Source organism: Thalassophryne amazonica, chromosome 1 (assembly GCF_902500255.1).
Source record: "Thalassophryne amazonica chromosome 1, fThaAma1.1, whole genome shotgun sequence".
In the NCBI taxonomy this organism is placed as follows: Eukaryota; Metazoa; Chordata; class Actinopteri; order Batrachoidiformes; family Batrachoididae; genus Thalassophryne; species Thalassophryne amazonica.
In genome coordinates, this window is record NC_047103.1 from 110,410,884 (window position 1) to 110,699,241 (window position 288,358).

The 288,358-nt window shown below is 41.2% G+C and overlaps 2 protein-coding genes across 4 annotated transcripts; both read left to right on the top strand.

Annotated features, from left to right (window-relative positions):
- Window positions 1–29,114: 29,114 nt before the first annotated feature.
- Window positions 29,115–106,618, top strand: atg3 (autophagy related 3). Its single transcript, XM_034173409.1, has 12 exons — window positions 29,115–29,304; window positions 29,393–29,434; window positions 29,605–29,654; window positions 36,725–36,795; window positions 40,909–41,016; window positions 66,187–66,236; window positions 86,862–86,961; window positions 87,084–87,118; window positions 87,262–87,414; window positions 89,751–89,878; window positions 93,362–93,430; window positions 106,209–106,618. Exons 1-12 carry the CDS (start codon window positions 29,233–29,235, stop codon window positions 106,288–106,290), a joined length of 960 nt encoding a protein of 319 aa, XP_034029300.1. The 5' UTR covers window positions 29,115–29,232; the 3' UTR covers window positions 106,291–106,618.
- A 3,397-nt stretch (window positions 106,619–110,015) lies between these two features.
- slc19a2 (solute carrier family 19 member 2) lies at window positions 110,016–216,725 on the top strand. Of its 3 annotated transcripts, XR_004561448.1 has the most exons (7): window positions 110,016–110,193; window positions 152,553–153,110; window positions 160,381–160,627; window positions 161,792–161,984; window positions 191,883–192,024; window positions 209,934–210,253; window positions 216,716–216,725. XR_004561448.1 is itself a non-coding variant. In XM_034173387.1 (6 exons), the coding sequence occupies exons 1-6, from the start codon at window positions 110,071–110,073 to the stop codon at window positions 210,090–210,092; spliced, it is 1,422 nt and encodes a 473-aa protein (XP_034029278.1). In that variant the 5' UTR covers window positions 110,016–110,070; the 3' UTR covers window positions 210,093–210,377. The 3 variants fall into 3 exon arrangements, 2 of the variants coding, with proteins under 2 accessions (XP_034029278.1, XP_034029291.1); XM_034173387.1 differs by lacking the exon at window positions 216,716–216,725 and having other exon boundaries at window positions 209,934–210,377; XM_034173400.1 differs by lacking the exons at window positions 191,883–192,024; window positions 216,716–216,725 and having other exon boundaries at window positions 209,934–210,377.
- Window positions 216,726–288,358: the final 71,633 nt, after the last annotated feature.

Sequence of the window (288,358 nt, forward strand, 5' to 3'; positions counted from 1 at the left end):
AGGGGGGTCATGTTTCGGTGAGGAACTTCTGTCTGACGGTATTTCTTTAATTAATCCAGAAAAAAAGCTTTTTATTTTAACATTGATTAGGTATTAACGCTACTGGGGCTCATGGGATGTGATGCTGAAGAATCCTGTGACACAAAGCCTGGGGCTCTCGGTGCAAAGAATTAACCCTCCTTAGTGTATAAAAAAACCCCTCCCACAATTACATTAAAGAGGCCGTTATTTTTTAATCGTTCTTTAATTTAAGAATTAAAAAATATTAAAGGGGTATTCAAATATTCCTGTTTAATTATAGCATAATTCGATATTTCTGTAGTTAGTAAATTAAAGAAATCCTAAAGAATTAAAAAATATTAAAGGGGTATTGAAATATTCACGTTTAATTAGTAAATTAAAGAAATCCTCCCATAATTGCGTAAAAGATATGGGTATTTTTTAATCGTTCTTTAATTCAGGAATTAAAAAATATAAAAGGATATGCTTTAATTTAAGAATTAACAATATTAAAGGGGTATTAAAATATCAGACAGTGTTTTAGATATTCAGGTTTAATTATTTCATAATTAGTTAATCCTTTAATTAATACATTAACAAGATATGGGTATTTTTTAATCATTCTTTAATTCAAGAATTAAAAATAGTAAAGTAAGTAAGTTCCTTCGGCTGCTCCCTTGTTTGCACTCAGGGTCACCACAGCAAATCCAAGGTGGATCTGCATGTTGAATTGGCACAGGTTTTTACGCCGGATGCCCTTCCTGATGCAACTCCACATTACATGGAGAAATGTTGCAGGGGTGGGATTTGAACCCGGAACCTTCTGAACTGACACCAAGTGCATTAACCACGTGGCCGCAAAGGATATTAACATATTAGATGCAGGTGGGAGGGGGCGGGGAGGTGGGGCTAGGGGCGGGGCTTGGAGGTGGGGCTTGGGAGTGGGGTGGGGGTGACCTTTGACCTTTAGGTCGTAAATCAGGGGGCCCAACCCATTGATGTGACATAAAGTGGTTTGCTTTTCCCTCTTCTGTGGGAATCTGACTCACTAAGACTGGCTACGACGGTACGGCACAGGGGTACTGTGGCGGGGTCAATTGATGTTTGCCTGTATGCCTACATGTCTTGCAGTGTATTGGTTTGATTAGAGTACTGGATCATTGTCGGGAATTGAATTATCATATTAAATCGACCTGAATTGGAAACCATGCATTAAAGTGTTGACCTCAGATAGATGAGGTCGAAAGGGGGAATTGAAGTAATATATATCCTAAATGTGCTTAATTATGCATTAACCATTTGTGCTCTTTATCTCATTCTATCATGTGAACGATATATTACTTATATGCGCATAGTAATTGACATTTATCAATGCTTATAAATCATGTAATCAATAGCAAGGGTTAATTACGCGATATCTTTTTTCCCCTATCTGCATATATAGTAATGGTAAATGCCACACTGGCAGAACCATTTATGAACATTAATACACATTTATGCAATTCTTGCAGGACAGAAGGTATGTAGTGAATGTGGTGTGCGTGTGTGACCCCCATCCGTCCTTCCCGATCACCCTACAAGATCCTACTCAAAGCCGACTGACAACTTCTATCAGGAGGGACCGACCACCAAAACAACACGAATACAGACAAAAATAAAAGACAAGTGGTGAAAGCAATAACTGTGAAGTGAGACACCGAGGAGACGGGGCCACAACATAAAACATGCCGGAACAAACCAGCACACATGAACAAGCAGTGACAGTGACTGTCTGTTGTCTAGTTAGTGAGCATTCATTCCCTAATCTAGGACACCAGAGTCTTGACCCCTTGAGAGCACCCAAAACCGAATTGTGGTGTCGGCCACGAACACATAACCAGCCAAACACAGAGACCCAGATCACTTTTATCTTGGGCCAAGATAAAAGTACAGAACCCTACCATAATACATGGACTACTCCAGCATGTCGGAAGCCAGGCGGCCGACTGCAAGCGACAACGGAAAAGGGCCCAGGACGCAGGGCCCCAGGAGGAAATAGGCGAAAAAGAGAAGCGGAAGGGCACAGGGGCAGCACGACGGACCAACAAGGGAGCGGCCGACGGTGGCGGAATGCACCTCCAACACCGCCCCCCCGAATGGAGGCACAGGAAGTAACCCCACACCCGAGGGAAGCATGCAGGGCGCCAGCAGGGCCCACCAAGAGCGGGGAGCCCAGAACAGCACCACCCCACCCACAGCCCCAGAGGGAGGAATGAGCGGCGGCGGGGAGGGGGGGGCAAAGGACCCACTGCAACTGAACCCAGAGCGCAGGCAGGGACCACTGTCACACAAGGGCGTGGCCCGGCCCCCAGGAAAGAGGCAAGACCTCCCCCCGGGCCCTGAAGCACACAAGGTCCCCCCGACACCCGAGACCCCCCAAGCAGCCCGCAGGACCCCCCAGATACCTCCAGCCCCCAAACCACCCCCACCCCAGATCCCACCCCGGAACCAAGCCCAAGGTCGGGAACCGCCTAAGCGAGAATGGGGAAACACCCCACCCCATGGAAACTGCGGCCCCCAAACCCATGCAGCCATCCGCCCCCTGTGCCAGACTCCCGCGCCCCACCGCCACCCCCCCCAATGAACCGTAGCACCCCGGGCCCCACGAGTCCCAGAGCAGGGCCCCAAGACCAAGGCACAGCCGGCGAGGCAGACCCCCCCCACCCCAGGCCCCAGACCCCCACAGCCATCCAGGGCCAACCCCACATGCCACACTCACCCTACCTACCAACCCCACCATAATTGTTATGGTTAACTCCCTTGTTGTGTGCGACCCCCTAAGTGAGCAAAGATAGTGTTGCATTAAAAGCAGGGCAGGAGACAGCAGGTGGCAGACTGCCGTGGCTGCTGTGCAGGCTGTGGTGTTGCAGTACACTGCTACACCACAGCCTGTGACCCCGACTCTGAAAAGTGAGTGTGTTTACTAATTGTGTTGAAATATAGTGTGTGCATTAAAATGACAGGGCAGGAGTGGCGGATGGAGATCAATCCATACCCAACAGCTGGCCACAGAACTATATGATCCCTATAATGTGCTACTTAAACCCCAGTATGATGTGTGTGCGTGTACTGTGCTGGTGAAGTGCATTAAAAGGGTGTGACATGTGAGGCCACACAAACCGGCCCCACCTGGCACCACGGCCCAACTCCAGACCCGCGGAGGCACCAGGGAGACTATGAGGTGGAGGGGAGGCAGGCAGCCCCGGAGGAGCACCGGAAACACCGGGAAAAAACAAACAAACAGGGGGGAAAGGGGGTCAGGCAGCTGGAGATGGGTGAGCCACCCCGCCCGGTGGCCCCAAGCCAGGGAGGCACAAGATGAGACCCAGGAGAGACAGGGGCAGCCGTGGAGCCAGAGGGAGACAGGTGGGCCCCACAAACCCGGGGGGAGAAGCAGGGGCACGGGGGGCCACGTGTGATTCAGCCACGGGGAGAGCCCCCCCCCCGGCACAAGACCCCAGCCCACCAATGGACTGGCCCAACGTGGATAGGGACGATGTCCATCCAGCTATCCCCCGCCCGCCGCCACCCCACCCCCCAAAAAACCAGAAGCCCCCCAGGCTAGGGGCACACTCACGTTCCGAAAGGGAGGAGCAGGAAGGGAGCGCGAGCCAGCACCCCACCTACCCCCCCCAAAACCCACAGAGCCACCGCGCAGCACCGGAATGCAACCCCCCAGGCCCCCGATGTCCCACCCCCAACCCCAATCCCCGGGCAGCCCAGGACTCTGCACCCGGACACCAAACCATCCCCACAGCCCCGCCACACCTGAGCGACTCTCCACGCAAGAAGACACAAGCTCTCTCCTGCAGCAATTCAAACATTCTCAAGAGAGAAAAAGAAAAGTGCAAAAATACACAGTATCAATCTCTGACAGCTAGAGCACCCGTAAGAGCTGCAACCTGGATCTGTAGCACAAGAGAGAAAAGTCAGTAGGTCCGCAATAATAGGAACAAGTCATAATGTAATAGTAATAAAGTACAGGTGCAAGAGTGGCATTCCCTAACAGGCAAATGATAATTTAATAAATAAATTTAGACCTCCAAATTCCAATTAAAATTTAATGAGTTGATGAATAAAGACCATGTTTCATAAAATTGTGGTAATTGGTTTCTTAATAAAGTGGATATTCTTGATATATATTCGAAGAGGAGGTTTGACCAGTGGTTAATACTGATTGATTGTTTATTTTTCCAATTCAGCAAAACTGTTTGTTTTTTTTTTTGTTTTTTTTACAACAGTCAGTGCTACAAGTATAGTTTTAGACTATTTAGTTGGTAGTTCAATAATTGTAATGCCTCCAAGTAAACATAAATTAGGAGATAAGGGAATTCTATATCCCAAGATGGAGGACAGTTTTTCAGTGACTTTGGACCAAAAACACTGGACAGGTGAGCAAAGCCAAAGGGCATGAAAATAGGTATCAATGGTGTTTAGTTCACACTGTGAACAAACATCAGAGTCTGAGAAACCCATTTTATACATCTTATATTGTGTAATGTGTGTTCTATGAAGAATTTTGTATTGGATGAGTTGTAAGTTGGTATTTTTTGTCATTGAAAATGTGTTTTTACAAATCTGTGGTCAGGGTCAGAGGTGAGGAGGAAGTCCCCCCCGCCATTTTAAACTGGGTAAATGTAAGACAGTGTCCACGCATGATATTAACTTATATACCTTAGACAAGGTTTTCTTTATTGGGAGGAGGTTCTTGATGTCTGTCACTAATGTGGGTGGTTCTGGTGGGCACTGAAGCATCTGGAGTTTTGACATCACTGCATACTTTTCTTGATGGTTATGAATAAAATTTCCTCCTATAATTCCAAACCTCTGCATCAAGTTATTAAATGGCACAAACCTGTTATTATGAAAGAGATGTTGAAGGTGTGTGATTCCTTTCTGTTCCCATGTGCTGATATAAAGGGCTGCTTTATTAATCTTGAAGTATGGGTTGTGCCAAATAAGAGCATCTGTACAGATTTCCATTAGTGAGTTTGTAATTTCTAAAGTTTTCCACCAGGCAGTCAAAGTGGAAGAAATCAATGGATTTTTAAAACATTTATTGTGTTTAATGGAAGTAGTAATAAAGGGTAAATCTGAGAGTTTGATGTTGTTACATTCTAACTGTTCTAATTCAATCCAGGAGCTGTGGACTGGATCAAGATGAATCCATTTGATCAAGTATTGTATCTGATTAGCCAAATAGTACTGTAGAAAATTTGGTGCTTCCAGACCCCCTTGAGATTTATTTTTCTGAAGAGTAGCTAGACTAACTTTAACTTTTTTTTTTTCAGTAAAACTGTGAAATGGCCGAATCTAAAGACTGAAACCAATTGACTGTGGGTTTGAATGCAATCATTGAAAACAGATAATTAATTTGTGGTAATATTTTCATTTTGATAGTTGCTTTTCGTCCTATTGGGAGATGGGGAGGTTGTGCCATCATTTCAAATCGTTACAGATTTTGTCCATGAGTGGGGTGAAGTTTAAATGGGCCAGCTCTCCTAATTTAAAAGAGATGTTTATGCCTAGGTACTAAATACTGCCAGAAGGAAAGGTATAGTGTGGATCTTGGGGTGAAGGATTCCATGAATCCTCAGTTAAAGGAAGTATCATTGATTTTGACCAATTAATAGAGTAATCTGATAGTTGTGAGAACGTAGTGATCAATTTAAATACTTCTTGTAGCGATTTTGAGGGTTCTTTGTTGTGTGTTGGGGGGGTGTGGCTGGACGTTTTGGTGTTCTTTTCTTTTCTTTGCTCTCCAGGTGGTATGCAAACTGATTTATTGTCTGTGGAGAAGGTGCTGGCAGAAGAGTCCTTCACCCTCATCAACATGATGAGCAGCACCTGTGGATGGTGCTCACGTGCAACCTTAAAGACTTTCAGCTGAAGCAGATAATGAGATGGCGTTCTGCATTTAAGTCATGTGTGATTCAAGCAGAATTGCCGGGAACTCGACCTTGTGATGTTCGTTTGTGAGACGCTGAGGACCGCGCCTGGGTTTGACACATCGTGCCTGTGAAGGAGGAAGGGTGAGGAACACATGCTGTCAGCACACATCAGAGGTGATTAATTGTTTGACTAATTGTTAATAGTAACTTGGTATTTTGTTACGCAGTATATTTGAACTTTGATGAGAATTGTGCAGCTCGCTTCTCACTGCCGTGGCATGCGGACTGATGATCCTCCACCTGTTGTGAGAAGCTGCTCATTTACATAAAGCTTAAATACAGACCTGAATGTGTTGCTGATTGTGTGTGCCTTTTGAAGGATATTAGTTGTAGCTGCTGACTTACCTCACCTTTTCTATCCTTCGCAGAGAGTCGGTTTGTCGTGTCCACCTGGGGGGTGTTTGGCGGTAAACGTGGGTCCAGAAGCGCCGGGCTTCGATCCTTTTGGGCGCTGGAGAGCGTGCCATCCTTCACTCCGCCAGACTGATGCAGCTTTTGTTTGTACACGTAGTTATGCACCAAAGGGTGGAAAAATAAATTGTTTTGTTATTGGAACCGCTTTCTGGTTATTTTAGCGCTGGGTTCCGTCAGACGCAGGTCCGCTCCTCAACCCGCGTCGACACATAACATTCTTGGAGATATAGTTTGATATCATCAGCATATAGATTGATTTTGTGGTCAGACATTGCAGAGTTGATACCCTTGATGTTAGCATTCTGACGTATTGCAGCCGTAAGTGGTTCGATAAATATTGCGAAAAGCAGTGGTGAGAGTGGGCAGCCTTGTCTAGTCCCTCTTTGCAATGTGAAACTTTGAGAGGTAATCTCATTAGTTGTGACTGTGGCCTTTGGTGAGTTATATAGGGTTGTGATCCAGTGAATAAATGATTCTCCAAAACCAAATTTATGGAGGACTCTAATCAGGAAACTCCAGCTGACTTTATCAAAGGCTTTTTCTGCGTCCAATGACACCACTATTGCCTTTGTATTGCTACGCTGTGATTTGTCAATAAGATTGAGAAGTCTTCTGACGTTATTGGTAGAATGTCGACCCTTAATGAACCCAGTTTGGTCGTTATGTATTATTGGTAATATTGGTAATATTAATATTAATATTGGTAATAATATGGTAATATTTTTTCTAAGCAAAATGCCAATGCCTTAGCAATGATTTTTATGTCAGTATTTATTAATGATAGCGGGCGGTAATTTGAAGTCAGAGTAGGGTCTTTTTCTGTTTTTTATATAAGTTTTATTGCTGCAGTATTCATATGAGTGGGAATCTGACCTTTAGACCAGATTTCTGAAACAGTCCTAAAGAATAGTGGAGCCAGTATCTGCCAAAAATGTTTCAGGAATTCGGGAGGAAAGCCATCTGGGCCCGGAGCCCTGCCATTCGGCATTTTGTTCAAAGCTGCATGTAGTTCTATGATAGAGGTGTGTCTAATATATCTGTGTGTTCTTTAGATAGCTGAGGTTGGTTTAGATTGTCGAGGAATGACTGGATATCTACTGGATTAGGTGCATTCTCCGATGAATATAGATTACAGTAGTAGTCCTTAAATATCTGATTAATTTCCTGTGGCGACTGCGTATGGTTTCCTGCTTGATCCCTAATAGATGTTATCCTTGATTTTTCCTTATTGCATTGTAGTTGATTTGCCAGAAATTTACCTGATTTATTGTTATGTTCAAAATTATTATATCTAAGTCGTTGAATGAGGAACTCTGTTTTTTTTTTTTTTGATATAATATGGTCAAGTTGGAATTTACACGATATCTATATGTTCAAATTCTTTTGAATTGTATGTCTGTATACTTTTGAACTCTGCATTGTGTATGCCAAATTGAAGACATGTGTCACGGTTTCGGCCGGATCTGGGGATTTATTCAGGGTTTTCCCCTTTCTGTTGTTCTTTTCTGCGTTGATTTATTAATATTTATTTTCATCGGGATTTATTCTGTTATGTTTTTCTTGTCACTTTGTTCTTTTTGTTATGATATATGTCTGGATTTGTTTTCTGTTCGTCACTATTTTTCTTATGGTTTGTTTTAGTCAATTTCTGTTTCATTTAACTTGTTGTATTCATGTAGTTTTCATTAGGTTATCACTTCTTTATTTTGCCTTTGTCACCAGCTTAGTTTTGCTTTAGTATTTGTCCTTCATGTTCCCTGGTCAGTCCTCCGGTAGATGTCTAGTTCTTAGTTGTTATTCTGTCCTCAGTTTTTATTTTACTCTTGTTCATAGCAATATATTATTCAGTGCTTGTTCTGTTCATAGTTCTCTGTTTCACCCCACGTCCTGCACCTGCCTTCATGTCTTTGTCCCTCACTTATACCTGATTATGTTCTTTCTGCACCTGCCATGTGTTCCTGTCTCTCACTTTAACCTGCCTGCTTTATGTTTCCTTTCACTCATGCTCTGTGCACCTGTTCACACATCTTTGTCTTTTCTTCTCTCCACCTTGTGTTCTCCTCCCTCACTGTCTTGCACAACATAGTATCTTTGTTTATTAGCCACGCCCCCCTTCTAGATCCTTCTCCTCACGTGCACCTCGTGAAGAACCATGACGATGAGTACGGTCATCGGTTCCGCATCAGCGCACATGACGGTGGAGGCGTCGGCTGAGCAGGCTCCACGGAGTTCCACAAAGATAATAACATCATCAGAACCGCTTGCTCAGCTCTCCTTAAAGCTCTCACCTCTCGCCACGCCCACGACACCTGCGCCACTCTCAATGAAGCTCGAGTCAGCAGAATCATCGGCATCAGTCAGCTCCACCTCCTCACGCTCTGCGGTGGACACACCAGCGGCGGCTCCAGAGGGGGTCCCCACCCGCACAGTGCTGCTGTCCAAGAATTTCGGCTGCCTGCTCCAGTGTCCGTCCTGCATGCATCTCCAGAAGACTGTGACTGTGGGACGGTTAGTAACGTTACCATAATCTTCTGTGTTATGCAACTCTGTCTTCTTGCCTGTGTTGCCGTAGAAAATATATTGAAGGCACTATGTCGGAATTTGAGACATTTTTCAGGTATGCTCCTTGCAAGGCTAAACTGCCATTTGTTTTATAAGGAGCTACAAACGTATTTCTGTCCATGGCTCCCCCCCGGAAAGTAATTGTCGGCTTGTGGGAATTGACTCTATTTATGCAGTGACTAAGTCTCTGCTTGGGTTCCCTTCTTGGTGTTTCTATCCAGATGTAGTTGTGATTTGTCCTGGGCTAATCCGTTATCTTTCACATATTTTGGGAGACGTGGCTCTTAGGTTTACCTCCTAGGCTAATAGGATTTCTTTTCTGAGCTCAGGTAACAAATCATGTACTTGGGGACTTTACGTGCTAAGTTTCTGGATTAAGCATCTCAGTGCTACATGTAAAATCCTCCTACAACTCTTGATTACTTTGTGCTTATTGTGGACATACATTTGTCCATTCTTTGGGTCCTCTCCGGACACATTGTCAGGTGGTGGGATTGAGCCCCACCAATTTAGCTGCAGAGTCTTTTCTTTGGTTCCCAACTAATTTTTTTCTGTACAGATCATGTTTTGAATTCATTTCGATAAATCTGTTGTTTTCTGAAGGACAAGATTTTCATGAGTAGCTCAATCTCTGGTGGGGTCCCTTTTCTTTGGCTGGTTGCATGGAGGAACTTGGGATTTTGGATGAGACGCCTATATGCCACATGGGAGCCCTTTTCTTCTGCGTACCTTAGTTCTCTGCCTAACTCTGTTAAGTCCCTACTTTATACGATGCATCTCTGATTCGCTAACTCATTGGATTGGCCTGATCTCTGGTATTTGTTTTCCACATCAGATTGGGGTTTTTCTACTCATTCGTTGTCCGCGATTTTCTGGGCTCTGTGGCCTTGTCTGGTTTTTTGGACTCTCCATTTGTTAATCTCCACTTTAAGTGGCTAGGCCTTCCCTTATGTGGTTCCAGGCGCACCAGGCCTTACCTCGGTCCCACAGGGCTCCACCGATGCCACCCTGGAGTCCAGTCAACCCGTGCCCAGCAGACGATGTGAGAAGCCTCTAGGTCACCCTCCTGAATTAGTCATCAGCTGGTCCGCTGACATGTCCCCACGCCCAGTTCCAGTCTGGGTCCCTCCTCCTTCTTTCCATCCTGTTCCAGCCCATGGCCCACTGTTCCTCAGTTTGGTCTCGGGGTCGGTCACCACTGGGGTCTCCGGTTGCATGAGCCTTTGATTTGGTCCTCAGGTCTCTGTAGTCCCCCGTCCTGTTTTTGCCCCCTCTGACCGCCCTGTGTCGTGTGTCCTTTGTGCAGCTGCCGGTGGATGGTCGCGTGAGGAGGGGGTACTGTCACAGTTTCGGCCAGATCTGGGGGTTAATTCAGGTTTTTCCCCTTTCTGTTGTTCTTTTCTGCATTGATTTATTAATATTTATTTTCATCAGGATTTATTCTGTTATGTTTTTCTTGTCACTTTGTTCTTTTTGTTATGATTTACTTTTGTTATAGTTTTCTGCAGCCAGTTGTATTTTGTTTTATTGTTCATTATTCATCACTCGTTTGTCTAGTTCCTTTTGTTTGTTGTACGATATGTCTGGATTTGTTTTCTGTTTGTCACTGTTTTTCTTATGGTTTACTTTAGTCCGTTTTTGTTTCATTTAGTTGTTGTATTCATGTAGTTTTCATTAGGTTATCACTTCTTTATTTTGCCTTTGTCACCATCTTAGTTTTGCTTTAGTATTTGTCCTTCACGTTCCTTGATCAGTCCTCAGGTAGATGTCTAGTTCTTAGTTATTATCTCAGTTTTTATTTTACTCTTGTTCATAGTAATATATTATTCAGTGGTTGTTCTGTTCATAGTTCTCTGTTTCACCCCACGTCCTGCACCTTCCTTCATGTCTTCATCCCTCACTTATACCTGATTGTGTTCTCTCTGCACCTGCCATGTGTTCCTGTCTCTCACTTTAACTCTGTCTGCTTTGTGTTTCCTTTCACTCATGCTCTGTGCACCTGTTCACACATCTCTTTTCTTCTCTCCATCTTGTGTTCTCCTCCCTTACTGTCTTGTACAACATACACTCAACAAAAATATAAATGCAACACTTTTGGTTTTGCTCCCATTTTGTATGAGATGAACTCAAAGATCTAAAACTTTTTCCACATACACAATATCACCATTTCCCTCAAATATTGTTCACAAACCAGTCTAAATCTGTGATAGTGAGCACTTCTCCTTTGCTGAGATAATCCATCCCACCTCACAGGTGTACCATATCAAGATGCTGATTAGACACCATGATTAGTGCACAGGACAAAATATGTAATGTTCAAACTGATAAACTTTATTGTTTTTGTGCAAACATTTGCTCATTTTGAAATGGATGCCTGCAACACGTTTCAAAAAAGCTGGGACAATGGTATGTTTACCACTGTTTTACATCACCTTTCCTTCTAACAACACTCAATAAGCATTTGGGAATTGAGGAAACTAGTTGTTGAAGCTTTGTAGGTGGAATTCTTTCCCAGTCTTGTACGACTTCAGTGGTTCAACAGTCCAGGGTCTCCGCTGTCATATTTTGTGCTTCATAATGTGCCACACATTTTCAATGGGCAACAGGTCTGGACTGCAGGCAGGCCAGTCTAGTACCCACACTCTTTTACTACAAAGCCACGCTGTTGTTGTGAAAGTGTAGGAACACGGACCCACACCAGGGGGCGACAATGAACGGACAATGGAGGAATCAAATAACACTGTTTTTACTGTTGTGAAAAAAGGGCACAACAAATACAACTGATAACAATAGAGAGATTAAGTCTAATTCAAAGGTGTCGTGTGGGCAGGCTCGACGATAGGAGACGTCTGTCCAAGTCGAACCGGAACCAACCCGATCTCCTCCGCCACCGGACCCCGGGGATACTGGAGCCGCCAAGTCCCGAATTCCCAGGTGGCCACTGCCTCCGCTCGCCGGATCCGGTACTGCTGGCAGGAAACAGAAACAGTCAGGTGTGGATGCGGCTGCACCCAGCAACACGGAGGGTGGAGAGTCCACCTCCACCTCTCGTCAACAACAATCAAGAATGTGCAGAGTAAGCAGTTATCTCTCAGGGGGAAAAGGAGTGCAGTCCTAGCTCCCAGTCACCAGCTCCTGCGGTCCAGAGATTAAACAGGTACTCCTGCAAAAACACGTACAGAACAATACTCACGAACGGCTGAGAGTCGTTACCTCTTAGGTATGGCGATATCTCGGCAAATGAGGTGGAGATGCCGTCCTGCTGATATACCTCCGTATTGATTGGGATCAGCTGTCTCTAGTGATGGATGACAGCTGTCGTCCTGGCTGCTCCTGTGAGGCGGCAGCGCCCTCTGGTGCCTGGAGCCCGCACTCCAGGCAGGGCGCCCTCTAGTGGTGGTGGGCCAGCAGTACCTCCTCTTCAGCGGCCCACACAACAGGACCCCCCCCTCAACAGGCGCCTCCTGGCGCACGACCGGGTTTGTCAGGGTGGTGACGGTAGAAGTCGGCCAGGAGGGCCGGGTCCAGGATGAAGCCCTTCTTCACCCAGGAGCGTTCCTCGGGGCCGTACCCCTCCCAGTCCACCAAGTACTGAAAACCCCGGCCCATTCGTCGAACGTCGAGGAGCCGGCGCATGGTCCAGGCCGGCTCTCCGTCGATGATCCGGGCAGGAGGTGGCGCCGGACCCGGAGTGCAGAGGGGTGAGGTGTGATGGGGTTTAATCCTGGAGACATGGAATACCGGATGAATCCGCAGTGAGGCCGGAAGCTGGAGCCTCACTGCGGCGGGATTGATGACCTTGAGAATCTTGTAAGGACCAATGTATCGTTCCTGCAGTTTCGGGGAGTCCACTTGAAGGGGAATGTCCTTGGTGGACAACCATACCTCCTGCCCAGGACGATACGTGGGAGCCGGGGCCCGTCGCCGGTCTGCATGGTTCTTCGCCCTCGTCCGGGCCCTCAACAAAGCAGAACGGGCGGCATGCCACACCCGACGGCACTTCCGTAGGTGGGCCTGGACCGAGGGCACACCGACCTCCCCCTCAACCACCGGAAACAACGGGGGTTGATACCCCAAGCACACCTCGAAGGGGGAGAGGCCGGTGGCGGACGACACTTGACTGTTGTGGGCATACTCGATCCAGGCCAGGTGGGTACTCCAGGCCGTCGGGTGCGCGGCTGTCACACAGCGTAGGGTCTGCTCCATCTCCTGGTTGGCCCGTTCTGCTTGTCCGTTGGTCTGGGGGTGATACCCGGACGAGAGACTGACCGTGGCCCCCAGTTCCCGGCAAAAGCTCCTCCAAACATGCGAGGAGAACTGGGGACCGCGATCGGAGACGATGTCTGATGGTATCCCATGAAGACGGACGACGTGGAGGACTAGGAGGTCCGCTGTCTCCTGGGCCGTTGGTAGCTTCGGGAGGGCCACGAAGTGGGCCGCCTTGGAGAATCGGTCCACTATCGTGAGGACGACGGTGTTTCCCTGGGACGGCGGGAGACCCGTGACGAAATCCAGGCCGATGTGAGACCAGGGGCGATGAGGCACGGGCAGTGGCTGTAGCAATCCCGGTGTCTTGCGGTGGTCCGCCTTGCCCCTGGCGCAGGTGGTACAGGCCTGGATGTAACCCCGGACGTCGGCCTCCAGGGACGCCCACCAGAAGCGCTGCCGGACGACTGCCACGGTTCTTCGCACCCCAGGATGACAGGAGAGCTTAGAACCATGACATAAGTCCAAAACTGCAGCCCTGGCTTCTGGTGGGACGTAAAGTTTGTTCTTCGGTCCGGTTCCGGGGTCCGGGTAACATGTCAGGGCCTCCCGGATGGTCTTCTCCACGTCCCAGGTGAGAGCGGCCACGATAGCGGACTCCGGGATGATGGGTTCCGGGGGATCCGACGGCTCCGTTTTCACCTCATCTTCATGTACCCGGGACAAAGCATCCGATCTTTGGTTTTTGGTCCCGGGACGGTAGGTGATCCGGAAGTCAAAACGGCCGAAGAACAGTGACCAGCGGGCTTGCCTGGGGTTCAGCCGCTTGGCGGTCCTGATATACTCCAGGTTCCGGTGGTCAGTGAAGACCGTGAATGGCACGAACGTTCCCTCCAACAGATGTCTCCACTCCTCAAGAGCCTCTTTCACCGCAAGGAGCTCTCGATTGCCGACGTCATAGTTCCGTTCGGCTGGGGTCAACCTGCGGGAAAAATAGGCACACGGGTGAAGGACCTTATCGGTCTTCCCGCTCTGGGACAGCACGGCTCCTATCCCTGAGTCCGAGGCGTCCACTTCAACCACTAACTGGCGATTAGGATCGGGCTGCACCAGAACAGGTGCAGACGAGAAGCGCAGTTTCAACTCCTTGAATGCGACATCGCACCGATCCGACCAGGTGAAGGGGACTTTTGGTGAGGTCAGGGCTGTCAGGGGGCTAACTACCTGACTGTAGCCCTTAATGAACCTCCTGTAGAAATTAGCAAAGCCTAGGAACTGTTGCAATTTCCTACGGCTTGTGGGTTGGGGCCAGTCTCTCACCGCCGCAACCTTGGCCGGATCAGGAGCGACGGAGTTGGAGGAGATGATGAACCCCAGGAAGGACAAAGAAGTGCAGTGGAACTCACACTTCTCGCCCTTCACAAACAGCCGGTTCTCCAACAACCGCTGCAGGACCTGACGTACATGCCTGACATGAGTCTCAGGATCCGGAGAAAAGATGAGTATATCGTCTAGATATACGAAGACGAACCGGTGCAGGAAGTCCCGCAAGACGTCGTTAACCAAGGCTTGGAACGTCGCGGGGGCGTTTGTGAGGCCGAACGGCATGACCAGGTACTCAAAGTGACCTAAGGGGGTGTTAAATGCCGTTTTCCACTCGTCTCCCTTCCGGATCCGAACCAGATGATACGCATTTCTAAGATCAAGCTTGGTAAAAATTTTGGCTCCATGCAGGGGTGTGAACACTGAATCCAACAGGGGCAACGGGTATCGGTTGCGAACCGTGATTTCGTTCAGCCCCCTATAATCAATGCATGGACGAAGTCCGCCGTCTTTTTTACCCACAAAAAAGAAACCTGCGCCCATCGGGGAGGTGGAATTCCGGATCAACCCGGCAGCTAACGAGTCCCGGATGTAGGTCTCCATTGATTCACGCTCAGGCCGTGAGAGGTTGTACAGCCTACTGGACGGGAACTCACTGCCCGGAACCAAATCAATGGCACAATCGTACGGACGGTGGGGGGGAAGAGTGAGAGCCAGATCCTTGCTGAACTCGTCGACAAGGTCGTGGTACTCCACCGGCACCGTCCCCAGATTGGGCGGGACTCTGACCTCCTCCTTAGCTTGGGAGCCGGGAGGAACCAAGGAACCTAGACACACCCGATGGCAGGTCTCGCTCCACTGAACCACTACCCCGGACGGCCAATCAATCCGGGGATTGTGCTTCAACATCCAGGGAAAACCTAAAACCACACGGGAAGTGGCCTGAGTCACAAAAAACTCGATCACCTCCCGGTGGTTTCCTGACACCACCAGCGTTACAGGTGGTGTCTTATGCGTGATCAGAGGGAGTAGGGAGCCATCTAGTGCCCGAACCTGTACAGGCGAGGTAAGCGCCACCAGAGGGAGCCCTATCTCCCTGGCCCATCTGCTGTCCAACAGATTCCCCTCAGAGCCCGTGTCCACCAGTGCTGGGGCCTTCAGGGTTGAATCCTCATAAAGGATTGTAACTGGGAGTCGTGTGGCAATGTGGGTGTGTCCCACGTGAATGTCTCGGCCCACCCCTAGCCCAGTTTCTAGGGGTGGGCGTTGGAGTTTAACCGCTCGGGGCAGTCTCTCATATAGTGCTCTATTGCACCACAAACAAAACAAGCTCCATGGGCCCGTCTCCTCTGTGCATCTGGTGCCCTAAATGTTGCCCTACTCGTGTCCATAGCTTCGTCAGTAGGGGGAGCTGTGGCCCCACGGAGCGCAGGGGCCGTGGAGCGTGGGGAAGGCGGAGCGCGGTCGGAACCGGAAGGGAGAGGGACGGCGCGTGCCCGGCAACGCCCTTCGTCTCGTTCCCGCCGACGTTCTTCTAACCGGTTGTCTAACCGTATGACGAGATCGATGAGCCCATCTAAATCCCGCGGTTCGTCCTTAGCCACCAGGTGCTCCTTAAGAACCAAAGACAGTCCGTTTACAAAGGCGGCGCGGAGGGCAGCGCTATTCCAGCCGGATCTCGCAGCCGCAATGCGGAAGTCGACTGCATAGGCAACTGCGCTCCGGCGCCCCTGTCTCATTGACAGTAGCACGGTTGAAGCGGTTTCGCCTCTATTAGGGTGATCGAACACGGTTCTGAGCTCCCTTACAAACCCATCGTATGGCAGAAGGAGCCGTGAAGTCTGCTCCCAGAGCGCTGTAGCCCAAGCGCGTGCCTCACCGCGAAGCAGGTTTATAACATAAGCTACTTTACTAGCATCGGTCGCGTACATAACGGGACGCTGTGCGAAGACGAGTGAACACTGCATCAGAAAATCCGCGCACGTCTCCACACAGCCTCCGTACGGCTCTGGGGGGCTTATGTATGCTTCCGGGGAAGGTGGAAGAGGTCGTTGAACAACCAGTGGAACGTCAACGCTACGCACAGGGTCTACGGGAGGGAGAGCCGCAGCGGCGCCCGGAGGGCGCGCTTCCACCTGCGCGGCGAGAGCCTCCACCCTGCGGTTCAGGAGGACGTGCTGCTCGGTCATCAAATCTAACCGAGTCGTGAAAGCGGTGAGGATCCGCTGCAACTCACCGATTACCCCTCCTGCGGACGCCTGCGCGTCCTGTTCTTCCATTGGCCGTTCAACAGCCGGTTGACGCCCCTCGGGATCCATGACGCTGGCCGAGATATCCTGTTGTGAAAGTGTAGGAACACGGACCCACAACAGGGGGCGACAATGAACGGACAATGGAGGAATCAAATAACACTGTTTTTACTGTTGTGAAAAAAGGGCACAACAAATACAACTGATAACAATAGAGAGATTAAGTCTAATTCAAAGGTGTCGTGTGGGCAGGCTCGACGATAGGAGACGTCTGTCCAAGTCGAACCGGAACTAACCCGATCTCCTCCGCCACCGGACCCCGGGGATACTGGAGCCGCCAAGTCCCGAATTCCCAGGTGGCCACTGCCTCCGCTTGCCGGATCCGGTACTGCTGGCAGGAAACAGAAACAGTCAGGTGTGGATGCGGCTGCACCCAGCAACACGGAGGGTGGAGAGTCCACCTCCACCTCTCGTCAACAACAATCAAGAATGTGCAGAGTAAGCAGTTATCTCTCAGGGGGAAAAGGAGTGCAGTCCTAGCTCCCAGTCACCAGCTCCTGCGGTCCAGAGATTAAACAGGTACTCCTGCAAAAACACGTACAGAACAATACTCACGAACGGCTGAGAGTCGTTACCTCTTAGGTATGGCGATATCTCGGCAAATGAGGTGGAGATGCCGTCCTGCTGATATACCTCCGTATTGATTGGGATCAGCTGTCTCTAGTGATGGATGACAGCTGTCATCCTGGCTGCTCCTGTGAGGCGGCAGCGCCCTCTGGTGCCTGGAGCCCGCACTCCAGGCAGGGCGCCCTCTAGTGGTGGTGGGCCGGCAGTACCTCCTCTTCAGCGGCCCACACAACAGCTGTTGTAACACATGCAGAATGTAGCTTGGCATTGTCTTGCTGAAATAAGCAGGGATGCCCCTAAAAAAGACATTGCTTGGATGGCAGCATGTGTTGCTCCAAAACCTGGATGTACCATTCAGCATTGATGGTGACATCACAGATGTGTAAGTTGCCCATGCCATGGCCACTAACACACCATCATACTATCACAGATGCTGGCTTTTGAACTTTGTGCTGGTAACAATCTGGATGGTCTTTTTCCTCTTTTGTCCGGAGGACACGACGTCCATGATTTCAAAAAACAATTTGAAATGCGGAGTCATCAGACCACAGCACACTTTTCCATTTTGCATTTGTCCATTTCAAATGAGCTCGGGCCCCGAGAAGGCAGCGGCATTTCTGGATGTTGCTGATGTATGGCTTTCGCTTTGCATAGTAGAGTTTTAACTTGCACTTGTAGATGTAGCAACGAACTGTGTTAACTGACAATGGTTTTCTGAAGTGTTCCTGAGCCCACGCAGTAAGATCCTTTACTCAATGATGTCAGTTTTTAATGCAGTGCCGCCTGAGGGATCAAAGGTCACGGGCATTCAGTGTTGGTTTTCAGCCTTGCCACTTACGTGCAGAAAGTTCTCCAGATTCTCTGAATGTTCTGATTATATTATAGACTGTAGATGATGGAATCCCTAAATTCCTTGCAATTTAATCTTGAGAAACATTTTCTTAAACTGTTAGACTATTTTTTCATGCAGTTGTTCACAAAGTGGTGATCCTCACCCCATGTTTGCTTGTGAACAGCTGAGCCTTTTGGGGATTCTCCTTTTATACCCAATCATGACACTCACCTGTTTCCAGTTAACCTGTTTACCTGTGGAATGTTCCAAACAGGTGTTCTTTGAGCATTCATCAACTTTCCCAGTCTTTTTTTTTTTGCCTCGTCCCAACTTTTTTGAAATGTGTTGCAGGCATCCATTTCAAAATGAGCAAATATTTGCACAAAACAAAAAAGTCTATCAGTTTGAATCTTGTCTTTGTGGTGTACTCAGTTGAATATAGGTTGAAGGAATTTGCAAATCATTGTATTCTATTTTTATTTACATTTCACATGATGTCCCAACTTCATTGGAATTGGGGTTGTACAAGGAAGTCTGGAGTAGAAGAGAAGTATGTGAGGGTAGTGCAGGACATGTACAAGGATAGTGTGACAGCGATGAGATGCACAGTATGAATGACAGACTCGTTCAAGATGGAGGTCGGATTACACCAAGGATCAGCTCTGAGTTCTTTCTTGTTCGCAGTGGTGATGGACAGCTTGACGGATGAGATCAGACAGGAGTCTACATGGACTATGATGTTTGCAGATGACATTGTGATCTGTAGTAAGAGTAGAAAGCAGGTTGAGTTTTGCCTGGAGAGGTAGAGATACGCTCTAGAGAGCAGGGGATCAGAAGGAGCAAGACTGAGTATATGTGTGGGAATGAGGGGAAGCCCAGTGGAATAGTGCACTTACAAGGAGTAGTAGTGGTCACATTAGATGAGTTTAAATACTTGGGGTCAACTGTCCAAAGTAATGAAGAGCAGTGTTGACTTTGAAAAGTTACTTTATTGATTACTTTATACCATTACATTTTACAATTACTTCATTAGCGGCTGCAGACAAGTTGTTGGCAGCTGCTGAATGTAACTAATAAAGTAACTAGTAATCTAACCTTATTAGTTACTTATTAGTTGCAAGTTGCTGGCAGCTCCTAATAAAGTAATTACATAAAGCTGCTAATGAAGTAACTGTATAAAGTAACTTTTCAAAGTAACTGTGGCAGCACTGATCAAGGGTGTGGTAGAAAGGTGAAGAAGAGAGTGCAGGCAGGGTGAAGGGGAAAGTTTACAAGACAGTAGTGAGACCAGCTATGTTGTACGGCTTACAGGCGGTGGCACTAACAAAAAGACAGGAGGCAGAACTGAAGATGTTGAGATTCACTTTGGGAGTGACGAGGGTGGACAAGTTTAGGAACAAACATATCAGAGGGACAGCTCAGGTGGGGTGATATGAAGAGGTGAGATTGAGATGGTTTGGACATGTGCAGAGGAGGGACGCAGGGTATATAGGGAGAAGGATTAATTAAATATTTGTTCCACTGAACGAATGTAAAAACATTCATTATTTGTTTTATATAATGGCTAAAATAGATCCTTGTCATTTGATATTTTATTCATTCATAAACAACAGACAAGGGACTTACATTTTGTTGTGCATCACTGGTGCATTGACATCAACAGTTAAGTTGGAGTCCAAAATTGTTCTCAGTCAACTTGGAAAAACAGCTAGATAGTTCCAAAAATATCTGACGATGTAGTCTGTGATGCCGTGCGTGCACTGACTTTGTGTACTTCCAAAAAAAAAAAAAAAAAAAAAGTGTACTTCCTCAGTCCAGTGAAAAATCACATCAGAAATTAGTCCAGCTGTTCATCCTAACAGCTCTTCATGCCTCCAAATGGCTTATACAATAGTGGATTTGTTTGTGTGTCTGTGTTAGAAGAATTGGCACTGTCACTTAGCTCCTTCAAATCATCATGTCGTGGTGGAGCTGCATGGCGCAAAGCAACGCCGTGATGAAGCCCTCCAGGACATGTTGGGGCAGGTCCAGCTCATGCACAATCACAATCGGATAATCACACGACTGAAAAGCAACCGACAGCCGTCTGAAATCCACCTTTAAGCTGTCCTGTGAGACCAACACTGAGGTGGTTTTGTCCCGCGTAATGAACGGTTCCGTGGCGCGTCCCTCTGCTCCTCTTTCCATGACAAAAACTCCTGTAACAGTGGAATGTGCCGTTCATTTCTAAACTGGACGCTGTCTTGATCCGGTATGTCGTCTGACTAGCACAGGAATTGTGAAAAGAGTGGACATCAGCATTTTTTCGGCACATTGAGACAGACGTGCGGAGGAATTCCGCGCGTCGCGGTGGAGCTGCATGGCGCAAAGGAACGCCATGATGAAGCCTTCCAGGACATGTTGGGGCAGGTCCAGCTCATGCACAATCACAATCGGATAATCACACTGTTGTGTGGGCCGCTGAAGAGGAGGTACTGCTGGCCCACTACCACCAGAGGGCGCCCTGCTTGGAGTGCGGGCTCCAAGCACGAGAGGGCGCCAGACCCAGAGGAAGTGACAGCTGTCACTCATCACTCCAGCTGTCACTCATCTACACTACTATATAAGCCGGACTGCAACTCCACCTCCCCGCCGAGAAATCGACTACCAGAACCAAGGTAATTTCTCTGCTGAATTTAAACTGTGACTTACGTCTGTTTGCAGCCGTAATCCTGTGAAGACCCAGAAGAGGGACAAACAGGAGCTGCACGAGTGTGTGTGATTTGGAGGTGGAGGTGCTCCCACCTAACGGTATCTGGACTATATATTACTGAGTGTGCGGACTCACACTCACACATCATATTTCTGCTTTCTGCCAGCAGTACCAGGGTCGACAGTCGAAGACAGAGGCCACCTGGGGACTCGGGACTTGGCGGCTCCGGTGTTCTTCAGGCCGTTGGTGGTGGAAGCCGTGTGGGACGCGGCTTCTCTCTCGTCGGGCGTCTTCTATCTTCGAGCCTGCCCACACTTCACCTGGTGTTTATTGACTGTGAGATTAAGACACGTTTCGTTGTGTAATATCACAACATTAAATTGTTACCTTTTGGCTTACTCTTTGTCCGTTCATTTGCGCCCCCTGTTGTGGGTCCGTGCTACGACACCTTCCCAACAGGATTTCTCGGCCAACGTCATGGACTCCGAGGGGCGTCAACTCCAGCTTGAACGGCCAATGGAAGAGCCAGGAGCGCAGGCGTCAGCGGGAGGCGGGTTGAGTGAGCTGCAGCAGATCTTAACCGCCTTCAAGGCCCGGTTAGAATTAGTGACCGAGCAGAGTGTCCTCCTTAATCGGAGGGTGGAGGCTCTCACCACCAGGGTGGAAGCGCGCGATCAGGGCGCTGCTGCAGCCACTCCTCTGGCTGGTCCTGGGCCCGTATTAGACGTTCCACTGGTCGTTCAACGAACCCCCCCTCCGTCCCCTGAAGCATACATAAGCCCTCCGGAACCGTACGGGGGCTGTGTCGAGACGTGCGCGGACTTCCTCATGCAGTGTTCGCTCGTCTTTTCACAGCGCCCCGTCATGTACGCATCAGACGCTAGCCGGGTGGCTTATGTTATTAATTTGCTTCGAGGAGAGGCACGCGCATGGGCTACGGCGCTTTGGGAGCAGAATTCACGGCTCCTAACGTCTTATACTGGGTTTGTACGGGAGTTCAAACAAGTGTTTGATCATCCCAACAGAGGCGAGACCGCTTCGAACGTGCTGCTGTCGATGAGACAGGGGCGTCGTAGCGCAGCCGAGTATGCAGTCGGCTTCCGCATCACGGCAGCGAGGTCTGGCTGGAATAACGTTGCGCTCCGCGCCGCCTTTGTAAATGGACTGTTCCCGGTCCTCAAGGAGCACCTACTGGCCAAGGAGGAACCGCGGGAATTTGACGGGCTGATCGATTTGGTTATACGTTTAGACAACCGTTTAAGCGAGCATCGTCGGGAGCAGGCCGGGAGGCATGACCGGGCACTAGTCGTCCCTCCCCCTTCCGGTTCCGACAAGGTGACGTCGTCCCCACGCTTCACTGCCAGAGAGCTCCGTGTGGCTACAGCTCCCCCTGCTGAGGAGGCTAGGGACACGAGTAGGGCTAAATTAAAATCAAACATCAGACAAAGGAGGCTGGCCCACGGGGAGTGTTTCGTCTGCGGCTCTTGCGAGCACATGCAGAAGGACTGCCCTAAAACGGTCAAACAACAACGCCCGTCCTTAGAAACTGGGCTAAGGGTGGGTCATAACACGCACGCGGGAAAACCCCGCAAATCTGCACGACTCCCAGTAACAATCCTTTGTGGGGATTTAACCCTTCATGCCCCAGCACTGATAGACACAGGGTCTGAAGGGAATCTGCTGGACAGCAGATGGGTAAAGGAAGTAGGGCTCCCTCTGGTGGCTCTGCCGGCACCATTGCAGGTGCGAGCACTAGATGGCACCCTGCTTCCATTAATCACACATCAGACACAACCAGTGACTTTGGTTGTGTCTGGGAATCACAGGGAGGAGATAGTGTTCCATGTAACACCTTCTACCTCCCGAGTGATTTTGGGCTTTCCATGGATGGTGAAGCACAATCCCCGGATTGATTGGCCGTCTGGGGTTGTGACGCAGTGGAGCGAAACCTGCCACCGGGAGTGCTTAGGATCCTTGGTTCCTCCCGGCACTACGGCTAATGAGGAGGTCAAAGTTCCCCCCAATCTATCGGCGGTGCCAAAGGAGTACCACGATCTTGCTGACGTTTTCAGCAAAGATCTGGCACTCACTCTTCCCCCGCACCGACCGTATGATTGTGCCATCGATTTGGTCCCGGGCGCTGAGTACCCGTCCAGTAGGTTGTACAACCTCTCACGTCCGGAACGCGAATCAATGGAGACCTACATCCGGGACTCCTTAGCTGCCGGGCTGATCCGGAACTCCACCTCCCCGATGGGTGCTGGTTTCTTTTTTGTGGGCAAGAAAGACGGCGGACTCCGTCCATGCATTGATTACAGAGGGCTGAACGAGATCACGGTTCGCAACCGATACCCGTTACCTCTGTTGGATTCAGTGTTCACGCCCCTGCATGGGGCCACAATTTTCACAAAATTGGATCTTAGAAACGCGTACCACCTGGTTCGGGTCCGGAAGGGAGACGAATGGAAGACGGCATTCAACACCCCGTTAGGTCATTTTGAGTACCTGGTCATGCCGTTCGGCCTCACTAACGCCCCCGCGACGTTCCAAGCTTTGGTAAATGACGTCTTGCGGGACTTCCTGCATCGGTTCGTCTTCGTATATCTGGACGATATACTCATCTTTTCCCCGGACCCTGAGACCCATGTGCAGCATGTACGTCAGGTCCTACAGCGGTTGTTGGAGAACCGGCTGTTTGTGAAGGGCGAGAAGTGCGAGTTCCACCGCACTTCTTTGTCCTTCCTGGGGTTCATCATCTCCTCCAACTCCGTCGCCCCTGATCCGGCTAAGGTTGCGGCGGTGAGAGATTGGCCCCAACCAACAAGCCGCAGGAAACTACAGCAGTTCCTAGGCTTTGCAAATTTCTACAGGAGGTTCATTAAAGGTTACAGTCAGGTAGTTAGCCCCCTGACTGCCCTGACCTCCACCAAGGTCCCCTTCGCCTGGTCGGATCGGTGCGAAGCCGCGTTCCAGGAGTTGAAACGCCGGTTCTCGACTGCACCAGTTCTGGTGCAGCCTGATCCTGATCGCCAGTACATAGTAGAAGTGGACGCCTCTGACTCAGGGATAGGAGCCGTGCTGTCCCAGAGCGTGGAGGCTGATAAAGTCCTCCATCCTTGTGCCTTTTATTCCCGCAGGTTGACCCCAGCTGAACGGAACTATGACGTCGGCAATCGGGAACTTCTTGTGGTGAAGGAGGCTCTTGAAGAGTGGAGACACCTGCTGGAGGGGGCATCGTTGCCCTTCACGGTTTTCACAGACCATCGGAACCTGGAGTACATCCGGACCGCCAAGCGGCTGAACCCCAGGCAAGCCCGCTGGTCTCTGTTCTTCGGGCGCTTTGACTTCCGGATCACGTATCGCCCCGGGACCAAGAACCAAAAACCAGATGCATTGTCCCGGGTGCACGAAGAAGAAGCCAAAGCGGGGCTGTCGAACCCCACCGAGACCATCATCCCCGAGTCCACTGTCGTGGCCACCCTCACCTGGGACGTGGAGAAGACCGTCTGGGAGGCCCTGACAAGGAGCCCGGACCCGGGGACTGGCCCCAAGAATAGACTGTACGTCCCACCAGAGGCAAGAGCTGCCGTATTGGACTTCTGTCACGGGTCCAAGCTCTCCTGTCATCCCGGAGTGCGTAGGACCGTGGCAGTAGTCCAGCAGCGCTTCTGGTGGGCGTCCCTGGAAACCGACGTCCGGGACTACGTCCAGGCCTGTACCATCTGCGCCAGGGGCAAGGCAGACCATCGGAGGACGACGGGACTCCTCCAGCCCCTGCCAGTGCCTCATCGCCCCTGGTCTCACATCGGCCTGGACTTCATCACGGGCCTCCCGCCGTCCCAGGGCAACACCGTTATTCTCACGATAGTGGACCGGTTCTCCAAGGCGGCCCACTTCGTGGCCCTCCCGAAGCTCCCGACAGCCCAGGAGACGGCAGACCTTCTGGTCCACCACGTCATGTGGCTGCATGGGATACCATCGGACATTGTTTCAGATCGTGGTCCCCAGTTCTCTTCGCAGGTGTGGAGGAGTTTCTGTAAGGAGCTGGGGGCCACCGTGAGTCTCTCGTCCGGGTACCACCCCCAGACCAACGGCCAGGCAGAGCGTGCTAACCAGGAGTTGGAACAGGCCCTTCGCTGCGTCACCTCCGCGCACCCGGCGGCCTGGAGTCACCATCTGGCCTGGATCGAATATGCCCATAACAGCCAAGTCTCGTCTGCTACCGGCCTCTCCCCTTTTGAGGCATGTTTGGGGTTCCAGCCCCCATTGTTCCCGCTGGTGGAGGGAGAGGTCGGTGTGCCCTCGGTCCAGGCCCACCTCAGGAGGTGCCGCCGGGTGTGGCGGACCGCCCGCTCTGCCCTGTTAAAAGCCCGGACGAGGGCCAAGACCCATGCGGACCGCCGACGTTCCCCGGCCCCCACATACCAGCCCGGGCAGGAGGTGTGGCTGTCAACAAAGGACATCCCCCTCTGTGTGGACTCACCCAAATTAAAGGACAGGTACATCGGACCATTCCCCATCCTCAAGATCATCAACCCGGCCGCAGTGAAGCTCCGACTCCCGGCTTCACTGCGGATCCACCCTGTCTTCCACGTGTCCCGTATTAAGCCACACCACACCTCGCCCCTCTGTGCACCTGGACCTACGCCGCCTCCTGCCCGGCTCATCGACGGGGAGCCTGCTTGGACGGTCCGCAGGCTCCTGGACGTCCGTCGTAAGGGCCGGGGGTTCCAATATCTGGTGGACTGGGAGGGGTATGGTCCTGAGGAACGCTCCTGGGTGAAGAGGAGCTTCATCCTGGACCCGGCCCTCCTGGCCGATTTCTACGGACGACACCCGGACAAGCCCGGTCGGTCCTGTTGTGTGGGCCGCTGAAGAGGAGGTACTGCTGGCCCACTACCACCAGAGGGCGCCCTGCTTGGAGTGCGGGCTCCAAGCACGAGAGGGCGCCAGACCCAGAGGAAGTGACAGCTGTCACTCATCACTCCAGCTGTCACTCATCTACACTACTATATAAGCCGGACTGCAACTCCACCTCCCCGCCGAGAAATCGACTACCAGAACCAAGGTAATTTCTCTGCTGAATTTAAACTGTGACTTACGTCTGTTTGCAGCCGTAATCCTGTGAAGACCCAGAAGAGGGACAAACAGGAGCTGCACGAGTGTGTGTGATTTGGAGGTGGAGGTGCTCCCACCTAACGGTATCTGGACTATATATTACTGAGTGTGCGGACTCACACTCACACATCATATTTCTGCTTTCTGCCAGCAGTACCAGGGTCGACAGTCGAAGACAGAGGCCACCTGGGGACTCGGGACTTGGCGGCTCCGGTGTTCTTCAGGCCGTTGGTGGTGGAAGCCGTGTGGGACGCGGCTTCTCTCTCGTCGGGCGTCTTCTATCTTCGAGCCTGCCCACACTTCACCTGGTGTTTATTGACTGTGAGATTAAGACACGTTTCGTTGTGTAATATCACAACATTAAATTGTTACCTTTTGGCTTACTCTTTGTCTGTTCATTTGCGCCCCCTGTTGTGGGTCCGTGCTATGACACCTTCCCAACACACACGACTGAAAAGCAACCGGAATCCATCTGAAATCCACCTTTAAGCCGTCCTGTGAGACCAACACCGAGGTGGTTTTGTCCCGCATAATGAACGGCTCTGTGGTGCGTCCCTCCGCTTTTCTTTCCATGAAAAAACTCCTGTAATGGTGGAATGTACCGAAAAAGTGCTGATGTCCACATCTTCAGCCTTTTTGTGAAAGTCAGACGAGGTCCCAGATCAACAAAGCCTTCACGTTGGAAATGATCTGGTTGTTCCAGCGGGGTGTCAGCCTGTCGATGGGGGCTGGGAGCGCGCCGCGCTCTCAGCAGTTGTGGGCGGTCTTTAAACCGTCTGGATCTCTCCTTAATCTGTGTAATCCCCATAAAATCGTCCCTGAAAGCCATATTAATTTTCCGAACGGTGTCCACCTGGAGGTCTCTCACAGTTTCTGGAAAAAAATTGATGCAGCAAAGCTACAAATCGTTCAGACATTTATTCGCAATTAAAAAATAGACGAGAGGGGTGGACCACACCTCACTCAAAGCCTGCTCACAGGCGAATGATGCAACCGACAGGCGTGAAAAAACTCACGCATGCGCACAAAGGTTCAAGCTTGGCTGATGCAATCACACGTGATTCAAATCCATATGGTTTTTGAAAACAATAAAAAGGTCGGATACTTTTCTAACAGACCTCGTATAATACAATATAGTAATATATATGATATATAGCCATATATCCAGGAGAGTTTTAGGCACAATATACAAAGAGTTTTATGTTGCGATATTACAACCCCTGGCAATAATTATGGAATCACCGGCCTCGGAGGATGTTCATTCAGTTGTTTAATTTTGTAGAAAAAAAGCAGATCACAGACATGACACAAAACTAAAGTAATTTTAAATGGCAACTTTCTGGCTTTAAGAAACACTATAAGAAATCAGGAAAAATAATTGTGGCAGTCAGTAACGGTTACTTTTTTAGACCAAGCAGAGGGAAAAAAATATGGAATCACTCAATTCTGAGGAATAAATTATGGAATCACCCTGTAAATTTTCATCCCCAAAACTAACACCTGCATCAAATCAGATCTGCTCATTAGTCTGCATCTAAAAAGGAGTGATCACACCTTGGAGAGCTGTTGCACCAAGTGGACTGACATGAATCATGGCTCCAACATGAGAGATGTCAATTGAAACAAAGGAGTGGATTATCTAGCTCTTAAAAGAGGGTAAATCATCACGCAATGTTGCAAAAGATGTTGGTTGTTCACAGTCAGTTGTGTCTAAACTCTGGACCAAATACAAACAACATGGGAAGGTTGTTAAAGGCAAACATACTGGTAGACCAAGGAAGACATCAAAGCGTCAAGACAGAAAACTTAATGCAATATGTCTCAAAAATCGAAAATGCGCAACAAAACAAATGAGGAACAAATGGGAGGAAACTGGAGTCAACGTCTGTGACTGAACTGTAAGAAACCGCCTAAAGGAAATGGGATTTACTTACAGAAAAGCTAAACGAAAGCCATCATTAACACCTAAACAGAAAAAAACAAGGTTACAATGGGCTAAGGAAAAGCAATCGTGGACTGTGGATGACTGGATGAAAGTCATATTCAGTGATGAATCTCGAATCTGCATTGGGCAAGGTGATGATGCTGGAACTTTTGTTTGGTGCCGTTCCAATGAGATTTATAAAGGTGACTGCCTGAAGAGAACATGTAAATTTCCACAGTCATTGATGATATGGGGCTGCATGTCAGGTAAAGGCACTGGGGAGATGGCTGTCATTACATCATCAATAAAAGCACAAGTTTACGTTGATATTTTGGACACTTTTCTTATCCCATCAATTGAAAGGATGTTAGGGGATGATGAAATCATTTTTCAAGATGATAATGCATCTTGCCATAGAGCAAAAACTGTGAAAATATTCCTTGCAAAAAGACACATAGGGTCAATGTCATAGCCTGCAAATAGTCCGGATCTTAATCCAATTGAAAATCTTTGGTGGAAGTTGAAGCTGTTATAAAAAGCCAGAGGTGGTGCAACAAAATACTAGTGATGTGTTGGAGCGTTCTTTTGTTTTTCATGATTCCCTAACTTTTTCCTCAGAATTGAGTGATTCCATATTTATTTTTTTCGCTCTGCTTGGTCTAAAAAAGTAACCGTTACTGACTGCCACAATTTTTTTCCCCTGATTTCTTATAGTGTTTCTTAAAGCCAGAAAGTTGCCATTTGAAATGACTTTAGTTTTGTGTCATGTGTGTGACCTGCTTTTTTTCTACAAAATTAAACAACTGAATAAACATCCTCTGAGGCTGGTGATTCCATAATTTTTGCCAGGGGTTGTAATGCTGTTGTTCGTGTGCAACGGTGTAAGTGCAGCCTGATCATATCATCTCAGTGTAGTTCTCAATGTTAATGACAACGCGCCTTTTTTGTTTGGAGCCGGAAGTTGAAAATCACATGATGCGTTACGTCACACTTAACAACCGGATTATAAACCTCCCCAAACCACGAAAAAAAAAAAAAAAAAAAAAATCCCCATACCACGATGGTTGCTCCATCTTGTTTTGTGTCACTTTTGTGTCAGAGCATGTCCGCTCTAGTACTCATTAATCTCTATGATTTTTGTGACGCGTACTTTGATACCGGAAGTGTTTGTGGGTAGACGTGTCATGTGATCGACTCTTGGAGATACACTGAACAAACCTGAAAATAATTTTCTTTTCGTTGTTTGGTAGATCGGTGTTGTGAGGTCGTCGTTTTTGCTTTTTACGGAGTCGGCGATGCAGAACGTGATAAACTCCGTTAAAGGCACTGCTTTGGGAGTGGCTGAGTTCCTCACTCCTGTTCTGAAGGTAAAGTTGCCTGCTAACATGTTAGCGTCCACAGTGCGCACCTTAAGCTCCAGACATCAGATAATGTTCTGTTTTTAACCACTCACAGGAATCCAAATTTAAAGAGACCGGCGTTATTACCCCAGAAGAGGTGAGGACCTGATGTCATCGAAAAAGTTGGCCTTTATGACTTGTTTTCCGACCATAACGGAAATATCTGCTTCCTCTTTATTGTGTATATCTGTATTTTGTACATTATTTTACAAAATCCGTTCAGTCAGTGCAAAATCCTGACGCACTAATTGACGGGATTTGACTTAGTTTGTTGCAGCTGGTGATCACTTGGTCCATCACTGCCCGACGTGGAAATGGTGAGTTTGTACTTTAAGTATAATATGCACTAAAGTGTCTGCAGGTATTGAGGAAGATGTATCCCAAAGCATGAATCCTACAGGGACTGCACAGAGAAAGAAACATTTGTATACATAATAATAGTAACCTTTATTTAACCAGATAAAACCCATCCATCTATCCATCCATTTTCTTCCGCTTTATCCGGAGTTGGGTTGCGGGGGCAGCAGCTCAAGCAAAGCCGCCCAGACCTCCCGATCCACACACACCTCCCCCAGCTCCTCCGGGGGAACCCCAAGGCGTTCCCAAGCCAGCCGAGAGATGTAGTCCCTCCAGCGTGTCCTGGGTCTTCCCCGGGGTCTTCTCCCAATGAGACGTGCCCGGAACACCTCTCCAGCGAGGCGTCCAGGGGGCATCTGGAAAAGATGCCCAAGCCACCTCAACTGACTCCTTTCGACGTGGAGGAGCAGCGGCTCGTCTCCGAGCTCCTCCAGAGTGACCGAGCTCCTCACCCTATCTCTAAGGGAGCGCCCAGCCACCCTGTGGAGGACACTCATCTCGGCTGCTTGTACTCGTGATCTCGTTCTTTCGGTCATAAGCCAAATCTCATGACCATAGGTGAGGATCGGAACGTAGATCGATCGGTAAATCGAGAGCTTTGCCCCCCTACTCAGCTCTCTCTTCACCATGACAGTCCGATACAGCGACCGCATCACTGCAGATGCTGCACCGATCCGTCTATCTCACACTCCTCCGTCCCTCACTCGCGAACAAGACCCCGAGATACTTAAACTCCTCCACTTGAGGCAAGGACACTCCACCGACCTGAAGAGGGCAAAGCACCATTTTTTGGTTGAGAACCATGGCCTCGGATTTGGAGGTGCTGATTTTCATCTCGGACGCCTCACACTCGGCTGCAAACCGCCCCAGTGCACGCTGAAGGGCCTGATTTGACGAAGCCAACAGAACCACATCGTCCGCAAACAGCAGAGACGAGATTCTGTGGTTCCCAAACCAGACCCCCTCTACACCCTGGCTGTGCCTAGAAATTCTGTCCATAAAAATAATGACCAGAACCGGTGACAAAGGGCAGCCCTGGCGGAGGCCAACATGCACTGGAAACAGGTTTGACTTACTACCAGCAATGCGAACCAAGCTCCTGCTGCGGTCGTACAGGAACCAGATAGCCCTTAGCAAAGGACCCCAGACCCCGTACTCCCGGAGCACCCCCCACAGGGTGCCCTGAGGGACACAGTCGAATGCCTTCTCCAGATCCACAAAACACATGTGGACTGGTTGGGCGATCTCCCATGAACCCTCGAGCACCCGATGGAGCGTGTAGAGCTGGTCCAGTGTGCCGCGACCAGGACGAAAACCACACTGGTCCTCCTCAATCCAAGGTTCGACCATCGGTCGAATTCTCCTCTCCAGTACTCTGTAATAGACCTTACCGGGGAGGCTGAGGAGTGTGATCCCCCTATAGTTGGAACACACCTTCCGGTCCCCCTTCTTAAACAGAGGGACCACCACCCTGGTCTGCCAATCCAGAGGCACTGTCCCCGATCGCCACGTGATGCCACAGAGGCGTGTCAGCCAAGACAGTCCCACAACATCCAGAGACTTAAGGTACTCAGGACGGATTTCATCCACCCCAGGAGCCTTGCCACAGAGGCGCTTTCTAACCATCTCTGTGACTTCGGCCTGGGTAATGGATGAGTCCGCCTCTGAGTCCCCAGTCTCATCTTCCTCTTCGGAAGATGTGACGATGGGATTGAGGAGATCCTCGAAGTATTCCTTCCACCGCCCGACAACATCCCCAGTCAGGGTCAACAGCTCTCCACCTGCCCCGTAAACAGTGCTGGTGGGAGCTGCTTCTGCCTCCTGAGGCGTCGGATGGTTTGCCAGAATCTCTTCGAGGCCGACCGATAGTCCTCCTCCATGGCCTCCCCAAACTCCTCCCAGACCCGAGTTTTTGCCTCTGCGACCACACGGGCTGCGGCACGTTTGGCCTGCCGGTACCTGTCAGCTGCCTCCGGGGTCCCACCTACCAACAAAGATAAGTAGGACTCCTTCTTCAGTTTGACGGCATCCCTTACTTCCGGCGTCCACCACCGGGTTTGGGGATTGCTGCCGTGACAGGCACCAGAGACCTTGTGACCACAGCTACGAGCGGCCGCATCGACAATGGAGGTGGGGAACATGGTCCACTCGGACTCCATGTCTCCAACCTCCCTCGGGATCTGGGAGAAGCTCTCCTGGAGGTGGGAGTTGAAGACCTCGCTGACAGAGGGTTCCACCAGTCATTCCCAGCAGATCCTCACGATACATTTGGGCCTGCCAGGTCTGACCGGCTTCCTCCCCTCCCAACGGATCCAACTCACCACCAGGTGGTGATCGGTCGACTGAGATCAAAACATGGGGTATTTTAAGTCCCGTGAATTAGGGTTTGGGTGATAGTGCAGCAGATAAGGGAAACAATCCTGCAAATGTTGAAACAAGCATCGAATTATGCACAATTACCCACTGGACGTTACTTTTTTCAAAAAAGTGACTGCCCACTTGAATTTTCAAGAGGCAGCCAGGTAGGGATCAGCTGAAGAATTATACAGGTGTCAAAATTAAAAGATGCTCCAATCATATTGAAAACTATTCCACGTTGTTTGTCTGATCATAAATATTCCAAAAAGGTATAGTTTGGACTATCTGTGACTGAATGTTTTGGGGTAAAAACGGTAAGAATAGTTACAAAGGTCAGTCTCAGTTTGTACAGGAGCCAAAATTTGAAGTTGCTTCAGTTTTGGTTAAAAAAAAAATTGTGCAAATTATTGGTTGAACTGATGAGATTAATAAATGGAATAGTTTTGACTGTGTTAAATGCTTGGTCTGCAAAGTAAAGGTCAAACATTGCTGATGTCTATTATATTCTATGATGTGACATACGAGGTCTGTGAGAAAAGTATCCGACCTTTTTGTTTTATGCAAAAAATATATGGATTTGATTCATATGGTTTTACGTCAGCCAAGCTTGAACCTTCGTGCGCATGCGTGAGTTTTTTTCACGCCTGTCGGTTGCGTCATTCGCCTGTGGGCAGGCTTTGAGTGAGCACTGGTCCACCCCTCTCATCGTTGTTTCATTGCGAGGAAATAGCGGAATGATTTGGGCTTTTTTTTTTCCATCAGAATTTTTTCAGAAACTGTTAAGAGACAGGCAGCTGGAAACCATTCGAAAAATTTATCTGGCTTTCGGTGAAAATTTTACGGGCTTCACAGAGAATAAGGAGTGTTACTACAGCTTTAAGGATGGCCCACAATGGCGCTTGGCACGCCGCGCTCCGAGCCGCCATCGAGAGGCAGAAACCACCACATCATTTCTAAAGGGATCGCTGTGTGGAGCCGGGACTGTAGTGTGCAATTTCTGTGGTTATCACAAGAGCTGGACATCAGCCATTTTCCGGCAGATTTCACTTTTAACAAGAGATTTTGTCATGAAAAGACCCGCGGAGGCTCACGCGTCACGACGGATTCGCTGATGGAGCGAGACAAAGGAACACCTCCGTTTCGGAGTGTTAGAGGACAAGTTGGGACATGCCTATCTCGTCTTTCGGTGCTTACCAGTCGAGTCAGTATAAGCGAAATTGTGGAGAGCTGGGCATGTCCCAACTTGTCTTTTAATGGAGACTTGCATTGAAAAAAATGCAGTCAGATTTTTTGAACAAAAAATGACTTACATTTACACATGAGATCCTTCTGAATGTAGTAAAGTAAATCTGCAAGCCCAGATCTGTCATTCAACGGAGAAATCTTCATTTGAAAATGACAAATTTACAGCTAACATTTAGCCCTCCGCAAATTGTCCCTCTCATCATGGACGCTGCCGAGACGTCACGGACAAGACCCTCTCCCAGCATGCATTGCGCCAATTGTAACTTGTGGATTTACATCAGTTTGCATCTGCACCTTTTTCTTATACGGAAGGATCTACTTTTTTTAAAACTTCATATTGTCTTGCGGCACGTTTGGTGAGTACACATTTCTTTTATTTGTGCTTGAAAATTATTTTGGGGGACTTTTTCATACACCCGTTTGATTGAGTGGTGTCGCAATGAAAATCTACTGTCTTTCGCCTCCGGTACCATCGCAGGATATGGAGGCAAGACCCGCAAAGAATCCCAGTCATTAAAAATATATAAACCTCTCTCAGCATCCATGGAGCTCTGGGGCTCCGATTGCCGAGACGTGCAGTGCTGTGGATTTTGCCGCAAGAAGTCTGTCCTTGCAGCAACAGGTGTACCGGCCGCTTCACATTAAAACAGCAAGCGTAATCTCAGGACTTGTGCCAAGTGTGCTGCAGCTCCATTCAGTAGACAGAGAGGTGATGCCGAAGTTGTGCGCTGAATCTGACACAACACCGGCTGCAAAGCAGACACGGGCGGTGTGAGTGGCCTGCGTTGGCGGTTAACGAGCTCGTTAACGAGCCCGCAGACTTAATAAGCGCAGCGGAGGCAGAGAGCGGGAGAGGAAGAACGGCGCTGTCGATGTCGTTGCTGATCTGAGCACACAGATCTGTATCTCACATTCATTGCAGCTTACTTTTGGATGTTGAAACCAGGACGTGTATAAGTAACATTACTAACAGATAAAATCAATTTCAATGCGGGATCGGACTGAAGGCGGGAGCGCGTCATATTGTCCCTGACGTCATGGAAATTATATGACTGTACAAACTGTTTTCACAGAGGGCTAAATTTTAGCTGCAAATTTGTCATTTTTAAACAAAGATTTCTCCGCTGAATTACAAATTGGGGCTTACAGATTTACTTTACTGCATTCACAAGGGTCTTATAAATACATATCAGCTATTTCTTTCTGAAATCTGACCACATTTATTTCAATGCAGGTCTACTTTAACACTCCTAAACGGAGGTGTTCCTTTGTCTCGCTTCATTAGCAGCTCCGTTGTGACGCGCGAAGCCTCCGCGCGGCTTTCCATGACAAAATCTCTTGTTAAAAGTGAAATCTGCCGGAAAATGGCTGATGTCCAGCTGTTGTGATAACCAGAGAAATTGCACACAACGGTCCCGGCTCCACACAGCGATCTGTTTAGAAATGATGTGGTGGTTTCTGCCTCTCGATGGCGGCTCGGAGTGCGGCGCGCCGCTGGCCATTGTGGGCCGTCCTTAAAGCTGTAGTAACACTCCTTATTCTCTGTGAAGCCCGTAAAATTTTCACCGAAAGCCAGATAAAGTTTTCGAATGGTTTCCAGCTGCCTGTCTCAAAGAGTTTCTGAAAAAATTCTGATGGGGAAAAAAAAGCCCAAATCATTCCGCCATTTCCTCGCAATGAAACGACGACGAGAGGGGTGGACCAGTGCTCACTCAAAGCCTGCCCACAGGCGAATGACGCAACCGACAGGCGTGGAAAAACTCACGCATGCGCACGAAGGTTCAAGCTTGGCTGACGAAAAAACATATGAATCAAATCCATATATTTTTTGCATAAAGTAAAAAGGTCGGATACTTTTCTCACAGACCTCGTATGTTACTCCGTAACGTGACAACTAAGCATGACACATGGTGCAACCTATTCCTTTTTAAAACCCTGTTAACTCTACCAATAGATTATTGGTTGAGTTAATAGGGTGGAAGCTTAATGAAATTTACAAAGTTGTATGTATGTCTGTGTGACACTTGAACATGAACCAGTGATCTAAGGCCTGGTTCACACGGCAAGATAATTAGGCCGTTATCGGACCCGATCTTCCCCTTCCGACAATCTTAAGGACACCCGACAATCGTAATGACTCTAAAGATAATATTATCACATATTCCTGTCGTGTGTGGTGTATTCAGAGCGCTCTGATCTGCTCGGAAGGATGTCAGGAGCGCTCCGATCGCAAATTGGGGATATTCAACATGTTGGATTTTTTTGGCCCGATATCGCCGCGTATGTTGTGTCCTCCGACCACAAACGAGCACGCAGCCTGCTGAATGGGACGTGCAGCCAATCAGAAAGCAAGGTGAAGGACGTACGGAGCGGAAAATAAAATCAAAACAGCTGTTCTGACTTACCATAAAGTCTGGTGGTCGCGCTGTCTCCACTCCTTTAAAGAAGACCTTTTCTTTTTCTTTTTGTATTGTTTTCTTCTCTCTGTTTTAAATAGTCCACAAAGTATCTCCATTTGTTTACTCTGAAGTCACGTTCAATCTCAAGAGATTTTGCGAGATTTCCTGTCTGGCCTGAAAATGTTGGTGTGTGAAATCTGTTTGTGTGTGGTGTTGTTGTCCTTACCGTGTGGCTGAACACCACACACTGTACGACCAAACCTGTTAGAGCTATGATTTTTTTTTTTTTTTTTTTTACCTTCACGTGTGTGGGCTCTCAGGTTTTGGAAACCTAAAGATGATTTTAAAATCCTGTCGTATGAAACAAGCTTAAGGCAACAACCGGATGCCTTCAGTACGAGGTCTCTTCAGGGGACCCTTGGGTATGACTGGTATGACTTTCTGTCAGTTGGACACATACTTGAGACTTGTAGAGGAACGGCACTTGCATTGTGGTGGATCATCAGTAATTACATTTTGGCCATGTGGAATGTTTCTCAGGGTGTGATCCACCACATAGGTGCCCCAATGTTGAGGATTCCAACAACTGGAGGAAGCCAAGGACACACCTACCCACGTCACCCAACTGTAGCATATAGATAGTTACTTTTGAGAGGTGGGGATGGACTGGTGTTCTGCTGGATTTGTGCCATCCAGGACCCAAGAGAGTTCCAGAGTTGGTGGATGGTGCAATGTGCAGCATCATTGCATGTTCCTAGACCTGACCTGACCCTGAAAGGTTCATTTTAATTTGCAACAATACAGAGTTCATGAACACTGCACTCAAGTTAATAGATCTTGGTTCCCATCATGGCACCTGCTCTGGCCCAGAACGTGCTGCATGTAAATCTGGCTGAGTAAGGTATCCTGTGCCATTTTGGCCATTTTTGCTCTGATCTTTGGTCTCGGCTGAGCTGTGACCTGAGACGGCTGTTTTCTTTCTTGTGTTTTGTCAGTGCATTTTTATTGCTGCCATTGTCATTTCTCAGGGCCTCTGGGGAGGAAGTCAAGGTGAAACCATATCTGCCCCAGGATAAACAGTTTCTTCTAACGCGCAATGGTAAGAAATAGATTTCAAGTTCAATTGTATGTGTTTCTGTTGTTTTTTTTTTGTAGATTAATAGCTGAGTTGTTTGATTGTTTAACGGAGACACTTTGGTGCAGATATTAAATAAATTTAAACTCTAAACAGGGCAGTGTATTCGTTCAGTGTCCAGTGATTCTGTAGTTCAGTCAGTTTTTCCATTCATAGTTGTTCTGGAGTGGGGCAATCTCCAAAGCAACATCTGTGGAAGGCGTGAAGCACTGCAGCAGTAACAGGAATTTCCCCCTCTGATCTGGGACGTTTTAGAAATTTTTGAAGGAAAAAGTCAGATTTTCCTTATTTATTTATTTATTTATTTATTTTTAGTTGAAATGATGCAAGTAACATATATGTTGATGAATGTCAACATAACTTGAGTTGGATATCTCAAGTTAAAGCACTTTTAATGACTTTTTAAACCTCAGAAAGATAATGTTACGATCCTTTAGCACTCAAAAAGACAGATAAACTTACTCATGCCTTTATCTGAAACTAACTGCTATAATTCCCTTTTCAGTCAGATGTCAAAAAGAAATAAATAAAAACTGTAGTGATTTACAACTTTGCCACCAGGCTTTCAGTAAAAAACAGAATATGCACATAACTACAATTTTAGGGACATGCAAATTGTAACTATTAAAAATAGAAATCAAAGTAAACCTAATCAGCTGTAAGGCATTAAATGGTTTTACAGCCGTATGGCCCAGCGTGTGCTCTCAGCTCTTTAAATGTCCTACGAATGATCACCTAAAATCTGTCTTGAAAATATTGGTGACAAAATCTTGGACTGCTACACTGATCAGACATTAAAATCAGTGACCTGATTGGCCTCCTTTAAAAGTTGACCTGTCTTTTATCTAACGTGTTGTCTTAAACCTTCTGAATAGTTAATTCTTAATGTTGCACGATTATGTTGTACTTTTTTAGTCTCAGCACGTAAACACTGAGTTACAGCCATACAACTCAACTTGGATGACTGATTTTTGTATTAATTGTGTTTTTGGACCGTGTGTGAAGAAGTACAGCGTTTCCCTGATCATTTTATTCAGTCCCAGTGGTACTTGCTGTTGGGTGGGTGGGGCACATTCTCCATGCAAATATTAAATAAAATGAAATGGCCACACCAACCAGGATGAAAGTAAGATTATTCAATCATTTCTGGACCAAGTTGAAAGAATTCTGAAAGGACAACATTGGAATATAGAGTATATTATAGAGAAATTAATCTCATTCATGTATATTCTTATAGTAGTAGAATATAAAATGTCATTGCAACCATCATGTGACCCAGCAAATTGAGAGAAAAAGCATATCTATAAATTTGCTCTGACAGAATATCTGAGGATAGAAAACCTGACGTGAAGAAACAAGCCGAGGTTAATTAAAAAGGGATCAGTTGAGAGTTATGAAAGTGAGACTTCTGAGTCGCTAAACGAATGGTGAGATATTTATCATGACAGAGCATTCAGGCAGTAAAACTGAAGTCACGACTTTACAGAATACAGATCGACACAATAAGTAATTTTCTAACCTTTGTTCACCAATTTTAGTCATCTCCCCCACATCATGTATATTACATATAATACACACTTACGAAAGCTCAATCCACTTTTTTTTTTTTTTACATATTTTTATTTATTTAACCTTTATTTAACCAGCTGACAATCCTTTGTCAGCTTGTTGCTGCATCTGAAGGCTGTGCAAAACAGCATTTTCAGATCACTTTACCCCAAGTTTAAGTCAGCAAATCATTGATTTCTATTTAATCTAAAGCCTGACAATGCCGAATAACTCTAAGCAAGATGGCGGCTGCATCCACCATCTAGTGCAGGGGTGGCCAAGTTCGGTCCTCGTGAGCCACATTCCTGACACTCTTAGTTGTCTCCCTGCTCCAACACACCTGAATCCAATGAAAGGCTCATTAAAAGTCTGCTAACGAGTTTTTCATTGGATTCAGGTGTGTTGGAGCAGGGAGACAACTAAGAGTGTCAGGAATGTGGCTCACGAGGACCGAACTTGGCCCCTGATCTAGTGGATTAAATAGAAATTGATGATCAGGCCAAAGCAAAAGGCGCCAGGGCCCAACATGGTACTGCACAGCAGATTACTTGTCAAGCTGCTGTCACACAGATCACATTGAAGAATCACAAAATTTTTTGTTTTTGTTTGTTACGGTTTGCCTTCAATGCTGATGTCTCTTATGAAATGGGTATTAATGAGGATTTTCAAAGATGCCTTATATCACACAATCAGTAATGGAGCCTTTCATGAAAAAAAGATTGTGCAGGTTGAGGTATATTCCAGCATGGAGGAGGTGGGGCCAGTGTCTGACTTGTCAGATTAGGACATCTGACTCCTTCTTGAAAGCTTTGAACTTTTTCCCTTTATATGGAAAGATGAATAGTCAGAGCTCATAAGCAATGACTTAATAAAATTAAGTTTAAATAAAAAAATACTTCATAGAATTACTTAACTTTTCATGGATTTTTATACCACAAAGCTTCCTATTTACTGCTGATAACTTTTCTCTGAATTCCATTTTGTTATTTATTTATTTTTTTTCACCTAGGATCAGCTGTTACTTACTGTGCTACTTCACTTTAAGGCCTGAAACGCACTGCAAGCATCTTGGCTGTGTTGTGTATGTTTAGGAGTCATGTTAACAGATTAAACCTTGCAGACTGCCAGCATGAGAGATGTGTTTTAGAAATGTTTCATATTTCTGTGTTGCGTAGTATGTACCGCGCTCTTCCAGAGAATAGGCCCACCACCTATTTTCCCACACATGCTCAGAGCGGCACCCCACTAAATAGAAAGAAAAATGATCTGCAGTCATTGCGACATCATACTGGCAACATCAAATAATTAACATCAGTTACCGGAGTCTCTATGAAAATTCAGTAAGGTATGTCTTCTGTAATACATTCCAATTCTAAGGTAGAACTCTACTAGTGTATACTAAGGTACGTATATCTAAAAAAAAAAGAAGAGTAGAGTCGAGCCACTTAGGTGCCTGGTCTTGAGAACCAGGGATGGTAGGCTGAAAAGCTTTTTTTATCCCATGGGAACTCTCCATACCCACCTAAGTGGCTCAAGAATATGAACAGCATGTATATAAGTGCCGTTTACACAATCAGGGTAATAAACAACATATACAGGAAATAGGGGGGTGGTGGCCAAGTGGTTAGTGCACTTGGTTTCAGTGCAGAAGGTTCCTGGTTCAAGTGCGTTAGTGCGCTTGGTTTCAGTGCAGAAGGTTCCCGGTTCAAATCCCACCCCTGCCACATTTCTCCATGTGAAGTGGAGTTGCGTCAGGAAGGGCATCCAGCATAAAACCTGTGCCAATTCAACATGCAGATCCACCTTGGATTTGCTGTGGCGACGCAGAGTACAAACAAGGGAGCAGCCAAAGGGACTTACTGTACAAGAAATGTAGTTACTACATAATATTATAGGAGTTAGCTTCTAAAACCTAAATATTCAAACAGGAGAAGAAGACTGTTAAAGAAGTCACAAATATCTAAAATGCAAAATTTTAAAGCCCTTTCAGTGACAGAAATGTGCAGTTATAAGAAGTCGCGCTCTGCTCTTCGGTATTTCCAAGCGTTCTTCAATTAAACTGACACTGAGCTCTCTGACTCACAGGAACTGGATTATAAAAATACTCTAACAAAAGAAATATTGATTGTGTAGTCTATATTTATTCATATTTTTTTTAGTTTGTATATTAAAAATGATAGACACAAGGTGCACTTTCAGAGAGGTCTTCTTAGTTGACCAGCCAAATCTGCTAGATGAACCAATTAAAAGAAAAGTCACACATGGACACAAACAACCCAAACTGAATGCACTCTGTTAAACAGTCACAGGGTGTGGAATAAAATTCAATGTCAAACACAAATTATGAGGAAAGATTGAGCAGCAATGCACCACACATATAACTGAAACACAACCTAGTGTAAAGGCACATTCATGTTGTTGCGTGTGACTTGTGTGCAACACGACACGACTGTGCCTCTTGCAGTGTGTTTCAGGGGAAGCAGTGCATATTACAGAAGGCTGAGTTGACTCTGTGGCTTTTGCTTGCAGTTCCCTGTTACAAACGCTGCAAACAGATGGAGTATTCAGATGAACTGGAAGCCATCATAGAGGAAGATGATGGAGATGGGGGCTGGGTGGACACATACCACAACTCAGGTGAAAACCTGTCCACCAATATGCATTGATTCTGTGAATGGTGGATGAAACCTTTTGTCAGTTACATAGAAATTGTGATGATTCTGCAGCAAGTTTGTGCTTTTCGTCTTTGCTGTTGCCTCTGTGGTTTTCAGTGGAAAGCCAGCCACACTACACAGTGATACGATGGAGGACTAAACATGTCAGTGTAACACAGCAGCATATTATTGGGGATCTACAAAGTGACAGCGCACGTTACAGTGTCTACCTGTCGTAGACCGCTTTGTGTGCCAAGGACAGAGGGTGGGTGCTGCGCAACAGGTTGTTGTTTTCACATCTGTCATTAATGCTCAACCCTGGAGTGATGGAGAGGGAAAAAATGCCAACAAAGCCAAATTTTGCTGCAGGGGTCATCAGCCCTGTTCCTTGAGATATCATGCCCTTCATGTTTTCCACTTGCCCCTGCTCATCCCACTGCGAGTTATCTCAGTCAGGTATGCTCAGCCAATCAGTAGCTAAGAAATATGAGCATTGCGTAATCAGCTGCTGTTGAAGCAGATACACATGGAAAACATTCAGGGGGGGATCTGCAGCTGTAGATCAGTGACGCCTATTTTGCGCCACTATCTGCTCAAAATGCTTTTACATGTGCATGATAGTTTTTTTTTTCTTATGTTTTCATTAATTCTCACGTTTTGAATAGTTCATGCACACCTAAGTGTGCATGAGCTCTGTGTACTCTAACAAGAGAGAATATAACATGCTGAGCACGAAATCTTACTGTGTTTACATAGAATATAGAAAAGTATTCATACTGTGTGAGTGTAGTACCATTTTGATCTCCCTGTAACAAGCCTGTTGTGCTCTTCTCAACTCATCAGCAACTGCAGGGAGAAAATTAACAAAAGGCAGACAATTAAAACTCGCAATAAACAAATGGGTGGACAGTGTAGCTGGAGACGATGCTAGAACTTTTTTAATCAGTTCTGCAAATGTGAGATTCGTGCATTGTGTGAGAGCGATCAGCACTGATGACAGTGATATTCAAAATTTGGAAGGTTGGGAGGGGCACAATTAAAGCAAGGGGAGTATTGCATGCTGTGCATTTCTAATTAGACTGTTGTAGGGTACAAATAAGGAAAGCTGAACATCTTATTACCTGATAAAAGTGTCTCATTTGGCATTCAAACAGTAAGTCTGCATTGTTGCAGCATCCTCACATTTATTAAAAGGTAAATATAAAAAAATGAAACCTTTTGATTCTTAATAACATGGTCAAATTCCACCATTTAAAACAAAAATGTTTATTTGGGGTTTCAACACATGCTGTTGGTTACTTCACTGTGGGAATAATCAATTTGTTTGCTTTTGTTCCACTACACCAGAGGTGTCAAATCTTTGGTCCACAGGCCAAAACTGGCCCGCTAGGGCGTTCAAGCCGGCCAGCTGGATGAATTTTGAAAGTAAAACAATTCATAAAATACTTAAACTTGAAATTCGTAATGAAATATGATTCCTAAATCATCCATTAGGGGTGCACTGTTTTAATCAGAGTAAAAGAAGAGGCACAACTCTGCCACTCAGATTGAACAGCAGTCTATGCTAATAGGGCAGCGCTGTCCTGTTTGAACCCTGCGTGATATCTTGGGATTTGACCACTTGTGATCAAATCCCACGCAACGGGAGTGGAGATCTCCATAAATAGGGATCTCCGCTCCTGTTGCGTAATATATACACAGCATAACTTCACACAGTGTACGTTTTGTTTTTGGCTGCAGTCGCCACCTCGACATGTTTGAGCTCCGGGTCATAAACAAACTGTGACACGTCCACTTCTCCACCGCATCGTCACTTTTTTTTTTGCATTTGCACTTTGAGTTTTTCACTAAATTGCACTCAGAGAAAGTCCTGTGTTTCTCTCCCCGGAAGTAGAAAAATTATGTCATATGTGTCATATTTTACCCCTTTAGTGCCCGCCCTCAAACGAGACTGCCCTGCCCAATCATGTGTAGGTGTAGGTTACCTTATTTTCTACTCTCCTTGACACCCTCATTAGCCAAAATGTCTTTAAGAAAAAGGAGAAAAGTGGACACTGAGTATAGAGTTTTTCAAGGAAAATTGGCTGCTTCCTATTTATTCACAAAGTTAAACCTGTGTGCTTGGTGTGTAATCAGCAAATGTTGGTGCTCAAGGAATATACGTAATATCATTTTTCACCCGGAGCCGAGATGTCAGTGAAGCAGCAGTAAAAGCCACCTACCTAGAAGGCTGCAGAACTTGTGCGTCCTAAGAAGCGACATGCATTTGCTTACATCCGTCTGATGAGAGGAGGTGGTTGACAGACGTTGCTCAACTGGCCATATTTGTTTGTGGAGTTGATAAGACATTGACCATCACTGAGGAGTTCCTTGAGTTGGTGCCTATGAGTAACACCACAACCAATGAGGACATTTTCAACTCTGTGGTTGGTGTGCTTGACAGTGCCAGAGTGGACTGGTCCCGCACCGTCAGCCTGGCTACAGATGGTGAGCCATCAGTGATCGATCAGAAGAAAAGCATGTGTTGTGACAAAATTCAGAGAAAAACTACAAGCCATGAATGGCGATGATTTTTGGACATTTCACTGTTTTTTTTACACCAAGAGGCATTGTGTTGCAATTCGTTAAAAATGGATCACGTCGTGGAGGTCGTTGTGGGAACTCTTAATTTCATCCGAGCCACAGGCCTGAATTATCGTGGGTTTGACTGCCTTCTCATTGATAATCACGTTGCTGGCCATACCACACTGCAGTAAGCAGAGGTCCTGTGCTGAGGCGTTTCTTTGACTTAGGTGAGGAAATCTGACAATTCATGGAGAAAAAAATAAAAACCAGTGATGGAATTACAGTGTCAGGAATGGCTGCAGGACCTTGTATTTGTAGTGGATATTACAGAGGCTGCACTTGAGTATTCTGAACAAAATTGTCGTCACACAGTTTTATGACCCTCTTATGTGTATTGAAGTTGAACCTGACTTTGTGGGAGAGACAGCTGGCAAGTGGTGACCCTGCACGGTCCCCCTGACCGCAAGAGGTATGTGCAACAGATGTTAATGCTGGCATGAAACGGTATAAAGACAAGATTGCAGGATTGCTGTGTGAGTTTGAGAAACGGTTTCAGATCTTTGGTGAACTTGAGACAGAATTGGCAGTTTTTTGCTCACCCGACAGTCAAAGCTTCTGATGTGCCTGTCGACATCCAACTAAAGATAACTGATTTGCAGTGTGATGCAGGTTTGAAGGACAAGTTTGCCTTAGTACTTTTTTTATCAGTATCTCTTGTCAGGATACTGCAAATTAAGAACCTTGGCTGCAGAAATTATGTGCATGTTTGGGACAGCCTACCTTTGTAAACAAGTTTTCTTAGTAATGAACATCATTAAATCAAAACTTGCGCATTGCTCTTGGGGGTCCACGGGTTCCAGATTCTAGTCTTTAAAAAATAGGTAGCTGACATTTTTCAAGTGTAATAAATTATGAGAAGTTTCTATAATGAGCTGGAACGGCATGTGAGTCCAGAATGTTTTTAGAACCTTAGACCTCTATTTGCTGTTAATTGCGTAATTTTTTTTTTTTAATTTTTTTTTGTTATTTTACTGTCTCAATGTATTTAAGTTGTTTTGGATTCTTGTTATCATATTCACAATATTATTATATGGCTGTGATGCTACACTGATTGGCTGATTTCCAGTCTATTTTCCCATATCAGACCGGTTACCGTGACATTCGGTCCGGAATGCGTATCCCATTTGTTACAAACCAGAAAGCTAAAAACACAATAAGAGAAACCAAGTCAGACATGAATGTACCCCATAAATATCTAAACAGCATAAAAAACAGATTGAAAACTTACCAGCTAATGACCGGACCATCTGTTAGCAAGGTTTTCATGAAAGTGAAGCAAACAGGTCTCTGACTTCGAGCCCAAAACTGTCAGCAGCTTTCATATTTTGGCGATACCATGAGGTCGCATACATGTTTACATATATAATAGCCATATAAGAAATTAATTGCTCGGTCTGTATGGGAATATCAGACATCTGTTTTCCATACTGTCAACATGTCATTGTGATATTTTTCCATACAGACCTCTTTCAGTTAATAATCCTTTATTATTATTATTACATGCACCAAGGACATAATAAAGTAATCTGCATTTATTTATTTGTCTGTCAGCAGGATTATGTCAGAACTACTGCACGGATTTTGATGAAGTTTTCACCACAGATAGATATTATGTCATGGAAGGCTCCAGTAAATTTTGGAGGTGATGTGGATTCTCAATCAAGTTTCACTTTATAGACTTTAAGGATTACTGTTAGCAGGATTACATCAAAACTACTGCACCGATTTTGACTACATTTTCACCACACAGTATTAGGCCAAGGAAGACTCCACTGACTTTTGAAGGTGATCTGTATTCTGGCTCAGGATTTCACTTTATATGGGCTTTGAAGGATTATGTCAAAACTGATTCTCAGCAAAGTTTCACCACAGATACATATTATACTGTGGAAAACTCTGTTAAATTTTGGAGGCGATCGACATTCTGGATCAAGTTTCACTTTATAGGGTTGAAAGTATTACCTCAAAACTACTTCATGGATTCGCACCAGATTTGCACCACAGATAGATATTAGGGCATGGAAGACTCCACTGAATTTTGGAGGTGATCCGTATCCACATTCTTGCTCAGGATTTCACTTTATATAGGCTTTGAAGGATTGTGTCAAAACTGCCTCACGGATTCTCACCAATTTTGCACCACAGATAGATATTAATTAGGCCATGGAAGACTCCGCTGAATTTTGGAGGTGATCTGATCCAGATTTTTGATCAAGTTTCACTTTATATAGTCATTGAGGGATTACTGTTAGCAGGATTATGTCAGAACTACTACACCGATGGACGAAATTCTCATCACACCATATTAAGCCATGGAAGATTATTAAATTTTGGAAGACTCCACTGAATTTTGGAAGTGATCTGGATCTGTATCCAGATTCTGGATCAACATTTCACTTTATATAGGCTTTGAAGGATTACATCAAAACTACTTCATAGATTCTCACCAAATTTTCACCACAGATGCAGTTGTATGCAAAAGTTTGGGCACCCCTGATAATTTTTATGATTTTCCTTAATAAATCATTGGGTGTCTGGATCAGAAATTTCAGTTAAATATATCATATAGCAAACAAACACACTAATTGAGAAGTGAAATTAAGTTTCTGGTATTTACAGAAAGTGTGCAATAATTATTTAAACAAAATTAGGCAGGTGCATAAATTTGGGCACCCTTGCCATTTTATTGATTTGAATACATTTATCACTAGTTATTGGGACACAAAATTGGTTTGGTAAGCTCACTGACCCTTGACCTCCTTACACAGGTGAATCCAATCATGAGAAAGGGTATTTAAGGTGGCCATTTGCAAATGTTTCCCCTCTTTGCATCTCTTCTAATGAGTGGCAACATGGGAACCTCTAAACAACTCTCAAATGACCTGTAAACAGATTGTTTAGCATCATGGTTTAGGGCATGGGTGGCGACAGGGGGCGCTAGGTGGTGCTAGAGCTCCCCCTGGATTTGTCGTAGCACCCCGCGAAAATAATTCCTCATTATTTTAATTTAATTTCATCCCATGTTTTTAAGGCCTTGTCTACACTGAAACTGAACTTCTGCTATACAATCTTTCTTTTTGTCATTTTCAAAAAGTGTTCCATTCAATAAATAGCTTCATTTTCTCAGATCCAGTGAAACTGCATGAAAATGCTGTAGTACACATGCCTGGCCTGTATGTAGCGCTGTAACTCTTCTACAAAAAATGAGGAAGAAGACGTGGGGCAAACAACAAAAGCTAAAACTTTAGAAGATGGCTCACGGATTAAATAAAGTCTTTTAATCTGACCTGTTGCCAGGATTCATCATCACAGATAAAAACTGTTCTCCACATGACACACATCTGGAAATGCATCAACTTAATTTGTTATGATGGAAGCTACTTGTTAAGGGGTTTTTAAGGGTTTCTTTTTTCAGCAGTTTTTAAAGAAGCTCCTCAGCGTCTGTTTGCTCTGGGTGAGTTTCTCAGCTGCACATTCATCAACAGAACTGATTGCTTTACACAAAATCAGTGTAACATGGCGTTCAATGACATCACGTTCAACAGTGCCATGATAATAATAATAAATTTCATTTATAATGCACCTTTCATTAATAAAAATCTCAAAGTGCTACAGGAAAAAAATAAAACCGATAAGAGAATAAAAACAGAAACTCTTAAGATAAAAACAGTCACAAGAATACAATAAAACCAAAATAGAATAATAAAATAGAATAAAAAGACTAAGATGCAACAGATTCAAATTATTGAGACCTGTGAGAGGCCTGTCTAAACAGGTATGTCTTGAGGGTTTTTTTTTTAAAGCTTCCACAGTTTGTGGAGCCCTCAGATGGTCAAAGAAGGCTTTCCAAATATGAGGGGCAGCTGAACAGAAGGCCGTGTCGCCAACGATTTGAAGCTTGGTGGGAGGGTGACGGAGAAGATTAGTGTTGTATAAACAGAGGGAACAGGAGGATGTTTGAGAGTGAGGTTTTTGAGGTACAGTAGTGTTCAGAATAATAGTAGTGCTATGTGACTAAAAATATTAATCCAGGTTTTGAGTATATTTCTTATTGTTACATGGGAAACAAGGTACCAGTAGATTCTCACAAATCCAACAAGACCAAGCATTCATGATATGCACACTCCTAAGGCTATGAAATTGGGCTATTAGTAAAAAAAAAAAGTAGAAAAGGGGGTGTTCACAATAATAGTAGCATCTGCTGTTGATGCTACAAACTCAAAATTATGTTCAAACTGCTTTTTTAGCAGTCCTGTGAATCACTAAACTAGTATTTAGTTGTATAACCACAGTTTTTCATGATTTCTTCACATCTGCGAGGCATTAATTTTGTAACCAAGATTTTGCTGGTTTACTAGTGTGCTTGGGGTCATTGTCTTGTTGAAACACCCATTTCAAGGGCATGTCCTCTTCAGCATAAGGCAACATGACCTCTTCAAGTATTTTGACATATCCAAACTGATCCATGATACCTGGTATGCGATATATAGGCCCAACACCATAGTAGGAGAAACATGCCCATATCATGATGCTTCACTGTCTTCACTGTGAACTGTGGCTTGAATTCAGAGTTTGGGGGTCGTCTCACAAACTGTCTGTGGCCCTTGAACCCAAAAATCAGAATCAGAATGTCTTTTATTGTCATTATACATTGGTACAATGAGATTAGGGCCATTCAGCTGCAGTGCAATAAAATAGCATAAAAATAGTGCAAAAAAGAGATAAAAAATAGTGCAAGAGTATGTATAAAAAAGATATAAAGAAAAATTCAACAATGTAGGAAAATATATATATATATATATATATATACAATTGACACTAGTGCTAGGTGCAGCTAGGATATAAATATATTGCACAGAAGTGTATAATGTCCATGGGTGATTGGGTTATTGCACATGGTTAAGATTGCACGAGGAGGATCAGTGCATGATAGAGTTCAGTGTGGTTATGGCGTTGGGGAAGAAACTGTTTTTCAGTCTGTTTGTTTTTGTACTTGTGAGCCTGTAGCGCCTCCCTGAGGGCATCAGGTCAAACAGGGCAGAGCCAGAGTGAAAGCAGTCTTTGGAGATCGCTTTGGCTCTGCTGAGGCAGCGGGAGGTGTAAATGTCCAACAGGGAGGGTAGAGGCCGGCGGATGACCTTCTGTGCTGCCTTAACAACCCTCTGCATTCTCTCCCTGTCAGCAGCGGTGGAGCTGCCAAACCATACTGTGATGTAGTATGTCAGCAGGCTCTCAATGGATGAGCGGTAGAAGGCCAGCAGCAGGTCGGTGTTGAGGTTGTACTTCCTGAGGACTCTCAGGAAGTGTAGCCACTCCTGAGCCTTCTTGAGGATAGAGGAGATGTTGTTGGACCAGGAGATGCAGTCTGAGATGAGAATGCCGAGATAACTGAAGGTGTGGACCCTTTCCACACGCTCGCCATTGATGAGAAGGGGGGCAGGGTCAGTGCGGTTTTTCCTGAAGTCAGTGATGATTTCTCTGGTCTTCCTAGTGTTCAGAGCGAGGTTGTTCTCTGAGCACCAGGCTGCCGGCTGCCGGATCTCCTCTCTGTAGGCAGCCTCATCACCTCCGGAGATGAGACCGACCACTGTGGTATCGTCTGCAAACTTGATGATAAGGTTGTTCTTGTGGGCCGGTCTGCAGTCGTAGGTGTAGACGCAGTAGAGGAGGGGGCTCAGCATGCAGCCCTGTGGAGAGCCGATGCTCAGCGTGCGGGTGGAGGAGAGGTGAGGGCCGAGTCTCACAGTCTGGGGACGGTTGGAAAGAAAGTCTTTAATCCAGGTGCATGTGAGAGGGTGGAAGCCAAGAGTGACCAGTTTTGTGGTAAGTCTATCTGGGATTATTGTGTTGAAGGCAGAACTATAATCCACAAAGAGCATTCGGACGTAGCTCTGTGGCTGCTCCAGGTGGTTTAGAGCAGAGTGGAGAGCTATGGCGATGGCATCCTCTGTGGATCTGTTTGCCCTACATGCAAACTGGTGAGGGTCGAGGTCTTGGGGGAGGTGGTCCTTGATGTGCTGAAGAACCAGTCTCTCAAAGCACTTCATGATTACCGGAGTGAGGGCCACCGGGCGGTAATCATTCAGGCTGGTGATGGGAGACTTCTTCGGCACCGGGATTATGGTGGAGGTTTTCAGGCAGGATGGATGACTGCTTGGTCCAAGGAGAGGTTGAATATCCTGGTGAAGGTGGGGGCAAGCTGGTTGGCACACGCTCTGAGCTCCTTGCCAGGTACTCTGTCTGGGCCAGCAGCTTTCCTGGGGTTCACTGCAAGGAGCACTCACCTGACATCATGCTCTTTTACAGTGAGTGGAGTGGTGTGGAAACAGGTGGGGGCGGGGGGAGGGCAGGAGCAGGTGAGTGCAGCTGGGACGATACGAACCGAGCAAAGAAGCCGTTTAGCTCCTCTGCCAGTGGTCCGCTGTTGCAGCATCACAACCCCGGAAGTTTGTGATGTCATGTATTCCCTGCCACACCCTCCGTGCATTGTTGCTAGGCAGATGGGACTCTATCTGCATCCTGTGGTCCGCCTTTGCTCTTTTTACTCCTCTCTTCAGGTCAGCTCTGGCAGCACTATACAGAGCTCTGTCACCTGACCTGAAGGCAGCGTTGTGGGCCCTGAGGAGTGAGCGGACCTGGCTGGTCATCCAGGGTTTCTTATTTGGGAAAGAGAAAAAGAACAATTTTACTCTCATCAGTCCACAAAATATTCCTCCATTTCTCTTTAGGCCAGTTGACGTGTTCTTTGGCAAATTGTAACCTCTTCTGCACGTCTTTTATTTAACAGAGGGACTTTGCGGGGGATTCTTGCAAATAAATTAGCTTCACCCAGGGGTCTTCTAACTGTCACAGCACTTACAGGTAACTCCAGACTGTCTTTGATCATCCTGGAGCTGATCAGTGGGTGAGCCTTTGCCATTCTGGTTATTCTTCTATCCATTTTGATGGTTGTTTTCCATTTTCTTCCACGTGTCTCTGGTTATTTTGTCCATTTTAAAGCATTGGACATCATTGTAGATGAACAGGCTATACTTTTTGCACCTGCATATAAGTTTCCCCTCTCCAATCAACTTTTTAATCAAACTACGCTGTTCTTCTGAACAATGTCTTGAACGTCCCATTTTCTTCAGGCTTTCAAAGAGAAAAGCATGTTCAACAGGTGCTGGCTTCATCCTTAAATAGGGGACACCTGATTCACACCTGTTTGTTCCACAAAATTGACAAACTGACTGACTGAATGCCACACTACTATTGTGAACACCCCCTTTTCTACTTTTTTTTTTTTTTTTTTTTTTTTACTAATAGCCCAATTTCATAGCCTTAAGAGTGTGCATATCATGAATGCTTGGTCTTGTTGGATTTGTGAGAATCTACTGAATCTACTGGTACCTTGTTTCCCATGTAACAATAAGAAATATACTCAAAACCTGGATTAATCTTTTTAGTCACATAGCACTACTATTATTCTGAACACTACTGTATGTGGGTGGCACTGCCATGGATGCATTGGTGGTTGATGAAAGCAGTCTTAAAATAGATTATGTAGGTGATGGGGAGCCAGTAAAGGTTATGGAGAATCAGTGTAATGTGCTCCTGTTTACATACAGTTATCAGAATGCTATCTGCACTGTTTTGGATGTATTGGAGCCTTTGAAGGTTTTTTTCCAGAGATTCCAAAGAGCAAGGAGTTGTGGATGTATTGGAGCCTTTGAAGGTTTTTTCCAGAGATTCCAAAGAGCAAGGAGTTGCTGTTGTCAAGCCTAGAGGAGACAAAGGCATGGACGAGTTTTTCCAGCATCAATGATGACATCTTACTGCAGTGAGTTTCATTTCAAGTTGCCGAAATGGTTTGGTTTTTGCTGCCCAAACATCCATGAGGGGAAATGGAAAGAAGTGAAGTCCCATAGCACCTGCAGAAAAAAAACTCTGGAGCCGCCAGTGGTTTAGGGGAAGGATACAAAAAGCTATCTCAGAGATTTCAGCTGTCAGTTTCCACTGTGAGGAACACAGTGAGGAAATGGAAGACCACAGGCACAGTACTAGCTAAGGCCCGAAGTGGCAGGCCAAGAAAAATCTCAGATACGTTGAAGCGAAGAATAGTGAGAACAGTCATAGTCAACCCACAGACCTGCTCCAAAGACCTACAACATGATCTGCTGCAGATTGTGTCTCTGTGCATCGTTCAACTATACAGCGCACTTTGCACAAGAAGCTGCTGTATGATGCTGTAATGCAGAGGAAGCCTTTTCTGCGTACACTCCACAAACCGCTGCTTGAGGTATAAGCACATTTGGGACAAGCCAGCTTCATTTTGGAATAAGGTGCTGTGGACTGATGAAACTAAAATTGAGTTATTTGGACATAACAAGGGGTGGTATGCATGGTACTGGGAATCTTGTTACAGTTGAGGGTCACATGGATTCTAGTCAATATCAGCAGATTCTTGAGAACAATGTTCAAGAATCGGTGACAAAGTTGAAGTTGTGCCGGGGCTGGATCTTTCAACAAGACAACACTGCTCAAAATCTACTAAGGCATTCATGCAGAGGAGCAAGTACAACATTCTGGAATGGCCATCTCAGTCCCCAGACCTGAATATTATTGAAAATCTGTGGTGTGATTTTAAGCGGGCTGTCCATGCTCGGAAACCAACAAACCTGAGATGTTTTGTAAAGAAGAATGGTCCAAAATATCTTCAACCAGAATCCAGACTCTCATTGGAAGCTATAGGAAGCATTTAGAGGCTGTTATTTCTGCAAAAGGAGGATCTACTAAATATTGATGTATTTTTTTCTGTTGGGGTGCCCAAATTTATGCACCTGCCTAATTTTGTTTAAAGAATTATTGCACACTTTCTTTCTGTAAATCCTATAACCTTCATTTCACTTCTCAAATATCACTGTTTGTCTGCAATGTGATATATTCAACTGAAATTGCTATCCAAACAACCAATGATTTATAAAGGAAAATCAAGGAAATCACCAGGGGTGCCCAAACTTTTACATACAACTATAGATATTAGGGCATGGAAGAATCCATTAAATTTTGGAGGCGTCTGTATTCTGGATCAAGATTTCACTTGAATTAATGAATGATGATTTATTGTCATTACGAGTGCAGCGAAATTATCTTCACATCCAATTGCCTCAGACAAAATACAGCAGTTAATCCACAGTTATTACTAGTTGAACGTAATAATGGCACATATCAGAATTAAAACAACTGCACATATACATTTGATTGTTTATGTACGCCAGACTTTGAAACAGTCCATCATCCGACTTGAGGCACTGTGAGAGTGGAAGCAGCTGCAGCTTTGCCGTGTGGCCTTCCGGGAAACTTGATCCAGATTCTGAATCATGTTTCACTTTATATAGGCTTTGAGACTTTTAGTAGGATTACGTCAAAACTGCTGCACATATTTTTATGACGTTTTCAGCACAGATACATATTAGGCCATTAAATTTTGGAGGTGATCCAGATTCTGAATCGAGTTCACTTTATATAGGCTTCGAAGCATTATGTCAGCACTGCTGACGGATTCTCACTAAATTTGTACCACAGATAGATATTAGGGCATGGGTCTTAAACTCCAGTCCTCGAGGGCTGGTGTCCTGCAACTTTTAGATGTGTCACTGCTTCAACACACCCGAGTCAGTTAATGAGGTCATTAGCAGCACTCTGGAGATCTTGACTGCATACTGATTTGATTCCCATGTGTTGGACCAGGGACACATCTGAAAGGTGCAGGACACCGGCCATCCAGGTCTTGAGTTATTGTCCTCTGTATTAGGGCATGGAAGACTCCACTGAATTTTGGAGGCATTTCGTGTCCAGATTCTGACTGAGGATTTCACTTTATTTTATTTTACTTTTAATTTAGTCTTTATGTAGTCAAGTTAGTCCCATTAAGATCAAGACCTCTTTTGCAAGGAAACCTGGACAGTTATTCAGTTTCCAATTCACCTAACCTGCATGTCTTTAAATGTGGGAGGAAACGCCTCCAAATGTAAGACCTTACTCATGTGAAGCGCCTTGAGGCAGCTTTGTTGTGATTTGGCGCTCGTACATGAAATAAATTAAACTGAGATGATTACTGTGAGCTCCTGTACTTGTCACTGCTGTTCTGGGAGCTGACTGCGATGGTGATCTACACATTCAGGCTCCTAGGGCATTCCATCGAGCTAGATGATGGCAAGCTCACATCTTTCATTCCCAGTTCCGACTGACTGCACGTAAACTCTCGTTTCTTGGCTATTTGAACACATTTATGATTAAGGTCTACTTGGTTCACATGCATGTGTGTGTGTCATCTGCTCCACAAAATGATCTGCAGCTACTGCATGAGCTGGACAGCTACAAGAGGACAATTGAACAATGTTGTATAGTAACAAAGTAAAAATACTTCACTACTGTGCTTAAGTATGTTTTGGGACACTTTGTACTTTACTTTACTTGAGTTTTTTTTAATTCAGCTTACTTTCACTTTTACTTCACTACATTTCCGACCTTAATTGCATACTTCTACTCCGATACATTTTCTGTGCGCCATGCTGTTACTCGTTACAAAAAAAAAAAAAACACACACACACGAAAAAAGTCGTGTTTTCCCCCACAGACACCACTGATTACTAGTGACTGCAACGAAGTCAGGCCTGTTTGTCATGAGGCATGTCCGGTAGGCTTTTTTGCAGTTGCGCACTTGGGGGGTGTTTGTCAGGAAAATGATCATTTCTCTGCATTGATTACAGACCTGCAGCGGGTCTGTAATCAACTTTTCTGCAGCGCGGCTTTGCTTTGAACCTTGAATCAATCGAAGCAGTGATTCGCAGGTCGAAGCAGTTCTTCAGTCTACGATTCGTGGATTTTATTTTGCTTTATCCTAATTTTTTCCAGCTAAAACCCTGAAGAGCATATGTCTGAGTAATATTTAATATTTTTATGTTAAACCGACCTGTTATGGTCTTCTGAAACAGTTGATAGTCTATTATAACTTAAAAACGGGACCGATGCTAACACGTTAGCATGTCTATGGCGTTTTCAGTGTTAAAGTTAGCAGTAAGCTGTTCGCATCAGCACGTTTGTGTTGATTTGTTTTCTGTATAATTGATGTAAAAGAGTCAAATTGTAATTTTAATTTATTTTTATTCATATATTATAGCAACAACAATAATAGTCTACATAATAGACAATAATAGTCAATAATAATAGACTAATAATGTTACAATACAATTTTAGAGAAAGACAAAAAGAACCTAATGAAACAAAACACAACAGAAAAGATAAAACCATGTAACAATGAAAATAAATAAATACATATATAAAAAAATAACTGTTTCCTGTGAACACCTAGTGAGTAGCCTACTCTCGTTTTGGTTTTGAAACCTTGTTTCTGAAGTGTTTTTGTGTGATGGGCACAATTTTCAGAATTTTGACTAATACTACCAGTCATTTACAAGCCTAGATAAAATTTTATAAAAAAAAAAAGTCAGTTTTTGATTATTAACATTTATTTGTACATTACTTGTCATACTTAAGTACAATAAATACTAGGTACTTTAAGACTTTTACTTGAGTAGCATTTCAGTCAGTGACTTGAACTTCTACCAAAGTCATTTTTTTAATGGGTATCTGTACTTTTACTTAAGTGTGATTTTTCCGGTACTTTATACAACACTGCAAATGAAGCTATTGCTAAAGCTGCAGTAAAGTCATTCTCTGGACATTGCATTGCACTTTTAAAAGTTTTTTTTGCTGCACTGCACATTGACATTTTCAGTCATTTTTTGTGTTCATCTGTTTTTGTTCAAAAATCACTTACGTTCTTAACTGCTAGGCTTCATTTTAAGTATTTCTACAATATTCTTAAGTTTGTTAAAACAACTGTTATCCGAAGTTTTCAAAAAATTACAAAACTTTGAAGCTGTTGCGCTACCAGTAAATATTATTATAATACATCCACAATTTGTCAGCTTTTTTCTTTTCATTGAGACAATAAAAATTAGGAACTTTATGTTTGAATGGCACCCTAATACACACACACACACACACAGTGGCCACTTGGCTATTAGATTGCGCTCAAGGCTCACACACAAGCACTTAAATGACATTCTGTAATTGGCTGCTAGTTAGAACATGACACCGGATATTGATGCACTTTTGCAGGCCAAAAGATGCCAATTTTCAGGAGCAGAAACAAAGTCTAGACATGACTATCTACTTTAAAATTCTGCTTCAGACACTTCGTTCTGTGAAAAGGAATTTTGCTGTAGAAATACAGTAGAGAGATTAGTGGTAACACCCTGGATTTTGTTGTCACGAATATCGACATATTGCCTCTTGCATCGGTGGTCTCTGATCACTCACTTATTAGGTTTACATTGACGTTACTGCGTTTAGTGGAGCAAATAACCTTGTCTGTTACTGTGGGGAGGTATTAAACCCTCAACTATGACGGTTTGGAGAATGCTCAATCAGTAGATAGTTTAAAATCAGCGCATAAACCGAACTTGATAAGATTGCACCTCCTCTATTAAGGCCACACCTTTCCAAGGCAGAGTCGCCTTTGTTCAGTGGTTACTTGCATGACCTCAGGCAGAAGGCCAGAGGTTTGGAACGGAAATGGCATGGTTCCAAATTAGATATGTTCCCTCTTGCGTGGCATGATGCTATCTTGGATTATAAACATGCACTATTGGCTACAAAGTGGGCCTATTCTGATTTGATCAACAAAAACAAGCATAACTGAGTTTTTATTTGACACGGTTGCAGTTCTCATGGACAGCCATTTGGTCTCCAGTTGATCTCCTTTTTCAGCACGGGACGTCCTAGATTATTTCGAGAAGAAAATAGAAGACATTAGGTTAAACATATCTCAGCATGTCTTGGCTCAGCCATTGCACCCTGCTATGGAGGTGAGTGCTACCACTGAGGTGTTACCAAGATTTACAGAATTTGATACTATCTCACTGGGTGAGTTGATGAAACTCATGACATCTACAAAAAGCACTACCTGTTTATTTGATCCCATACCAACAAAACTGTTTAAGGACCTGTGGCCCACTGTTGGGTCGACTGTGCTGAAAATTGTTAATCTCTCACTAACTTCTGGATCTGTTCCTAAATGTTTCAAATCTGCAGTGATTAAGCCATTACTTAAGAAATCTAATCTTGACCTAGTGTATTGAAAAAAAGTTTTTTTTTATGGCAGCTTGTGGACTACCTTACTGGGAACCATCTTTTTGAGCCATAGCAGTCCACTTTTACAAAATATCACTCCACAGAGACAGCGCTCACTAAAGTAGTGAATGACTTTCTGCGAGCAATGGACTCAGACCCCACTATGGTTTTGGTGCTGTTCGATCTTTGTGTTTTACTTTATAGGCTGGAGAGCCATTTTGGGATTACTGGAAGTGCCTTTGCGTGGTTGACATCATATCTGTCCAGTCCTACTCATTGTGTTTCGTATAATAACACTACCTCTAATCTTAGTGACATGAAGTTTGGGTTTCCACAGGAATCAGTCTTAGGCCCCCTGCTTTTCTCCCTTTATTTCGCACCCCTTGGGAACATATTGCGGTGTTTTGGGATTGCCTTTCATTGCTATGCTGATGATACTCAATTGTACATGCCGATAACTGCTGGTAATCTCATTCACTTACAATATTTGGAAGATTGCCTTGCATCAGTGAGAAGTTGGATGTCTAGTAACTTCCTTCTTCTAAACTCTAAGAGTGAAATAATGGTTCTTGGTCCAGCAAGGCATCAGCATCAATTTGACCAGCTAGTGTGTTTTACATCATACGGACAAAGTGAGGAACCTTGGGGTAATTTTTGATCCTACGTTGTACTTTGATCGCCCCATTAGAGACATTATGAGGACTCCTTTCTTCCATCTGGGAATTATAGTGAAGATTAACCCCATCCGGCCTGTGGCTGATGCTCAGACCCTGATTCATGCTTTTGTTTCTTCTAGATTGGATTATTGTAATGTCCTATTTTCAGGGTTACCGCAGTCTAGCATTAGGGGTCAAAACCTGGTTCAGAATGCTGTTGCCAGACTTATGAAACAAAACAGAAGGTTCAGCTATGTTACCCCCATTCTGGCATCTCTTCATTGGCTTCCTGTCTCTGTGAGAGCAGATTTTAAGGTTTTGCTGCTGACCTACAAAATTGTTCACGGATTGGTGCCTGCTACCTGGCCGATTTGGTGAAACCCTACATACCAGCCTTGGCTCTGCGTTCACAGGATGTGGGACTACTTTGTGTTCCTAGGGTGAAAAAAAAGTCAGCGGGTCAAAGAGCCTTCTCTTACCAGGCTCCTGCTCTGTGGAACAGTCTCCCTGTGGCACTGAGGCAGTCTGATTCTGTGGACATTTTTAAGTCTAGGCTCAAAATGTACTTGTTTTCCCATGCCTATGATTAGCATTTTATTCCATTAAAATTTTTGTGCCATTTGCTTTTTATTTCTTTTATTTAATCATGTATTTTAAATTGTGCTTTTTAGTCTTTTAATTCTTTTTTTTTATCTGTTTTTAAATTGTTTTTATGTGAGGCACCTTGAGACAATGTTGTTGCGAGTTGGCATGGCATAAATTGAATAAACTGAATTGAAATTAACAGTCAGAAACAGACAAAGAGAGAGTGTGCTGTCTTTTCTCTTTGAGTCTATAAAACTAAGGCTATAAAAGTCTTTAAAAAATTAAAAGTACTTAATTCTTTCACCAAAACATCAAATCTAGGCTTTTATCTTAGATACATCTTCTGGCAAATTGTAGCTGAACTTTCAGGTCTCCTTTTTAAAAACAAATGCTCATAAAATCAACAATAATCATAATATTAAAGCAAACAGAGCTTTGGTATCGGATCAGAAAAGTATTGGATCGGAAGTGGAAAAATTATCGATTTGTGCATCCCTAATCGAGATATGTGTCACATGGCTAAAATATTGAAGCTGATGCTCCCTCACAATGCAAGTGATACTCCTCATTTTAGTCTCCCTGCATAAAACCTCATTTGATACAGAGTCATTCCAGCGGTACTCAAGAATGCTCCTAAGAGACCTAGTACAAAAGACATGTTATCCAGTCGTTGCCTTAGGTCACTGGATAACGTCAAAGTCTTAAAACCATGAAATAAGACAGAAAGCACCAGGACCCTCAAGATGTTGACCTTCATTTTCCTGCAAAGATATCTGCATAGTCAAACACCTCTGTCCAGCGACTTCATGACTTCATTAACACCCTGTTTACACGTCCACGACTGAGTTGCGATCGAAAAACAGCCTCTGCTCGCCATCACTCTTATTGACTCCCACCGGGGTTGCAGGCTGGTTACAATGGGGTCTCCATGGTTGGAAAAAAGATCCCTCTTGTTTGCCATCACTCTCCACCACTCCCCATCTGTCTCCAACAGGTATGCGACTGTATTGAACTGTTTAAAACACTCGCACAAGTTGCGTGACCAGTTAGGAGATATATGGGTCTCAAACGGTCTTGATAAACTCTCTCATCTCAACTCACTCTGAACTTGATCCTATGGGTCATAATAGACTCTCAGTTGACTCTGCATGGGGTTGCATCAATGAGCATGGATATTAACATATTTGTCACTCACACAATTCAGTGGCAATGCATGCTTGGTGTAAACACAAATAACAGATCACAATGAAGACCAGCCAAGACATGTGAGCGTTGACAAAATGTCATGATCTTGTAGTTCTTATATAGGTCTCAGTCCGGTGTAAACAGGGCATAACTGTTCCTAGGTGTTTTGCAATCTCAACAGTTGAGGAGCCAGAGACATGAGTGTCACTGAGATAAGTGAATAGCCTTATTAATTGAACATTTTCACAACTTGAGTCCAGGAAGTCATTAAAAGCCTGAACCTAGTGTTGTTGCAGGACAGTCACAATCCATGAGTCATGTTTTTTGTGACACCATGAGTCAAACTTTGGATTTTCACACCAGTGTTCATCACATATGGTACATGTGTGTAGGTGTCTTCTGGAATTGCGCTGGTGAGATCTAACTTACCAAATTTGGGGGCAGCATGATGGCTTAATGGTTAGCACTGTTTCCTCACAGTGAGATGGTCCAAAGTTTGCTTCTGACCTGGTCCTTTCACTATGAGCTTCCATGTTCTTCTCATGTTTGTGGGTGGTCCGGCTTCTTACCATTTCCCAAGACATGCAGGTTTGGTGAATTGGACACTTTACATTAACCATAGGTGGTGGTGAAAATCTGAATATGTTTGTGTCAGCCCTGCAACAAACTGGCAGCCTGTCCAGGTTCTACCCCTCCTTTTACCTAATGACTGCTGGGATAGCACTTGTAACAGTCTGGATAGTTCTTTTTGACTTTGGTCTGCAGCAGTTAGTGTCCATTTCTTCCAAAACGATACACATTTCCACTGGGTGATGGTCAAACACAGATGCCTCAAAGCCCAGAGAAGATGATGCTGCTTCTGAAAAAGGTTTGCAAGGCTTTTTCGTCACACAGTAAAGTTTTAAGTGGCATTTGTGAAGGTTGACTGAGCAGCTCCTGAGGTTGGGCTTCAGAAGATCTTTGGCATTTCTTCTGGCCCATTTTCTCTTGCTCAGTTGAAGATAGATCAGTTTGGGAAGTCGGCTGTCATCCATCCTAACCATATGACCCACCCACCGAAATTAATTCTTGCCGGCGCCCTGTGTGCTTCCCTCGGGTTTGGGGTGGCTCCCTGTGACCCTGTGTTGGGGGGGTGTTGTCGGGGGTGCATTCCGGCACCGTCGGGCCGCTCCCCTGTTGGTTTGCTGCGCAGCCCGGTGGCTGCGGGGGCTGCCTTTCCTGGCCCCTGTACCTTCTCTCTGCCCGTTTTCTCCTGGCTCCCCCAGGGCCCTGTGTCCTGGACCCACTTCCGTCATCGCTCGCGGCCGGCCGCGTTGGGAAAGAAGAGAAAAAAAAAAAAGATCTTTGGCATTTCTTCTGGCCCATTTTCTCTTGCTCAGTTGAAGATAGATCAGCTTGGGAAGTCGGCTGTCATCCATCCTAACCACATGACCCACCCACCGAAGATAATTCTTGATGATTGCACACTCTATGCTCTGGAACTTTGCTTCAGCTAAGAGGCTGATGTTGGTACGGTAGTCTACCAGTCTGATGAGGAGGATACTCCTCACGCAGCCTTGGTGGAATTGCTTGAGGGTCTTCAAATGGCAGCGGGAGGTAGTCTAGGTCTCAGATCAATATAGCAGCATTGGCGTCTTCCTTTGGAGACACACAGCTACCCAAGTATAGAAAGTGACAACACTTTCTCCAGGACCTCTGGTTTAAAAAAAATATACTTTTGAAGCTGCTTTTGTATATGATTAGTAGGATCAAACTCGTGGGTGAATGAACAAATTTCCATCAATACAGAAGAACATGCAGATTACAAAAAATGTGACGTGAGAGTAAATCTGAGCTGTTATACTTCTATGCAGGCCAACTGGCTCCCTGGAAAACCTTAGGTTTGGTCTTTCCACGAGCTGTTTTGCCTGCCTGCAGTCACTCAAGTATTGCCATCCTTTGTGGGTGCTGCTTACTGATCCAGTTCTGGAGGGCGGCACCCCTACTGTGGGCTCTGGACCAACAAATTTATTTAGCGGGCCAACTTTTTGGGGGGGCCATTTGATTGGGGACACCGGTCTGCTCTCTCATCACCTGGAATGCCTGTGTGACTAGGTACCCATGCTACAATTACATCTTTAGTGTCTCCCAGTGTTAAGTGCCTGGACACACTCCCACACCAAAGCTGATGAGTAGAGTGCCCCCTTAATGGCTCTTATACACGCCTGACTGAGTAATTACAAACTCTTTTACCCTTAAAATTGAGGTTAATCAGGAGCGCCACACACTGAATGACAGCAAACGCCTCTGCCTGAAAGACATGGGTGTATCTGCCCAGGGCAAAGCTCTTTCACTGCGTCAGGCCGTGGTGTTGTATTAACACTCCAGCTCTGGCTTTCCCCCTGACCAGTGCTCTGTCTGTAAAACAAGTACATGTAAGGTTGTGTTCACAGCCATGTCTGACCACGACTCTCTTCCTGTTATCACTGTACTAAATTTATTCACAAAAGAATATCTTTTTGCTACCCTATCACATGGGAAGTAATAAGGGGAAGATCAGCTGATATTCCTTCCCTGATTAAGGTATGACTGGCATCTGCTGGTCTTCACCACTTGCCCAACTGGTGCAGCCTTCCTGATGTAGAGACTGCCTCTCCAACAATGTAGAGGACCAGAGGGGCTAAGTTCAGAAGTACTTCTAAAGCTGCTGTTGGTGTTGTCTTGACTGCACTTGTGATACAAAGGCATGCCACGCTTTGAACATGAGTCAGCATAACCCTCGCAGCTCTGTGCTCCACTCTGGTCCACCAAACTATCGCAGCATAACTTAACATGGGTCTTATCACCAAATTGTAGATCCATCTCATCACATTGGGACTAACTCCCCATCTTTTGTAAACTGAGAATTGCCTTAATGCATTTCTCAGTTATGTGTCTCTTCCAGTTAAGATTATCTAAATAAACACCTAAGAATTTGACCAACTCAAATAGTGTTAGCTCAGTACTCCCCAGTTTTGGTAGAACTAGACCGAATTTGGTTCTCTTATTTGTGAAGAGGTCCATAACTATTTTATGTGGATTCACAGACAAACTGTTGGACACACAACGCTTCTCTGCTATCCTGAGAGCATTCTGTATGAATTCTGAAACAGTCCTCAAACAGAATCCCTCAATAAAGACCGTTACATTGTCTGCATACCCTTGGGTGTACAGTCTGAGATTATTTAACTCGGTGAGAAGGCTGTCCACAACAAGTAACCAGCAAAGAGGAGATATAACCCCTCCTCGAGGACACCCGTGCTTCACTGCGGTATCGTTCCTTCTTGCACTGAAGGTGCCTCAGTCTGTCACTGAACGAGCTGGTCAGCTCCACTACAGTCCGGTGCAGAGGGTGAGAGGAGTTGTTCATGATGGATTTGAGCTTGGTTAACACCCTCCTCTCAGCCACCTCCTCCAGAGACTCCAGAGGACAGCCCAGGACAGAGCTGGACTTCCTGACCAGCTTGTTCAGTCTTTCTCTCCCACTCTGTGCTGCCCGGGGCCCAACAGACGACAGCATAGAGGAGAGCTGAGGCTACAACAGAGTTGTAAAAGGTCTTAAGCAGAGGCCTGCTCACTCCAAAGGATCTCAGTCTCCTCAGGAGGTAGTTATCATATACCCTACTGACGGCTTTGCTGCTGACTTTGAAAGTCAGATGGCTCAACTCAAAGTAGGGTCTTTTCTCCAGTCCCTCAAGACACATCAGAGAGTCCTCGTCCACCCTGAGCAAAATAAATTGCCACCCTCTTGAGGTTGGGTGTGGAGCACTCACTAGACCTCTGTGCGAAGGCCTGGATTTTGCCTCTGGAGTCTCCGCAAAACAATCCCAGACTCCTGCAGGGGACCAGGAATGAATACAGAAACTCTCCTGAGTGTTGGAAGGTCTCGAACCCTCTTCGCTAGGAAGGCATGGCCCTCCCACTCAGGAAATGCTGAAATAGTTCTCCTGAGCCAGTCCAGTGAGGAGTCGTTAGCACAGGTTACCCGACAGGTGCCCTGCACAAGTCCAGACTTGCTAAACCGAGGTGCCTCTCATCCCCATCTAGCAGGTTTACCAGACCAGCCCTAATGTACTCTGCCTCAGCAGTAGTGAGAGGACTATGCTGGCCATCACCAGGATAGATAACAACCTGCAAGTCTCACCCCACCAACAGGGAAATGAGTGCTCTTGTTCATTTCTTTGTGGGCTGCTGAGCACTCCCTGGTGTGGCCGCTTTTGCTTACACTCAGCGGGCATGGCAATTTTACCAGGAGCACCCTGCGAGGTACCAGGAGGTGGCGCATGGTTGGCTCCCGCCTCCAAAGAGGCAGGTGCTGAAGTTCCATCCCCAGCCCAGTTTGAACATTGAAGGATTTTGTGCCATTTACCACAACGATGGTGGACATGTCATCATGGAGAAGTCTTGACGTCTTGAAGAATTTCTCCAGACATTTGGGATCTTTCACAGAGGTGGGCATGGCATGCTATTGAATGCCTTTGTCAAATCAATGAAGGTGATATACAGTGGTTGATGTGGCCTTTTATTGTTGCCAGCCTAAGGCACACCTGTGCAATAATCAGGTTGTCTAATCAGCATCTTGATATGCCATACCTGGGAGGTGGGATGGATCATCTTGGCAATGGAGAAGGGCTCACTAACACAGATTTAGACAGATTTGTGAACAGTATTTGAGAGAAATAAGTCTTTAGTGTATATAGAACATGTTTTAGTTCAGTTCATGAAAAATGGGAGCAAAAACAAAAGTGTTGCATTTGTATTTTTGTTTGGTGTATTTGTTCTTGTATAACCCCAATTCCAATGAAGTTGGGACATTGTGTAAAATGTAAATAAAAACAGAATGCAATGATTTTCAAATCCTCTTCAAGCTCAATTGAATACAGCACAAAGACAAGATATTTAATGTTCAAACTGATAAACTTTATTATTTTTGTGCAAATATTTGCTCATTTTGAAATGGATGCCTGCAGCACGTTTCAAAAAAGTTGAGACACTTGTATGTTTGCCACTGTGTTACATAATCATTCCTTCTAACAACACTCAATAAGTGTTTGAGAACTGAGGACACTGATTGGGTATAACAGGAGCATCGCCAAAAGGCTCAGACGTTAACAAGCAAAGATGGGGCAAGGATCACCACTTTGTGAACAACTGCATGAAAAAAATAGACCAACAGTTTAAGAAAATGTTTCTCAATGTTCAGTTGCAAGGAATTTAGGGATTCCATCATCTACAGTCCATAATATAATCAGAAGATTCAGAGGATCTGGAGAACTTTCTACACGTAAGCGGAAAGGCCGAAAACCAACATTGAATGCCTGTGACCTTCGATCCCTCAGGCGGCACTGCATTAAAAACCAACATCATTGTGTAAAGGATCTTACTGCGTGAATTCAGGAACACTTCAACCATTGTCAGTTAACAGTTTGTCGCTACATCTACAAGTGCAAGTTAAAACTCTACCATGCAAAGTGAAAGCCATACATCAACAACATCCAGAAACGCCGCCGCCTTCACTAGGCCTGAGGTAATTTGAAATGGACAGACGCAAAGTGGAAAAGTGTGCTGTGGTCTAATGAGTCCACATTTCAAGTTGTTTTTGGAATCATGGATGTTGTGTCCTCTGCACAAAAGAGGAAAAAGACCATCCAGATTGTTACCAGCACAAAGTTCAAAAGCCAGCATCTGTGATGGTATGGGGGGGTGTTAGTACCCATGGCATGGGCAACTTACACATCTGCGATGGCACCATCACTGCTGAAGGGTACATCCAGGTTTTGGAGCAACAGATGCTGCCATCCAAGCAACGTCTTTTTCAGGGACGTCCCTGCTTATTTCAGCAAGACAATGCCAAGCCACATTCTGCACATGTTACAACAGCGTGGCTTCGTAGTAAGAGTGCAGGTACTAGACTGGCCTGCCTGCAGTCCAGACCTGTCGCTCATTGAAAATGTGCCACACGTTATGAAGCGCAAAATACGACAATGGAGACCCCGAACTGTTGAACTGAAGTCGTACATCAAGCAAGAATGGGAAAGAATTCCACCTACAAAACTTCAACAATTAGTGTCCTCAGTTCCCAAACACTTATTGAGTGTTGTTAGAAGGAAAGGTGATATAACACTGCTAAACATACCACTGCCCCAGCTTTTTCGAAATGTGTTGCAGGCATCCATTTCAAAATGAGCAAATATTTGCACAAAAACAATTAAGTTTATCAGTTTGAACATTAAATATCTTGTCTTTGTGGTGTATTCAATTGAATATAGGTTTAAGATGATTTGCAAATCATTGTATTCTGTTTTTATTTACATTTTACACAACGTCCCAACTTCATTGGAATTGGGGTTGTAGATTTGAGTCAAATTGGAATGTAAGAATCACAAATTGTGTGTTTATGTGGGTTTTTGCATTTTCACTACCATCCCAACTTTTTTTGATTTGGAGTTGTAATCTGTGTGACTTTCATATTGAATTCTGCAGTCCTAGCTAGTACAAAGTTCCATATTTCCCCTTCAGAGAGGGCTTTGTGTTTATGGTTGGGGAGGCAAAAGAGTGATCAGTCTCAAGGTCAAGGTTTTTTTGTAGTGTGGTTGGACTGGGTTCAGCTGGACATTTTTTTTTTTTTTTTTTTTTTTTTTGCAATACAGCTACTCAATTTGGTTTCATCTCCTTGTGCTGCAAATGTTTTGTGGAAATCCACCCATGTTCGGGAAAGTCACTTTGAGGGTAATTGTCTGAATTAAAACCAGCGTTCCACAATTAAGAGTCCATAATTATATGAATGAATATATATAAATGAATATATGATACATTAAGTGCATAATCCTGTGGATTACACAACGCCACATATACATTATTTATTGTGACATCTACATAGTTTCTGACAAATTATTTCTCAACAGGTGTGCTCGGAGTCACGGATGCTGTACGAGAAATTTCATTGGACAGCAAGGTACGCTTTATGATTTTATCAACCTAAAATTTTATTTAACTCATCTTGTTTCAGTGAAAGTATCACAAGTTTATATTTAGGTCACCATTAATTTGAGCATGCAGTTTTATCATTGTACTCAGTGGCTATCATAATATTCATTTTGCAAATTCATTTGACATGGTGACTTTAAAAATTCCTAAAGTCATAAACAAGAAAAATGGCATAACCCTATTGTTTTTCTACATTGCACAACAGGATTTCTCTCTTTCATGAACCCCGTTTATTGCATACTTCATTCAACAATCCCTCGTTATCTTTTTATTTCATTGCTAAATTCTTTAAAAATTCCTTCAATGGGGTTTTGTGCGGAGGTGCAGTTATTTGGTAAATTGGAAATCATCACAATTATTGTTTGAATTTTGTTAAACTGGAGGTCAGGTCAGGGAGCATGTGCTGGTGTTGCAGCATCCACCGCACTGCAGACACGCCGTGCATTGTGGATGGCAACTAACAAGGCAGACAACTGGTCCATCTCTACTTTTCAAAAGCAACCATTTCTCTGGCACAGCCAGTTGAAATGTGAATTTCCCCTTGGCCTTCTCCAGCCACGGGTCCTCAACACTGAGTCACCTACACGTTTGATCATGCCAAGTGAAACATGCCATATGAGTATAATGTTGAAGTTCCCTCACAATTCAAGTGATGCTCCTGACCTCTTACATTTAGTTACCACCTTAGGCCACTGGGTAGTCTCCAAGTTGCACAACCATACAGCAAGACAGGAAGCACCAGGACCCACAAGATTTGGACCTTCATTCTTCTGCAAAGATACTGGTCTCTCCATAATGCCGTAAGCTGTTCTTAGTCATCTGCCAGTGTCAAAGACTGTTTTAATTTAACATTTATTTAACCAGGTCAGTCCCATTGAGATCAAGATCTCTTCTGGGTAGACCTGGCCAATTAGAAAGTTTCCAATTTACCTAACCTACATGTCTTTAAATTTTGGAGGAAACTGGAGCACCCAGAGAAAACCCATGCAAACATGGGGAGAACATGCAAACTCCACACAGAAAAGCCACAAGTGGGAATCAGTCCTATGACCTTCTTGCTGTGAGGCGACAGTGATAACCACTAAGCCACTGGGCTGCCACTAAGCCGCTGTGAACCCAGAGACATGAATGTCATTGCAAGTTTGACAGTTTCACCACAAACAGACATGCTTCTAAAGGCCAAGTCCAGGAAGTCATTAAAAGTCTTGATTTGAGTCATCTTCTCAGGTGCTACAGTTAGGGTAACCATTGATTCCAGAAAGGTCATGGAATCATTCTCATAGGCAAGGTCAGTAAACATTTCCATGCCAACAAATGCTGGAGTCTCATAAGTGTTTGTATGCACAGATTTGTGCTTAAACCATGCATATGAACATGTTGAATCAAAGTATGAAATTATCAGCTTGTACACAGATTTTGAAATGTGTGTTAGTAGTAGTAGAACTCTGACCTTTTGTACATACAGTATCTACTGGTAGAACGTGGAAACTGCAACTACAGAATAATACTGACTTTCAGTTTTTATTTCTTGGAATTAAGTATGCCATTAGTAACTAGAGCACCGCACTTGTAGAGCACAAACCTCTGCCAACACTAGTTTCCACTTCTACAAAATTTTAACTTGGAAAAAATTTTCAAGGTCCTCCATCCAATTTTTGGTGGTGTAGGTAAATCATGACAGAAAAATGAGTGACTGGGGCACTTTTGATTGAGATATAATGCAAAATGTACACCAAATGGTACTGAGATACACCTTGTGGTGCGACCTGGACACATCTTCAGTGATGTAACCGGTGTCACGAGGGTGTTTAGGGTCAGACCCATCCTCCCTGTTCAACCAGAACCAACCTGAAACCTTTTCAGCAGCTTCTGTGATGTTTTCAAGGCTCTTTGTCTATGCAGTCTGCAGATCCCTAAGAGTCCCAGGACCTCATATAGAGACTGGCCTGCAAAGCCCCTGCATCCCACTTCAGTGGGGCAATGTTCATTATGAAGCTGCTCATTGTGTGAGCCTCTGATCCACATTTCCCTTGGCTGTAACTTCAAGGGCTGTATCAACACCTACATCAAACTAGTGCACTCTGACTCTTTATTGGCAGCGGGCCACAGAATCCTACAGTGTTCTGAGGGTCTGCTTTGGGGTATAGTTTTTGGTGCTTGGAGGTTCCAGGCAATGTGGGGTTTATCCGGGCCTGGCTCCTCTTCCGTCTCAACAGGTGCTGTATCAAGTACTGGCACTGTGCATTGCACCACTAACATCCTCTTGCAGCCCATCTTGGGTGCATGAGGACGTTATTAAGACCTGTCAGGTTTTTGCAGACCTTGCCACATCTACAGACTGCACTCATAGTCGATTTAACATTGGGATTTTCAATATTAAATTCAAATGTTCACAAAATCCACAATCCAGGTCTGATCCAGATCAAACTTTGTCAGGTGTTAGTGAGTTCCAGTCTGCACCTCACTTCCAAATTTGAGAGTGACTGGGGCAAGTTTGATTAAGATATAATGTAAAATATACATTAAATGGGGTTTTCAATGTTAAATTTAAATGGCCACAAAATCTGTAATCTGAATCAGATCCAGATCAAAATTTGTCAGTTGATAAAGGATGTCGTCCTACATAACGCTGTCAAATATGAAAGAAACTTGATCTTTTTTGACAGTTATGAATTTTTGAAAATTTGTTTAATGTTAAAGAAAGGGATTTTTCCTACCTTTGACCTATGACCTTGAAAATTGAATTGGTTCTTGCCTATCAGGATATGAATCTTAAGAAAAATTGTATCTTGATTAAAAAAAAATGGGAGCTGATGATGTCACATGAATGCAAAGAATTGTGGGACCATAAGTAACTGTCAAAGTATTCTATTAATTGTAAGGTTTTATGGTAGATGTTGTGGTGAGCTTGTTAAAACATCTTAAAGCTTGTTAAAATTGCATGCAGTAGTGATTTTGTTATCTAAATTAAGAAAGACCCACAAAATCATGAGTCAGTGTGCTTCACCCATGGTGGGATTTAAAATTACTAATGGATGGATCTTCATCACCTAGTGGTGCCTTTTTCATTTGATTTATTTTTCATAGTTTTCATCTTCCTGCTATTCCCTCACACAAACACCTCAATCTCCGTTTCACAAAAGTTGACTTTCTTCACTCTTGGCAGTTACTTTAGTAAGGAACACAAGCAACAACTGCATGTTTTGTTAGCTTATATGGTTATTTGAGGGCATTTCTGAATGCATATAACCATGAATGTGCATGAGCTTGTGCTTACAGCATGGGGGATTTATCAACAGCTCATACTTACCAATGTGCATACAGTGTCCATGTGTTTAAAAAAAAATATATTTTTTTTTTTTTGTGGGGGAGGGTGGTTGTACTTGCATTCTAAATTTTGTTTGTATGACAGCATTTAGAACCAGTGAGTTCCATTTGATCACATCAAAAAAAAAAAATCTTGGACTCGAGAGGATTTAGTGCTGCTATAACAGACTGATGCAGCAGGTGGCAACAATGCACTAATAAGGACAAGAGCTCTTTCTAATTAAATGTTTTAATTACAGTCGGATTCCCCTGGTCCGCACCAGTTCTAAGTCTCTAAGTCAACAATAGTGAGTTATTCAAATTTAAATTTACATATTTTGAGATACTTTGTTTTTGTTGTAGTGTTTTTTTTTTTTTTTTTTTTTTTTTTTTGAACGATCAATTTTTTTAAAAGCTTGAAATATTTTAGTTTATAGGTAACAGGTCTAGAATATATAACACTTTAACTTTATCAAATATGCTCACCAGCCACTTTATTAAGTACTGTAAAACTCACCTAACCAGTATTCATATAAACTGGATATTCACACTCACTGGACAAAAGCAAAAGTCCCAATGTTTTTGTATGGTTTTCCATGTAATAAACACCATATATAACAGATTTCTGCTCACATTGGACAGAAGTTCCTGTCCCATCACATTGTATTTCCATAAAAAAAAAAACCCCTTGCATATACTGGACAGTGCAGTCTGGACGTGCTCTGTCGCAACAGAGGTACGAAATGAAGTTCACTGAACATTCACCGATTGAACAAAAGTGGGTACTGTATTTCCTTGATTAAAAGCCTGGGCATTTATTTTTTAAAAACCATGCTCAGACCTGGTACCTAAATGAGGCAGGCCCTTATTCAAGGCTGACTATTATTATTATTAACAAAATGCTGCTTGATGCCTGCACTGTAATATGGTGTTAAGTTTCACACGCATCCCTTGGTGATCTGCGTGGCTGCAAACCCTGACAGCCCGTAGCCTGATGTGCACCTGCTAAATGATGGCGACCACAAAGGCTGTAATTGGTCACTTCCGTTTTCACTCCTTCCTCTCCTGTCATATTTTAAAGGTTTTTGCAGTCTGCAAGCTTTCAATACCTTTCAGTCATGGATCAGATAGGGCAACATTTGGCAGAAGAGTCTGCAGATATTACCATCTTTACAACATGGAGTCTTGTAACTACATAATCTGTTACATACACATAATGGATTTTGTCCGTTTTATGCATATAGCGAATTTCGATAACAGACAAAATTCGCTGGTCCACCTGAATCCATTACATGCAAGTTTTACTCTGCACCTGTTCAATTGCTTATGAACAAAAATAGCTAATCAGCCAATCATATGGCAGCAGTTGAATGTATTTAGACATATAGGTGTGGTGAAGACAACTTGCTGAAGTTCAGGGCATCAGAATGGGGACAAAAGGGGATTCAAGTAACTTTGAATGTGGCATGGTAGTTTGTGCCAGACGGACTGGTCTGAGTATTTCAGAAACTGCTGATCTACTGCGATTTTCACACACAACAATCTCTAGGGTTTATAGAGAATGATCGACGAAAGAGCAGATATCCAGTGAGCGGCAGTTGTGTAGACAAAAATGCCTTGTTGAGGTCAGAGGACAATGGACAGACTAGTATAATGGGCGACCGCATGATGCTATCATGTCTGTGTGGATGAATATCTGAGGAATGTTTCCAACACCATGTTGAATTGATGCCACGAAGAATTAAGGCAGTTCTGAAGGCAAATGGGGGTTGAACCCAGTACTAGCAAGGTATACCTAATAAAGTGGCCAGTGAGTGTATACAGCGTCAAGATTATTTTTGTCATTGTGCAGTCGAGTGAACAATACAATTATTGGAAACAACTTCTGTAAGTTGCGTGCAATAACATGTTTGATTGTTCAGGGAACGTATACATACAGTAGTATGCAAAAGTTTGGGCACCCCTGATGATTTCCATGATTTTCCTTTATGAATCGCTGGTTGTTTTGATCAGCAATTTCAGTTAACTATATCATATAGCAGACAAACACAGTGGTATTTGAGAAGTGAAAAGAAGTTTATAGGATTTACAGAAAGTGTGCAATAATTCTTTAAACAAAACTGGGCAGGTGCATAATTTTGGGCACCCCAACTGAAAAAATACATCAATATTTAGTATATCCTCCTTTTGCAGGAAATAAACAGCCTCTAAATGCTTCCTATAGCTTCCAATGAGAGTGTGGATTCTGGTTGAAGGTATTTTGGACTATTCTTCTTTACAAAACATCTCAGGTTTGTTGGTTTCCGAGCATGGACAGCCCACTTAAAATCACACCACAGATTTTCAATAATATTCAGGTCTGGGGACTGAGAGCGCCATTCAGAACATTGTACTTGTTCCTCTGCATGAATGCCTTAGTAGATTTTGAACAGTGTTTAGGGCCGTTGTCTTGTTGAAAGATCCAGCCCCGGCGCAACTTCAACTTTGTCACTGATTCATGAACGTTGTTCTCAAGAATCTGCTGATATTTACTGGAATCCATGTAACCCTCAACTTTAACAAGATTCCCAGTACCTGCACTGGCCACACAGTCCCACAGCATGATGGAACCACCTCCAAATTTTACTTTAGGTAGCAAGTGTTTTTCTTGGAATGCTGTTCTTTTTTTCAGCCATGCATACCGCCCCTTATGCCCAAATAACTCAGTTTTAGTTTCATCAGTCCATAGCACCTTATTCCAAAATGAAGCTGGCTTGTCTAAATGTGCTTTAGTATACCTCAAGCGGCTGTTTGTGGAGTGTACGCAGAAAAGGCTTCCTCTGCATTACAGCATCATACAGCATCTCTTTGTGCAAAGTGTGCTGTATAGTTGAACAATGCACTGAGACACTATCTGCAGCAACATCATGTTGTAGGTCTTTGGAACAGGTCTGTAGGTTGACTATGACTGTTCTCACCAGCCTTTGCTTCAGCTTATCTGAAATTTTTTTCTTTTTCTTTAACTATATGGATTTGAATCACGTGCGATTACATCAGACAAGCTTGAACCCTCGTGGGCATGCGAGAGTTTTTTCACACCTGTCGGTTACGTCATTCGCCTGTGGGCTGGCTTTGAGTGAGGAGTGGTCCACTCCTCCCGTCGGAATCTCTTTGTCTGAGAACTTCCTGAGAGACTGACGCTTTGCTTGATCAAAATTTTTTAAAAAACTGTGAGGCGCATCGAAGTGGACACCATTCGAGAAATTCAGCTGGTTTTCTGTGAAAATTTTAACGGCTGATGAGAGATTATGGACTGTTGCTGTCGCGTTAAGGACTGCCCACGGAGCGGGACATCGCGACGCACCCTGAGCCACCGCTGTCTGCCTGTTTCGAGCTGAAAGCTTCCAAATTTAAGCCTCTGTTGACCCAGGACGTCGTGACAGAACAGAGAACTTTCAGAAGAGGTCGGGATCAGCAGTTTATCCGGACATTCCACTGTTAAAGGAGATTTTATAATGAAAGAAAGTGCGGATGGGTCCGCGCATCGGGACGCAGCCGGCGCCGCACGCCGCCACAGGAAAAACACCTCCGTTGGAAGCCTTAAGGACAAGTTGGAACATGTCCAGCTGTTAATTTCTCAGATACTCACTCAACTGAAAGCCATCAAAAGCCGCCTGGTTTTTACAAATGGTTATCAACACAGAGGTGTTTTTCCTGTGCCACCTCACCGCGCCGGCTGCGTCCCGAAGCATGGACCCATCCGCATGTCATGGTTTGTTGTTAGGGTTACAGTGGACAGTCTTGGTGGGGCAGACCACGTCTGCACAAAAGTTATGATAATCCGTCAGTGTGTCAGCTCCTACATGTCCTCACCATGTGGTTTGATCAGTTCATCTCAGACCGTGGTGTTGTAGCAGTTTCTCAGGACACTTTCCACTCCTTACAGAGTGAGTGGTTACCAGCTGGCTTTGTAGCAGGGGGGAATATTGTGGCTGTAGGTGGATCAGATTGTGGTCGGACATCCCTAGAAGGGTGTGACTCTGATTGCATCCCTCACATTAACATACAGTAATTCAGTTGTCTTGTTGTTCCTTTTCGGGCACTCCACCAACCTGATGAAAAGCAACCAATGTAAGGTCCACAGTTGCATGGTTAAAAGCCCCAGAAATGATGATCAGTGCCTCTGGGTGCTCTGTCTGCAGCATTGCTGTGACTGTGTGAATTTTCTCACATGCAGTGAGAACAACAAATGTCAGCTCTCCCCAGTTTGTGTGTGATCAAAATTGCATGCATGAATGCACGCAGAGCTTTTTGTCTTTTCTGGATTTTCCTGTCAGCAGGTGCTTTTAGTTTGACAGAGACTGTGGCAGAAGACATTAAAGCATTACACTGTTCACTTGTGATACCGGCAACATGTCACTTAAGTCACTCATGGTAACAGAACATAACACTTAAGTAAACTGACCAAACCAATTGTACTACAAAAACACAATAAATCAATAACACTAACAAAACATAACACCAAGTAAGTCCCTTCGGCTTCTCCCTTGTTTGCACTCGGGGTCGCCACTGCAAATCCAACATGGATCTGCATGTTGAATTGGCACAAGTTTTACGCCGGAGGCCCTTCCTGACGCAACTCCACATTACATGGAGAAATGTGGCAGGGGTGGGATTTGAACCCGGAACCTTCTGAACTGAAACCAAGCGCATTAACCACTTGGCCACCACCCCTGCTATACTAACAAAACATAACACTAAACTGACTAAACCAATAATGGGGTAGTGGGGATCATTAATAGTGTGATCACCCTGTCCTTGGCTGAGTGGTTTCTCCTGGAACCCGATCTGTTGTGAGTCCTCTGCAATTGCATGATGCTTTTGGGTTAGGGTCATGTATGCACTGATCCCTGCTGCACTGCTCAGGTGCACCTTCATGGGCTAGCTCCCCCTGTGCCTATAAATCCCCGCTAGAAAATCTATAAGTAAGCCTCAAAATGATCAGCCCACCCAATGCCGACCTTTGCACTGACCACGACTGCGAGTTTGCGAAACCGAGCTGACAATCCACAAAGTGAACATCTAGGGACTACAATCCAATATTGGGGAACTTGCCAACTGCTGCTCAGTGAAGAAGCCTCCCATTGACATCGCAGTGGAGACCTTCCTCGACTCCACCACTCCAGATGGGGCAGACTCCATTCAGATCCCTGGCTACTCCATCATCTGTCGCAGAGCCCGCACTGGAATGACCGATGGTGGCATAGCAGTCTACTGTCTAGAAGATATCTCCATCTATCACCATCCATTCAAAGACCCTGATGATTTCAAGCTCTTGTGGTTCGCTGTTGCTCTGAAAACCAGGACACTTCTGATAGAAGCTGTTTACCCCCCCCCCACCCCCCCCACCCCATGTGCCTCCAGTGATGTCTTGGACAACCTTGACACAAACACGTTCTCAGTGATGGATGAGTTTGGAGCCCAGTCTCTAATGCTCGTAGGTGACTTTAACGTACACCATCATGAGTGGCTGGGTAGCAACGTCACAGACACTGCTGGACGAAGAGCCCTGCAACTTGCCACCTGCCAAGGACTAGATCAGGTTGTCAGTGAACCAGCTAGGGGGGGACAATATTCTAGATCTAGTTCTATCAGACATGCCTACAACCACAATAACCCTGGCAAACATAGTTTCCTCTGACCATAACCCTGTTCATATACAGTTACAAATCCCAGTCTTCAGAGACAAGCCATACAAGCAGAGAGTATGGAGATATGATAAGGCTCAGTTCTGGGAAATGAGAGGGTACCTAACCTCCATAAACTGGTCCAGCGTCTTCAAGGAAGAAGATCCTGAAACCATCTGCAGTAACTTCACCACCATACTGCAAGATGCCATGGCAGCATTTATTCCCAACAAGACCATTATCAGAAAGCCTGGTTCCTCCAATGACCCGGCTGTGAAACAAAGGTTCCTTGCAGGCTTTCGGTCAAGCTGAAAAGCGAGCAAAGTGAGAGTACAACAACAAACTGAGGAAACATCTTTCGGACAACTCACTTAGCTCAAAAAAATGATGGGGTATAGTGAATTCACTTTAACAGGGAGAAGTGGATCCACAGACATCCCTATCATTGTACACCAGGATATTCCCCATATCATGGCAAGTGAAAAGGCTAACATCTGCCACACTTTTGCGGAGAAGTGTACTTTGCCTGAGGCATCTGTGCATCTGCTGCCACAGTGCTCATTACCAACATTTTTGCTTGCATATGTGCACTTCAAACCCAAAGATGTTACAACCCCAATTCCAAAGAAGTTGGGACATTGTGTAAAGTGTAAATAAACACAGAATACAATGATTTGCAAATCCTCGTCAACCTATATTCAATTGAATACACCACAAAGACCAGATATTTAATGTTCAAACTGATAAACTTTATTGTTTTTGTGCAAATATTTGCTCATTTTGAAATGGATGCCTGCAACACGTTTCAAAATACGACAGCCAGACATGAGTCTAAGTTTTTTTTTTTGTTTTTTTTTTTTTTCCCCCACTGCTCAATCACAAAATCATTTCCTTAAAGGTGTCCACAAAAATCAGAGGATCAAAGTTCCAAAGCAACAGTTTTTATTTTGTCCATGTCACAGGAAATACCACGACCACTTTGAAAAACCAACACTGAACAATGTATTTTTATAGCACTTCTTGCACCAATGAAAACAGCTGTTAATGACATCATTATACGAATGCAAATTAGTTAATTTCTTGGAAATCCCCCTCCCTGTGGGTTCACTCTCTGTCAGGGGTTGGTGTTAGTCAGGGAAAATCACCAGGCCAGTTGTTTCATCTCTGGGTCAACAGGCCCTGAGCCATGAAAATTTACTACTCTAGAAAATTCCACGTTTTTAATCCAGTATTCATTTTCTTGACAGATTAAGTGTTTCACTCAAATTATACCTTTAACTCCAAATTCTGGTCTTATAGTTTCCTTTGAAAGAAAACATACATTTTGCACAAAACATATTTTCTGTTAAACATCTGTTCAATGTCAGAAATACACAATAAACCCTTTTTTCTGGCATTTCATATGTCCTTCATTAACACATCTTTATTTAACAAAAAATTACACTACATTCCCCCCTTTGTGACTAACAGTCACACTCATTCACTTACCAATTGTGCAGCATCCCATCATTCATGAGTGGCACCAAACCCACATCTGCACCTTATGATCCTAAGGGTAAAGGTATGAGGAGCATTGACCCATCCATACTCCAACAAATTGAAGTATATTGTTACAATAACCTATAGACTGCAAGGTTCAGATTTTAATTTTGTTGCAGTTTATGCTTGAAAAGAAAACAGACAAGGTGACCACACAACTAACAGTGCTTCTTGCATAATATTTTGATAATACAGGAAGACATACCTACTCACCTCCCCTCTGATGCTGCCTAAGCAGAAACCTGAACAAAGTACAACCCCAATTCCAACGAAGCTGGGATGTTGTGTGAAATGTAAATAAAAACAGAATACAATGATTTGCAAATCCTCTTCAACCTATATTCAATTGAATACACCACAAAGACAAGATATTTAATGTTCAAACTGATAAACTTTGTTTTTGTGCAAATATTTGCTCATTTTGAAATGGATGCCTGCAACACGTCAAAAAAGTTGGGACAGTGGCAACAAAAGACTGAGAAAGTTGATGAATGCTCAAAGAACACCTGTTTGGAACATTCGACAGGTGAACAGGTTAATTGGAAACAGGTGAGTGTCATGATTGGACATAAAAGGAGCATCCCCAAAAGGCTCAGCCGTTCACAAGCAAAGATGGGGCGAGGATCACCACTTTGTGAACAACTGCGTGAAAAAAATAGTCAGTCAGTCTAAGAAAAATGTTTCTCAATGTTCAATTGCAAGGAATTGAGGCATTCCATCATCTACAGTCCATAATATAATAAGATGATTCAGAGAATCTGGAGAACTTTCTACACTAAGCGACAAGGCCGAAAACCAACATTGAATGCCCCTGACCTTTGATCCCTCAGGCGGCACTGCATTAAAAACAGAATCAAGGATCTTACCGACATCAAGGATAAAGGATCTTACCGCGTGGGCTCAGGAACACTTCAGAAAACCATTGTCAGTTAACACAGTTCGTCGCTACATCTACAACCCCTGGCAAAAATTATGGAATCACCGGCCTCGGAGGATGTTCATTCAGATGTTTAAGTTTGTAGGAAAAAAGTGGATCACAGACATGACACAAAACTAAAGTCATTTCAAATGGCAACTTTCTGGCTTTAAGAAACACTATAAGAAGTCAGGAAAAAAAATTGTGGCAGTCAGTAACAGTTACGTTTTTAGACCAAGCAGAGGGAAAAAATAGGGAATCACTCAATTCTGAGGAATAAATTATAGAATCATGAAAAACAAAAGAATGCTCCAACACATCACTAGTATTTTGTTGCATCATCTCTGGCTTTTATAACAGCTTACAGTCTCTGAGGCATGGACTTAATGAGTGACAAACAGTACTCTTCGTCAATCTGGCTCCAACTTTCTCTGATTGCTGTTGCCAGATCAGCTTTGCAGGTTGGAGCCTTGTCATGGACCATTTTCTTCAACTTCCACCAAAGATTTTCAGTTGGATTAAGACCCGGACTATTTGCAGGCCATGACATTGACCCTATGTGTCTTTTTGCAAGGAATGTTTTCACAGTTTTTGCTCTATGGCAAGATGCATTCATCATCCCCAAACATCCTTTCAATTTATGGGATAAGAAAAGTGTCCAAAATATCAACGTAAACTTGTGCATTTATTGATGATGTAATGACAGCCATCTCCCCAGTGCCTTTACCTGACATGCAGCCCCATATCATCAATGAGAGTCAAAATAGTCCTCAACGGCAGCCATCACCTCATCATTGCTCCGATAGTGCTTCCCAGCCAAGGTTTTTTTTTTTTTTTTTTTTTTTTTTCAGGTTTGGGAACAGATGAAAGTCCGAGGGTGCCAAGTCAGGGGAGTATGGTGGGTGATCTACCAGTTCGAATCCACACTCTTGGATAGTGGCCATGGCCACTGTTGACTTGTGAGCTGGGGCATTGTCTTGATGGAACAGCACCCCTTACGTCAGCTTTCCTGGTCGCTTCTTTTTGATAGCCTCGCGTAACTGTCTCAGTAGGTTAGAATAATACTCTCCATTTATGGTTTGTCTCTTTTCAAGATAGTCCACAAACACAATGCCCTTGGCATCCCAGAAAACTGAAACCATGACCTTCCCTGCAGACGAAACGACCTTGGCCTTCTTTGGAGGTGGTGACCTTGGGTGTTTCCACTGCATTGATTGTTTTTTTTGTCTCTGGTTCAAAGTGGTGAACCCAGCACTCATCCTGGGTAAGAAAACGTTCCATGTAATTGGCTGGATCCTCTTCAAATTGCGCCAAGTTTGCCTTCAACATGACTAGCCTGGTGCGTTTCTGATCAGGCATCAGAAGACGTGGCACCCACTGAGCTGACATCTTTCACATTCCAAGTTCTTCATGCAGAATGTGTTCAATTCTCTCACGGGATATTCCCACAGCATCTGCTAGCTGATTAATCGTCGATCATCTGTCCTCCATCACCATTTCATGAACAAGGTCAATGTTTTTCTGGGTTGTGGCTGTTGCAGGCCGCCCAGACCTTGGGTCGTCTTCAAGGCTCTCTCTGCCCCTCTTAAATTCAGCTGCCCACTTGTGCACTGTAGATATGGAGGGAGCTTCATCCCCTAATGTAGCAACCATATCCGCATGAATGTCCTTGGGCTTTAACCCCTTCTTATGCAGGTACTTAATCACACCATGATGCCAGATTTTGTCCATTTTTGCCGTTTCCCTCTACCACGAACATTCAAACATGGCTATGAACCACAAACTACTTCACAACCTGGAAGAAAATAACACATTTAGTCATTAGAAGAGTTGAACTTAATGCATGCCAGGTTTTATTGAAATGGCATTTCTCCTTCTTGGTGAGCCTTAGAACTTTTCAGCCTACCCTCGTAGTAGTGCTATTTGACTAATAAGATTAATCCAGGTTTTGAGTATATTTCTTATTGTTACATGGCAAACAAGGTACCAGCAGATTCAGTCGATTCTCACAAATCCAACAAGACCAAGCATTCGTGATATGCACACTCTTAAGGCTATGAAATTGGGCTATTAGTAAAAAAAAAAAAAGTAGAAAAGGGGGTGTTCACAATAATAGTAGCATCTGCTGTTGACGGTACAAACTCAAAACTTTTATGTTCAAACTGCTTTTTTAGCAATCCTGTGAATCACTAAACTAGTATTTAGTTGTATAACCACAGTTTTCCATGATTTCTTCACATCTGTGAGGCATAGAGTCAACCAACTTATGGCACCTTTCAGCTGTTATTCCACTCCAAGATTCTTTAACAACATTCCACAATTCATTCACATTTCTTGGTTTTGCTTCAGAAACAGCTTTTTGATATCACCCCACAAGTTCTCAATTGGATTTAGGTCCGGGGATTGGGCAGGCAACTCCAAAACATTAATTTTGTTGGTTTGGAACCAAGATTTTGCTCATTTACTAGTGTGCTTGGGGTAATTGTTTTGTTGAAACACCCATTTCAAGGGCATGTCCTCTTCAGCATAAGGCAACATGACCTCTTCAAGTGTTCTGACATATCCAAATTGATCAGTGATACCTGGTTTGCGATATATAGGCCCAACACCATAGTCGGAGAAACATGCCCATAACATGATGCTTGCACCACCATGCTTCACTGTCTTCACTGTGAACTCTGGCTTGAATTCAGAGTTTGGGGGTTGTCTCACAAACTGTCTGTGGCCCTTGGACCCAGAAAGAACAGTTTTACTCTCATCAGTCCATAAAATATTCTTCCATTTCTCTTTAGGCCAGTTGATGTGTTCTTTGGCAAATTGTAACCTCTTCTGCACGTCTTTTATTTAACAGAGGGACTTTGCGGGGGATTCTTGCAAATAAATTAGCTTCACACAGGCGTCTTCTAACTGTCACAGCACTTACAGGTAACTCTAGACTGTCTTTGATCATCCTGGAGCTGATCAATGGGTGAGCCTTTGCCATTCTGGTTTTTCTTCTGTCCATTTTGATGGTTGTTTTCCGTTTTCTTCCATCCGTCTCTTTTTTTTTTTTTTTTTGTCCATTTTAAAGCATTGGAGATCATTGTAAATGAACAGCCTATAATTTTTTGCACCTGCGTATACGTTTTCCCCTCTCCAATCAACTTTTTAATCAAACTACGCTGTTCTTCTGAAAAATGTCTTGAACGTCCCATTTTCCTCAGTCTTTCAAAGAGAAAAGCATGTTCAACAGGTGCTGGCTTCATCCTTAAATAGGGGACACCTGATTCACACCTGTTTGTTCCACAAAATTGACGAACTCACTGACTGAATGCCACACTACTATTATTGTGAACACCCCCTTTTCTACTTATTTTACTAATAGCCCAATTTCATAGCCTTAAGAGTGTGCATATCATGAATGCTTGGTCTTGTTGGATTTGTGAGAATCTATTGAATCTACTGGTACCTTGTTTCCCATGTAAGAATAAGCAATATACTCAAAACCTGGATTAATCTTTTTAGTCACATAGCACTACTATTATTCTGAACACTACTGTACACCATGCCATGGACAAGCACCATCATAAAACATCTTTCAGCAGACAAAGGAGAGTACTGAGGAAATATAGGCATATAAAAAGCCCCAAAGACATCAGGATGAAGAGACAGCAAAATGCCCAACAAGCCAAGTGTAGGAAGTGTACCATGAATACCTCATGTGCATCATAGGCCCACACAATAATAACAGAGCCAAATGGCTGTTCTTGTATGCTAAATAAATCAAAAAAGATTGCTGTTCCATGAGCCAACTTTCCCACACGTAGACTTTGAAGAGCCATGTGAGTATGAGACATACAACCCCTGGCAAAAATTATGGAATCACCGGCCTCGGAGGATGTTCATTCAGTTGTTTAATTTTGTAGAAAAAAAGCAGATCACAGACATGACACAAAACTAAAGTCATTTCTAATGGCAACTTTCTGGCTTTAAGAAACACTATAAGAAATCAAGAAAAAAAGATTGTGGCAGTCAGTAACGGTTACTTTTTTAGACCAAGCAGAGGAAAAAACTATGGAATCACACTATTCTGAGGAATAAATTATGGAATCACCCTGTAAATTTCCATCCCCAAAACTAACACCTGCATCAAATCACATCTGCTCATTGACATTAACCCTATGTCATGAAATTGACCCTATGTGTCTTTTTGCAAGGAATGTTTTCACAGTTTTTGCTCTATGGCAAGATGCATTATCTTCTTGAAAAATGATTTCATCATCCTTAAACATCAGAAAAGTGTCCAAAATATCAACGTAAACTTGTGCATTTATTGATGATGTAATGACAGCCATCTCCCCAGTGCCTTTACATGACATGCAGCCCCATATCATCAATGACTGTGGAAATTCACATGTTGTCTTCAGGCAGTCATCTTTATAAATCTCATTGGAACGGCACCAAACAAAAGTTCCAGCATCATCACCTTGCCCAATGCAGATTCGAGATTCATCACTGAATATGACTTTCATCCAGTCATCCACAGTCCACGATTGCTTTTCTTTAGCCCATTGTAACCTTGTTGTTTTCTGTTTAGGTGTTAATGATGGCTTTCGTTTAGCTTTTCTGTATGTAAATCCCATTTCCTTTAGGCGGTTTCTTACAGTTCGGTCACAGACGTTGACTCCAGTTTCCTCCCATTCGTTCCTCATTTGTTTTGTTGTGCATTTTCAATTTTTGAGACATTGCTTTAAGTTTTCTGTCTTGACGCTTTGATGTCTTCCTTGGTCTACCAGTATGTTTGCCTTTAACAACCTTCCCATGTTGTTTGTATTTGGTCCAGAGTTTAGACACAGCTGACTGTGAGCAACCAACATCTTTTGCAACATTGCGTGATGATTTACCCTCTTTTAAGAGTTTGATAATCCTCTCCTTTGTTTCAACTAACATCTCTCGTGTTGGAGCCATGATTCATGTCAGTCCACTTGGTGCAACAGCTCTCCAAGGTGTGATCACTCCTTTTTAGATGCAGACTAACAAGCAGATGTGATTTGATGCAGGTGTTAGTTTTGGGGATGAAAATTTACAGGGTGATTCCATAATTTATTCCTCAGAATTGAGTGAGTCCATATTTTTTTCCTCTGCTTGGTCTAAAAAAGTAACCGTTACTGACTGCCACAATCTTTTTTTCTTGATTTCTTATAGTGTTTCTTAAAGCCAGAAAGTTGCCATTTGAAATTACTTTAGTTTTGTGTCATGTCTGTGATCTGCTTTTTTTCTACAAAATTAAACAACTGAATGAACATCCTCCGAGGCCGGTGATTCCATAATTTTTGCCAGGGGTTGTAGCATCATGTCTGGTCATGGTGAAAGTGATCTATACTGTCCATAAGGAAGTCTCCAGACAGCCCTGCATCACACCATCCTCATTACCCACCCACCTCCCCAATGTCCACAGGACAACAGCAGGATCACAGCACAACCATCATCATGCTGTTGGTTCTGCGAGGACCGTGGCCAGAGACCACTTCTACATATATTTGAGGGTCTGCATCTGACCCTGGGGCACCCTACCCCCCATCTTCCACCTGTCTCACAGCCATGGGTAGGAGTAGAGCTCCCACCACAACAGTTACTGATCAGCCCTCCCTCAGCACCCCACCAGGAGAGCCTTCATCCTGTTCTATATGGGTAATGGGTATGTTGAATATTTTTATCATTGTATTGGTGTACAAATTGTCATGCAGGGCATGAGTCAGAGATAGTGTGCCATGGCCAGCAGACCACTCCTGCAACCAAAAGATTATCCCATGAGAAATATTTATATGAATTCAACTGTTATAAATGTGAAGTACATACCCGAAGTGATGCAGTTAAGACTGATGCAGGTTGGGACATAGCATCCCAATTGCAGGAAGACATGCATCCTTTAATCCTCTGGCCTCTAGCATTCCCAAGCCCCATCCAAAGCCCAAGCCCAGCATATCTAACAGGCAGTTCAAATGCAAGGTATCTGGGAAAGGAATTGGGGGGGCAGGGGGAGTTGACTGTACCAGAGAAACCCTGCCCCACACCCATAGACCAACTGCCCTATACATATGTAGTTATGACCTGGCTGTATGGAGGAGACAAGGGTTCTGTGGGGGGAGACATCCAACAGAATGCCCATCAAAGATGAGTGCAGGATAAGCCCCAACCTCCACCCAAAAACCGTAGTCAGTACAGCAAGGTGCAACAGCCCTCTGGGGGATGCAGCTAGTGGTAGTCTCCCAACTACCAGAGGCCCACAGACAGCAACTCAGCATGGCAGATGAGGACCAGAGAGGCCCCAGAGAGTGGATTGACAGCATAGGGCAGCTAGATAAAAGATCCATTATGATCATTATGACCAATGTCCCATCCCACCTATCCCGTTCTTGCATTATGATCATTATGATCAGTTATCTGTCCCATCCCACCCTTGCATCAGTCTATCAATTCACTCGGTGCATTTTACAGGGCACGTGCTTTTCCCTAATCAGAGAAATATTACTTTCTGAACAGTGCCTTCAGCTCATTTTTGTCTTTTCAAACAATTATATTAATTGCTTTGTCAGCTCATAAAGTGTTAACCATTGGTCTAATTAAGCTCACACCTTCAGAGTCTCTTTTATGAGTGCTGTCAACTTCTACTTCAAATTGAATTTCTTCTCAGGTGGGCTGTGGCACCATCTGTTAATTTGGGATGGAACATAACTGCAGCTCACCACACACAGTCTCTCTTCAGGGATCATCTCTCCAGCTTTTTCCAAAAAGCATATGAGCAAGTGTGTCAGTATAAGCAGAAGGTATGGACTTCTGCGAAATATTACAGAAATGAATACATATACAGACATACATGTGGGACATTAAGAGTGTTTACTATTTGAGCTGCAACTAACAATTATTTTCATAGTTGATCAGTTGTAAAAATAATCAGTTGTAACAATAATCAACCAACTAATCGATTTGTTCATGGGTCCATAAAGTGTGTGTGTGTGTGTGTGTGTGTGAGAGAGAGAGATCTGTATCTGTCTTCCAGAATCATCATTTTAAATATGTTGCTTTGTCCAAAGCTCAGAGATATTCAGTTTACTACTCAGAGAGAAATAAAGTGGTCAGATAAATCATAAAAAAAAACTGAAATTAAAATTTGAATAAAAAAAGAACACTCAAAACCATTAGTAATCATTGCCGCTCTATTTACCATTCAAATCAAAACCATATTTAAGCTGAAAAAGTACATGAACCCATTTTTGCTATATCGTCCCTGTGGCCGTTGTGGCAATCCCTCTGTGCTGAGGCAGATTATCTCTTGATCGATTCCCAGATCAGCTGGTGCAGGCAGAAATGACTTGGATTCTTCTGCCCTCCTCTAGACCATTTGTCTTCGTACAGCTAGGAGTACATGAACTTCTTGGGAAGTTAACTGTCATCCATTCTGACATGACCCACCCACCGAAGCTGGTTCTGGAGCTTGGCTTCAGCCAGGATACTAATATTGGTATGGTAGTCTTCCCCGGTGATGCGGAGGATACTAGTCAGGCACCCTTGGTGGAATCACTCCAGGTTCTTCAGGTGGTGGTCAAAGTATCACATCCATACAAGCAGGATTGGGATGACAGCAGCTTTGTCGATGAGAATTTTCATCTTGTTGTCCCTGTTGTTTGGTGCGAAGCCAGCTGAAGGCATTTATTGCACACTTGAGTCTGTGTTGGATCTCATCATCGATGTCAACATTTGATGTCACATGGCTGCCCAGGTATGGAAAGTGGGTCACATTCTCCAGGACCTGCCCATGCAGTTTCACAGCAAGAAACTTTGGATTGACCATGTTGGATAGAGGCTGATACAAGGCCTGTGTCTTCTTCAGGTTGATGTGAAGTCAAAGCCTGGTGTAGACTTCTTTTAAGATTTCAAGGATTTTCCTGAAGACCTGCTTCCAGAAAGTATGACACACTACTATTGTCAGTATACTGGAAGTCCAGGAGCAAAAATGGTGATTTTCTTCTTGGCTTTCATTTAGCTCAGGTTGAAAAACTTACCATCTGTTCTATACACAGTGTCAATTAATGGTGGTATTGTGTTCCTTGATCAGGTGCACAATTGTTGCCACTAAATGATGAAGAGCGTAGGGCAATGACGCAGCTCTGTTTTACTCCTGTTTGAACATTGAAGGCTTCAGTTTTTGTGCCATTTACCAGAACTGTGGTGGGCAGGTCATCGTGGAGAAGCCTCGGGATCTTGATAAATTTATCCAGACATCCTGTTTTGCTCGGGATCTTTCACAGAAGTGGGTGTGGCACACTGTTGAATGCCTTTGTGAAGTTAATGAAGGTGATGTACAGTGGTTGATGTTACTCTCAATACTTTTCTTGCAATTGGCAGGTAGTGAAGATCATGTCTGTTGTCCCTCTTGATGGTCAGAAGCCACTTTGGATTGATCGAGAGACACCTGGGCGTGGGGTTGTTTAACATGGGAATGTCGTTGCACACCGACAAACACGTGGTCCTTGACAAATCATGACGTGGATGAGGATTTGGATTTTGACACACTTTGATATATATGACCATTGCATGACTGTTTTAATGGAAGCCACATTGTTTCTCACTGCTTGTCTTCTTAACATGGCAGCATGGTGGCTTGGTGATTAGCACTGCTGCCCACAGTAAGAAGGTCATGGGATCAATTCCCACCTGTGACCTTTCTGTGTGGAGTTTGCATGTTCTCCCCACGTTTGCATGAGTTTCCTCTGGGTGTTCCTCCCACATCTAAATACATGCAGGTTAGATGGATTGGGAACTTAAAAATTGTCCAGGTTTCCCTTGTAAAAGAGATCTTGATCTCAATGGAACTAACCTGGTTAAATAAATAAATAAATAAAAAACTTCTCTGGTGAGTACCAAAATAATATGCCCTATGTGTTCACGGGTTAGCCACGTTTTTTCCCCAGGTAACAGTCATAACATCACGTGCTGAGGTTCATCTGAACATGTGCTGAGCCCTTTCATGGACTTTAATTTCAAGCCCAATGTTCAGAAAAGCACTGGAACTAAACAAGTGATGTAACTGCAGCATGTTGGTCTTCAACATATTTAACATGGCGTGTGACCCACCGTGTTGCAGCAACAGTTATTTTTTTTTTTTGGTCTTTTTTTTATCTTGTAGGACAAGAATATGAATACCACTCCTGCAGCATGTTGTAATGATAATGATGACAATGATGATGATGATGATGATGAAGATGGAGAAGCAGCAGATATGGAAGGTAATCATGTGACAAGAGCGTCATAATGCAGTTTAGCAAAACCTGAAAACTTTCATGTCATCTCTTCTCAGTCAGTCATCATATGGATCAAAATATACTATAGTTGTATTTTTTCATTTCAGAATATGAGGAAAGTGGTCTGTTGGAAACTGATGAGGTAACATTGTCAGCAGGCTTAAACATTTGATTTCTGTTGTCTGACGACAGTCATTCATCATTTGACTCACTGTTGATTAAACACTATTTTTTTTTTATTTTTACTTCTTCTTATTTTTATTGTCTGTCCGTCTGTCTGTCTAGGCAACCTTGGATACCAGCAAAATAGCAGACTCAAAAGCCAAAACGGAACCTGGGAGTGAAGATGCCATTCTTCAAACAAGAACATATGACCTGTACATTACATATGATAAATACTACCAGACTCCTCGACTCTGGCTCTTTGGATACGATGAAGTACGTCCTTAATTACAATGCAACTGCCACAGTAATGTTCTACAGAATATTTTCAGCTCTCCCCCAACACCACCACCCCACCCAAAGGGCTGAAATGATGTTTTTCCACACCTTGAGTTGATTGCAGAAAAACAGACATCTTCTGTAATTTTGCACAAAGCTTCTTCGGTAGGCTGCCGACAGAAAACAAAACGATCACTCTGGGATCCCTCAGGGGGCATCAGAATGGTGTGTCATGTGGTGAGAATGTGTAGCCCCCTTGCTCCTCTTGTATGTGGTCTTCTGCTTTTTTTTGTGTCACTCAAGGCAACAATGTCAAGGTTGGTTTGTGGAGTTCACGTGAGATGAGAGGTGTTTGCCTTTGTGGTTGGCCTGAATTTTTGTTGTCCATTGAAGTTCGTATGTTCCTTGTACCAAATTTCATCATTTGTGTTTTTGTTTTTCTACCACAGAGCAGGTGACCCTCTGGATGAGGTAATCCAGGTGTTTTAAGGTGAAGCAGACTATGTTTAGAGCACGTTTTCTAGCTCCGTCCCTGTCCAGGGTGAGCAGAGCGGATCGTAAATGGGGCTGCTCAGTCACAGATGCAGCTACTGCAGAACCTTCTTGCTTCTTCCAAGGGTCTGACATTTAATTACACGCCTGCTGCTTCCTTGCTGGGTCAGAGTGAAAGCCCCTTTCAGACCAGGGCTGCTTCTAGCTGCATTGTGCGTCGTCATGACGCCGCCGCATGGAAGCAACCCAGTGCAGAGACGATGCAGCTCGACGCCACAACAGCGCAAGGAATCCAAAGGACGAAGCAAATCGGACTCCAAAAATTAAACATGTTTTAATTTTTTTTTTTTTTTTGCATTCTGTGCTCGACGCAGAAATTAAGTGGTTTCAGCGCAAGTCAGAGCAACAGGACAGTACTCAAAGTGACTGGAAGCCACACGCTCACAATACGTTACCTGACGCCAATTTATGATTCCTGCTGTGTTCCTTTGTTCCTGAAGTATAAATCAGGCAGGATTGTTTTTATACTGTGTACTCAATGCAGTAAAAACTACACACTCAAAAAAGAGCACAGAAAAAAAATACTGATTGCAGCTGCAGCTCCTCGCTCTTCTCTCACAAAAGTGTTTAAATAAAATCCATAAAAGTCCTGCTCACAGCCTGATTGCCAGAGACAGGACATGTCCATATCAAGTATAACTCCAGACATCTCCACATTTACTCATGGACGGTTTGTTCGCGCACATGCGCATCTCGCGGTCAAAGGAGGAAAGATAAACTTGTAACAGAACTCAGACCTCAGACCTGCAGCTCAGCATAAGAACAAATATAAACTAGAAGAGAAATCAGAGTGCACAGTCTGGCTGCAGCTAAACTGTGCACTCTGATTTCTCTGTGCAGAGAACCTGCAGGCTGCGTTCTCACCTCCTCTCAGCCCCTGCTGCGCGCACCTGACACAGAAATTCCTGCATCGTCATGATGCCACAGGAAGCAACTGGAAGTGGGCCCATTGTGAAAGGGGCTTTAGACCTTCCAAATTCACAATCTGTCACTCTTTGCCGATCGCCGAAAGACTTGAGTGTGCAGAGTAGAAAATCTACATCCAGGGTCAATCTAGAGACACCTGTAACGTGGGAATGTTGCTGCATGCCAACAAACACACGGCCCTAGAAAGATCCTTAGCCTGGTCCGATGGCTGGGAAATCCCAGATTATCTGCATCTGAGGACCTGTTGCAGCCTTTATCTGCCTTCATAGCTGCTGGGTGACAAGCCATAACCTCTGCCTGATCCACCGTTGAGGACTTTGTGTTTCACTGGAGCCCTGTTAGCCATCTTGTATTCAGGGTTCCTGTTAGGGCTTCATGGTTACTGTAGTGGCCATGGGGCACACAAGGTCCCTACAGTATTTCATCCTAACAAGCTATCCTCTACTAGATCCATTACCTATGTGCCATGTCGTGAATGTGGGCTTGGACTTTGACACCCCCAAAAATTGGAAAAAAAAATACAATCCTTTCAAAGCATGAAAATATTGCCTCAAGTTAATTTAAAATCCCCCCAGTCCATAACACAATATTTAACAGGTCCAACATTGAAATAAATAAGACTGGGCAAATATATGATGAAAATACATATTTCCAGGTGCTATCTTGGAAATTTAATTGGTTTACGGCTTGTTTTGCAACAAGGCCAAGAAATACCATTGTGCCAAATTCGGTGCTTGTGTCACAAAATCTAAAGACTCTTGTATGCATTTATCTGCTGCACTCATAAAACCTGCTGCTGAGTGACCCATCACATATCATTGACTCTGTGCGCCATTTGTCTGCTCCCTTCACAGGACAGGCAGCCCTTGACTGTGGAGCAGATGTACGAGGACATCAGTCAGGACCATGTGAAAAAGACTGTTACCATTGAGAACCACCCCCACCTTCCTCCTCCTGCCATGTGCTCTGTCCACCCTTGCAGGTGAAGAGGCTTACTTCTGTTTCAGCCACCATAAATGTGGGGTTAAATTGCCATCAACATGAATTTATTATCACTACTATTTATTTATTATCAGGTAACAATTTTGGGGATTATTTTTGTTTTGCATTATACATATTTTTTCATTATGATTAGCATTATATTTGTAGTCTGTTTATGCCTTTTTGCCACCTGATTTGAAAATAAATGCTTACACTTTGTGCTATCAGAGTAATTTAATGTGCATTTTGTTTGTATTGTGTATATTCTCTTACTTTGGCCTTCTCCAGCTGCTGGGGTCCTCAGCACTCAGGCACCTCTGTGCTGGGTCATGCACATGGCCAAAATGTCACTGATACGCCATCACAATGCTGAAAACAAAACAAAATCCTTCCTTTTCTTTTCCTCAATAGGAGAGGCACCTCCATGACACTCCCCCCCCCCCCCCCCCAAACCCCCCCCCAAAAAAAAAACAAAACAGGTGCATGTAATACAGAAGAATTAATCCTACAAAGGAAAGAACATGTCTGCATTCATATAAATAAGCCTTCTGATCGCCTCTGCAAATCATTTATGGAAATTGTGGATGCATTAGGATTTCAGCAATGCATTCAGGCCTTGACGCACATTAGTGGAAATACCCTGGATTTGGTTCTCACACATTGTATTGCTGTCACAAATATTGACATCATGTCTCTTGCATCGGTGGTCTCTGATCACTCACTTAAGTTTACAGTTTCACTGCCATGTTTAGTGGAGCAAGAACCTCATTTATTACTGCAAAGATGCACCAACTCCTCAACTGCAACTGAACTCGAAGCTAGACTGCTTGATAACTTAACTTCATGTTTGGAATATGCCCAGTCAGTAGACAGTCTTGTGGATAGTTTAAACTCAGTGCTTAAAACTACACTCAACATGATTGCGCCACCTTTGTGAAAAGTACGGGCCCCCCAAAACACAGTCACCTTGTGTTAGTATTCCATCTTGTGTGCCATGATGCTATCAGGGCTGTGAAAACTCCGTGGATCTGGGAAATTCAGCGGATTTCATCATTGGGGTGGGGGGGGGTGGTGTTGGCTAACTCTGTTACTGTTAACTCTGTAATTGTGATCGTCACTTAGTTTTTAAAATGTCTATCGCAAAGTGTTTTTTTAACGACATCGTTCAAGTTTTATCAGTCCGCGGACACTGGCCTCTGTGTTATAGATACAAATCAGTGTCCTTGGATCCGCAGAGTTTTGAGGAGAAAAAAGCCTGGCTATTGCGACAGTTGTCGTAAAGTGAGACTGGTTGGTTGCTGCGGCGACGCTGTGTTGCTCCTGCGCGAAGCTAAAGCTGAACGTAGCATGTGGACATCGCAAACCTTTAGAGCTCTAAAGTTTTTAAAAGAAGACTTCTGCAGCCTGTCTGTTTCACAGACCGTCATCGGACAGAGAAAAGACGGTGAGAAAGACGGTTTGACAAAGTCTAATAAGGACAAGAATCTGTGGATTCGTCGCTGGCTTCATCAACACATCTGAAAGATAAAAGAAACTGGAAAAGTGAACTGTGCTCTCAGGAAACACGGTAAGAATTTTTCTCTCTGGAAAATAAACATTGTGCTGCTCAAACAGGATTTTAGACAAGATTATGTGACTTTTTTCATTAATATTGACTTTCTTTCATTGGGGAAAAAAGACTGTGGCTTTGAATGGATTTACATGTATTTTACACAAGAATGTAAATGAGTTTTTATTAATGTAGACTTTTCATGGGAAAAAGACTGTGGATTTACAGGAATTTACACAAGAATATGTGGCTTTTTACTATAATGTATATTATTGATATTTTTTGATTTTCAATTTTGTCTATCTCGGCTTTCAATGCTTACCAGTCCAGTAAGTATCAGTGAAATTGTGGAGAGCTGGACATGTCCAAACTTGTCCTCTGACACGCCGAAACGGAGGTGTTCCTTTGTCTCGCTTCCAAAGTGACTCGGTCGTGACGCGCGAAGCCTCCGCACGGCTTTCCATGACAAAATCTCTTGTTAAAAGTGAAATCTGCCGGAAAATGGCTGATGTCCAGCTCTTGTGATAACCAGAGAAAGAGCACACGACGGTCTCGTATCCACAGAGCCATCCGTTTAGAAATGGTCCGGTGGCTTGTGCCGCGTCGTCGCAGCTCGGAGCGTGGCGCGCCGAGCGTCCTTAAATGGGTCCTTAAAGCTGTACTAACAGACCTTATTCTCTGTGAAGCCTGTAAAATTTTCACCGAAAGCCAGATAAATTTTTCGAATTGTTTCCAGGTGCCAGTCTCTAACAGCTTCTGAAAAAATTCTGATGGAAAAAAAGTCCTTTTCATTCCGCCGTTTCCAGACAATGAAAATCCGACGAGGGGGCGGGACCACTCCTTCCCAAGGCGTGCTCACAGGCGAATGACGTCACTGACAGGCGTGGAAAAAGTCACGCATGCGCACGAGTGTTCAAGCATGTCTGACGTAAAAACATATGAATGAAAGCCATATAGTTTTTGAAAAAAAATAAAAAGGACCGTTACTTTATTGACAGACCTCGTATTTTCCCTTTCGTATCGCTAGCATATTGGCATAATATGTTACTATGCTTTTTACTCTTTTAAATTTATTTTATTAGGAAACCGAGTGGGCTGCAGCCTCAACTTTATCTAAAGTCTGTTGTCTTTCTGATGTCTAATTCTGTATTGTTTTTTCTTTTCCCCCCTCAGTTTGAGATGCAGCGCCATGCAGAGATGGGTATTGTTTGCTTCTGCTACCCTCCTGTCCTGTGCACTGGCAAAATTTCCTGTATATTCGTTTTTGTAAATTGTTTTGTAAAATGTGTCGGTAGCATGGCCCAAGCAGAGGGTCACCAGTCTGGTCTGCTTGAGGTTTCTTCCTCAAATCATCAGAGGGAGTTTTTCCTTATAACTGCTGGTACCAACTGTTGGTTGTAGTTGGTAAGGTTAGACTGTGCTCTATATATATAAAAATAAATTGAAATTGAAAATTTTCTCAGGGTTTCTCAGGTATTTTAATAATAGGCAATTTAAAAAAACTTACTCTGTGAACCAGGTATCAGGGTTCAGCTTCATATACAGCTTGCTATACACCCTTTCCAGAGCTTTTGTCAAATGTCTTATGTTACAATGTACTTGTACTTCTACTTTCATCATCTGTCTGGCTATCTGGCAACTTTCCTGATTTTCCTTCCACTATCCAGATGTTACACCTAGCATCTTCCTGGCTGACTCCCTCACCACATCTGCAGTCCTTTTCAAATTGTCCAAAATCATTTCAGCTCCATCCAGTGACTGTCACATTCTACATGATTTTACACAACAGTCTTCCTCCTCAGGGGAGGGTTATTACCCAAGTGGAGGAGTTTAAGTATCATGGGGTCTTGTACTTTTCATTATGTATAAAAATGTGGATGAAAGTTGAAATAATTGCTGTCATACAGACGTTTTTGATATCTTTTTTATTTTCAGACATGCTGAAGTAATGAAAAAGATTATTGAGACTGTTGCAGAGGGAGGAGGAGAACTGGGAGTGCATATGTATCCTTTTATCCAAACGGTAAGCTTCGATGGACTCAAATGAGGCCGACTCAGAAGAAGAAAAAGTCACAGTTCCGTGACTGGCTGCTTAAGGCTGGCTCCAAAAGTGAGCAGATTCCCATTCATGTCTGTCTTAAAAGTGTCCAACTTTAGAGCTGAAATAAACGTGTTTGCAGCCTGCTTCAAAAAACATAGTTTTGGTGTTTTTAGGTAGTTTCCCCACCATGACAACTGCATGGGGGGTGATTTATTTTATTTTATTTTTTTTTTACACTTTTTAAGTCATAAAGTTACATAGAATTAGGGCCGTGGTCACTTAGAGTGACAGCTGCTGAGACTCTCCAGCTCTCATAACACCAGTGGCTCAGAGGCCACACCGAGCTAGCTGTTGTGGAACTCTGTGTGTGGCATTTTGAGCATTATATGACAAATACCTAGAATAATATGGCTTGTTGTGTGGTGAAATGTCCTAACTGATCGATGCCCCTGGTATAATATTCATGATCAGTAAAATTCTCATCTTGTTTAATGTTGCATGCTAATGGCATTAATGCTTTTAGCAGCTATTGGCGGCTTGACCTGTTTTGAAAAAGAAGGCCTTTTATTATATGGCTGCGGCGCTATGCGTGTTCAGATTGGGTGGTTACCGGTCAGATATTTTCCCATATCGGACCGGTTTCCATGACAATCGGTCTGAAATGTGCATTTTCTTTACAAACCAGAAGCTAAAAACACGATTACAAAAAGCAAATCGGACATGAACATACTCCATAAATATCTAAACAGCATCTGAAAAAACACACAGATTAAAACCTTACCAGCTAACGACCGAACCATCTGTTAGCAAGTTCCTGCTATGCGCCACGGTTCTGTCGGGACACCGGCCATCAGCTCGGAGGTCAGCTGAGATGAGCCGCTGCTCAGCTCAGCTCCAGAGCTCTGAAGTGAGCAGAGGAGGTGAAGTCTTTCCTTTATTTTGTTGTTTTTTTATTAATATTATTTTTGGAGGTGAAGTTCACCTCCGCTGCTGAAGCGAACGGCTTCACTTCCGCTCCGACTATGAGGTCTGTCTAGAAGCCGTCAGCAGCTTTCATATTCAGGCGTTCGTGTGTTTATATATATATACAAGGGTAGGCTGAAAAGTTCTAAGGCTCCCCATGAAGGATTAATGCATTAACTGCATTATAGTGAGCCTTAGAACTTTTCAGCCTACCCTCGTGTGTGTATGTATGTGTGTGTGTGTGTGTGTGTGTGTGTGTGTGTGTGTATGTATATATATATATGTATATATATATATGTATATATATAAAATCAACAAATTATTAACCTCACTTGCTTGGTCTGAACTTACACCTCAGTTTGATGTTTCCCTGTAGAGACCTCGCAGTCTGTTAATAATCCTTTATTATTGTCACTGTAGATGCACTGAACAAAATTTTTCCTCTGCATTTCACCCATCCTAAGTGCAGTTGGACGCAGAATCCAACCACTGGGAGCACCACTCCAGATGGAGAGACTCTGCCTTGGTCAGTGGCAGAGAAAGGAACAGACCCTAAATAACCATGTTTTTGAGTGTCTGGAGGAAACCAACAGACATGGGGAGAACATGCAAACTCCATACAGAAAGGGCAAGAAGTGACCCCACGACCTTCTTGTTGTGAGGCATCTATGCTAACCAGTAAGCCACTGTGCTGCCCCCTGCTGTTAATGGATGATTGCTGAGAAAATAAGCAGCTCGTAACTTTTAATGCCCACACCAATGTAAACTGTTATGAGAACCACCACACTGTCCCCCAAAATATGATTACATAAACACCCAAACCACATGAGGTTGTTACCTTAGCTGGTTTGGACCTGAAGATGGGGGTGTGTTCAGGCTTCTTTTGTCACACACTGAGTGACCCACACTCCACCTCTTTATCCATTTATGCTTTTGTCGCGATGTAGGCAGAGTCGGCATTGCCACCACTGCCAGCATTGGTCTCCACAGAAAACCTATGGGTGGCGTCGTGTGGATAGTCCAGTGTATAGATACAGTCTGTGCTTTTGTCTTTACTGTGTTTTTTCATATATTCAGGCCTGGTATTTTTCCGGCCTGAGCCAGATTTCCGGCTTTTGGATCCGGTTATATGCAGCAGAGGCGACAGGTTGCCATGTAATCCCTATGGAAGGACGCGTTGTGGATATGTAGTGACGTGGAGATGTCTGTCTGGAGTTTATACTTGACATGGACATGTCCTGTCTCTGGCAATCAGCCTGTGAGCAGGACTTATGTCCCTTTTGTCTTTTATTTAACACAATTATGACAGTTTGAGGGGGAGAAAGTGCAGCAGCAGCCTGTGTTCTTTTTTTTTTTTTTTTTTTTCCACGTGCGTGCATGTGCGAACGAATCGTCCATGAAGATAATTTTATTAATTACAAATGTATAATAAAACAAATGGTGACTGATTTATAACAATTATGACAGAGTTGAGGGGGAGGAAATGCAGCAGCAGCCGGTATCTTTTTTTTTTCACTTGCATGCGTGCGTGAACGAATTGTCCGTGAATATCATTTTATTAATTACACAGATGTATAATAAAACAAATTGTGACTGGTTTATAACAATTATGACAGTTTGAGGGGATGGTCCACGAATGACGTTTAGTGCCGGGAAATACGATATACCGGTTCTTTGTTTAATAAGAACTGCGAAATATACCCTGTTCTTTGTTTAATAACATGATTTTTCATTGGTCTAGCTCGATGTGATAACTAATCATTGAACGTGTTTTACTGTGGCTCGATCTGTATCAGAACAAAAATCTTTTCTTAGCATTTTGCAGGCGCCTGTTAGACAAAGCGATCAAATTGAAGAAAGAAATTATTTAGTGGATATGATTTTTACCAGTGCAGCCGATTGCCGTAAGGAGTATTTTATGTTTAACTATGTAGTTTGAAGAGGTATTAGTAAATGGATTAAGCATCCATGACGAGTGATAGATAAATTTCAAAATTCAAATTCCTTACGAATTTTGGCATTTCAAAAACAAAATGCTTAGCTCATGTTGTAAGTTAATAACCATTCATTTATTGAAATAATAATTATTTTTCACACATTTAAAAATTGGAGTGGATGCGAACCCAACCCTTTTCATTTTCTGCCTTGCTTTTCTTTCCACACTGATGTTCGCTTGGACTGGTCTGTTGAATAAACTATAAAATAATTGCCCTGAAAATATGATTCCAGCAGCAACAGTGTTCAGTGATGGTAGTATGTAGACAAAACCTGCAGATGTTAGGGGAACCTGTGCCCAATTTTTGTTTGTGGTTATTTTATTTTTGCTTTAGAAAACTGCATTGTAAAACACAAACCACTTGACCTCAAAGATGGTAATGACTGTTTAAAATCTAACTTTGGGTGTTCCTGATAGCTTTCCAAACAGGTTTAAAAAGGCCTAAAATCGCAGCCCCCAGCCCGGGGCTTTGCCCCTGGACCCCATTGGGGACCGAGGCGGCCCCCAAACCCCTCCACAAATTAGTTTCAGGCTTAGCCATATTGCCTCAATGTCAGCCCTGTATATTGTATGCAAAAAAATTTTTATGATTTTTTTAAAATAACACTTGGTGATAACAGCAAACTTGAGGTGGTATTGTGCTGTTACTTAAAGCATATTAGAAGGTTTTGGCCAATACTATAATTTGACCTGGCAGGGGTGGTGGCCAAATGGTTAGTGCACTTGGTTTCAGTGCGGAAGGTTCTCTGTTCAAACCCCACCCCTTCCACATTTCTCCATGTAATATGGAGTTGTGTCAGGAAGGGCACCAGGTGTAAAACTTGTGCCAATTCAACATGCAGATCCACCTTGGATTTGCTGTGGCGACCCCGAGTGCAAAACAAAGGAGCAGCCAAAGAGACTTAATTTTAGTCAAAATTCAGTAATCTGCAGTTTTGATGAACAGTTTTTTTTTTCTGAAATACTGTAATTTACCAAGTATTTTTTTTATTGTAGTCTCTCACAATATGGCAAAATTAACTTGAACCTTTTATATTTGTAGTTTGGACATGAGTTGATATCCCACAAACTACTCAGATTTGTTCAGTTTTGTCCTTGTAATTCTTGAAGAATGACCCACGTGAACATTCAGTGTCAGGGTGGTCAAAATCTTTCCTTGTATAACTTGTACAGTTGTGTTCAAAATAAGTGAGTAAAGCTCAAATTCCTTATAATAGCTTTGATTTCCATACACTCAAACGCATTTAGAACACTACACATTCTACTCCAAATCAAAACATGAAGAAAAAAACTATCAAATTTATTACTTTACAGACAGTGAATAAAAAGGAATATTGGGCTGTTCAAAAAAATAGCAGTGTCTGCATTTATCTTACTGTGGGGGAAAAAACAGGTGTGAAACAGGTGGCCCCTTTCACTCCAGGCCAATGTAAAGTTGCGTAATGCCGCCTACCCACTACGACGAGCTTGTGCAGCCCTATGTGGCAATGTGCTGAGGGACGCAAAGGGGTCCACGAAATGGGTGCAAAAAATTTAACATTTAAAATTTTTTTCATGGACATTTGGCGTGGAGTACAGATGCAGTGCTCCACACAAGTCTACACAACACTGCGCTACTGTATGTACAGTGAGGAAAATAAGTTTTTGAACACCCTGCGATTTTGCAAGTTCTCCCACTTACAAATAATGGACGGGTCTGAAATTTTCTTCTTAGGTGCATGTCCACTGTAAGAGACATAATCTAAAAAAAAAAAAAAATCCGTAAATCACAATGTATGATTATTATTTTTTTTAATAATTTATTTGTATGTTACTGCTGCAAATAAGTATTTCAACACCTGTGAAAATCAGTGTTAATATTTGGTACAGTAGCCTTTGTTTGCAATTACAGAGGTCAAATGTTTCCTGTAGTTTTTCACCAGGTTTGCACACACTGCAACAGGGATTTTGGTCCACTCCTCCATACAGATCTTCTCTAGATCTTTCAGGTTTGGAGTTTCAGCTCCCTCCAAAGACTTTCTATTGAGTTCAGGTCTGGAGACTGGCCAGGCCACTCCAGGACCTTGAAATGCTTCTCATGGAGCCCCTCCTTAGTTGCCTTGGCTGTGTGTTTGGGGTCATTGTCATGCTGGAAGACCCACCCATGACCCATCTTCAGTGCTTTACTGAGGGAAGGGGGTTGTTTGCCAAAATCTCACAATACATGAAACCGTCCATCCTCCCTTCAATACGGTGCAGTCGTCCTGTCCCCTTTGCAGAAGAGCACCCCCAGAGTATGATGTTTCCACCCTCATGCTTCACGGTTGGGACGGTTTTCTTGGGGTTGTTCTCATCCTCTAAACATAGTAAGTGGAGTTGATTCCAAAAAGCTCTTTTCTGGTCTCATCTGACCACATGACCTTCTCCCATGCCTTCTCTGGATCATCCAGATGGTCACTGGTGAACTTCAAATGGGCCTGGACATGTGCTGGCTTGAGCAGGGGGACCTTGCTACCCTTTAGGATTTTAAACCATGACAGCATCATGTGTTGCTAATGTAATCTTTGACTGTGGTCCCAGCTCTCTTCAGGTCATTGACCAGGTCCTCCTCTGTAGTTCTGAGCTTTCTCAGAATCATCCTTACCCCACAAAGTGAGATCTTGGGCAGTATTATTAGACAGTATTGCTTAAATTTTCATTGTTACGCAGATGATACCCAGCTTTATCTATCCATGAAGCCAGAGGATACACACCAATTAGCTAAACTGCAGGATTGTCTTACAGACATAAAGACATGGATGACCTCTAATTTCCTGCTTTTAAACTCAGATAAAACTGAAGTTATTGTACTTGGCCCCACAAATCTTAGAAGCATGGTGTCTAACCAGATCGTTACTCTGGATGGCATTTCCCTGATCTCTAGTAATACTGTGAGAAATCTTGGAGTTATTTTTGATCAGGATATGTCATTCAAAGCGCATATTAAACAAATATGTAGGACTGCCTTTTTGCATTTACGCAATATCTCTAAAATCAGAAAGGTCTTGTCTCAGAGTGATGCTGAAAAACTAATTCATGCATTTATTTCCTCTAGGCTGGACTATTGTAATTCATTATTATCAGGTTGTCCTAAAAGTTCCCTAAAAAGCCTTCAGTTGGTTCAGAATGCTGCAGCTAGAGTACTGACGGGGACTAGCAGGAGAGAGCATATCTCACCCGTGTTGGCCTCTCTTCATTGGCTTCCTGTTAATTCTAGAATAGAATTTAAAATTCTTCTTCTTACTTATAAGGTTTTGAATAATCAGGTCCCATCTTATCTTGGGGACCTCGTAGTACCATATTACCCCATTAGAGCGCTTCGCTCTCAGACTGCGGGCTTACTTGTAGTTCCTAGGGTTTGTAAGAGTAGAATGGGAGGCAGAGCCTTCAGCTTTCAGGCTCCTCTCCTGTGGAACCAGCTCCCAATTCAGATCAGGGAGACAGATACCCTCTCTACTTTTAAGATTAGGCTTAAAACTTTCCTTTTCGCTAAGGCTTATAGTTAGGGCTGGATCGGGTGACCCTGGACCATCCCTTGGTTATGTTGCTTTAGATGTAGACTGTGGGGGGGTTCCCATGATGCACTGTTTCTTTCTCTTTTTGCTCCGTATGCATCACTCTGCATTTAATCATTAGTGATCGATCTCTTTTTTCCTGGTTCTTTCACTCAGCCCCAACCAGTCTCAGCAGAAGACTGCCCCTCCCTGAGCCTGGTTCTGCTGGAGGTTTCTTCCTGTTAAAAGGGAGTTTTTCCTTCCCACTGTGGCCAAGTGCTTGCTCATAGGGGGTCGTTTTGACCGTTGGGGTTTTTCATAATTATTGTATGGCCTTGCCTTGCAATATGGAGCGCCTTGGGGCAACTGTTTGTTGTGATTTGGCGCTATATAAGAAAAAAGTTGATTGATTGATCTTGCATGGAATCCCAGACTGAGGGAGACTGACAGTCATCTTGTGTTTCTTCCACTTTCTAATAAATAATCATAACAGTTGTTGTCTTCTACCAGGCTGCTTGCCTGTTGTCCTGTAGTCCATCCCAGCCTTGTGCAGGTCTACAGTTTTGTCCTTGGTGTCCTTAGACAGCTCTTTGGTCATGGCTATGGTGGACAGGTTGGAGTGTGATTGATTGTGTGAACAGGTGTCTTTTATACAGGTAACAAGTTCACACAGGTGCAGTTAATACAGGTAAAGAGTGCAGAATAAGAGGGCTTCTTAAAGAAAAATGAACAGGTCTGTGAGAGCCAGAATTCTTGCTGGTTGGTAGGTGTTCAAATACTTATTTGCAGCAGTAACATACAAATAAATTATTTAAAAATCAAACATTGTGATTTCCAGATTTTTTTTTTTTGATTATGTCTCTTACAGTGGACATGCACCTAAGATGAAAATTTCAGACCCCTCCATGATTTCTAAGTGGGAGAACTTGCAAAATCGCAGGGTGTTCAAATACTTAATTTCCTCACTGTATATCTACACAACACTGCGCTACTGTACACCAAGCCTCTGCAATTGTCAAAACCCTACTGCAGTGAGAAAAGTCCTTTTGTTTTTTTGTTTTTTTTTTATCAGTACATACCTGCATTGCTAGATTTTATTCATCCTGCTGGACTTTGCTGGCAGTAAAGCATCAAAACCACAGAAGAAGAGGCGGCGGGCCAGCCAAGCTTCCACGTTCATTAACTCCTCATGGACAGATCGCCACTGAGAGGACATGTCCACGTCCACTCCTCATGGTTGAATTGGCAGTGAGAGGATATGTCCATGTCCACTCACGGACGGATCGCGCAGGACCATCAGCTGCAGTTCTGCCTTCACCACCTCAAGTTCTCTCATGATTGTGGCACATTAAATAAAGTCCATTAACTGCTGCTTACACACCGATCGCTAGTGAGAGGACACGTCCACTTCATGATACATCCATGCACGTGATACATGGATGTATCATCTGCAATCACCAGCTGCAGCTCTGCCCTCACCTCAGGTTCTGTCACAATTGTGGCATGTTACCGAAAGTCCATCAACTCCTGGAAATATGTATTCTAACTTTTTCCAATGTATCAAATGCGTGTTCAGGCAGTCTCTAAAAACAGCGTGATGGAGCCAAGCTTCTCCCCCTGGGTGCAACATGACCTCTTCAAGTATTTTGACATATCCAAAATCAGTTTGGATATGTCAAAATACTTGAAGATACCTGGTATGCGATATATAGGCTCAACACCATAGTAGGAGAAACATGCCCATATCATGATGCTTGCACCACCATGCTTCACTGTGAACTGTGGCTTGAATTCAGAGTTTGGGGGTCATGTCACAAACTGTCTGTGGCCCTTGGACCCAAAAAGAACAATTTTACTTTCATCAGTTCACAAAATATTCCTCCATTTCTCTTTAGGCCAGTTGATGTGTTCTTTGGCAAATTGTAACCTCTTCTGCACATCTTTTATTTAACAGAGGGACTTTGCGGGGGATTCTTGTAAATAAATTAGCTTCACACAGGTGTCTTCTAACTGTCACAGCACATACAGGTAACTCCAGACTGTCTTTGATCATCCTGGAGCTGGTCAGTGTGTGAGCCTTTGCCATTCTGGTTATTCTTCTATCCATTTTGATGGTTGTTTTCCGTTTTCTTCCACGTGTCTGTTTTTTTTTTTTTTTGTCCATTTTAAAGCATTGGAGATTTTTTTTTTACTAATAGCCCAATTTCATAGCCTTAAGAGTGTGCATATCATGAATGCTTGGTCTTGTTGGATTTGTGAGAATCTACTGAATCTACTGGTACCTTGTTTGCCATGTAACAATAAGAAATATACTCAAAACCTGGATTAATCTTTTTAGTCACATAGCACTACTATTATTCTGAATACTACTGTATGTGAAGCCAGGCTATGGGTGCAAAGCCCTGATGAAGTCCCATTGTGGAAATACATGCTTAAGAGATTACAGTTTGACAAACCCATTGACTGACTTAAAGAGAAATGGTTCGACATTTTGGGGACTGATGAAAGAACGACTGTTTGTTTTTTGGGGGGCCTCGGGGCTGCAGAGAGTTTATCAGACGACCCCCCAAAAACTGAATTCAAGTACACTATGAAGACAGTGAAGCATGGTAGAACAACCTTCATGATATGGAGATGTTTCTCGTGCAATGCTATCAAGTCTATTTATCCCATACCAGGGATCATGGATCAGTTTGAAAACATCAAAATACTTAGAGGTCACATTAGCAGGGGTGGTGGCCAAGTGGTTAATGCACTTGGTTTCAGTTCAGAAGGTTCCGTGTTCAAATCCCACCCCTGCCACATTTCTCCATGTAATGTAGAGTTGCGTCAGGAAGGGCATCCAGCATAAAACTTGTGCCAGTTCAACATGCAGATCCACCTTGGATTTGCTGTGGCGACCCTGAGTGCAAACAAGGGAGCAGCCGAAGGGACTTACTTACATAGAGGTCACATTCCCTTATGCTGAAGAAGAAATGCCCTTGAAATAGGTGTTTCAACAAGATGACCCCAAACACACCAACAACTGTGCAGTAGCTTGATTCCAGACCAACAAGATTAACATTATGGAGTTGCCAGCCCAATCCCAGGATCTTAATCCAATAGAAAAATTGAGATGACATCAAAAATACTGTTTCTGAAGAATAACCAAGAATTGCAGTGGAATCGTGGAATGTAGTCAAATTGTCCTGAGCGAGAATACCTGTTAACAGGTGCCAGAAGTTGGTCAACTCCAAGCAATACAGATGTGAAGCAGCGCTCAAAAACAGTGATTAAACAACTAAATATTAGCTCACTAGTTCACAGGAAAGATTTTTCAGTTTATGGGTGATTCTTTAACTACGGGCACTATTGGCCTTGTAAATGTAATTTCCACCACACCATTGCCTTACAATATAAAGTGCCTTGGGGCAACTGTTTGTTGTGATTTGGCGCTATATACGTGTGCTCTGATGTTACTGTTTATCTCCATAGAAACTACCCACAAAATCTTTCATACAAACTTTTTAAAGGGACATTATTGTTGTGGTGGAAATTACGGCAATAGTGTGGGACAACTACATTTTGTTTAAAAAAAAATCACAACAGTTGTATGACATTGAATACCCCAATTATGTTTTGATTATTTTACTGATATTTTATTCAGAGATATATTAAAACATTAGAAAAAAACGTTTGTTTACTATTCATTTTTATCATTGAAGATCATAAGTCTGGGTGTGGGGCAAGCACAAAACAGCAATATTTGCATATAATGATGCTGAAAAAAGGTGAAAAAGTCATCATAGACTACTAGGACAAATTTCTTCAAACACTTTCATTGTAAAGATAACTATAAAAGTGTGAAATTTCCCCTTTTTTCTTTTTTTCATAAAGTATGATCAAGGGACATAAAAGTGCCCGTAGTCTAAGAATCACCCTTAAACAGTACAACCCCAATTCCAGTGAAGTTTGGATATTGTTTGAAATGTAAATAAAAACAGAATACAATGATATATTTTATATTCAATTGAATACACCACAAAGACAAGGTATTTAATGTTCAAACTGATAAACTTTTGTTATTGTGCAAATATTTTCTCATTTTGAAATGGATGCCTGCAACACAAAAAAGCTCAGACAGGGGCAGCAAAAGACTGGGAAAGTTGATGGATGGTCAAAGAACACCTGTTTGGAACATTCCACATGTGAACAGGTTAATTGGAAACAGGTGAGTGTCGTGATTGGGTATAAAAAGAGCATCCCCAAAAGGCTCAGCCGTTCACAAGCAAAGATGGGGTGAGGATCAGCACTTTGTGAACAACTGTGTGGGGAAAAAATAATCCAACAGTTTAAGAACAATGTTTCTCAGCGCATAATTGCAAGGAATTTAGGGATTCCATCAGCTACAGGCCGTCATACATATAATCAGAAGATTCAGATAATCTGGAGAACTTTCTGCACATAAGCGGCTTGGCTGAAAACCAACATTGAATGCCCGTGACCTTTGTTCCTCAGCCGTCACTGCATTAAGAACCGACATCATTGTGTAAAGGATATTGCCGCGTGGGCTCAGGAGCACTTCAGAAAACCATTGTCAGTTACAGTTCCTCGCTACATCTACAAGTGCAAGTTGAAACTCTACCATGCAAAGTGAAAGCCATACATCAACAACATCCAGAAACACCGCCGCCTTCTCTGGGCCCCGAGTGCATTTGAAATGGACAGATGCAAAGTGGAAACGTGTGCTGTGGTCCGAGTCCACATCTCAAATTGTTTTTGGAAATCATGGACGTCGTGTCCTCCGGAAAAAAGAGGAAAAAGGCCATCCAGATTGTTACCAGTGCAAAGTTCAAAAGCCAGCATCTGTGATGGTATGGGGGTGTGTTAGTGCCTATGGCATGGGCAGCTTACACATCTGTGATGGCACCATCAATGCTGAAAGGTACATCCAGGTTTTGGAGCAACACATGCTGCCATCCAAGTAATGTCTTTTTCAGGCACGTCCCTGCTTATTTCAACAAGACAATGCCAAGCCACATTCTGCACGTGTTTCAACAGCGTGCCTTCGTAGTAAAAGAGTGCGGGTACTAGACTGGCCTGTCTGCAGTCCAGACCTGTCGCCCATTGAAAATCTGTGGCGCATTATGAAGCGCAAAATACGACAACGGAGAGCCCGGACTGTTGAACAACTGAAGTCGTACATCAAGCAAGAATGGGAAAGAATTCCACCTACAGAGCTTCAGCAATTTGTGTCCTCAGTTCCCAAATGCTTATTGAGTGTTGTTAGAAGGAAAGGTGATGTAACACAGTGGTAAACTTACCACTGCCCCAGCTTTTGAAATGTGTTGCAGGCATACATTTCAAAATGAGCAAATATTTGTACAAAAACAATAAGGTTTATCAGCTTGAACATTAAATATCTTGTCTTTGTGGCGTATTCAATTGAATATAGGTTGAAGAGGATTTGCAAATCATTGTATTCTGTTTTTATTTACATTTCACATAATGCCCCAACTTCATTGGCGTTGGGGTTGTACATTTTTCTTCATACTTTTGGTTTGCAATAGTGTGTGCACTGTTACCAATGCATTTCTGTGTATGGCAATAAAAGCTCTTAAGGAATTTGAGCTTGACTCAATTTTAAACACACTGCAATGATTTTGAACACAACTGTATGTATTTCAGTCAATCTTTGACTTGTGTGAAATATAACTTTCCAGTGTCTTGTGGTTACTGAACAACATCAGATTTTATTTTCATTGTGCATACATTGATACATACAACAAAATTTGCCCTCCGCGTTTAGCCCATCATAATTATAGACAGTTCAACACCTGGGGAATAAATCCAGATACGGTGCCTTGGATGAAGGGCAGAAAAAGCCGCAGACCTACATGTGCATGCACACTACTGTTGAACACGAAGTCCAAGATTCTGCTCATCATTTGACAGAGCTGTTTAATTATTGTGTAGTGCATCCTATTTGGTTCCTGTGTTGCCTGTATTTTGATGAAACAGCACCCCCACTGCTACTTCAACACTGTTCAGGACAGACAAGCAGATTGTTAGGCTGTGGTTAAAACTTGCACCCTTTCGCTAGTTTGGCTTTAAATTTTCAGCAAATGGTAAACATCAAGTGTCAGTTTTCATTTGAAGTTTAATATTGGTTATGCTCAAGCAAAGATGTGTTATTCTGCATTTTTGATGTTGCTGTATTCACAGATTTAGTGGATGTTTATGGATGTTTTCCATGTCGTCATGTTTTCTTTAACTTATTGTTTGTTTTAGGTATCTTCTGATTTTCCTGAAGTTTGTCCAGGCTGTCATTCCTACAATAGAATACGACTACACAAGGCACTTCACCATGTAGCTTTATTACTGTACGTTTGCCTCTGCAGACAAAATATCTTTGGAAAGAATGTTTCTTCTACACCACAGCTGATATTTTCTTTGGTTTGGTTCATCTGATTAGAATTGGTTTCTGGGATTGTTGTATTACTCTGACATCGGACAGTAACTATGTTCAAGATACATGTGACAAAGCTTGAGGTTACACAATGATGTTTCATGCAGCTTTTATAACCCAAAATTACTCGAACCTCCACAGGCCAGATTGAATTTGTGTTCAGACATGGCAATAAAATGCGACTGCTGTTTTGAGTTTTATATCATACAATGTGAATAAATAAAGATGTGCACATGCCCAGGCTTAACATGCTTTTGGTGATGCTTGTAATTAATCTAATGATGTATAACTATGTAATGAGTGATTGCATGAGATGTAATGACTTAAATTTTGAACTGTCTGCTGGGAAGAGATGCGTGAATGTAATGGGTGACAGGTCTTATCCCACACAGTTTCATAGTGTAAACGCAGACTCACTTCAGCACTCCATGGTTGTGCACAATGAGTTGTATATGCCTTCTCATGCCATACTCATTTGTTTGGTTGTGTGGAGTTCAGAATGTCTGATAGGCTATATCAGCTGCACAAAGTTTATATCAAACAGCCAACAGCAGCCTTGGTTGCCACCAGCACCCTGAAATTAGCAGCGAGGCTTTATCAGTTGCATGCAAACAATAGACCCACTTTACATGTGCTTCCCTCAACATGCCCAGACATGAGGAGTTGAAAAAACCAGTCATGTGACTCCTGGTGCTGTCTTGGTTCAAAAATAGCATTTGCTGTTAATCTGTCTGCATGTAAATCCAGCCATTTTTATTTATTTATTTGCTGAAAATGCTGGATTGTTGTGCATTTGGAGGCACAAATAGACACAAGGGCTTCAAGATGTACAGCTTACCTTTATTTGGGAAAATAAAGTCAGCTGTGTGGAATGGAAGCGACTTCATCGTCAAAGCTTTGTGGGGTAGGTAAATTTATTGTTCAGTCCCATGTACAGTAAAAGTCACCAAAACCGTCATCATATAAACCAGATATTAGCAGTCACCGGACAAAAAAAGTCCCAAAGTTTTTGTATTGTTTTTCCATGTAATAAACATTGTAACGTATTTTCGCTCACATCGGGTAAAATGTCCTGTCCGATTGCAATGTATTTCTGTTAAATGTATTCTTCCGCTGCAAATCATTTATGGAAATTATGGATGCATTAGGATTTCAGCAATGCATTCAGGACTTGAAGCACATTAGTGGAAATACCCTGGATTTGGTTCTCGCATGTGGTGTTGCTGTCACAAATACTGACATCATGCCTCTTGCATCGGTGATGTCTGATCACTCACTTACTAGGTTTACAGATTTGCCTCTGTGTTTAGTGGAACAACCTTATTTATCACTGCGGCGAAGCATCAACTCCTCAACTGCGACTGAACTTGATGCTAGACTGCCTGATAGCTTTACGTTTGGAAAATGCCCAGTCAGTAGACAGTCTTGTGGACAGTTTAAACTCTGTTCAAAACTACACTTGACATGATTGCACCACCTTTATTAAAACCACACCCCCCAAAACAGTCACCTTGGTTCAGTGATTACTTGCGTGACCTCAAGCATAATGCTAGATGTCTAGAACGGAAATGGCGTAGTTCAAAATTAAAAGTATTCCATCTTGTGTGGCGTGATGCTATCTTAGACTATAAACACGCACTACTGGCTACAAAGCAGAGCTATTACTCTGATTTGATCAACAAAAACAAGCATAACTCAAGGTTCTTGTTCGACACCGTAGCAGCAGTTATACAGGGACAACCAGCTGTAGTTCACTCTCCTTTTACAGATTTCTTGGATTACTTTGAGAAGAAAATAGAAGACATTAGGTTAAACATATCCCAGCATGCCAACCACTACACCCTGCTATTGAGGTGGGTGCCATTACTGAGGTATTACCTAGATTTACAGAATTTGGTAGTATCTCACTCGGTGTTCTGACAAAAGACAAAAGTCATAATGTCTACAAAAAGCACAACCTTCTTATTTGATCCTATACCTCCAAAACTGTTTAAGGACCTGTGGCCCACTCTTGGGCTGACTGTGCTGGAAATTATTAATCTCTCAACTTCTGGATCGTTCCTAAATGTTTCAAATCTGCAGTGAGTAAACCATTACTTAAACGTCTTTCTGATGTCTGATTCAGTTTTCTTTCTCTCTCTCTCTCTCTCTCTCTGTTTAAGGTGCGGCTCCATCCAGAGATGGGTGTGGTGGTTGTTTCTGCTACCCTCCTGTCCTGTGCACCGGCAAAATTTCCTGTATATTCGTCTTTGTAAATTGTTTTGTAAAATTTGTCGGTAGCATAGCCCAAGCACAGGGTCGCCCCCTTGAGGCTGGTCTGCTTGAGGTTTCTTCCTCAAATCATCAGAGGGAGTTTTTCCCTTACCACCGTCACCTGTGTTCTTGCTCTCGGGGTTGGTAAGGTTCGACCTTACTTGTGTAAAGCACTTTGAGGCAACTTTGTTGTGGTTTGATGCAATATAAATGGAAATAAATTTAAATAAAATTCGAAAAGTATTGGAGCACTTGGTATTTCACACATTTTACTTTGTTTATGCCATTTCAAATACAATTACATTTTTTCCCCTTAAACTCAAACTGAAAGCAAATCTCTACAACTTTATTTAAATTAATTAAAAATATAAAATTCACCTTCGGTGTAGAGGAAGATTTTCTTAAAAAGAAGACCCGATACCTCAGCTACAATTTTCCAAAAAGTACATTTGAGATGAAAGCTTAGATTTGATGTTTTGGTGAAAGAAACTTTTGTATTTCTTCATAATTGATGTAAATAAAGTCCAAGACATATTGACTTGGAAATGTTCATGTTTCCATCCCCTGACATGTCTAAAGAAAACTGGCAATAAAACTGATTATTATTTACAGGTATTATCAAGTTTTAGAGATTTGCTTTCAATTTGAGTTTGAGGAAGATAATTTTTAAAAAAAAATGTATTCTTTATCTTTTTTGTATTTCTGTTATTTGAAATGGCATAAACAAATTAAAATGTGTGAAATTCCAAGTGTTCCAATAATTTTTGATGAGTGCAAAATAAGTGTGGTTTTAATTATTACTGTTTTGTTTAAGAATGTTTCATTTTCACTGTTGCTGCACTTTGTGTCAAATCAGTCATATCGTATATCATATTGATATGACAATATGGAGATATGATAATTTAGCCATATTGTGCAGCCCTGGCTGAAAACTTTGATCATTAATTTACATCTACATAAAATAAAATGCTTAAAGTGGCAGAATGAAGAGAGCTGTAATTAGGGTGGTCAGCTGAAAGGCAAAAAAAGAAAAATGCTTAAAAAGGTGGGAGGTATGGTGGCAGAGCTCCTCCAGAAGCTGAAATCCAAAAAAAGAAAAATGCATATATATATATATATATATGTGTGTGTGTGTGTGTATATATATATATATATATATTATATGTATAGATCAGTGGCTTTCTGTCTTTCCTGGTGTCTAAATGCGTTTTTCTCTCTCTCTCTCTCTCTCTCTCTCTCTCTCTCTCTCTCTCTCTCTCTCTCTCCTCTGGGTGAAGTAAGATGGCCGTAGTTCGTATTTCCGGTCGACGCCACTGAACGCTGATAGGCTGTACGTCTTCTCGTGACGTGTCAGATTGGTTGACGCAGTTTCCGGGTTCGGATCAAACGGCACATCGCGGAGGTCACGCGGAGTGTTTGCGTGGTATCAGCATGGTTGTGTTGTGTCCTGCTGTTCTGTTGTGTGTGAATGGATTTTTTAGTAATCTCAGGCCGGCTGAGCCTTTCCTTACCGCCTTCCTGATAGGACCAGACAAAAACCTGACAGAGACCCAGGTGAGTTAGCATGTAGCCGTAACTTTGTTCCAACCAACATGCAACACGCGTGTGACAGTTCCGGTGTCCAAACATTTCATCCTTTCGAAACGTCATACCGAGGCTTAATACTACCACGGCGTATTAGGGCCATTCAAAGACAGGGGAAAAACAATGGAAATTACGTTTTCGAGTTTAGAGTCATAAACATACGAGAATAAACATGCAAATTTACGAGAAATAACAAATTTGCGAGATTTAAACATGCAAATTAGCGAGATTATAAACCTGTATATTTGCGAGAAAAAGACAATGCGAGATTAGAACACATAAAACTACAGGTACATAAATGCACATGCAAATGCAGCCTATTGGCGCTTTAGTGATGAAATGAGACGGGACAATGGCTTCATTGTGTACGTTTTTACAGTCAAAAAGAATTAATATATGGACAGCGGTTTCAATATTTAATGTCTGAGAGACAAGAGAAATAATGCTATAATGCTTTTGCTTGCAGTTGATGCAAATGCAGGTAATTTGGCTATTTATCAAATTACTAAATTAATGTAGCTAGCGTTAAATGTGCTACTTTTTACCTCACATATTTGCATGTTTATAATCTCAAATTTGCGTTTTTGTGGCAAATTTGCTACTTTTTTCTTGCTGATTTGCATGTTTATAATCTCGCAAATTTGCTTATTTCTCGTAAATTTGCATGTTTATTCTCATATTTGTAACTTTAAACTCAAAAATGTTTTTTTTTCCTGTCTTTGAATGGCCCTAGTATGCTGTCGTATAATGCGCACTACCGAAAATGTCTTTTTGCAGCCGTCAGTCGTCTTTAGTAAAGTTAACTAGTATGTTACCTGTGGGGATCCACGGGTCCTAGATTGGGTAGTGTTTTTAAAATAAGTTGCTGTCATTTTTCAGTGGTGGTGATAAATATGCAAAGTTTATGTAATGACTTGGGATGGTGTGAGTCCAGAATGTTTTTAGAACCTTAGACCTCAACAATTTTTAGAAGGAGTCATGTGTTCTATTGTTCCTAAAGTATAAATCACACAGGATTTTTATACTGTGTACACAATTCAGTAAAACTACACAATTCAGTAAAACTACACACTCAAAGAGCACAGAAAAAAAAAATGATCAGCGTGGCTGCTGCTCTCTCACAACTGTGTTTAAATAAAGTCCATAAAAATCCTGCTCACGGACTGATTGCCAGAGACAGGACATGTCCTGACTTTTTACTGGTAGTGGACATCTCCAGTCCACTCACGGATGATTCGTTCGCGTGCACACATGAACAATTAAAAAAAAAAAAAAATGGCTGACTGCAGGCAGTTCCTTGCTCTCCCCTCACACTCATATTTGTAAATAAAGGACAAAAAAGGACATTAAATCCTGCTCATGTCCACATCAAGTATAACTCCAGACATCTCCATATTTACTCACGGACAGTTCATTCATGCACGCGAGCATGCAGCTCGTGGTCAAAGGAATAAAGATAAACTATAACAGAAATCAGAGCACAGACCTGCAGCCCTGCACAAGAACAAATATAAACTAGAAGTAAAATCAGAGTGCACCATCTGGCTGTACAGACTTCCTGCAGATCTTCCTCTGTGTTCTCACCTCCCCTCTGCCCCCCTGCTGCACGCACCTGACGCAGCTTTCCTGCGTCATCATGACGCCGCATGAAGCAACTCGAAGCAGGCTTGGTGTGAAAGGAGTTTTAGCAATACCCGCTGGTGTGACAACATTCAAGCTGGGTGGAATGTTTTAAGTAGCAGACAGTTTAATTAGATGTTTTTTTTTTTTTTACATTTTAGCCACTGCTTTTGTTTTTTAGAATGTGTGGGCAATGTGAGGCAGTGGGTTGTATCAACAAAGCGAGAAAGAGGGGGAAAAAAAACAATCTATCACGATATTAAAAACAAAACATGAAATGTAAAATTTGGGCAGCATGGCCCTCGGCACAGGACAGTATTTCATAAAGCATAATGATGACACACAAAGAGGATTACGCATCACATCTATCAGTATCATGTTACTTTGTGGGGAAATAATCAGCACCGTGGCCCGTACTGGGGCAGACCAGCAATTCACAATGCGGGCGATATGCAAACTCTCTGAACAGTTGAAGGCCACACTAAGGCCCCAACAACAGAAATATAACTAAAGTCTAGGAATGTGAATCCTACAACAACTACCGATTCAATTCTGTACTGATTTCTGGGGTGAGAGAATCAGAATCGATTCTCAATTCAAAATGATTCTCAAATCACACAAGAATCATTCTCTGTTCTATTCACACAGCTCCAAACTCTGCACCGCTCTGTGCTGAGTCAAGTTAGAGTGTGTCCAGAATTAATAACTTCAAAGTGAATCACCCTTTTAAATCAAATGACACCTCTTTCCAAACATTGTAAGACAAACAACAAACTGCAACAGACTAAAACATTTTTTCCTCCCAAAATGAGACGTCCTCTGCACTTTATGAATGACATTGATATTGACTTGCAGCGCAGCCGTTTGCAAGAGGTCAGCTCACAGGTATAGAGTTAGTTTTGTGTCAGTGTCTGAAAGGAAATGCTTTTGAGAAAAACAACAGTTTTATTTATTTCTGTTTATGTCCAGAGATCAAGTATCCAGCGACCCTTCATATTTATTTACTTTAAGACTGGAGTGTTCCTGAAGTACTTTCATTTTGAACACTGCATAGGTCATGCCAAGCTCCTTCTTACCCAGCAAATCGTGAAATTCAAAGTGCGCCCAAACATTTGCCTTCAGAGAAGATGGTGCTAGCTGAATTAGCTTTTCATCCACCATGCTAAGCTACCATGGAAGCTAACAATTGTTTGAACCGCACCTGACCCAACCCCTTGCCAGGACACTGCACTATAGAGGTTGTTGCCTGGTAAACAAGAAAATATTTTTAAAAAATGTCTTATTTGCATGTCTATTCTTGGACATTTTGGATCAATTCAGAATCTTAATAAATCAGACGTGAACCAAATTTTTTTTGTTTTCCCCAGCACCCCTACTAAATCCAAACAAATAATTACTTAAATCAATAATTCAAGATCAAATACCACTCCCAAATACACAATATATCTCTGTAAATATACAATGTATCTTCGGCCTCATGCGATGTTTGGTATTATCAGTATTATTATTTTATTTTATTATTACTTCTGTTTTGTCGTTTGATTTTTAAATGGACCACATTGGAAATAAGTGTTTCCACTTTCTTGTGTCATCCATGTATTTTTAAGGTATTTATAATTATATTATGTACTTACTAGCGATAAGCGAGTGCACCACTATCTGTGTCTGTTCAACCATCTAAATTATCTGTATCTGTACTCGTAGTGGGTGAGGCCTAAACTGTAAGTGGCTGTGGTTTAACCAAAATGGCAGGGGCTTAAATCAGTACATTTTGTGTCTGTGTGTGCATGTGTGTGACTGTGTGAGGGATAGAGAGAGGTTGTTCGACTGACCAGTTTATTTTTATGAACTGCCTTGTTCACTGTATTCTTCTCAAAAGCACCGTGTTCAATAGACACAAAGTTTTCTAACTGACTTTATATCACCAACAAAATGAAGAGCAAGCAAACAGGAAAAAAAAAAAAGATCGGATTGGAGGCAGTGACCGACGTGACACGAGTCATTTTCACCTCTGTCTTGTCAAATGCACCGTGTATGATATGAAACAAGTTCATCAAGTAACTTTAAATATCATACAAACTGAAATAGAGGCAAGCTGCAGAAAACTTAAGGAGTACTGATAGAACAACGTGAGGTAGTGAAGCCAAGAGAGAGATCAGTCCCTGTCTGTGTGTGCGCGAGGCTGCAGAGAGACCTGTAGGGAGGGGCGGGCGCTGTTTGTGACTGGCCAATCCTGGAGCGTGAAGACAGTCAGCTCGCCAGTGAGGATTTTCCTTCAGCACGAGCACAGATATTGATGAGTTTTACTCGCATCATGCTCGTACTCAACAGAAATGCTTTATCTGTACCAGATACTCATCTGAAACGAGTATCCGGCTCAACCCCAGTACTTACATTGAACTCACTAAATAAAAGCACACATGCACGCATGCTTTTAATATATATATGATTTACCGCCCCCTGCTGGAATGCTTTTTGAGTCCAGAATGTAATTAGCAATGTTCATTGTTCATTGTTGTTAGCTAATATCACTGATATTTGTCTTATCAGTGTTTGGTTTTGGTGGCATCCATCCTTGACCAAAAATACATAAGCAAATGTCAGTGCTCTCCAATTTGTCCACAGTCAAAGTTATACATACGCATACGTGTTTGGAGTTAATTAGCTGATTAGAGTGTGACGCCAAGTGTCTTCAATATTCAACCTTTTCACAATATTCAAATTTTCTGAGATGCTGAATTTGGGGTTTTCATTAGTTGTCAGTTATATTCATCAAAATTAAAAGAAATAAACACTTGAAATATATGAGTCTGTGTGGAATGAATGAATATAATATATATGTTTCACTTTTTGAATGGAATTACTGAAATAAATCAACATTTTCATGATATTCTAATTATATGGCCAGCGTGTGTGTGTGTGTGTGTGTGTATATATATATATATATATATATATATATATATATATATATATATATATATACTCAACAAAAATATAAATGCAACACGTTTGGTTTTGCTCCCATTTTGTATGAGATGAACTCAAAGATCTAAAACTTTTTCCACATACACAATATCACCATTTCCCTCAAATATTGTTCACAAACCAGTCTAAATCTGTGATAGTGAGCACTTCTCCTTTGCTGAGATAATCCATCCCACCTCACAGGTGTGCCATATCAAGATGCTGATTAGACACCATGATTAGTGCACAGGTGTGCCTTAGACTGCCCACAATAAAAGGCCACTCTGAAAGGTGCAGTTTTGTTTTATTGGGGGGGATACCAGTCAGTATCTGGTGTGACCACCATTTGCCTCATGCAGTGCAACACATCTCCTTCGCATAGAGTTGATCAGGTTGTCAATTGTGTCCTGTGGAATGTTGGTCCACTCCTCTTCAATGGCTGTGCAAAGTTGCTGGATATTGGCAGGAACTGGTACACGCTGTCGTATACGCCGGTCCAGAGCATCCCAAACATGCTCAATGGGTGACATGTCCGGTGAGTATGCCGGCCATGCAAGAACTGGAACATTTTCAGCTTCCAAGAATTGTGTACAGATCCTTGCAACATGGGGCCGTGCATTATCCTGCTGAAACATGAGGTGATGTTCTTGGATGTATGGCACAACAATGGGCCTCAGGATCTCGTCACGGTATGTCTGTGCATTCAAAATGCCATCAATAAAATGCACCTGTGTTCTTCGTCCATAACAGACGCCTGCCTATACCATAACCCCACCGCCACCATGGGCCACTCGATCCACAACACTGACATCAGCAAACCGCTCACCCACACGACGCCACACACGCTGTCTGCCATCTGCCCTGAACAGTGTGAACCGGGATTCATCTGTGAAGAGAACACCTCTCTAACGTGCCAAACGCCAGCGAATGTGAGCATTTGCCCACTCAAGTCACTTATGACGATGAACTGGAGTCAGGTCGAGACCCCGATGAGGACGACGAGCATGCAGATGAGCTCCCTGAGACGGTTTCTGACAGTTTGTGCAGAAATTCTTTGGTTATGCAAACCGATTGTTTCAGCAGCTGTCCGAGTGGCTGGTCTCAGACGATCTTGGAGGTGAACATGCTGGATGTGGAGGTCCTGGGCTGGTGTGGTTACACGTGGTCTGCGGTTGTGAGGCTGGTTGGATATACTGCCAAATTCTCTGAAACGCCTTTGGAGACGGCTTATGGTAGAGAAATGAACATTCAATACACGAGCAACAGCTCTGGTTGACATTCCTGCTGTCAGCATGCCAATTGCACGCTCCCTCAAATCTTGTGACATCTGTGGCATTGTGCTGTGATAAAACTGCACCTTTCAGAGTGGCCTTTTATTGTGGGCAGTCTAAGGCACACCTGTGCACTAATCATGGTGTCTAATCAGCATCTTGATATGGCACACCTGTGAGGTGGGATGGATTATCTCAGCAAAGGAGAAGTGCTCACTATCACAGATTTAGACTGGTTTGTGAACAATATTTGAGGGAAATGGTGATATTGTGTATGTGGAAAAAGTTTTAGATCTTTGAGTTCATCTCATACAAAATGGGAGCAAAACCAAAAGTGTTGCGTTTATATTTTTGTTGAGTGTATGTATATATGTGTGTGTGTGTATATATATGTATACACACACACAGTGGTCCCTTGTTTATCGCGGGAGTTACGTTCTAAAAATAGCCCACAGTAGGCGAAATCCGCGAAGTAGACGGCGTTACTTTTTTACAATTATTATAGACGTTTTAAGGCTGTAAAACCCCTCACTACACACTTTATACACTTTTCTCAAACAGGCATGAACATTTTCTCACTTTTCTCTCATGTGTAAATACTCTCAAAGTTCAAACCATAGTAGAAAAATAAGACCAACCTGTTTTCAGACCCAAAGATTTGTTTGAGAAATAAAACTAGAACGTTTTCCTATAAATAATTATGATTGCTTTTAGAACTAACGAATTTAATTTTAACGATCAACCTACGAGGTTGGACACATAAGAAATAATTAATAGTGACTGACCAGTATTTCACAGTTCCTCTGATCGCGCCTCTTCGTCGTGGCTCCGCTGTCACGTCTTTTTCCACTGAGTCACACCTCAGTGCAGGTGTCCTGTTCTGAGTGAAGAACACAGTTATGGGTAGTTGTTGTAGTTGTTGTTTTTTTTTTTGTTTTGTTTTTTTTCCCTGGGAGAGAAGATGCTTATAAACAGACACGCAGAACACAATGCACGTACTCTTCCTTCACGGTGCCGCAACCGGCCTGCTTGATGATGCAGAACACAGTGCTAGTGTAGTTAAGCTAGTTGTCCGCCAAAGTGCAACTTCTTCAATAGTGAGGAGGGAAGAAGTACTACACTCCACCAAAGCAGAATCCACCGGCAAAGATGGCACAACCACCACTGGGTCCGCCAGTGGACTCAACTGCGGAGGAGCAGGTAAACTCACAACCTCTATGACCTCTACCGGAAGGGCAGGTTGGGTCACCAATTCCCCCAGAACCGGAGTAGACACGGGTTCCTCAGTCCCTGACACCAACCACCTGCCATTAAACCACTACCTGTCCTCTGATGACTCCGCCAGAGGCGGACAAAGCTCCACTGATGGCGGAGAAATAACCACACCCTCATCAGGGGAACCAACACCTACCACTGCCTTCAACAAAGAGTGATGAACCTGGTTGGCTCTCGTTAAGTCATCTTTAGGGGCAATTGTATAAACTGTTCCCTCCTCCTCCTGTGGTGCCCTCAGGGCACGGTCCATCACCGAGCACCACTGATCCTGGATCTTATGATGCCCCTGTATCCCAAAATCTCAACCAGACCAACTGGCCCTCCTACAGGGAAACATCACGGACACGCTGATCTTGATCTTTCTTACGGCACTCTGCAGCAGCCTTCAGCCGATCTCGAGCTCCATCAGAAGCCATCTGCAAGCAGATCTGGTGCTCCCAGACCCACTCATGAACAAAACCACCCACAGGCTCCTGACCAAATGTCAACAGAAAAGGAGACTCACTCAGTTGCCTTATGCGGAGTAGTGTTGTAAGCATACAGAACCTGGGGCAAACAGGAACCCAAATCATGCTTCAAAAAAACATTGGCAACGTATGCAACAGATCACGAAGCCTTCTATTAAAATGCTCACATTGGTGATGGATGGTATGGCATAATACGGGCCTGCTCTGTGCCATAAAAGCCACACAACTGCTGTATCAATACACTCTGAAAACTCCGCCCCTGATCAGAATGTATCCTGGCTGGAACCCCAAGCCTCGAAAACCACTCCATAACTAAAACTTGAGCTACCGTAGTAGTTCACTGGTCACGGGTAGGGACTGCCCATGTATACTTACTGAAGACGTCAGTCATCACAAGAACGTCTTTTATTCCACTATGACTAGGCTCTAAAATAAAATCATTGGCAAGTATCTCATTAGGCCGAGTCACCAACAGGTGTCCCATAGAGCCATAAGCCATTGGTTAACTCTCCTTGGCCACCTGGCACCAATCTGCCACTTCTGCAGACATCCCTGGACAGTAACACCGCTGATGTAGAAGCTCTATGGTCCTTTCGACCCCTTGATGACCATGCCCTTGATGAACGTCACTCAGCACATTGGCTTTTAAAGCCACAGGCAACACTAACTGCGACACAGCCCTAGCTCCATTGGGGCTGAACACCTGATGGTTCAAAATGCTCTCCCTCTCCACCAACCGGTCCCACTGCCGAAGCATCACCTGGGCTGACTGCGACACCTGTTTCCACGCCTCCTTATCAGGACCCCTTTTATGTTTCCAGAATACCAAAGCCTCCTGAATAACTGACTCAGCCCGCTGCAGTGCAGCCAGGTCAGATGGAACACGGTGGGGCAAGATTGCAACCACAGCTTCCCCTGGCAAACCTGCTGCAGAGGCTCTGGAAGTCCTGCACCCCAGGTGGGTGCTGATGGGAGAGGGCATCAGCGTTCTTATTTTTTATTTTTTATTTTTTTGGACAGTTCACTCGCCTGGCATAAATGTTTTGTTATTGCTGTTAACAGCTCTCCCTGGATCCCACAATCAAGTTTTATGTCTCTTTTTTTCCAGGATAACCTGTACTCTCAGAATATATATGCTATAGTGGTGTTTTGTAAGCACATCATCACACAGCTTCTATGAGGAGTACGATGGTGGATGGCTGGTTCGAAGGGCCACAGAGTTAAACTTTTCATCAATAAAAAAAAAGTAAGTATCTCATATCATTAAAAAGTTATTTAGAATTTTAAAAACTTGATCTCAGCAGTCGTATATGACTGCGTCTGCCCCAGAGGGTTAACCTCAAAACTGCGCTGCCCAATGTTGCTCAGTGGCCTCAAGCCTTGTGGATGGCAAATGACTCAGATTGTTGTCAGTATACACAATGCACTTATGGCCCAACAGATAGTCTGTGAAGTTCTCAGTCATTGCCCACTTGAGCGCAAAAAACTCCAGCTTCATGGAGCTGTAATTTACCATGTTACACTCAGTGGGCCTTAACCCACTGCTCACATAAGCAATCGACCTAACTTTACCATCCTGTTCCTGGGACAACACTGCTCCCAGCGCCCCATAGCTAGCATCCACCTTTAAAATAAATGGGAGAGTAAAATCAGCTATGCCAGCACGGGTGTGGAGGTAAGTTTAGCTTTCAGTGCCTCAAAGCTATGGCCACATTCCTCTGTCCAATGACCCAAAACTGGCTGACTGGGTTTCACACCAGCCAACTCAGCTACCAACTTATGCAGGGGTGCTGCCAACCTTACAAAACTCTCTACAAACTGGTGGTAGTAGCTGGCAAAGCCCAAGAAACAGCGCAGTTCTGAAAGTGTGGCTGGAGCCCGCCAGTGGGCAACCACCTCCATTTTACCAGGGTCAATGGCAACACCCTTATCAGAGATGACGTGCCCCAAGTAACGCACTTCCTGCTGGAAAAAAGGCACACTTCTTGAGTTTCACCTTTAACCCCTCATGCTGCAACCACTCCATCACCACCCTCAACCTGTCCAGATGTTGCTCAATAGTAGAGGAAAAAACAGTCATCCAGTTACAACAATAAAGACAGTCACTGCTTGCCACCAAAAATCCTCTGCATCAATCTCTGAAAGGTACCAGGAGTCTTGCAAAGCCCAAAGGGCATACGGCTCCACTCAAACAGGCCATCTTGTGACGGTCATCCTCCACCGCAGGAACCTGGATATACCCACTCGTCAGATCCATAGTAGAGAACCAAACCAGATCCCCATCTTGGGCTGAAAAGACAGAACTAAACTGACCCAACAATGCTCCCACCTTACCTTGTACCTCCAAAGGTAAGTGACCCAACTCCAAGGCTGCAATCTGATCCTGCACTGATGGAGAAATGGACTGCGAGGCCACCATTACCTCCACCGGGGGCACCTCAGCAACCCCCCGCAGGCAGACTCACAACCCGTACCTCCTCTAGAGTGCCAACCATAGCCCAGGGATGTAGCCAGACATCGACGGACCCCACATTCACCACCGGAATGTAGACTGTTCCCCGTTCCACCTGTACCAAAGCGGGAGACGCCAACAGTCTGGCAGACAAGCCAGGCGCCATAGGCTCAAACAGGGCCGCCCCACCAGAATACCACTTTGAGCACGTGGCCTTAACAAACTTCATCACACCACCCGGGATTTGGCATGCCTTTCCCCCATGAACCTTAACCTTCCCTGCTCCTCGATCAGCAATCCCACTGGCTTTGTGACACTTCTGGAACACCTGTGTGATGCACTCGGGGGAGTCAGCCACCACCGGCAGATCCAACAGGGAAACCCCGTACTGCCCAAGAGGTTCCCCAGAACACCTGTGGATGACATTCATTCCCAGGATGCCAGGAACCTGCGGAGACGTACCAGGCAATTCTTTAACCACCAAGATACCACACGCTGACAAGTTTACCACAAAGCTCCACATCCAACTCCAAATAGCCCAGGTAAGGTATGGCTAAACCCTTAGCTTAACTATGGCTTAACCCATAGTTGACACCATAGACCCCGTGTGTCAGACAAGGAATCACAATTCCCCCCATACTCACCCCTAAATGAGGACACGACGACACAAGCTTAGACACTGCCATATCACCCATCCTAAATAAACCCAAGCCAGTAACTTGCCCCCGAACTGTGGCTCTGCAACTCGGCAGGCACTAGTTTCCTGACCCCAGGGTGGAGTGAGATGGCCTATTTGACCAAGAGCCCGACAAAAAGGATTAACTGCGGGCCGTCACCCGAACTCCATCACACTCCCTGGCAAAGTAACCTAGTTTCTGACAGTGCCTACAAATTATACAACCCCGAGGGACTGGCTAACGAAACCACTCAGAATCCCACAAGCTGGAAATGCTCTGAGTCAGCAGATTCAACTGCTCCTGCTGCAACCGGCGCATATCCCTTACTTCCTGCAGTTCTGAGGCCTGAGAAGAACTAGCTTCCACCTGGCCACCTCCCTGAACCACACACTGAGTACCCACAACAGTATAGATGGAAGAATTATGATCCTTCATACCTTCAGGTAAACGCTCTTGTTCCCTCCTAATTGCCTTGCCCCTAACCTCCAGCAAGGTAGGCTGCCGACGCACCAACTGCTTCAACTCGTGACGAAGTGACCCATCAAGCGCACACTCCACAAACTGATCACGTAACAAAACCTCTGCATTTAGGACACCATTGGGTGCTCGCTGCTTAACAGATGCCATCAGGCCCATCAGTGCCAATGAAAACCCAATAAAGTCTCTCCCTCACGTTGTCTATGGGAGAAAAAGGCCGCTTGAATTGCTACATAAGATCCTTTATACCCATACAGCTTTTGTAACACACTGGTGATCTTTGCTGGGTCTGAACACGCTTCGCTGGAATGGTGCTTAATTTCCTCATGTGCTTCCCCCTCCAGATGACCAAAATAAAAGCCTGGTCGGCTTCCGACATGGGACAGGCTCTCATGCAGGCTTGCATCTCCTCCAGCCATTCAGCCAACACCATGCCTGTCTTTACCCTAAACATGGGACATTTTCTCCATTACCGGAGCACTCCCATTGGAGAACACATTCAACGAGGGCTCTATACTCAGGCCTGTCACCGCCTCAGCCTGTTCCTTTTTCAGCCTCTCATTCTCCATCCTAAACTGAGTGACTAACTCTCTCACCTCCTGCGTTTCCTCCGCCATCATACCACCTGAGACTTTCCACGAAAAGAGGGGAAATCGAGTCCACAAAAGCCAACTGCTGCTTTGCTCTGAAAAAGGAAAAAAAAAGAGATTAACACACATGAAGAAAATATTGCCTTCACCAAAAAACAGAGAACACACGTCTCCGCTCTTAATTTGCATCCCACTTCTTGACACCAAATCTGGCAAAGCAGACCAGTCCTCAAGACAATTGGAAATCATGAATAAACATGATGGGTCGGACTTCTGACACCACCCTTGACACCAAATGTGGCAAAGTAGACCAGTCCTCAAGACAATTGGAAATCATGAATAAACATGATAGGTCGGACTTCTGACACCACCCTGGGAGTTTCACCCAGGGAATTCAGCAATTGAAATAACTTCAAATCAAGACACACAGGTTCACTGCAAATGAGACATAAGTGGTTCCAAAATACAAAAGAATTTAACAATAAAACTACAACCCCAATTCCATTGAAGTTGAACATTTTCAATGGGTCACAGGTCTGCACTGCAGGTAGGCCAGTCTAGTATCCGCACTCTTTACTACGACGCCACGCTGTTGTAACACGTGCAGAGGGTGGCTTGACATTGTCTTGCTGAAATAAGCAGGGACGTCCCATAAAAAGACGTTGCTTGGATGGCAGTATGTGTTGCTCCAAAACCTGGATGTACCTTTCAGCATTGATGGTGCCATCACAGATGTGTAAGTTCCCCATGCTATGGGTACTAACACACCCCATACCATCACAGTTGCTTGCTTTTGAACTTTGGGCTGGTAACAATCTGGATTGTCTTTCCTCTTTTGTCTGGAGGACACAACATCCGTGATTTCTAAAAACAATTTGAAACATGAACTCATCAGACCACAGCACACTTTTCCACTTTGCATCTAATTTAATTTATTAATTTATATAGCGCCAAATCACGACAGTCGCACCAAGGCGCTTCACATCTGCATCTAAACATGTCCCTTTCACATGAGCTCAGGCCCAGAGAAGGCAGTGACGTTTCTGGATGTTGTTGATGTATGGCTTTTGCTTTGCATGGTAGTTTTAACTTGCACTTGTAGATGTAGCGACGAACTGTGTTAACTAACAATGGTTTTCTGAAGTGTTCCTGCCCCGTGCAGTAAGATCCTTTACAAAATGTCTTTTTAACGCAGTGCTGCCTGAGGGATCGAAGGTCACGGGCATTCCATGTTGGTTTTCGGCCTTGCTGCTTATGTGTAGAAAGTTCTCCAGATTGTCTGAATCTTCTGATTATATTATGGACTGTAGATGATGGAATCCCTAAATTCCTTGGAATTGAACATTTGAGAAACATTGTTCTTAAACTGTTGGACTATTCCTCCCCCCCCCCCCCACACACACACAGTTGTTCACAAAGTGGTGATCCTCGCCCCATCTTTGCTTGTGATCGGCTGAGCCTTTTGGGGATACTCCTTTTATACCTTTTATGACACTCACCTGTTTCCAATTAACCTTTTCACCGGTGGAATGTTCCAAACAGGTGGTGTCTGAGCATCCATCAACTTTCCCAGTGTTTTGTTGCCCCTGTCCCAGCTTTTCTGAAATGTGTTATAGGCATCCATTTTAAAATAAGCAGATATTTGCACAAAAACAAAAAGGTTTATCAGTTTGAACATTAAATATCTTGTCTTTGTGGTGTATTCAATTGAATATAGGTTGAAGAGGAATTGCAAATCATTGTATTCTATTTTTATTTACATTTCACACAACATCCCAAATTCATTGGAATTAGGGTTGTATTTAAAATGACAATTTATAAATCCTAACTTTAAAACACTACTAAACATAGCCACATGAGGTTCTCCTGGAGCTCATCGTTCTTGGGCATACTGCATCAAGGAGGCCAATGAGAGGAAGAGGGCAAAATATGCTGAGCTAGCGGAGGGGTGCCGGAACAATGGGTGGTGAGCGCAGTCTGAGCCCATTGAGGTGGGATGCAGAGGGTTTGTGGGCCAGTCTCGGTGTAGGGCCTATAACATCCTTGGCATCACAGTGGCTAGCAAGTAAAGGGCTATCAAGGAGGCCACTGAGGCAGCAGAAGTTGCCTCAAGGTGGCTGTGGATTAGGTGAGGAGAGCTGTGGGTGGGGTATCGCTCCCTGGACACAAACTGGGGCCTGATCAACCCCAGCTGGGTTACCTGGGTGAGAGTGTATGATGTATGACAGACACGAAACACTCCGTGAACCCAGGTAACATCATTGATGATGTCCAGGTTACATCAAGTTCATGTATGTTACAAGGAGACCCCTGGTGGCTGCAGTGAGTTTGGTGTCACTACACCTTACAGCTATAGAAATAGCAATTATACTATTGAAAGTTTAAACAATGCAAAATTATGCAAAAAGTTATTTTTCCAGACTGAGTGCTGTAGTGTGACCAGTAGGAAATCACTGTTATGAATTTGGTGTCAATTCAATTTTATTTAAATAGCACCAAATCACAAACGGTTGCCCCAAGGCGCTTTATATTGTAAGGCAAAAGCCATACAATAATTACAGAAAAACCCCAACGGTCAAAACGACCCCCTGTGAGCAAGCACTTGGCGACAGTGGGAAGGAAAAACTCCCTTTTAACAGGAAGAAACCTCCAGCAGAACCAGGCTCAGGGAGGGGCAATCTTCTGCTGGGACTGGTTGGGGCTGAGGGGAGAGAATCAGGAAAAAGACATGCTGTGGAAGAGAGCAGAGATCAATCACTAATGATTAAATGCAGAGTGGTGCATACAGAGCAAAAAGAGAAAGAAACAGTGCATCATGGGAACCCCCCAGCAGTCTAAGTCTATAGCAGCATAACTAAGGGATGGTTCAGGGTCACCTGATCCAGCCCTAACTATAAGCTTTAGCAAAAAGGAAAGTTTTAAGCCTAATCTTAAAAGTAGAGAGGGTGTCTGTCTCCCTGATCCGAATTGGGAGCTGGTTCCACAGGAGAGGAGCCTGAAAGCTGAAGGCTCTGCCTCCCATTCTACTCTTAAAAACCCTAGGAACTACAAGTAAGCCTGCAGTCTGAGAGTGAAGCGCTCTATTGGGGTGATATGGTACTATGAGGTCCCTAAGATAAGATGGGACCTGATTATTCAAAACCTTATAAGTAAGAAGAAGAATTTTAAATTCTGTTCTAGAATTAACAGGAAGCCAACGAAGAGAGGCCAATATGGGTGAAATATGCTCTCTCCTGCTAGTCCCCATTAGTACTCTAGCTGCAGCATTTTGAATTAACTGAAGGCTTTTCAGGGAACTTTTAGGACAACCTGATAATAATGAACTACAATAGTCCAGCCTAGAGGAAATAAATGCATGAATTAGTTTTTCAGCATCACTCTGAGACAAGACCTTTCTAATTTTACAGATATTGCGCAAATGCAAAAAAGTAGTCCTACATATTTGCTTAATATGCGCAATGAAGGACATATCCTGATCAAAAATGACTCCAAGATTTCTCACAGTATTACTAGAGGTCAGGGTAATGCCATCCAGAGTAAGGATCTGGTTAGACACCATATTTCTAAGATTTGTGGGGCCAAGTACAATAACTTCAGTTTTATCTGAATTTAAAAGCAGGAAATTAGTAGTCATCCATGTCTTTATGTCTGTAAGACAATCCTGCAGTTTAACTAATTGGTGTGTGTCCTCTGGCTTCATGGATAGATAAAGCTGGGTATCATCTGCGTAACAGGGTGATTCTTTAACTATGGGCACTATTGGCCTTGTAAATGTAATTTTCACCACACCATTTCCTTACAATATAAAGCGCCTTGGGGCAACTGTTTGTTGTGATTTGGCGCTATATACGTGTGCTCTGATGTCACTTTATCTCCATAGAAACTACCCAAACAATCTTTCATACAAACTGTTTAGGGACATTACAGTGTTGTGGTGGAAATTACGGCAATAGTGTGGGACAACTACATTTTCTTAAAAAAAAAATCACAACAGTTGTATGACATTGAATACCCCAATTATGTTTTGATTATTTTACTGATATTTTATTCAGAGATATTTTAAAACATTAGAAAAAATGATTCTTTACCATTCATTTTTATCATTGAAGATCAAAAGTCTGGGTGTGGGACAAGCACAAAACGGCAATATTTGCATATGATGCTGAAAAAAGGTGAAAAAGTCATCATAGACTACTACAACCCCTGGCAAAAATTATGGAATCACCGGCCTCGGAGGATGTTCATTCATTTGTTTAATTTTGTAGAAAAAAAGCAGATCACAGACATGACACAAAACTAAAGTCATTTCAAATGGCAACTTTCTGGCTTTAAGAAACACTATAAGAAATCAGGAAAAAAAATTGTGGCAGTCAGTAATGGTTACTTTTTTAGACCAAGCAGAGGGAAAAAAAATATGGACTCACTCAATTCTGAGGAATAAATTATGGAATCACCCTGTAAATTTTCATCCCCAAAACTAACACCTGCATCAAATCAGATCTGCTCGTTAGTCTGCCTCTAAAAAGGAGTGATCACACCTTGGAGAGCTGTTGCACCAAGTGGACTGACATGAATCATGGCTCCAACACGAGAGATGTCAATTGAAACAAAGGAGAGGATTATCAAACTTTTAAAAGAGGGTAAATCATCACGCAATGTTGCTAAAGATGTTGGTTGTTCACAGTCAGCTGTGTCTAAACTCTGGACCAAATACAAACAACATGGGAAGGCGGAGTGGCAAACATACTGGTAGACCAAGGAAGACATCAAAGCGTCAAGACAGAAAACTTAAAGCAATATGTCTCAAAAATCGAAAATGCACAACAAAACAAATGAGGACCAAATGTGAGGAAACTGGAATCGTCTGTGACCGAACTGTAAGAAACCGCCTAAAGGAAATGGGATTTACATAGAGAAAAGCTAAACGAAAGCCATCATTAACACCTAAACAGAAAAAAACAAGGTTACAATGGGCTAAGGAAAAGCAATCGTGGACTGTGGATGACTGGATGAAAGTCATATTCAGTGATGAATCTCGAATCTGCATTGGGCAAGGTGATGATGTTGGAACTTTTGTTTGGTGTCATTCCAATGAGATTTTTTAAAGATGACTGCCTGAAGAGAACATGTAAAAGAAGCGACCAGGAAAGCTGACGTAAGGGGTGCTGTTCCATCAAGACAATGCCCCAGCTCACAAGTCAACAGTGGCCATGGCCACTATCCAAGAGTGTGGATTCGAACTGGTAGATCACCCACCATACTCCCCTGACTTGGCACCCTCGGACTTTCATCTGTTCCCAAACCTGAAAAAACCCCCCCAAAAAAAAAACCTTGGCTGGGAAGCACTATCGGAGCAATGATGAGGTGATGGCTGCCGTTGAGGACTATTTTGACTCTCATTGATGATGGGGCTGCATGTCAGGTAAAGGCACTGGGGAGATGGCTGTCATTACATCATCAATAAATGCACAAGTCTAAATTGATATTTTGGACACTTTTCTTATCCCATCAATTGAAAGGATGTTTCTGGATGATGAAATCATTTTTCAAGATGATAATGCATCTTGCCATAGAGCAAAAACTGTGAAAACATTCCTTGCAAAAAGACACACAGGGTCAATGTCATGGCCTGCAAATAGTCCGGATCTTAATCCAATTGAAACTCTTTGGTGGAAGTTGAAGAAAATGGTCCATGACAAGGCTCCAACCTGCAAAGCTGATCTGGCAACAGCAATCAGAAAGTTGGAGCCAGATTGATGAGTACTGTTTGTCACTCATTAAGTCCATGCCTCAGAGACTGCAAGCTGTTATAAAAGCCAGAGGTGGTGCAACAAAATACTAGTGATGTGTTGGCGCGTTCTTTTGTTTTTCATGATTCCATAATTTATTCCTCAGGATTGAGTGATTCCATATTTTTTCCCCTCTGCTTGGTCTGAAAAGTAGCCGTTACTGACTGCCACAATTTTTTTTTTTTTTTTTTTTTTTTTTCCTGATTTCTTAAAGCCAGAAAGTTGCCATTTGAACTGACTTTAGTTTTGTGTCATGTCTGTGATCTGCTTTTTTTTCTACAAAATTAAACAACTGAATGAACATCCTCCGAGGCTGGTGATTCCATAATTTTTGCCAGGGGTTGTAGAACAAATTTCTTAACACACTTTCATTGTAAAGATAACTATAAAAGTGTGAAATTTCCCCTTTTTTTTCTGCTTTTCATACAATATGATCAAAGGACATAATAAGTGCCCGTAGTCTAAGAATCACCCAACAATGAAAATTTAAGCAATGCTTTGTAATAATACTTCCTAAGGGAAGCATGTATAAAGTGAATAAAATTGGTCCTAGCACAGAACCTTGTGGAACTCCATAATTAACCTTAGTCTGTGAAGAAGACTCCCCATTTACATTAACAAATTGTAATCTATTAGATAAATATGATTCAAACCACCACAGCGCAGTGCCTTTAATACCTATGGCATGCTCTAATCTCTGTAATAAAATTTTATGGTCAACATTATCAAAAGCAGCACTGAGGTCTAACAGGACAAGTACAGAGATGAATCCACTGTCTGAGGCCATAAGAAGATCATTTGTAACCTTCACTAATGCTGTTTCTGTACTATGATGAATTCTAAAACCTGACTGAAACTCTTCAAATAGACCATTCCTCTGCAGATGATCAGTTAGCTGTTTTACGACTACCCTTTCAAGAATTTCTGAGAGAAAAGGAAGGTTGGAGATTGGCCTATAATTAGCTAAGATAGCTGGGTCAAGTGATGGCTTTTTAAGTAATGGTTTAATTACTGCCACCTTAAAATCCTGTGGTACATAGCCAACTAATAAAGATAGATTGATCATATTTAAGATTGAAACATTAATTAATGGTAGGGCTTCCTTGACCAGCCTAGTAGGTATGGGGTCTAATAGACATGTTGATGGTTTGGAGGAAGTAACTAATGAAAATAACTCCGACAGAACAATCGGAGAGAAAGAGTCTAACCAAATACTAGCATTACTGAAAGTGACTGTGTCACTACACCTTGTAACAATGATGGTGGTGGCCAAGTCGTTAGTGTGCTTTGCTACAGTGCAGAGGGTTCCTGGTTCAAACCCCACCCCCTACCACATTGCATTGCATCAGGAAGGGCATCTGGCATAAAAATTGTGCCAGATCAACATGCAGATCTGAGGTGGATCTGAATGTTAATATGAGGGCTGAAACGATTAGTCGAGTAACTCGAATAATTAGATTTACAAAAAATGTTCAAGGCAAATTCTGTGCCTTGAAGCACTGTTTAACGTTGTAATACATATGCCAGGCCTAACATCCCCAGAGAAAAAACAGAAGACGAGAGCATGCGCATAAGCTGTGTAAGAGTTAATCAATGTAGCAAGACGGTCCACGCTGATCATCTGAAATAGCTTACTGCACATTTAAAGTGAAGCAGGATAGGCAGAGAAAGCTGTTTGCCTATTTTTAAAAAATACACTGTTTGGGCAGCTGCCTGCTCTCTGCTCTCCATGGGTAGTGACTATAGACCCAGCAGCCAGGTACCCACTGTAGATGTTTGCTCGTTGCCTGGCGGCCGGCTGCTGTCTCTCTCTCTGCCCGGTGTGAGGGGCTCAGCACTCCCCTCACACTGGATGTTAATTTTTGCTTTTGTGGGCAACACACAGCACTGCACAAACACGGTAAAAACATCAACCTTTCAAAAAAAAAAAAAAAAAAAAAAAACTGAAAAATGGTTCAATTTTACAAGTTGGGGGAAGACAAATAAAAACAGAAAGCCACATCCCATTGTCATTTCAGCAAAATGTCAATATTTGACCACTTACGGGGACCTCCATGTAATATATACACACCATAACTTCACATGGATAAATGGTGTACGGTTTTGCTTTTGGCTGTAATCACCAAAGCAGTCATGAAAAGTGGGTTTTTTTTTTTTTTGGTTCCCGGTGGAGAAGAAAAAAGGTGAGGAGGTAGGAGACATCATGTCAGTAAGTGTTAGCCTACACAGCTAACCAGAGTAGCTCCGTTCTCTCGCCTGCAAAACCGCCTTGACACGTTTCTGCTGTGGATCATAAACAAACTGCAACACATGCCCACTTTCCCACTGCATCAACACTTCTTTGCATTTTCACCTTGTTTGCATGTAATTTGCCCAAAACCCCATTGAAAATGGCGTGGTTTGTACCCTGAAAGTAGAGAAATTACGTCATATGCATCATATTTTACCCCTTTAGCGCCCGCCCCAAACGAGACTGTACTGCTCTGTAGTGCAAGTTTATCTCAATCGACAATACAAGTACCAGATGGTATTGGGAGAGTTTTTAATGATGATCCAGGAGGCACCTGAGGGAAGAAAAGGAAGCTGGGAAAGCGTGGCGGAGTCAGGCTGCATTTGAGGAAATGGGAGCTTTCCAGGAGGATTCCCCTGCCTTCACTGATTATGGGGAGCGTTCAGTCATCAGGAAATAAAATCGATGAACTGCAAGGAAACATTCGTTTTCAATGGAATTTTAAGGAGTGTGGCGTCTTGGTTTTCACCGAGACGTGGCTTACAGAGCGAGACCAGGACATCGACCTGACCATTGATGGCTTTGGGATTCCTTTCCAACTAGACCGCAACTTTGAGAGGATGGGGAAAATTCAAAGTGGGGGAGTTTGTTCATATGTCAACAACCAGGTGGGATAAGATTTTAGATCTTTACTATGGGTCACTTAAGAATTCATACAAATCCCTCCCTCTCCCACCCATTGGCTCTGTGGACCATGTTAACTGTGGCATGTTAAGACCAATAAGAGTTGTGGACCACACAATATATGTGGAAGTGTACTCAAACACTGCACTAAAGAGCTGAGTTCGGTGTTCCATTATATCTTCAATCAGTCCTTACTGCTACAACATGTCCCTAGTGTCTGTAAAAATGCTGTGGTTGTTCCATTTCCAAACTCTAGCTGCCCTACATCCCTCAATGATTTTAGATTAGTGGCAGACATCCTGAGAAATAATGAGCATGTACTGAATTCTCTGTAGTTTTGCAGAGGGGAGGTGATGGTCTAGTGGTTAAGTGTTGGGCTTGAGACCAGAGGATCCTTGGTTCAAATCCCAGCCTGACCGGAAAATCACTAAGGGCCCTTAGGCAAGGTCCTTAATTCCTGAGTTGCTTCCAGTGTGTAGTGAGCACCTTGCGTGGCAGCACCCTGACTTAGGTGTGTGAGTGTGTCTGTGTGAATGTGAGGTGTAATTGTAAAGTGTTTTCTGCATCTGATGCAGACGGAAACGCGCTATATAAATGCAATCCATTTTAGCTTACAGGCCTCAGAGGAGTGGAGGACACCACAGTTGACACACTCACTCTTAATCTTCTTTTTTGAACACTTGGAGGGAAATGGATGTCATGCTAGACTTTTATTTGATTTTTCTTCTGCTTTTAATACAGTCCAACCACATATTTTAACCCATAGGTTTTTAGATCAATTTAAGTTAAGTAATAATTAGAGCTGGTCAATGATTACAAATTTTAATCGCATGATTTCCATGACTAATTGCATTGTTATATGCAAAATCCAAAAATGAATTCAAAAGTAGTGTATAGCACAATTTTATTTTACATGTGCTGCCATATGAACGAAAGTGCCATAACATTTGTTCTGCAAACACTTAACAACAGCATTTTGTTTATGCAGAGTTGCAGTTAACAGGGTACTCAGCAGGATCTTTTTTCTCAGCATAATGGGATGGAAAAGTCACCTTAAAAAGCCAGGGGTTCGGGGATGCTTAGGTCTCCCCCCCTCCCCTCCAGGTTTTGCATTATGGGCTTACAAAGGTCCTTTGTTAGTCTATAAATATATCAACATTTGAAGTCCAGATGGAAGAAGAGAAAGCTGTGCTTTTCAAAATGTGAGGAAAGTGTTTCCAAAAACACCACCAATTTGAGGTTGAAGCTGCAGAGGAGACCTTCATATGGTTAAATGTGCTACGAGTCCAGCTCACCTGTCGTCTCTGCAAGCTCACACTTGCTGCTATGCTTCTAAATAAAACAAAGGCTCTTTAAACAGTAACTACTTTGTTATTTAAAAAAACCTTTCCCTTATTTTAACATTAAATAAATGAATCATTAAACATGTCCATGAAGTCAAAGTTCAGTTAAAAAGACATTTGTACAGGTAGAAGAAGCCCCGCCCCTGTTGTGCATAAAAAACATTCACAACCACTAGAATAGTGAAATTCATATTTTGGTAATTATTCTGTCCTGATTACAACATTAAAAGCAATCACGTAGTCAATGAGGGCGTGATTGAATGTTGAAATGACTCAATTAAAAAATTATTTAATCATGCGAAATCCTAATGAATAAACACACTGCAGCCATTGTTACATCATCTTCTGTTGTGTTTATACAAATTCATATATATTTAGTGTCTTTTTTTCCTGGTTGAAATGCAGATATGAATTAACGAATCAACCAGACTTAAAAATGTACACATTACTTTTCATGCTATTTTGTCTAAAAATAAATGTCCAAGGGTCATTATCATGTTAATCAAGAAATCATCTCACCTGAAACAACAGATGAGTTATGGTTTTAATTTACAGACAAACATCAAAGATTTCTAAAGAATTTTCTTTAATGTTGTTTAATGTTATTTAATGTAAGAAAAAAACAAGGATTTTCTTGCATAAACTGCTGGGTATAAATGAACAGTTCTGATGTTCCTGACACACATCTACACTATTCTGTGTTTTGGCCTGATGCCTTGTTTCTTATGCGTTTAACACTAATAGGCCCTGAGAGCAGACTTTAGTCTGCAGTGAAAATCCTCCCAAAGTTTAGCATATGACTAACCTCCTCCCTCTGTTATATAAATGAGCTGAGTCCCTGTGTGGTTTGTATCGCCTGCATATAACATATGGAGACTGACACAGGTTTTAGCAGAGAAAAGCAGCCTATTGTTTCTTTGGAATGTGCCAATTAACACTTGAAGGCAGTTTCACTTCGGTACCAACCTCCTCCCTGTGAACTCTCACTGAGTTGAGAGTTCAACCTAGGGCTGCAGCTATCAATTATTTTTGTAATCGAGTATTCTATCGCTTATTCTGGCAATTAATCGAGTAATTGGATAAAAAGTACTTTTGCGTTTTTAAACATCAATAGTCCAGGGCTCTCCCTAAGCAATGGTACAATGTCCCTGTGCCAAAGTCTTGACATTTTACTGAAATGGTGATGGGATGTGGCTTTCTGTTCTGTTTTTTTTTGTTGTTGTTGTTTGTTTTGTGTTTTTTTTTCTCCCAACTTGTAAATTGTAACCATTCTGAGTTTTTTTTTTTTTTTTTTTTTTTTTTTAGGTTGGTGGACTGGATCCCTATGTGATTGTTTTTTAAATCCCTGTTTCTCTGCGATTCAGCAGATGCATTGTGTGTTGCCCAGAAAAAGTGAAACACTTCACTTGCGAGTCTGAACAGCAGCTGGCTTCGACTGTGGGTACCCGGCCATCGGGTCAATAGTCACTCACCACGTCGAGCAGACTGTGTGTTTTTAATAATAGAAAACACACTGCTTTGCTTTAAATCTATTTCAAATGATCAGTGTGGACCCTCTTTCTCTTAAAAGGCTTTATTTTACGCTGTGTCGCATTGGAAAGCGGTAGCTTTAAGAGCTAAATTATTAGCTGTTACTCGGCCTGAGCGCATGCTCAAGTCTTCTTCTGCTGTTTTTCTGGGGACGTTACAGCGCCACACACAGGCCTGGGATATGTACTACAATGTTTAAATGAAGCTTCGAGGCACAGAATTTGCCTCGATCATTTTTTGTAATCGAATTATTCGAGTAATCGTTTCAGCCCTACTTCAACCATCGATAGGGGATGCCTTTCACACAGACCCCAGATTTTACAATGTCACAACCAATGCAGTCAAGAAGCAAAAAAACAAAAAGTTGCTGATTTCAGCATAACACCTGGATCCACAGAGAAGGAGAAAGATAGCACTGTTTGGTTCCATCGCAACGTTGGAGACTATTCTGTTCAAGAAACTCTACAGACAGCATTCAGTGGATCTGGAGGGCCAACAGAGTTTGCAAAATCATGACTCGCCTTCAAAGCTTCCTGTGTTTGGTGGATATTAGCATGTTGTTGACCATCAGAGACTGCGCAGTCCAGGAGGGCCATAGAACAAACCCCAGCTGGCAGATGACTGTGTATGAGCTGATGGCGTTCCTTGCAATCCTTTTCCGACGGGCTGCCAGGGCAACGTTGGTGCCATGCGATTCATGTGGGCCAATAGATTTGGCAACCCAAATATCAAAGCCATAATGCCCTGTAACTGCTTTCTTGAAATAAAGCGGTACCTTCGCCTTGACAAGGACACCTGCAAGTAACGCTTACAAACGGACAAATTTGCAGCAGTTTCTGACATCTGGCAGCAGTTTGTCCAGTAGTGTGTGTCGTCCTACAGTTCAGGACAGCATGTTACCGTAGGTGAGCAATTATTTCTGTCAAAGGTTTTTTGTCCCTTTCTGCAGTACATTGCATCCAAGCCTGACAAGTTTGGAATCAAGTTTTGGATTGCAGCAGATCTGGACACAAAATACATGTGTAATGCCATCCCTTACTTGGGGAAAGATCCCACTTGTCTGGTGGGAGTGAGGCTGTCGGAGAATGTCGGTTTGAAGTTGATGGAACCATTTATGGACCAGGGAAGGACTGTAACTATGGTCAGTGTCTTCACCTCCTTGCTGGAAGTGCTTTGCTGACGGTGTACGCAACAACAAAAAAAAGAAATGTCTTCTGAGCACCATGCATCAGAAAGTGGAAATTGTGGACATCCGAAAACAAAAACTGAACACTGTTGTTGATTACAACCATTTCAAATGCAGTGCTGATATCATGAACCAGAAATTATGCAACTACTCTGTGCATGCAGGAACACGGAGATGGCCCATGGCTGTATTTTAGAACCTGTTGGACATGGCTGCCACAAATGCACATGTTTTATACACAGCATGTACAGGATCAAAAGAAAGCCGGCAATTGTTCATGCTGGAGCTCGCCGAGGAACTTCAAAACAGACATTTGCAGGAAAAGGCACTAGGGGAAGAGCGCAAACAGCAGCGTTGTGAGATGAGAGTTTCTTAGAAGAAAAGGCACAGTGCCAGGTGTGCATACTCTGCAATAATAACAGAAGCACTGAATGTTGTGTACACTGCCAAAAATACACCTGTGGCAAATGTAGGAAAGATGCACCTTGGGAATGTGGAAACTGCTACTTATGACAACTGTATGATACATTTGTGTGCTTTGTATAGTAACAAGCCTTTTCTTTGGGAGAAATAAAATTTTGTTTTCTTCCTGACATTACACCTTCTGTTTGCTGTCATTCCAAAATGAAATGTTTTTTTTGTTGGGGGGGGGTGCTAATCCCAGTTCTGACATTGTGCTCTTAGTACAGTACATTGTCATTATAATTGGTGTTTAGCCTACAACTAAATTACCATTCATGAAGGATTTTTCATCAGAAATGCTTCTGCCCTTCTTAAAATGATAGGCAATTATGACAATAAGTGTTTTTTATGACAAATAGGATAAAACTGTTGGCTAAATAAAATATAAAATGAAATAAGATATGACCTCAATGAAATTGACTGCAAAATGAATAATGGTGGTGGCAGACTCCAGCTGAAATAATACTTTTGCACTCAGGCTCAATCAGACACGACAGATGAATGTGGCCTATTGTTTCTTTGGAATGTGCCCATACAGGTTCACTTGAGCTGCATGTTAATTCGGAGAGGAATTGTTGGGTATTTTCTCCTCCAAACATTTTTAAAACCTTTAACAAGACAAACAGAGTCAAGAAACACCAGTGAGACAGAAAGTCAAATATTACGCGCGGAGTGCGGCCAGGCTGTACACCAAGGCTACACTAAAGTCTGGCCTGCTTTTCCGCTCTTTTTATTAAGAGACGCCCTCATCACATAAACAAGAAACTTGTCCTAAGGGTGGGGGTAATGACGCAAGACAAGTTTCTTCCCATAACATAAACGCATACGTCAAGTGCAGCTGTAAGGAAGAACACTTCAGGTCAGCACATCTCGTTCGTCTGTTGCAGTTATCAGCTGTTTTGCATCTGCCTGGAACACTAAGCATCACAATCAGTCAAAATTCAACCTTCAGTTCTTTTACTCCCAGTCGTTAGCGGCTACGAAAACAAAGTTATGTTATAACAATAAGTACATCCAGTCCTTCATTCCCAGTTCAGATTGACCCCAGAGTGCTAAAACAAAATTGAATTCTCAGGATTGCATTAAGACAGGTGCAAAACAGCACATCTCCGTTCTCATGAGAAAGAAGACAAAGCTAAAACAAGGTTGAATAACACGTACGTTCTCAGGGTGAAGTGCAAAACAGCACAACACCGTTCTCATCAGAAAGAAGACAAAAGGTACAAATGTTTAACAGTGATAACATATATATATATATATATATATATATATATAAAATCCTTAACATTTCCCACCTGTTTATCACCTGTTAAACATATAGTAGGCATCACCCAGCTTAGTTAGTTAGTTTATTAACTTAGTTTATTCTGTCCATGTTTTTATTAATTGAACACCACCAACAGATGGGAGATTCGAATCCAGCTGCTATTTGATCAACCAGTTTATACTCGTCAGGCACTCCTCTGGGGACTCCTATTGCGTCAATATATGTTGGATTTCCTACTCCTTTCCAATCTCTTTTTACTCTATGTCTGGCTATGCCTTTCTGCCAATCCTCAGGAATAAGAGAGGCTGCATATGTCGTAACGTCTTCAGGGGTCATGGGTAACAATAATGATATTAATGCACAATAACCTGACACATTTTGTGGCAGTCTGTCAAAGATTCTGTTATCACCACACCACCACCATACATCACTCCTACCGACTGGTATTATTCGACTACACCACTTGTCTTATTACTTTTTCAGCTAAAGCTTCATAGGCTAAGAGTGTGTTAACTCATCACGTCAACAGTTCAAGCTTGAACTGGAGTTGTGAGCTTTTCAATATCATCATAATTCTCAGTACAGTCATTACAGTTTTCTCCACTAAGGTCTGACTGTTTCAATGCTTGATAGTTTGTTGGAAGGCCAGATTACACTGTACAAATGTATTTGACACCATTTTGCCAACCATTGTTTTGATATAAGGGATCACACAACACATGCAAAGTCCAATCAGAATTAGGACTATAATAACTGGTGTCACCATTTTCAATAGTAACTGCCAACATGGTCCTGAAGTCAACCAGGACCAGGGATTCCACCGGTTCACGGCTAGGGTGTCTTTATGCATTGCATCACGAAGTTTATTCAGCTCTTCCAATGCGTCCTGCATATCCACTGAATGAATGGAGTCTGGGATGAAAGTACAGCATGTTGTGTTCAGCAGAACACAAACTCCTCCCTGTGAACCAGTAAGCAAGTCTAAAACCATGTGATTTTGCATCACCATGGTACGTAAAGCATCTATTTCAGTGTTTTGAGCTGCTACTATTTTTTTTAGTTACATTCATGAACAGACCCAATCAATAATTCAGAGTTTCAATCATTAATGAATTTTTTTCCCACTCCTATCCAGGGGAACAATGAATGTGCTATTTTATCTCCTACAGACCACAATTTTTTGGTCCTTTAGTACATCCGAGCCCCACATGTGATTATGTGGTAACACATCTGGGTATATCAATCTCCTCCGTCTGGTGCTGCCATTCTTCTCTGTGGAGGTCCTACCACATATGTATGGTCAGTCACCTGGGTAGGTGCACACACACCACCCCAATTTGGTGGGAGACTCATGTACAGTCTGGAACCATAAAGCCAATAGATGTCATCATACACCGGAGTACCATTTACAGGTGGTAGCAAAAACTTACTAACATAAGCACATGATTCATCCGTTCCCCATGGACAGGAGCCTGTATAATTACATCCCCGTCCAATGTGATGAAGATAAGTACCATCCACATAATATGTTTTGGTTAGGCTTAAATTATTTGATAAAACATACGTTTGGGTACACAGACGTTTCTTAATTTTACCTACATTTTTATTCCCTGTCCCGTAAAAGCAAATTGGGAATGGCCGTTGTGATGACAATTTAACGTGATGATATTTTTGCGTTTCCCTTCAGTCTAGTCAATGGAGCAGCACTTGGGCACGCTTGTACGTCCTCTGTTGAAATCCCTATCATATAAGTGGTTGCACTGAGGCAAGTGGTGTTACATCTTATCAGATTTGCTGAGAACTGCTGCCCCCGAAATACAGTTTGATTATGCATCCGTATGATAAGACATTCTGTCACCCTAGCAGGGTACGGTTTAGCTGTCAGAGCTGGGTGTGTTGAGGATATAGGTATTTGCGAACAAACATAACAATTAGTAACGTAATTCCATAGCCAATAAATGAACATATCTGTACCACATATTAGTATGGTATATATGAGGGTGTCCATCTGTCTCGTTCACATTATGAATAAACCTCTTCTGACGTTGCTTGCGTTGTTCTCTGGCTCGGTCCACAGTGAGCTGCAATTCTTGGGTCAACCACCAGGCCAGGAATCCGAGGAGCACGAAACACACTAAGATCACAACGCAACCGGCTGCCCTACCAACAGTCCGGCAGCGGCGGCGCTGAGCACGCCGCTCCGGGGTCTGCTGTAGTTCAGTCATGATTGCTAGGATACAGTGTTGTTAACCACCTCACCTAATAGTGCAAGGATCTCCCTGCTTCACTGGCATTGAGACAATCTATTGCTAATTAAATAGACTCCCTTTGTAGCCAGACTTCCCCTTACACTGTGGAGGCCGCCAACACACGCTGTATCTTACAGTGATGTATCCACGTTGATCTCTCCGCTATCTTTACTGCAGTTGGTGTTGTTAACAGCACTCGGTATAGACCTTCCCAACGAGGACTGGACCAGTTCTTCCTCTTAATCACTCTGATGAACACCCAGTCTCCTGGCTAGACTACTGGAAGGCCGTCCTGTGGAAGATCAAAATTATTCGGCAGTAAATGTGTTTAAGTTATCTCTTTCTGTGTTAATGTCTTTTTCATAAAATTTGCTAATGTTTGTTCCTCATCTGCTGTTTTAGTATCCATGTCAAAATTGGTAGACGATATGGTCGTCCATAAAGTATCTCAAATGGTGTTAACCCTGATGGTGTTGGTGTTATTCTCATATACAATTTTACTAGGTCCAACATTCAATCCAGGTTTGTTTTGTCTCTTCTATACATTTCCTTAATCTTATTTTTATTGCGCCCTTTTATGTGCCCTTTGTCCTTTCCACTAATCCGGCACTGTGTGGTTGATAAGCACAATGATTTTTGAGATTGACCTGTAGCGCTTCTCCTACGTATTGCACTATTGTATTAACAAAATGCGCTCCATTATCTGAATAGACTGTTTCTGGTATTCCAAATCATGGAATGATGTCTTTGCACAATGCCTTAGCCACTGTAAGTGCACCTGCATGTTTTGTAGGGAACAATTCTACCCATTTTGAGAAGGCATCAATTATGACTAAACAAAATTCCTTCCCTTCATGTTTACTCAGCTGTATATAATCCATATGAATCACTTGAAAGGGATATTGTGGTGTTGGAAATTTGCCTCTTTGGGGTCTCAAATTGCCTTGTGAGTTGTGTTTTGCACATGTCATGCATGCTCTACAATGCTGTTTTGCATATGCATCGAACCCATAAAGACAAAAAATAGATTGCAATTGCGATATCATACCCCCTGATGAGACATGCGTCACGCCATGGCTCATAATAGCTGCCCATTTAAACATATTTTTTGGCAATATGGGTTTCTTTTGTGGTCATATCCGGAGGGGTGTCATATAGGAGAAAAATAGAAAGAGCTGTTGCCGCCTTTGCGGTTTTGTCAGCAACGTCATTTCCTTTTGAAACACTGTCAGAGCCTTTGGTGTGAGCCGCACATTTGCATATAGCAATTTGGTTAGGCAATTTCACAGCGTACTGAAAGCGTACTGGCTGTCTGTATAAATTGATACAGCCGTACCTTTAAACAGATAGCAAGCTGCAGTTAAAGCAACTAATTCAGCTGCTTGTGCTGAAAATGAGGATGGCAATGAAGCAGAATCCAATACTTCTGAATTTGTGACAACAACATATCCAGATTGTGTTTGTCCATAAGCGTTTTTAGTGGAAGAACCATCCACATACACAATTGTACTGTTTGGGATGGGTGTGTCCTGGAGGTCTGGGCGTGCTTTCGTACAGACCGTAGCTACATCAAGACTATTGTGCGGCTCACCATCCTCAGGTAAGGGTATCAATGTGGATGGATTCAATGTTGTACAGCGCTCTACCGTAAGGTGTGGTTGTGATAATAGCAAGGACATACACGAAAGATGTCTTGCTGGGGACAAAAGGCTCATGTTTGTCTGCAACAGAAGTGCAGAAACTGCATGTGGAACTTTCAGTGTCAACTGATGGAATAGAACAACATTACTGCTACTTTGAACAGCCATAGAGGCTGCAACAACAGCCTGTACGCATGGTGGTAAAGCACTTGCTACTGCATCCAATTTAGATGAGTAGTAGGCAACTGGCCTTAATTTTGAGCCATACACTTGAACCAAAACACTAGTCATGGACTCATTCTTACAATCAGCTGTTTGAATGAATGGTTTACTATAATCTGGTAGTGCCAAAACTGTGGATGACACTAATGTTTGTTTTACTTTTACAACAGCTTCCTCAGCTTCTTTGTTCCATTCCAACACGGTTGACATTGAAATATCATCCTTGTACATCAAATCAGAAAGTGGACTAGTCAATTCTGCATAGCAGGGAATCCATGCCCTGCAGTAATTAGTCAGTCCAAAAAATGACATCATCTGCTTTTTGGTTTGTGGTTTTGGAGCGTGTAAAATTGCTTCCTTCCTGTCAGACAGGATAGTACGCCCTGTGGCTGATAATTCATGTCCTAAATATTTTACTTTATCCCTACACAACTGAACTTTGTTTTTACTCACTTTGTGGCCATTATCAAATAAGAAACATAATAATGCTACTGTGTCAGTTATGCAGTTTTCTCGTGTGTCAGAGGCAATCAAATGTCATCGACATACACTAATAGTTGGCTATCTGCCGGTGGAACAAAATTGGCTAAGCATGCTGACATGACTTGAGAATAAATAGTTGGGCTCTCTGCGTAACCCTGCGGTAATCTGGTGAATGTATATCGTTGTCCTTTAAAGGTAAAAGCAAACCAGAATTGACTATCTGGGTGTACTGGTACGGAAAAAAAAAAAAAAAATGCATTACTGATATCTATTACAGAAAAACAACTAGAATTTAATCTCAATGAGCTTAACAGTGTGTGCGGATCTGGTACACATGGAGCTCTTTTTACTACAGCAGCATTTACTGCCTGCAGATCTTGAATCATTCTCCATCCCACTGAGGGCGGAGCCTTTTTTTACAGGAAATATGGGTGTGTTACATGGTGAATCTGGACATGGCACTATTACTCCTGCTGTTAATAAATTCTCTATTACTGGCCTGATTCCTTCAATTGCATCAGGTTTCAATGGATACTGTCTTACACATGGTCTGTATTCTGTTTTTGTTCTTATAACTACAGGTTGTGCATTTTTTATCAGTCCTACGTCTGAAGGACCTGTTGTCCACAATCCTGATGGTACAGAAGAGAGAAGATCATCCTCTTCAGGACTCAACTGAAACACTCAGGATTGTGAAGTGGACACATTAATGTGTGTTCCAGCTGTCAGCACCAATGAGACATTAACTGGCACTTTATACAATTTAGTTGATGGACTGAACTCCGTTCGTGGTCCAACTCTGCTCCAATCAGTGGCTGACAAAGCTGTTATGACTGTCAGTCCCAATTCTTGCCATTCTGTCAAATATGGCTTACAAAGTGACACATGTAATGGCATACCTGTGAATCTCAATTTTAAAACATCTTCAGTGGCACCTGTTACTGTTATGACAGCTGTTGAGTTGCCATCATGAATCAAATCGGTCATTGTCAGCTTCACAGGTGAAACATTTTTCAATTTGTTTTCATACACTGGTGTTCCTGGCAATATGCCACTATGGACTCTAAATACACTCTCAAATCTGCATCTAAACTCTATCCATGGCTCTCCTTCTTTCTGAGTTGTCCTGGTAATTTCAGTATAATTTATCTTTGGTCCTAACACACCTTTTGCACGTGTAATCATAGCTTCCACTCTTGTTTTCAAGACTGGATCATCATGTGGCAATGGTACGCCATCCTGGTCTGCAGGATTCCAGTCTCCGCGTATCTGACTCCATTTTAGGGCCACATGCTTTCATCCACACCTGTTGGACTTCAGGTCCACTAAGGTGGTAAGAATTTCTAATGTTTTCTATATCCTGCATAAATCCCTCAATATCGACATGTGGCGATGGTATCATGTCGACTGCTGCTTTGATATCATCAGCATTCCATGTTCGATATACGAGCATGGTTGATCGCTGTCCTGCTGTTCCTGCACGAGGATTTGGTACTTCTATCATAGGATAGGCACCTCCCTGGTCACTGTGTTCCACCATGGGAGGGGCTGTGGGCACTTTCGCTTGACTGCGTGTTTGTGGTTTTTCTGGTTTTTCTGGTTTTTCACTTTTTACCTTAGGTTTTACTGCCAAATCATACTGTGGTGGCGGTACATCGTCATCCTCTGGTAGAGGAGATAAAGGTGTTGTTGTCACCGACGATCCAGCCGGCGGTGGTTGCTGAGGTTGTTCTGGTTCTCTGTGCTGAATTATCACATCTTCTTCTGCCTTACCTACAGCTTTCTTTTTCCTTGCTTTCTCTAATCGTTGCTTCTCTGCTCCCTTCTGTCTGTTCTCTGCTTCCTCCTCCCAAAATGCCACTAAATCTGCCCCTACTTTCTGCATCTTTTTCTCATCACCTTTATGTTCCCGTTCTAACTCCTTCTTCAGCTTCTGTATACTGATCAGGTTCAGTCGTCCGTCAAAGTCATGTTTATTAATCCAGGTCTCCAATTTTTTGTTGTTTTTGGATTTTTTGCTTCCATAAATTTCCAGTCGTCAGTTGATAAATTTTCCTTATTTATAGACGTCTTACCCCCCATTTTTATTATCCCTTGTTATAATTTGGACTTCAGATGGGGGCACACCTAGGGTGTTCTAAATCTGAAGTTTTCACACTTTCTTTGGACGTGACAATTAATTTGCCGTCGTGTGGTTGATTCCTTTCACCTCCCCGTAGGAAGCGGAATCACTTGCCTGCTGCTTCCACACGCACGGTTGTCACTAACGTTGTCCAAAGTATTACACACACACAGTTTTCACACAGTTATTTACACTTGCGCAAAACACTATTTACACATAGAAACACTCCTAATAATCGTACGCGCATTCTTATGTCAGGGGAGCTCGCCCTCCCGTGAAATTTAACTACTGTCCTGCATTAGGGGACTCCGCCGTCCCTGCCAAATTTAACTACTTTTTACAGTGCACGTATTTCTACCCGGGATTTCCTTTACGTATTAAAACAGAGGAGTCCGTATCCTCCTTCCGGAATTTAACTACTTGCGTCCCTCGCAACCGTAGAGGAGTCCGCCCTCCTCGCGGAGTTTAACTGCTTTGCATTAACAGACGATTCCACGCCATCGCTTACGGAGTTTAACTGTTTTATGTGATCACTTTTATCCCCTACCGGTACGCGTATATAAACAGAGGAGTCCGCACCCTCCTTACAGAGTTTAACTGCTTTGCATTAACAGACGATTCTGTATCATCGCTTGCGGAATTTAACTGTTTATGTGATCTGATCACCACTCACTCGGTACTATTTACAAAGAAATTCTACTCACTGACTCGACTTCCTGTCTGTCTTCTTCGGGAAAATCTCGTCAACCAGACGATGCCAACGGTGGTCGACAATTGCAGACACGATCAATCGATCGATCGGACCTTGGCCAAGGATTTACGTCTGGACTTGACGACCTCCGCCGGACACCTCCGGTATTGTTGAGATCCCGGACGTAGCCCCCAGTCAATGTTGGGTATTTTCTCCTCCAAACATTTTTAAAACCTTTAACAAGACAAACAGAGTCAAGAAACACCAGTGAGACAGAAAGTCAAATATTACGCGCGGAGTGCGGCCAGGCTGTACACCAAGGCTACACTAAAGTCTGGCCTGCTTTTCCGCTCTTTTTATTAAGAGACGCCCTCATCACATAAACAAGAAACTTGTCCTAAGGGTGGGGGTAATGACGCAAGACAAGTTTCTTCCCATAACATAAATGCATACGTCAAGTGCAGCTGTAAGGAAGAACACTTCAGGTCAGCACATCTCGTTCGTCTGTTGCAGTTATCAGCTGTTTTGCATCTGCCTGGAACACTAAGCATCACAATCAGTCAAAATTCAACCTTCAGTTCTTTTACTCCCAGTCGTTAGCGGCTACGAAAACAAAGTTATGTTATAACAATAAGTACATCCAGTCCTTCATTCCCAGTTCAGATTGACCCCAGAGTGCTAAAACAAAATTGAATTCTCAGGATTGCATTAAGACAGGTGCAAAACAGCACATCTCCGTTCTCATGAGAAAGAAGACAAAGCTAAAACAAGGTTGAATAACACGTACGTTCTCAGGGTGAAGTGCAAAACAGCACAACACTGTTCTCATCAGAAAGAAGACAAAAGGTACAAATGTTTAACAGTGATAACATATATATATATATATATATATATATATATATAAAATCCTTAACAGGAATTAACATGTTTTGCAAAGAGGAGGGGGCAGGCAGCAGAAACAAAAATTTCTGGGCCTGCCAGTGTTAAAGTATGATTATAACAAAGATTTAAAAAAAAAAATGGCTTTCCTTCACACAATTGGTGCTCAAGTGGAGGCAGTGGTGTTTCAGAGGGTTATAAAAATCTTCCGGGGGTAGCTGGCCCCACTCTCCCCTATCCCCAACACTCAGTGCACAGTTCTCTGCAAGGAGAGCTTTAGCAGCTGTAGGAGAATTTTTTTTTTTTTTTTTTGCTCCGCCAGCGCTTGGTGTGGAGCACACTGCAGGAGAATTTTAGCGGCTTTGGTCCTGTCTACTACGCCATCTGGAAGCACTTTAAAATGGCCATGTAAGAGTTCCGTGCCCTTCTCCATGTCCATGGCAGCAGTTTGCGACAAACTTGCAAAACAAAAACAAACTCTGTTAACGTGCAATAGAAAAATTGATGGCGTTAATTATTTATTATTAGACACCCATGCATAACATAAATTCGCTCATATACAAATGACCAAACTCTTAACAGAAAAGTCAAAGACGAAAAGAAATATGAGAAAATAAACCAAATACATGGTGCCTAAAGGTGTAGGCAGAAGCAACACTTACCCACACCTACCCTCTTGTATAAAATCAAACAGGCATATATGCCTGTTCATAGACATTTATATCCAACACAATCTGAACACAGCAGCACACAGATACAGATAAAAGAAGTCAAATATTTCTCCAGACAACTCACACAAAAAACGCAGGTTCCAGTACAACAGCATCTACATATAACACAACTCAACCATATTAAACTAATACATATCTAGAAAATACCATTTGTCTTTATTAAGTGTTTGAACCGGTTAATATCTGGACATTGCTTAAGTTTCTCCGGTAAATTATTCCATTTTTTGGGGGGGGGGCACAAATGCAGACACAGAAGTACCTCCTAGTCGTCCTAGCGCCCGAAATTATAAAATAAAATGTACCCCTTAAATTATACATTCCTTCTCTCAGCGTAAAATATTCTTGAATTCTGAGAGGTAATTGTTTATTTCTTGCTTTATGCATCAACTGAACAGTCTTAAATGAAATCATATAAAGTTTTGATATCTTTGATTTAATAAACAACGGATTGGTATGATCCCGAAACCCTGAATTATGAATTGAAGGATGAATAATGATTGTAAAGTAGTTTTATAGTTATTGCCCCAAACGTCAGCACAGTATGTCAAATAAGGTGCAATCAATGCACAATACAAAGTATGTAGTGATTTACCATCCAGAATATACTTTGCCTTATTCAATATTGCAATACTTTTAGAAACTCTTTTGAATATGTTGAATATGAGCTTTCCAGTTAATTAATCACACCTAACAACTTATTTTCCTTGACACAATCTATATTTACCCCAAGTATATTTAACTGTATTTGTACATCCTGTTTATAATTTCCAAATAACATCATTTTAGTTTTTGACCAATTTAATGACATGTTTGTTCATGTCAAACCAAGTCTTCAGCCTTATCATTTCAACTCTCAAATCAAACAATAATTGCTGCAAATTCTCTCCAGAACAAAACAGGTTTGTGTCATCAGCAAAGAGAACTGCTTTAAACACATTGGAAACTTTACATAAAACATTAATATATAAAATAAATAATTTTGGTTCTAGCACAGAGCCCTGGGGAACCCCACAAACAATGCCGAGATATGTAGAACAGCAGTCCCCGATTTTAACAAACTGCTTCCGGTTTTGCAAATAACTTTTAATCCAGTTCAAAGCCATAAAGTTCCAACTTTTTAAATATGTTATGATTGATTGTGTCAAAAGCCTTTTTTAAAGTCAACAAATAGACCTATTGCTAATTCTCTTTGGTCCACATGTTGATCTCTTCGATTGCATTGCACAAAGCCAAAGCAATGGACCTATTTGCTCTGAACCCATATTGACTGTCATCAAGCAGGTTGTGAAGTTCAATAAACCTATCAAGTCTGTTATTGTAAAGTTTTTCCAGTAGCTTAGAAAATTGTGACAAAGACACAGGCCTGTAGTTAGTAAAAAGATGTTTGTCACCAGATCTAAATAGAGGTATTACCTTTCCCACTTTTATACCATTTGGAACAATTCCCATTTGAAATAATTCATTAAATATATATGCTAATGGTTTTAGCAATTTCTGGAATTATCTGCTTTACTAAGGCCATATGTACATCATTACGATCAGTTGACTTCTTATTTTTACATGTGCTGACGACCATAATAATTTCCCTCTCATCAACAGGGCCAAGAAACATAGTATATGGATTTCTCTCAATTAATTGCTGGTTTTCCATGTAGTATGTGGAATGTCAGCTGCTAAATCTGGGCCAACATTAGCAAAAAATTTATTAAAACTGTTCACTACTTGGTTCATGTCATATTCATCTTTATTGTTACAAGTAAAGTAAGATGGGTAATTCTTTGATTTTGGTTTTTCTTAAAATACTATTAAGTATTTTCCATGTTTCCTTTTATTTTGATTATCATTTAGAATTTTACCATAGTATGATTTTTTTTTTTTTTTTTTTACAATTCCGCATAATGGTTAACTTATTTTTATAGTACTTATGTTTAATCTCAGCCTCTCTTGATTTACTTCTGATGAACTCTCTATATAACACATTTTTCTTCTTACACGCCCTTTGCAGTCCCTTTGTTATCCATGGATGGTCATTATACTTATTTAAACTTCAATGTAGAATTGGACAATTTTTGTTTTTTTATATAAAGAAATATATTTTCAAATTTAACATATGCTAAATTAGCATCGTTCTCTGTATAAATGGAATTCCAATCCTGCAGACGTAAATCATTTTTTAGGGCGGTAATAGCTTCTTCAGATTGCAAACGCTTTTGATATTATATTTTCTCCTTCCATTTAGTATTCAAATTCAGCTCTGTTACTATAAAAATTGGTAAGTGGTCACTGATATCACTGATCAATAAACCACTTATTGTTTTGATATTGAAGGCCTAGTTATTTTTGGATATAAATTTAAACTGTACAAAGTAGTATTGAAATCATCTGTCCCTTTATTTTGATGCAGATTTAAAGGATCAATATTTATATCTCCACAGAAAAATACTCGCTTATTACCCATCTGTGAAAAATATTTATCAACCCAATTTTGAAATTCTTCAATTTTTGAGCCAGGAGCTCTATAAATACTACTAATAATTAATGTTAACACGATAATAATGCATTAACTTGCCCGGCCCTAGTAATAATCTTGCTGGCTGGATTCTTGATATTTTAACCAAGCGGACACAGTGGGTCAGGTTTTTTTTTTCTTTTTTTTTTTTGGTCCCTCTGTCTGCATATATAGTAATGGTAAATGCCAAACTGGCAGAACCATTTACAGTTGTATGCAAAGGTTTGGGCACCCCTGATAATTTTCATGATATTCCTTTATAAATCATTGGATGTCTGGATCATCAGGTGCATGAATTTGGGCACCCTTGTCATTTTATTGATTTGAATACATGTAGCACTAATTATTGGAAACAAAATTGGTTTGGTAAGCTTATTGACCCTTGACCTCCGTACACGGGTGAATTCAATCATGAGAAAGGGTATTTAAGGTGGCCATTTGCAAATGTTTCCCCTCTTTGCATCTCTTCAAATGAGTGGCAACAGGGGAGCCACTAAACAACTCTCAAATGACCTGAAAACAAAGATTGTTCAACATCATCGTTTAGGGGAAGGATACCAAAAGCTATCTCAGAGATTTTAGGTGTCAGTTTCCACTGTGAAGAACATAGTGAGGAAATAGAAGACCACAGGCACAGTACTAGGTAAGGCCCGAAGTGGCAGGCCAAGAAAAATCTCAGATAAGCTGAAGTGAAGGATGGTGAGAACAGTCATAGTCAACCCACAGACCTGCTTCAAAGACCTACAACATGATCTTGCTGCAGATAGTGTGTCTTGTTCAACTATACAGCGCACTTTGCACAAAGAGATGCTGTATGATGCTGCAATGCCGAGGAAGCCTTTTCTGTGTACATGCCACTAACAGTCGCTTGAGGTATGCTAAAGCACATTTGGACAAGCCAGCTTCATTTTGGAATAAGGTGCTGTGGACCAATTAAACTAAAATTGAGTTATTTGGACATAACAAGGGGCAGTATGCATGGCTGAAAAAGAACACAGCATTCCCCCCAAAAAAACTACCTACAGTAAAATTTGGAGGTGGTTCCATCATGCTATGGGGCTGTGTGGCCAGTGCAGGTACTGGGAATTAAAGTTGAGGGTCACATGGATTCCAGTCAATATCAGCAGATTCTTGAGAACAATGTTCAAGAATCAGTGACAAAGTTGAAGCTGTGCTGGGGCTGGATCTTTCAACAAGACAACGACCCCAGGCATTGACATTAAGCTTTGTAATGTACTTGTCCATAGGACAAGTAACCCTGGCAGTTTACTTTTCCTATAGGAAAAGCTGGTTGTCCGGACAAGCCGTGAGTGAGATTCAAATTAAATATTTATTACATATACTTTGCTCTGACTTGTCTCTGACTTAATTTTGACGGGATCTGGCGACACAGAGCAGACCGGCTGCTCAAAAACCAAACTCTTTATAAAGAAGGAAAAAATACACAAACATGCAGGAAAAACTGAACAATGCAGACTGATTTGACTCATGATTTTTGAAAATAAGCGGTAACTTACTTTGAAATAAATGAAACTCAGAACTGCAGCCTAAGAATTTTGAAAAATAAAAATCAGCTTGTATTTTTATTTTGACTAGAGTTCATTTCCTCTTTTTTTTTTTTTTTCTCCTCCTCAGTCACATTTTGTGCTTGAACATTAAACAACTACATTAAGCCATCTAAAATAAATATTTATGGAAAATAACAGCCTGTTAAAGTTCAGAGTCCTCAGCTGGTTTATGTGATTTCTGCTTCTGAACATCACTGCAGTTTCTCCACATCATGTTTTTTTGTTTTTGTTTTTTTAAATCACGTGTGATTTTTATTTTGTTCATTCATATATTCTCATTTTAAGGAATTTTGACCAATTTATTTCATCTCATAATTTTAGTATAATTGTATAACGCGCACACGGTGTGAACAGAACGCACTGTCAGAACAGTCCAGAGAGAAACAAAGGCAGTGCCACAGTTTAGTTTGTGTTGCTTTACACTCTGCGTGCTCCCCGCCCCTCTCCCTCCTTGCAGCCAGCCGACTCACGAGCGCGCGCACACGGCTGCAATGATCGGACCCAGTCTTAATTTTAGACTGCTTTAAGCAAAGCCGCCTGCTATTTTTTCGGCGTCTTTTTCGAAAATTGACCGCTCAAATGACAGCAGGACGGCTCGCTGCCTAAAACCTTGGTTCGTGCTCCCATGAATTTTTAATCCAGTACCGTCCCAATCACGTGATAAATAGCAAAGTTGACTCCTATCCCGTAGGACTCCCACGGGAATCCCGTGACCCGTGGGATTCCCGAAAAAATGTCAGCCTCTACTACGAACGCACACTCCATACAGTGGTCTTGCGCACACATTGATATCATGTTTTCCGATTGTCCCCTGCATAGAGAGTGGCAGGAAAAACTGAAGACGCTTTCTCGCGAGGTGCGAGACGAGACGTGATGTAAACAAGAAAACAAAAAGGTGGCGGTCAGGTATTTTGGTTCTGAGCGATGAAAATAAAGAATTTGAACACTTTAAAAAAAAAAAAAAACACCAAAAAAAATGCCACTTGTCCGGTCGGACAACGATTTAGAGCATATTGCTTGTCCGATCACATTTTACACTTGTCTCGGACAAGCGTTAATGTCGATGCCTGGACCCTAAACACTGCTAAGGCACTGATGCAGAGGAACAAGTATAACGTTGGGGAATGGCCATCTCAGTCCCCAGGCCTGAATGTTATTGAAAATCTGTGGTGTGATTTTTAAGCAGGCTGTCCATGCTTGGAAACCAACACACCTGAGATGTTTTGTAAAGAAAAATGGTCCAAAATACCTTCAACCACAATCCAGACTCTCATTGGAAGCTATAGGAAGCGTTTAGAGGCTGTTATTTCTGCAAAAGGAGGATCTACTAAATATTGATGTATTTTTTCTGTTGGGGTGCCCAAATTTATGCACCTGCCTAATTTTGTTTAAAGAATTATTGCACACTTTCTGTGAATCCTATAAACTTCATTTCACTTCTCAAATATCACTGCTTTTGTCTGTTATATGATATATTTAACTGAAATTGCTGATCAAACAACCAATGATTTAGAAAGGAAAATCATGGAAATCATCAGGGGTGCCCAAACTCCTTCATACAACTGTATATACAGATACATGCAATTTGTTCTTGCAGGACAGATGGCATGTAGTGCATGAGTGAACATGGATCAGATTTAATGGTGTCTTATCTGACCAAGTGGTGTTGTCAGCTAGTTCACCACAAGGGTGTGTTTTGTCCCTTGGTTTTTTTAAATCCTGTACACAAATATGTGTCAGAGCATGCATGAGAAGAGAACAGTTTTAAAATATGCAGATGACTCTGCCATTGTTAGTTTACAGTATTTCAGCATAATGAACCCAGCCATGGACCTGTTGTTGATCACTTTGTCAGGTGGTGTGAATAGTCCCACCTTCAGCTGAATATTTTAAAGATAAAAGATATGATTGTGGATTTCAGAAAAAAAACCGATACACCTGAGGCCACAGTCATTAAGGGTCAGAAGGTGGAATTTGTGCAATCATATAAGTACCTGGGGACTACGATAGATTGTAAAGCTGTATACAAAAAAGGGTATCAGCATTTCTTTTGTTTAAGAAAGCTGTCATCTTTTAACATCAGTGAAGAAGAGAAACAAACTGATGCAGAGTTGGTAAAACTCTGCATCCGATTGGCGAACCATAGTTTAGCCCATAGTTTCTGTATAACAGGCAGCTACAGATAGGGATGGGTATTGATAAGATTTTATCTATTGATGCCATTATTGATCCGATTCCTTATCAATTCCCTTATCGATACCTCTTGTGAATTTTCTGTGTACTAAAAGTCGGCTTTACAGGTTTTCTATATCAACATTTTAAATTGGTCACTGGATCCTTGATCTCTGGACATAAATAAAAAATAAATAAAATCTGAAGTTTTTGTCAAAAGCATTTCCTTTCAGACATTTTGGCATGAATGTCTCTCAGTACCTCTGAGCTGAGCTCAGCCTGCTGCTGCACGTCAGCGCAGGACGTCTCATTTGGGGAGGAAAAAAAACGTTTTGATCGATTGCACTTTGTATTACAACATTCAGAAAGAGGTGTCATTTGATTTAAACGGTGTTTTGCTTTGAAGTTATTAATTCCAACTGGACTCTATCATTCCAACTTGACCCGGCAGAGAGACGCGCAGCATTTGGAGCTGTGTGAACAGAATGGAGGACGATTCTCATTTCTTCAAATGTCACAAATTGCTCTATGAAAATTAATCGTGACAACATACACACAATGCAGTGCAACGTACTACACCTTAACTAAAGTGACATGAAATATACAATGAAATACACAATAACATGGCTAAAATTCTTCTATTACCCCTGCGTAGAACGGATAACTCAGCTAGTCCTTAAATAAGTACCTCAAAGTAGCTGATATAGAGGAAAAAAGATGGGCATTAAAGGTTGTTGTTATGATGACTGTTTATGTGTGTTGTCCTTTTACCTCTACAGGTTGTCAATGAAATCTACCCAGTATGGACATATTCCTACCTGGTGTTGCTGTTCCCCATCTTTCTCGCCACTGACTACCTCTGTTATAAGCCTGTGTTGATCTTGCAGTCTGCTAGTTTGGTCATCACCTATACTATGCTGCTGAAGGCCCAGGGAATGCTGGCCATGCAGGTTTTAGAATTTGTGTTTGGTTTGGCCACAGCCTCTGAGGTGGCCTACTACTCCTACATCTACAGTGTGGTGGACCCTGTGCACTACCAGAGAGTGACAAGTTACTGCCGCAGTGTCACTCTCTTTGGTTCAGCAGCTGGCTCGCTGGCTGGTCAGCTTCTCCTCTCAGTGTTCAACGTAGCAATGCTGCATCTTTTCGTCACCACTTTGGCATCAGCTGCAGTGGCCTTTGTTGCTTCCTGGTTTCTTCCCATGCCTAAGAGCAGCTTGTTTTTCCATAAGAGTCCAGGCATGGCGGAGGGAAGGCCACACAGTCACAGTGGATCCTCTGTGGACAATCTTGAAGATTCAGAAGGCAAAATGCAGCTTTACAAAGATGTTTACATGGTAAATGGAAAAAAAAAGTTTTATGAAACTGCTTGAGTGTGTTTGAAATGTAGTGCCATTTTATTTATTTTAACTACATGTCACATTGTTTGGCTCACTCCCAGGATACAGACAGGCATGGACACAAGTCTAATTTTAAAGCTACACGGTGTAGGATTTAGTGTTATTTATATAACGCCTAGATTCTTGTCATTTGATTGGTGGTTTGTATGTCATGTGATATTGATCATTCGTACCATTTGCCATTTTGATTCTATACATTTTGTACTGTTGCACGCCGCCGCACACTCACACTTAAACACAAACATGACGGGGTTTGTTTTGGTGACAGAACCAGCTTATTGATGGTTCTCCTTCTTCTAACACAATAAAACAAATCCATTACACCGTAAGCCGTCTGGAGCCATTTGCAGTTTTCGCTGGGATGTCTATAGCTGAAATACAAGTGCTGTCAGATGAAGAGCTTGATAAATTTCTGTTGCGATTTTTCACTGGACTAAGGAAAGCAGACGACAGTCTGTACACGAAGTCAGTGCACGGCATCAGGTACGGATTACATTGTCGGAATTGTTTTTGAACTATCTGTTTTTGTAACTTTACTGAGAACAGTTTTGGATTGGATTGCTATTTAACACTAGAACTACCAGAGTGGTGCCAAATGGCACTTCTTCCTTTCATGACCAAGGTGGTGCCAAATGGCACTGCTGGGGTAATTTACAACTCATTAGGCCACCTTTTCTTATGTACCTGTTCTTATGTTTCCTAAGTAAGTTCAGCCATTAGATCTGAATGTGGCAGTACCAGAGTGACCAGCAGTTTGAGCTTTCTGCTCAAGCTTGCATTCTGACTTTGAGAAAGTCGGAACAGTCCCTGTTATGCATGCATACAAATAAAAGACAAAAAAACCTGAAAAAAATTTAAGACTTAAAAAACAAAACTAAGCTTCATGAATTAAATGTAAAGGCAGTTTTCTTTTAAAAGTTTGCAGTGATGATGAGCTCTCTGTTACATTTCTTTTATCATTCCATATTTGTACGACAATATCTGATGGAAAACAGACCATGTTTAGTTTTATAGAAAGGAAGGTGAAGATGACTATTCTGTTTTGTTTTACATGAATGAATCTTGGAATTTAATATGAACAAATTTCTAAATGCTAATGGTAAACATAAAGGTGAGAACATGTTTTTGTTAATAAACAGACACATCTGATGAATATTTATATTGTACAACCCCTGGCAACAATTATGGAATCACCGGCCTCGGAGGATGTTCATTCAGTTGTTTAATTTTGTAGGAAAAAAGCAGATTACAGACATGACAAATGACAACTTTCTGGCTTTAAACACTATAAGAAATCAGGAAAAATAATTGTGGCAGTCAGTAATGGTTACTTTTTTTAGACCAAGCAGAGGGAAAAAAATATGGACTCACTCAATTCTGAGGAATAAATTATGGAATCACCCTGTAAATTTTCTTCCCCAAAACTAACACTTGCATCAAATCAGATCTGCTCATTAGTCTGCATCTAAAAAGGAGTGATCACACCTTGGAGAGCTGTTGCACCAAGTGGACTGACATGAATCATGTCTCCAACACGAGAGATGTCAATTGAAACAAAAGAGAGGATTATCAAACTCTTAAGAGGGTAAATCATCACGCAGTGTTGCAAAAGATGTTGGTTGTTCAGTCAGCTGTCTAAACTCTGGACCAAATACAAACATGGGAAGGTTGTTAAAGGCAAACATACTGGTAGACCAAGGAAGACATCAAAGCGTCAAGACAGAAAACTTAAAGCAATATGTCTCAAAAATCGAAAATGCACAACAAAACAAATGAACGAATGGGAGGAAACTGGAGTCAACATCTGTGACCGAACTGTAAGAAACCGCCTAAAGGAAATGGGATTTACATACAGAAAAGCTAAACAAAAGCCCTCATTAACACCTAAACAGAAAAAAACAAGGTTACAATGGGCTAAGGAAACACAATCGTGGACTGTGGATGACTGGATGAAAGTCATATTCAGTGATGAATCTCGAATCTGCATTGGGCAAGGTGATGATGCTGGAACTTTTGTTTGGTGCCGTTCCAATGAGATTTGAAAGGATGTTTGGGGATGATATCATTTTTCAAGATGATAATGCATCTTGCTATAGAGCAAAAACTGAAAACATTCCTTGCAAAAAGACACATAGGGTCAATGCCATGGCCTGCAAATAGTCCGGATCTTAATCCAATAGAAAATCTTTGGTGGAAGTTGAAGAAAATGGTCCATGACAAGGCTCCAACCTGCAAAGCTGATCTGGCAACAGCAATCAGAGAAAGTTGGAGCCAGATTGATGATGAGTACTGTTTGTCACTCATTAAGTCCATGCCTCAGAGACTGCAAGCTGTTATAAAAGCCAGAGGTGGTGCAACAAAATACTAGTGATGTGTTGGAGCGTTCTTTTGTTTTTCATGATTCCATAATTTTTTCCTCAGAATTGAGTGATTCCATTTTTTTTTTTTCCCTCTGCTTGGTCTAAAAAAGTAACCGTTACTGACTGACACAATTTTTCCTGATTTCTTAGTGTTTCTTAAAGCCAGAAAGTTGCCATTTGAAATGACTTTAGTTTTGTGTCATGTCTGTGATCTGCTTTTTTTCTACGAAATTAAACGACTGAATGAACATCCTCCGAGGCCGGTGATTCCATAATTTTTGCCAGGGGTTGTAGAGTTTCAATTGAAGAAAATTCAATTTATCCCATGTCAAATTTTTAGGCATTGTACTGGATGAGAATTTGAACCAGAAACAACACGTTAGTTTTATCCACCACAAAAAAACAGTAACATTTTGATTCATCAGCAAATTCAGACATTTTGTAGATGAGGCTTGTACATTGACCCTGTATTATTCTTTGATTTATACTGGCTACTTTTTCTAATTCAATAAAAGCTTTTGCACCACTTTTTAAAAAAAAACAACATTCTCACAGGCTCAAACTGCCGGTCATTCTGCACTTACATAAGAAACATAAGAACAGGTACATAGGAAAAGGTGGCCTAATGAGTTGTAAATTACCCCAGCAGCGCCATTTGGCACCCTCCAGTCAGAATAGGAGATGGGAGAAAAGGCTGGATTTTTGAGTGTTAAAGTATGAACTTTAAATAGCAATCCAAAATTGTTGCACTGTTTGGAGCCCCTTGACCTCAAGTGACGCACACCAAAATGTAAGTGCCTTTTCTCTTGTTTATAAATGTGAAATGACAAGGATCTATTTTAGGTGTTATATAAAACAAATAATGAATGTTTTGTTTTTTTTTTCTCATTTGTGCAATAATAAGAATATTTCATGAGGTGAAAGATGGAATGTTCCATTCAACAAGGATACATTTTCACTTCTTTAGCAATTGGGATTCACACTCTTTGCCTTCTATTGCAATAACCAATCCTCTATACTTCATAAAAATTAGGTGTTCTCAAACTTGTTAGCCTGCAGTAACAGCAGTAGCATATAGGGGAGCAACCACTGATTCCTTTTTTTTTTTTTTTTTTCCTCCCTTCGGTCATCCGGGTGCAAATGTGACACAGGGGACTAAGTCTATTTTGGGTTACTGTATCAACCACTGAACTCTACACGAGTTCAGTGGTTGCAACACAGCAGCTTCCATGAGGGAGCCCGCCCCCATATCGATATGAAGGGCTGGAAATGTGCTCCATCTGAGGGGCTTTGTGGCCCATGCAGTGTTATGCACACACACACACATGGCTGAGTGATAATTACAGCCCCACGCATGTGTGTGGCACATTCTCGTACATGCACATGAGGAAAACAACTTTCTGGTCTGCCATGCAGACATTTGGAGATCGGGCAGTCTGACAGCAATCTGTGTCATCCACCTGTTGTGTACCTACACTTTGGATGCCATCATACAGGTGTGGATGAGACAGTCCGGATGTGTTCGGACCACGGCTGGCCACACCTCTTTTCCTTCTGACTGCGTTGGCTCCTCCACAGTCTTGCTATGTGTGATGGGGGCTTAATAGCACATATTATCACACCCAGGCCACCGTAGGATACACGTTATTTGCCTTATTTTGAAGAGATTTAAGTCAGTCGTTTATCTAGCTGTGCTCTGCCTGATACAGTGTTTAAAAATACATCCAGTAAGTGTAAACCAGGCTGGACAAACTATGTAACAAATAATAAATATATACTTTGTAACACAAGATTTTACTTCTGAAGCGACACACAATAGTCATAGCAAGGAGTGGCTTTGTATGCCGCAGTATTTCAAAATTTCACGTGATTTTCATTAAATATACGATTATCGTCGTCTTTGTGTCTTTTGATCCTCATTTGTCGAGCTACAATCAATAAGCTGTCAAGCATAGACATTGCTAATAGCTAGCCATGCTAACTGCTTCGAAGTTGCGTGTCCAGACCACAGCTGTCCTGTTGAGATTGATAACCCCGACATCTGTTCCTTTCAAGGTCTTCATGGTCACATTCCTGCAACATCTGACAAACTTGTGGGGCTTTTTGTAAAAATAAAAGGTGGATGTCAAGAACTGTAAATAATGGGACCAGAAATTTGGCTGACTGGTTCTGTCTCATTCCCTTCTATGTCAGCTGGTCTTTCAGGGCAGGCCCAGGTCGTTAGGTCCTTAGGTGTTTCAGGTCCACCCATTCACCATTTCTAGGCTGAATGCTCAGTTTGTCTACTTTAGTTAAACCCTAGGTGTGTAAAGATTCAGTCCCGATTCTATATGATTCATGATTTGAGTTCACGATATAATGTTCTGTCTTTTTTTTTTTTTTTTTTTAAACGGAATAAGCTGTGTATAAATTGACTGAAAAATGGCATCCAGTCTGCTCTGTGTGAGCCTGATCCCGTCAGATCTCAGAAGCTAAAGCAGTGTGGGGTCTGGTTAGTACTTGGATGGGAGACCTCTTCAGAACAACAGCGGCTGTGTGTGTTTCTCCAGGTAAAATTGGAGTTGCATTAGGAAGGGTATCCAGCGTAAAACCTTTGCCAAATACCAATGCGGATCTGGCTGTATCTGCTATGGCGACCCCACACAAATGGGAGCAGCCAAATCAACGACAAATAGATATCCTACTTAGAAAGATGAGAGAGGTCGGTAATTTTCATCATATGTACACCTCAACTGTGAGAGACAAAATGAGAAAAAAAATCCAGAAAATCACACTGTAAGATTTTTAAATAATTTATTTGTAAATTATGGTGGAAAATAAGTATTTGGTCAGTAACAAAAGTTCAACTCAGTACTTTGTAACATAATCTTTGTTGCCAATGACGGAGGTCAAACGTTTCCTGTAAGTCTTCAACAGGTTTGCACACACAGCAGCTGGTATTTTGGCCCATTACTCCATGCAGATCTCTAGAGCAGTGATGTTTTGGGGCTGTTGCTGGGCAACATGGACTTTCAACTTCCTCAACAAATTTTCTATGGGGTTGAGGTATGGAGACTGGCAAGACCACTCCAGGACCTTGAAATGCTTTTTACGGAGCCACTCCTTCATTGCCCAAGCAGTGTGTTTGGGATCATTGTCATGCTGGAAAACCCAGCCATATTGCATCTTCATTGCTCTCACTGATGGAAGGAGGTTTTTACTTAAAATCTCATGATACATGGCCACGTTCTTTCTTCCCTTAACAAGGAGGAGTCGTCCTGTCCCCTTTGCAGAAAAACAGCCCCAAAGCATGAAGTTTCCGCCCCCATGCTTCACAGTAGGTTTGGTGTTCTTGGGATGCAACTCAATATTCTTCTTCCTCCAAACACAAGTTGAGTTTTTAACCAAAATGTTCTATTTTGGTTTAATCTGACCACATGATATTCTCCCAATCCTCTTCTGGATCATCCATATGCTCTCTGGCAAACTTCAGACGGGCCTGGACACGTACTGGTTTAAGCAGGGGGACTCGCCTGGCACTGCAGGATTTGAGTCCCTCTCTGCATAGTGTGTAGCCTTTGTTACTTTGGTCCCAGCTCTCTGCAGGTCATTCATCAGGTCCCTCCCTGTAGTTCTGGGATTTTTGTTCACCGTTCTCATGATCATTTTGACCTCACAGGATGAGATCTTGCATGGAGCCCCAGATCAAGGGAGGTTATCAGTGGTCTTGAATGTCTTCCATTTTCTTACAATTGCTGCCACAGTTGATTTATTCACACCAACCTACTTGACAATTGTACATTCAGTCTTCCCAGCCTGGTGCACATCTACAATTTTCTTCCTGGTGTTCTTCAACAGTTCTTTGGTCTTGGCCATAGTTAAGTTTGGAGTCTGACTGTTTGAGACTGTGGACTGGTGTCTTTTATACAGATAACGAGTTCAAACAGCTGCCATTAATACAGGTAACAGGTGGAGGACAGACGAGCAAGAAGTTACAGGCCTGTGAGAGCCAGAAATCTTGCTTGTTTGTGGGTGACCAAATACTTTTCCACCATAATTTACAAATAAATTCTTTGAAAATCCTGCAATGTGATTTTCTGGATTTTTTTTTTTTTCTCTCTCTCTCATTTTGTCTCTCACAGTTGAGTGTACCTATGATGAAAATTACAGACCCCTCTCATCTTTCTAAGTAGGAGAACTTGCCCAATCAGGGACTGATTGGGCACTTCAAAAGTGTCACATGATAAAAAGGTGTACTCTTATTGGTCATCAGCTCAGCCCAGCTCCATTCAGGAGAAATGCAATGCTTATCATTTTATGTGGTTGGATTGCATCTTGGAATTTCACATTAATAATGTTATAAAATATCATTGGTGTCATTCAGCTGCATATCGGTGGAATTCAGTACAACTTTTTGTGAAAGTGAAGTGTTAAAGCTGTGCTCTACATGACAAGGGGCATCTTTGGTGTAGCATGGTAAAGTTTTTAGGTTATTTCACAACAACCTACAACTAACTTCATCTGTGTGTGTGCGCAAGAGCAACGCAATTCATTTTTCATCAGAATTGATTCAATAGGCACACAATTATATGGATTTTTAGGTGATATGTGATGCATCGTTACCAGCGAAAACCAGCGTAGTGTGCCACGGGTGCAATCTGTCACTGAGAAAGAGGATGTCTATACAAACCATCATGAAGAAGACATTTACAGGTGCTACCAGCACTTCACATTTATAGTTTTAAAAACTCTGTTAAAGATATTCCATTTCATATTATGAAAGATGAGACTTTTCCATGGTTATTTGAGTCATTCATTAGTAAGAACTGATTCACTTTGGTATTTTTCTTCCCTGCATCACCTTGTAGGAGTGCAGAGGCTCAGTGGGAGAAAAATGGAGCAATGTGCTTATGAAGGTGTTGCGGATGCTGCTGGATGACTTCCTGCAGTGCTATAGATGTCCTTCTCTGCTGGCCTGGTCGTTGTGGTGGGCACTGGCTACCTGTGGCTACTTCCTGGTCATCAACTATGTTCAAGTGCTGTGGGAAAATATTCGTCCATCCCAGGACTATGAAATCTACAATGGCTATGTAGAGACGCTGTCCACACTGCTTGGTGAGCTTTCTGGCCCTGATGCATGCAGACCTTAAATTGATGGGCACCTGCCAACATCTCTCCAACTTTAGATGGTACATTTGGGTGAATAATGAGGCAAAGCGGAATATTTACAGTGGAATAGGTTGCAGTGAGCAGAAGCATTGAACACTGAGTTTAAATACTTTAGGTCAACTATTCAAAGTACGGGAGAATGTGGTACAGAGTAAGCTTGTACGACTGGACGATACCATTGTCCATCGGCGATTGCTGACCAATACCACAATGTGGAGCAAACATCATGATGCCATGTCTTCCACCCCACCACACACGCACTCTTTCCATTATCCTTATGCAGTAATGTAAAACATTTTTGTTTCCAGCTGAGGATTTCCTTGGATATAAAATTGAGTACTGATGGCCGTGTACTTTAAGGAGTGTCATGGAAACAATGCCCAAAAAAGATGGCAGCAAGTCTATTGGTATGTGAAACTGCATAGACATGCTGTGAGGTGGGCAGATTGGCACACTGGAGTGGTTTGTCCTGCTGGTTAGTTCACAGAGACCCATCATGTTGCACACCCCCATGGAGGAGGAGGAGGACTGCTTCGCTGAATGCCAGCAGGCAACAACTGCTTTAGAAAATCAGATGAGGTGCCTGTTGCTCAGCCCATTAAGATAAATTAGTAATGACAAAAACGTATCAATTTGTTAAATTTCTAGACATTTTAAAAAGCATAAAATAAAGTTTGTACACAGACAGCTCTCCTAATTTCAGTGTTCATCGTGATGTTTTATTGCAGACATATTTTTTTCCAATTAAGGAAACATCACTCAACTCTAGTAGCGAGTACAGAGTACAGACAGTGACGGGAGTGATTTGGCCAGTCCATCCTCACCTTCCGAAAGTAACGATCTGCTGCAAGCCAGAAAATGCAGCCATGTGCTGAACTGAACTAACGAAAAAATGTTTTTTTTTTTTTTTTTTTTTTTTCTTTCCAAAGTTGAAAGTGAATAAATGGTACATGGACTGCGTTTATATAGCGCTTTTCCATAGGCATTAGACACTCAAAGCGCTTTACAAATAATGCCTCACATTCACCCCAATGTCAGGGTGCTGCCATACAGGGTACTCACTACACACCGGATGTGTATTAATGTTACTTTATCTTGTCTGATCCTCAGGGGCACTGACAGCACTTCTGGTTGGCTGTGTTCCAGTCCGCTGGGCATTGTGGGGGGAACTCTCCCTGTGTGTCTTCTCCCTACTGATGGCAATGTGTGTTTTTGTCATGGTTACCTTGAGGAACATCTGGCTGTGTTACAGCTCGTACATTCTCTTCAGAGTCACCTACATGCTGCTCATTACTGTTGCAACGTAAGTAAAAAGGTTGATAGATATTTTATTGATCGCAAAGGGAATTCCAGATGCTTTATATTTAGTTCTCCTAAGCCACTGTAAAGTTCCTAAGAGTTTCCTCTTATGACATTATCCACAAGCTGCTGAGAGCAATGTGTAGTGAGGAAGAAGTACGACAAAGGGAGGGGACTTCCACTGTCACTGATAGTGATAATGATTCTGTGGTTAGGTGATCTGAATATTATACAAACACTTGTTTGTGGCTCAGTCAATAGTAAGAACTTTATCAGTAAACTGTCAGCCATAATAAAATCTCACCATACATTATTATTTCTTGATCTCAAGAATAATGGTCATGTTTTCGTTGCATATCTGATTGATGCCAAATTTCTAAAACAAACATAATTTTCCTTTTATATTTATACTACAATCCAAAATCAGAAATGGTTGGGACAATATGGAAAATGCATTGAAAGAAAAAAAAAAAAAGCAGTGTTTCTTGCATGCCCTGTGATAAACTGGCAGCCTGTCCCGTGCGTACCCCGCCTCTTGACCAAAGAGCAATGAGGTATCGTCCAGTGACCTGTAATCGGAATTAATGGACTCAGAAAATGATTGAATGAATAATTCTTTTATTTACTTTTCCTTTGACTTTTGTTTCATTGCAGACGGTATGAATCAATAGTTCATGGGGTTTTTTCTGGTAAACTTCATTTATTAATACAGGGCTATCCTCAAATGATGATGGTGGTAGAGGTCAGGTCGAGTGCAGAGCACCTGCCACTATTATTTTAATGTTATATATAACCCTTTCAGAATAAATACATTTCTACTACCACCACTGATCAGCATTCATTCAGATCATGCTTGGAGAAAGTTGGAAATACTCATTATTTCTTTTTGAACACTAATGGAATGAAAATGTTTCCTATAAACAAAAACAAATTAATCATGTGATGGCACATTTATAGCAATATGTGTGTCAATAGCATTTGTTGCAGTTCAGGGTGAGGGCGCAGCTGTTTATTCTTGTTTTTGGGCAAGTTGCCAGGTCTGCAATTTACGAGGGTAGGCTGAAAAGTTCTAAGGCTCACTATAATGCAGTTAATGCATTACTTCTTCATGGGGAGCCTTAGAACTTTTCAGCCTACCCTCGTATAAGCCAGCCTGTTGGAGACAAGCCGGAATAAGCAGTTTCATCCCTTTTTTTAGATCGTGGGCGATTTGTAATAGAAAGGCATCCTGTGTAATAGGGGTTTCAGGGACAGCCCTGTAATACTCATACAAACTGTAAAAAAATATACAGCACTGGGCCTATTAAAAATGTTCTCAACAACAGAGTTTAGCTGCATATTCGCTACTGTCAAAACACCAATGGCATTCGTTATCACTTAGGCCCCATATGAATTGTTATTCTGGAAGCTGCTTAAATGCCACCTGTTTGAGTACTGCTTACAATCACTTCATGAGATGTTTGATGTACACCCAGCTCAGTGGTGGGCACAGATAACCAAAAAATTAACTTCGATAACAGATAATCAGATAACTGAAAAGTTATCTTTGATAAAGATAAAACAATAAACCACCCAAAAATGTATCGAAAGTTACAGATAACGATAAATTCCAGTATTGTCTCTGGTACATTTGCAACTACTACCAAGCTGAATTTGAGTTTTAACACCACAATCGCTTCTAGTAGCATCAAAAGTGACAACAGACCAATACAATAAGCCCGCACTTCTGTCTTTGAACATCTTGCCCCCTGCTGGGAGCTCTTGTTTACTACATGGCTTCCAGCACAGAAACAAGCTGAGAGGAGCCGCAAAGCTCAGCTTTCTACCCAGTCACAACGCTCCCGTCAGGCGGAGGTCTTGGAAAATAAAGCAATGCTGAGTTGTGGTTTGGTGTATAAATAAAATTAATACTGAGAGAATAACTCCATTAATGTCAATTCTGTCATTTGTACAAAGTTAAAATATAACATATCTTTTAATGTTGAATAATGCACTAATTCTTAAGTTTTGTAACAAACAGACAGATTGCAAAGGATTCTGGGTAAAATGTGCCTCAGCTAAACACTGATTGCTTGAGTCATTCATTATGTAAACCAACACATTAATGTGACGTGTCGTGTGTTTGTTTATGGAAAATGTGCTTTTGTAAAATATTCCATTTTTTTTTATTTGTAAAAACAGGCATTTTTACGGAGCCCTGGAAGTGTCATCGCAAAATGTTTTGCATGTGGAGAGAATGTGCGCACGTTTTAAGCATCGTTTGAGTAAAACGGGCATGATCTACTTAAACATGGCCACAATTTGTAAAACGTGCACTCAATATTGTCTTGACACATAAATGTTGGCTATTAGCCAACAAACCAGGAGACAGTATAATACATTTCCCCATTAGAAATGGATCTGGTCAGAGTGTATCATCATGGTTTGGGTGCACAAGGACATACAGAGAACTCCAGCTGCCCAGCATGACATCATCTGGAGTGTAAGCACATTAAAAAGGATGCTGAGGGCGAACCATCTTCCCGTCATGAGGATGACAATTTAGGTCATATTATGAAGTTCATTTTGAACGAAAGGAAAACGTGCGCACGAATTATCACGGCCAAGAAAACGTGCACGTTTTATTAATTTGAGAGCACGTTTTATTAATTTGTGGGCTCAATTAAAGGAAAACGTATGCACAAATTATGGCCAGAAAAAAATAACACTGTAAGTGACCTCTCCCGGGTTCCGTACTCCCATCGAGAGTTTTTGTAAATTAAGTTTGACAAAAAAGCTGTTTACATTTTGCTTCTGGAAAGACGAGTCCATCGTGTGGTTTTTGAACGTACAATGAGTGTGAGAACATAAATTGTGCACTCTGAACTTTTACACCGTGCAGTTCTGTGGTACAGTTTGAGCTGGAACAGAGTACAGTGATTGAAAATATATCAGCACAGCTTCAGGGCCAATACTGCCATGAACACTACTGGCCAGTAGATGGCAGTAGAGACAGACCTTGAAAACTTGCAAAAACTAAATTCCAGTTAATCCATGCCTGCTACATTTAAGATGCGTGGAATTTAATAAACACAGACTCAATAACAATGTCTGTAAACCCAGAGAATATATTCACGAGAATTTTAGGCACTAGAGTTTAATGCTGTTGTCTGTAGAGCCTGATCAGTGTTTCAAATGCATTTCTCATGTCGTGAACGTACTGAGATTACCCTATCCTACCCATAATGCACTGCTGGGCACAGCATACAGTGAGGAAAATAAGTATTTGAACACACTGATTTTGCAAGTTTTCCCACTTAGAAATCATGGAGGGGTCTGAAATTTTCATCTTAGGTGCATGTCCATTGTGAGAGACATAATCTAAACAAAAAAACAAAACAAAAAAAAAAACAAAAATCACAATGTACGTATGATTGATTTTTTTTTTTTTTTTTTTTTTTTTTTTTTTTTAATTTGTATGTTACTGCTGCAAATAAGTATTTCAACACCTGTGAAAATCAATGTTAATATTTGGTACAGTAGCCTTTGTTTGCAGTTACAGAGGTCAAACATTTACTGTAGTTTTTCACCAGGTTTGCACACACTGCAGCAGGGATTTTGGTCCACTCCTCCATACAGATCTTCTCCAAATCTTTCAGGTTTGGAGTTTCAGCTCCCTCCAAAGATTTTCTATTGAGTTCAGGTCTGGAGACTGGCCAGACCACTCCAGGACCTTGAAATGCTTCTCATGGAGCCCCTCCTTAGTTGCCCTGGCTGTGTGTTTGGGGTCATTGTCATGCTGGAAGACCCAGCCATGACCCATCTTCAATGCTCTTACTGAGGGAAGGAGGTTGTTTGCCAAAATCTCGCAATACATGACCCCATCCATCCTCCCTTCAATACGGAGCAGTTGTCCTGTCCCCTTTGCAGAAGAGCACCCCCAGAGTATGATGTTTCCACCCCCATGCTTCACGGTTGGGATGGTTTTCTTGGGGTTGTTCTCATCCTCTAAACATGTTAAGTGGAGTTGATTCCAAAAAGCTTTATTCTGGTCTCATCTGACCACATGACCTTCTCCCATGCCTCCTCTGGATCATCCAGATGGTCACTGGTGAACTTCAAATGGGCCTGGACATGTGCTGGCTTGAGTAGGGGGACCTTGCTGCCCTGCAGGTTTTTAAACCATGACAGCATTATGTGTTAGTAATGTAATCTTTGTGACTGTGGTCCCAGCTCTCTTCTGGTCATTGACCAGGTCCTCCTGTGTAGTTCTGAGCTTTCTCAGAATCATCCCTACCCCACATTGTGAGATCTTGCATGGAATCCCAGACCGAGGGACATTGACAGTCATCTTGTGTTTCTTCCACTTTCTAATAAATAATCATAGCAGTTGTTGTCTTCTACCAAGCTGCTTGCCTGTTGTCCTGTAGTCCATCCCAGCCTTGTGCAGGTCTATAGTTTTGTCCCTGGTGTCCTTAGACAGCTCTTTGGTCTTGGCTATGGTGGACAGGTTGGAGTGTGATTGATTGAGTGTGTGAACAGTGTTGTGGTTCGGTCTGTGTTGGGGTTCTGGTCTCCTCTTTGTTAATCTGTTACCAGCTCTGATCTGTCTTCTTCCATCTGTTTAGGTTATCTTTATATTTCCCATCCTCTTATCTTGTATGACCCATTTTCTGGTCTAACATTCTTTGCATTTCCCAGCTTTTGTCTGTCATGTTATGTCTGTCTCAGTAGTTTCTGTCATTTCCAGCTCTATCACTCCTTGTCAATTTCATCCTTTTTCTTGTCTTGTATTCTTTGCATTGGCCCTTTATTACCTTTCAGTGTTTAGCACTCTCTGCTTCCCTCTAGTGACCCTTTATGTCCTCACAGTTTTATTCTATCTTTGCTTTATCTCCATCTAGTGCTCATTTTTGTCCCTACACATAATTAGGCATTATTTACACCTTGGTTGGTCTGCACCTGTATCTGATGAGACATGCTACTTAAAGTGACTCTGGTTTTTCTTCAGTGCAGGTCCATTGTCTCTGTTTGATTGTGTATGCATGAAAGGTTAGCACTTTGCAGCCTTTGTGCTTCCTGTCCTCTGTCTCCTGGAATCATGTTTGGAGCGTGAGTAAAAATTAGTTTGCACTTTAGAGCTTAATTCACTCCTTTACAAGAAAGACTTTTTGTTGGAAACCTGTATGAATTACAACAGACTTTTTGTTGGAAACCTGTATGAATTACAACAGACTTTTTGTTGGAAACTCGTTTTGAATGAGAATACTGATATCTGTTTGAACATTATTTTGTATGCCAGAAATTCTCTTGGTAGACTTTGGTGGTTCATTTTGGAAATACACTCCAAGCATGCGTATTCTGTTTGGTACTCAGTCTTTTATGTAAAGACTTTTTAGTGCACTCTCCTTTACAGGAAGGAGTCCCCTGTTCTGATGACCATTCCCCTGGAGCTAAAATGCCATTGCTAAAATGCGGCATTACAAAGTCACTTCCACACACAAGAAAGAGGTACTATCTGTGCAGTGTGTAGGCGAAAGGATTTTAGACCAAGTAGTCTAAAATGCTGGAAAGAAAGAGTCAAGACATTGACCGTTTGCCAAAATAACAGGCTCTTTAATACGTAGTCTCAGACACTGTGTCAAAGTGTGGCACTCTGGGCTCTGCTTTTATGCACATGTCAGGGCAGGGGGCCCATGTGGCCAGTCACACATGCAGTGTCTAAAGAATGCATCTATCAAACAAACAGAGTTGATTAAAAATAGGTTGTTAAAACAGAGTCCAACCTGAAAGGGTAAATAATTGTCCTGTCTACAAGAATGATGGATTTTGTGACAGTGTTTCTGGGTCACAGTACTGTGGTGATCAAAGGGTACTTTCATCTGAGAGATTGTCTTTTCATCATGGTGCTGGTCAGAGGTCACTTGGAGGTTGTGAACAAAGTCCCACTGTGAAGATGTCTTTATTTAAGACAGTGTCTTTTCTTCTGTATTGTAATTAATTGCAATGTGGAGTTACTTCTGCTTGCAGCTGTTTGTGTCACTCAGAGGTCATTTGTGTGATAAGGCTCAAGGGATGACTTTATCAGATGCCACCCAGGGGTCATTCAGAGGCTGTAAAACTGAAGATGTTTTGCATACTGAGCGTAGGGTCACAAGTGGTCAAACAGAACATTTAGGGAACAGAAAAACAATATTTATCATTTTGTTTCCACACCAGTCACTGGTTTAGAGCTATACCAAGAGTTCTTTGAATAATTGCATGTACCATGACATGCAATTGCCACTATTCAAATTATGTGTGAAAAATATACAGCATTAGTTAGGCCTATTAGGAAAAAACATTTCTTGTTTCTGGGAAAACCCTATTTCACATGCTATATTTTGCCACACACAAACATCAAAGTGTTTCGAGTAATGATATCATCACTTACTCATCTTCAACCACTTATCTGGGATTGGGTCACGGGGCAACAGCTCCCGCAGGGGACCCCAAACTTCCCTTTCCCAGGCCACCTTGACCACCTCTCTGTCGGATCCCAAGGCGTTCCCAGGCCAGACTGGAGATGAACGTGCCTGGAACACCTCCCTAGGGAGGTGCCCAGGGGCCATCCTTACCGGATGCCCGAACCACCTCAGCTGACTTCTTTCAATGTGAAAGAGCAGCGGCTGTACTCCGAGCTCCCCACAGATGACTGAGCTTCTCACCCTATCTGTAAGGGAGACACCACCCATCCTCCTAAGGAAGCCCTGAAATGGGAGGACCACCAGATCTAACTGATATCGCTCCACCTCCCTCACAAGCTCCGGCTCCTTCCCCCCCAGCGAGGTGACATTCCACACTCCCAAAGCTAGTCCCTCCCGCCCGGGTGTGGTTCTCCAAGGCCCTTGACTTTCACCTTTTACTACCACCCATGGGACAGCACACCCTACACCAGCGGTTCCCCCTGAAGGTGGTGAGCCCACAGGGTGGAGATGGAAGGTCCTCGTTGCCTTTTCAGTCTACACGTGACTGGGCTCGGTGGCAATTTCCAGTAATGTAACTGACCCAAAACCTGTGACTCTAGCCTTTATATTTGAAGGTTGGCATGCACATTCTAATAGATTGCTGTTCAGCAATTTGAATTCTTTTGTCTTGTCTCAGTGCTCTTCTTTCAGCCACACTGCTGAACTTTTCAGAAAGGCGTCATGTTCTTACTGCACCTCCTTTCCCGTCTGCCAGAGGGAGCAAAAGAACTGTTTTGCCATGTCTCTCTAAAGTCATTGATAGGTTACTCCTGCTGTTGTCCACGTTAACATAATGTTAATTTTATATTAGATAGATTAAATGGAACTTTATTGATCCCTTGGGAAGACTCCCTCAGGAAAATTGAGGTTCCAGCAGCATTGTATAGCAGCACACAGGGTAAGAAGCACGCGGAGTATCAAAAGTGAAAGTAAAAAAAAATAGAAATATAAATACACAAAGAAATACTAGACATACTGATTACTACTGGTTTACTGACTACTACTATTCCTTCCCGTCCTGTCTTCCTGTTTTGTCACTTGTTTTTAAATTTAGTCTCCGTTGTGTGTTAAATGTCCTTATTAGTTTGAGTCGTATTTAGTCATTCACACACCATTTTTATTTGGTCAGGTTTTAGTCGACAAAGTCTGTTAATTTTAATCTAGTTTTAGTCAACAGAGAATCAAATGTATTTTAGTCTCATTTCAGTCGAGACACTTTTATTTTTGATAAATAAACTCCTTAAATTATTTCTGATTACCATTTCAGTCAGTATAGTGTCTGACACATCTCAAATGCCAAATATTATTACTACTTGACAAAATACACTTATTATTGAAGGATTGTGATATTTTCCCCAGTATTTTAAAGGGTCCGTGCCACGCCATGACGTTTTTACATATTCTTGAAGAATAAAAAAAGCTTTTTCCACATGTCTGTTTTTACCATTAAAATTACACTGAACAAGGATTTAGAAATTTCGTTACCCATCTGAGAATTTGAATTTACTGCCTCAGAGACCTACTTTTTTGCTGCGACGGATGTGACGTCATGCGAGTAAATGTGTCCTGTTTACCAATACAGCAGACATGGACAGCGAAGGCATAGTGAGCGATTATCGTAAAGATTTAAGTGACATATCGATTGTTTTTGAAGAAGATGAGGAAGTTTCTGGGACACCTGCTCCAAACCATGTATGTTCCAGCCGAACGTGACAGAAAGAGGATGTGAAGCGCAGCTGTCAGCTGATAGCAGCAGCATTGAGGAGGACGATATAAGCTGCTTACAAAACAGAATGGTTTGTTCACTCACCACCTTTTCTTATAAATGATCATTTATTCCTGGCACGGTGTGTTTGTGTATGAAAAAATTATTTCAGCAGCACAGCGTGCTTAACTTCAGGAGTTTGTTCTAAAATCACTGAAAATAGTTTCTATACATTCTGTATATATTTCATCATTTATAAGTCAGTTTCTTGTGATTGCTAATTCTTCACATTTTATTCAAAGCAAATGATTGCAAATCTTTATCTGAAAAGCTGTAGACCCACATGGGATGGGAAAAAAGATTTCTAAATAAAAATTTTTTACTAATATATCTGTCAAATTTTATCAGGCATAATATTGTAGAAAAATGTTTGTGCTAAATGGAGACTTTCCTGTCTAAAATACACATACAGAACATCTGTAATCATAAACTGTATCACATCTAATCTACTTTGAATGAACAGAAGTCTGAAGAAAAAACAGGCTGTTCAGTTTACATGCATATGTATATTTGGAAAACACAAAAATGCCAATGTTCTGGTTTTTTGTTTTTCAGGTGTTCATGTGAACACAGTCAGCCGATGCCACTCATGATCAAGTCTTGCCATTGCAGGGAAATTTCTGCAGTCTTGGCGGAGATGCAACGTGGTGGCGAAAATCCTCAGTGTGTCACACAGCTGGCAAGTTTCTCGATTGTTTGTTTGGATGTAAGCTGATCTCTTTATTTGACTGCCTGTCACAGGTGAAGAAGTGGCTTAATGGAAACCGTCTGCAACTAAACTCTGTAAAAATTGAGACACTTATTGTTGCCTCTGACAGTGCTGCTCCTGTTATCAGGAGCCTACTTTGTGACTTGGGCTTAACGGCAAAAACAAGCCTTAGAAACCTTGGCGTTATTTTCGATGAAGGAATGTCGCTTGCTCAACACGCAAGCAAGCTTGTGAAAAATTGCTTCTTTCAGCTGCGAAATATCGCCAAACTTAAACAATTGGTGTCACAGAAAGAATTAGAGGAACTCATCCATGCCTTTGTCTCCACGTGGTTGGACTATTGCAACAGCCTGTTCACTTGTCTGGGTAAGGAGGAGATAAATCGGTTGCAGTATGTCCAGAACTCTGCTGCGAGGCTTCTGACCCGCACCAACAGGAGAGCCCACATCACGCCTATCTTGGAATCCCTCCAGTGGCTCCCTGTTGCCTCCAGAATTAATTTTAAAATCTTGGTCTTGACTTTCAGAGCACTACATGGTCAAGCTCCTGATTACATTGCTGACTTGATTCAGCCCTACACCTCAGCCCGCAGCCTCAGATCTTCAGGTCAGAACCTGTTGATGGTTCCTCGAACCTGCTTTAAAACTCGAGGAGACCGATCCTTTGAAGCCGTAGCGCCTCGTCTCTGGTATGAGCTCCCTCTGTCCCTGCGATCCCTGGACTCTGTTGAGATGTTCAAAAAGCAACTAAAGACTACTTTTTAAACAGGCTTTTCATGGCCAATAGTCTTTTAGTACTGAGTGTGTATTTTTACTGTATATTTTTGTTTTACGATGTAAAGCGTTGTGACCCCTGTCTGTGAAAAGCACTATATAAATAGTTTGCTTACTTACTTACTTTGGATGTAGATGTCCTGAGTGGCACACTATGCCTACGTGATGCTCCACAATATTAGTCAGCACATGAAATAGTTAGAAAGCTTCATTTACATGGTTTATAGAAAAAAGTAAAAAATATTCAAATACAAAAAGAATGAACTGTTTTGAACATAAATCCATGCTATGTTTTTGTTGCAGAAAGTATCATATCGGCAATTTGTGCGGTTGTGCTGGGGACACTTGGGAAGGCACAGAAGGTTGCCACTACCAGCTTGTGTTGTATTCAAAATAAGGAGTACTTTTCCATCACCATCAGCCGACTACACTGGCTTCCAGTTTCCTCCTCTGGAGTGAGGGTTTGGGTCATCGGTGGTACCTGGTCCACTTGGCAGCTTCAGCTTTGTCCGTGCACGTTGACTGCTCAGTGGAGGAGGATCATTAGTGGGAATTTCTGGTCAGTTTGGTGTTTTGCAGATCTGAAGAACCTCTTTTGCTATGTCGCTCACATAGACTGAATAAAATGTTTTTTAGCAAATTGTAAAACACTTCTCATTTGAATGAAACAATGTGAAACTTATGTGAAATTGTATTTTTATTCATTTTATCATGCTGTTTTTTTTTTTTTTCCACATATCCCATGTTGGATATGTGGCTAACTTTCTCACAGACACTTGCTTTGTCTGCTTTTGATGTCTATGTGCATTTTCATTAAAATGAAGGGTTGCCACCAAAGTCCTAAAATAGAAGTTAAAACAAAATTAATTAAAAAAAAAAATAGCTTATATACATAACAAAATGCTGTTTGAAAGTTAGGGTGTTATTGAGATAACATAAACAACTTACCTGCAAAGCTGACCCTGACATGAGAAGGAGACTCAATCACGAGTGGCATCAGCTGACTGTTCACATGAGCACCTGAAAGAGGGGGGGAAAATAAAAATGGAACATTGACATTTTTGTGTTTTCCAAATATATATATGCATGTAAACTGAACAGCCTGTTTTTGTTCAGACTTATGTTCATTCAAAGTAGATTAGATGTGATACAATTTATGATTACAGATGTTCTGTATGTGTATTTTAGACAAGAAAGTCTCCATTTAGCATAAACATTTTTCTACAATATTATGCCTGATAAAATTAGACACCAGACATAGAAGTAAAATTTTATTTTATTTAGAAATCTTTTTTTTCCCGTCCCGGGTCGGTCTACAGCTTTTCAGATAAAGATTTGCAATCATTTGCTTTGAATAAAATGTGAAGAATTAGCAATCACAAGAAACTGACTTATAAATGATTATATATATACAGAATGTACAGAAACTTTTCAGTGATTTTAGAACAAACTCCTGAATTTAAGCACACTGTGCTGCTGAAATAATTTTTTCATACACAAACACACTGCCAGGAATAAATGATCATTTATAAAAAAAAAAAAAAGGTGGTGAGTGAACAAACCATTCTGTGTTTTGCAAGCAGCTTATATTCGACAGCGTTGTTGATGTCAGCTGACAGCTGCGCTTCACATCCTCTTTCTGTCACGTTCGGCTGGAACATACATGGTTTGGATCAGGTGTCCCAGAAACTTCATCATCTTCAAAAACAATATATGTCACTTAAATCTTCACTATAATCGCTCACTATGCCTTGGCTGTCCGTGTCTGCCATATTGGTAAACAGAGCCGTGCTGTGACACATTTACTCGCATGACATCACATCCGTTGCAGCGAAAACGTAGGTCAACTCGGAGGCGGTAAATTCAAATTCTCAGATGGGTACAACAACAAACGTCACGTTCAGTGCAATTTTATGGTAAAAAAAAGACGTGGAAAAAGCTTTTTTTTTTTATTCTTCAAGAATATGTAAAAATGGCATGGCAGGGACACTTTAAATCCGCAAGGCTTCCCGTCACATACGAGGGTAGGCTGAAAAGTTCTAAGGCTCACTACGATACAGTTAATGCATTAACTGTATTAACTGAAAAGTTCTAAGGCTTACTATGATACAGTTAATGCATTAACTGTATCATAGTAAGCCTTAGAACTTTTCAGCCTACCCTCGTACAATTAGACATTGGTTTTCTTGTAAAACCATAGTGCCGTATTTGCTGGATGTAATTGGGCACTGCAGTCTCCTTTGAGGGCGGGCGCTAAAGGGGTAAAATATGACGCATATGATGTAATTTCTCTACTGGGGGAAAAACACTGCATTTTGGGAAAATTATACGCAAACAAAGTGAAAATGCAAAGAAAAGTGACGATGCCGTGGACATGTGTTGCAATTTGTTTGTGACCCAGAGTACAACCATGTTGAGGCATTTTGTAGGTGAGAGAATGGAGCAACTCTGGTTAGCTGTGTAGGCTAAGACTTACCGACATGATGTCTCCCATCTGCCTCGTCCTCTCTTCTCCACTGGGAACTGAAAAAAAACTTTTCACGACTGCTTCGGTGATTGCAGCTGAAAACAAAACCGCACCATTTTTCCATGTGAAGTTATGCTGTGTTTACAGTGAGGAAAATAAGTGTTTGATCACCCTGCGATTTTGCAAGTTCTCCTACTTAGAAATTATGGAGGGGTCTGAAATTTTCATCTTAGGTGCATGTCCACTGTGAGACAATCTTAAAAAAAAAAAAAAAAAAAAAAAAAAAAAAATCTGGAAATCACAATGTATGACTTTTTTTTTTTTTTTTTGTATGTTACTGCTGCAAATACGTATTTGACCCCTACCAGCCAGCAATAATTCTGGCTCACACAGACCTGTTAATTTTTCTTTAAGAAGCCCTCTTATTCTGCACTCTTTACCTGTATTAATTGCACCTGTTTGAACTTGTTACCTGTATAAAAAAAACCTGTTCACACTCCAACCTATCCACCATAACAAGACCAAAGAGCTGTCTAAAGACACCAGGGACAAAACTGTAGACCTGTACAATGCTGGGATGGACTACAGGACAACAGGCAAGCAGCTTGGTAGAAGACAACTGTTGATTATTATGATTATTTATTAGAAAGTGGAAGAAACACAAGATGACTCAGTCTCCCTCAGTCTGGGATTCCATGCAAGATCTCACTTTGTGGGGTAAGGATGATTCTAAGAAAGCTCAGAACTACACAGGAGGACCTGGTCAATGACCTGAAGAGAGCTGCGACCACAGTCACAAAGATTACATTAACACATGATGCTGTCATGGTTTAAAATCCTGCAGGGCAGCAAGGTCCCCCTGCTCAAGCCAGCACATGTCCAGGCCCATTTGAAGTTCACCAGTGACCATCTGGATGATCCAGAGGAGGCATGGGAGAAGGTCATGTGATCAGATGAGACCAGAATAAAGCTTTTTGGAATCAACTCCACTTACCATGTTTAGAGGATGAGAACAACCCCAAGAAAACCATCCCAACTGTGAAGCATGGAGGTGGAAAGATCATACTCTGGGGGTGCTCTTCTGCAAAGGGGACAGGACGGCTGCACCGTCTTGAAGGGAGGATGGATGGGGTCATGTATTGCGAGATTTTGGCAAACAACCTCCTTCCCTCAGTAACAGCGTTGAAGATGGGTCATGGCTGGGTCTTCCAGCATGACAGTGACCCCAAACACACAGCAGACAACTAAGGAGGGGCTCCGTAAGAAGCATTTCAAGGTCCTGGAGTGGCCTGGCCAGTCTGCAGACCTGAACTCAATAGAAAATCTTTGGAGAGAGCTCAAACTCCAAACCTGAAAGATCTAGAGATCTGTACGGAGGAGTGGACCAAAATCCCTGCTGCAGTGTGTGCAAACGTGGTCAAGAACTACAGGAAATGTTTAACCTCTGTAATTGCAAACAAAGGCTACTGTACCAAATATAAACATTGATTTTCACAGGTGTTCAAATACTTTGCAGCAGTAACATACAAATAAAAAATTAAAAAAATCATACATTGTGATTTCCGGATTTTATTTTATTTTTTAGATTGTCTCTCACAGTGGACATGCACCTGAGATGAAAATTTCAGATCCCTCCATGATTTCTAAGTGGGAGAACTTGCAAAATCGCAGGGTGTTCAAATCCTTATTTTCCTCACTGTATATTGCACAACGGGAGTGGAGGTCCGCATAAGTGGTCAAATCCTGCGATATCACGGAGGGTTCAAACGAGACTGCGGTCCCCTATTACTCTGCACGTTCAGACCTGGCTGATACTTTTTTAAAGCAAAGCATCCTAAAATAATTTAAGATTTGTAATGTTTTTATCTATTGTAATAGCCATACCGTGAGCCAATATAATTTAAATATAATTCACATTTCAGCTTTCATTTTTTTAATATTTCATGTATTTTGTTATACAACCCCAATTCCAATGAAGTTGGGACGTTGTGTAAAATATAAATAAAAACAGAATACAACGATTTGCAAATCCTCTTCAACCTACATTCAATTGAATACACCACAAAGACGAGATATTTAATGTTCAAACTGAAACTTTTTTTTTTGTACAAATATTTGCTCATTTTGAAATGGATGCCTGCAACACGTTTCAAAAAAGTTGGGACGGGGCAACAAAAGACTGGGAAAGTTGATGAATGCTCAAAGAACACCTCATTGGAAACAGGTGAGTGTCATGATTGGGCATAAAATAGGGATGGCCCGATCAGGCTTTTTTGGCCCCGATCCGATTCCGAGTCATCTGATTTTAGGTATCTGCCGATACAGAGTGCCAATCCGATACTTTAAAAAACTGAACAATGAACAAATGCTAAATATATAATAATTTCATTTTAATCACCTTATTTTATTTACCACTTAAACAGTGCACTTCTCCTTGAGGTAGCTTGAACAATCAAGTAATAATCTACCAGACTTAAAGTACAAATTTCCATGTTATTTTATTTATTCAAAAATAAATGTCAAAGGTTCCTTATGTTAAACTAGAAATTATCTAATCTGAAATAACAGGTGGTTTTAATTTATAGATGAAAGGTTTCTAAAGAACCATTTATTGATTTTAGCTATTTTAATTACAAGTGTTCTAAACTTTTTTAAACAGTAATCAGAAATTTTGAGTTTACAAACAATAACAAAAAACATTTCCAAGGATTTTTCTTCAGTCACGTGGTTTCTGCACTGATCCTTGGTTCAAATCCCCGCCTGACTGGAAAATCACTAAGGGCCCTTGGGCAAGGTCTTTAATCCCCTATTGCTCCCGGTGTGTAGTGAGCGCCTTGTATGGCAGCACTCTGACATCGGGGTGAATATGGGGGATAATTGTAAAGCGCTTTGAGCTGATGCAGATGGAAAAGCTTCGTAGTTAAAGAGTGCTGGTACTAGACTGGCCTGCACAAACGTTTATCAGTTTGAACATTAAATATCTTGTCTTTGTGGTGTATTCAATTGAATATAGGTTCAAGAGGATGAACTTTGTATTCATTGTATTCTGTTTTTATTTACATTTTACACAACGTCCCAACTTCTTTCGAATTGGGGTTGCATATTTGTCATAATGTTAAAAACAAATTGATATTGGATGGATGTAGCGTTTGTTGCTGTCTACACACAGTAACTTTAATCTGAGCCTCAGAGATCAGGGTCCTCATGTACAAAGGTTTCGTACGCACAAAACATGGCATACCTCCGTCTTCATGCTAATGTTCAGATGTATCAAAGTGAAATGATCCTGGAAATGTGCGGTTCATCAGGCCAAGTTCATGGCTAGCGTACACATTTCTACAGCTATTGTAGAACTGTGCAACTGTTAACAGTGTGAAAGCAATGTCAGAGTGATGTGCACATCATAGACACACTTCTAAACAATTAACACACCCACGTGTTTGCAATTATATGGGTGGATATAAAAGCGCATGCAACGTGATGTGTAAAATGTTAATGTAAACTTTTTTTAAATTACATGTTTCATTGGTATTGGATGGATTTATTCTCCAGCAGTGGTGGGCACAGCTAACCAAAAAGCTAGCTTTGATAACCACTAATCTGCTAGCTGAAAATTTAACTTAAGTTTTATAACGCTAAACCGATAAACCACTAAAAAGCTTAGTGGCAGATGCTTTACACCTGGGCTTATCTCTACATTCTCATAACTCTGCCAGCTTATCTCCTCTTGGCATGTCTTCTTCCCTTCTGTGCCTGTTGCACAGTCAAAATTTGTGTAATCATGTTTTAAAATTTCCTCTAACTTTTCCATTCCACATTCTGCACAATCTCTGCTGATACAACACATCTGATGGTACTCCTTTTCATCCTCCTTATCACACAAGGTCATATCGATGAACTGGCGTGTGTTACCAAACACCATGGCCCCTTTTCGCTGAGCACGAAGTACATGCGGAAGTGATATGTGTATCCGCACACCTGTCTGTCAAAGTCTTGGTGATCTGACCTGGGGCATTTTCATCTGCTCAAATTTTCTCTGTCCAGGCTTAACTGTCGGATTCTCTGACTTGAACTTTCTGTAAGCTTCTGTGAGGGGCATCTCTAAAACCCTTTTTGGAACCTGCTGATAGCTACCTAGCCTCTTTTTTTTTTTTATGCGCATCACATCCTTCTTTGTTGAAAGCATACGTGTGATATCACTTCACAGGCAGAAGTTAGTTAATAGAAGGCAAGTGTCATCACTGATTGCATCACTGCACCACACAATGTGCAACAAATTTGGAGTTTTACTTCTTTCTTTGCTGTAGTGGGTGAGCTGTCTGCAGTCAATTCCTAGCTGACTAAAGTCTGACGAGCTTTCTCTGCTGCAGGTTGCTTACAGCAAAAGCAAGGGCGAGGGCTCTCTTTGTCTTAGTTGAACCACCCTTTCTGCTTTGTGCCAGACAGTCCCTTGCATGATTCTCTTAAGTTCTTAAGAGCTTCATCTGCAAGAATAATGGATTTACTAAACAGATCCTTTGTTTTACCTTTTGCATAACAACCCACTTTTCTTAAAGCTTTCACTTGTTTTCTTGGTGTTCCCACTTTCAACAGAGTTTCTTCTAATGCTGCGTTTACACATAATGACGACAATTCACGAATGCCATGAAGTATACATTCTTGGCCGCTGATCACGAATGTGATGATTTAGGGCAGAGGCGTCAGGTGTCCTCAGGAACTGCTCCAACCTTTTACCACGCATTACGATTAATGGCACATGTTGCTGGAGAAATATCAGGAACCATTACGCATGGTCAAGAATAATGTTCCGCGTTGTTGCGTATGATCACGCATAACAGCGCATTAAGTTCTGTCACGTTGTGAATGAGGCGAATTGTCTCTACACACACCCCCTGTGGGAGAGGGGGAGGGAGAAGGAGGGAGGGGGGGGAGGGGGGGAAGGAGGGAAGGAGAAAGGGAAGGAGGGAGGGGAGGGAGGGGGGAGAGAGGGAGGGAAGGAGGAGGGAGAGAGAGAGGGAGGGAAGGAGGAGGGAGAGAGAGAGGGAGGGAAGGAGGAGGGAGAGAGAGAGGGAGGGAAGGAGGAGGGAGAGAGAGAGGGAGGGAAGGAGGAGGGAGAGAGAGAGGGAGGGGGGAGGGGGAGAAAGGGAGGGGGAGGGGGAGAGAGAGGGAGGGGGGAGGGGGAGAGAGAGGGAGGGGGGAGGGGGAGAGAGAGGGAGGGGGGAGGGGGAGAGAGAGGGAGGGGGGAGGGGGAGAGAGAGGGAGGGGGGAGGGGGAGAGAGAGGGAGGGGGGAGGGGGAGAAGGAGAGGGGGGAGGGGGAGAGAGAGGGGGAGGGAAGGAGGGGGGAGGGGGAGAGAGAGGGGGAGGGAGAGAGAGGGAGGGGGAGAGAGAGGGGGAGGGAAGGAGGAGGGAGGGGGAGAAAGGGAAGGAGGGGGGAGGGAGGGAGGGAGGGAAGAAGGGGGGAGGGAGGGAGAGAGGGAGGGAAGGAGGAGGGAGAGAGAGAGGGAGGGGGGAGGGGGAGAGAGAGGGGGAGGGAGAGGGAGGGGGGAGGGGGAGAGAGAGGGGGAGGGAGAGAGAGGGAGGGGGAGAGAGAGGGGGAGGGAAGGAGGAGGGAGGGGGAGAAAGGGAAGGAGGGGGGAGGGAGGGAGGGAGGGAAGGAGGGGGGAGGGAAGGAGGAGGGAGAGAGAGAGGGAGGGGGGAGGGGGAGAGAGAGGGGGAGGGAGAGGGAGGAGGGAGGGGGAGAGAGGGGGAGGGAAGGAGGAGGGAGGGGGAGAAAGGGAAGGAGGGAGGGAGGGAGGGAAGGAGGGAGGGGGAGAAAGGGAGGGGGAGGGAGGGAGGGAAGGAGGGAGAGAGACGGAGGGAGGGAGGGAAGGAGGGAGAGAGACAGAGAGGGAGGGAGGGAGGGGGAGGGAAGAAGGGAGGGGAGGAGGGGGAGAAAGGGAGGGGGAGGAGGGGAGAGAGGGAGGGGGAGAAAGGGAGGGAGGGGGAGAAAGGGAGGGAGGGAGAGGGAGAGAGGGAGGGAGGGAGGGAGGGAAGGGGAGGGAGGGAAGAGAGGGAGGGGGAGGGAAGGGGAGGGAGGGAAGAGAGGGAGGGGGAGGAGGGGGAGAAAGGGGAGGGAGGGAGGGAGGGAAGAAGGGAGGGAGGGAGGGAGGGAAGGGAGGGAGGGAGGGAAGGGAGGGAGGGAGGGAAGAAGGGAGGGGGAGGAGGGGAGAGAGGGAGGGGGAGAAAGGGAGGGAGGGAAGGAGGGGGGGAGGAGGGGGAGAAAGGGAGGGAGGGAAGGAGGGGGAGAAAGGGAGGGGGAGAAAGGGAGGGAGGGAGGGAGGGAGGGAGGGAGGGGGGGGAGAAAGGGAGGGAGGGAAGGAGGGAGGGAGGGGGAGAGAGGGAGAGGGGAGGGAGAAAGGGAGGGAGGGAGGAGGGGGGGGGAGAGAGAGACGGAGGGAAGGGGGAGGGAGAAGGAGGGAGGGAGATACGTATTTTATAACATTTATATGTTTCAGTGTTGTTTTATGGCAGCTCAGCACTTTGACAAAGCAGTGCCTTTTGAAATAATTATTTTTGTTCTTTATTATAAACTGTTTTATTCTTTATTATTTTATATTTCAACAGCCAAGGGACATTTGACAATTTGTTGATTTTCAAGTATTTTAAGTTTTCAGATAATGTTCTGTTAAATAAAGTGGGTGGTGGCCAAGTGGTTAATGCGCTTGGTTTCAGTGCAGAAGGTTCCGGGTTCAAATCCCACCCTTGCCACATTTCTCCATGTAATGTGGAGTTGCGCCAGGAAGGGCATCCGGCATAAAACCTGTGCCAGTTCAACATGCAGATCCACCTTGGAATTGCTGTGGCGACCCCGAGTGCAAACAAGGGAGCAGCCGAAGGGACTCACTGTTAAATAAAGTGATGGAAGTAGAGAAAAATTGCTTACCTGGCACATTTTTTTAAAATTCCCCGCTAATCCGATTAATCGATTAATCGTGTTGAAACCCCATCAGATTAATCGATTACCCAAATAATCGTTTGTTGCAGCCCTATTGTACAACTGCCCTACAAATTCAAAAACAGCTACTGATTTTCACAATTTTTGAAAATTAAAAAAGAATGATCAGTGATAGTTGGTTACCAAGACTTTGGACACTCACCTTTGTCATAAACAAATCTCCAGCCTCCAGTGATATGTGGATTATTCCATAAATATGTGTTACATGTACTTAGCTAAAGTCCAGCACATGCTGCTCAAGAAAGCTGATGCCAGCAAGTACGTCCTGTGTATCACCATGGAGACAGTTGGTGCACCACATGACCTTTAGGACTGAATTCTAAAAACAAGACATGTTTACATAACATTGCTTGAATGTCAAAAAAGCTGCAATATTTTGATTAAGCAAATAATTTTTCATGGCTACAAGTCCTAGCTGATCAAAATAAAGTATAGTTTGTTATGGTAAGTTGTGAGCTGGACCAAAGTAAAAAGTGACTAAAAATAAATCAAACATGGAAAATGCCAAAAAGCCCTGTTTTTATATATTTAAACTGGATTTTAACCCATATATTATTGTTTCATTCTCTTAATTGCATAATCTATAAATATTAGAGACCTAGACCTTTCAAAGGACACATAGATCATCAAAATAGTCCCATTACTTTCAAAATTAATGGCCATTCAGTGACAGAAAAGGTCAGTGTACACAATTCAAAGACTTACGAGGGCTGTCAATAAAGTATAGGACCTTTTTATTTTTTTCAAAAACTATATGGATTTCATTCATATGTTTTTACGTCAGACATGCTTGAACCCTCATGCGTGAGTTTTTCCACACCTGTCGGTGACGTCATTCGCCTGTGAGCACTCCTTGTGGGAGGAGTCGTCCAGCCCCTCGTCGGAATTCCTTTGTCTGAGAAGTTGCTGAGAGACTGGTGCTTTGATCAAAATTTTTTCCAAACCTGTGAGACACATCGAAGTGGACACGGTTCGAAAAATGAAGCTGGTTTCTGGTGAAAATTTTAATGGCTGATGAGAGATTTTGAGGTGATACTGTCGCTTTAAGGACTTCCCACGGTGCGAGATGTCGCGCAGCGCTCTCAGGCGCCGTCGTCAGCCTGTTTCAAGCTGAAAACCTCCACATTTCAGGCTCTATTGATCCAGGACGTCGTGATAGAACAGAGAAGTTTCAGAAGAAGTCGGTTTCAGCATTTTATCCGGATATTCCACTGTTAAAGGAGATTTTTTTAATGAAAGACGTGCGGACGGGTCCGCGCGTCGGCACGCAGCCGGCGCGGTGCGGCGGCACAGGAAAAACACCTCCGTGTTGATAACCATTTGTAAAATCCAGGCGGCTTTTGATGGCTTTCAGTGGAGTGAGTATATGAGAAATTGTTTAACAGCTGGACATGTTCCAACTTGTCCTTAAGGCTTCCAACAGAGGTGTTTTTCCTGTGGCGGAGCGTCACGGCGGCTGCGAGCCGATGCTGCAATCCGTCCGCACGTCTTTCATTAAAAAAAAAATCTCCTTTAACAGTGGAATATCCGGATAAAATGCTGAAACCGACTTCTTCTGAAACTTCTCTGTTCTCTCACGACGTCCTGGATCAATAGAGCCTGAAATGTGGAGGTTTTCAGCTTGAAACAGGCTGACGACGGCGCCTGACAGCACTGCGCGACGTCTCGCACCGTGGGAAGTCCTTAAAGCGACAGAATCACCTCAAAATCTCTCATCAGCCGTTAAAATTTTCACCGAAAACCAGCTTAATTTTTCGAACCGTGTCCACTTCGATGTGTCTCACAGGTTTAGAAAAAATTTTGATCAAACAAAGCGCCAGTCTCTCAGCAACTTCTCAGACAAAGGAATTCTGACTAGGGGCTGGACGACTCCTCCCACAAGGAGTGCTCACAGGCGAATGACATCACCGACAGGCTTGGGAAAACTCACGCATGCGCACGAGGGTTCAAGCATGTCTGACGTAAAAACATATGAATGAAATCCATATAGTTTTTGAAAAAAATAAAAAGGACCTATACTTTGACAGACCTCATATATTGTGACCATGAGTGAAAAGTGCCTTGCAAATTATTGAAAGGGTTGTCTTTCAGCACATCCACACTTTCATGATGCAAAACAATCATTTTAACACATTTCAGTCTAGATTTCAGCCACATCACAGCACTGAGACTGTACTTACCAAAGTATTAAATGATATTCATCAGAATAATTATGTATGTAAATCCTCTGTCCTGGTATTACTAGATCTCAGTTCTACATTTGATACAGTTAATCATTATATACTACTTAGTAGTTGGAAAAGTGGGTGGGACTCACCGGCACTGTGCTGCAATGGTTCAAATCTTACTTAGAAACTCTGGACTTTTTTGTGTCAATTGTTAACCATGAATCTGAGAGAACGGCAATCACGTGGGGTTCCTCAAGGGTCCATTCTTGGACTACTTCTATTCAACATATATATGCTACCCCTAGCCCAGATTGTGGAACATCATAACATCTGCTATCATATATATGCCTGCAACACACAACTCTGTATCTCTAAATCTGCCTATTACCACCTGAAAAATATAGCTAGAATTAAGGGGTTTCTGTCTAAACAACACATGGAAAACTTATTCATGCATTCATTTTTAGTAGGTTGGATTATTGCAATGGCTTATTTCCAGGCCTTAACAAAAAAAATAAAAAAAAAAATCAATCAGACAGCTGCAGCTGATTCAGAATGCTGCCGCCAGAGTCTTTACAAACACCAGGAAACTGGCCCATATTATACCGGTAATTAAATCGCTACAATAGCTTCCTGTGAGTCAAAGAATAGAAATAATTAAAATCTTCCTGCTGGTCTACGAAGCCCTAAATAGTCTCGGACCAAAATACATGCTAGATCTACTGGTTCCCTGCGAAGCATCCAGACTCCTTAGGTCATCTGAAACAGGTTTTTGTGTGTTCCAAGAACAAGAACCAAGCAAGGTGAGGCTGTATTCAGGTACGATGCTCCTCAACTGTGGAACAAACTTTCTATAGCTCTGAGGTTTGCTCAAACTGTCAGCTCCTTTAAATCACTTGTTCACTGAAGTGTACTAGATTAAATACTTCTGTATTTTACTGGCCATACTTTTTCACTACACACTGCTGATTTATTCCTTTTATTATTCTACTTCTTTTCTTATCCTGAGTGTTTAATATATTGAGCCTGTTTTGATTTTGTTACTGTATTTCTTCGTTTTCTTCCTTCCTTTTTAATCAACTGTTTTTGCTGTTTTAAATTGTCGTTGCTTTTAATGTCTCTGGAAAGCACTTTGAATTGCCTTGTGTTGAATTGTGCTATACAGATAAACCTGCCTCGCCTTGATCTCTTCTGCCACTGTCTGTGTTGTGTGTTAAAAGTAAATGACACAGTAAATAATTTTTATTTTTTTTTTTTTTTTTGCTGCAGCCGCCCCCTTCTGCTGGGCGAGGGCTGAGCTCCTCACAGCGGCCTGATTGTTGCAAAACACACAACAGACAGGAACTAACATGTATATCTTAGGGTTTACAAATGTTTTTGACCATTAAGCTTTACTCACTATGCCAGCAAAAAAAAAAATGTTAGCAGAACTAATTTAGCGGAAGCTAACTGGTCCGCTGATGGTTTTCAAGGTTAGTTGAAAAGCTAATCTACCAATGAAAAAGTTAGGTTTGCTAATTAGCCATTAGCAGATTAGCAGCATGTTTGAGGCTTTTCAGGTTTCAAATCCCACAAAATCTCAGCGAGGTCGCTACACTGCGAGATCTCAGTAACATTGAGAACTGCATTGATACGCTCTGATCATGCTTCACTTTAACCGCTGCACACGGACAACACAATTAACATTGCAACATAAAACTATTTTTATATTGTGCCTAAAACTCTTGTGAATATATTCTCTGGGTTTATAGACGTTGTTACTGCGTTTGTTTTATGTAAACTTGCGAGAATCACAGGCTGTCTCTCCGTTATTTTCAGTGGGAGCTGCTGTGAGCTATGATCACTTCCTGATCATGTCGTTCTGAGGGAAAGTGAAGTTTGCTCTTTAACGTCTTGATTATTGTTCTTTACAACACTGTTTGTCATCTTTGTTCCAGACTAATATATATAATACGTCTGAAATTCGGTTTGCGCTTATTAAATTCCACGCAGATTAAACGTAGCAGACACGGATTTTTTGTTATAACAAGTTTTCAGGGTATCATGCAGCAGTCTCTTATTAACGTGATGAAAAGCATAAGAAATGACATTTTTGCAGTATATTCATTTACAATTGTCATCGTGTGGATTCTCTATGTTGTTTTGACTGCAGCAACTCTCTGGCATGCAAGGGATTATGGGATACGTGAAAGCCCTGAAATAAAATCACGTGTGTTTATCTACCCGTCTGTCTCTCTGTTAGCAGGATTATGTCAAAACGTCTGCATGGATTTTGACGAAATTTTCACCACAGATGGATATTAATTGGCCAAGGAAGAACCCACAAAATTTTGGAGTTGATCCGGTGTCATAGACCAAACAGCCCCCCTAAAAAAAAACAAAAAAAGGGTCCGTCCTGATGACACGGTTCACAGATTAACAGGTTGTTTTTACTTCAAACTGCACTCCAGTCATCATCTATCTCAGTGACAGATACCTGAAGCTTCAGTACAACAATCATTTCCACATGAATTCTGCGTTATTTCATCATAAAAAGCGGCGGAACTGATCAGATCGGCTAAACGGGATGCTAGCTGATGCATTCACTGTCCATCAGACATTTCAAAGGGTCATGGAATTTCGCCTTGTTTCTGCTTAAAACTGACTTTAGAATGATTTAAGAGGTTTTACTTTCATCATTTTATGGCTAATAATCCCATTAATCCATTTGATTGCTTTGGGTGAAGAGACTCCATCTCAGTCGTGCTGCTGTGTTCCGAAACGACGCATGCGCAGATGCAAAGGTCAACCGATTTTTTTTTTTTTTTTTTTTTTTTTAGGGGCAGACCGTTAGGTCTGCGACACCGGATCCGGACTGTAGATCAAGTTTCACTCTATACACGTATACGGTTTGAAGGACTACTGTTAGCAGAATTCCGTCAAAACTACTGCATGGATTTTGACAGAATTTTTAACCCAGATACATATTAGGCCATGGAAGACTCCATTAAATTTTGAAGGTGATCCGGATCCGAATCCGGATTCTGGATCAAGATTTCACTTTATATCCACTTTAAAGGATTACGTCAAAACGACTTCATGGATTCTCACCATATTTCAACACAGACAGATATTAGGTCATGGAAGACTCCATTAAATTTTGGAGGTGATCTTGATCCGGATTCTTGATCAAGATTTCACTTTACATACGCTTTGAAGGATTACGTCAAAACTGCTTCACGGATTTTGACAAAATGTTCAACACAGATACATATTAGGCCATGGAAGACTCCATTAAAATTTGGAGGTGATCTGGATCCAGATTCTGGATCAAGTTTCACTTTGTATACGCTTTGAAGGATTACGTCAAAACTACTTCATGGATTTTGACAAAATTTTCAGCACAGATATATATTAGGCCATGGAAGGCTCCATTAAAATCTGGAGGTGATCTGGATCCAGATTTTCCATCAAGATTTTACTTTTTATAGGCTTTGAAGGATTTCTTCCACACTACTTCACAGATTCTCACCAAATTTGCACCACAGATAAACATTAGGGCATGGCAGACTCCATTAAATTTTGGAGGTGGTCTGGATTGGTGGATGTCAGAAATTTCTGACTGCTCTTGTTTATTTTTTTTGATGAGTTGTATGATGTGTAATGTAATTAATGCCATTGCCTTCTTAATCACACAGTCATTAAACACAAATGTTTTGGTTTAAAGGTCCTAGTTTGTAAGGAAAGTGTAAGTTAACTTTCTGGAGGCTGGTGTCCACTCTAGTGGCCTTTACAGATCTATGCTCACCGCCCCCCTCCTGCAGACAGAAGCTGGAGGAGCTGATAAGCTAATCAAGCAAAACGGAGACATTATTTAAAAAAACAAAATTAATACACGGACAACCCACGCATTCATAAATGTGCCTGTGGTACATTTTATATGTTGCATCCAGCTTTGATGGTTTTGCGTCAGGATGATATCAGCGTGAACTCTGCTGAATGCAACACATTTTGGAAACATTTTCAAAGCATAAGAGCATGTAGATGAAAAAGGAGAGTTTTTATTTCATGCAAAACATTTTTGTCGTCTTTTTTTCTCTGTAATAATGCACTAGCACATTGCCCATGGAGATCCATGGGCTCTAAATTGGGTAGTGTTCATAAAATAGGTAGCTGACATTCTGTGAGAGCCAGAATTATTGCTGGTTGGTAGGTGATCAAATACTTATTTTATAGAATAAAATGCACATTAATTATTTAAAAACCATACAATTGTTTTTTTGTTTTTTTTTATATATTATGCCTCTCACAGTTGAAGTGTACCTATGATAGAAATTACAGACCTCTCCATTCTTTGTAGGTGGGAAAACTTGCAAAATCAGTGGATCAAATACTTATTTGCCTCACTGTATATGTACGTAATACTTTACACTGGGATACCAATTAAACTGCAAATTATAAAGAAGACGATGCTCTTATGGCAGAGGATATTTTAGCTTTGCATTATACAATTCCAATGAAGTTGGGATGTTGTGTGAAATGTAAATAAAAACAGAATACAATGAATACAAAGTTCAAAAGCCAGCATCTGTGGGTCCCAATGTTATGTAACACATTGGTATGTTTACCACTGTGTTACATAACCTTTCCTTGTAACAACACTCAATAAGCGTTTGGGAACTGAAGACACTAATTGTTGAAGCTTTGTAGGTGGAATTCTTTCCCATTCTTGCTTGATGTACGACTTCAGTTGTTCAACAATCCGGGGTCTCCGTTGTATTTTCCGCTTCATAATGTGCCACACATTTTCAGTGGGCAACAGGTCTGGACTGCAGACAGGCCAGTCTAGTACCCGCACTCTTTTACTATGAAGCCACGCTGTTGTAACATGTACAGAATGTGGTTTGGCATTGTCTTGCTGAAATAACCAGGGACGTCCCTGAAAAAGATGTTGCTTGGATGGCAGCATGTGTTGCTCCAAAACATGGATGTATCTTTCAGCATTGATGGTGCCATCATAGATGTGTAAGTTGCCCACTAACACACCCCATACCATCACATATGCTGATTTTTGAACTTTGAGCTGGTAACAATCTGGATGGTCTTTTTCCTCTTTTGTCCAGAGGACACGACGTCCATTATTTCCAAAAACAATTTGAAATGTGGACTCATCAGACCACAGCACACTTTTAAACATGACTAAATATATCGACCGCCTGCTAACACGTGTAGATGCACTGTTTCTTTTCAGTGATTTTTTTTTTTTTTTGAGTCATTTTTCATAGGAAATCAGTTTTGCCATATTGCCACGTCTTCTTCCAATATGGCACCACGTGAAGGTGCCCTGGTATTCTGGTGCTCCCTGTTTGGTCTGTTTTTGTGAGTGAATCGTGTGTCATCGTGTCCCTACACCTGCGAGGAGCTTCTAAACATCAAATCATCAACACCCACGGACATTACGCCAGTTTTTTTTAGTGCCTGCAGCTGAACTGGTTCACTTTTTGGCCAAAAAAGTGAGACACCGGCGGAGAGGAAAACGAGCTGGCGCTCTCGTGCGCCTCAGACGAAGGGGCACACGCACGCCCCTACCTGGGATATTTCTCTCCAACGTCCGCTCACTCCACAACAAGATGGATGAGCTGGCACTGCTGATGAAGAAGAATAGAGATTTCTCCTCATCTTGTGTACTGTGCTTCACTGAGACGTGGTTAAATGCACAGACACCGGACTGCGCGCTCCAACTAGAGGGATTCCGACTCCTCCGCGCAGACAGATCGAGCACTCTCTGGTGGAAAAAGAAGAGGTGGAGGACTCTGCTTCTATATCAACAACGCCTGGTGCTCCGATGTGACTGATCTCCCAACACTGCTATCCCTCTCTGGAATATTTCCTCATAAACTGCAGACCGTTCTACTCTCCACGTGAGTTTAACTCTTTCATACTTTGCTCTGTGTATATTCCACCGAGCGCGGATGTGCACGAGGCCGAGCGCACGCTCGCGGATCAGATAGAGTGTGGAGAGAGACTTTCCGGACTCTCTTGTTATAATTCTCAGTGATTTTAACAAAGGGAATCTCAGTCAGGAATTACCAAAATACAGTTTGTTAAATGCCCGACCAGAGAAGGGAGCACGTTAGATCATTGTTACACGACAGTGAGCGGCGCCTACCGCGTGGTGGCCCGTGCAGCTTTGGGACTGTCAGATCACGTGATGGTCCACTTGATCCCCGCGTACAGACAGAGACTTAAACTCTCTAAACCTGTTGTGAGGACGTCTAAAGTGTGGAGCAATGAAGCTGTAGAGGAGCTACGCGCGTACTTGGCCACCACGGATTGGGATATGTTTGAGGCTTCGACAGACAGTCTAGATGACTACACGGACACTGTGACGTCATATATTCATTTCTGTGAAGACAGCAGCATCGTCCCACAGCGTACCAGGGTGAGATATAACAATGACAAGCCCTGGTTCACAACTAAACTCCAGCAGCTCCGTCAGCAGAAAGAGGTGGCTTTCAGAGAAGGAGACAGAGACAGCTATAGAGGTGCAAAGTACAGATTTAGCAAGGAGGTGGCAAGGGCTAAATCCATGTACAGTTCACGTCTGCAGCAAAGGTTCTCTGCCAACGACTCGGCCTCTGTGTGGAGGGGGTTGAAAGACATCACCAACTACAAGCCCAAAGCACCTCGTTCTATTGATGACCTGAAGCTGGCCAACGACCTGAACGTCTTCTATTCACGCTTTGAAGACAAGGACTCACACCTCCCCACCCCCCACACAACTGGATATTCAAACACTCTGGACCTCCCCCCTCTCACTGCTGCCCTCCCCACTCCCCCTGTTGCCCTCTCGGTCCAAGAGGACGTGAGGAGACATTTCAAAAGGCTGAATCCACGTAAGGCCCCGGGCCCAGACTGTGTCTCTCCTGCCACCCTGAGACACTGCGCTGATGAGCTGGCCCCAGTCTTCACGGGGATCTTCAACACCTCCCTGGAGTCATGCCATGTTCCAGTCTGTTTCAAGTCCTCAATCATAGTTCCAGTCCCCAAGAAACCACGCGTCACTGGACTTAATGACTACAGGCCTGTGGCTCTCACGTCTGTAGTCATGAAGACCTTCAAATGCCTGGTTTTATCCCACCTGAAGTCCATCACCGACCCCCTCCTGGACCCCCTGCAGTTTGCCTACAGAGCCAACAGGTCTGTAGATGACACCATAAACCTGGCCCTGCACTCCATCCTGCAGCACCTGGACTCCCCAGGAACCTACGCTAGGATCCTGTTTGTGGACTTCAGCTCTGCATTCAACACCATCCTTCCAGCTTTGTTCCAGGACAAGCTTTCTCTGCTCCACGTGCCCAACTCCACCTGCAGGTGGATTACAGACTTCCTGATGGACCGGAGTCAGCGTGTGAGGCTGGGAAAAAATGTCTTGAACACTCGGGCTCTCAGCACAGGATCTACACAGGGCTGTGTCCTTTCCCCTCTGCTCTTCTCCCTCTACACTAACTGCTGCACCTCCAGCCACGACTCTGTAAAACTCATCAAGTTTGCGGACGACACCACCCTCATCGGACTCATTTCGGATGGGGATGAGTCTGCCTACAGGAGGGAGGTGGACCGGCTGGTGACCTGGTGCAGCAGCAACAACTTGGAGCTCAACGCCCAGAAAACAGTGGAGATGATCGTGGACTTCAGGAAAGCCACCCTCCCTCGCCCTCCCCAACAGCCCCATCACCACTGTGGTCTGTCACCGCTTCCTCGGCACCACCATCACCCAGGACCTCAAGTGGGAGTCAACCATCAGCTCCCTCATCAAGAAGGCCCAGCAGAGGATGTACTTCCTGCTTCAGCTGAAGAAGGCCAAGCTGCCTGTCCAGCTGATGGTGCAGTTCTACACAGACATCATCGAGTCCATCCTCTGCTCCTCCATCACGGTGTGGTACGCCGGGGCCACAGCCAGGGACAGACACAGACTGCAGCGCATTGTGGCCTCTGCTGAGAAGGTGATCGGCTGTAGCCTTCCATCTCTCCACGACCTGCACGTCTCCAGGACTCTGGGCCGAGCAGGTCGGATCACAGCTGACCCTTCTCACCCTGCACACAGTCTATTCAAACCACTCCCCTCGGGCAGGAGGCTACGGTCCATCCGGACCAGAACCTCCCACCATAAGAACAGTTTCTTCCCCTCTGCCGTTAGACTCATGAACTCCTCATAACTCAGTCACCTTAAGCTTAACTCTGTCACTTTATCATGGGTCACTTTAGACAGTGTACTTTGGTTTTTAATTGCACTCCTCCCACTGCACTGTTTTTTCTGTTTCTCTGTTTTTCTGTTGCACACAGCCTTTCATATTTCATTTTTTTTTTTATGTTATATTTTATCTTATTTTGACACATATGTTATATTTTATCTTAGCATTTTATCTTTTCTTAATGTTGCACCATTGTACCGAAGAAAATTCCTAGTCTGTGAATCCTGTTCACTGGCAATGGCAATAAACTTCTTCTGATTCTTGATGACTGTCAAGCTGACATTTTGTTCTGTTCTAATCATTCAGATATCAGATTGCTGCCAACCTGAATATGCAGCGCTATGCCTTGGTATTTGGGGTGAATACCTTCTTAGCTTTGCTCCTGCAGTCTCTGCTGACTGTAGTTGTAGTGGACTCTGCTGGTCTTGGCCTTGATGTCTTCACTCAGGTGAGGAAATATGACTCATCAGAATGAATTTGAAATGTATCACCTTTGACCGCTGCTGTTACTTTGGGCCAGTACAAACATGCAAGCAACCATTATAGCCGTAGATCTACAGTGGTCAAACAGTGGACTGTAACAGTATGGAAATTCTTAGACGGCACCATTTCATATACAATCTCCGAAAGAGAGCTTTCTCCTTAATAATTGATTTGGATTAACAAGTTTGCAGACGTCTTTTGTAACACTTGTCTGAGTAAAAAGGTTTTGGCCCACTGAGCAAAATTTCAGCAAAGTAAATTTAACAATGACAATTACAGTGCCATATCTTTTTTTTTTTGTCGATACTGTAGATACTTTGATTACATCACTGTGACATCAGTGACCCCACAGAGGACAAATATTTGAGTCTCTCAGTACTCCATCTAAAACTGATGAAGCTTTTCTGGAAGAAGAATGAACATCAACAATCTCTTGGATGACTCAATCTCCACAGACACTGTAGATACTGTAGAAGCCAGCTGTTGGCCCACGTCCATGTCGAATCAGTCTGACTGGTGCTACAAGTCCCAAGTCATCTCCTAATATATGACAGTGAAGGTATCTTTGGGCCTACAGTGCTGATGGTCACAAAAATGGACATAGAGAGGACTTGTGACCTCGCCAGAAAGATGTGTCAGCATTGATTAATAGTCTCTGGTCCCCTCGCGTTTAGCAGGCTGATAACGTTAAATATGCACTGATCCTCCTCGTGCAATCCTAACCATGTGCAATAACCCAATCACCCATGGACAATATACATTTCTGTGCAATATATTTATATCCTAGCTGCACCTTGCACTAGTGTCAATTGTATATATATCTTTCCGTCCATTGTTGAATTTTTCTTTATATCTTTGGTACATACTCTTGCACTATTTTTATCTTTTTTGCACTATTTTTATTTTTATTCTATTTTACTGCACTGCAACTGGATGGCCCTAATCTCGTTGTACCAATGTATAATGACAATAAAAGGCATTCTGATTCTGAAATAGGTGGCTGGTGCAATTTTGTAGACAGCAAGGCTTTAGTTTTATTGATAACTGGCCTTCTTTCTGGGGTCGCAGTGGCTTGCTGATGCCGGATGGCCTTCACCCTACTGGGGAAGGTGCCACCATCTTGTCTGCGAACATAGAGCTCTACAGGGAGGGTTTTACAGCAGGCCATGGAGCAGGTGATTAGAGACCCTGCAAGGCTTATGACAAATGTGGATGTGGAATCCATTAGCCTAGCTGGGAAATTAGTGCAGAAAATCCACTATGGTGATAGTGCAGTTTATCTGCCAGGGAGGGAAATTCAACAAGTTGAGACTGTGGCCTATGTCCGTAGACGTGTCCATAACAATCATAGAGGGATATGCTTTGCAAACTTAATACCCTTTACTACATTGGCTGATGTTGAAATTGAGGATGGCCTGTTGACTGTTCCAGCAATATCAAATACTTCATGTCTGCTACCTACAACCCGCGTGGAATGTCTCAAACCTAAAGCTACTTCCAGGCATCTTATATATGCTACTCTGGAACCACCCCTAAAGCCAAACAGTCCGTCAACCCCACTGGGTCTTATTAACATAACTTTTCAACTAGTGCAGATAACATTCTGATTATTGGTGACTTCAACATTCATATAAATAAGCCTTCTGATCTCCTCTGCAAATCATTTATGAAAATTATGGATGCAATAGGATTTCAGCAATGCATTTGGGACTCGACATATTAGTGGAAATACCCTGGATTTGGTTCTCGCACGTGGTATTGCTGTCACAAATACTGAAATCATGCCTCTTGCGTCTGTGGTCTCTGATCACTCACTTTTTAGGTTTACAGTTGCCATGTTTAGTGGAACAACAACCTTATTTATCACTACAGTGATGCATCAACTCCTCAACTATGACTGAATTTGAAGCTAGACTTCCTGATATCTTAGCTTTATGTTTGGAAAATGCCCAATCAGTAGACAGTCTTGTGGATAGTTTAAACTCAGGGCTCAAAACTACACTTGACATGATTGCGCCACCTTTATTCAAACCACACACCCCAAAACACAGTCACCTTGGTTCAGTGACTACTTTGCCTCGTTAAATGGAACATTCCAGGTTTCATCTCATGAAATATTCATACCATTGAACTCATAAACATTTAATATTTGTATAATATAATGGCTAAAATAGATCCTTGTCATTTGATATTTTATTAATTTATAAACAACAGAAAAGGAACTTTAAATGGGAGTCCAAACTTGTGACAGTGTAGTCCAGTGATGCTGTGCACTGACTTCATGTACTCCCCCCCCCCCCCCCCCCCCAAAAAAAAGACTGTGTAGTTCCTCAGTCCAGCAAAAAATCTCGTCAGCTTTTCATCCTAACATCTCTTCATGCCTCCAGATGGCTTACAGTGGAGTGGATTTGTTTTTTTTTTAATTAGCACTGTCAGTTAGCTCCTTCAAATCATCATCTGTCAGCAAAACAAACTTTGCATGTTAGCTAAACGGAGCCTCCACTAGTGGGTGGGGTTGGCAGCATGCAATGGTACAAAACGTATAGAACCAAATTGCATGCTAAATGCAGTGCAACACAAATGGGATGAATAATCCATGTCACGTGACATACAAAACACCAAACAAATGACAAGGATCCACTCAGCTGTTACGAGTATATACTTGTATATAAAAGCTATTATGAGAATTTTGAGATTTACTCACTTTTTTAAACACACTGCTATTATTTTAAACACGTGTGTGTATAAATATGATATTCTCCCCAGCTTGTGAGTTTCACTTTGCAGTAGAGCCCGACCGATATGGATTTTTTTTAGACTGATGCCGATAACGATATTTGGATGAAAAAATGCCAATCGATAAATCGGCCGATTTGCTGATAGCCGATAAATCAGCCGATATATATATATATATATATATTTTAATGTTTTTATTTATTATTTTTTTTATTGAATAAAATGTTCTTTTTTGGACCCATAACAAAAAAGGTATGAGCTAAAAGCTGAAGCTTTGTCCTCATATTGATTAACTTTATAACAGACAAGAATTTTCAAGTTCAAAAAATGCAATTGGAGCAATTAGGGTGCTATTCAAACAGGCCAACTAGTAAGATAGCACTCCTGAAAATGATCTTTCCAAATATCACGTGAGGTAAATCTGCCCTACGATTGGATTTTGGAAAACCATGTGATGGAGAACCAATTCCAATTGTACACTCAGATTGCGCACATCATCACACATCCCCGATGGTGGATGTGTGATGATCACAACAAACAGTTGCCCCAAGGCGCTTTATATTGTAAGGCAAGGCCATACAATAATTACGTAAAAACCCCAACGGTCAAAACGACCCCCTGTGAGCAAGCACTTGGCGACAGTGGGAAGGAAAAACTCCCTTTTAACAGGAAGAAACCTCCAGCAGAACCAGGCTCAGGGAGGGGCAGTCTTCTGCTGGGACTGGTTGGGGCTGAGGGAGAGAACCAGGAAAAAGACATGCTGTGGAGGGGAGCAGAGATCAATCACTAATGATTAAATGCAGAGTGGTGCATACAGAGCCAAAAGAGAAAGAAACACTCAGTGCATCATGGGAAAATTTAAGCAATGCCGTCTAATAATACTGCCTAAGGGAAGCATGTATAAAGTGAATAAAATTGGTCCTAGCACAGAACCTTGTGGAACTCCATAATTAACCTTAGTCTGTGAAGAAGATTCCCCATTTACATGAACAAATTGTAATCTATTAGATAAATATGATTCAAACCACCGCAGCGCAGTGTCTTTAATACCTATGGCATGCTCTAATCTCTGTAATAAAATTTTATGGTCAACAGTATCAAAAGCAGCACTGAGGTCTAACAGAACAAGCACAGAGATGAGTCCACTGTCTGAGGCCATAAGAAGATCATTTGTAACCTTCACTAATGCTGTTTCTGTACTATGATGAATTCTAAACCCTGACTGAAACTCTTCAAATAGACCATTCCTCTGCAGATGATCAGTTAGCTGTTTTACAACTACCCTTTCAAGAATTTTTGAGAGAAAAGGAAGGTTGGAGATTGGCCTATAATTAGCTAAGATAGCTGGGTCAAGTGATGGCTTTTTAAGTAATGGTTTAATTACTGCCACCTTAAAAGCCTGTGGTACATAGCCAACTAATAAAGATAGATTGATCATATTTAAGATCGAAGCATTAAATAATGGTAGGGCTTCCTTGAGCAGCCTGGTAGGAATGGGGTCTAATAGACATGTTGATGGTTTGGATGAAGTAACTAATGAAAATAACTCAGAACAATCTGAGAGAAAGAGTCTAACCAAATACCGGCATCACTGAAAGCAGCCAAAGATAACGATACGTCTTTGGGATGGTTATGAGTAATTTTTTCTCTAATAGTTAAAATTTTATTAGCAAAAAAAGTCATGAAGTCATTACTAGTTAAAGTTAAAGGAATACTCGGCTCAATAGAGCTCTGACTCTTTGTCAGCCTGGCTACAGTGCTGAAAAGAAACCTGGGGTTGTTCTTATTTTCTTCAATTAGTGATGAGTAGTTTGATGTCCTAGCTTTACGGAGGGCTTTTTTATAGAGCAGCAGACTCTTTTTCCAGGCTAAGGGAACATCTTCTAAATTAGTGAGATGCCATTTCCTCTCCAACTTACGGGTTATCTGCTTTAAGCTGTGATTTTGTGAGTTATACCACGGAGTCAGGCACTTCAGATTTAAAGCTCTCTTTTTCAGAGCTACAGCATCCAAAGTTGTCTTCAATGAGGATGTAAAACTATTGACGAGATACTCTATCTCACTTACAGAGTTTAGGTAGCTACTCTGCACTGTGTTGGTATATGACATTAGCGAACATAAAGAAGGAATCATATCCTTAAACCTAGTTACAGCGCTTTCTGAAAGACTTCTAGTGTAATGAAACTTATTCCCCACTGCTGGGTAGTCCATCACAGTAAATGTAAATGTTATTAAGAAATGATCAGACAGAAGGGAGTTTTCAGGGAATACTCTTAAGTCTTCAATTTCCATACCATAAGTCAGAACAAGATCTAAGATATGATTAAAGTGGTGGGTGGACTCATTTACATTTTGAGCAAAGCCAATTGAGTCTAATAATAGATTAAATGCAGTGTTGAGGCTGTCATTCTCAGCATCTGTGTGGATGTTAAAATCGCCCACTATAATTATCTTATCTGAGCTAAGCACTAAGACAAAAGGTCTGAAAATTCACAGAGAAACTCACAGTAACGACCAGGTGGACGATAGATAACAACAAATAAAACTGGTTTTTGGGACTTCCAATTTGGATGGACAAGGCTAAGAGTCAAGCTTTCAAATGAATTAAAGCTCTGTCTGGGTTTTTGATTAATTAATAAGCTGGAATGGAAGATTGCTGCTAATCCTCCACCTCGGCCCGTGCTACGAGCATTCTGGCAGTTAGTGTGACTCAGGGGTGTTGACTCATTTAAACTAACATATTCATCCTGCTGTAACCAGGTTTCTGTAAGACAGAATAAATCAATATGTTGAACAATTATTATATCATTTACTAACAGGGACTTAGAAGAGAGAGGCCTAATGTTTAATAGACCACATTTAACTGTTTTAGTCTGTGGTGCAGTTGAAGGTGCTATATTTTTTCTTCTTGAATTTTTATGCTTAAATAGATTTTTGCTGGTTATTGGTGGTCTGGGAGCAGGCACCGTCTCTACGGGGATGGGGTAATGAGGGGATGGCAGGGGGAGAGAAGCTGCAGAGAGGTGTGTAAGACTACAACTCTGCTTCCTGGTCCCAACCCTGGATAGTCACGGTTTGGAGGATTTAAGAAAATTGGCCAGATTTCTAGAAATGAGAGCTGCTCCATCCAAAGTGGGATGGATGCCGTCTCTCCTAACAAGACCAGGTTTTCCCCAGAAGCTTTGCCAATTATCTATGAAGCCCACCTCATTTTTTGGACACAACTCAGACAGCCAGCAATTCAAGGAGAACATGCGGCTAAACATGTCACTCCTGTTTAGGGCTACGCTTCCTCCTCACAGTCACCCAGTCGGCCTGCTTTCTCGGCTGCTCGGGATCTGCCAGAGGCAAACTAATGGCGGCTAAGCTACCTTGGTCCGCACCGACTACAGGGGCCTGGCTAGCTGTAGAATTTTCCACGGTGCAGAGCCGAGTCTCCAATTCGCCCAGCCTGGCCTCCAAAGCTACAAATAAGCTACACTTATTACAAGTACCATTACTGCTAAAGGAGGCCGAGGAATAACTAAACATTTCACACCCAGAGCAGAAAAGTGCGGGAGAGACAGGAGAAGCCGCCATGCTAAACCGGCTAAGAGCTAGTAGCTGCGCTAAGCTAGCGGATTCCTAAAAACACACAAAGTGAATAATGTGTAAATAATTTAGAGGTGATTCAGCAGAGGGAGTGCTTTAGTTAAGCCACGTGAAGATTACACTGTGAAACAAATCGTTATCTAGGTAACTAGATCAATCTAACTGCGCAGATTTACAGCTAACAGATACAGCAAAACACCGCTGTGCTCCGGAACAGGAAGCGATACAATACTTCAGTGAGAGCCAACCACCAGTAGAGTAGGGTTGCCAACCGTCCCTTAAAAAACGGAATCGTCCCTTATTTGGAAATAAAAGTGTGCGTTCCGTATTGACCTGAAACGAGACGCAGTTTGTCCCGTATTTCTGTGAGAATCAAAAGTCTGTAAAATGTCAATGGAATTGACTGGCACTTTATATGGAAACTTACGGTAAATTTGATCCCAGCCTTTCTCCTGCTTTTCACCAATGAGCTGACAGACACGAGTTGACGATACAGAATCACTCTTATCTCATTGGTCAAGGGACATCTACTCGCAAGAAGATACCGACGTCATGAGCCGACGACGGTCGCTGGACGACAATAACAAAGCAGCATGGCTGATATCGATACCGACACTGGCACTGCAGATATGTCTACGGACAGCAATGTCTGTAACGTCGTTACTCCTCCTCCTTAAAAAAAAACAAACAAAAAAGAATGCAAAAATACAGGGGAGAATGAGAAAAGGAAAATGGCTGGGTGGAAAAGGTGCGCGACAACAGTATTGCTTACTTTTCAGACTTTATTTTTTGCACTTTTTATTACACTAAATGTGTAAATGTGCACTGTTACATTGTTTTGGATGATGCAAATTTTCTATTTTTTTGTTAATTTTAAGTTAAGCAATAGCACTACAGAGATTTATTTTTAAAGAAGACAGAATGCTCATATTGAAATTGTGAGTGAAAATTTATTTTGCACTAAAAATAAATTGCTAAATAATAATTTGTTTTCCACGTGTTCATATCAGAACAAATGCATGTATGCATCTACCTAAATTCAGGGTCAAGTCAACAGTCAAATGGTTAAAAATCGTTTCACACAGACGCTGGGAAGGGTGAAGGCAATGGTCAGTCGGCCGGTCGGCACTGGCGGTGAGGTGTCCCTTATTTATTTTTCAGAGAGTTGGCAACCCTACAGTAGAGGCAAGCAAGAAGTATGGAGGTGCTATTCCATGAATAATGCTATAAGTTAATAGCGAAACAGAGACAGGAAGCCAGTGAAGAGACACCAAAATGGGTGTAATCTGCTCGAATTTTCTGCTTTCTGTCAAGAGTCCAGCAGCAGCATTTTGAACCAATCGGAGACCCCTAATGCTGGACCGCGGTAAACCAGAAAATCAAACATTGCAGTAGTCTAATCTAGAAACCACGACTCAAACATATGATGCAGCTCACTTTGGCTTTCTCTACACTTCTCAATCAGCACTCAGAGCAAACATTGTGAAGAAGCACTGATGGTTTATGTATCCTTAAACCACACAACTACTGTGGAAGAGCATGTATTCAAATTCTGAACAGAGCTGAAATCAAAGAAGCCTGCACCTCAGCATAGTTACTTAAGAGACTTTTCACAATTGGCACTGACAATTATCCGAAAGAAGTGAGTCTGCTCTCTAAAGGAGTGAACTCACCCAGGACGACACACTGTGTGACCCACCTGGACAGTTTTTTTTACCTGATACCCCTCAACATATTTGTCTCAGACGTATGGCATAATTGTCAGAAGTTTTTAAAAAAAGCACATGAAGTATATAGCACTCAAGTTCACGACAGAAGGCACTGTGCTGCCCTAAAACAACAGGTTTTTGATTTCCATAGTAAAACTGGCAGTAGCCACATTTAGTGTGAACACGAAGAGGAGCACCATCCAAACATCAGTGACATGACATGACAAATCTTACTATTATTTCTACTTGGGCAAATACAGTGTTCAGTTCTAAAGTATATTTGGATTAAAATCTGGTCTGGTTTCTCACCTTATTGATGAACATGAATCATGATCTGTGTGCAAAAGCTGCAAATTATTGTCCTCTGCCTCCATGAAATTCATATGCCTGCAATATGATCGACTGAGAAATCCCTGATGAATCCCTCCTCCCTTAGGGGAGGTGAGGGTCGAGTGGTTAAGCGTTGAGCTTGAGACCAGAGGATCATCTGTTCAAATCCCAGCCTGACCAGGTACAATTGCATGAACTGCTGATATGGATGTACAGATTGAGCAGCCAGCCACGTCAGAGCGCACACAGCGAGCCACCTCCCAGCTGCTGATCAGAGACTCACTGACAATTAACGGGCTTAGTGCACATAAGGTGTCACATTAAAAACACAGAGACCACAGCCAGGACAGGTATATAAATAACTACTACACTACCTACATACACAATTACACTAAAAAGTAAAAAATAATCAGAGTGACACGTTGGTGTGTGCACTGGATGGACAGGGAGCTGTGGTTCTGGACGTCATGGCTGGGGAACACGTATCGTATTTGGACAGACATGACCTAACAACTGTCCACTGTGACACGTGTGTCTGCTTGCTGTCCTCGTGTGGGCATACATAAAAAACATATATTCAGGGCTGTGAAAACTCCGCGGATCAGCGGTATTCCGTGGATTTCATCATGGGGGGGTTAGTGATGTACTCTTTAATCGCGAACATCACTGTGTTTTTAAAATGCTTATCGCAAAGCATTCTCTTTTTTTACGACATCATGTAAGCTTTATAAGTCTGCAGACACTGATCTGTGTGGTACAGATACAAATCAGTTTCCTTGGATCCGCGGAGTTTCGCGGAGGAAAAATGCCACTCAAAGCATAGCTGTTACGACAGTTGTCGTAAAGCAGGACTGGTTGGTTGCTGCGGCGACGCTGTGTGGCTCCTGTGCCACACTTAAGCTAAACTTAGCATGTGGATATCCCGAACTTTTAGAGCTTTCAAGTTTTTAAAAGATTTGTGCAACATGTCTGTGTCACAGACCGATGTCGCACAGAGAGAAGATGGCGAGAAAGACTGTTTCAAAAAGTCTTATAAGGACAAGAATCCGTGGAATTGTCACTGGCTTCATCAACACACCTGAAAAATAAAAGAAACAGGAAAAGTGTGTTCTCTCAGAAAACACGGTAAGAATTTTTCTCTCCCTGGAAAATAAACATTCTGCTGTTCAAACAGGATTTTAGACAAGATTATGTGACTTTTTTTCACTAATCTAGACTCTTTGATTGTAAAAAAGACATTGTGGCTTTGAATGGATTTAGGCTGCATGAATTTACACAAGAATATGTGACTTTTTACTATAAGGTATGTTATTGATATTTTACCATGATTTTCCAAATGTTCTACAAGCTTTAGCTGTGGTTTTTGAAATGCTGTAACAGTCTTTTCAGTCTTCATAAATTTCATGTAGTTTAATTGTTCTGAGTTGATGCATAATTTGGTTTACAGTTAAAAGGAAAATCATTCCAGGTCCTACTTCCATGTCATATTCTGTTATTTCAACATGATCATTGACAGGTCAAATAAAAGGTTGAATATAGGATAATTTAAATATCCACTAATTTTGAGATTTGTTCTTCCAGGAGATGCTAAAAAAGTATCATTATGGCCCAGTTACACGGCACACGATGATTCCTGAACGAAGGGAAAAAGTAATTCGTTGAGAAAAGGTGGACGAAAGAGCTTTTATCACCAAACAGTTTGCGAAGCAAGATCGCAAAAGGGACGAAAGAGGAACTTAACAAAACCGAATCTTATGATGTCAACAAAACGCTCCTGGAGCCACTGCTGGAGCAGAGCGTGTCTGCTCCAACACTCAGTGCTGGAACAGAGCTCATAGCGCCTGAGTCCTGGAGAAACGGCAAACAGAATCTGTGGAGATGTTGATGGACCACCTGCTCTGGTTCCTTGTCCAGAACAAAAGAGGGATCATCTCCATCATCATCAGAATCCACACTGTCTGTCGACACGATGCGTGCTCTGTCGTGCTCCAATTTAAAAAAAATAAATAAATAAAAATAGTGTTCCATGGTCACTGCTGTATCACAGTATTATGTTCTAAGACATATATATTGATTTATAACAGAAAACTGTCAAAAGGGAGAATAAATATAAGTGTAAAGATGATTGAATATATCAGAGCAGTAAATTAATCAGTGCGTGTGAATGCGCGCATTGACCCGTGAGGTTATTTCCACCAGCTGATCACTGATCCACAACGTGAATTCTGCCTTCCAGAACAGCTCTTTATATCATCATTTTGATTCATCTGCCTGTTGCCACATGTACAGAAGGACTGGATTTTCATTCCTCCACTCATATTGTTATATTTAATACAAAATAATAAGCGCACGCACGAGCTCCTGCTGCCACAGATGGTGCATTCAAGTACCGTCAGAAATTACACAACTTTTTCCTTGTTTCAAATTCAACAGTTGCTTGTGGCAAAATAATTAATTATATCCACGCAAAAGATTAATTCTGGCCTATGTAATGTGCCTGAGCCCATTGAAGCTGCCCCCACACAGATAAAAAAAAAAATCCAAGCAAGCAGGCTGAGTTTGCCCTGTGATTTCCGACGGTACATGAACGCAGCAGCAGCCTCAGCGCTCACAAAAACAATTAAAAACGTCAAGAACGACAGCAAAACGAAACACAGATGAACTGAGGTTTTCGTTGCCCTTCGTTCAAATTTTTCAAGTTTAAAAATCCTGACGAAGCGCCCGCTGCAGGAACGAAGCTGGGCGAAGGTTAAATGATGTCAACGAAAGTCCAGATTTCTTGTTTCGTCAGGGCTTCGTCACCCTTCATTAAGTGCCGTGTGACTGGGCCATTAGATAAAAATTTAATTCTGGGGCCCCACAGAGCCCTAGACCACGGTTCCTGGGGAGCTGTACACCCCCCCCCCCCAGTCCCCCTGCAACTTTTCCTCGGATTTCACAATTTTCATTTCACAGCCCTGTATATTGCTGTTGCGATGGGCTGCAGCGAGCGCGCATTGACAGGCTGTCGCAGGTGAAACGGACTGTCAGATCATAACATGCAGTGGCCAATCTGAATGTCATATCACCTACGTGAGCTCTGTTCCACATAAACTGGTGTCTGTCCTACGGTGCACCGTCCACAGGACACGCGGTGTGTCAGGCCAGACAGGGTCATCTACAGAGGAACAGATGGTTCATACTTGTATTGTTCACTTGATAAGAGGAATTCAGTAAAATGTGGTGTTTTTATGATGTGGGTTTTTTTTTTTTTTTTAATAGGACAGTGATGGTAGCGCAGTCGTAAAGTTTCTGTCTGGCAGTCAGAACTTTTGTAAATTGCAGGTTCGAATCCCGTGGGTGGTATGTACTTTTTATTTTTTGCCACAGCAGCTGCGCGATGTCGTTCCACGCTCTCCAGCTGTTCGCACTGTGTTCCCACTGTGATTGTTCACGCCTGCCCAATCATGTGTCCCTCCCGACCTCGGCTCGATGTTTTCGTGGTTCGCTCTTACAAGCTGTTTCGCCGTGATTCACCCTGATTTGTACTTATTCGTACTTTGTGTGAAGGGGCCCTTATTAAAGTTCAAAAGAGAGCAATTAAATTTTATGACCACCTTAAAAAGTGACCCCAATATGCCCTGATCCACAGAGAGACCATAAAGAGATGCCCCCTCAGCCAGCTGGTTCTGGGACTCTACATAAACACAAGCAGAGCCACCAAACACAAACCCTATTAGACTAAACCAAATTATAATATAAAATATAACACATTTTATAGGATAGTATATTTTTACACCAAATGCGCAATTTTTACTATTATTTCAATCACACATCTCCTGTTTACACATTTATTTACTGTAGAATATTGTTAACTTCTTGTACATGTTCTTAATTTTTGTTCTATGTAACACTTGCTTTGACACTGTAAACGTATGTTTCCCATGTCACTAAAACTCGAATGAAATGAAAACTGGAAATGAGAGGGAGAGAGAGTGCTGTCTTTTCTCTATAAAGTCTATGCTTCTTTTCCAAGATCTGCTGTTTTTCATCAATCAAGATTTGATTGATTGCGTACAAGTACATGTACTGTTTTGCGGAAGGAGTACATTTCTGCATTTTCAAAATGTCACAAGAAACCACCAAAAAAGAAATAAAAGTACTTCTTTCACCAAAACATCACATCTAGGTTTACATCTTAGATGTACGAGGGTAGGCTGAAAAGTTGTAAGGCTCCCCATGAAGGAGTAATGCATTAACTGCATTATAGTGAGCCTTATGCCGCGTTCACACCGGGCGCGATCAGACGCTACAAATTCGCGTGGGTCGCCAGGCGACGGACGCGCCTCCTTCGCCCGGGGTGTCGCTCTGCTTGGGTGGACTTTCGCTGCAAAAATTCGCCCCGGTGCGTCATCAAATAGGAGGAGCTTCCATTCCGCTCGCCGGCTCCGGTTGTCAGTCAAGCTAACATGATGGACCTTGATCACACGGAGCGAGTTGTTGGTGAAAAGCTCCCAATACAGAGAGTATTATTATTTGCTGCAGGAGCTGTGTCTGGGTGACGGCCGCTTTCAGCGGTCCTTCCACCGCTGCGGGACCCAGTTTGAGGACCAACTGTCCCGTTCACGCGCGCACATATAAACAATTAAAAAAAAAAAAGCTGCAGCTGGCTCTTCCCCCAAAAAACTCTGTCATAATTGTGTTTAGAAACCAGTCACATCTGTGTAGTTAATTAATAAAATATTCTCTACAGACGATTCGCGCGCGCACATAAAAAAAAAAGGAAAAAGCTCCGCTCCCCGCTGCTGCAAGTAGGGCTGCTGCTCGCTCCAAAAACTCTGTCCTAATTGTGTTTAGAAACCAGTCACCATTTGCTTTATACAGGTGTGTAGTTAATAAGTAAAATAATCTCCAGGACGATTTGTGCGCGCACGTAAAATAAAAATAAAAAGAAACTCCGCTCCCCATTGCTGTGGTGCTGCTGTTCGCTCCAACAACTCTTGTCATGATTGTGAAATAAAGGACAAAAGAGACATAAGTCCTGCTCACAGGCTGCTACCAGATACAGGACATGTTCACATCTTCAGTCAAACTCCAGACATCTCCACGTCACTACATATTCAGTCCCTGATTGGTCATCGCGGCGTGACGAGACGAAAAAGTTCAGATTTTTGAACTTGGGGAGGAGGGCAACGCGACGTGAGGCGACGCATTATCGCGCTACAAACGCGCAAAATGCTCAAAATCGCTTCACTCGCGTCGCTTCACTCGCCTCCATCGTGTCACGCTGCGCGGTTTGGCGCCAAAACGCGTCCTTACATAGGGATTACATGGCAACCTGTGGCTGCAGTCGCTCGCGTCGCGCCCGGTGTGTACTTTCTGGCAAATTGTAGCTGAACTTTCAGGTCTTCTTTTGCAGAAAATCCTCCACTATACCACGTTATCACGAAGCTGTATAACTGGTGATACAAAATATCCTCACATAAAATCAATAATAATGATACGATATGTACTCATGGTACAGGGTGAACTAAACAGGAAGTGCCAAATTTCAAATCCACAATAAAACAGGAAATGTTCAAATGTCAAACACTTCCTGGATTGACAGACAAGATCCCATGGAATCTCGTAGGAAATCAGTGGCAAGCTCAAAGAGGAAGTGCCAAATTTTCAGTCGCAGTGAAACAGGAAATGTCAGATGTTGAAAACTTCCTGGCATGGGTGGAGTTAGAGCGGAGGCCGGGGTTTCACTGGACTCCCCTGAAATCTGATTGGACATAGATGATTGACATGTCACAGCACCACACATCTGGTTGAAAAGAGCTACATTTTGAAATTAGTGAGTCACATTGACTGCTAGGTTCCTCCTCTCCAGTAGTTGGTGCTGTGTACCACATAAAGTTCTAATCCATTAGTAGAAGAAGAAAAATGTTTGCTTCAGATTTGAACTGAACACATCATTTGAACTATCGACTTGTAATGACACCAAACTTGTATTGGTGAGTAAACAACCATATTTTATGCCAGAAATGAGGTCCAGGTTATTAAAAGCAGCATTTCTCCTTTAATACTAGTGTTTAGCAAGGTGCACCTAAATATCTTTAAAAAAAAAAAAAAAAAGAGAGTCGAGCCACTTAAGTACCTGGTCTTGAGAACCAGGGATGGTAGGTTGAAAAGCTTTTTTATCGCATGGGAACTCTCCCAACCCACCTAAGCGCCTCAAGAATATGGACAGCATGTATATAAGTGACATTTACATGACAATTTATATGACAGTATTGAGATACGATAATTTGGCATATTGTACAACCCTACTGTCAACTAGCTCTACATTAAAAAAAAAAATGCTTAAAGTGGCAGGGGATTAAGAGGGCTGCAATTAGGGGGTCAGCTGAAATAAATGCTTAAAAAGGTGGGGTGTATGGGGGGCAGAGCTCCTCCAGAAGCTGAAAGGTTTTGCCATGCTAATGCTCCCCTGAAGCATTTACTCAAAATAAAGTCTGAAGGACCTAAATGACATGGTGAGATGCTGACAAACTTTGCTCGTTCATTTCTGCGACATATGCATATTAATAATAATATTAAAGCAAACAGAGCTCTTGTATCAGAATAGTATCAGTATCTGCAGATACCCAAATTCAGGTATTCGGATCGTATCGGAATTGAAAATATGTGGATCGGTGCATCCCTAGTGCAAAATAGTGCACAGCTCTGTATGCAGGCTTAAAAAAATAACAATAATAAAATCTGTTTTTGTTTGTGTGGCAGGTGGCCGATGGGATTGACTTAATCCCACCGTCACATCTTCCAAAGAGGAAGCAGAGACCGGGGACTCAGAGGTGAACTCATCCATCACCCAGGCCGAAGTCACCGAGGTGTTCAGAAAGCTCCTTGGTGGCAAGTCTCCTGGGGTGGATGAAATCCATCCTGAGTACCTTAAGTTTCTGGATGTTGTGGGACTGTCTTGGGTGACACACCTCTGCAACATTGCATGGCGGTCAGGGACAGTGCCTCTGGATTGGCAGACCGGGGTGGTGGTCCCTCTGTTTAAGAAGGGGGACCAGAGGGTGTGTTCCAACTACAGGGGGATCACACTGCTCAGCCTCCCCGGTAAGGTCTATTCCAGAGTACTGGAGAGGAGAATTTGACAGATAGTTGAACCTCGGATTCAGAGCAGCAGTGTGATTTGTTTTGTTTTTTTTGTCCTGGTCGCAGCACACTGGACCAGCTCTACACCCTCCATCAGGTGCTCGAGGGTTCATGGGAGTTCGCCCAACCAGTCCACATGTGCTTTGTGGATCTGGAGAAGGGGTCTGACCGTGTCCCGTCACCCTGTGGGGGGTGCTCCGGGAGTACGGGATCTGGGGTCCTTTGCTTAAGGGCTATCCAGTCTCTGTACGACCGCAGCAGGAGCTTGGTTCGCATTGCCGGTAGTAAGTCAAACCTGTTTCCAGTGCACGTTGGCCTCTGCCAGGGCTGCCCTTTGTCACCGGTTCTGTTCGTTACCTTTATGGACAGAATTTATAGGCGCAGCCAGGGTGTAGAGGGAGTCCGGAATCTCATCTCTGCTGTTTGCGGATGATGTTGTTCTGTTGGCTTCATCAAATCAGGACCTTCAGCGTGCACTGGGGCGGTTTGCAAATCTGAAGCCATGGTTCTCCACCGGAAAAAGGTGCTTTGCCCTCTTCAGGTCCGTGGAGTGTCCTTGCCTCAAGTGGAGGAGTTTAAGTATCTCGGGGTCTTGTTCACGAGTGAGGTACGGATGGAGCGTGAGATCGACAGACGGATCGGTGCAGCTTCTGCAGTGATGCGGTCGCTGTATTGGACCGTCGTGGTGAAGAGAGAGCTGAGCAGGGGGGCAAAGCTCTCGATTCACCGATCGATCTATGTTCCGACCCTCACCTATGGTCATGAGATTTGGCTCATGACGGAAAGAACAAGGTCGCGAGTACAAGCGGCCGAGATGAGTTTCCTCCGCAGGGTGGCTGGGCGCTCCCTTAGAGATAGTGTGAGGAGCTCGGTCACTCGGGAGGAGCTCGGAGTTGAGCCGCTGCTCCTCCACGTCAAAAGGAGCCAGCTGAGGTGGCTCGGGCATCTTTTCCGGATGCCCCCTGGACGCCTCACTGGAGAGGTGTTCCGGACACGTCCCATCGGGAGGAGGCCCCGGTGGAAGACCCAGGACACGCTGGACGGACTGTGTCTCTCAGCTGGCTTGGGAACACCTCAGGGTTCCCCCGGAGGAGCTGGGGGAGGTGTGTGTGGATTGGGAGGTCTGGGCGGCTTTGCTTGAGCTGCTGCCTCTGTGACCCAACTCTGGATGAAGTGGAAGAAAATGGATGGATGGATGGATGGATGGCAGGTGGCCAAATAACAAGGGACCACCAGGAGCAAATTTTCAGCACTACAGAGCTGTCAGTCTTTTTTTTTTTTTTTTTTTTTTGCATCCTGTTCCTCAGTCAGTGTGGGTGAAAGTTTTAGATTTCCGCGCCTCCAAAAATATGAACTACACGTACATGTCTGAGTGCGTGTGTAACTGTCCGTTAGGGGTGTCGGAAAAAATCAATTCACGTCCGAATCGCGATTCTTATTTATTACGATTCTGAATCGATCCAGAATGTCCAAGAATCGATTTTTAAAAGGCATTTTTTTAAACATTTTCTTGCTTACTCGCGTGTACTGTTTGTCAGGCAGCGGCTTCCGTACTACAGCATCCCCGTGAGGGGGGGGGTCCGGCGTGCTTCAAACACTCGTGAGCTGCAGAGTTCAGTGGCTGTAGCTTAGCATGGTGGACGAAAAGCTAATTCAGCCAGCACCGTCTTTGCTGAAGGCAAATGTTTGGGCGCATTTTGGATTTTATTATATGCTGCGTAAGAAGGAGCTTGACATGACTTATGCAGTGTGCAAAATCTGCAAAATGAAAGTCAAGTACTTCAGAAACACTTCAAATCCGCAAGCCCACATGCGACGCCATCACCCGGAGCTAAAAGAGCGGAGCAGCGATATCTGCCGACTACTGACCAGCGCTTCGCTAAACTGCCAGCTAACTCTAAACGAGCAAAGCAGATAAGTAAATTTACATCTAGAATCACTTGATTAACCTTTTAAAGCTGCATTTTCTTAAACATAAACATTTTTTAAGTAATATAACTATTTCTGAGTTCTTTGAATCGATTCTGAATCGAATCGTCACCCCAAAAATCGGAATCGAATTAAATCGTGAGTTGTTGAACGAGTCACATCCCTACTGCCCGTATACATCACACAATCTGTGTCCAAAAAATGGGGACAAATGTCTGAATGCCTGGAAGACACCTACTGTGTCATCAACATGTCAGCCGTGTACCCATAACACAAAATAAATGCCCCATCACATCTGGTTCCCAATAAACTGGGGACATTGTGTGCTGATGTGGCAGTGGTAGGTGGGTTCACTCATTAAGCAACACATCAATGGTTAAAGCATTTGTTGCTAAGCTTCTTCTCACAGTGTAACTGTCTGGTAACTGTGGTCTTTCTTTCTTCTGTTTAGTTCCTCATCTATGGGGGCTACTTTGCTGTAGTTTCTGTGGTCTTCTTCCTTGCTGGGCTTTACAGACTGGTCTACAAGAGGCACTGTGATCAAGAGATCCTGACCCACATCCAAGCAGAAACAGAATGTGAATCTCCTCACACTGTTGCTAGCAAATAAGGACAGCCAGTAGTTTGTTAGACAGTAAAGCACTTTACATAATCACACGGTAAGTTTGAGTGTCATCATGCTGTCACTCTGTGTCGTGACTGTAGGCTGTGTGCCTTATCCATTTCCTTCCTTCACTGTTTTTGTGACCTATCCACTCAAAAAGTGATGCTGTGACACAGAGTACTGTGCAAACATTCCATGTCTATTTAATGTGCAGAAAATAATTTAAAACAATAAAAAGATGGTAAGTATTTATTGTTTGTCAATAAAAAAATGAAATATGATTCCTTCACATTTTAATACACTTTTGTCCTGATTGAAATAGTCTTTTTTTTGTTTTGTTTTTTTACAGTCAGGTTGTATATAATGAGGGCAACCTATGAGCTAGTTCAGGTAGACATGACGTGCATGTGCTCCATATACTGTTAACATGCCTCACTACCAGTGATGCCGGTAACGCGTTACTCTAATCTGACCACTTTTTTTAGTAACGAGTAATCTAACGCGTTAATCTTTCCAAATCAGTAATCAGATTAAAGTTACTTCTCCATGTCACTATGCGTTACTATTATTTTTCATTGTGGGTCAACAGCAGCATTAAACTTGGTCTGTGGGCAGGAGGTGGGGGTTCAACTGAACTGCCCACTTTAAGCGAGCTGTGAGCTTTTCATCCGCGGTTTTTTGCAGCTGCTCGACTCGTCCTCACCTCAAAGCGTGGTGATCAGCACAGCTGCACTGAGCTTTACAGACATTTTTATACTTTTTTTCCTCCTTTATTTAGAATTCTGAGCTGAGCCGCTCTGTATCTGGTCGTTAAAAACAGCTGATCCTCCGCGACGCGTCAACAACTAACACTATTTTCCACTCAAATGCACCTAAACACTCTGAGGACCACATGATGTGAAAACGCAATAAAACTTTACCTGTAAATCTGGTCATGTTTTCTGCATAAATAAATGTTATCCATTCTTTGTGCTCAAACGCCAAAGCAGGGGCGAATCCAGATGGAATGGGGGCGTGGGGCAAGGATGTGCCCCCTCCCCCACAACACCCCTAGATTAAAGGTCCAGTTTTGAAGCCGTTTTTTTACTACAACTACTAATATTGCTTAAAATAATAATAATTTTGACAAGTAAAATGTTTAGAGAGAATTTAAATGTTAGAAAAATGTTAGAATTTAATAGTTATATTTATAAACAATGTAGGTTCAAAATTGCAAGTTTTACTGTTACAGTGCTGTCAACAGTTAAATATGAGGTCAAGATAGAGGTCTTTATTTTACTTTTTATAAAACAAGTATTTATTTTCATTGAAGTCAAGAAAGGGTGACTATTAAAGTGAGTTTTGGCAAAACAGGTATCATTGTCATGTTGAGGTGGCAGAGGGTTGTCTGCAGCTGGGAAAAGTAACTAAAAAAGTAACTAGTAATCTAACTTAGTTACTTTTACAATTGAGTAATCAGTAAAGTAACTAAGTTACTTTTTCAAGGAGTAATCAGTAATTGGATTACTTTTTCAAAGTAACTGTGGCAACACTGCTCACTACACATAATTATCACATACCTCCTACAAAATGTACTCTTCTACACGGTCCATTAACCACTCCCTCCAAATTATACACGCTATTTAACTGGGCAATTTCCCAGTTCCCATCTGCTTGTAAAAAATTGCAACTTTTTCATTCAAGTAACTGCTGCAGCTGCTGCTCATCCCCACCTTCACCCCAACATCTACCAGTTGGGGAAATGTGCACGGTGCATCTGGAAAGTATTCACAGCGCTTCACTTTTTCCACATTTTTTTTTATTCCAAAATGGAGTAAATTCACTTTTCCCCCTCAAAATTCTACTCACAACACCCTAATAATGGCAACATGAAAAACATTTTTTTTTTTTTTTTTTGCAAATTCATTAAAAATAAAAAACTAAAAATACTCGATATTCAATATCAATACTTCGTTGATGCACCTTAGCAGCCATTACAGCCTCATACCTGACTCGTCTCCCAGTTCCTGCTGCTGAAAAACATACCCACAGCATGATGCTGCCACCACCATGCTTCATTGTAGGGATGGTGCCTGGTTTCCTCCAAACCTTTCCTCCATGTCTCATCAGACCAGAGAATTTTGTTTCTCATGGTCTGAGAGTCCTTCAGGTGCCTTTTGGCAAAATTTCAGGTGGGGTGCTGTGTGCCTTTACTAAGGAGTGGCTTCTGTCTGGCAACTTTACCATACAGGCCTGATTGGTGGATTGCTGCAGAGAGTGTTGTCCTTCTAGAAGGTTCTCCTCTCTCCAGGGGAGGTGATGGGCTAGTGGCTAAGCACTGGGCTTGACACCGGAGGATCCTCAGTTCAATTCCCAGCCTGACCGGAAAATTACTAAGGGCCCTTGGGCAAGGTTCTTAATCCCCTAGTTGCTTCCAGTGTGTGTGTATGTGTGTGCACCTTGCATGGCAGCAGCCTGACATCAGGATGACTGTGAGGCATTGATGTGTAAAGCGCTTTGATCATCTGATGCAGATGGAAAATATAAATCGCTATATAAATGCAGTCCATTTACCATTTCTCCACAGAAGAATGCTGGAGCTCTGATAGAGTGACCATCGGATTCTTGGTCACCTCCCTGACTAAGGTCCTTCTCCCCCAATTGCTCAGTTAAGATGGGCGGCTAGCTCTAGGAAGATTCCTGGTGGACCTGAACTCCTTCCATTTATGGATAATGGAGGCAACTGTAGTCATTGGGACCTTCAAAGCAGCAGAAATGTTTCTATATCCTTCCCCATATTTGTCCCTCAAGACAATCCTGTCTCAGAGGTCTGCAGACAATTCCTTTCCCTTCATGCTTGGTTTGTATTGACATGCACTGTCAACTGTGGGACCTTATATGTAGACAGGTGTGTGCCTTTCCAAATAATGTCTAATCAACTGAATTTACCCCAAGTGGACTCTACTTAAGCTGTAGAAACATCTCAAGGATGATCAGTGCAAACAGGATGCACCTGAGCTCAGTTTTGAGCTTCATGGCAAAGGCTGTGAATACTTATGTACATATGATTTCTTAGTTTTTCAATTTTTAATAAATTTGCAAAAATCTCAAAAAATCATTGTCATTATGGGGTATTGTGTTTAGAATTTTGAGGGGAAAAAAGAATTTCACCCATTTTGGAATCAGGCTATAATGTAAAAAAATGTGGAAAAAGTGAAGCGCTGTGAATACATTCCAGACGTACTGTAAATCTAATAATCATTCCCAAATATCACAAGCAAGCAATGCTGAGGTTGGCAATTAGATGGTAAACTCATATGATATTCTACTGTTGCAATAAACATGCTTAAATGTGAGTTGTCTAACTGAAATCAGGTTTTTACATCATTTTATGGTTGAATGATCATGTCTTTGTTGCCACATCCCAAGTTAGCCTCAGAGGTAGACTAATCTCAGACCTTGTATTACATTCATTGGAACATGCCAGGCTAACTGTTTAATACGAGGTCTGTGAGAAAACTATCCAACCTTTTTATTTTTTTCAAAAACTATATGGATTTGAATCATGTGTGATTGCATCAGACAAGCTTGAGCCTTTGTGCACATGCGTGAGTTTTTTCACGCCTGTCGGTTGCGTCATTCGCCTGTGGGCAGGCTTTGAGTGAGCACTGGTCCACCCCCCTCGTCCGATTTTTATTGTCAGGGAAATGGCTGAGAGACTGCCGCTTTGCTCCATTAAGTTTTTTCAGAAACTGTTAGAGACAGCCAGTTGGAAACCATTCGAAAGATTCAGATGGATTTCGGTGAAGATTCTGTCAGCGTCACACGGATTAAGGAGTGTTAAAACCTTTTTAAAGACGGCCCACAGCGGCTGAGGGCGCGCGGCGCACCGAGCGGCCATCGACAGGCTGGAATGACCAGATCATTTCTAAACTGAACGCTGTGTTGATCCGGGACATCGTGTGACTACCACAGAAATGGCAAGAGAGCTGGACATAGCACTTTTGCGGCACATTCCACTGTTACAGGAGATTTTGTAATGAAAGACGTGCGGAGGATTTCGTGCCGACGCGCTCAACAAAAAAAACGCTCAACAAAAAAACACCTCGGTGTTAGAAACCATTCGTAAGATTCAGGCGGCTTTCGGTGGCTTTTCAGTCGAGTGAGTATCCGAGAAATTGTTTAACAGCTGGGCATGTTCCAACTTGTCCTGTGAGACTTCCAACACGGAGGTGTTGTTTGTCCAGCGGCTGTGAGCGGCTGCGTCCCGACGCAGCGAATCTGTCCGCACATCTTTCATTACAAAATCTCCTTTAACAGTGGAATGTGCCGATAAAGTGCTGATCCTGACCTCTTCTGAAACTTCTCTGCTAGTCACACGACGTCCTGCATCAACAGAGCCTTAAATTTGGAAGTGATCTGCTCGTTCCAGCCTGTCGATGGCCGCTCGGGGCGCGGTGCGCCCTCCGCCGCCGTGGGCCGTTTTTAATCTAGTTTTAATGGTCCTTAATCCGTGTGATACCGACAGAATATTCACCGAAATCCATCTGAATCTTTCGAATGGTTTCCAACTGGCTGTCTCTAACAGTTTCTGAAAAAAAATTCATGGAGCAAAGCGGCAGCCTCTCAGCCATTTCACTGACAATAAAAATCCGACGAGGGGGGTGGACCAGTGCTCACTCAAAGCCTGCCCACAGGCGAATGACGCAACCGACAGGCGTGAAAAACACACGCATGCGCACGAAGGTTCAAGCTTGTCTGATGCAAGCGCACATGATTCAAATCCATACAGTTTTTGAAAAAAAAATAAAAAGGTTGGATACTTTTCTAACAGACCTCGTACACATCAAATGAAATGTTTTGGAGAAGGTGTTTTGGGAATTTTCAGATATTGTGCTACCCACAGCTTTTCATCCAGGATGTCTCTGTACATTGCTGCATTCATCTTTCCCTCAATCCTGACTAGTCTCCCAGTTCCTGTTGTTGAAAAACATCCCCACAGCATGATGCTGACACCACCATGCTTCACTGTAGGGATGGTGTCTGTTTTCCTCCAAACATAATGCCTGGCATTCACACTAAAGAGTTCAATCTTTGTCTCATGGCAAAGGGTGTGAATACTTACGTACGTGGGCTTTCTTGGGGGGTAGATTTAATAAATTTGCAAAACTCATAAAACCTTCTTTCACATTGTCATTGTGGGGTATTGTGTGTAGACCTTTGAGAGAAAAAAAAAAAAGATTTTCATTCATTTTGGAGTAAGGCATTAAAGGAAAAGAAAATCCACTGATAAAATACAGCTGGGAAGATAGACTGTGCTATAAACTAATGATCAATGAAAATAAGGAGCTCTTACAACTGAAATATCCACCTCGAAAGTCGGCATTTAAGCAGAATTCATCGACAATTTCATGAATGCCGCCATTGACACAATTTTAACCAATCAGGAAAAAAAAAAAACCCTGGCTGCGGAACTGCTGTGATGCAGCATGGGCACAGAAAGCTATACTATACGTATACGTATCTAAAAGTACTGTCTGTCTCTCCCTCGCTCGCCATTTTCCTGCTGAGCAAACACGAAGTCTTTTAACTGTAAAATAAACTAAATTTCTAAATGTATTATCAGTGGTGCTCACAGGAGTAACTCTAACTTTTGTAATTTTCAGTTTTACAAATGCCCTTTTTTTTTTACAAATGAAAAATGATATATATTATATATTTGAAAATAAACATTTATTTGTAAAAACCACCACACGACTTACAAATCAAATTTGTGTTTGTGGATCGCAAAACACGTGTGCAAATCAAGGACTATTTGTAGATCACCCTGTGCATTTGCAGGTATTGATAAGACAAATGCAATTCCGTAAATAAGTGTCTTTTCACTTAAAGTAAAAATTTGCATGTACACGCTGTCTTTACAGCAGACACACTGTCAATTGTTTCTGCAATGCATTATGGGAGTTCAGGGTTTGTTTGTTTTTATTATTATTGTAGTACATGTTAGTTTAGCAGGGTCATTAGTGCTATAGTAGTGCAAGTAGTGTAGTTAGTTTGGTGAAGAGTCATGTTGTGACCATGAGTCAAAAGTGCCTTGCGTTTGATGTCTTCTGCCACCATCTGCATTGTTGTGTGTGAAAAGTAAGTGACACTTTTCTTTGCAGCAGTCAGCAGGGTGCAGAAAGACGAAAGCTCTGGCTCATTGTTTGTTTTGTGTTTGTGATCACCTTTGAATTTAACCAGCAGCCCCTGTGGTGCTTAAACTCGAAACTGGCTTATCAGTGTTCCGACTCAATACTAGAAGTTAGCGGTTAGCTGTAACTTCCTCTGATTTTTTTTTTAATCTGTTTAGCGTTATAAAAATGAACTTTTTATAACTTTTTTATCTTAACTTTTCAGTTCGCGGATTAGCGTTATCAAAGCTAACTTTTCGGTTAGCTGTGGCCACCACTACTGACAACCATAAAATCCATATTAAGTTGTTGACATAATTGGTATTTATCTTTTGCTCCATTCAAGACAATTTTAAACTTGGAAAACCAAAGTTTGGAACTTCTAAGTTCCAAAAAGTATGCATTCACTTCAACTCTGAAATCAATACAGATGTACCATATTTCCACCATGTTGTCTTGATATGTCTGATATTTCAGTTGTAACACACCTTGTCATGGGTGAGCAAGACGGACAATATGCAGTGGTGCTGGGTTTGAGTCACGACTGTAGTCATGACTTCATGAGTATATGAATTATTGTCCTTTACAAAACTGTAACTGAAGAAACTTCACTAATATTTTAAAAACGTCAATATATCACATAAAATTCAATATTTTGTTAAAAGTAAATACCATTTTTACCTGAGGCCATCAAATATTATGAAGTATTGCGAAGGCTTTGCGACCCGTGTGTCCGTCTCTCTCTGTTTTTGTGCAACTATAACCTTGTTGTCATATATTATGTAAAAGCTAGCGAGAAATAAACACTTCTAAAACTAAAAAAAACGCTGTTTTTGGAACCTGGTAACACCGCTGAAGTGATTTACAAGGCTTTTTGTGGCTATTAGTATGGTGACATCCAGTGGTGGGCACATCTAATGGAAAAATCAGCTTTGATGTTAGCGGACTGAAAGTTATGGCCCTGTCACACCTAGACAATTTAGCCAGTATATGCCAATCATATTAACAAACACTGGCATAAGTTAAGCGCCAGGGCTGTGAAAACTCCACGGATCCACGGGATTCCGCTGATTTCATCATGGCGGGAGGAGGTGGGGTGTTAGTGATGTACTCTTTAATCGTGATCATCACTGAGTTTTTAAAATACTTATCGCAAAGCGTTCTTTTTTTTTTTTTAACGACATCGTTTTATAAGTTTTATAAGTCTGCGAACACTGATCTGTGTGTTACAGATACAAATCAGTTTCCTCGGATCTGCGGAGTTTCGCGGAGGAAAAATGCCACTCAAAGTGTAAAGCAGGACTGGTTGGTTGCTGCGGTGACGCTGTGTGGCTCCTGTGCGCCGCTTAAGCTAAACTTAGCATGTGGACATCCCAAAGTTTTAGAGCTTTCAAGTTTTTAAAAGAAGATTTGTGCAGCATGTCTGTGTCACGGACCGAAGTCGCACAGAGAGAAGATGGCGAGAAAGAGTGTTTGAAAAATTGTTATAAGGACAAGAATCCGTGGAATCATCGCTTGCTTCATCAACACACCTGAAAGATAAAAGAAACGGGAAAAGTGAAGTGTGCCATCAGGAAACACGGTAAGAATTTTTCTCTCCCTGGAAAATAAACATTCTGCTGTTCAAACAGGATTTTAGACAAGATTATGTGACTTTTTTTCAAGAATCTAGACTTTTTCATTGTAATGTAACCCTAGTCCCATGTAGCTATAGTTATCTAGAGTGGGTAGTACAATGGGATCGGGCCTGAGTTCGTTGATGAACTGTTTTATGTTTTATTACCCTTTAAGTTTTACTAAATCTTGATCTCTGAGTTTTCCTACTAAAATTAATAAGGACACCATACAACGGTACTTTAAATACAATAATCCTTGTGCAGGCATTTATTTACACAACTTGAAGAAGAAAAGAAAACTTTTGGTAAAGTAAAAATAATATAAACAAAACTAAAAATGTTATAACCGAAAATGTGCAAGTTGAACTGAAGTTTTTTTCTTTAGTATACAAAAAAAAAAAAATCTTTTACACATTTATATGAGATAACATTATCTTCCTGTTCTTGAGCTGTGCTAATATAAAGTGACCTGTCTTTCTTTATAAAAAAAAAAATACTCTTGAACTTTGGCTAGAACCCTAAAAAAATATATATATATTAAAAAAAACTCAATAACTCCAAATCTTCAGTGGGCCCACACACACACTCAATTTTTTACTCCTTAATCAAAAGTTGCAGGCCTGAGTTGAAGCTAGGGTGCGATGGGGCCTAAAACTTTATGGCCGCTTCACTCCGACACAAGCAAAACAAAAAAAAAGCACGTGCAGTTCAGTTGATTCACTTAATACTCACAAATCCCAAATGAATTGATAGGGGAGCTAACAGTCACCAGGGCAATGGCAGTAAGACCGGAGCAGCTAGTACCAGGAACCACCGGAGCTGTCGGAACCTCAGGAACCACCAGGAAGAATGAGCACGAAACAGCACCAGGAAAACAGCAGAGTCCATCCACTGGGAAGACTGGGAAAACCGCTCCAAACCTCCCTCTCTCCACGTCTCCTTTAAGCATATTAACTCAGTTGAGTCACAATACGAACACTTATTTCGTGATGAAATACGTGAAATCTGTTTCAACTAGCAAACATTTCAATACTACAGGAACAGTATGGTATCAAGGCACATGTTCATGGTATGCTACGCTAATTGGCAGACCGCTAACTAACACCACACATGAATTATCACTATAACTGTTCGTTACAACACAGAACGAATGGCACACGGTTTTTCTTTACCTTTAAGTTACAAACAAGTTATTATCAGGCCCACGAGTAGTCGACCGTGCAGATAAAACTTGAAGAACGCTCTGTTACACACCGATTGACTCTTTCCCTCCGACCCTCAGTATGTCTGCTAAAAAAAAAAACACGACACTCTGGCTCACGTCACTTGTTCTGCCCCTTTTTAGGAAAAACTTGGGATTGGCTGTTACTTCAGTAAAATCCAATAGCAATACTTAAAACAAACTGACTGACATTTAATTGTTAACAGGTTAGATTGCACAGACTTTTTGCTCAAACAAACTCATATTCTCCTAAGTTCGGGATTTTAAAGGACCATGGCACATTTTAGAAATGTGTAGCTTAACTTTTAAACAGTACATATGTTATTTATGCAAATGTATCTAATGCACCTTCTAACCAGTTTTAATATCATGAACTTTTGGTGTATCCTACAACTATTTACATATGTTACTGATTTTATGTACTGTAGTCAGTGACTTTAGACAGGGCTACAGTAAAAAAGACATTGTAGCTTTGAATGGATTTAGGCTGCATGAATTTACACAAGAATATGTGACTTTTTACTATAAGGTATGTTATTGATATTTTACCATGATTTTCCAAATATTCTACAAGCTTTAGCTGTAGTTTTTGAAATGCTGTAACAGTCTTTTCAGTCTTCAAAAATTTCATGTAGTTTAATTGTTCTGAGTTGATGCATAATTTGTTTTACAATTAAAAGGAAAATCATTCAAGGTCCTACTTCCATGTCATATTCTGTTATTTCAACATCATCACTGACAGGTCAAATAAAAGGTTGAATATAGGATCATTTAAATATCCACTCATTTTGAGATTTGTTTTTCCAGGAGATGCTGAAAAAGTATCATTAGATAAAAATTTAATTCTGTAATACTGTATGTCCCGCACATGCTGGACATCAAGTTGCAGGTAAGTTATGTGATTGTTGGCACAAGTTTCTTGTGATTTACTCAAGTCTAAATACATCCATTAATGCTGGCCACTGATTGGCTGAAACCTGCAGTCCTTATGCAGAGCAACTGTTTCATTCACACACCGAGTAAATCTGACCTGTTCATTTCATTCATCAGATGACCTGATAACTCGATCACGGTGGTCACGCCCGATGAATGTGCTGTTTAAACACTTAAAGCGCCGTCGCTGTCGGTCATCACCACACCAACAGATCACACAGCACTTCATTCAGATCACTCCTGATCAGGGTCGACTGGTACTTTAAAAGTATAAATCATCACAGGGTTTCATTATTCAGGTCTATGATGACCTGATCAGCGGACCTGATCAGGCCAGCAGCCAGCACTTTAAACGTTTAAAGAGACAGCACTCCATTCATTCACAGCAGCGTTTACCACAGCCAGGCGACTCATCAGCATTCTGTACACGATGAAAATGGTCCACCAAGATAACAAATGAAAATAAAAAAAATAAAATGTTAAATGACTCTTGTTTCTGATGCGCACCACACCATGCAGTACCGACCCGAACCACTGGGTGGAAACGGGGCTGTTGGCATATGCTGGATAATCGTCAAGGTGTGACAGCTGCATTAATTTATTAGATGCACACCAGCGTGTGCCAGTGTTTTTAATGCGGTCAGCATACGCAGGCTAAATTGTGGTGTGACAGGGCCTTTAGCGGAACCATATATAGTGGAAACTAATTAGCTGATGGTTTTCAAAGTTATCTGAAAAGCTAATCAGCTAACGAAAATGTTAGCTTTGCTAATTAGCGGATTAGCAGAACTGTGCCCACCAGTGGTGCAGGGTTGCCAAGACTCTGTGCGCACAATAGTATGCGGCAAAAATTTTTGGTAACCCTAGCCCTAAGTTAAAAAAAAAAAAAAAAGGTTTCATTTACTAAGAAAAATAATACAACCCCTGGCAAAAAATTATGGAATCACCGGCCTCGGAGGATGTTCATTCAGTTGTTTAATTTTGTAGAAAAAAAGCAGATCACAGACATGACACAAAACTAAAGTCATTTCAAATGGCAACTTTCTGGCTTTAAGAAACACTATAAGAAATCAAGAAAAAAATTGTTGCAGTCAGTAACAGTTACTTTTTTAGACCAAGCAGAGGGAAAAAAAAATATGGACTCACTCAATTCTGAGGAATAAATTATGGAATCACCCTGTAAATTTTCATCCCCAAAACTAACACCTGCATCAAATCAGATCTGCTCGTTAGTCTGCATCTAAAAAGGAGTGATCACACCTTGGAGAACTGTTGCATCAAGTGGACTGACATGAATCATGGCTCCAACATGAGAGATGTCAGTTGAAACAAAGGAGAGGATTATCAAACTCTTAAAAAGAGGGTAAATCATCACGCAATGTTGCAAAAGATGTTGGTTGTTCACAGTCAGCTGTGTCTAAACTCTGGACCAAATACAAACAACATGGGAAGGTTGTTAAAGGCAAACATACTGGTAGACCAAGGAAGACATCAAAGCGTCAAGACAGAAAAGTTAAAGCAATATGTCTCAAAAATAGAAAATGCACAACAAAACAAATGAGGAACGAATGGGAGGAAACTGGAGTCAACGTCTGTGACCGAACTGTAAGAAACCGCCTAAAGGAAATGGGATTTACATACAGAAAAGCTAAACGAAAGCCATCATTAACACCTAAACAGAAAAAATCAAGGTTACAATGGGCTAAGGAAAAGCAGTCGTGGACTGTGGATGACTGGATGAAAGTCATATTCAGTGATGAATCTCGAATCTGAATTGGGCAAGGTGATGATGCTGGAACTTTTGTTTGGTGCTGTTCCAGTAAGATTTATAAAGATGACTGCCTGAAGAGAACATGTAAATTTCCACAGTCATTGATGATATGGGGCTGCATGTCAGGTAAAGGCACTGGGGAGATGGCTGTCATTACATCATCAATAAATGCACAAGTTTACGTTGATATTTTGGACACTTTTCTTATCCCATCAATTGAAAGGATGTTTGGGGATGATGAAATCATTTTTCAAGATGATAATGCATCTTGCCATAGAGCAAAAACTGTGAAAACATTCCTTGCAAAAAAGACACATAGGGTCAATGTCATGGCCTGCAAATAGTCCGGATCTTAATCCAATTGAAAATCTTTGGTGGAAGTTGAAGAAAATGGTCCATGACAAGGCTCCAACCTGCAAAGCTGATCTGGCAACAGCAATCAGAGAAAGTTGGAGCCAGACTGATGAAGAGTACTGTTTGTCACTCATTAAGTCCATGCCTCAGAGACTGCAAGCTGTTATAAAAGCCAGAGGTGGTGCAACAAAATACTAGTGATGTGTTGGAGCGTTCTTTTGTTTTTCATGATTCCATAATTTTTTCCTCAGAATTGAGTGATTCCATATTTTTTTCCCTCTGCTTGGTCTAAAAAAAAGTAACCGTTACTGACTGCCACAATTTTTTTTTCCTGATTTCTTATAGCGTTTTCTTAAAGCCAGAAAGTTGCCATTTGAAATGACTTTAGTTTTGTGTCATGTCTGTGATCTGCTTTTTTTCTACAAAATTAAACAACTGAATGGACATCCTCCGAGGCTGGTGATTCCATAATTTTTGCCAGGGGTTGTAATAGAAGGGATGGATTCTTTTCCTCTCCATCCTCCTTCCTTTTTCTGAAATATTTCAGCAAGCTCATCTACAGGCATTTTCTTCAACTTCCACCAAAGATTTTCCATTGGATTAAGATCTGGACTATTTGCAGGCCATGACATTGACCCTATGTGTCTTTTTGCAAGGAATGTTTTCACAGTTTTTGCTCTATGGCAAGATGCATTATCATCTTGAAAATTGATTTCATCATCCCCAAACATCCTTTCAATTGATGGGATAAGAAAAGTGTCCAAAATATCAACGTAAACTTGTGCATTTATTGATGATGTAATGACAGCCATCTCCCCAGTGCCTTTACCTGACATGCAGCCCCATATCATCAATGACTGTGGAAATTTACATGTTCTCTTCAGGCAGTCATCTTTCTAAATCTCATTGGAACGACACCAAACAAAAGTTCCAGCATCATCACCTTGCCCAATGCAGATTCGAGATTCATCACTGAATATGACTTTCATCCAGTCATCCACAGTCCATGATTGCTTTTCCTTAGCCCATTGTAACCTTGTTTTTTTTCTGTTTAGGTGTTAATGATGGCTTTCATTTAGCTTTTCTGTATGTAAATCCCATTTCCTTTAGGCGGTTTCTTACAGTTCGGTCACAGACGTTGACTCCAGTTTCCTCCCATTCGTTCCTCATTTGTTTTGTTGTGCATTTTCAATTTTTGAGACATATTGCTTTAAGTTTTCTGTCTTGACGCTTTGATGTCTTCCTTGGTCTACCAGTATGTTTGCCTTTAACAACCTTCCCATGTTGTTTGTATTTGGTCCAGAGTTTAGACACAGCTGACTGTGAACAACCAACATCTTTTGCAACATTGCATGATGATTTACCCTGTTTTAAGAGTTTGATAATCCTCTCCTTTGTTTCAATTGACATCTCTCTTGTTGGAGCCATGATTCATGTCAGTCCACTTGGTGCAACAGCTTTCCAAGGTGTGATCACTCCTTTTAAGATGCAGACTAACAAGCAGATCTGATTTGATGCAGGTGTTAGTTTTGGGGATGAAAATTTACAGGGTGATTCCATAATTTATTCCTCAGAATTGAGTGATTCCATATTTTTTTTCCCTCTACTTGGTCTAAAAAAGTAACTGCTACTGACTGCCACAATTTTTTTTCTTGATTTCTTATAGTGTTTCTTAAAGCCAGAAAGTTGCCATTTGAAATGATTTTAGTTTTGTGTCATGTCTGTGATCTGCTTTTTTTCTACAAAATTAAACAACTGAATGAACATCCTCCGAGGCTGGTGATTCCATAATTATTGGCAGGGGTTGTGTGTGTGTATATATATATATGTGTGTGTATTTATGTATTTATTACACTGTGCACTGGAATACGAATTAAACAACTGCAAATTATAAAGAAAACATTGCCCATACGGCCGAGGGCATTAGCTTTTAGCATTTTGTCATACTTAATATTACTGTCTTAACAGTCATGACAGAGGATCCTTTTATATCACTTGAATGAATGGGATCACAAATTTTCAGTTGCGTTCCCAAACAAAACATTCAACCCGACCAGTTTTCTGGTCATAAATTTCTAACTTGCCAACATGTCTGCTTCATTGTTCTGTCCAACTCCATGAACCACATTTGGTGGTCAGATGTTCAAAGTATTTAAGTTTCACACCAAAATTGCCAGTTAACAGCTTCCTATATTATGTTAGATGACCAAACAACTTGATTGATGCTTTTAATATTTGCGGTGGGGAGAGGGTTATTGTACTTGCTCTACTTTGCTTTACTTTACTTGCTAGATGTTGGTGGACTTTGCTGACTTGTTCTTCGGAGTGAGATTGCATCAGAATTTTGGCTCTCTGTTGGGACTGTTTACACAGACTGCTACCTGCTGCTTTGGACTTGAACTAACAGTCTTTTTCAAGACTTTTTTACTTTTTTACCTTTTTACTTTTTTTTTTTTTTTTTTTACTTTTTTACTGTGCTCCAACGCCTAAGGAAGACCTCTAACGGTCGAAACATCGCGACGGAGCACTTTTATCAGCTAACTTTCATCAGCGTTGGCAAGCTAACTAGCTTGCTAACGCTTTCGTTTTTTTTTTTTTGTTTTGTTTTTTTTTAGCACTGTTGTCGTGCGTTATCTGTGCTGCTCCACAGCGTGTTTAGTCGATTTTTATTTTATTTTAGCACCGTTGTCGTGCGTTCGCTGTTGTCGTGCGTTGCCTGTGCTGCTTCATGGCCTGTTTGGTGCCTTGATTGGGGCACTCCTTCTGCTGAATCACCTCTAAATTATTTACACATTATTCACTTTGTGTGTTTTTAGGAATCCGCTAGGTTGCGTAGCTACTAGCTCTTAGCTTGGTTAGACTCTTTCTCTCCGATTGTTCTGTCTGAGTTATTTTCATTAGTTACTTCATCCAAACCATCAACATGCTTATTAGACCCCATTCCTGCCAGGCTGCTCAAGGAAGTCCTACCATTATTTAATGCTTCAATCTTAAATATGATCAATCTATCTTTGTTAGTTGGTTATGTACCACAGGCCTTTAAGGTGGCAGTAATTAAACCATTACTTAAAAAGCCATCACTTGACCCAGCTATCTTAGCTAATTATAGGCCAATCTCCAACCTTCCTTTTCTCTCAAAGATTCTTGAGAGGGTAGTTGTAAAACAGCTAACTGATCATCTGCAGAGGAATGGTCTATTTGAAGAGTTTCAGTCAGGTTTTAGAATTCATCATAGTACAGAAACAGCATTAGTGAAGGTTACAAATGATCTTCTTATGGCTTCGGACAGTGGACTTATCTCTGTGCTTGTTCTGTTGGACCTCAGTGCTGCTTTTGATACTGTTGACCATAAAATTTTATTACAGAGATTAGAGCATGTCATAGGTATTAAAGGCATTGCGCTGCGGTGGTTTGAATCATATTTGTCTAATAGATTACAGTTTGTTCATGTAAATGGGGAATCTTCTTCACAGACTAAAGTTAATTATGGAGTTCCACAAGGTTCTGTGCTAGGACCAATTTTATTCACTTTATACATGCTTCCCTTGGGCAGTATTGTTAGACGGTATTGCTTAAATTTTCATTGTTACGCAGATGATACCCAGCTTTATCTATCCATGAAGCCAGAGGATACGCACCAATTAGCTAAACTGCAGGATTGTCTTACAGACATAAAGACATGGATGACCTCTAATTTCCTGCTTTTAAACTCAGATAAAACTGAAGTTATTGTACTTGGCCCCACAAATCTTAGAAGCATGGTGTCTAACCAGATCGTTACTCTGGATGGCATTTCCCTGATCTCTAGTAATACTGTGAGAAATCTTGGAGTTATTTTTGATCAGGATATGTCATTCAAAGCGCATATTAAACAAATATGTAGGACTGCCTTTTTGCATTTACGCAATATCTCTAAAATCAGAAAGGTCTTGTCTCAGAGTGATGCTGAAAAACTAATTCATGCATTTGTTTCCTCTAGGCTGGACTATTGTAATTCATTATTATCAGGTTGTCCTAAAAGTTCCCTAAAAAGCCTTCAGTTGGTTCAGAATGCTGCAGCTAGAGTACTGACGGGGACTAGCAGGAGAGAGCATATCTCACCCGTGTTGGCCTCCCTTCATTGGCTTCCTGTTAATGCTAGAATAGAATTTAAAATTCTTCTTCTTACTTATAAGGTTTTGAATAATCAGGTCCCATCTTATCTTAGGGACCTCATAGTACCATATTACCCCATTAGAGCGCTTCGCTCTCGGACTGCGGGCTTACTTGTAGTTCCTAGGGTTTGTAAGAGTAGAATGGGAGGCAGAGCCTTCAGCTTTCAGGCTCCTCTCCTGTGGAACCAGCTCCCAATTCAGATCAGGGAGACAGATACCCTCTCTACTTTTAAGATTAGGCTTAAAACTTTCCTTTTCGCTAAGGCTTATAGTTAGGGCTGGATCGGGTGACCCTGGACCATCCCTTGGTTATGTTGCTTTAGACGTAGACTGTGTTTCATAATTATTGTATGGCCTTGCCTTGCAATGTGGAGCGCCTTGGGGCAACTGTTTGTTGTGATTTGGCGCTATACAAGAAAAAAGTTGATTGATTGATTGATAGCCGATTTAGCATGGCGGCTTCTCCTGTCTCTCCCGTACTTTTCTGCTCTGGGTGTGAAATGTTTAGTTATTCCTCGGCCTCCTTTAGCAGTAACGGTACTTGTAATAAGTGCAGCTTATTCGTAGCTTTGGAGGCCAGGCTGGGCGAATTGGAGACTCGGCTCCGCACCGTGGAAAATTCTACAGCTAGCCAGGCCCCTGTAGTCGGTGCGGACCAAGGTAGCTTAGCCGCCGTTAGTTCCCCCCTGGCAGATCCCGGGCAGTCGGGAAAGCAGGCTGACTGGGTGACTGTGAGGAGGAAGCGTAGCCCTAAACAGAAGCCCCGTGTACACCGTCAACCCGTTCACATCTCTAACCGTTTTTCCCCACTCGACGATACACTCGCCGAGGATCAAACTCTGGTTATTGGCGACTCTGTTTTGAGAAATGTGAAGTTAGCGACACCAGCAACCATTGTCAATTGTCTTCCGGGGGCCAGAGCAGGCGACATCGAAGGACATTTGAAATTGCTGGCTAAGGCTAAGCGTAAATTTGGTAAGATTGTAATTCACGTCGGCAGTAATGACACTCGGTTACGCCAATCGGAGGTCACTAAAATTAACATTAAATCGGTGTGTAACTTTGCAAAAACAATGTCGGACTCTGTTGTTTTCTCTGGGCCCCTCCCCAATCAGACCGGGAGTGACATGTTTAGCCGCATGTTCTCCTTGAATTGCTGGCTGTCTGAGTGGTGTCCAAAAAATGAGGTGGGCTTCATTGATAATTGGCAAAGCTTCTGGGGAAAACCTGGTCTTGTTAGGAGAGACGGCATCCATCCCACTTTAGATGGAGCAGCTCTCATTTCTAGAAATCTGGCCAATTTTCTTGGATCCTCCAAACTGTGACTGTCCAGCGTTGGGACCAGGAGGCAGAGCTGTGGTCTTATACACCTCTCTGCAGCTTCTCTCCCCCTGCCATCCCCTCATTACCCCATCCCCGTAGAGACGGTGCCTGCTCCCAGACCACCAATAACCAGCAAAAATCTATTTAAGCATAAAAATTCAAAAAGAAAAAATAATATAGCACCTTCAACTGCACCACAGACTAAAACAGTTAAATGTGGTCTATTAAACATTAGGTCTCTCTCTTCTAAGTCCCTGTTGGTAAATGATATAATAATTGATCAACGTATTGATTTATTCTGCCTAACAGAAACCTGGTTACAGCAGGATGAATATGTTAGTTTAAATGAGTCAACACCCCCGAGTCACACTAACTGTCAGAATGCTCGTAGCACGGGCCGTGGCGGAGGATTAGCAGCAATCTTCCATTCCAGCTTATTAATTAATCAAAAACCTAGACAGAGCTTTAATTCATTTGAAAGCTTGTCTCTTAGTCTTGTCCATCCAAATTGGAAGTCCCAAAAACCAGTTTTATTTGTTATTATCTATCGTCCACCTGGTCGTTACTGTGAGTTTCTCTGTGAATTTTCAGACCTTTTGTCTGACTTAGTGCTTAGCTCAGATAAGATAATTATAGTGGGCGATTTTAACATCCACACAGATGCTGAGAATGACAGCCTCAACACTGCATTTAATCTATTATTAGACTCTATCGGCTTTGCTCAAAAAGTAAATGAGTCCACCCACCACTTTAATCATATCTTAGATCTTGTTCTGACTTATGGTATGGAAATAGAAGACTTAACAGTATTCCCTGAAAACTCCCTTCTGTCTGATCATTTTTTAATAACATTTACATTTACCCTGATGGACTACCCTGCAGTGGGGAATAAGTTTCATTACACTAGAAGTCTTTCAGAAAGCGCTGTAACTAGGTTTAAGGATATGATTCCTTCTTTATGTTCTCTAATGTCATATACCAACACAGAGCAGAGTAGCTACCTAAACTCTGTAAGGGAGTTAGAGTATCTCGTCAATAGTTTTACATCCTCTTTGAAGACAACTTTGGATGCTGTAGCTCCTCTGAAAAAGAGAGCTTTAAATCAGAAGTGTCTGACTCTGTGGTATAACTCACAAACTCGTAGCTTAAAGCAGATAACCCGTAAGTTGGAGAGGAAATGGCGTCTCACTAATTTAGAAGATCTTCACTTAGCCTGGAAAAAGAGTTTGTTGCTCTATAAAAAAGCCCTCCGTAAAGCTAGGACATCTTTCTACTCATCACTAATTGAAGAAAATAAGAATAACCCCAGGTTTCTTTTCAGCACTGTAGCCAGGCTGACAAAGAGTCAGAGCTCTATTGAGCTGAGTATTCCATTAACTTTAACTAGTAATGACTTCATGACTTTCTTTGCTAACAAAATTTTGACTATTAGAGAAAAAATTACTCATAACCATCCCAAAGATGTATCGTTATCTTTGGCTGCTTTCAGTGATGCCGGTATTTGGTTAGACTCTTTCTCTCCGATTGTTCTGTCTGAGTTATTTTCATTAGTTACTTCATCCAAACCATCAACATGTTTATTAGACCCCATTCCTGCCAGGCTGCTCAAGGAAGTCCTACCATTATTTAATGCTTCAATCTTAAATATGATCAATCTATCTTTGTTAGTTGGTTATGTACCACAGGCCTTTAAGGTGGCAGTAATTAAACCATTACTTAAAAAGCCATCACTTGACCCAGCTATCTTAGCTAATTATAGGCCAATCTCCAACCTTCCTTTTCTCTCAAAGATTCTTGAGAGGGTAGTTGTAAAACAGCTAACTGATCACCTGCAGAGGAATGGTCTATTTGAAGAGTTTCAGTCAGGTTTTAGAATTCATCATAGTACAGAAACAGCATTAGTGAAGGTTACAAATGATCTTCTTATGGCTTCGGACAGTGGACTTATCTCTGTGCTTGTTCTGTTGGACCTCAGTGCTGCTTTTGATACTGTTGACCATAAAATTTTATTACAGAGATTAGAGCATGTCATAGGTATTAAAGGCACTGCGCTGCGGTGGTTTGAATCATATTTGTCTAATAGATTACAGTTTGTTCATGTAAATGGGGAATCTTCTTCACAGACTAAAGTTAATTATGGAGTTCCACAAGGTTCTGTGCTAGGACCAATTTTATTCACTTTATACATGCTTCCCTTAGGCAGTATTATTAGACGGTATTGCTTAAATTTTCATTGTTACGCAGATGATACCCAGCTTTATCTATCCATGAAGCCAGAGGATACACACCAATTAGCTAAACTGCAGGATTGTCTTACAGACATAAAGACATGGATGACCTCTAATTTCCTGCTTTTAAACTCAGATAAAACTGAAGTTATTGTACTTGGCCCCACAAATCTTAGAAGCATGGTGTCTAACCAGATCGTTACTCTGGATGGCATTTCCCTGATCTCTAGTAATACTGTGAGAAATCTTGGAGTCATTTTTGATCAGGATATGTCATTCAAAGCGCATATTAAACAAATATGTAGGACTGCCTTTTTGCATTTACGCAATATCTCTAAAATCAGAAAGGTCTTGTCTCAGAGTGATGCTGAAAAACTAATTCATGCATTTATTTCCTCTAGGCTGGACTATTGTAATTCATTATTATCAGGTTGTCCTAAAAGTTCCCTAAAAAGCCTTCAGTTGGTTCAGAATGCTGCAGCTAGAGTACTGACGGGGACTAGCAGGAGAGAGCATATCTCACCCGTGTTGGCCTCTCTTCATTGGCTTCCTGTTAATTGTAGAATAGAATTTAAAATTCTTCTTCTTACTTATAAGGTTTTGAATAATCAGGTCCCATCTTATCTTAGGGACCTCGTAGTACCATATTACCCCATTAGAGCGCTTCGCTCTCAGACTGCGGGCTTACTTGTAGTTCCTAGGGTTTGTAAGAGTAGAATGGGAGGCAGAGCCTTCAGCTTTCAGGCTCCTCTCCTGTGGAACCAGCTCCCAATTCAGATCAGGGAGACAGATACCCTCTCTACTTTTAAGATTAGGCTTAAAACTTTCCTTTTCGCTAAGGCTTATAGTTAGGGCTGGATCGGGTGACCCTGGACCATCCCTTGGTTATGCTGCTTTAGACGTAGATTGTGGGGGGGTTCCCATGATGCACTGTTTCTTTCTCTTTTTGCTCCGTATGCATCACTCTGCATTTAATCATTAGTGATCGATCTCTGCCCCCCTTCACGGCATGTCTTTTTCCTGGTTTTTTCCCTCAGCCCCAACCAGTCTCAGCAGAAGACTGCCCCTCCCTGAGCCTGGTTCTGCTGGAGGTTTCTTCCTGTTAAAAGGGAGTTTTTCCTTCCCACTGTGGCCAAGTGCTTGCTCATAGGGGGTCGTTTTGACCGTTGGGGTTTTTCATAATTATTGTATGGCCTTGCCTTACAATATGGAGCGCCTTGGGGCAACTGTTTGTTGTGATTTGGCGCTATATAAGAAAAAAGTTGATTGATTGATTGACTTTGCCTGTGTTTCTCCAGTACATTGGTTAAACATCACTGGGAATGGCTCAAAGTGTGCCATCTCAGTGCCCAGTTTTCAAAAACTTCTCTGCTCAATTGGTGGTCAATCCATTGGAGTGTTAGTAGGTCTGACCACCATCCCAACAAGACAGTCCTGAGGGAGCAAAGCTTTAGATATTGGTCTTTTTCTCAGAGGTTCAGGTCTGGTCCTCTGGGTTTGAGCAAAGGTTTGTTGTTATGTGTCGGACGCAGCTCGGAGAACCGACCAGCGTTTGAAGGACCCAGTATGAAATAAGCAGAGCACGGTACAAAGGCTAACTGAATTTAATACATAACAGTGATAATATAACAAAAAGGTGCGGCCTGGCGTGGTGCGCTCCCAGCAGCGCTAACGGTCCGGAGCCAGAAGCTGTTTCGGACCCAAGGACCCCGCCGACACCCCCCAGGTGGCCGCAACAACCGAGTCTGTGAAAGAAGGAACCATTATGTGAGTCCACACTCTACACACAGAACACTTAAAGGTGTACAAACAGCAAACACTTCCTGGCTTGATTGCTGATCAGCTTCCAACCTGCGGGCATGGAACATCCAGTTCACAAAACTCCACCGCAGTGGAAGCTGATACATGACTAACAAACAGCTCAATACAATAAGGTGTGAGGGACACCACATTTACTGACTGTATAACTGTTAGTCACAAAATCTAACGTACCTCAGGAAGTGTGCTGACGAGCGTGAGACCTCACCCCCTCCTCTTTCACAGACTGTGCATCAAACCTGGATGTTTCTCAGCATCCGCTGCTGATGAGATGGCTCCCGAGACGACGATCTCACCCGTCTGGTCACAAGGTCGAGTCTCTGGCAAATACACACTGTGCACTCCAGTCTTAAATGCCAACATGCTCCAATCCATCCAGATGCACCTCAGCTGTGAGTCCTGACGAGTCGCAGGTGATCAGGGTGAGGTCCTGACAGCCTCAGCAACACAGCCACTCAGTCCCAAATGCACGCCACCTGGGAGGAAAACAAACAGACAAACAAACCGGCAGCCAGGCCCCCCCCCAGCCATATAACAGTACCCCACCCTCACGGGAAGCCTCCCGGCGACCACACACACCTGGCCCAGGAGAAACACCCCCCTCCAGGGACCATGGCTGGAAACCGCGTCTGCGTTCGTCCTCCAACAGACTGGTTGAACTGGCTGCATCTTTGCCCTTGTTTGACAGTCTCAGCACAGGTGTGGCCAGGAGTTCCTACACCTGTGCGGTCAGCCTTTAACCAAACATGTGTGATTAGTCATAACAGAAAACAACCAAAACACCCCCCCCCCCCCCCCCCGCCCCAGGGGACCGTCCCATCAAACCCCAGGGAAGGGGAGAAAAGAAAAACAACCCACATGTAAACTCACAAACAAAAATGCCAAAATACCCCCCCTCCTCCCCCCCAAACGACACGCAGGGACCAACACCCCCCAGAGGGCCACCCGCCAGCTCCAGGAGTAATAACCACGGCCGAGGTCCCTCTGGGATCCACCGTCACCCACGGGGACTACCAGCGCCCCCCAGAGGACCACTCGTCAACCCCAGGAGACGCCTCCCCTCACGACCAATGGACCCAGCCCCGGCCGTCCACGGCTAGATGGACCCAACGCCTTTTCCCCCCCAGAGGACACCACAGTCAAACCCTGAGGGCGGAAACTGGGGGAGGGAAAACAAAAAAAAACCCCAAACCCCCCCCCCCTCCCCTCCCGGGTGCAGAGGCCACCTGGGAAACGCCCAGCACAACCTAACTGCACCCCTCCAGCAATGCCGACACTACGGCACACCCGGCTGGAGTCAGAGGAGAAGAGAGGGCACAACAAAAAACAAAGAGAAAAAACAACCCAAAGACCGCCCCATCACCCCCCAGGGGACCGCTCCATCTAACCCTGGGGATGTGAAACAAAAAGAAACAAAAGAAAAAAAAAACAGACCAACACACAGTTGTTTGGGTCCCCGTTTTTCTTTTTTTTTTTTTTTTCTTTTTTTTTTTTGTTCTTCTTTAGCAAAGGCTACAGGGTCACACCCCCAGACAAATAGTGGACAACAAAAAAGAAAAGCCCACACAAAAACCAACTCAAAAAACACCCACACAAAATGAACTAACACAAAACAAATCAGTGAGTTATACCGTCAAGCTCAACCAAATGGAACACACCTGTTCCTACTCCAGAGCTTGACGGTACCGTGATTCAGTCACCACAAGGGGGAACCAGAGTGCTAAAAATGAAAAAACCCCTTGGGCGACAGAAAAAAACAAACGAGCTGCGTCCGACACATAACAGTAGTCTCTGGCCAATACACACTGTGCACTCCAGTCTTAAATGCCAACATGCTCCAATCCATCCAGATGCACCTCAGCTGTGAGTCCTGACGAGTCGCAGGTGATCAGGGTGAGGTCCTGACAGCCTCAGCAACACAGCCACTCAGTCCCAAATGCACGCCACCTGGGAGGAAAACAAACAGACAAACAAACCGGCAGCCAGGCCCCCCCCAGCCATATAACAGTTTGTGTTTTGTTTAAACTTATATTGCACATACAAATGTTGTCTGTGTACATAAATCATGGCAAAATGTTTTTTCATAAACATTTTTACTGTGTGCCTTTTTAAATAAAGTGGATTTACTACAGAACCTTGTGTGCTTTCTCTTTGCTCCCATTTGATAAAAATAACTCGTGGGAAATTAGAGCATATTTGTGTGAGGTCATGGCCTACAAACAGGATAGTAATTGTGATACTAGACAAACTGGGTTCTTGCTTTGTCCTTTATATCCCGTTTGCCGAAGGCCAGAAGGGGGATTATGTCATGGTGATTTCTGTCGGTCCAGCCATCTGTCTCAAAAAGGATATAAGTGTTCTGAAATCAACTCCTCTCACATTTGTAGGAAGAATTTCATGAAACTTAAGTCTTTGTTATAGGTTGGTAATACACATATCATCAAGTTCGAGCTGGGCCCATTTTAACAGAGGGCTTGAACAAATCTAGATTCCCCCTTGAGTAACAAACCTAGACACTGCCAGTTTAATGGGTTGGCACGTGCATTCTGAAATCAACTATCACATACCTTGAACTGGCACAGAAAAACACCTCCGTTGGAAGCCTTACAGGACAAGTTGGAACATGCCCAGCTGTTAAACAATTTCTCGGATACTCACTCGACTGAAAGCCATCGAAAGCCGCCTGAATCTTACGAATGGTTTCCAACATGGAGGTGTTTTTCCTGTGCCGCCGCGCGAATCCGTCCGCACATCTTTCATTACAAAATCTCCTTTAACAGTGGAATGTCCGGATAAACTGCTGATCTTGACCTCTTCTGAAACTTCTCTGCTCTCTCACGACGTCCTGGATCAACAGAGCCTTAAATTTGGAAGTTTTCAGCTTGAAACAGGCTGACGATGGCGGCTCGGGGTGCGGCGCGCCCTCCGGCGCCGTGGGCAGTCCTTAAAGCGATAGTAACACTCCTTAATCTTTCATCAGCCCAAAAAATTTTCACTGAAAACCATCTGAATTTCTCGAATGGTGTCCTCTTGGATGTGTCTCACAGTTTCTGAAAAAATTTTGAGTATGGATGGTGTCTTCCCAGTGATTCCTCAGTTTCCCAGGTCCACCCCGGGGGGTCAGGTTGCGAATTAAAACACGGTCACCAGGATACAACACAGAACTCCTCACCTTACCATCATATAGCCTCTTGTTCCTCTGAGCAGCTTTTTGTGCATTTTCTTTTGCAATAGCATATGCCTCTTGCATTCCTTGCTTCCACTTTTCGACATATTCATGCTGACTACAACTGCCTGCTTCAGTGGGCAAGTTAAACAGCATGTCAATGGGTAGTCTTGGAGAGCGGCCATACAATAGGAAAAATGGGGAAAGTCCAGTTACCTTTGTACGTGTGCAGTTATAAGCAAACATGAGCTTATTCAAAGAGTCTTTCCAGTTCATTTTGTCTTTGTCTGTGAGAGCCTTGAGCATCTGTATTAGAGTGCGGTTAAAACGTTCTACCTGGCCATTCCCCTGAGGATGGTAGGGGGTTGTTCTTGATCCTGTCACACTACAGTATTTGCTCAGTTGTGAGAAGAGCTGATTCTCAAACTCACCTCCCTGATCATGGTGAATACGTGCTGGTAATCCAAATTTCAGGGCATAGTCATTAAATATTTTGTCAGCGATTACGCTGTAAAACTGGCCCAATGTGGAAGTCATCTTTCTGATCCTGTTGTATCTGTGCTGGTGTTAATGAGACAACTGTGGTATCTTTAGCGTCAAGTAGAGTGATAGCAGAGATTGCCATTGACCATGAAGCCTTTGACTCTGTCTGTGTTCCTACTGCCTGAGCAGTTGTTCCCACTGCATCATAAGAGATCTCCTCTGTGCACTCATTCATCAGTTTTTCAACATCTAATGGCATCCTAGACAAACTATCAGCATCAATGTTCTCTTTTCCAGGGCAATATTTAATGGTAAAGTTGAAATCTGCTAGCTCTGCCACCCACCTGCTTCCTGTGGTGTTCAACTTGGCAGTGGACAAAACATAAGTTAAGGGGTTGTCACTGAAAACTGTAAAGAAGGGAGCATAATACAAATAATCATGGAATCGTTTGGCAATCGCCCATTTAAGAGCGAGGAACTCCAATTGACCCGAATGGAGGTGATAACTTCTTTCTGATGCTGACAGTGTCCGGGATCCAAATGCAATGACATGTAACTTCCCGTTTTGTCTCCGATACAGCACAGCCCCTTGTTAGAGGCATCTGTATGAAGGACAAATGGCTGGGAAAAGTCTGGAAAGGCAAGGACAAGCGGTTGCGCAAGACAGTCTATCAGTTGCTCTAGAATTTGCTGATGTGAATCTTTCCATTCAATTGGTGTGTGGGATGGAAGCACTTTGGCGTTTCCCTCTTTGTGCGACCTCCTCCCCCAGGGCTGGAGATTTTCTCTGAGGGTAGGTCCTTTAGCTAGCTCTTACGAGGGTAGGCTGAAAAGTTCTAAGGCTCCCCATGAAGGAGTAATGCATTAACTGCATTATAGTGAGCCTTAGAACTTTTCAGCCTACCCTCATACAAGGGGCTAGCAATGCGAGAAAAGTCTTTTACGTACTGGCGGTAATAACTCAACACTCCCATGATCTGTCTTAACTCACCAACTGTTTTTGGTTTTCTGTCTTTCAGCACTTTGATGCCAGCTGTGTCAGCAGGATCAGTTTTGTTTCCCTCTGCTGATACTATTCTCCCAAGGTAGCGAATTTCTGTTTTGAATAATTCACATTTACTTGGTTTCAGTTTGATTCCATATTGCCTCAGTCTCTGCAATACTTGTCTTACATCATCCACATGGTTTTCAAATGTTTTGCTGTACACAAGGGTATCATCTAAATATGGGACACAGATTTTGTCTCGGATGCCCTCTAAACACTCTTCCATGCAGTGCTGAAAAGCTGCTGGGGCATTCATGAGCCCGAAGGGGATCCTGGCCCATTTGTACAGGCCCCAGGGTGTTACGAACGCTGTCAGATGCTTGCTGTCTTTTGCCATAAACCCCTGATGGTAGGCCTTTCCCTGGTCTAGCAGTGAGAACATGGTATTTCCTCCAAGGCTATCCATAATATCCTGGACTCTGGGGATTGGCTGTCTGTCTGGGTAAGTTTTACGGTTTAACTCACGATAGTCTATGTACAGACGTAGAGAGCCACATTTCTTCCTGACACAAACAATGGGTGAAGCATAGGATGAATGGGATTTCGCTATCCACCCCTGTGCTATCAGATCTATCAAGTAGTCCTTCATTTCTTCATATAAGGGCTCAGGGACTGACATATAGGTTCGTACTACAGGCTCAGGATCTTTCAATGAAATGTTCAACTGGAGCTTCTCAATACAACCTATGTCATCATCTGAGCGAGAGAATGAGTCTGACTCTTCACTCAACTTCTTCTGAACAACCTGCCTCTGGTTCTCATTTAAATGACTGAGATCAATAGGGGGGTCCCAGGGCTCTGCACTCACTTCCTGATCTTTGGTGTGCCGGGCCTGAATGGTGTTTACATCAACAGGTGAGTGCGTTTCCTTAACAGACCTGACTGGACACACAGATGTGACTGACTGAGCTGTACCAATAGCCACTCTTCCTGTTAACATAATGTCGTGGTCAGTGGGATTTTGCACACTAAGGATTATGTTTGCTTGTGCCCCTTTATTCACCTGAACAAGTTTGTCACAAAATTCAAGTCCGCCTGGCTACTGGGGGTCTTCATCTGGTTCAAAAACCAACGTGGTGTCTTCTCTGAAAGGTTTGGCATGTATTCTACATTTCACCTGGACAGCACTATGGCTCTATATACGTATTTTCTGACAGGCTGTTCTCACAAGATATTCACTTGTTCGCTCAACACTCACTGCTTGAATGAATGCCTCAACTGTCTTTTTCTTTAAATTGGGGAAGGCCATATTAACTGTTTTTAGTAGTTTCTCTCCCTCTTCATCATTTGTCTGAGTTTTGGCACTGTTAATAACAACACGTTCAATGACATTGAAGCCAATAATTGAGTGCTAAACACTGATTGGTTCAGTCATTCATTATGTAAACCAACACGTTAATGTGATGTCTGTCGTGTGTTGGTGTTTACAGATAAATGTACTTTTGTAAAATATTCCATTTTTTTTATTTGTAAAAACAGGCATTTTTACGGAGCCCTGGAAGTGTCATCGCAAAATGTTTTGCATGTGGAGAGAATGTGCGCACGTTTTATGATGTTGTAAAACGTGCTTTACACTGTGCGAGATGATTTTTCATGCAGGAATTTTTTGGACCGAGTTTCAAGTTAATCACGCATCCTGCATCGTGTAGTGTACATGGAGTAACAAGCTGCGTTTAACATCTCAGGACCACCTCCTGATCGCCGATCGTATGGTCCAATGAAAATCAAAGCTGTTTGATATTATTCTGGTCGGCCGTCGTGAGGGTATCCTGTTGCTGAAGAGCTACAAGCATCTAACCGCTCGCACTGTGCCTGTGCAAACACCGCAAAGCTGTCTTGTAATTATTTATTTTTTTTTTTTGCTTTTGTTTTGTTTTTAAATTTCATTTGTAAAAAAAAAAAAAAAAAAAAAAAGCCATTTGCAAAGCCAAAAAGTTGATTTGGTGCCCAGACCCTTAGTATTTAGGGCGAATACTGCCATGAACACTACTGGCCAGTAGATGGCAGTAGAGACCTTGAAAACAAAATTCCAGATAATCCCTGTCTGTTACATTTAAAATGCATGGAATTTAACAAACGCAAATACAATAACAACGTCTATAAACCCAGAGAATATATTCACGAGAGTTTTAGGCACTATAGTTTAATGCTATTGTCCATGGAGCCTGAACAGAGTGTCTGAAATGCAATTGTCCTGTCGTGATCGTACTGAGATTACATCATCCTACCCATAATGCACTGCTGGGCACAGCATGTGCTCACAAAACCTTAAAAATTAGCACATTACTTTAAAACTAAAACATATATCTGATATTTTCACTTTATAAAATTTCAGACATGACAGTAATTTTAAATAACTTGTCCAGTTAAAAATGTATGCCTCTGGATGACTTAGGTGATATTGCCAGCATATCGGTATGGTGTTAAAGGAAATGATTTTTTTTTTGTTTTGTTTTTTTGGCCATTTCGCCTTTGTCTACAGAGGATAGAGATGCTTTTCATAGAAGCAGCTCTCTTCTATTAGCAGAGGGTATAACTGTCCATCTATTACAAAACTTTTAACAGGTAGGTGCTGAACTGATTTTAAATTTTAAAAATGCTTGTTGCTAGTTCAGCTTTGTTTATCGGTCTAAAAGTTACCAGACAAAAATTAATTGGAAGATAATTGGTCCGATAATGGTTTTTAAAGTTATCTACAAAGATTATCCGATAATGAAAACATTATCTTCGATAATTATCTGTTATCGGATTATCGGAAGTGTGCCCACCACTGGATTCATCACACCAAAGGATAAGTGGTCTTAAGTGGCCTGCAATGTAATAATGTTTAAGACAGTAATACATTGTATAAACTGTTCTGAGAAGCCAAAGTGGCCCATTGTTTGGTAAAGAAATTGCCAACTAACAGAGTCAAAGGCCTTCTCAGCGTCTAAGCTGAGAAGGACAGCACTGAAATTTGACCTTGTAATATGATCAATAATATGGATGTTCTAAGTATATTATCATGTGTTTGACAATCTCTAATAAACCATGTTTGGTCTTCATCTATGAGGAATGACATGACCTCTTCCATTCACCTGGCTAGAAATGAGGCAAAAGCTTATAGTCGACATTAAGAACACTAATGGGTCTATAGGATTTGCAGTCTAATTTGTTTTTCCCTTCTTTATGAATTACAGAAATAAAGACCTTCTTACAAAAGGGCGGGGTGGTGCTACCCCGAATAACTGAAAAGTTATCTTTTATGACACTAAACCGATAAACTGATAAAAAAAACTGATAAAAAAAAATGTATCTTTATTACAGATAACTTTTAGTATTGATTCGGATGCGGACCACATCAGATTACACTGTCGGCTGATAAACCAGTTTCACTTTAAGTGCTGTAGGGGCTGCTGGGTAAATTCAAGGATCACAAACACACAAGAACACAAGAAAAATGAATGAATAAAAAAATAAAATCCCAAACACTGTCATCATCTTTCAAAAGCAGTAAAACACAGTATTAGAAGTCACAGTTTATCTCGGTATTATATACACCGTCATTTACAAACTAAAAAGCTGCTGCTTTTTTCACACGCTTTGAACCCTGCGACTTAACCAAAATACGTCCATTAATGCATTGATTGGCAGAGTAAAAGACACATAGTAAATATAAGTTGTTACCTGTTAGTTTCAGTGGGATTCATCTGAAGAAATAATCCACGTAAGTCCTTTGTTTTAATCCAAAACAGTGTCTAAATGGTGACGAAATGTCCCTTTGTACACAGCTGCGCCGTGAGAGCTTCCTCCCCCACTGAATCTTGACGATTAAATTATACAGTTTTGTGTCGAGTGGACGACTCACTGTAACGTCCAAAGTGAACCTGAATTACACTACCCACAATGCTCCCTGTGTCGACCAGCCAATCACGTTTTGCGCTTCATGATGACGTCATCAGCAAGCAACAGGCAGTCACTCACTTTGGCACAACAGGCACTTTGCTCACTTTACCAGCAAAAAAATAAGTTATCGGACTGAAAGTTCATTCATTCATTCATCTTCTATCACTTAGTCCAATTAAGGGTCGCGGGGGGCTGGAGCCTATCCCAGCAGTCACAGAGCGTGAGGCAGGGTACACCCAGGACAGGACGCCAGTCTGTCGCAGGGCCACAAATAGACAAACAGACACACCCACACACACACCAACGGACAATTTTTTAAAGAGTCCAATCCACCTAACCCACATGTCTTTGGATGTGGGAGGAAACTGGAGTACCCGGAGGAAACCCACGCAAACACGGGGAGAACATGCAAACTGCACACAGAATGGCCACGGGAATGGAACCCATGACCTTCTCGCTGTGAGGCAACAGTGCTAACCACTAAGCCACCATGCTGCCCCGGACTGAAAGTTATCTGAGCTAAATTTATCGGAAGATAATTGGTCTGGTGATGTTTTAAAACTTAACTCAAAAATCTAATCCACTAGCAAAAACATTAGCTTCGATAATTATCTGTTATCAGATTAGCTGAACTGTGCCCACCACTCCTCATAATTGTTATATGGCTGGGGGGGCCTGGCTGCCTTTTTGTTTCTGTCCTTTGCTTCTCCTTCCAGGTGGTTTGCATTTGGAACTGAGTGGCTGTGTTGCTGAGTTTATCAGGACTTATCTTTCAAACGCTGAGCTGCGTCCGACACATAACAATAATATTGTTAAAACACTCTTTAAGCAAAGAGAGGAGTGGTTCTCTCATCAACCTCTAAAATTTTGCTGGATACCCGTCCGTGCCATGAGATTTCCTAGTCTTTAAGGCAGAGAATGCTTTATTAATTTTCGGATCTGAAATTTGGGCCCACTGATTTATGACCTAAAGGTCAAAGGTCACCCCCCTTCCCCACCCCAAACCCCACCTCAAGTCCCACCTCCAAACCCCGCCCCCTCCCACCTGCATCTAATATTTTAATATCCTTCTATTTCTTCAATTAAAGAACGATTAAAAAATACCTGTATCTTTTTTTAATGTAATTATCGGGTGATTTTTTAAATGTATTAATTAAAGAATTAACTAATTATGAAATAATTAAACCTGAATATCTAAAACAGTGTCTAATATTTTAATACCCCTTTAATATTTTTTAATTCTTAAATTAAAGCATGTACTTTTTATGTTTTTTAATTCCTGAATTAAAGAACGATTAAAAATACCCATATCTGTTAAACAATTATGGGAGCTATTCTTTAGTTTACTGATTAAACTTGAATATTTTAATACCCCTTCAATATTTTTTCTTCAAATATTATAACGGCACTTTTCTTCAAATATTGTAACAGTGCTTTTATCAAATATAAGTGTTTTTCTTCAAATAATATAATGGCACTTTTCTTCAAATATTGTAACAGTGATTTTTTCAAATATAACAGTGGTTTTCTTCAAATATTATAATGGCACTTTTCTTCAAATATAAGTTTTTCTTCAAATATTATAATGCCACTTTTCTTCAAATATTATAACAGTGATTTTTTCAAATATAACAGTGGTTTTCTTCAAATATTATAATGGCACTTTTCTTCAAATATAAGTGTTTTTCTTCAAATATTATAATGGCACTTTTCTTCAAATATAACAGTGCTTTTCTTCAAATATTATAATAGCACTTTTCTTCAAATATAAGTGTTTTTCTTCAAATATTATAACGGCACTTTTCTTCAAATATTGTAACAGTGCTTTTTTCAAATATAACAGTGTTTTTCTTCAAATATTATAATGGCACTTTTCTTCAAATATTGTAACAGTGATTTTTTCAAATATAACAGTGGTTTTCTTCAAATATTATAATGGCACTTTTCTTCAAATATAAGTGTTTTTCTTCAAATATTATAATGCCACTTTTCTTCAAATATTATAACAGTGATTTTTTCAAATATAACAGTGGTTTTCTTCAAATATTATAATGGCACTTTTCTTCAAATATAAGTGTTTTTCTTCAAATATTATAATGGCACTTTTCTTCAAATATAACAGTGTTTTTCTTCAAATGTTATAATGGCACTTTTCTTCAAATATTGTAACAGTGCTTTTTCAAATATAACAGTGTTTTTCTTCAAATATAACTGCAGTTTTCTTCAAATATTGTAACAGTGCTTTTTTCAAATATAACAGTGGTTTTCTTCAAATATTATAATGGCACTTTTCTTCAAATATAAGTGTTTTTCTTCAAATATTATAATGCCACTTTTGTTCAAATATTATAACAGTGATTTTTTCAAATATATCAGTGGTTTTCTTCAAATATTATAATGGCACTTTTCTTCAAATATAAGTGTTTTTCTTCAAATATTATAATGGCACTTTTCTTCAAATACTATAACAGAGCTTTTTTCAAATATAACAGTGCTTTTCTTCAAATATTATAATGGCACTTTTCTTCAAATATAACAGTGTTTTTCTTAAAATATTTGTTGTGTGGGCCGCCAGAAGAGGAGGTACTGCTGGCCCACCACCAGAGGGCGCTGCCGCCACGGACACAGCCGGGGGTGACAGTGTCACTCATTATCTCATGACAGCTGTCACCCATCTACACTTCATCGTACTACTACTGCATAAAACCCGGACGTCATCTCCACCTCATTGCCGAGATATCATCTACCTGTGAAGGTAATATTCTCTGCTGTGTCTGAACTTCTTTGCAGCCGTTATCCTGTGGTGTGCCTTATCTGTGGGATTGGCGTTTTGGTGTGATCAGCGACGGCTTCGCTTCACACCCCAACCAGATAAGTGGTTAACAGGAGCTGCATGAGTGTGTGATTAGAGGTGGAGGTGACTTTACACCTTCTGACTGTTTTTGTTACTGGGTGTGCACACACCCACATCTCACTGTTTGTGCTCCTCGCCAGCAGTACCAGATCCGACAGTTGGGGACGGTGATCACCTGGGAATTCGGGACTTGGCGGCTCCAGTATTCACCGGGTTCGGTGGCGGCGGAAATCGTGTGGTTCCGGCTCTTCTCAGGACAGACGTCTTCTATCCTCGAGCCTGCCCACACGTCACCTTTGTGTATTGACTGCTATCAGATTCTGTGATTGTCTGTATATTCGTTGTGCACATTCACAACATTAAATTGTTACCTTTTGGCTCATCTATTGACCGTTCATTTGCGCCCCCCTGTTGTGGATCCGTGTCACTACGCTTTCCCCAACAATATTATAACGGCACTTTTCTTCAAATATTGTAACAGTGCTTTTTTCAAATACAATAGTGCTTTTCTTCAAATATTATAATGGCACTTTTCTTCAAATATAAGTGTTTTTCTTCAAATATTATAATGGCACTTTTCTTCAAATATAACAGTGTTTTTCTTCAAATATTATAACGGTGCTTTTTTCAAATATAACAGTGTTTTTCTTCAAATATTATAACGGTGCTTTTTTCAAATATAACAGTGCTTTTCTTCAAATATTATAATGGAACTTTTCTTCAAATATAACAGTGTTTTTCTTCAAATATTATAACGGTGCTTTTCTTCATATATTGTAACAGTGCTTTTTTCAAATACAATAGTGCTTTTCTTCAAATATTATAATGGCACTTTTATTCAAATATAACAGTGCTTTTCTTCAACTATTATAATGGCACTTTTCTTCAAATATTGTAACAGTGCTTTTTTCAAATATAAAAGTGCTTTTCTTCAAATATTATAACAGCACCTTTCTTCAAATATTGTAACAGTGCTTTTTTCAAATATAACAGTGCTTTTCTTCAAATATTATAATGGCACTTTTCTTCAAATATAACAGTGTTTTTCTTCAAATATTGTAACAGTGCTTTTTAAAAATATAATAGTGTTTTCTTCAAATATTATAATGTCACTTTTCTTCAAATTTTGTAACAGTGCTTTTTTCAAATATGAGTGCTTTTCTTCAAATATTATAATGGCACTTTTCTTCAAATATAACAGTGTTTTTCTTCAAATATTATAATGGCACTTTTCTTCAAATATTGTAACAGTGCTTTTTTCAAATACAATAGCACTTTTCTTCAAATATTATAATGGCACTTTTCTTCAAATATAAGTGTTTTTCTTCAAATATTATAATGGCACTTTTCTTCAAATATTGTAACAGTGCTTTTTTCAAATACAATAGTGCTTTTCTTCAAATATTATAATGGCACTTTTCTTCAAATATAACAGTGTTTTTCTTCAAATATTTTAATGTCACTTTTCTTGAAATGTAACTGTTTTTCTTCAAGTATTGTAAAAGTGCTTTTTAAAATATAACAGTGTTTTCTTCAAATATAACAGCACTTTTCTTCAAATTTTGTAACAATGCTTTTTTCAAATATAAGAGTGCTTTTCTTCAAATATTATAATGGCACTTTTCTTCAAATATAAGTGTTTTTCTTTAAATATTATAATGGCACTTTTCTTCAAATATCATAACAGTGCTTTTTTCAAATACAATAGTGCTTTTCTTCAAATATAACAGTGCTTTTCTTCAACTATTATAATGGCACTTTTCTTCAAATATTGTAACAGTGCTTTTTTCAAATATAAAAGTGCTTTTCTTCAAATATTATAATGGCACTTTTCTTCAAATATTGTAACAGTGCTTTTTTCAAGTATAACAGTGCTTTTCTTCAAATATTATAATGGCACTTTTCTTCAAATATAACAGTGTTTTTCTTCAAATATTATAACGGCGCTTTTCTTCATATATTGTAACAGTGCTTTTTTCAAATACAATAGTGCTTTTCTTCAAATATTATAATGGCACTTTTCATCAAATATAACAGTGCTTTTCTTCAACTATTATAATGGCACTTTTCTTCAAATATTGTAACATTGCTTTTTTCAAATATAATAGTGTTTTCTTCAAATATAACGTCACTTTTCTTCAAATTTTGTAACAGTGCTTTTTTCAAATATAAGTGTGCTTTTCTTCAAATATTATAATGGCACTTTTCTTCAAATATTGTAACAGTGCTTTTTTCAAATACAATAGTGCTTTTCTTCAAATATTATAATGGCATTTTTCTTCAAATATTGTAACAGTGCTTTTTTCAAATATGAAAGTGCTTTTCTTCAAATATGATAACGGCACTTTTCTTCAAATATTGTAACAGTGCTTTTTTCAAATATAACAGTGCTTTTCTTCAAACATTATAATGGCACTGTTCTTCAAATATTGTAACAGTGCTTTTTTCAAATACAATAGTGCTTTTCTTCAAATATTATAATGGCACTTTTCTTCAAATATAACCATGCTTTTCTTCAAATATTATAATGGCACTTTTCTTCAAATATTGTAACAGTGCTTTTCTTCAAATATTACGATGCAACTTTTCTTCAAATATAACAGTGTTTTTCTTCAAATATTATAACTGCACTTTTCTTCAAATATTGTAACAGTGCTTTTTTCAAATACAATAGTGCTTTTCTTCAAATATTATAATGGCACTTTTCTTCAAATATAAGGGTTTTTCTTCAAATATTATAACGGCACTTTTCTTCAAATATTGTAACAGTGCTTTTTTTCAAATACAATAGTGCTTTTCTTCAAATATTATAACAGAGCTTTTTTCAAATATAACAGTGCTTTTCTTCAAATATTATAATGACACTTTTCTTCAAATATAACAGTCTTTTTCTTCAAATATTATAACGGCACTTTTCAAATATTGTAACAGTGCTTTTTTCAAATACAATAGTGCTTTTTTCAAATATTATAATGGCACTTTTCTTCAAATATTATAATGGCACTTTTCTTCAAATATAAGGGTTTTTCTTCAAATATTATAACGGCACTTTTCTTCAAATATAACAGGGTTTTTCTTCAAATATTATAACGGCACTTTTCTTCAAATATAACGGTTTTTCTTCAAATATTATAACGGCACTTTTCTTCAAATATAAGTGTTTTTCATCAAATTTTATAATGGCACTTTTCTTCAAATATAACATTGTTTTTCTACAAATATTATAACGACACTTTTCAAATATTGTAACAGTGCTTTTCTCAAATACAATAGTGCTTTTCTTCAAATATTATAATGGCACTTTTCTTCAAATATAACCGTGCTTTCCTTCAAATATTATAATGGCACTTTTCTTCAAATATAACAGTGTTTTTCTTCAAATATTATAATGGCACTTTTCTTCAAATATAACAGTGTTTTTCTTCAAATATTATAATGGCACTTTTCTTCAAATATAACAGTGTTTTTCTTCAAATTTTGTAACAGTGCTTTTTTCAAATATAAAAGTGCTTTTCTTCAAATATTATAATGGCACTTTTCTTCACATATTGTAACAGTGCTTTTTTCAAATACAGTAGTGCTTTTCTTCAAATATTATAATGGCACTTTTCTTCAAATATAACCGTGCTTTTCTTCAACTATTATAATGGCACTTTTCTTCAAATATTGTAACAGTGTTTTTTTCAAATATAAAAGTGCTTTTCTTCAAATATTATAATGGCACTTTTCTTCAAATATAACAGTGTTTTTCTTTAAATATTATAACGGCACTTTTCTTCAAATATAGTATCAGTGCTTTTTTCAAATACAATAGTGCTTTTCTTCAAATATTATAATGGCACTTTTCTTCAAATATAACAGTGCTTTCCTTCAAATATTATAATGGCACTTTTCTTCAAATATAACATTGTTTTTCTTCAAATATTATAATGGCACTTTTCTTCAAATGTAACAGTGTTTTTCTTCAAATATTGTAACAGTGCTTTTTTAAAATATAACAGTGTTTTATTCAAATATTATAACGGCACTTTTCTTCAAATTTTATAACAGTGCTTTTTTCAAATATAAGAGTGCTTTTCTTCAAATATTATAATGTCACTTTTCTTCAAATATAACAGTGTTTTTCTTCAAATATTATAATGGCACTTTTCTTCAAATATTATAACAGAGCTTTTTTCAGATATAACAGTGCTTTTCTTCAAATATTATAATGGCAATTTTCTTCAAATATAACAGTGTTTTTCTTCAAATATTATAACGGCACTTTTCTTCAAATATTGTAACAGTGCTTTTTTCAAATACAATAGCGCTTTTCTTCAAATATTATAATGGCACTTTTCTTCAAATATAAGTGTTTTTCTTCAAATATTATAACGGCACTTTTCTTCAAATAATGTAACAGTGCTTTTTTCAAGTACAATAGTGCTTTTCTTCAAATATTATAATGGCACTTTTCTTCAAATATAACAGTGTTTTTCTTTAAATATTATAATGGCACTTTTCTTCAAATATTATAACAGAGCTTTTTTCAAATATAACAGTGCTTCAAATATTATAATGGCACTTTTCTTCAAATTTAACAGTTTTTTTCTTCAAATATTATAATGGCACTTTTCTTCAAATATAACAGTGTTTTTCTTCAAATATCATAACGGCACTTTTCTTCAAATATTGTAACAGTGCTTTTTTCAAATATAACAGTGCTTTACTTCAAATATTATAATGGCACTTTTCTTCAAATATAACAGTGCTTTTCTTCAAATATTATAATGGTACTTTTCTTCAAATATAACAGTGTTTTTCTTCAAATATTATAACTGCACTTTTCTTCAAATATTGTAACAGTGCTTTTTTCAAATACAATAGTGCTTTTCTTCAAATATTATGATGGCACTTTTCTTCAAATATTATAATGGCACTTTTCTTCAAATATAAGGGTTTTTATTCAAATATTATAACGGCACTTTTCTTCAAATATTGTAACAGTGCTTTTTTTCAAATATGAGTGCTTTTCTTCAAATATTATAATGGCACTTTTCTTCAAATATAACAGTGTTTTTCTTCAAATATTATAACGGCACTTTTCTTCAAATATTATAACAGAGCTTTTTTCAAATATAACTGCTTTTCTTCAAATATTATAATGGCACTTTGCTTCAAATATAAGTGTTTTTCATCAAATTTTATAAAGGCACTTTTCTTCAAATATTGTAACAGTGCTTTTTTCCAAATATAAGAGTGCTTTTCTTCAAATATTATAATGGCACTTTTCTTCAAATATAACTGTTTTTCTTCCGATATTATAATGGCACTTTTCTTCAAATATAACAGTGTTTTTCTTCAAATATTATAACTGCACTTTTCTTCAAATATTGTAACAGTGCTTTTTTCAAATACAATAGTGCTTTTCTTCAAATATTATGATGGCACTTTTCTTCAAATATTATAATGGCACTTTTCTTCAAATATAAGTGTTTTTCATCAAATTTTATAACGGCACTTTTCTTCAAATATTGTAACAGTGCTTTTTTCCAAATATAAGAGGGCTTTTCTTCAAATATTATAATGGCACTTTTCTTCAAATATAACTGTTTTTCTTCCAATATTATAATGGCACTTTTCTTCAAATGTAATAGTGTTTTTCTTCAAATATGACAGTGCTTTTCTTCAAATATTATAATGACACTTTTCTTCAAATATAACAGTGTTTTTCTTCAAATATTATAATGGCACTTTTCTTCAAGTATAACCGTGCTTTTCTTCAACTATTATAATGGCACTTTTCTTCAAATATTGTAACAGTGCTTTTTTCAAATATAAAAGTGTTTTTCTTCAAATATTATAACAGCACTTTTCTTCAAATATGGTAACAGTGCTTTTTTCAAATATAACAGTGCTTTTCTTCAAATATTATAATGGCACTTTTCTTCAAATATAACAGTGTTTTTCTTTGAATATTATAACGGCACTTTTCTTCAAATATAGTATCAGTGCTTTTTTCAAATACAATACTGCTTTTCTTCAAATATTATAATGGCACTTTTCTTCAAATATAACAGTGCTTTCCTTCAAATATTATAATGGCACTTTTCTTCAAATATAACATTGTTTTTCTTCAAATATTATAATGGCACTTTTCTTCAAATATAACATTGTTTTTCTACAAATATTATAACGGCACTTTTCTTCAAATTTTGTAACAGTGCTTTTTTCAAATATTATAATGTCACTTTTCTTCAAATATAACATTGTTTTTCTACAAATATTATAACGGCACTTTTCTTCAAATATTATATCAGAGCTTTTTTCAGATATAACAGTGCTTTTCTTCAAATATTATAATGGCACTTTTCTTCAAATATAACAGTGTTTTTCTTCAAATATTATAACGGCACTTTTCTTCAAATATTGTAACAGTGCTTTTTTCAAATACAATAGCGCTTTTCTTCAAATATTATAATGGCACTTTTCTTCAAATATAAGTGTTTTTCTTCAAATATTATAACGGCACTTTTCTTCAAATAATGTAACAGTGCTTTTTTCAAGTACAATAGTGCTTTTCTTCAAATATTATAATGGCACTTTTCTTCAAATATAACAGTGTTTTTCTTTAAATATTATAATGGCACTTTTCTTCAAATATTATAACAGAGCTTTTTTCAAATATAACAGTGCTTCAAATATTATAATGGCACTTTTCTTCAAATTTAACAGTTTTTTTCTTCAAATATTATAATGGCACTTTTCTTCAAATATAACAGTGTTTTTCTTCAAATATCATAACGGCACTTTTCTTCAAATATTGTAACAGTGCTTTTTTTCAAATATAACAGTGCTTTACTTCAAATAATATAATGGCACTTTTCTTCAAATATAACAGTGCTTTTCTTCAAATATTATAATGGTACTTTTCTTCAAATATAACAGTGTTTTTCTTCAAATATTATAACTGCACTTTTCTTCAAATATTGTAACAGTGCTTTTTTCAAATACAATAGTGCTTTTCTTCAAATATTATGATGGCACTTTTCTTCAAATATTATAATGGCACTTTTCTTCAAATATAAGGGTTTTTCTTCAAATATTATAACGGCACTTTTCTTCAAATATTGTAACAGTGCTTTTTTTCAAATATGAGTGCTTTTCTTCAAATATTATAATGGCACTTTTCTTCAAATATAACAGTGTTTTTCTTCAAATATTATAACGGCACTTTTCTTCAAATATTATAACAGAGCTTTTTTCAAATATAACTGCTTTTCTTCAAATATTATAATGGCACTTTGCTTCAAATATAAGTGTTTTTCATCAAATTTTATAAAGGCACTTTTCTTCAAATATTGTAACAGTGCTTTTTTTCCAAATATAAGAGTGCTTTTCTTCAAATATTATAATGGCACTTTTCTTCAAATATAACTGTTTTTCTTCCAATATTATAATGGCACTTTTCTTGAAATATAACAGTGTTTTTCTTCAAATATTATAACTGCACTTTTCTTCAAATATTGTAACAGTGCTTTTTTCAAATACAATAGTGCTTTTCTTCAAATATTATGATGGCACTTTTCTTCAAATATTATAATGGCACTTTTCTTCAAATATAAGGGTTTTTCTTCAAATATTATAACGGCACTTTTCTTCAAATATTATAACAGAGCGTTTTTCAAATATAACTGCTTTTCTTCAAATATTATAATGGCACTTTTCTTCAAATATAAGTGTTTTTCATCAAATTTTATAACGGCACTTTTCTTCAAATATTGTAACAGTGCTTTTTTCCAAATATAAGAGGGCTTTTCTTCAAATATTATAATGGCACTTTTCTTCAAATATAACTGTTTTTCTTCCAATATTATAATGGCACTTTTCTTCAAATGTAATAGTGTTTTTCTTCAAATATGACAGTGCTTTTCTTCAAATATTATAATGACACTTTTCTTCAAATATAACAGTGTTTTTCTTCAAATATTATAATGGCACTTTTCTTCAAATATAACCGTGCTTTTCTTCAACTATTATAATGGCACTTTTCTTCAAATATTGTAACAGTGCTTTTTTCAAATATAAAAGTGTTTTTCTTCAAATATTATAACGGCACTTTTCTTCAAATATGGTAACAGTGCTTTTTTCAAATACAACAGTGCTTTTCTTCAAATATTATAATGGCACTTTTCTTCAAATATAACAGTGTTTTTCTTTAAATATTATAACGGCACTTTTCTTCAAATATAGTATCAGTGCTTTTTTCAAATACAATACTGCTTTTCTTCAAATATTATAATGGCACTTTTCTTCAAATATAACAGTGCTTTCCTTCAAATATTATAATGGCACTTTTCTTCAAATATAACATTGTTTTTCTTCAAATATTATAATGGCACTTTTCTTCAAATGTAACAGTGTTTTTCTTCAAATATTGTAACAGTGCTTTTTTAAAATATAACAGTGTTTTATTCAAATATTATAACGGCACTTTTCTTCAAATTTCGTAACAGTGCTTTTTTCAAATATAAGAGTGCTTTTCTTCAAATATTATAATGTCACTTTTCTTCAAATATAACAGTGTTTTTCTTCAAATATTATAATGGCACTTTTCTTCAAATATTATAACAGAGCTTTTTTCAGATATAACAGTGCTTTTCTTCAAATATTATAACAGAGCTTTTTTCAGATATAACAGTGCTTTTCTTCAAATATTATAATGGCACTTTTCTTCAAATATAACAGTGTTTTTCTTCAAATATTATAACGGCACTTTTCTTCAAATATTGTAACAGTGCTTTTTTCAAATACAATAGCGCTTTTCTTCAAATATTATAATGGCACTTTTCTTCAAATATAAGTGTTTTTCTTCAAATATTATAACGGCACTTTTCTTCAAATAATGTAACAGTGTTTTTTCAAGTACAATAGTGCTTTTCTTCAAATATTATAATGGCACTTTTCTTCAAATATAACAGTGTTTTTCTTTAAATATTATAATGGCACTTTTCTTCAAATATTATAACAGAGCTTTTTTCAAATATAACAGTGCTTCAAATATTATAATGGCACTTTTCTTAAAATTTAACAGTTTTTTTCTTCAAATATTATAATGGCACTTTTCTTCAAATATAACAGTGCTTTCCTTCAAATATTATAATGGCACTTTTCTTCAAATATAACATTGTTTTTCTTCAAATATTATAATGGCACTTTTCTTCAAATGTAACAGTGTTTTTCTTCAAATATTGTAACAGTGCTTTTTTAAAATATAACAGTGTTTTATTCAAATATTATAACGGCACTTTTCTTCAAATTTTGTAACAGTGCTTTTCTTCAAATATAAGAGTGCTTTTCTTCAAATATTATAATGTCACTTTTCTTCAAATATAACAGTGTTTTTCTTCAAATATTATAATGGCACTTTTCTTCAAATATAACAGTGTTTTTCTTTAAATATTATAACGGCACTTTTCTTCAAATATAGTATCAGTGCTTTTTTCAAATACAATACTGCTTTTCTTCAAATATTATAATGGCACTTTTATTCAAATATAACAGTGCTTTCCTTCAAATATTATAATGGCACTTTTCTTCAAATATAACATTGTTTTTCTTCAAATATTATAATGGCACTTTTCTTCAAATGTAACAGTGTTTTTCTTCAAATATTGTAACAGTGCTTTTTTAAAATATAACAGTGTTTTATTCAAATATTATAACGGCACTTTTCTTCAAATTTTGTAACAGTGCTTTTTTCAAATATAAGAGTGCTTTTCTTCAAATATTATAATGTCACTTTTCTTCAAATATAACAATGTTTTTCTTCAAATATTATAATGGCACTTTTCTTCAAATATTATAACAGAGCTTTTTTCAGATATAACAGTGCTTTTCTTCAAATATTATAATGGCACTTTTCTTCAAATATAACAGTGTTTTTCTTCAAATATTATACCGGCACTTTTCTTCAAATATTGTAACAGTGCTTTTTCAAATTCAATAGCGCTTTTCTTCAAATATTATAATGGCACTTTTCTTCAAATACAAGTGTTTTTCTTCAAATATTATAACGGCACTTTTCTTCAAATAATGTAACAGTGTTTTTTCAAGTACAATAGTGCTTTTCTTCAAATATTATAATGGCACTTTTCTTCAAATATAACAGTGTTTTTCTTTAAATATTATAATGGCACTTTTCTTCAAATATTATAACAGAGCTTTTTTCAAATATAACAGTGCTTCAAATATTATAATGGCACTTTTCTTCAAATTTAACAGTTTTTTTCTTCAAATATTATAATGGCACTTTTCTTCAAATATAACAGTGTTTTTCTTCAAATATCATAACGGCACTTTTCTTCAAATATTGTAACAGTGCTTTTTTCAAATATAACAGTGCTTTACTTCAAATATTATAATGGCACTTTTCTTCAAATATAACAGTGCTTTTCTTCAAATATTATAATGGTACTTTTCTTCAAATATAACAGTGTTTTTCTTCAAATATTATAACTGCACTTTTCTTCAAATATTGTAACAGTGCTTTTTTCAAAAACAATAGTGCTTTTCTTCAAATATTATGATGGCACTTTTCTTCAAATATTATAATGGCACTTTTCTTCAAATATAAGGGTTTTTCTTCAAATATTATAACGGCACTTTTCTTCAAATATAACAGTCTTTTTCTTCAAATATTATAACAGCACTTTTCTTCAAATATTGTAACAGTGCTTTTTTCAAATACAATAGTGCTTTTTTCAAATATTATAACGGCACTTTTCTTCAAATATTGTAACAGTGCTTTTTTCAAATATGAGTGCTTTTCTTCAAATATAACAGTGTTTTTCTTCAAATATTATAACGGCACTTTTCTTCAAATATTATAACAGAGCTTTTTTCAAATATAACTGCTTTTCTTCATATATTATAATGGCACGTTTCTTCAAATATAAGTGTTTTTCATCAAATTTTCTAATGGCACTTTCCTTCAAATATTGTAACAGTGCTTTTTTCCAAATATAAAAGTGCTTGTCTTCAAATATTATAATGGCACTTTTCTTCAAATATAACAGTGTTTTTCTTCAAATATTATAATGACACTTTTCTTCAAATATTATAACAGTGCTTTTTTCAAATATGACAGTGCTTTTCTTCAAATATTATAATGACACTTTTCAAATATTGTAACAGTGCTTTTTTCAAATACAATAGTGCTTTTCTTCAAATATTATAATGGCACTTTTCTTCAAATATAACCGTGCTTTCCTTCAAATATTATGATGGCACTTCAAATATAACAGTGTTTTTCTTCAAATATTATAACGGCACTTTTCTTCAAATATTGTAACAGTGCTTTTTTCAAATACAATTGTGCTTTTCTTCAAATATTATAATGGCACTTTTCATCAAATATTATAACGGCACTTTTCTTCAAATATTGTAACAGTGCTTTTTTCAAATATGAGTGCTTTTCTTCAAATATTATAATGGCACTTTTCTTCAAATGTAACAGTGTTTTTCTTCAAATATTATAATGGCACTTTTCTTCAAACATTATAACCGTGCTTTTTTCAAATATGACAGTGCTTTTCTTCAAATATTATAATGGCACTTTTCTTCAAATATAACAGTGTTTTTCTTCAAATATTATAAAGGCAATTTTCTTCAAATATTTTAACAGTTCTTTTTTCAAATATAACAGTGTTTTTCTTCAAATATTATAATGGTAGTTTTCTTCAAATACTCTAACAGTGCTTTTTTTCAAATATATCAGTGTTTTTCTTCAAATATTATGACGGCACTTTTCTTCAAATATTGTAACAGTGCTTTTTTCAAATATGAGTGCTTTTCTTCAAATATTATAATGGCACTTTTCTTCAAATATAACAGTGTTTTTCTTCAAATATTATAATGGCACTTTTCTTCAAATATTATAACAGAGCTGTTTTCAAATATAACTGCTTTTCTTCATATATTATAATGGCACTTTTCTTCAAATATAAGTGTTTTTCATCAAATTTTATAATGGCACTTTTCTTCAAATATTGTAACAGTGCTTTTTTTCCAAATATAACAGTGCTTTTCTTCAAATATTATAATGGCACTTTTCTTCAAATATAACATTGATTATCTACAAATATTATAACGACACTTCAAATATTGTAACAGTGCTTTTTTCCAAATACAATAGTGCTTTTCTTCAAATATTATAATGGCACTTTTCTTCAAATATAACAGTGTTTTTCTTCAAATATTGTAACAGTGCTTTTTTTTTAAAAATATAACAAGTGTTTTCTTCAAATATTATAATGGCACTTTTCTTCAAATTTTGTAACAGTGCTTTTTTCAAATATGAGTGCTTTTCTTCAAATATAATGACACTTTTCTTCAAATTTAACAGTGTTTTTTTCAAATATTATAGTGGCACTTTTCTTCAAATATTATAACAGAGCTTTTCTTCAAATATAACAGTGTTTTTCTTCAAATATTATAACGGCACTTTTCTTCAAATATTATAACAGAGCTTTTTTCAAATATAACTGCTTTTCTTCATATATTATAATGGCACGTTTCTTCAAATATAAGTGTTTTTCATCAAATTTTATAATGGCACTTTCCTTCAAATATTGTAACAGTGCTTTTTTCCAAATATAACAGTGCTTGTCTTCAAATATTATAATGGCACTTTTCTTCAAATATAACAGTGTTTTTCTTCAAATATTATAATGGCACTTTTCTTCAAATATAACAGTGTTTTTCTTCAAATATTATAATGACACTTTTCTTCAAATATTATAACAGTGCTTTTTTCAAATATGACAGTGCTTTTCTTCAAATATTATAATGACACTTTTCAAATATTGTAACAGTGCTTTTTTCAAATACAATAGTGCTTTTCTTCAAATATTATAATGGCACTTTTCTTCAAATATAACCGTGCTTTCCTTCAAATATTATGATGGCACTTCAAATATAACAGTGTTTTTCTTCAAATATTATAAGGGCACTTTTCTTCAAATATTGTAACAGTGCTTTTTTCAAATACAATAGTGCTTTTCTTCAAATATTATAATGGCACTTTTCATCAAATATTATAATGGCACTTTTCTTCAAATATAAGGGGTTTTCTTCAAATATTATAACGGCACTTTTCTTCAAATATTGTAACAGTGCTTTTTTCAAATATGAGTGCTTTTCTTCAAATATTATAATGGCACTTTTCTTCAAATGTAACAGTGTTTTTCTTCAAATATTATAATGGCACTTTTCTTCAAACATTATAACCATGCTTTTTTTCAAATATGACAGTGCTTTTCTTCAAATATTATAATGGCACTTTTCTTCAAATATAACATTGATTATCTACAAATATTATAACGACACTTCAAATATTGTAACAGTGCTTTTTTCAAATACAATAGTGCTTTTCTTCAAATATTATAATGGCACTTTTCTTCAAATATAACAGTGTTTTTCTTCAAATATTGTAACAGTGCTTTTTTTTTAAATATAACAAGTGTTTTCTTCAAATATTATAATGGCACTTTTCTTCAAATTTTGTAACAGTGCTTTTTTCAAATATGAGTGCTTTTCTTCAAATATAATGACACTTTTCTTCAAATTTAACAGTGTTTTTTTTCAAATATTATAGTGGCACTTTTCTTCAAATATTATAACAGAGCTTTTCTTCAAATATAACAGTGTTTTTCTTCAAATATTATAACTACACTTTTCTTCAAATATTGTAACAGTGCTTTTTTCAAATACAATAGTGATTTTCTTCAAATATTATAATGGCACTTTTCTTCAAATATAAGGGTTTTTATTCAAATATTATAACGGCACTTTTCTTCAAATATTGTAACAGTGCTTTTTTTTCCAAATATAACAGTGCTTTTCTTCAAATATTATAATGGCACTTTTCTTCAAATATAAGTGTTTTTCATCAAATTTTATAATGGCACTTTTCTTCAAATATTGTAACAGTGCTTTTTTTCCAAATATAACAGTGCTTTTCTTCAAATATTATAATGGCACTTTTCTTCAAATATAACATTGATTATCTACAAATATTATAACGACACTTCAAATATTGTAACAGTGCTTTTTTCCAAATACAATAGTGCTTTTCTTCAAATATTATAATGGCACTTTTCTTCAAATATAACAGTGTTTTTCTTCAAATATTGTAACAGTGCTTTTTTTAAAAAATATAACAAGTGTTTTCTTCAAATATTATAATGGCACTTTTCTTCAAATTTTGTAACAGTGCTTTTTTCAAATATGAGTGCTTTTCTTCAAATATAATGACACTTTTCTTCAAATTTAACAGTGTTTTTTTCAAATATTATAGTGGCACTTTTCTTCAAATATTATAACAGAGCTTTTCTTCAAATATAACAGTGTTTTTCTTCAAATATTATAACGGCACTTTTCTTCAAATATTATAACAGAGCTTTTTTCAAATATAACAGCTTTTCTTCATATATTATAATGGCACGTTTCTTCAAATATAAGTGTTTTTCATCAAATTTTATAATGGCACTTTCCTTCAAATATTGTAACAGTGCTTTTTTCCAAATATAACAGTGCTTGTCTTCAAATATTATAATGGCACTTTTCTTCAAATATAACAGTGTTTTTCTTCAAATATTATAATGACACTTTACTTCAAATATTATAACAGTGCTTTTTTCAAATATGACAGTGCTTTTCTTCAAATATTATAATGACACTTTTCAAATATTGTAACAGTGCTTTTTTCAAATACAATAGTGCTTTTCTTCAAATATTATAATGGCACTTTTCTTCAAATATAACTGTGCTTTCCTTCAAATATTATGATGGCACTTCAAATATAACAGTGTTTTTCTTCAAATATTATAACGGCACTTTTCTTCAAATATTGTAACAGTGCTTTTTTCAAATACAATAGTGCTTTTCTTCAAATATTATAATGGCACTTTTCATCAAATATTATAATGGCACTTTTCTTCAAATATAAGGGGTTTTCTTCAAATATTATAACGGCACTTTTCTTCAAATATTGTAACAGTGCTTTTTTTCCAAATATAACAGTGCTTTTCTTCAAATATTATAATGGCACTTTTCTTCAAATATAAGTGTTTTTCATCAAATTTTATAATGGCACTTTTCTTCAAATATTGTAACAGTGCTTTTTTTCCAAATATAACAGTGTGTTGTGAAAGTGTTGGAACACGGACCCACAACAGGGGGCGCAATGAACGGACAATGGAGAAAGTAAATAACAAGATTTACTACTGAACAAGCAAGAGTAATACAACAAACACAATTTAGGGTCGAATCCGCTGGTGTCGTGTGGGCAGGCTCGAAGGTAGGAGACGTCCGTCTCAGTCGAACCGGAACCACCCAGATCTCCTCTGCCACCGAACCCTGGAAATACTGGAACCGCCAAGTCCCGACTTCCCAGGTGGCCACTGCCTCCGCTCGTCGGATCCGGTACTGCTGGCAGGAGAGAGCAACAACACACAGGAGTGGATGAACGCACCCAGTTACAGAGAGGGGAGAAGCCGCCTCCACCTCTTGACAAAGTTCAGCAGGAAGGTGAGTACTTATCCAAGGAATAAGGTTCTTAGTAGTCACCAGTCCTGAAAAACGGTTTTGACAGTCTTAGTTAATAATGCAAAGTATACCTGCAGAGAATACTACCTTGGTCTTAGGTGATATCTCGGCACTGAGGTGGAGACGCCGTCCTCCTGATATACCTCGGTGCTGAGTGGAAACAGCTGTGTTTGGTGATGGGTGACAGCTGTCACCCAGATTACTCCCATGATGCGGCAGCGCCCTCTGGTGCCTGGAGCCCGCACTCCAGGCAGGGCGCCCTCTGGTGGTGGTGGGCCAGCAGTACCTCCTCTTCAGCGGCCCACACAACACAGTGCTTTTCTTCAAATATTATAATGGCACTTTTCTTCAAATATAACATTGATTATCTACAAATATTATAACGACACTTCAAATATTGTAACAGTGCTTTTTTCCAAATACAATAGTGCTTTTCTTCAAATATTATAATGGCACTTTTCTTCAAATATAACAGTGTTTTTCTTCAAATATTGTAACAGTGCTTTTTTTAAAAAATATAACAAGTGTTTTCTTCAAATATTATAATGGCACTTTTCTTCAAATTTTGTAACAGTGCTTTTTTCAAATATGAGTGCTTTTCTTCAAATATAATGACACTTTTCTTCAAATTTAACAGTGTTTTTTTCAAATATTATAGTGGCACTTTTCTTCAAATATTATAACAGAGCTTTTCTTCAAATATTATAACAGAGCTTTTCTTCAAATATAACAGTGTTTTTCTTCAAATATTATAACGGCACTTTTCTTCAAATATTATAACAGAGCTTTTTTCAAATATAACTGCTTTTCTTCATATATTATAATGGCACGTTTCTTCAAATATAAGTGTTTTTCATCAAATTTTATAATGGCACTTTCCTTCAAATATTGTAACAGTGCTTTTTTCCAAATATAACAGTGCTTGTCTTCAAATATTATAATGGCACTTTTCTTCAAATATAACAGTGTTTTTCTTCAAATATTATAATGACACTTTTCTTCAAATATTATAACAGTGCTTTTTTCAAATATGACAGTGCTTTTCTTCAAATATTATAATGACACTTTTCAAATATTGTAACAGTGCTTTTTTCAAATACAATAGTGCTTTTCTTCAAATATTATAATGGCACTTTTCTTCAAATATAACTGTGCTTTCCTTCAAATATTATGATGGCACTTCAAATATAACAGTGTTTTTCTTCAAATATTATAACGGCACTTTTCTTCAAATATTGTAACAGTGCTTTTTTCAAATACAATAGTGCTTTTCTTCAAATATTATAATGGCACTTTTCATCAAATATTATAATGGCACTTTTCTTCAAATATAAGGGGTTTTCTTCAAATATTATAACGGCACTTTTCTTCAAATATTGTAACAGTGCTTTTTTTCCAAATATAACAGTGCTTTTCTTCAAATATTATAATGGCACTTTTCTTCAAATATAAGTGTTTTTCATCAAATTTTATAATGGCACTTTTCTTCAAATATTGTAACAGTGCTTTTTTTCCAAATATAACAGTGCTTTTCTTCAAATATTATAATGGCACTTTTCTTCAAATATAACATTGATTATCTACAAATATTATAACGACACTTCAAATATTGTAACAGTGCTTTTTTCCAAATACAATAGTGCTTTTCTTCAAATATTATAATGGCACTTTTCTTCAAATATAACAGTGTTTTTCTTCAAATATTGTAACAGTGCTTTTTTTAAAAAATATAACAAGTGTTTTCTTCAAATATTATAATGGCACTTTTCTTCAAATTTTGTAACAGTGCTTTTTTCAAATATGAGTGCTTTTCTTCAAATATAATGACACTTTTCTTCAAATTTAACAGTGTTTTTTTCAAATATTATAGTGGCACTTTTCTTCAAATATTATAACAGAGCTTTTCTTCAAATATTATAACAGAGCTTTTCTTCAAATATAACAGTGTTTTTCTTCAAATATTATAACGGCACTTTTCTTCAAATATTATAACAGAGCTTTTTTCAAATATAACTGCTTTTCTTCATATATTATAATGGCACGTTTCTTCAAATATAAGTGTTTTTCATCAAATTTTATAATGGCACTTTCCTTCAAATATTGTAACAGTGCTTTTTTCCAAATATAACAGTGCTTGTCTTCAAATATTATAATGGCACTTTTCTTCAAATATAACAGTGTTTTTCTTCAAATATTATAATGACACTTTTCTTCAAATATTATAACACTGCTTTTTTCAAATATGACAGTGCTTTTCTTCAAATATTATAATGACACTTTTCAAATATTGTAACAGTGCTTTTTTCAAATACAATAGTGCTTTTCTTCAAATATTATAATGGCACTTTTCTTCAAATATAACTGTGCTTTCCTTCAAATATTATGATGGCACTTCAAATATAACAGTGTTTTTCTTCAAATATTATAACGGCACTTTTCTTCAAATATTGTAACAGTGCTTTTTTCAAATACAATAGTGCTTTTCTTCAAATATTATAATGGCACTTTTCATCAAATATTATAATGGCACTTTTCTTCAAATATAAGGGGTTTTCTTCAAATATTATAACGGCACTTTTCTTCAAATATTGTAACAGTGCTTTTTTTCCAAATATAACAGTGCTTTTCTTCAAATATTATAATGGCACTTTTCTTCAAATATAAGTGTTTTTCATCAAATTTTATAATGGCACTTTTCTTCAAATATTGTAACAGTGCTTTTTTTCCAAATATAACAGTGCTTTTCTTCAAATATTATAATGGCACTTTTCTTCAAATATAACATTGATTATCTACAAATATTATAACGACACTTCAAATATTGTAACAGTGCTTTTTTCCAAATACAATAGTGCTTTTCTTCAAATATTATAATGGCACTTTTCTTCAAATATAACAGTGTTTTTCTTCAAATATTGTAACAGTGCTTTTTTTAAAAAATATAACAAGTGTTTTCTTCAAATATTATAATGGCACTTTTCTTCAAATTTTGTAACAGTGCTTTTTTCAAATATGAGTGCTTTTCTTCAAATATAATGACACTTTTCTTCAAATTTAACAGTGTTTTTTTCAAATATTATAGTGGCACTTTTCTTCAAATATTATAACAGCTTTTCTTCAAATATTATAACAGAGCTTTTCTTCAAATATAACAGTGTTTTTCTTCAAATATTATAACGGCACTTTTCTTCAAATATTATAACAGAGCTTTTTTCAAATATAACTGCTTTTCTTCATATATTATAATGGCACGTTTCTTCAAATATAAGTGTTTTTCATCAAATTTTATAATGGCACTTTCCTTCAAATATTGTAACAGTGCTTTTTTCCAAATATAACAGTGCTTGTCTTCAAATATTATAATGGCACTTTTCTTCAAATATAACAGTGTTTTTCTTCAAATATTATAATGACACTTTTCTTCAAATATTATAACACTGCTTTTTTCAAATATGACAGTGCTTTTCTTCAAATATTATAATGACACTTTTCAAATATTGTAACAGTGCTTTTTTCAAATACAATAGTGCTTTTCTTCAAATATTATAATGGCACTTTTCTTCAAATATAACTGTGCTTTCCTTCAAATATTATGATGGCACTTCAAATATAACAGTGTTTTTCTTCAAATATTATAACGGCACTTTTCTTCAAATATTGTAACAGTGCTTTTTTCAAATACAATAGTGCTTTTCTTCAAATATTATAATGGCACTTTTCATCAAATATTATAATGGCACTTTTCTTCAAATATAAGGGGTTTTCTTCAAATATTATAACGGCACTTTTCTTCAAATATTGTAACAGTGCTTTTTTCAAATATGAGTGCTTTTCTTCAAATATTATAATGGCACTTTTCTTCAAATGTAACAGTGTTTTTCTTCAAATATTATAATGGCACTTTTCTTCAAACATTATAACCATGCTTTTTTCAAATATGACAGTGCTTTTCTTCAAATATTATAATGGCACTTTTCTTCAAATATAAGTGTTTTTCTTCAAATATTATAAAGGCAATTTTCTTCAAATATTTTAACAGTGCTTTTTTTCAAATATAACAGTGTTTTTCTTCAAATATTATAATGGCAGTTTTCTTCAAATACTCTAACAGTGCTTTTTTTCAAATATATCAGTGTTTTTCTTCAAATATTATGACGGCACTTTTCTTCAAATATTGTAACAGTGCTTTTTTCAAATATGAGTGCTTTTCTTCAAATATTATAATGGCACTTTTCTTCAAATATAACAGTGTTTTTCTTCAAATATTATAATGGCACTTTTCTTCAAATATTATAACAGAGCTGTTTTCAAATATAACTGCTTTTCTTCATATATTATAATGGCACTTTTCTTCAAATATAAGTGTTTTTCATCAAATTTTATAATGGCACTTTTCTTCAAATATTGTAACAGTGTTTTTTTTCCAAATATAACAGTGCTTTTCTTCAAATATTATAATGGCACTTTTCTTCAAATATAACCGTGCTTTCCTTCAAATATTATAATGGCACTTTTCTTCAAATATTATAATGGCACTTTTCTTCAAATATTATAACGGCACTTTTCTTCAAATATTGTAACTGTGCTTTTTTCAAATATGAGTGCTTTTCTTCAAATATTATAATGGCACTTTTCTTCAAATATAACAGTGTTTTTCTTCAAATATTATAACGGCACTTTTCTTCAAATATTATAACAGAGCTTTTTTCAAATATAACTGCTTTTCTTCATATATTATAATGGCACTTTTCTTCAAATATAAGTGTTTTTCATCAAATTTTATAATGGCACTTTTCTTCAAATATTGTAACAGTGTTTTTTTCCAAATATAACAGTGCTTTTCTTCAAATATTATAATGGCACTTTTCTTCAAATATAACATTGTTTTTCTACAAATATTATAACGACACTTTTCAAATATTGTAACAGTGCTTTTTTCAAATACAATAGTGCTTTTCTTCAAATATTATAATGGCACTTTTCTTCAAATATAACCGTGCTTTCCTTCAAATATTATAATGGCACTTTTCTTCAAATATAACAGTGTTTTTCTTCAAATATTATAATGGCACTTTTCTTCAAATATAACAGTGTTTTTCTTCAAATATTGTAACAGTGCTTTTTTTTTTAAATATAACAAGTGTTTTCTTCAAATATTATAATGGCACTTTTCTTCAAATTTTGTAACAGTGCTTTTTTCAAATATAAGAGTGCTTTTCTTCAAATATTATAATGGCACTTTTCTTCAAATATAACATTGTTTTTCTACAAATATTATAACGACACTTTTCAAATATTGTAACAGTGCTTTTTTCAAATACAATAGTGCTTTTCTTCAAATATTATAATGGCACTTTTCTTCAAATATAACCGTGCTTTCCTTCAAATATTATAATGGCACTTTTCTTCAAATATAACAGTGTTTTTTTTCAAATATTATAATGGCACTTTTCTTCAAATATAACAGTGTTTTTCTTCAAATATTATAATGGCACTTTTCTTCAAATTTTGTAACAGTGCTTTTTTCAAATAAGAGTGCTTTTCTTCAAATATTATAATGACACTTTTCTTCAAATTTAACAGTGTTTTTTTCAAATATTATAGTGGCACTTTTCTTCAAATATTATAACAGAGCTTTTTTCAAATATAACAGTGCTTTTCTTCAAATATTATAATGACACTTTTCTTCAGATATAAGTGTTTTTCTTAAAATATTATAACGGCACTTTTCTTCAAATATTGTAACAGTGCTTTTTTCAAATACAATAGTGCTTTTCTTCAAATATTATAATGGCACTTTTCTTCAAATATAAGGGTTTTTCTTCAAATATTATAACGGCACTTTTCTTCAAATATTGTAACAGTGCTTTAATCAAAAATATGAGTGCTTTTCTTCAGATATTATAATGGCACTTTTCTTCAAATATAACATTGTTTTTCTACAAATATTATAACAACACTTTTCAAATATTGTAACAGTGCTTTTTTCAAATACAATAGTGCTTTTCTTCAAATATTATAATGGCGCTTTCCTTCAAATATTATAATGGCACTTTTCTTCAAATATAACAGTGTTTTTCTTCAAATATTATAATGGCACTTTTCTTCAAATAAAACTGTTTTTCTTCAAATATTATAATGGCACTTTTCTTCAAATATAACAGTCTTTTTCTTCAAATATTATAATGGCACTTTTCTTCAAATATAACAGTCTTTTTCTTCAAATATTATAACGGCACTTTTCTTCAAATTGTTGGGAAGGTGTCGTAGCACGGACCCACAACAGGGGGCGCTAAAGAACGGACAATGAATAAGCCAAAAAGTAACAATTTAATGTTGTGACAACACACAATTAAACACACAAAATTTGTAAAGTCAATTAACACCAGGTGACGTGTGGGCAGGCTCGAAGATAGAAGACCCCCGACGAGAGAGAAGCCACGTCCCACACGGCTTCCACCACCAACGTTCTGAAGAACACCGGAGCCGCCAAGTCCCGCGTCCCCAGGTGGCCTCTGTCTTCGGCTGTCGACCCTGGTACTGCTGGCAGAAAGCAGAGACAAGATGAATGAGTGTGAGTCCGCACACTCAGTAGTCCACAGTCTGTACACAGTTAGGAGGGAGCACCTCCATCTCCAATCACACACTCGTGCAGCTCCTGATTAACCACTTATCTGGTTTGGGGTGTGAGGCGAAGCCGTCGCTGTCACACCAAACGCCAATTCCGCAGATAAGAAAACCACCAGGAAAACGGCTGCAACAGAAGTTCAGATTATTACACAACATATGTGTCAGCAGAGAAATTACCTCTGGGTAGTCGATTTCTCGGCGGGGAGGTGGAGTTGCAGTCTGGCTTATGTATTGGTGTAGATGAGTGACAGCTGGTGCGATGAGTGACAGCTGTCACTTCCTCTGGGTCTGGCGCCCTCTCGTGCTTGGAGCCCGCACTCCAAGCAGGGCGCCCACTGGTGGTGGTGGGCCAGCAGTACCTCCTCTTCAGCGGCCCACATAACACAAAAATTGTAACAGTGCTTTTTTCAAATACAATAGTGCTTTTTTTCAAATATTATAATGGCACTTTTCTTCAAATATAAGGGTTTTTCTTCAAATATTATAACGGCACTTTTCTTCAAATATTGTAACAGTGCTTTTTTCAAATATGAGTGCTTTTCTTCAAATATTATAATGGCACTTTTCTTCAAATATAACATTGTTTTTCTACAAATATTATAACGACACTTTTCAAATATTGTAACAGTGCTTTTTTCAAATACAATAGTGCTTTTCTTCAAATATTATAATGGCACTTTTCTTCAAATATAACAGTGTTTTTCTTCAAATATTATAATGGCACTTTTCTTCAAATTTTGTAACAGTGCTTTTTTCAAATAAGAGTGCTTTTCTTCAAATATTATAATGACACTTTTCTTCAAATTTAACAGTGTTTTTTTCAAATATTATAGTGGCACTTTTCTTCAAATGGCGGCTAAACATGTCACTCCCGGTCCGATTATAACCATGCTTTTTTCAAATATGACAGTGCTTTTCTTCAAATATTATAATGGCACTTTTCTTCAAATATAACCGTGTTTTTCTTCAAATATTATAAAGGCAATTTTCTTCAAATATTATAATGGCAGTTTTCTTCAAATAATCTAACAGTGCTTTTTTTCAAATATATCAGTGTTTTTCTTCAAATATTATGACGGCACTTTTCTTCAAATATTGTAACAGTGCTTTTTTCAAATATAACAGTGCTTTTCTTCAAATATTATAATGGCACTTTTCTTCAAATATAACCGTGCTTTCCTTCAAATATTATAATGGCACTTTTCTTCAAATTTAACAGTGTTTTTTTTCAAATATTATAGTGGCACTTTTCTTAAAATATTATAACAGAGCTTTTTTCAAATATAACAGTGCTTTTCTTCAAATATTATAATGACACTTTTCTTCAGATATAAGTGTTTTTCTTAAAATATTATAACGGCACTTTTCTTCAAATATTGTAACAGTGCTTTTTCAAATACAATAGTGCTTTTCTTCAAATATTATAATGGCACTTTTCTTCAAATATAAGGGTTTTTCTTCAAATATTATAACGGCACTTTTCTTCAAATATAACATTGTTTTTCTACAAATATTATAACGACACTTTTCAAATATTGTAACAGTGCTTTTTTCAAATACAATAGTGCTTTTCTTCAAATATTATAATGGCACTTTTCTTCAAATATAACCGTGCTTTCCTTCAAATATTATAATGGCACTTTTCTTCAAATATAACAGTGTTTTTCTTCAAATATTATAATGGCACTTTTCTTCAAATAAAACAGTGTTTTTCTTCAAATATTATAATGGCACTTTTCTTCAAATAAAACAGTGTTTTTCTTCAAATATTATAATGGCACTTTTCTTCAAATTTTGTAACAGTGCTTTTTTCAAATAAAAGAGTGCTTTTCTTCAAATATTATAATGACACTTTTCTTCAAATTTAACAGTGTTTTTTTCAAATATTATAGTGGCACTTTTCTTCAAATATTATAATGACACTTTTCTTCAGACATAAGTGTTTTTCTTAACATATTATAACGGCACTTTTCTTCAAATATTGTAACAGTGCTTTTTTCAAATACAATAGTGCTTTTCTTCAAATATTATAATGGCACTTTTCTTCAAATATAAGTGTTTTTCTTCAAATATTGTAACGGCACTTTTCTTCAAATATTGTAACAGTGCTTTTTTAAAATATAACAGTGCTTTTCTTCAAATATTATAATGGCACTTTTCTTCAAATATAACAGTGTTTTTCTTCAAATATTATAATTGCACTTTTCTTCAAATATTATAACAGTGCTTTTCTTCAAATATTATAATGGCACTTTTCTTCAAATATAACAGTGTTTTTCTTCAAATATTATAATTGCACTTTTCTTCAAATATTATAACAGTGCTTTTCTTCAAATATTATAATGACACTTTTCTTCAAATATTATAACAGAGCTTTTTTCAAATATGACAGTGCTTTTCTTCAAATATTATAATGGCACTTTTCTTCAAATATAAGGGTTTTTCTTCAAATATTATAACGGCACTTTTCTTCAAATATAACATTGTTTTTCTACAAATATTATAACGACACTTTTCAAATATTGTAACAGTGCTTTTTTCAAATACAATAGTGCTTTTCTTCAAATATTATAATGGCACTTTTCTTCAAATATAACCGTGCTTTCCTTCAAATATTATAATGGCACTTTTCTTCAAATATAACAGTGTTTTTCTTCAAATATTATAATGGCACTTTTCTTCAAATAAAACAGTGTTTTTCTTCAAATATTATAATGGCACTTTTCTTCAAATAAAACAGTGTTTTTCTTCAAATATTATAATGGCACTTTTCTTCAAATTATGTAACAGTGCTTTTTTCAAATAAAAGAGTGCTTTTCTTCAAATATTATAATGACACTTTTCTTCAAATTTAACAGTGTTTTTTTCAAATATTATAGTGGCACTTTTCTTCAAATATTATAATGACACTTTTCTTCAGACATAAGTGTTTTTCTTAAAATATTATAACGGCACTTTTCTTCAAATATTGTAACAGTGCTTTTTTCAAATACAATAGTGCTTTTCTTCAAATATTATAATGGCACTTTTCTTCAAATATAAGTGTTTTTCTTCAAATATTATAACGGCACTTTTCTTCAAATATTGTAACAGTGCTTTTTTAAAATATAACAGTGCTTTTCTTCAAATATTATAATGGCACTTTTCTTCAAATATAACAGTGTTTTTCTTCAAATATTATAATTGCACTTTTCTTCAAATATTATAACAGTGCTTTTCTTCAAATATTATAATGACACTTTTCTTCAAATATTATAACAGAGCTTTTTTCAAATATGACAGTGCTTTTCTTCAAATATTATGATGGCACATCAAATATAACAGTGTTTTTCTTCAAATATTATAACGGCACTTTTCTTCAAATATTGTAACAGTGCTTTTTTCAAATACAATAGTGCTTTTCTTCAAATATTATAATGGCACTTTTCTTCAAATATAAGGGTTTTTCTTCAAATATTATAACGGCACTTTTCTTCAAATATTGTAACAGTGCTTTTTTCAAATATGAGTGCTTTTCTTCAAATATAACATTGTTTTTCTACAAATATTATAACGACACTTTTCAAATATTGTAACAGTGCTTTTTTCAAATACAATAGTGCTTTTCTTCAAATATTATAATGGCACTTTTCTTCAAATATAACCGTGCTTTCCTTCAAATATTATAATGGCACTTTTCTTCAGATATAAGTGTTTTTCTTAAAATATTATAACCGCACTTTTCTTCAAATATTGTAACAGTGCTTTTTTCAAATACAATAGTGCTTTTCTTCAAATATTATAATGGCACTTTTCTTCAAATATAAGGGTTTTTCTTCAAATATTATAATGGCACTTTTCTTCAAATATAACATTGTTTTTCTACAAATATTATAACGACACTTTTCAAATATTGTAACAGTGCTTTTTTCAAATACAATAGTGCTTTTCTTCAAATATTATAATGGCACTTTTCTTCAAATATAACCGTGCTTTCCTTCAAATATTATAATGGCACTTTTCTTCAAATATAACAGTGTTTTTCTTCAAATATTATAATGGCACTTTTCTTCAAATAAAACAGTGTTTTTCTTCAAATATTATAATGGCACTTTTCTTCAAATAAAACAGTGTTTTTCTTCAAATATTATAATGGCAATTTTCTTCAAATTTTGTAACAGTGCTTTTTCAAATAAAAGAGTGCTTTTCTTCAAATATTATAATGACACTTTTCTTCAGACATAAGTGTTTTTCTTAAAATATTATAACGGCACTTTTCTTCAAATATTGTAACTGCTTTTTTCAAATACAATAGTGCTTTTCTTCAAATATTATAATGGCACTTTTCTTCAAATATAAGTGTTTTTCTTCAAATATTATAACGGCACTTTTCTTCAAATATTATAACAGTGCTTTTCTTCAAATATTATAATGACACTTTTCTTCAAATATTATAACAGAGCTTTTTTCAAATATGACAGTGCTTTTCTTCAAATATTATGATGGCACTTCAAATATAACAGTGTTTTTCTTCAAATATTATAACGGCACTTTTCTTCAAATATTGTAACAGTGCTTTTTTCAAATACAATAGTGCTTTTCTTCAAATATTATAATGGCACTTTTCTTCAAATATAAGGGTTTTTCTTCAAATATTATAACGGCACTTTTCTTCAAATATTGTAACAGTGCTTTTTTCAAATATGAGTGCTTTTCTTCAAATATAACATTGTTTTTCTACAAATATTATAACAACACTTTTCAAATATTGTAACAGTGCTTTTTTCAAATACAATAGTGCTTTTCTTCAAATATTATAATGGCACTTTTCTTCAAATATAACCGTGCTTTTCTTCAAATATTATAATGGCACTTTTCTTCAAATATAACAGTGTTTTTCTTCAAATATTATAATGGCACTTTTCTTCAAATATTGTAACAGTGCTTTTTTGAAATATGACTGCTTTTCTTCAAATATTATAATGGCACTTTTCTTCAAATATAACTGTTTTTCTTCAAATATTATAATGGCACTTTTCTTCAAATTAAATTCAATTCAATCAATTTTTTTATATAGCGCCAAATCACAACAAACAGTTGCCCCAAGGCGCTTTATATTGTAAGGCAAGGCCATACAATAATTATGTAAAACCCCAACGGTCAAAACGACCCCTTGTGAGCAAGCACTTGGCTACAGTGTGAAGGAAAAACTCCCTTTTAACAGGAAGAAACCTCCAGCAGAACCAGGCTCAGGGAGGGGCAGTCTTCTGCTGGGACTGGTTGGGGCTGAGGGAGAGAACCAGGAAAAAGACATGCTGTGGAGGGGAGCAGAGATCGATCACTAATGATTAAATGCAGAGTAGTGCATACAGAGCAAAAAGAGAAAGAAACAGTGCATCATGGGAACCCCCCAGCAGTCTACGTCTATAGCAGCATAACTAAGGGATGGTTCAGGGTCACCTGATCCAGCCCTAACTATAAGCTTTAGCAAAAAGGAAAGTTTTAAGCCTAATCTTAAAAGTAGAGAGGGTGTCTGTCTCCCTGATCTGAATTGGGAGCTGGTTCCACAGGAGAGGAGCCTGAAAGCTGAAGGCTCTGCCTCCCATTCTACTCTTACAAACCCTAGGAACTACAAGTAAGCCTGCAGTCTGAGAGCGAAGCGCTCTATTGGGGTGATATGGTACTACGAGGTCCCTAAGATAAGATGGGACCTGATTATTCAAAACCTTATAAGTAAGAAGAAGAATTTTAAATTCTATTCTAGAATTAACAGGAAGCCAATGAAGAGAGGCCAATATGGGTGAGATATGCTCTCTCCTTCTAGTCCCCGTCAGTACTCTAGCTACAGCGTTTTGAATTAACTGAAGGCTTTTTAGGGAACTTTTAGGACAACCTGATAATAATGAATTACAATAGTCCAGCCTAGAGGAAATAAATGTATGAATTAGTTTTTCAGCATCACTCTGAGACAAGACCTTTCTGATTTTAGAGATATTGCGTAAATGCAAAAAAGCAGTCCTACATATTTGTTTAATATGCGCTTAAACATTATAATCATGCTTTTTTCAAATATGACAGTGCTTTTCTTCAAATATTATAATGGCACTTTTCTTCAAATATAACAGTGTTTTTCTTCAAATATTATAAAGGCAATTTTCTTCAAATATTTTAACAGTGCTTTTTTCAAATATAACAGTGTTTTTCTTCAAATATTATAAAGGCAATTTTCTTCAAATATTTTAACAGTGCTTTTTTCCAAATATAACAGTGTTTTTCTTCAAATATTATAATGGCAGTTTTCTTCAAATACTCTAACAGTGCTTTTTTTTCAAATATATCAGTGTTTTTCTTCAAATATTATGACAGCACTTTTCTTCAAATATTGTAACAGTGCTTTTTTCAAATATAACAGTGCTTTTCTTCAAATATTATAATGGCACTTTTCTTCAAATATAACTGTTTTTCTTCAAATATTATAATGGCACTTTTCTTCAAATATAAGGGTTTTTCTTCAAATATTATAACGGCACTTTTCTTCAAATATTGTAACAGTGCTTTTTTCAAATATGAGTGCTTTTCTTCAAATATTATAATGGCACTTTTCTTCAAATATGACAGTGTTTTTCTTCAAATTTTATAACGGCACTTTTCTTCAAATATTATAATGGCACTTTTCTTCAAATACTCTAACAGTGCTTTTTTTCAAATATATCAGTGTTTTTCTTCAAATATTATAATGGCAGTTTTCTTCAAATACTGTAACAGTGCTTTTTTCAAATATAACAGTGTGTTGTGAAAGTGTAGGAACACGGACCCACAACAGGGGGCGACAATGAACGGACAATGGAGGAATCAAATATACTGTTTTTACTGTTGTGAAAAAAGGGCACAACAAATACAACTGATAACAATAGAGAGATTAAGACTAATTCAAAGGTGTCGTGTGGGCAGGCTCGACGATAGGAGATGTCTGTCCAAGTCGAACCGGAACCAACCCGATCTCCGCCGCCACCGGACCCCGGGGATACTGGAGCCGCCAAGTCCCGAATTCCCAGGTGGCCACTGCCTCCGCTCGCCAGATCCGGTACTGCTGGCAGGAAACAGAAACAGTCAGGTGTGGATGCGGCTGCACCCAGCAACACGGAGGGTGGAGAGTCCACCTCCACCTCTCGTCAGGAAAATACTGGTGAGTGCAGGAGTGTGAGTACTTATCCAAGAAGTCCAATACAATCTCCCGCTGTACTACTCACTATCTGCTATCCAACACACAAGCAACAAGGTATTATCGTCAAGAATACAATCGGCTGAGTACGTTACCTCTTAGGTATGGCGATATCTCGGCAAATGAGGTGGAGATGCCGTCCTGCTGATATACCTCCGTCTTGATTGGGATCAGCTGTCTCTAGTGATGGATGACAGCTGTCGTCCTGGCTGCTCCTGTGAGGCGGCAGCGCCCTCTGGTGCCTGGAGCCCGCACTCCAGGCAGGGCGCCCTCTAGTGGTGGTGGGCCAGCAGTACCTCCTCTTCAGCGGCCCACACAACAGGACCCCCCCCTCAACGGGCGCCTCCTGGCGCACGACCGGGTTTGTCAGGGTGGCGACGGTAGAAGTCGGCCAGGAGGGCCGGGTCCAGGATGAAGCCCTTCTTCACCCAGGAGCGTTCTTCGGGGCCGTATCCCTCCCAGTCCACCAAGTACTGAAAACCCCGGCCCATTCGTCGAACGTCAAGGAGCCGGCGCACGGTCCAGGCCGGCTCTCCGTCGATGATCCGGGCAGGAGGTGGCGCCAGACCCGGAGTGCAGAGGGGTGAGGTGTGATGGGGTTTAATCCTGGAGACATGGAAAACCGGATGAATCCGCAGTGAGGCCGGAAGCTGGAGCCTCACTGCGGTGGGATTGATGACCTTGAGAATCTTGTAAGGACCAATGTATCGCTCCTGCAGTTTCGGGGAGTCCACTTGAAGGGGAATGTCCTTGGTGGACAACCATACCTCCTGCCCAGGACGATACGTGGGAGCCGGGGCCCGCCGCCGGTCTGCATGGTTCTTCGCCCTCGTCCGGGCCCTCAACAAAGCAGAACGGGCGGCACGCCACACCCGACGGCACTTCCGTAGGTGGGCCTGGACCGAGGGCACACCGACCTCCCCCTCAACCACTGGAAACAACGGGGGTTGATACCCCAAGCACACCTCGAAGGGGGAGAGGCTGGTGGCGGACGACACTTGGCTGTTGTGGGCGTACTCGATCCAGGCCAGGTGGGTACTCCAGGCCATCGGGTGCGCGGCTGTCACACAGCGTAGGGTCTGCTCCATCTCCTGGTTGGCCCGTTCTGCTTGTCCGTTGGTCTGGGGGTGATACCCGGACGAGAGACTGACCGTGGCCCCCAGTTCCCGGCAAAAGCTCCTCCAAACATGCGAGGAGAACTGGGGACCGCGATCGGAGACGATGTCTGATGGTATCCCATGCAGACGGACGACGTGGAGGACTAGGAGGTCCGCTGTCTCCTGGGCCGTTGGTAGCTTCGGGAGGGCCACGAAGTGGGCCGCCTTGGAGAATCGGTCCACTATCGTGAGGACGACGGTGTTTCCCTGGGACGGCGGGAGACCCGTGACGAAATCCAGGCCGATGTGAGACCAGGGGCGATGAGGCACGGGCAGCGGCTGTAGCAATCCCGGTGTCTTGCGGTGGTCCGCCTTGCCCCTGGCGCAGGTGGTACAGGCCTGGATGTAACCCCGGACGTCGGCCTCCAGGGACGCCCACCAGAAGCGCTGCCGGACGACTGCCACGGTTCTTCGTACCCCAGGATGACAGGAGAGCTTAGAACCGTGACAGAAGTCCAAAACTGCAGCCCTGGCTTCTGGTGGGACGTAAAGTTTGTTCTTCGGTCCGGTTCCGGGGTCCGGGTCTCGTGTCAGGGCCTCCCGGATGGTCTTCTCCACGTCCCAGGTGAGAGCGGCCACGATAGCGGACTCCGGGATGATGGGTTCCGGGGGATCCGACGGCTCCGTTTTGACCTCATCTTCATGTACCCGGGACAAGGCATCCGATCTTTGGTTTTTGGTCCCGGGACGGTAGGTGATCCGGAAGTCAAAACAGCCGAAGAACAGTGACCAGCGGGCTTGCCTGGGGTTCAGCCGCTTGGCGGTCCTGATATACTCCAGGTTCCGGTGGTCAGTGAAGACCGTGAATGGCACGGACGTTCCCTCCAACAGATGTCTCCACTCCTCAAGAGCCTCTTTCACCGCAAGGAGCTCTCGATTGCCGACGTCATAGTTCCGTTCGGCTGGGGTCAACCTGCGGGAAAAATAGGCACACGGGTGAAGGACCTTATCGGTCTTCCCGCTCTGGGATAGCACGGCTCCTATCCCTGAGTCCGAGGCGTCCACTTCAACCACTAACTGGCGATTAGGATCGGGCTGCACCAGAACAGGTGCAGACGAGAAGCGCCGTTTCAACTCCTTGAATGCGACATCGCACCGATCCGACCAGGTGAAGGGGACTTTTGGTGAGGTCAGGGCTGTCAGGGGGCTAACTACCTGACTGCAGCCCTTAATGAACCTCCTGTAGAAATTAGCAAAGCCTAGGAACTGTTGCAATTTCCTACGGCTTGTGGGTTGGGGCCTGTCTCTCACCGCCGCAACCTTGGCCGGATCAGGAGCGACGGAGTTGGAGGAGATGATGAACCCCAGGAAGGACAAAGAAGTGCGGTGGAACTCACACTTCTCGCCCTTCACAAACAGCCGGTTCTCCAACAACCGCTGCAGGACCTGACGTACATGTCTGACATGAGTCTCAGGATCCGGAGAAAAGATGAGTATATCGTCTAGATATACGAAGATGAACCGGTGCAGGAAGTCCCGCAAGACGTCGTTAACCAAGGCTTGGAACGTCGCGGGGGCGTTTGTGAGGCCGAACGGCATGACCAGGTACTCAAAGTGACCTAAGGGGGTGTTAAATGCCGTTTTCCACTCGTCTCCCTTCCGGATCCGAACCAGATGATACGCATTTCTAAGATCAAGCTTGGTAAAGATTTTGGGTCCATGCAGGGGTGTGAACACCGAATCCAACAGGGGCAACGGGTATCGGTTGCGAACCGTGATTTCGTTCAGCCCCCTATAATCAATGCATGGACGAAGTCCGCCGTCTTTTTTACCCACAAAAAAGAAACCTGCGCCCATCGGGGAGGTGGAATTCCGGATCAACCCGGCAGCTAACGAGTCCCGGATGTAGGTCTCCATTGATTCACGCTCAGGCCGTGAGAGGTTGTACAGCCTACTGGACGGGAACTCACTGCCCGGAACCAAATCAATGGCACAATCGTACGGACGGTGGGGGGGGAAGCGTGAGAGCCAGATCCTTGCTGAACACGTCGACAAGGTTGTGGTACTCCACCGGCACCGTCTCCAGATTGGGCGGGACTCTGACCTCCTCCTTAGCTTGGGAGCCGGGAAGAACCGAGGAACCTAGACACACCCGATGGCAGGTCTCGCTCCACTGAACCACTACCCCGGACGGCCAATCAATCCGGGGATTGTGCTTCAACATCCAGGGAAAACCTAAAACCACACAGGAAGTGGCCTGAGTCACAAAAAACTCGATCACCTCCCGGTGGTTTCCTGACACCACCAGCGTTACAGGTGGTGTCTTATGCGTGATCGGAGGGAGTAGGGAGCCATCTAGTGCCCGAACCTGTACAGGCGAGGTAAGCGCCACCAGAGGGAGCCCTATCTCCCTGGCCCATCTGCTATCCAACAGATTCCCCTCAGAGCCCGTGTCCACCAGTGCTGGGGCCTTCAGGGTTGAGTCCTCATAAAGGATCGTAACTGGGAGTCGTGTGGCGATGTGGGTGTGTCCCACGTGAATGTCTCGGCCCACCCCTAGCCCAGTTTCTAGGGGCGGGCGTTGGAGTTTAACCGCTCGGGGCAGTCTCTCATATGGTGCTCTATTGCACCACAAACAAAACAAGCTCCATGGGCCCGTCTCCTCTGTGCATCTGGTGCCCTAAATGTTGCCCTACTCGTGTCCATAGCTTCGTCAGTAGGGGGAGCTGTGGCCCCATGGAGAGCAGGGGCCGTGGAGCGTGGGGAAGGCGGAGCGCGGTCGGAACCGGAAGGGAGAGTGACAGCGCGTACCCGGCCACGGCCTTCGTCTCGTTCCCGCCGACGTTCTTCTAACCGGTTGTCTAACCGTATGACGAGATCGATGAGCCCATCTAAGTCCCGCGGTTCGTCCTTAGCCACCAGGTGCTCCTTAAGAACCAAAGACAGTCCGTTTACAAAGGCGGCGCGGAGGGCAGTGCTATTCCAGCCGGATCTCGCAGCCGCAATGCGGAAGTCGACTGCATAGGCAGCTGCACTCCGGCGCCCCTGTCTCATTGACAGTAGCACGGTTGAAGCGGTCTCGCCTCTATTAGGGTGATCGAACACGGTTCTGAGCTCCCTTACAAACCCATCGTATGTCAGAAGGAGCCGTGAAGTCTGCTCCCAGAGCGCTGTAGCCCAAGCGCGTGCCTCACCGCGAAGCAGGTTTATAACATAAGCTACTTTACTAGCATTGGTCGCGTACATAACGGGACGCTGTGCGAAGACGAGCGAACACTGCATCAGAAAATCCGCGCACGTCTCCGCACAGCCTCCGTACGGCTCTGGGGGGCTTATGTATGCTTCCGGGGGAAGGTGGGAGAGGTCGTTGAACAACCAGTGGAACGTCAACGCTACGCACAGGGTCTGCGGGAGGGAGAGCCGCAGCGGCGCCCGGCGAGAGCCTCCACCCTGCGGTTCAGGAGGACGTTCTGCTCGGTCATCAAATCTAACCGAGTCGTGAAAGCGGTGAGGATCCGCTGCAACTCACCGATTACCCCTCCCGCGGACACCTGCGCGTCCTGTTCTTCCATTGGCCGTTCAACAGCCGGTTGACGCCCCTCGGGATCCATGACGCTGGCCGAGATATCCTGTTGTGAAAGTGTAGGAACACGGAACCCACAACAGGGGGCGACAATGAACGGACAATGGAGGAATCAAATATACTGTTTTTACTGTTGTGAAAAAAGGGCACAACAAATACAACTGATAACAATAGAGAGATTAAGTCTAATTCAAAGGTGTCGTGTGGGCAGGCTCGACGATAGGAGACGTCTGTCCAAGTCGAACCGGAACCAACCCGATCTCCGCCGCCACCGGACCCCGGGGATACTGGAGCCGCCAAGTCCCGAATTCCCAGGTGGCCACTGCCTCCGCTCGCCGGATCCGGTACTGCTGGCAGGAAACAGAAACAGTCAGGTGTGGATGCGGCTGCACCCAGCAACACGGAGGGTGGCGAGTCCACCTCCACCTCTCGGCAGGAAAATGCTGGTGAGTGCAGGAGTGTGAGTACTTATCCAAGAAGTCCAATACAATCTCCCGCTGTACTACTCACTATCTGCTATCCAACACACAAGCAACAAGGTATTATCGTCAAGAATACAATCGGCTGAGTACGTTACCTCTTAGGTATGGCGATATCTCGGCAAATGAGGTGGAGATGCCATCCTGCTGATATACCTCCGTCTTGATTGGGATCAGCTGTCTCTAGTGATGGATGACAGCTGTCGTCCTGGCTGCTCCTGTGAGGCGGCAGCACCCTCTGGTGCCTGGAGCCCGCACTCCAGGCAGGGCGCCCTCTAGTGGTGGTGGGCCAGCAGTACCTCCTCTTCAGCGGCCCACACAACACAGTGCTTTTCTTCAAATATTGTAGCGACACTTTTCTTCAAATATTGTAACAGTGCTTTTTTCAAAAATAACAGTGCTTTTTTTTCAAATATTATAATTGCACTTTTCTTCAAATATTATAATGGAACTTTTCTTCAAATATAAGGGTTTTTCTTCAAATATTATAACGGCACTTTTCTTCAAATATAACAGTGTTTTTCTTCAAATATTGTAACGGCACTTTTCTTAAAATATTATAACAGAGCTTTTTTCAAATATAACTGCTTTTCTTCATATATTATAATGGCACTTTTCTTCAAATATAAGTGTTTTTCATCAAATTTTATAATGGCACTTTTCTTCAAATATTGTAACAGTGCTTTTTCCAAATATAACAGTGCTTTTCTTCAAATATTATAATGGCACTTTTCTTCAAATATAACATTGATTATCTACAAATATTATAACGACACTTTTCAAATATTGTAACACTGCTTTTTTCAAATACAATAGTGCTTTCCTTCAAATATTATAATGGCACTTTTCTTCAAATATAACTGTTTTTCTTCAAATATTATAATGGCACTTTTCTTCAAATATAAGGGTTTTTCTTCAAATATTATAACGGCACTTTTCTTCAAATATTGTAACAGTGCTTTTTTCAAATATGAGTGTTTTTCTTCAAATATTATAATGGCACTTTTCTTCAAATATAACAGTGTTTTTCTTCAAATATTATAACGGCACTTTTCTTCAAATATTATAACAGAGCTTTTTTCAAATATAACTGCTTTTCTTCATATATTATAATGGCACTTTTCTTCAAATATAAGTGTTTTCCATCAAATTTTATAATGGCACTTTTCTTCAAATATTGTAACAGTGCTTTTTCCAAATATAACAGTGCTTTTCTTCAAATATTATAATGGCACTTTTCTTCAAATATAACATTGATTATCTACAAATATTATAACGACACTTTTCAAATATTGTAACAGTGCTTTTTTCAAATACAATAGTGCTTTTCTTCAAATATAACCGTGCTTTCCTTCAAATATTATAATGGCACTTTTCTTCAAATATAACTGTTTTTCTTCAAATATTATAATGGCACTTTTCTTCAAATATAAGGGTTTTTCTTCAAATATTATAACGGCACTTTTCTTCAAATATTGTAACAGTGCTTTTTTCAAATATGAGTGCTTTTCTTCAAATATTATAATGGCACTTTTCTTCAAATATAACAGTGTTTTTCTTCAAATATTATAACAGAGCTTTTTTCAAATATAACTGCTTTTCTTCAAATATTATAATGGCACTTTTCTTCAAATATAAGTGTTTTTCATCAAATTTTATAATGGCACTTTTCTTCAAATATTATAATGGCACTTTTCTTCAAATATAAGGGTTTTTCTTCAAATATTATAACGGCACTTTTCTTCAAATATTGTAACAGTGCTTTTTTCAAATATAACAGTGCTTTTCTTCAAATATAACTGTTTTTCTTCAAATATTATAATGGCACTTTTCTTCAAATATTATAACAGTGTTTTTCTTCAAATATTATAACGGCACTTTTCTTCAAATATTGTAACAGTGCTTTTTTCAAATACAATAGTGCTTTTCTTTAAATATTATAATGGCAATTTTCTTCAAATATTATAATGGCACTTTTCTTCAAATATAAGGGTTTTTCTTCAAATATTATAATGGCACTTTTCTTCAAATATAAGGGTTTTTCTTCAAATATTATAATGGAACTTTTCTTCAAATATTGTAACAATGCTTTTTTCAAATATAACAGGGCAGACAACAAATGAGAGCAATTTTTTCATTGCAAGATGATACTGGGAAAAGTCATTTTGAGACTTGCATGTTAGTGGAAATAATGAGATTGTTTTATAAAAAAAATTTTACACCTCAGAAAATAAAGCTCCAAAAGGACAAATACAAGATTTTTTAAGTGATCTGAACCTACCTCTGCTTTCTTATGCTGATAGGCTGACTTTGGGAAAACCAGTTACTGTTGAAAAAATTGCAGCTGCAGTTAAAACCTTGCCAAACGGATGGGACGGATGGCTATTGCACTGAATTTTATAAAAAATTTCAAGATTTAATAAATCTACTTCTGTTGAATATGTACTTACATTCATCGGTCAAAGGCTCTCTTCCTCAGTCACTCTATTCAGCTGACGTTTCACTAATATTGCTAAATGTGCAAGCAGGCGACCTGGCTTATCCTCCATTTCAAATAATCTGAGTTTTGCATAAAGTATACTTGCTTCTGGTTTTTGGGTTAACAACTGATTTAGGGAAGAACATGTTACTTCCAGCTCTTTTGCCAGCACTGAAGATGGACAAATTTTCATTTGATTTTCAAGTATTGAAAGTTGTGTCTCTAGATCAAGTTGTGCTTTTAAAGCCTCCTTTTTACGAGCCGTGCTATATGAAATAATAATACCCCTAAGTTATGCTTTCAAAGTATCCCAAAGTATAGAGGCATTGGTCTCATCATTATCGTTGTTAGCAAGGAAGTCTTTTATCTTATCTTTAAGGAAGGTAACAAATAAGGTTGTTGCAAAAGTGAGGTATATATGCCAAGGCCTAGATGTGGTTTGCGGGGGGGGGACACCACCATAGAAACTTCAGCGTGATCACAGAGCAAACGTGTACCTATTTTACATTCTATAGTTTGGTCCAGTACCTCCCTAGTGGAGAAAAAAAAAATCAATTCTAGAGTAACTGTGATTTGGGTTAGAAAAAAGTGTAATTTTTCCCAGTGGGATTGATAATTCTCCAAACATCCAGCAGTTGAAGGTCCAGGCAGAGCTGTTTGGTTGTTTCTCTCGTTTTACACTAAATAGGTTTAGTGAAAGGAATCTGGTCCACCTCAGGATTTATAGTATAATTAAAGTCACCAGCCAAAATACTAAACGGTAACAACAAATTTAGGACATCACCCAACAAACAGGAATAAAATTCTTTTTGATAAATATTGAGCATATACACAGCCAATAAAATATAAGTATCCTGTTATTAAAATATAATGCCCCTGCTTGTCTTTTACACATTTGTCTAAGGTAAATGGCGTGTTCTTATTAATGAAAATAGCCACGCCTCTCTTACTTGAAGAAAATGAAGAGTAATAAACGCGTCCAACCCCTTCTCGGTAAGGTGAGTTTCTTGCATCAACACAATATTAGTCTTCTCTTTTTAAGCCAAGTTAAAAAAAATAATAATTTACGTTTATCAGCATTATTGATACTCTTAACATTGAAAGATACATATTTAGTGGCACACATATTTAGTAATTACAGAAATACAATATATCTAATTGGGCAACAGTAGTTTTGATACAAAACCCAAAAATATAAGAGAAAATAAAGCTCCCAGATGTAAGTAAATCTGCTCAGTGTTAAAAATACAAGGCTTACACCAGTTCTGAGTACAAAGAACGTGCACTCAGTATCAACATAAATCAAACAAAAAATAAGAACAAAAGGACTGGCATCCCACATAGAAAAGGGCCAAGTTAGACTCCGGGATACTGGGAGGAAACATTGCAAACTGCAAGCAAAGGAAAACACATGGTTATTGAGCATTGTTTCTAGTACCTGTGCTCACTCAGCCCTGACACAAACCACCAATTAAAATAATACAGAAAGCTTTACAGTGATACAAAATATATCCAGTCACTCACATAAGTTCTCCTCGAGCGCGTTCACAACGGTGGAAGTCACGGCTGCACTGTCAAAAGAGTACTCCTTCCTCTCATATGTAAAGTGTAGGGTCACTGGGAATCTCATCCTGAATCTTATGTTTTTAGCAATAAGCTTTTGGCACACCTCATTGAAAGCTCTCTCATGTTGGCTGATTTTGGAGCTTCATTATCACCGGCCTGGGAGCACCTGACTTGGGGCAGGGGAGACGGTGGCATCTATCTAAGATGATATGGCCATTGGGAGTATCAAAGTTCAACAACTTGGGTATTGTAGCAAAATTACATGCCTCACAACGGGTGACCAAAATACATGTAAAAAAATTAAATTATTTGGAATGAATGGCACCTCACACTGAGGCACCAGTTTAATGTGTACTGAAAGTATTATTAAACTCCCAAATTGAATTAGATTGGCCTAGACCTCATTTAATGGGTCACCAAAATAATTAACATTTTTAGGGTTAATTAATTATTTAATTAGAATAAATCTAATCCTCAGGGGCACCATCTGTTTAAAACATAGATACTTTAACTTAAACATTCATTAATTTATCAGCCATAATGAGGTGTTGTTGCCTTTGTGTGAGGACGTGTTGTGCGCTCGGCGGATTTTCATTTCAAGGAAAAAGATGGAACGACTGGAGCAGTGCCGCATCCAATTTTGCCAGAAACTGGGCGACAGCCAGGTGGAAACCATTCGGATGATTCAGACGGCTTTCGATGACTTTTCAGTTGTGTGACTATCCGAGAAATTGTGGAAGAGGTGGGCATGTCACAGCTTGTCCTGTGAGACTTCAACACGAAGGCGCTTTTGCTCCGCCGTCAGCAGCAGCATGAATTTCACAGCCACTCTTTTCATGGCCAAATCTTCTGTCACAGTGGAATGTACCAAAAAAGTGCTGATGTCCACCTCTTCCGCAATTTCTCGGATAGTCACACGACGGTCCCACATCACCACAGCATTCACTTTGGAATGATCTGGTCGTTTCAGCATGTTGATGGCCGACTGGTGTGTGGCGTGCTCTCCACCGTTGTGCGGCTGTCTTTAAACCGGTTGTACCGCTCCTTAATCTGTGTGATGCCCAAAGCATCGTCACCGAAAGCCATCTGAATAATCCGAATGGTTTCCACCTGGCTGTCACCCAGTTTCTGGCAAAATTTGATGCGGCGCTGCTCCAGTCGTTCTGTCTTTTTCCTTGAAATGAAAATCCACCGAGCGCACAACACACGTCCCACACAAAGCCTGCTTACCAGGAAATGATACAATCGACAGCCGTGAAAAAGTTCACGCATGCGCACGAAGGTTCAAGGTTTGCTCATGCAAGCACACGTGATTCAAATCCATCAGGTTTTTGCAAAAAATAAAAAGGTTGGATACTTTTCTAACAGACCTCGTATTCTTAACCCTACTCCTACCCTGACCCTAACCTTAACCATAACCTAATCTTACTCTTTCTCCCCACCCTAACCATAACCACCCCTGACCCCCCCCCCCCGCTTCATTTTTAATTTTGTGCAGCCATCACAGAATGAATTAGAATGAATTTGTGCTGCCGTGATGAAAATGAGGCGCTTTTCATCACAATATCACAAACCAATAGATTAATGTATATTTCGTGCTGCTGAATCACAACTTGCCATGAGACCAGGTTGCCTTGAACAATGTCAAAGTTTGATGAGCAATAAGCTGTTCACCGGTGTTCCATCTGTATGCATTAACCGTGGGTGAGAAATACACCTTGGATACATCAGGTTTTTTTTTTCCCCCCCAACCACAAGCCTTCTTACAATTCAACACAAAAGGACCAATACTTTTCATGCCCGTATATAGAGGGGGTTCAGGGGGTTCAACCGAACCCCCCCCCCCCCCCCCCCCGAGAATTCTGCTGATTTTTTTCTGCTGATTTTTTTCTGATCTGGATATCAACATTATGTATTTTCATTGATAATAAGCAACAAGCACTAACTGTTACACAGCTATTATCACACACCCTCAAGTTTCAATTTCCTCTGCCAGAATAATCCCTTAAGTGATGAAAGGGGAAACTGCTAGATAAACTTTTCCCATGGGGGTTGAGAATTTTTGCTCCCTGGTCCCTATCCTCCTCTGATATCAAACAGATTAGTAGGCTTGTAAATACCCATGTAGACACACAATTACACTTGTCTGGTTTGTAAAAACATGTTTGTATGTATAAGCTGAGAAATAAAGGGAGCTTCTCCTTCCTGTTGCAAATATTGTAAAGGTGCAAATATTCGCGTGGGATTTATGGATTTATGATTTCGCGAGTTAAACAAGGTCGCCAAATTAAATACCGCTATTTTAATACATAACGTACATATATGTACATATTCATAATGTAAATGCGAATATTAATACCGCTAAATATGAGGTCTGTTAGAAAACTATCCGACCTTTTTATTTTTTGCAAAAACTATATGGATTTGAATCATGTGCGCTTGCATCAGCCAAGCTTGAACCTTCATGCGCATGCGTGAGTTTTTTCACACCTGTCGGTTGCATCATTCGCAACGACAGGCAGGTATAAAGCTTGCATTAATGTTATCTTGGTTCTTCCTGGGTGGTTCTTATGGCAACTGATCCAATCCCAAGCAAGGACTATTTGTATATAAAATGTATTTCCTAAAATGATACATTTTGTGTTTCAAATGAAATTTATGTAGCTTTTTACCCCTCGAAATCCTCAAAAAGCTTCTGCTTCGGGGGGCTTTGCCCCCCTGAGCCCCCCACGAGGGCGTTTCCCCTCGACCCCACCAGGGGCCCTGCGGCCCACTGGACCCCCAACTCAAGAATTTGAACCTCCCCTTTCACATTCCTATATACGGCCCTGCTTTTACACATTTTAGAGGCAGACAATTCAGTTGGATTGCTGCTGTTGTGAAAGTGTAGTGACACGGACCCACAACAGGGGGCGCAAATGAACGGTCAATAGATGAGCCAAAATATAACAATTTAATGTTGTGAATGTGCACAACGAACATACAGACAATCTCAGAATATCATAACAGTCAATACACAAAGGTGACGTTTGGGCAGGCTTGAGGATAGAAGACGTCTGTCCTAAGAAGAGCCGGAACCACACGACTTCCGCCGCCCCAGAACCTGGTGAATACTGGAGCCGCCAAGTCCCGAATTCCCAGGTGATCACCGTCCCCGACTGTCGGATCTGGTACTGCTGGCGAAGAACAAAGACAGTCAAGTGTGGGTGTGTGTACACCCAGTAACAACAACGGTGGGAATGCCACCTCCACCTCTCACTCAATAACTTGCAGAGTACTGTAGATTCCTCAGGGGAAAAGAGTGCCTTCAGCGCTCTCACAGCTTCCACCGACGGAGGAACTGGTACTCCTGCAAACACTCACAATATACAAATATTGCAATTACAAAAGGGCTGAGGATATTACCTCCAATGAAGTATGATATCTCGGCAACGAGGTGGAGATGACGTCTGGTCTTTATGGAGTGAGATGATGTTGAGTAGATGGGTGACAGCTGTCAAGAGGTAATGAGCGACAGCTGTCACCCCCGGCTGTGTCCATGGCGGCAGCGCCCTCTCGTGCCTGAAGCCCGCACTTCAGGCAGGGCGCCCTCTGGTGGTGGGCCAGCAGTACCTCCTCTTCTGGCGGCCCACACAACAGCTGCAGCCACAAAGCAGTCATTAGAATAAACCTCTGTCACCGTCAGTTTTTCATCAGCTTCATTGACAAAGTTGCATTGGCCTAGATCACAAACACAAACAGTTGCACAATGCATATTTTCAGTTTTTTTTTTTTTTTTTTTGGTGAGATCAAATGTTTAACACGTTCTAGCAGCATGTCAGTAGTAAGTGACACCAGGTACCAGTTGTAGACAAAGAAGCATTGAAGTCTTAAGATAACCACTCACACAGTCTGCAGTCTTATTACAGTTTTTATTGATTACTTTGCCGCAACAGTCAACTCAAAATCCACATTTTCAAAACAGTTAACACAGAGGCCTAAACAGTGCCCCCAATGGTCAAAATGACACATTTTGTTTGCAAAAGGCTCTAACTGTGCCAAACCATTTAAAATAAAAAATAAAAAAATAAATAAATAAATAAATAAAAATAAAAATCAATCTTTTACAGTAAAAAACAAAAATCTTTACTAGGCCTATACTATAAGAATATAGAGTACAGTAAGAGTACAGTACAATTGATACTCAGTCTCTTCTGTCTTGATGAATGGGCCACATGGCCTCATCCACATCACATTCAATGTTCTCTCTGGCAATGCAGTGAGGGAAAAACCTTGTGGCATGCCTGATCCAGTCTTGGCATGCCTCTGCATCAATATCTTGGGCTGCAAGGGCATCCGATCATAGGCAGGCCCGGATCCAGACCGGTCAAATTTTTTTTATGCATCGTCGTCATTGGTAAAAAAAGAAAAAAATCTTGAATATTCCTGAATAGTGCCGAACATGTCCCCGCGGTAAACACAGCTTTTCGGTGATTTTCATGTCAACCTATAGTCCGTAAATTATACAGATTTTTCCGAGTTTCAGAGTCATACGGACGTACAAATAAAGTCGGATATTCAGGGTTTGGTCTGTAATCAACCGTTTCTGCATTGCGACTCCACTTTGAAGCCGTGAACCATTGAAGCAATGCTTTGATCCACTAGCTTGTTGGTTCTTTGAGTCGCTGTGACGGGCCAGATGGCACCAAGTGATCGGACACAAATGCAGGATTCAGGTCTCAGCTTCACAGAGTTTAATGTCAGGGCTTGCGTGAGTCGGTACACAAAAAGACAGTCCAAAAATATCAACAGTAACCGAAGCATTTGGCAGAGACAGGTTCCAGAAACAGGCAGACAGGTCGATACACGATAAAGCAAAAACAGGACTGTGAAAAACTCTGAAGACAAACGCTTGAATGAGGCACAAGGCACAACAATCTCGCAAGTGAGAGAGGAAGCAGGTTTGACTAATAAAGGGGATGTGATCAGGGTAAATGCACCGCAGGTGTGAGAGGAAAGATCCAGAAAGAGGCGTAGCCACAGGAAGGGCAGACAGGAGGGAAACGCCCAACACCAAACAACACAAAAGAAATCCAGCCACCAAAACCCCAGTGCAAAACTAAATGCAATAAACAATACCCCCCCCCCACAGACCCAATCATGACATCACCCCCGCCCCACGGCCGGCACCGGCCAGCCCAGGAACCCCCGAAAGCGAGGCATGAAAGTCACGGACGAGAGCCACATCCAGGATGAAGCGGGACGGCACCCAGGAATGCTCCTCAGGACCGTAGCCCTCCCAATCCACCAAGTACTGCATGCCCCGGCCCCGACGACGAGCAGCCAGGAGACGGCGGACAGAGAAGGCGGGACCGCCACCCACTAACCGGGAGGGCGGCGGTGGACTGGCCGGAGGGCACAAAGGGCTAGTCCTCACAGGTTTCACCCGACTCACGTGGAATGTAGGATGGACCCGCAATGCCCCAGGGAGACGCAGACGAACAGACACAGGGTTGATCACCCTGGTGATGGGAAAGGGACCCACAAACCTGGGCGCAAGCTTGCGATCCCGGGTCGACAACCAAACCCGCTGGCCGGGGACATAGGGAGGTGCGGGAGAACGATGGTGGTCCGCTGCTGCCTTGTATGAGGAGGAGGTCTTGAGCAAGGTTCACCGAGCCCAGACCCAGATCCTCCTGCAGCGCTGGATGAGAGCTAGTGCAGAGGGGACAGAAGAAGATGAGTCCGTGGAAGAAAACAGAGCTGGCTGATAACCGTGTACCACATGGAACGGGGAATAACCGGTGGCAGAGGTCGGAAGTTGATTATGGGCCAATTCCACCCAATGAAGTTGTGCAGCCCAGTTTGATGGACTGTGGGATGCTAGAATGCGAAGGCCCTTCTCCAGTTCTTGATTAGCATGTTTGACCTGGCCATTGGCCTGTGGATGATACCGGGATGTAAGACTAGCTGTTGCACCGATCAATTTGCAAAACTCAGCCCAGAAATGGGACACAAACTGAGGGCCCCGGTCGGACACTATATCCTGCGGAAATCCATGCAGCTTAAACACGTTCTGAAGCAGAACCTCAGCAGTCCTCTTGGCTGTGGGGAGTTTAGGGAGAGGTAAAAAAATGACACATCTTAGAAAACCGGTCAATAACTGTAAGAATCACGGTGTAACCTTGCGAAACTGGAAGGCCGTTGACAAAGTCTATGACTATATGTGACCACGGACGTTTGGGGAGTGAGAGAGGAAATAACTCGCCGGAATGTCTCTGATTGGATGATTTTTGGGCAGCGCAAATATGGCAGGCGTTAACATAGTCAACCACATCTCGGTCCATACTGGGCCACCAAAAGCGTTGACGTATCACCCAGTTAGTCTTTCTAATGCCTGGGTGGCACGTAAACTGACTATCATGAGCCCAGCGAATGACCTCACCTCGGATTGTCGGTGGCACAAACAGTAACCCCTCCGGGCACCCTTGAGGCACAGGCTCTTCTTCCGAAACTGCCTTGACCTTATCCTCTATTCCCCATGTGAGGGCAGAAACAAAGCACGCTAAGGGAAGTACAGTTTGTGGTTCAGAGGTGTGGTCCCCGGACTTGAACCGGCGCGACAGAGAGTCCGGCTTGCCATTCTCAGATCCCAGTCGGTAGGAG

Bases quoted from the DNA above. Each gene is read 5' to 3' on its own strand.
- slc19a2 (XM_034173387.1), top strand. From the start codon at position 110,071: ATGGTTGTGTTGTGTCCTGCTGTTCTGTTGTGTGTGAATGGATTTTTT. The intron at 153,111-160,380 runs GTAAATGGAAAA...ATCACCTTGTAG, and splicing joins TTTACAAAGATGTTTACATG to GAGTGCAGAGGCTCAGTGGG. The intron at 160,628-161,791 runs GTGAGCTTTCTG...TCTGATCCTCAG, and splicing joins GACGCTGTCCACACTGCTTG to GGGCACTGACAGCACTTCTG.
- atg3 (XM_034173409.1), top strand. From the start codon at position 29,233: ATGCAGAACGTGATAAACTCCGTTAAAGGCACTGCTTTGGGAGTGGCT. The intron at 41,017-66,186 runs GTGAAAACCTGT...ATTTCTCAACAG, and splicing joins GGACACATACCACAACTCAG to GTGTGCTCGGAGTCACGGAT. The intron at 89,879-93,361 runs GTGAAGAGGCTT...TTTTATTTTCAG, and splicing joins TGCTCTGTCCACCCTTGCAG to ACATGCTGAAGTAATGAAAA.